The sequence below is a fragment of the Phascolarctos cinereus genome, unplaced genomic scaffold, assembly GCF_003287225.1.
Source record: "Phascolarctos cinereus isolate Bilbo 61053 unplaced genomic scaffold, phaCin_HiC Scaffold_5;HRSCAF=322, whole genome shotgun sequence".
Classification (NCBI taxonomy): Eukaryota; Metazoa; Chordata; class Mammalia; order Diprotodontia; family Phascolarctidae; genus Phascolarctos; species Phascolarctos cinereus.
The window spans coordinates 352,356,334-352,644,691 of NW_027555958.1; the positions used below are offsets into that span (position 1 = coordinate 352,356,334).

Genomic DNA, 288,358 nt, shown 5'->3' on the forward strand with positions numbered 1-288,358 from the left:
CAGGATTGTAAATGGAGTTATGTGCCAATTTACTTCCTCAGTCTGGGGAAAAAAGAAGCTGGGGTGGAGGAAAGGGAAGGGAGACATCTGCTCTCAGACTGATGGGGATGTCTACCTGTTGTTCAGCTGACTTCTGGGGTCATGTATTAAGTCCAGGCAAGGAACCTTCCTGTGGTGGATTATTTCAATGAGAGCCTGGCCGTTTCAAAGGATAGGATTTTCATCCTCATCCTTGGGAATGGGAGCCTGAGTAGAGGTGGGAGGTGAGGCTATCTCTATCTGGGGCTGCTTTGATTAGGAGGGAGGCTGAGGGTTGTGTCTTTCTGGGAGGACACTTTGAGCTCTTGATTTGTTTCCAGTGACCACAGGGATTGAGTGAACCCTATAAGAGGACCATGGCACACATCCAGCCCCATGGGAGATGAGTACCCTTAACAAAGGTCCATGCCCTGAAATACCATCCAGCAAATGGGGGGAGAGGAGTACTCAGATTGATCATAAGTTCTTCTCATGAGCTCCCCATTACACCAATGATTCAGATCCAAGAAATGATAATAGGAGAGATATATATGCTTCTGTTATGACACTGGAACTCTAGGACAGGGGTGGGGGACCTGCAGCCTCAAGGCCACATGTGGCCCTCTAGGTCCTCAAGTGTGGCTCTTTGACTGAATCCAAACTTCATAGAACAAATCACCTTGATAAAAGGATTTGTTCTATAAAACTTGGACTCAGTCAAAAGGCCCCACCTGAAGACCTAGAAGGCCACATGTGGTCTTGAGGCTGCAGGCTCCCCACCCCTGTAATCTAGTCTGTGATGATATTACCACTTTTTGTTTGAGGAGACAGAGGAGTAACTTCTGGGGAAAGAGGCAGGCTGGTGAGGGGCCTGACTTCTGACAATCCTCCTGCTCTTCTTCAAAATTGTGTTTGGGTTCCTATTTTCTAAGGGAACTTAGCACTCATGCTCTCTGCAATAACTTTCTGAATCAAAGTACCCTTCCCAGGCCAATGTACATTGTCTCACCCTATTAGAATGTAAGACTTTGAGGACAGGAAAAAATTTTGCTTTTCTTGACATATGGTAAATGTTTAATAAATGCTTTTTCATTCATTCATTTATTCATATGGGACAGCTATGTGGCACAGTGGATTGAGCACTGGACCTGGAGTCTGGGGGCCCTGAGTCCAAATCCAATCTTAGACACTTACTAGTTATACAATCCTGAATAAGTCGTTTGATCTTTCTTTGCCTCCGTTTCCTCATCTGTAAAATGGGGGTAATAATAGCATTTGCTTCAGCATCATTGTCAGAATTAAATGATATAATAATTCTAAAGGACTTAACACAGTACCCGGCACACAGTAAACTCTATATAAATGTTTGTTATTGTTATTATTATTTCATTGACATACTAGGTTTTAGACCAGGCCCTGGCTTATTTTGAGAGCCAGAAAATCTTGATCCTGCCTATGGTAGGAGATATTCAGAGCAACAAAGTACCCCCAAAGTGATCCTGTTGATCGTTAGAGGGAACTCATCACCCATCCTTGGTAGCAGCCAAAAGGATTGTTGGTTACCTACTCCCTGACCCTTGGGAGTTGTATTCCCAATGTGGGAAGAGAGGACTCATTTTGAAGGATCAGCACTGGAGGGCAGACTTTGACAGTATTGTGGGAGTTTTATAAATAAATGTCTCTGGAGGGGAACAGAGGAGGAGAATTGGAGAGAGAGAGAGAGAGAGAGAGAGAGAGAGAGAGAGAGAGAGAGAGAGAGAGAGAGAGAGTGTGTGTGTGTGTGTGTGTGTGTGTGTGTGTGTGTGCGCGCGTGTGCTGAGAAAGGCAGCCACAGCCAGGGAGGTGAAGGACTCTCCCTAGTACACTGATCTTTTAGCTTTTGGAGATTTTTCTTTTTGCTGGCTTTGCAATTTGGCTTATTAAGCAAATCCAACAAAGACTTTCTTGCCTTGGTGAATCTATTTCTCTCTCTGTCTCTCTCTCTCTCTCCCTCTCTCTCTCTCTCTCTCTCTCTCTCTCTCTCTCTCTCTCTCTCTCTCTCTCTCTCCCTCTCTCTCTCTCTCTCTCTCTCTCTCTCTCTCCCTTTCTCTCTCTCTCTCTCTCTCTCTCTGTCTCTCTCTCTCTCCCTCTCTCTCTCTCTCTCTCTCTCCCTTTCTCTCTCTCTCTCTCTCTCTCTCTCTCTCCCTTTCTCTCTCTCTCTCTCTCTCTCTCTCTCTCTCTCTCTCTCTCTTTTAAATTGCAGCTTGTAAAGCGTGGCAGGCTTCATCATTAAAGATGCTATTGCTATTTAAAAGTTTTACTTGCTGCTTATTTACATTTTAAATGCCTTGCTAGGTAAAGATAATGTTAATTTTAACAGCATTTGAGTTTGTGTTTTTGCACGTAGGGGCTCTTAATCTGGTCTCCACGGACCCCCAAAGGAGTCTGGTAACACATTTCAAGACATCCATGGATGGGGAAAATAAAATCACACCTTTTTTTCACTAACTTTTGGTTTCCTTTGTATTCCTATATATTTTATTTTATGTACTTAAAAACATTATTCTAAGAGGGGAATTTGTAGGCTTCATCAGATTACCAAGGGGATCTATGACATACAAAAGGATTAAAACTCCTGCTCTAGAGAGTGTAAGGAAGAGAAGGGAAACTTGTGGATAATCGGTTGAACTAAATTTAACCAGTTGAGAGATCACCCTTTCATCTTGGTTATCAACAGATAACCTGGGGGCTCAGAGCATTTTATGAATTTATTGATTTGAATTATATGAATTTATTTTATGACTTTATTGCATTTGGTATTTTAAAGTCTTGTTTGTTTATTCTCGTTTCTTAGCTTTGTAGAGAAAAGAAGCCTTGTAGAGCTAGGACCATCCTTGGGAGCCAGTCGTCTTAGCTCTAAGCCCACAGTTCCTTTAGCAGTGGGAGATCTGGGTTTTTTTCCACCCACTGAAGACAGAGAAGGAAGAGTAGAGACTTCAACAGAAAGTCATGCTCAGAGCCAGCCACAGTGACCTTTGATGGAAAACATTTGTATAAAGCAATAGATCAAGTGGTATGGTGTGGTGGAAGGCACACTGGGTTTTGAGTGCCTCCTCCTCTAAGACTACCTTCCATACCAATTTATCTATGTGTACTTTCCCCAATAAAATGTAAGCTCCCTGAGGGCAGAGACTATTCTCGCTTTTTCTTCATATTCTAAGTATGTGGCACATAGTAAGTGAGCACTTACTAAATGCTCATTGAGTGAGTGAAAACGTAAATCTGGTTCCAAATTCTAGTTGTGCTAGTTATAACCGTGTAGCGTTGATCAAATTGTATAAGCTTTACAAGCTTCAGTTTCCTCGTCTGCAAAATTGTCCTATTTATTTCATAAAGTGTTGCGAGGCGATGCATATACACACACATACCCACATACTATTGTTATATTATATATGGAAATATATACAAATTATTTTATATATATGTATATATACACATATTTACATATATACAGTATTAAGCTTATTGAATCTTATGACCACACTAAGACCTTCAGGACACCCTTTGTGTGTATATATGAATGTAACAACCCTTAGAAAAGGGCTTGTCAGCCACAAAAACCCGTTGAGATTTGTATTTCTTACCAGTTTGGGAAGAAGAGAAACTAAGCTAACTCAAGATCAGCCCTCGAATAGAAAGAGGGTTAATGGAGGGTTGGTTTTTTTTTTCCATGCACAGGGACGGCAGTAGTTTGGGACTCTTCTGGAGAACAAGGAGAGAAGGCAGAAGTGGCAGGTAGATGGTGGTGGGGGTTGTCCCAGGGCAGCTGGTACCTGCCTCAGCTGCATTGTCCTTATGTGAGACCGTGAGAGATGACCTCTGTCTGCATGGACAAGCTAGGAGGACCATGTGTTGTTGTTGTTCAGTCATTTTCAGTCTTACCAGACTCAGTGACCCCATTTGGGGTTTTCTTGGCAAAAATACTGGAGTAATTTGCCATTTCCTTCTCCAGCTCATTACAGATGAGAAAACTGAGGCAAACAGGGTTAAGTGACTTGCCCAGGTTCACACAGCTAGTAAGTGTCTGAGGCTGGATTTGAACTCGGGAAGAGGAATCTTCCTGATTCCAAGCCCAGTGCTCTATCTACTTCGCCAGCTCGCCAGCTCTAGTGTTTCTTTGCCTGTGACTGTGTAGTGTCTTGGATGCTCCCTCTCCCAGGTGTAACAGAGAGAAATAAGGCTGATGAGAGGAACAGTGGTCCAGCCCTACCCTGCCCCTGCCTTAATTTCCATTTGTGTTTTCTTAAATTTATTCTGTTAAAGGATACATTTGCCCAGCACATAGTAGGTGCTAAATAAAATGCTGCTTCCATTCCTTTCTCCTCCGCTAGTCTCCAGGCCATTATTTGAGTTTTTTTCTAACCAGGGCCATATGCCCCAACCATTTCATACCTACCCTGCTAAGTGCAGAATCACTCTGGTATAAATCTACCTCCTAGATGTGACTGAAGGTTACATACATATTATACATAAGTATCTATCATATCAACATGTAACACAAACATGTAGTGCTTTGTAAATCTCCAAGCACAATGTAGCCATAAATTGTTATCATCTTCCTACCTCACAGGGCTGTCTGTGGTCCCTGAGGAAAGGACTAAATAAACCTTAAACTAGCTATACAACTCTGTGTGTGTGTGTGAGTGAGAGAGAGAGAGAGAGAGAGAGAGAGAGAGAGAGAGAGAGAGAGAGAGAGAGTGAGTTTTTATTGGACTTAGGATTTCATCAGTTTATGGAGCTCCCAATGCAGACTAGCAGAGTGGAAAGGAAGGGAATAAACATTTTATTTAGCATCTACTATGTGCTGGGTACAGCACTTTACAAATATTTTCTCATTTGAGGTTCAAAACAGTCCTGTGAGGTAGGCATGTTATCCCCATTTTATAGATGGGGAAAACAGAGATTAAATGACTTGCCCAATGACACACAGCTAGTAAGCGTCTGAGGTTGGATTTGAACTTAGGTCCAAGTGCTCTATCTGCTACATCACCTTGCTGCCTTTAGTGTTTCCTTGGAACATTAGAAAGTAAAGTAATATGCCCTGGGTCACACAGCCAGTTGATGTCAAATATGGGACTTGAACCCATGTCTTTCTGAGTCTGATACCATCTCTCTCTCTCCTTTGTGAAACTCTGCCATATTGTTATTTAGTAATGTGTGAGCTGGTAAAAAGTGATTTGACTGTGTCCTTTCCCCTCCTTCTTCCCCTGAAGGCAGGGGCTGTTTTACTTTTATATTTGTACCCCTAGTCCCTAGTACCTTTAGCATGTAGTAGGTGTTTAATAAATGCTTGACATCTGACAACTTAAGCGAAAGTGACATAAGACCATCTGGCCCCTCTCTGTCCCAGAGGCCAGCTGATTTCCTTATCTGGCACTCTCTGGGTTGGAGAAAGGATTCCCATTTCAGGTAGGGATTGGACAATGTCTTCTAAGCTCCTTTCCAGCTCTGACATGCTATGATTCCATTTGACAAATTCCATTTTCATATTTTTCTTTCTTCTTTCCTTCCCTCCCCATGTGACCCTCAAACTTTCTTTTAATTTCAGCAAAGGGCTTCCCAAGACTAACCATGACCTTCTCAGCTACTGCAGCCTAAATCTGATGCCCCACTACTACCAGCCAAGCATTGTATGGGGCCCTTCCTTGACGATGCCATATGCCCTCCCTCTTGCAGGCTTGGCTCAGCTGCTTAGCTAAATAGTCACCAATGTCTGGCTCCATCCAGCAAACAATCTGACTCAAACAGCAAAAGAGTGTTGGGAGGAGGATGTTTCCTGGTGTTTTCAATGCCCCAGTGTCTGCCTTTTGAGAAAAGTTCCCTTAGCCAGGAATTGTCCCTCTTCCTTCTGAGAGCAGAGATGACAGAAAGCGCTATTACATTCATTTTGTTAAGGTGCGGGTGGAGCAGAATAGGGAGGATGGGGATGGGGGAAGAGTGGACAGTGACAGGGATTCAGGCTCCAAACATGACTCCTTTTCTTCTGGAGCTCATATCTTGACTAGGTCAATATTAACTTAGAGGCAGCTGGTTGGTATGGTGGATAGAATGCTGGGCTTGAAGTCAAGAAGGCCTGAGTTAGAATCCTGCCTCAGACACTTACCAGATGTGTGACTCTGGGCAAGTCATACAACTGCTGCCTGCCTTAGTTTCCCCAACTGTAAAATGGGAATAATAATAGCACCTACCTTGCAGAATTGTGAGGATTAAATGGTCACATTTGTACAGCCTTTAGCACAGTGCCTGGCACATAGTAGATAATACATGCTTGTTTCCTTTATTCCTTCCTTCTGGAGCTCAAACCAAGGCTAGAAGTGCAATATTGATTCAGAGGCAGCTAGTTGGGCAGTGGATAGAATGCTGGGCCTGGAGTCAGGAAGGCTTGAGTTCAAATCTTCCCTCAGACACTTAGTAGGTATGTGACTCTGGGCAAGTCACATAGCCTTTGTCTACCTCGGCTTCCTCAACTGTTAAATGGGGATAATAATAGCACCTCCCTTCCAACGTTGTGGGGATTCAATAAAATAATACTCATAAAGTGCTTAGTGTAATGCCTCCCACATGGCAGGTGTTTAATAAATGCTTGTCCCCTTCTTTCTTTCCATTTGTGCCAGTCTATTTGCAAATGAGTTAGTAGAGTTCTAGAAAACAAGGGCCCACATGGTACAATTCCTTATACAATATGAAACACTCTGAGTGGTATTGGAAGAACAATGTAATCAATCACTATGTTTAATATGTATATATTTTTGTGCCTATACACACATATACATGTACATACATACATGTACATGTCTATGCACTCTGTGTGTATACTGCAGTACACATATGTACTCATATACCTTCACATGTGTACATACATGCATGTGTGCGTGTGTGATGTGTGCATACCTATGTGTATCATGGTGTACATATTAATATGTGTATATTGTGTAGGTGTGTATATATATGTATATTATATATATGCAGTCTATGGTATATATCCACATATGTATGTGCGTATATGTTGTTCAGTTGTTTTAATCATGTCCCACTCTTCATGACGCCATTTGGGTTTTTCTTGTCAAAGATACTAGAGTGGTTTGCCATTTCCTTGTCCAGCTCATTTGACAGATGAGGAAACTGAAGTAAACAGGGTTCTTTTGCTGCCCAGGATCACACAGCTAGTAAGTGCCTGAGGCCAGATTTGAACTCAGGAAGTTGAGTCTTCCTGACTCCAGGAACACCTAGCTGCCCATGTACATGTATGTGTGTATACACACATATGAGGACGTACATGTGTGAGTGTATTTTATATATATGTATATACATGTGTATATATTTATTTATATATGTGTGCCTGCATATATGGATGTATATGCGTGTGTGTGTGTATAAGATCTTTCTCAACAGACTGTGGAATCCTTAAGGGACTATTTTATTTTGTCTCTGTGTCTTCAGTCCCTTGTTGCTTAATAAATGCTTGCTCACTGATTGAGTCAAGCCATCTTGCCCATTGCTATCTAGGTGACTCCTGCTAGTATCTGATTTGAGCTGCCTGACTCCAGACCCAGTCCTCTACCTCTCCAGCCTAGCTGCCTCCTAAAGGCCTGGGAGCTTGCAGAATGACTTAAACAAGCCTACCAGGCAAAAGAGGATTCAGAAAGGGTCCAAAGGAGGAAAAAGCCATCCTGGCAGGATGAACTGGAGCATGAGGTGGTGCTCCTAAGCTACCACCCTTCACGGTGATCAGCTGTTCCCTGAGGGCAAATAGAGAGGACACCAACAGCCAATGCTAGGGAAAGGGAGAAAGGAAGGAGTGACATTTAGGACCTATAAGAGACCTGTGAAATTTCAGACACGTAAGACATAGAAATTTAAGACGCTTCCAGAAAGGTCACATGAATGTTTATTACATAGAAAAGAGGGGAAGGAAGAAAAGGTTTCCAAAAGCCGTGTCTTCCAGGCCTTAAAAAACTTGAATTGCACAAAGAAATGTCATGCTTTATATGTATATACATATATAATGTTTATATATATATACGTATACATATATGGGTGTATTTATTTATATATACATGGAGATATATGCAAGATATTTGGGGTCTGTACTGCAAAGTATTTCCCAGTAAGTTACTGAAATTGCTGTTTGAATCAGAAACCTAAAGCGTATTGACTCCTTCAGAAAATGGGAAGCTGCCAGGAGGAGAGGGTCTGATCATGATAGGTCTAGAAGGACCTGTGAAGAGCCCTGCACAGCAGCTGGTCCAGAAGATGAGTTTTCCTGAGGGCTTTCCTTCTGGTTCCTGGTGGTACCACCAAATAGACTGCACTTGGGCACTGGGGTAAAGTCTGGCACACAGGCTTATGGGTGCACGAGGTGATCAAGGATTATAGGATCCTAAGTTTAGAGATGGAAGAAGACCAGAGAGGTCATTCCATGCAACTTCTTCATCCAACAGACGAGGAGCTGAGGCCCAGAGAAGTTAATTGACTTGTCTAAAGTCACACAGCTAGCAAGTGACAGAGGCAGATGCCAGACTCTCGTCCTAACTCCAAATACGGTACTTAACCCCTTTACCATGTGGAGGTAAAAGCAAAGTGAATTTTAATCTAGGAGTCTGGCTCCTATAGTTAGCAAGACTTGGAACTGAGGAGAGGGAAATTTCTCCAAGGCACCCTGAGCCAAGACACAGGTGTCTTTGTCTTTCCCTTGAACTCAGGTCAGGGCATTGCCGTTGGCATCCACTAGTTGGCTCTGGTTCAAATCCAGCCAATACTTCTGGGAAAGCTGTGGGGGGGAGGGGAAAGGGGGAGAAGGATGTGTATGTTGGGGAATTCCCATTGGAGACAGGCAGTAGAGATAAGGAAGTCCCAATGGGTCAAAGAACAAGTCTCATCTGAGGACAACATAAATACGCAGCAATTGGTCCAGTAGAAAAAAGTGGGAGTGGGGAACAGAAAATCACAAAATGAAATCGACCACAGTACTGAAACATTATAAGTCACAACAAAAACATTTATCCATTTAAATACGATATGATGCATATAACATCTTTTGTGTTGCTCTTTTTTCGCTCCTCTCCTCACCCACACACCTCTGTGAATTAAAATAACAACAACAACAACAAACAATATTTTGGCACTGGGTACGACATTGTAAGCCCATGGTAAGCACTTAATAAATTCTTGTTGACTAAGTGTAGGATTTCTGCATATGAAAAGAGTCTGAGATTGATGGTAACTGCCATCTACCTAGGGCAGGGGTTCTTAATCTCAAGTATGTGAATTTGTGTTTAGAAAAATATTTGATAACAGTATAATTGGCTTCCTTTTTAATTCTGTGTATCTTATTTTATTATTTAAAAACATTATTCTGAGAACAAGTCCATAATCCTGACCAGACCGCCCAAGGGGTTCATTTTACAAAAAAGATTGAGAGCCCCTGTCCTCTGGCGATCTTAGAAGGAAGACTGCCCTGAAGACAATATCGGGGCTCACAGAGGTGTGGTAGGTTGTAACCAGCTGAGAGGCAATGGAACAGAATCCATTTCTCCTCCTCTCCTCCCCTCTCTGCTCCTAGGCCACTGCAGGGCTAGTGAGGATGGGCATTCTTGCCTCTTGTACTATTTAGCTTGATGGATAGCAGGAAGAGAGAGATGATTGCTGTGGCAGTAGAAAAAAAAAGAATCCATCTACTTCTCAGCCCTCCACTGTTGAGAGTACCATCCTCAAAAGTGGATCTCTTGGGTCAATGCCTATCCACCCACTGAGGAGTCCTAGAGAAGGAAGAGCCTGGGCAAGGCGAGCAGTGGGGACCTAAAGGGGGTCAAGTATACTGAGAACACAAGGAAACTGAAGGAAGGACCCACAGACTCTGTAGCTATAAGAGAAAGGAAGGACAGCATGGAACCACAACAACTGGAAAGGTACTGGAGGTGATACCGTCCTGGACAGAGACCTAGCATGCTGCAAATGGTGGGAGAGGGGCCTCTTCTTGGAGCAGGTTGCAGGCCATGGTACTGAGTTTCAATTCCATTCTCCTTTGTTCATCACAAAACAAACAATTCCCAAGGCCAGAAGTAGCCCCAGCTTCCCTGTTCCTCTCCCTGTAACACAGCGGGGCAATTTTTATACTTGTTTGGGCAGCTAGGTGGCACAAGTGGATGGAACGTTGGGCCTGAAGTCAAGAAGACTCATCGTCCTGAGTTCAAATCTGGCCACAGACACTTGTTAGCTGTGGGACCCTGGGCAAGTCACTTTCCTCATCTGTAAAATGAACTAGAGAAGGAAATAGCAAACCCCTCCAGTATCTTTGCCAGGAAAACCCCAAATGGGGTTCATGAAGAGTCAGACATGACTGAACAACAAAAAACACCTGTTTGGGTGAGAAAGGAGAGGTCACAAGGAAGTAGGTAAAGGGTATGTAAAGAAGGAACAGTAGCAAGGTACCTGGGCAGCTGGCTTTTCAGCAACCCTGGACAGGTGGGGAGGAGAGATCTATCCATCTTTTCTACCCCAGGAGAGGGGAAGACTATGTATACCCTAATTCAGGGCAAAACCCATAGCATGAGCAGTCCATGCAAGAAAGAAGAGTGGAGCCCAGAAGAGTGTCTGTCCCATCCTATGTCATCAATACTGTCACCACACCCCCAATACGAGGGGTCTGGGACCATTCAGCTTTAAAAACTGGCCAGAGTTGGAGATGAGCCACTGTGGGAGGGTTCTATTAGAAGTTTATTTGCTGGAAGGCAAACTAGCCCAACCTTTTCATTTTGGAGATGAGAAAACTGAGACCCAAAGAGACATACATTGCCTAAGGTAAAAACCTGGTATTAAAGAAAAGAAGTGAGATGTGAATCCAGGTCCTCAGACTCTAGTGCCAGGGAGTGCCCTTTCCACTGTTTTGTTTGGCTTCAGTTATTGGGGTGACTGCTTCAGCTAGGCCAAGCTGGGCTGGCCTGGCCTGGGCTCCTAGGCCACCAAAGGCAAAAATAGGCAAATAGGTGTCTCCATCTAAGAACAAAGTCTAATGTCACCAATTCAAGGAGTCTCAGGTAGAAAATGGGGGAGAAGGAAGGGCTGGGCAGACTAACATTTCTGTTCTCCTTTAGAAATCAAGCTAATCCCAGTGACCATCCCCTCAGTATTACCTACAACATCTTCAAGAGAAACTTGGGTCCAGGGCAAAAGAGTTGGAATGAGGCTAAGAAAATGGCTTTGGTCCCTGACTCTGACAGCGGTGGAGAAGCAGTTGCTCTTCCAGCCCCTTTCAGCATGGGTGAATAGTACCAGATGGAGCTTTCAGGGAAGCAAGTATCATTGTCCCCATTTTAGAGATGGCACATTAAAGGAAGTGACTTACACAGTAGAAGCAGAGCCAGTATTGGAAGTCAGATCTCCCAATTCCACTCCAACAAACATATTCATTAAGTATCTGTTGAATGCCAAACAATCCACATTTATGGCATTACTCTGCATCCTATCAGGTGGCATCCATTAGGAATTTCCCTTTTAAGCAAGTGGAATTTTCTCTGGTTGTGAGTTTCTTCCACTTTGGGTTGGATCAATAAATTTGTCTGTGGTGTTTACCCCTGTGTTATTCTTTTAAGTTGTCCTCCAGTAAACTCTGAGACTCTTAAGGGAAAGACACAAGCTGAATAACTTGGTATTCCAAGGACTTGGCTCTAAGAATAATCTTAAAACAGCCTGTGGGCAGAGAGGCCTAAATGCCAGAATTTGGTACTAATGGTGCCTCAGAAATACTCATGGCATACATAAAATGTAGCTAAGTGGGTAGGGTTGAGCAGAGAAGAAACTTCTATTTGGGTCAGAATGTCTGTTTGGGTTGGTAATAGCCCTGACTTCATTTCTTAATCAAGTCAGTCTATTCTAGAGCATGTGCTGAGTACCTGTGGACCCCAGGGGAGGGTAACAAGAAGAGCCATTTGCAGATTTTCAGCCTGAGCAGGCAGTTCACAGGGTCCTAGATGGAGTCTTCATCTTGTGTCTGATTCATCCATTTAGAGAGTCCCTGGTGCACTGAGTTAGGTTTCTCCTTAGGACAAGTACTTTCTAATTCCGGGGACCAACTCAGGAGAGGAAAGAGAAATGATACTGTTTTATTTCAGTTGTACGAAGCTGGAGCCTGGTGGATTGTGTCTTACTGGACACTATAAATAAGAGCTGTCAAGATAGGATTAATCCCTTGGGGTTGGTGGTGAGGAGGGAGGGGAGTAGATACATGATCAGTTTCTAGCCTAGGCCTCTCTGATCTTTGGGTTCTACCTGAGGAGTCCATCAGCCACCTCAAACAGCCAGTAACCAAGAATAGACTCTACCTAGATAGCACACAAGGGAACCTCTTTTTGAGTTTTCCACCAGCTCCCACTACCCTCAGGGTTTAAATGGTGCCTTAGCTATGGCAGAAGCACTTTAACTGAACATTGAGCACAGGAATAACAATAATAACAGTAAACAAAGCCCCCACACCAACTCAGGAATTGGAATTTAAATTATACATCCTGTAGCTTGTGATACAAAGAGGCTTTCTTTGCTCACAGCAATAATACAACAAAAAGAGCTAATGGTAGTAAAACATGGTGGTGCGCACTGGAGCCCCTCATTCACCACCGTGACAATTCCATCTTGCCAAATGCCAGTTACCCCAGAAGAAGGGAAGGGGACTGCAAAGATGGAGAGCTTTATGTCTTGAGAGCAGAGAATCAGAGTGAAGCCTCCAAAACCTACCCTGACTGGACAGGAAGTCCCAGAGACAAAGAGATAACTATTGAAGGAAAAGTACTCAATGAAGAGAGAGATGTACCTATGTATATACTGATAGTTTTAAATATATCTAGATCTAGTTATCTATGTAGCTCATTATCTATATATCATATGTAATATATAGTTATCTATATAGAGACCTACATATACAGACATGTAGATATCCACATGTAGATATCTATATATCTATGCAGGCATACATTGAAGGTTGAGCCATCTCCCAGAGAAGCCAGTTTTATTCTAGCAATCTTTTCCCTCCCGGGAAAATCTCAGGAGTTTGAAGAACTTCTTGCTGGATCCTCTGCATGGGATGCTTCCTTTTATCATCCTTGCTCTGCACCCTATTATCAAACACAGTAACAAATATTTTCATCTCCAGGAGTATCGAGGCTCTAGCGAGGCTGGAAGCTTTGGTGTCTTCCATCCTTTGTTTCCTCCTGGCAGAAATGTTAATTGTGTAGATATTGGGGTGGGGGTGGAGGGGATAAGTCTGTCTCCTTTCAGGATGCATTCTCCCTGCTGCTCCTTTTCTTCCAAATTGTTATTCTCAAACTTCATGGGGGTTTTCACCTGCAGAGTGCATTAAAAGTTATCAATGAACTCATCCTCTCTGTGACTCTGTCATGTTGAGTTTGGGAAGCAGAGGGTAAGAAGGCAGATGACTGGCTGCCATCCATCTCCAATTTCAGGCCAATATTTTCCACATCCAGATAAAGGACAAGAATTCATCTTTAAGGACTTGTTTAATAGAAGAAAGGAAAAAGTTATTTTCTATCTTTTGTACTGAAGAACTGAAGTGTTGGCACAGGATTCCTGAGTGATGGTCACAGGCGGTTAGTCCTTGATGTGGAAGAGAAATGAGTTGAATCTCACTCGGGTTCTTATTGGGAGAGATTTCATTCCATTTTCTCCTTCTGATTGCATAAGAATCACTCCAGAACATCTTCTCCCACTCCTCATCTTTAAAGTCCTACAGAAATCTGAGCTCTCATTATTTTCTTCTTCTCTCTTATCCTCTCTCCTCCCATTTCTTCTCTGCACTTCTGTGGTGTGTGTTGGTTAGGGGCATCAGCAGGAAAGGAACCATTTTCATTACATCTTTCTTGACCCCTTTATGTGTGGCTGACATCTAGCTTTCCCAAGACATGAGCTGCCTCTGGCAGCCTAGATAGGACTTGGGTGTGGGATACAATATTTGTCTACATAAAATACAGAAACAGTCATAATGATCACTCAGTGTTGAGTTGGACTGAAAAATCATGAATCATCATGTGGTGGGACAACCTTCCTGAGAAGTGAGAGAAGCTTCCTTATAGGGTCATAGACCTAGAGTTGTAATACTAATGACCCTGAGGTAGCAGAGTCTGGAGAGGGAGTCATTTGCTTTGTATTGGCAAATTCTTTGAAGTCCAAGACCAAACCTGAGTAACTCACATATTCAGCATTTAGCATTATATCACTTGCATATGGGTATTTAATAAAAGCATTCCAAAGACAGTCGTGACGACATAGAAGAAAGTCAGGCTGTTCTCTGTTCTGCTGATAGTTCCATATGTGACCCTAGGTGAGTTAATTCTCCATCCATAAAGCAGACATGCCAGCCTCATACTATTTCATAACATAAGATAAAGATTCTACACCAAAGGGAGCATAAGGAATTGCGCAGGCCACCACTCTATTCCCTGATATATTCTCTTTCCAGTGTCCTGTAGGGCACCCATAAGACCTGAAAAGTTATTGTACCTTGCTTTCAATGCCTACCTTGCTGAGCCTGATATTTACTTATGCGATATCTCATATGGAAAGTGCTCCAAGCCTTGGAGATGCCCCATCAGACATGTCTCATATTCTACTTGATTCTGACTTGATGATGGGACCAATCTAAAATGTCTGTTCAGATTCCTAGACAACTGAATGTTCTTTGCTGCGGCCACCAGTCAGAACCTGGCTCATTGCAGCTGGGTACTGTTACTCACCAGGTGTACATTCTCTTAGAAGTAGCCTGATTTTGAATCAGCAAATGTACCTCTTAATGGCCTGGTCCGCAAGCAGTCTGCCTGGCTTGCTCAGATCCCATTTTGACATAAATATTCACAATTGTTTGTCTAACGGAGATCATGACTCAGGATGATGGCCTGACTGCAGTGAGTAACTCTTGGTACCATCCCCCTAATAATGCTGTACTGGCAGATTTAAGTAGCAGCCATTCTCATAGTTTCTGCATCAGTGCTGGGCTTGTTCATCAGTTACATGGAAATTTTTCTGTTCCAGGGGCTCAAAAAGCAGTCCTTTTGGGGAAAAGAGACCTGTCTTCAGGGGCTGCCAAATGGGTGATTGCGCTAAGGCTCACTGAGTGCCTGTGCTAATCCATCCCACTCAGGCTCCTGATGATACCTGTCACTCAAGGAAACCCTACTTGTTTGCTGGATTGCTTAGGCTCTCAGTTTTCCCAAATAGGCTGCAAAATTTGCTATCTCCTCTCCACCCCCTCAGCCCTTACCCCAGTCCAAGGCCAAGAAAGCAGAGTTTTCCCAGCCTCCTCTCTTGCTTGTGGGGGCAGCCAGCCCCCATCTGAGGTTGCTCTCTCCACCCAGACTGTCAGTCAGCCTCCTTGAATGCAGTCTGAGGTGGAAGAGGAGTGGGCTGGAGGGTGGTAGTGGGTGGCACCAACCCATTGTTTTCCTCAGCTGAAGCTGTTTTATCTTATTACGGGGGAGGCCTTTCTCCTTGATTCAGCTTCCTAGAGAGCAGCCAGCCCACTCTAAGCTTCAGCTTGGAGAATCCTCTTCATAGAACTAATGGCTGTTGACCGACCTCTTGGATGAAGCAGAATTTTTTGGCACAAAGAAATTCAGGGAGTGGTTGAATCCAAACAAGACTGAAGATTGGAGTCAGGAGGTTAGAGAGATTGACTTGGTGAGAAGGAAACCCTCAGGGATTACCAAAAGCCACACTCCAGCTCAGCTCAACCCAACCCAACCAATCTACCAACACCAGGCCAACTCCTTGCTGGAATGAAAGAGGAAAGGGGCCAAGTAAGGGGAAAGAGAGTGAGAAAAGCAGCCAGTAGACAAAAAGAGAGATCTCAGGGTCTGTCTTTGAGAATGAAAAATGAAAAAAAAAATTTAAATACACTGACAATTCAGGGCATGAAGGCCCAAGTGATGGTGATGATGGCACTGCATTGTTCTATCTAACGGGGCCAAGACACCTGGCCTGGCAAAGCCCAAATTCTACCTTCCATAGTGAGAATGGAATTGGCCTAGTGGACAGGGTAGATGGACTAGAATGCCCCCACTTCAGTATGCCCTTCTCCCTTCATACTACCCCAAGGTCTGGGTCTTGGTCAAAGGCCAAATGGAATGACATCCAACTGGTATCCTTAATTTCTCATTTGCTGCCATTAAGGCTGAGGATGTAGAACTTTTTAAGCCTAAAGTACTGAGGAAGCAACTCTTGGTTCTCCAAACATTCTGTCCTGCAACGTGAGTGAGCTTCTGTGTGAAGTACAGAGTGGAAAGGGCCATCGGGGAACCGGTCGTGGGCTCCTGGCCTAATTGGATTAGGATGTGCCAGTGATAACACTAGAGGGAGCCTAAAACTCACTGCCATGGAAAAGGAAGGTAGGTACTATATTCTTCCTGGCAAAGCTGAAATCACAATTCTGTACACTTCTTATGCCGATATCACTTATGTAGTGCAGCTGGGAGGCCTGAGAGTACAATGAAGGGCAGAGGGGACTCTGAGCTGTTCAGTTGTTTTTCAGTTGTGTCTGACTGAGAAGAGTCAAAACTCCAAAAACAATACACTGCCAGCCATTCTTTCAATATTAAACTATGTTCTGAGGCTCACCTGCGGCTGGCTGTTGACAACGGTGAGGGTGACCTACTAGTGGGACTCTGTAGTAAGACACAGACCTTTCCCAGCTCTGGTGCTCCCAGCTAATAAAAGCCAAGGCCCACCATCAAAGGACTTTGAGTCTATGTACACGTTGGGGTTCTCTGGGAGGCCAGGATAAAGACTCCCTAACTCAGGCTTACAATGTATGTGTCTGTTTCTTGACCTGTCCCTGCAGCTCTGGTGCCCCATTACCATCAACAGGGAAGGGAAATGCCCTTTCCCCCCACCCCCAATGTTAGTTACTGGCCCCAAAACTCCACAGAGCCTAGGTCTTTTACCAAAGCCCAGGGCGCCTTCTGGGGTATTCTTTCAGAGCCCCCTTCTTCACCTCTGAGTCCCTCATCCTTTCCTACAATGCCTTTTGGCTTCAGCTCTCTCAAGATTCAGCAAGAGAGAAGCAGCCCCCAGTGCCTGCTGAGAAAAACAGATGTGTTTTTCAAAATAAATAAATTTTTAAAAAAATCCCTCCCAAACCCTCACCAAAAGAAAAAAAAAATAAACCCCACACCAAACCCATGAAAAGCCAGAAGAGAAAACACCAAGGTCTTTGGCCCAAAGATGCTTAACACAGTCTCTTCTGGACTCCCTGCTGGTGGCTCTGAGACTCACAGCTGCTGTGGGATGCCCTGCTCCTTGTAGCCTGTGTGGAAGAAGCAGAGAAAATGTGGTTAAAATTACTGTTCCCTGTTTATTTCATACAGATGTGGAGTGTGGGGTCCTGTCTTCAACCCTGTGGCAGAACCAGGCCACTGCTCAGTGTCTTACAAAATATTCCTTATGGTCCCAACCCTGACCTAGGCAGCCCGGTTCTGTAGAAAGAGGTGGGCTGGAATTGGAATCAGCTGATCTGATTTTGAGCTCCCGCCCTTTGGCTTATAAATTGATGTGACCTTGGACAAAACTACCTTAAGCTGTAAAATGAGGGGGATGGGCTTAGATAAGCTCTAAGGTCCCTTCCATCACAAAATCTACAACCCCTCTGCTCTCTCTGAGTCTCAGTTTCTTCATCTGTAGAGCTCTGGACTTGGAAAAAGGAAGACCCTGTCTTGGACACTTAATTTTGTGACTCTGGGAAGGTAGTTCTCTCAGCTTCCCATTTCCTCATCTGTAAAATGGGAATAATAGCAGCACCTACCCCCTACCTCCCAGGGTTGTTGTGAGGATCAAATAAAGTAATATATATAAAAGGCTTTGCAGACCTTAAAAAGTGCTCTATAAAGGTTAGTTATTAGGTTTCTAATAAAATGGGAACCAGAACATTTGCCTTCCTTACCTATCTCAAAGAGCTAGTGAGAGGATCAAATGAGTAAATATCTATTTTATATCTATAAAACATTTTGTAAATGTGAAATATCATGCAAATATTACCTACTATCTATTTTTAAAAATTAGTGTAATGTGGGTGTACTGCATGCCTTGACCACTTAAGATGGTGTCATCTACATGGAAGATGCTTCTGGGCGCCTGGAGAACTGGCTTATGTGCAGACAGTCTACATTGGCCTACCAGGTGGTTGGGAGCAGTCTTTTTCCATTGGTTGCATATCCAGAACTGACTAAGTCTTTAAATCTGACTGACTGATCCTGGACAATGGGGCCAGAGTAAACCATGTTTTTGTTCTTTAGGCATGTCCAACTCTTCATGACCCCACGGACCATAGCACCCTAATACCATCCATGGGGTTTTCTTGGCAAAGATACTGGAGTGGTGTGCCATTTCCTTCTCCAGCTCATTTTACAGATGAGGAAACTGAGACAAAGAGGGCTAAATGACTTGCCTAGGGTCACACAGCTACTAAGTACCTGAGGCCACATTTGAACTTGAGTCTTCTGACACCAGACCCAGAGCTCCATCCACTGAGCCACCTAGCTGCCTCCATGTTACAACAACAACAATAACAGACATTTATGTGGCACTTTAAAGTTTACAAAAGGCTAGGCATGTACTATACTCATTTTAGCCTCACAACAGTTCTGAGTTAAGGGCTACAGGTATTAAAAGGAAGCACAAAAATGTATGGCCTTCAAAGCCCCATGAAAAGCTGTGGGAGGAAGGATGCTCACTAATGAACTGATGGTCCCCCAAGAATTCAGAGTCAGGTGCTTCGTGTACCCGTGGCAATAGAGCTTTCATAAGGCTTCCCTTCCCTCCAAGATTGTCCTGCAGAAATCATGAAGCTGGTGGAATTCATTTTTCTTCATCTCCGGCCTCCTCTTTCTGGGGCTTTTTCCTTATGCCCCCTGGTTCCCTCATTCCTCAGGCAGCTAGCATCCGATTCTCTCCACCTTCCCTCTTATCAAAATCTGCTCTCTGGAATGAGTCTGATAAATTCATAAACACTGTGGTGTCAGCGACTAGCATAGTTTAACCTACTTCCTCTCTCCAGGAACGCTTGCATTTTAACAGGGGGCAAAGGCTATAAGAGCAGAATTTCAGACATAGGCAAGCAGGTGAAAGAAATGGGGAGGAGGTGGAACTAGAGACTAAAAATCACATCACGTTTCTCTGGCTGACTCCAACAGTCTGGTCTGACTTATTCAGCTACCAGTTTTTGGAAAGTGGTCCAGCACAACTTTTCTGATTGGTTGTAAAGTGGGAAACCATGATAATTATACCCATTTTACAGATGAGGGGGTGACAGACTGTGGATCATCTTACATACATAGAGAAATATATAAGGAGATTTTATACTAGTGGGACCTCCGTTACATAAAAACGTTCCTACAACCTTGAATGCGCTTAGGTGGTACAATGGATAGACCACCAGGCCCGGAGTCAGGAAGACTTGAGCTTAAACCTGGCCTCAGACTTACTTACTAACTGTGTGACCCTGGATTAACCTCTGCTTGCCTCAGTTTCCCCATCTGTAAAATGGGGATAATAATAGCATCTCCCCAGGGTTGTAGTAAGGCTCAAATAAGAATAACTGTAATGCATTTAGCACAGTGCTTGGCACATAGTAAGAGCTCTATAATTGTCAGTTATTGTTGTTGTTATCATTATTATTTACTGTAGGGGGAAGAGACTGATCTCTACCCCTCATTTCCACTAATGTCACCGACTGAATTGTCAACCAACATTAGGTCAGCCAGAGCATTCAATTCAATTGAATCCACTAAGCAAGCCTTTGCTAATCTCCTGCTGTACTAAGGGCAAAGTATGGCGCTAGGCAAACCAATGTTGGTACTTAGAGTTTTAATTAGTTGCTTTGTGGCAGTGGCAGGATGATGATTGATAGCTCAGGCCACCAATGTTAAGGGACACAGGGCTAATGATGACTGGCCCCACAATGCACTGATTCCATAAAACAATGTTGCCCTGGCCAACAGTCTCAGGATGCAAAAGGATGAATGGTTTCTCCAGAAGCATCAAAGTAAGAATGGATATTCCTGAATATTCCAAGTAACTGAGGGCAGAAAGAGAGGGGAATGGAACCAGCTGGAAGCCTGGTATCCCCATACAGGACAAGGCCTATAAGACTCCCTTATGTGGCTATGACCCTGAAGCAAAGACCCTGTGAACTGGATACCTATGGTCTGGGTCTGGGAAAATCCCTTTGATTATTAATTGGGGGGGGTCTAGAAGATCAATTTCCCTGTGTGACCCAATAAGATAAGGGGTGAGGCCAGGCCACCCTAGACTCACCTTGGGAAACTGGATAGGAAGTACGAAGATGTGAAGCAGGCGTGAGAGAGGGGGAAAAAACAGAGAAAGAAAAAAACGTTCTGAAAAGGATGATCACAGGAACATTTGAAATATCCAAAGGGAGGAGGGATAGGCACACGGGGGCCTGGGGAACTGAGCATAGGATGAGGTTGCCAATTTCACAAAAGCTAAATTCACAGGCACAGGAAGGAGCTCTAGTTGTCACGCGTTCATTTTAAGCAATCTACCACAGATCAGCCCCCCAGTTAAAGGATATTTGCTGAAAACACAAAGTACTGTGCTTTAAAAAAAATTTTTTTTAAACTGAAAGCTACTGAAAGATGGCCTCTCCATTTCCTCTGACTGATAGAGGTCATGCATAAAAGGCTAGAACTGTAAGGAAATCATTTCTAATTCCTCAGCAAGCCTCTAAGGAATAGCCATAGGTCTCAGGCAGAAGATGGCACAGACATAGTCGGCTCCTAATAAATGATTATTGACTGACTGACTGTAAGATACTTAGCTGGGGTTGACCTTGCCACCCTCTCTCTGTCTTTTCCCTCGTTCTTTCCATTACTATCATCCCTTCCTATGCCCACATCTCAATGGATTCAGGTTGGGTCTGTGTGCTGAAAGTGACCTATCAATGGTCTGTAATGATTCTGAAGAGGGTGAAATAATCAGTAGAGGCGATCTGCCGTCTGTGGAGTGTATGTACACATGGCTCAGGGTGTGCTACCATTCACTGGGCAGGGGCCTTATCCAACACCTGGCATTCTGTGGAAAGTGCCTCAGTAAAAAGAACGCTGACTTGGAATCAGAAGATGAGTTTAAATCCCACCTTTGTCTACTTACTAGTTAGAAATCAGTTTCCTCCTGTGTAAAATGAGAGAGAACTAGATGACTTTGGAGGTCCCTTCCAGCTCTGGTATGACCCCCAGGGTGCTGGGGTTCAAAAAGTTAGTATTATGTATTAAGTATTTAACAATGCAGATATGCATAGCAATGCTCCTAAGTTCACCATTTTAATGCTCCTCTTCATGTCACATTTTCTCTAATTTTCCATTTCCTGGGAATTGTTCTTGGTAAATTATTAGTAACTACCGTGCTGTCCCCCAATCTCCAATGCTTTAATGAACATAAATTTGTCTTGTTAATGAGAGAGGCTCAAGGGCTGGTCTTAAAGGTGAAAAGACTTGGTTTTGAGGCCTGCCTTTTACTCTTACTAGCTGGGTGGCCCAGGACAAGGAATCTATTTTCTCAGGATCCCAGGGATTTAAGACAATAAGTACAGGTGAACTGCTGAGCTGAATTGGTGGACTGAGTTTCCAAACCTGTCCCCAGGTTTGCTATCATCTGTTCAATGATAAAACCACACATCTACACTTTCTCCTCCTCCAAAATTAATGCGAAAAATCACTGAATTCTTAATCCTCTTCTGAAACTCCCACAAGATGAGCAGGAAATCTCTTGATGCCTGAAGTGTGACCCCAAACTAACAAACCTGATCTTTTGTGCAAAAACACCAGAACTTACAAATCCCAAGAGTATTATGACTGAGCCTGCCATTCTCAAAATATCTGAGGAGTGCTTTCTAAAAAATTGCTTTCAGAGTTTGTTGCAAAGTGTTTCTTTTGACTCTATTCAGTGGCAGCAAATCTTCCTTGGAAAGCAGATTTAATTTTTAGAAATGACTAAAAGCCATTTGTAGCCACAACTGGTGTAGGAGGTAGATGATCACCCTGAGTAATATCATTTTTTGGCTAAATGTGGGGAATGACCATAAAGCACTTGGTCAGATTTTTTTGTGCACAAGTGATAAACCGGATCTGAAAGCAAATTCCCAAAGAAGTGTTCCAACCAGGTTTCTCATAAGAATGGCATCATTGGAATAAACACAGAGTGTCCCATATGGCTACCAATATGGGAGCTCTTGGCCTTGATTTATCAAGGAGACAAGAAGTTCCTAATAAGATATGTGCAAAATGGCAGGACTCAAACAATCAATAAATATTTATTAAGCACCAACTATGTGTCAGGCACTATGCTAAGCTCTGGTGATTAAAAAAGAGGCAAAAGATAGCCCCTGCCTTCAAGGAGTTTACAATCCAATAGGACAGACAACGTGCAAAGCAAATATATACAAAGCAAGCTGTATGCAGGATAAATAGGAAATCATTGAAAGACTGGGGTTGGGGAAGGCTTTCTGTAGAAGGTAAGATTTTAGTTGAGGCTTAAAAGAAGCCAGAGAGGTCGGTAGTCAGAGCAGAGAAGGGAGAACATTCCATGCATGGGGAATGGCCAGAGAAAATGCTGAGAGAGGTGGGACAGCCAGGAAGCCAGTATCACTGGATCGAAGAGCACAGATCTATGATTTTTCTTCCTGACTATCTATCCCCAGCTAGTTCAAAGCCAGATGTAATTCTACCTATTTCTCTCCCTTCACTACTGTTCATCACCCTTGCTTTACTTCCAATTTTTTAGACAAAGGAGGGACACAGAAGTAGATGGGTGACGCCTTACCTGAGGAGGGTAGCTGAATAGGAACCCCAGGATGGAAACGTTTTACATCCATTCTTACTCCATTTATATCACATGGACACGAGTCTGCTTCCCTTTCTATGGAGGAGTTTGAGAGCAATGTGACAAGGGCACCTTGGGCTAGGTAGAGCAGTAGGACAGTCTCCCAATCCTGGCCCGGCCACTTACTTGCCATATGACTATGAGCAAGTCATTTCCTAGACCCAAGACTCAGTTTCCCCATCTGTATAATGAGCAGGATTGGACTAAATGCTATTAAGGTTCTTTCAGCTCTAACATTCTATTCTGATCTGGAAAAGTAAGATTTGTATTTGGGAATTTTCATATTTGGCTACTTGCCTCACAGGCAGGGATAGGCTGGTGAATGTTTAACAACTGTCTCTCTGAAGACCAGGATACATTTTAAGATTTAATTTGCATTATTAACATTTTTCCATTACTTTCTTAAATCTAGGCAACCAACAAAACATTGAATCAAGCCCTCCCTCCTATGTAGCATTTGTAGAGCCAGCTCCTGCGCACCCCTGCTCAAGGTAGGGAGGATTAAACAAGATCCTGGGCTTAAAACACTTTGTGACTAGGAAGTGTTGATGTTGCAGGGATACAAGTTGTAGTATATGATAGCAGAAAGTAGAGCTTTCTCCCCCTTCCCCCTAAAGTGAACACAGTCAGATCTAGAAAAGTGAAAAGAAAAGAGATTGGATTTTCCTCTCCTTTATGCTGACTGTAGGACCTTAGTTGATCCTTTCACCTCTCGAGGCCTCAGTTTACTCATGTGTCAAATAAGGGAGTTGCTCTATGTCCTCTCCAAGTATATTTCTCCAACATTCTGTGATTCTGCTGGAGTTTTGAGAGGCACTGATGCCAGATGCCTTGATGGAAAGGGTGAGCTCTAGGAACCATGATGGGTTGCTTAATCAATTCCAGCATAAGAGCCCCCAGCCAGAAACTGTTTGACCAGGAAATGAAGGAACAGAATAGAGGGAGGGAAAGAGACTAAGAAAGGAAGTGGTTAACAAAGATAATCTGTCATCTGCAAACAATTCACAAGATCCCTCATCTCCCAACTGTGGGCATTTCCACTGATTGTCCTTCATACCTGGAATTGTCTCTCTCCTTCTCTCCACCTCCTCCTGGCTCCTACAAGAAGCCTTTCCTGATCCTTAATACTTTGTGTCTTCAGTCTCTGGATTAACTCTAATCTATCCTGCTTATATATCTCGTTTGCAGGCAGCTGTTTCTTTGTTTTCTCCCCCATTAGACTGTGAGCTTGAGGGCAGAGACTGTCTTTTGCCTTCCTTTGTAATCCTAGTGCTTAGCACGGTGCCTGACATGTAACAGGCTCTTAATAAATGCTCATTGGCTGACCAGGCAAATCCTCATGGTTTCAGATCACAGAAGAATGTGGGGGTGATGCTCCTTCTGCTCCTGTCCTGGAGAGCAGGATTAGGAGCTTGGTAGATGCTCACCCCTCTTCCTGCTCCATCTCCTAGTGAAAACTTTAGGCTACCCTCAAGTCATTGGGCAATTGCCCAACCTTCTCCAGGGCAGGAGTTCTTAACCTTTTCGTCATAGACCACTCTGGCAATCTGGTGTACCTGTTCTTAGAATATGTCATTGCCTGTGTTCATAATTGAAGGAAATGCTGAATTTTGGTCAGTGGTTAGTAAAAGTAAAAGTACATTTTCTCCAAGTTTACAGGCCCCCTGAAATTTATACAAGGACCCCTTAGGATGGATGAATGGAACTCAAGAAGCCATGCCCTAAGGAATCCAGTTCTGGAGTTGAAAAGGCTGCTGAAGTCCAAGAATGAATCTCTCTGAGAGTTGAACATTTTTCTTCCCTCTGGATCTCTGCCTTCCCTTTCCATCCCCAATTTTAGTGGTTATTATAAATGCCAAAAGACCTGTAGGTCTGCGAGTTTAATTAGGGCCCTGGGCTTCCAGTCAGTCAACACTGGTCAGGACCTAATTCTCTACTCCTGCCAGATTAACCTCACAGGCAGCTCTACCTCCATTCCCAGGGCCTGTCCCCCACTCCTACCCACAATGAATATCCATGTAAATATACCACATATAGCCCCCAAGCAAGTTATTAGTATGATACACTATTCCAGGAGAGAGAGCCCATGAAACTCCTTGACTATGGTAAAAGGTTTTCCTTACCATTGGTGCCCACTGCCTACTGCCTTCCCTACTTGTCTGGGTTCCTGACCTTCAACTTCCCTGCCTTCTTCATCCTTGGGTTTTCCTGGTTTTTTTCATTCATTCATTCATTCATTCATTCAGCCAACAAACAGCTAGACACTGTGAATGCAAAGACTACAAACAAAACAATCCTTGTCCTTCTTGAGCTTACAGTAGGTGGCTGGGAGAGGGAGGGCAGAAAGCAACATGTCAACAGATGTCACTACAAAATCTAAAGTAAATACAAAGCAATTTTGGGGTGAGGCCAGTAATAACTGGGGAGATCAGGAAAGGCCTTGTATATATGGGGGGAGGGGTTCTTGAGCTTCTTTGAAGGAAGGTAGGGGTTCTGAGAGTTAGGGATGAATATTCAAGGCATAGATTACAGCACACGCAAAGACACAGAGATAAGAGATGAATTGTATGGGCAAATAAGCCAGTTTGACTGAAATGTAAGGCACATGAGAAGAAGTAATGGGAATTGAGTTTGGAAAGACAGACTGGAGTTAGATACCATGGGCTTTAAATGCCAAACGTAGGGATTTGCTTTTGACCCTAGAGGTAATAGGGTAACCTTGAATAGAAAAGTAATGTGGTGAAGATCTCTGTTATAAGAACATCACCTTGGCAGCTATATGGAGGAGGAAGAGACTGGGGGCAGGGAGACTGATTTGGAGGGTACTTCCATTGTCCAGGAGACAGGTGATGGGAGTAGTGGCCATGTGAATGGAGAGGAGGAGATGAATATGAAACATGTGAACATAGAATTGGCTATATGGGGTGAGGGACAGTGAAGAAGAGAGAGGGTGCCTCTAAGAATGTGAATCTAGATAACTTTTTAGAAGGGAAAGGTTGATGCTGGTAAGGAGAGGGACAACCCTGGAGAAAATGGAGATGTCGAAACAGCCCAGTCAGACAGCTGAAGGTGCTCCAGGTACAGTCAATTGTGTCACTTTTTGATAACTATTTCTGGCAACAGGACTGTTCAAAATACTATTTTTATCACATTTTATAAAAATGTAGAGTTTTGTTTTGTTGGTGGTACCCTCAACAGAAGTAGGGGAATTGGGGGTGTGTGTGTGTGTATGTGTGTATGTGGGTGTGGGTGTAGGGGGTCAGGGAATGTTGCCTGACCTTGTCCTGTGGTGTCTGAAACTCCAGATAATATGTAGTTTGATCAGTTCTGCCTTGCCCTAGAGTCTTCTGGAACACCTTCTGGCTTGTAAAGGACTGGCTAACTTATTCTTTCTTTGATTTCACTCTGGAACCTGTAAAGGTCCTAGACCCTGTGAGCGTGCCTATTAGATCATTTCCACACCTAAATCTCTCTTCAGTTTTTGAAAACTCTGTTTAACCTGATCCCTTTTAACCTGTCTGCTAATTTGCTTTGACACCCCTTCACCATCCATGACACCGTCCCTACCTCCTTTATTCTCAGTCCGTTCCAGTACAACCCTTCACCACCCCCATCTCTCTGTCCCACAAGATTACCTGCTGGGAGCAAGCTCTATGAGAAGTGGTGCACAATGAGATTCTTTCTAAAGCATGTGTCTGACTGTGGAAGCAGCTGGGAGGGAGGGGAGGAGACTGCTCACCGGGCCTTTAAGCCCTGGCTCCACCTTGGCTGTGAGCTGCCAAGTAATTCCAGGTCCATTTTCTTCCCCAGACTTCCGTCTGACCTTTGCTCCCAGCATTGCCTTGGCTCCACCGGCTCTAATCTCACACTCATGATTCCTTAGCCTTCCATGACTATTTGCTGGACTGTAATGAAGCCCAGTGTCCAGCATGGTGAGCTGGGTTTGGAATATACAGAAAGTGCCTGTGCTAAATATGGACACTGCCCCAGTAGAATTTACAGTCTCATGAGTGGGACGCACGCTTAATGGCAGCAGTGAGAATCAGCCCATGCTGATCTGAATGATTGAAGCTGAAGGAGGCGGGTGTGAGAAGATTTCCCAAAGTTGGAGGATGGAGCAACAAAGAGGGAGACTATTCCTGCCAGGGTACTGTCTGTGCAAACTAATAGCAGGGCCATGAACTGGGCACAGCATTCCAAAAATGCTTGTTTTGAGCTATTTCTGTCTGTAGCACCATCACTCACCCTGGCTCGAATGTTCATAAGCTCTGGGTTATCTTGGACTCTTTGCTTTCCCCACATACATCTAACTGGCTGCCAAGTCTGATGATTCCACCTTGGCAACATCTCTCAATCTGTCCCCTCTACTCTATTTCCCATTGCTACCACCCTAATATGGATCCTCTTTACTTACTGTGCACCTGTACTTCTGTGACAGCCTCCAAATTGGTTTTCTTGCCTCCACTTTCCCTGTTCCAATCCATCCTTCATATTGCTGCTAGAATAACCATTCTTATGCATAGACTAGTGAGTCAGCCAATAAACATTCATTAAGCACCTACTATGTGGCAGACACGCTGCTAAGTGCTGGGGATAAAAAAAAAAAGGCAAAGGACAGGCCCTGCCTTTAAGGAGCTCATAATGCAACAGGGAAAAATAGCATGCAAACAACTATATACAAATAAGCTAGGTGTGGGATGAATAGGAATAACAGAAAGAAGTCTCTACAATTAAGAGGTATTAGGAAAGGCTCCCAGAAGAAGGTTGGATCTGGTCTTATTGCTTCTCTTCTGCTCAGAAATCTCCAGTGGCTCCCTCTGACCTCTAGAGTGGTCTGACCACCACTGCCTGGCATTCAGGGCTCCCCACAATCTGGAACCACCCTCTCTTTCTAGGCTTCTCTCTTCTTATACCCATCCACAACCTCTCTGCTCTAGTCCAAAGGGGCTGTTCTTAGACCCTTGACTGTATACGATTTCTGTAGGCCTCCTGGCTTTCCCCCATATCTGGTATGCCTTCTCTCTGCTTTTCACATGATGAAAGCCTACCCATCCTTTAAAGGCCTACCCAACCTCAAATACCTCTACTCTACAAAGGCTTTCCTGACCCTACTGATCAGTAACCACCTTCTCCCTTGGATGGCACACAGCCCTTTGTTATGCCTACCTAATGCTCATTTCTGGGTATGTGTATCATGGGCACACACTTCATTGCCCATATCTAATGCACTTAGCATTTAATAGTTTGTCTTTTAGCTATCTCTGTTGTCACTCATCCCTCTACTAAATGAGGAGATCCCAGAGGACAGAGTCTAGGTCTCACCTCAGTTTTGTGCCTCCCCTTAGAGTCTGGCATAGCAATCTGCACGAAGTAGTTAATAAACTAATTAATAAATGTTAATAAATTAAACTTATTAATTATTAATTATTTATTAAAGTTAATAAATGCTTGTTAGAGTGGTGGTGGTGGAGGGGAAGCCCAGATTGCAGTGTAACCTAGTCAGTTACAAAAGCTACAACAGATGCTGGAGACTCGTTTTTTATGTTGAAAAAATAAAATTCATATTTGGGAACGAAGTTTTGACTTGCGAGATTATTAGAAATCAGTATAGGCTTCTGAGAAGTGGAATAACATAGAGTTTGTCTTTCTGGGACTGAGAAAAAGAAATTGAATCCATTTTAGACATGGCAGCCCTTGAAGCAATTGAAGACAATAGTCATATGCTACATGGGCCCCCATCATCCTCACATCATTAAACCAATTCTCCTATGGCAAAGTTTTCAGTGTCCTTGCCATCCTGGTCACCCTCATCCAGCTTGTCAAGGAAAGTTACTTTACTAACTAGCTCACTGTAACCTTGGGCATCTTTTCTGAGCCTCAGTTTTCTCCTCTATAAAATGGGTCTAATAAATTTTGCACTACTTACTTCACTGGGTTGCTGCAAAGAGAGTGTCATGGACTTCCTAAAATGTGGTGCGGTGATCAGAACTGATCACAATACCATTTCTATGTGGGATACCAATGATACTATGAGGAATGATGAATCCAGGAAATCTGAGAAAAGTTAACTAACCTTTAACATGTGGAAGGTAGTGACGAGTGTCTCTCAACATAGGACTGGATGGCAAAACATCTTATAATTCTGTCTCAACCCTTGTTATGTTATATTTACAGTTATGTTGTGGCTGATACTCCTTGGTGCTAGCGCTGTTGATAATTTCCAGTTTTTCCTGTATATAGCTTGTTTGCACATAGTTACTTGCATGTTGTCTTCTCTCATTAGATTATGAGCTCCTCGAGGGTAGGGACTGTCTTTTGCCTTTCTTCATATTCTCAGTACTTAGTACAGTGCTGGGCACAGAGCTGCTGAGTCATTTTTCAGTCATGTCAGACTTTCCATGACCCCAGTTGGGGTTTTCTTGGCAGAGATACTGGAGTGGTTTGCCATTTCCTTCTCCAGCTCATTTTTTTACAGATGAGGAAACTGAGGCAAACAGTTAAGTGACTTGCCCAAGGTCACACAACTAGTAAGTGTCTGAGGCTGGATTTGAATTCAGGAAGATGAGTCTTCCTGACTCTAGACCTGGAGCTCTATCCACTGCACCACCTAGCTGCCTTTGGCACAGAGTAAGTGCTTAATAAATGTTTATTGACTGACTAATGAGAGGCAGCTTGAATATACTGAATACAGTGTTGCATTTAGATTCAAGAAAGCAAAGATATGAATTCTTCCTCTAATACTGACCACAGGCAATTACTCCATTACTCTCTGAGACTTAAGTACCTCCCTAAGACTTTGAGTTATAAATGAGTCAAGATCCATTTGAATGAAAAGAAAATTCCATACCAATTAAAGCAAATATGATAAGCTTGGTTTTCTGAATTTCAGAAAGCATTTTTCTTTCCAAACCAAGTTTATAACTAATCTTGTTTATATGATGGTTGCTATGGGCCCATTTGTTGCCAATTATATATAACAATGCTCTAGCTTCAAAGGGCAAAAAGCTAAGTTTAAAGGACAGGGAATTTACTGCCTTCTGGTTGGAAAAAAGAGACAACTATAGGATTTCATGCTGGCAAATAAGTGCTTTGAGGTTTTATTTCCCCTCTTTTTTGGTAGCTGTTTGGACAGAGCACCAGAAAAAGAAAAGAAAAAGTAAGGGCAGGGGACCAGAAATCTGACCCTGTCAGTTTCTTCTTTATAACAGGAAATAAAGAACATTTGGACATTTAAGTAATGAGAATACTGACTACTAAGGAGCCAGTGACAGTCAAAAGATTCTTTCATGGCAGAAAATAGACAAGGATTTTATCATAGCATCACCCTATTAAGATACCAGAGCAACTGAATACACTCAGAAAGGACTTTTCACTCAGCATAATGCCTGGCACATAAAAGACATTAATAAATGTTTGTTGACTGGTTCATTGATTAAACAAAAGATTTTGACCAGTTTTTTTTAAGTGTTTATTGAAGCCAGATTGAGGTGGTAATTGAAAATAGTTAAGAATTAATCGGAAAAGTACCTAATTATATCTCATTTCTTTTTTTAAAAAATGCCCATTTAAAACATTAATGACAAGCACTATTGATTAATATTTATATTTAGCTGTTTTCAAGAGTTATATTTATACAAAAACAAAAACAAACAATCCCCCATACTCAAAACCATAATTCAGTGGAAAAGCATCTAATTTCCTTCTCTCAGTTAAGCATGACAATAAAAATCCTAGCTGTTCAGACAATTAAGTCATCATAAAAAACCCATAATTCACCTGGTGATATAATAACCTAATTACATACAAAGTACCCAGGAGGAGAGAAACTATGCTGAATGTTGGTTTTGCAAACTCGAACCTACAAAGTGATAGCAAAACTGAGGCTGTCACAGAAAACGAGTCATAATAATAATAATGATAGTGAAAAAGTGAATATATAATCCACTGGGCTCTCTGATAAGTGTTCCGTAGATCTTAACAGGAGATTTTTAATGAAAAGTCCTCCTGATCACCTGTCAAATATTATCTTTTAGCACTAAGGTTTAGAACATGACCATGTCCATGCTTCTGTTTCTGGCCTGAATTAACCACTTATTTACATTATTAATTAAAAAAAAACAGACATCATTTTATTGGTATCACATCAAAAGCAATTCCCCTCTCTGAGACTTGTCAGTCTTTCTATTCATCCTGATGAAATGTGTATGTGTGTGTTTTAATGGAAGCAAGTAGGAGAAAAGTAGTTGTCCCCATTAAAGAGATTCAGAAACTGAACAAATTTTGAAACTAGAATTTTAAATGTTAAAAGAAGCCTTTGGATACAGGCTCTTGCTCCTCCTTTGAACTTTGCTGGAAGTCTCTCCAGTTCCTGACATTTGGAAAGCCTATTCTATTTATCTCCATTTAATATAGATAAAGTTAAAATCCTACATTTGGGTTAGAAAATAAATTACACAAGTACAGGATGGGGGAAGATGTGGCTAGAAGGTGCCTATTAAAAAAGATCTTGAGATCTTAATATACTACAAGCTCAAGTGACTCAACAATGTAATGTGGCATCCAAAAAATGGATGTAATCTTGGGCTGCGTTGAGAGAGCCACAGTGTCCAGAATGAAGCAGGTGATTGTATTTCTGTATTCCATCCTGGTCAGGGCACAACTGGAGTATTATGTTTAATTCTGGGGTCTGGAATAACAGGAAGAACACTGACAACTTGGAGTGGGTCCAAAGGAAGGGTGACCAGGATGAAGAGAGGACTGGAGACCATACCACCATAAGGTTCAATTGAAGGAAATTCAATGTTTGGCCTTCAAAACAGAAGGCCTAAGGAGCATGTGATAGGTCTTCAGGCATTTGAAAGGCCATTATATGGGAAAAGCAAAAGGCTTGTTTTGCTCGTCCCTGAAGGCAGGCATATGCTGAAATCAACTCATACCATCTACTGTTTGTTAAATTTTCAATGTGAGCATTTATACCTTGGAAAATGCTACAAACTGGGACTTGATTTATTGTTGATTATCTAGACCTAAGAAAGTGATAATAATGCATAATAAACTTAGCATCAGTAATTAAACTTAATGATGATAATAAACTTTAAAGTGTGTTCTGCTTTGGGAAGTCAGTTGTTAAACATTTTCCAACACACCTTTGTCTAAAGAGCAGGACCAAGAGCAATGAATAAACCGTATAAGGAAGTAGAAGTTAAAATGCAGAGAGGCTACTTTTAGAGGTAGTGAGTTCCTAGTCACTAAAGGTCTTCAAAGTTTGGATTATAAGAATATTCCTCCATGGGCATGGGTTGGAGTGAATGACCTCTGACCTTCCAACTCTGAGTTCCCATGAGTCTACCCTCTACATTGTCTAGATTTTCCTGGCTCAAGTGTGTGCCCTGTGCTTTCCCTACTGTGTTGAGCTTTTCTTTCATCTTCAGTATTAATCATGTTCACTTAGCTGGTATTTGCGGTTGGCTCTGTTTCTTTAGGTAAGTTCATGTTTCCTCACCTTTTTGTTTTAAGCTAGAATCTAGGCCCTGGCTCTTATGCAGGCATGACATACAGAGACTGTGGTTGCCATATTGTTTCTCCCCAAACATTCAGTCAGTGCACCTGTGTGATCATCCTTTTTGTGACCCGCTACATACATGATGGCCTTCTTTCCAGCATTCTTTTCCTGCCAACCAACCCCGACTACTTCCTCTCCAAGCTCCCAGCTCATTTGTGTAAGGCAAGACATAGGGACTGACATCTCTTGAGCTGTCTAGGTGATTAACACACCTCTTCTCACTCCCACTGACTAAGGTTGACAGCAGTACCCATACATCCTAGATGAGACCTGATTTTTCCCATCAACTCAGATGTCCTCAGGGGAGGAATTATCTGAAACCAACTTATCATATTTTTCCATTACAGCATCTTTATGTATGTATTGATGCTAGCATGGTGATCATTTTTACCAAGGGGAGAAAAAAAAGACATTCTGTAATGGGTAAGAAGCGAAGATTGGTAATAAATGGAAACACTGGCTGACATCTGTTCTATTCTAGCCTCAGAGAAAATGGGGAGAAATCCATCAATAATAAAGTGTTTCCTGGAAAGCCCGGCATAGTGTCCTAATCTTACACGAGCACTGCATTGGGGTAGGGCAAATAATTCCCTAAAAAGAACATCAAAGCCCCATGGCAATTATGAGCTGGTCCATGATTTCAAAACTATTTTGGCCAAATTCTCCACACCTCTATCTGTCCCTTGTCTCCCCCCTGTGTCTTCTTGGCTGGACCCTTATGCCAGGAGATTTGAGAGAGAAGTGAAGAGATGTGGCTGTTTGTAAGATACTTACTGGCTAGAATGACCATATCCATTCCCCAGAATATACTCATGATCCAGCCCACCATCACAATGGCTGTCAGGATCTGAATGAGTGCTGCGGCAATATTCAACCAGAAGACACAGCACATGTGCCTGTCAGGGAGGTCAGTCCGGGCTCCACATAGCACAGTGAAGGCAGAGACAAAGGTACCTGGGAGAAAAAGAAACTATGAGTACTCCATTTATAGTACAGATAGTTCTCAATTTACGTGATTTTGCATTATGTAAATTTGACTTTACCTAAAGAATTCTGAAAGAAATCCACATTCCAATTCTGATTTTAAAATTTGCAAATGTCAAGAGAGGTTAATAGTGAAGATATTGAAGCTTCATTGCAAATAATAATAATAAATAGATAAAAATAAGAGAAGGTCCCTACTTGCAAGAACAAATCTTTAATGTAGGTGAAACTGGCCTATTTTATCAAAGAATGGCATCGCAAACCTACATCTCAGTGGAGGAAAAAACTATGCCAGGGCATAAAGCTTCGAAAAATAGAGTTACTCTTCTGCTTGGAGGAGTGCATCTGGGACTTGCAAATTAAAACCTGTTCTTGTGCACCACTCAGAAAATCCCTGAGCATGGCAAAGAATCAGCAAAGCAACACTTTGCATTATTTCCCCTAACCCTAAGGCATAGATAACCCTTATCATCTTTGAATAATGGTTTATATACTGCTTCATTCCTGAAGTCTCAAGAAGTTTTGTAAAGATAATGACATTCCTTTCAAGATTCTACTTATTTTGGATCATGCCCCAGGTCACCCTCCCCCTTTGGATGATTCTAATGAAAATGTAAAAGTGGTCCACCTTGCCTGGAATACTACCTCATTATTAAAACCTATGAATCAGGGAGCGATTCCAAATTTCAAGGCAAATTATTTACCTACTACAGTTGCCCAGGCAATTGCAGCTTTGGATACAGATAAGGACTTGACATCCAATGATTTTTGAAAGCCTAGAATATTTACCATGCAATCTGGAATATTGCTAAGGTAATATTGGGAAGATGTAGTAGAAACATGTATGAAGAGAGTTTGGAAAAAAGTGTGCCACAGTTAAGTAACAAGATTGTAAAATCTGCACAAGAAGTGGATGAGGATGATATGGAGGACAGAATCTCAGGGAGAACTGCCTGATTGAGCTGCTAGCTGCAAAGATTGCAGAAGAAGAAAAGGAAGCTTCGAGACCCGAGGCTGAAGAAAAAGGTACACAACAAAACAGCCGGCAGAAGCATTTTATCATTTGGGTGAACTTTTTCCTTGTATTGAAAAGATGGATCCAAATAATTCAAGATTTTTAAAAGTTCAAAGACTGGTTGAGGATAACATTGCTTGCTGTAGTCAGATATACAAGGAAAAAAGGGAGCAGCTATCCGAATGTCTCTAGATAGCTTCATAAAAAAAGTTGTACGGCCAATCACCAGTGACAGAGGTGAGGGGCAGTGGAAGGGGCAACGTACTGTATACCTATGTTAACTTTACTGTACAGTGCTGTGCATACTTTATCATTAACTTTACCTTTCATTTTCTGTTTATTATCATGGTACAGTATTTAATATGTCTGCATTTTAGTACCTTTTATGACTTGCATAAAGGTATTATTTTGTATATGCTTTTGTTATGTGGGCTAAGTAAAGTGGGTGGGTAGGGGCAAACTCGAATTACATAAAAATCACTTTATGTAGAGGTCCAAGGGACTACTTATGTAAAGCAAGAACTGGGTGAGACACCTTCCCCATTGTCATTGTCAGCTAAGTCTAGGTTAATTCCTTAAAGTCAGTCTAAAGACCAGTTCACCTAGTAACACATTTATTATTAAAATTTGTATTTCTAATATAAAAAGTCTTATCCAATTTCTAGCATTTCCAACATGGTAAAGGGGGAAATAAAAGCAGTCTGAATCACATTTGAGAAATTGCACAATACTTTTAACGACCCCAACCCTACCTAAAACAAGCAGCCATATTTTTAAAATATCAATATACCTCTACAGCACAGAATAATACAATCTGAAGGACTAAAGTTGCATGTCATTCAAGCAGTGATGGAGAAACTGATGGTGGGTGTGTTTTGGCTGTAACATGTTAGTAACAATAATGAAGAACAGGAAAAATAGCATAAACTCTATTAATCAAGGAATGTATTACTGGGAAATGTGAGCCAGTCACATAACGTAAGTGAGGGATGACCAGTGGGCAGCCCTTGTGCACCAATGCTAAATGATCCAGAGAAAAGTTCTCAGTATATTGGGTGGAACCCCTAAAGTACGGACAAGAGTCACAAGGGATAAGACAGCATGGAAAGAGTTCTCATACCAGTAAAGACACATTTGGTGCGTGGACAGAGCACTGGGCCTGGGTTCAGAAAGATGAGTTCAAATCTAGCCTCAGACATGTACTAACTGTGTGACCCTGGACTAGTCACTTAATCTGTTTACCTCAGTTTTCTCATTTGTAAAATGAGAATAATAATAGTACCTACCTCCTAGGGCTGTTGTGAGGATCAAATGAATAATATTTCTAAAGTGCTTTGCAAACCTTAAAGCTCTATATAAATGCTAGTGTTCCAAGCCTTGGAGCCAAGAAAGTTCAAGTTTAAATCCTGTTTCAGACACTTACTAGCTGTGCGACCATGGGCAAGTTATTTAACTTCCCTAAGCCTTGCTTTCCTCATCTGTAAAATGGAGATAATTATTACATATATCTCATTGGGTTGTTGTGAAGATCAAATGAGATAATCTATGTAAGGCCCGTTACGAACTTGAAAGTACTTTATATGCCATTATTAACAAATTACCATATATAATTAGATCATTTTAGCCCTCACTAAAGATTTTTACTTCCTTATTAACGTTTTCTTTTTTCTTTTATCTGCATCATGACATGTTTAGTTTTAATTTTGCCCATTTTTAAGCACTTTAAGGGATTCTTAAAGCCAATTTTTCTTAGCAGGCTTTCCTTATACATTTCTTATTTCTAATAAGAAATATTCATCACAGAACCAGAAAGCTAGAAAGAAGTTTTGAGATGACCTAGTACAATCCCCTCATTTTATAGAAGAAGAAATTGAAGCTCAGAGGTGAATTGTCAGAACTAGACCTTGAATCCATGTCTTTTGACATGCCAACATCCTTTCCACCACTCCAAAGATGTTTCAGCCTATTTGCAGGTAAAAACAAGAAACTGTATTTTTTATCTGTTGATTGAGAGGAAAGAAAGAGAAGTAGGTTTGGAGTCAGGAGACCTGGGTTGGATTCCCTGTTCTGCCTTTTATTAACTATGTCACCGCGAGTAAGATCTTCACCCCTCTGGGCCTGAAGGCAACATTCCCTGGGCCAGTTACGGGGAACAGGTGGGAATAATGAATCAGCTGGAGAGGCCTAAAACCCAAGTCTGTCCTCCTCATGCTTCTTCCTAGTAAACATTCTTGCTAGAGGCTGGTGTGGTTACAGCGAAGGCCAGGCATGGCCTGTTCTGACTCTCTGGATTTTGTCCAACCTGTCCCAGAACAAGGACCACGACCCCTTTTCATCTTCCTTTTATGTCTTGTCTAGCTCCCATTATAATGTAAGCTCTTTGAGGACAGAGACTTTCTTTTTGCTTGTATTTGTATTCACAATGCTCAGCACACTGTCTGTCACATAGTACGTACTTAAGAAATGTTTCTTGACCTGTCTTGCCTTGACCAAATAACCTAGAGACTTAAGGATGGCACAGGACCACGACCCTTCTGCTGCTGCCTCATGTTGATGAAGCTCTCCTAGCCTGGTGGAAGCTGAGGAGACACACACACACACACACACACACACACACACACACACACACACATGCCCCATTCTTCTTTTCCTCTAAGTTTGGTGTCTATTTTATAAAGGCAAAAATGCATACTCTTCAAGCAAAAGTAATTTTTGTAAGACTTTTTGGGAAGCCTTCACCCCTTGTCGTCAAGAAAATATGGATTTAAGCTCTATCCTAGACATATACGGGCTATGTGACCCTATTTCTTAGCTTCTCAGTGTTTTGTTATTATTGAATAATTTTTCAGTCACATCCTAACCTCCATGACCCCATTTGGGGTTTTCTTGGCAAAGATATTGGGGTTGTTTGCCATTTCCTTCTCCGGCTCATTTTACAGATGAGGAAACTGAGGCAAACAGGGGTAAGTGACTTGCCGAGCGTCACACAGCTAGTAAGTATCTGAGGCTAGATTTGAACTCGAGTCTTACTGACTCCAGGCCCAACAATCTATCTACTGTGCCACCTAGCTGCCCTCTCGGTGTTTTCAGGAGCAGCATGTGCAGAGAAAGTCGAGATCTGCATTAGTGGAGGGAATTTGCTTATTCTGAGTTCCTAATACCAATGCAATCATACGTTTAGTTCCCCTCCCCCTTCCCTTCTCTCTGAGGGGGCATAATGAATTTCTGAAAAAGGGAAGAACGATTAAGTTGGTGTGCTGCATAAACTTAGCACCTACGAATACCTAGCAAGACATGACTCGGTGGCTAGAATTCTGTATCAGAAGTTCTCTCTCTTTCCTGGAGTGACAGATGACAAATTCTCACACTGGAAATACAGACCTCAAAATATCCTGCAGAATGCCACAAACTAAGCTGTCCTGGAATCTCTCACCATGATCACAGACTGAACCGTTACCTGCAATTTCCCAAACTCAACATTGACTCATAAAAACTGAAGAACAATATTTTAAATAGATGACACCATCTCAGAGACTCATGTTATGCAAGCTACGTGGAATGAGGAGCTTTGAAAATATAGTGACTTGTCCAAAGAGATCAAAATCATGAGAAAATAGGACAAGGTGTATATTATCTCTGCTGTCCTGTCTGCTCCTAGAGTTATGTCAGGAATGCTTTAAGTGAGCCTGCAGAGGATGAGTGTACACCCTAATACTTTTATTCAGTTATAAAAAGCAGTTATTTAAGGGGGAAGCTAGGTGGCGCAGTGGATAGGGCACCGGCCCTGAAGTCAGGAGGACCTGAGTTCAAATGTGACCTCAGACCGAACACTTGACACTTACTAGCTGTGTGACCCTGGGCAAGTCACTTAACCCTGATTGACTCAAACTCCCCCCCAAAAAAACCTTTACTATAAACCTCAACTATAATGCCAGGCACTGTGCTAAATGCTGGAGAATTTAAAAAAAGAAAAGACAGAAGACAGTCTCTTCTTTCAAGTAGCTCACAATTTAATGGGGGATGGGGAGGGACAATACTGTATGCAAACAATCTACATACAAGATAAATTGGAGACAATCAACACACTAAATTTTTGTAGGTGCTACACAGAAGTAAATTAAGACGCTCATGTTCTCAAGGAGCTTAGAATCTAGTTTGGAGGGACACATGAAAAGAACAGCAAAAGATCATCGATTTAGAGCTGGAAGGGAACTCTAATGAGCCCATTTTACAGATGAGGAACTGAAGTCCAGGGAGGCAGAATTTGAACCTAGGGCTTCCCGACTCCAGGACCTGCACTCTAGCCACTACTGCCTCTCAGGGATATCACACATGCACGGTCATTTCTATCTCAGATGTTTGGCATTTGTTAGCATTTTACTCAGGCTGAAGTTTGGCACTACATTATCTATGGAGGAAGGGTTTATTAAGCAAATTAACAGCGTTAGTAATTACTTTAACCTACAAAGAGACAACAGATTTGAAGGATTTGAACACATTAATTGTTTCCTTTCATGTGGATGCTCGTAATTTTAAATGTCTCAGCTATTCGTTAAAGCAGAGCCATCCTGACCTCTAGCTGTTAATAGTTCAGTAATGAGGGACAATGTGCTTGAAAATAATAAAACTGCATGTCTTCTAAAGTGTGATAGAACTCTGACTTTCCACGAATTCTGATGGTTTCCCTCACCAATTAATTAGTTCTGAATTATCAAGGCCTGACTGCCTAGGATAAAAAAGTTGCCAAGGGCTTCTTATGTACTGTTTTTGAGCTAATACTAAAAATGGTATATATTTCTATAACACTTTAAAATTTACCAAGATCTTTTCCCACAATATCCATGGCAGGTAGAGGAGGTTATTAGTTCAATTTTACAAAAGAGACAACTGAGGCTGACAGGTGAAATAACAGTAGATGCCATTTGAGCTGACATAGTCTTGACTGGAAATCCAGGACTCTAGATATTGACCAGTATTGGCATTAAGTCTCCAATATGTGTCATAGTGGATAGAGTGCCAGGCCTGGAGTCAGGAAGACCCGAGTTCAAATTGGGCCTCAGACACTTCCTAGCTGTGTGACCTTGGGCAAGTCATTTAACTCTGCCTCAGTTTCCTCACCTGTAAAATGAGCTGGAGAAGGAAATGGCGAACCTCTCTGGTATCTTTGCCAAGAAAATCCCAAATGGGGTCACAAAGAGTTAGATGCAATGGAAACAACTGAACAACAACAACAAAAGCTGTGTGACCCTGGACAAATCATTTAACCTCTGTCTGCCTCAGTTTCCTTGACTGCATAATAATATCTCATAGGGTTGTTATGAAAATCAAATCCGATAATATTTGTAAAATGCTTAGTACAGTACCTGGCACATAGGAGGCACTTAATATTCTTGTTTCCGTCCTTCTAAATAGGCCAGTGTAGACAGAGTATGGAGGAGAGTAAGACTGAAAAATTAGGAAGGAGTGAGGTCATGAAGATCTTCAAAAGTCCAACAGTGGGTTGTACACAAAGGTAATGACTCAGAAGGTAAGAAGATAAGCTCAGACCCCAGGAGTCCCAGGAGAGAAAAGCTGAGCTGGGAGTCCTCTGACAGAAGAGGTATGAGTTTGGGTTTGAAAGGCGTGTGACTCAGCCAAACTGCCCATCCTATCCTGCCATCTTCAGGTCTGATGGTCATTTTTTTATTGTTTCCTTTTCCCAGAAGAGAAGCTTCATCCCCTGACATTGGGTTGAGAGAAAAAAAGTTAATGGGATGAAGGCAAGAGGCATCTGCAAATGAAAGCAGGTCTGCCTTTCTCCAGGAAAAGAAAACAATTCTCAGTTCTTCCAGTGGGACATTGGACTGATTATTTTACCTGAATGGATAGGCTGGTTGTTGGTGGTAATTAATTTTAATGGCTCTGGGCCTTGCATCCAACCCTCCCTTTGCTCATTAATCAATCGTCTCCCTTCAAGTACACGTTGCCTACATCCCCGCTTTGCTATTTAAACTGCGTTATTAAGGCTATACCAGTTAACCTTCTCTGGGCCTCGGTTCTGTCAGCTGTAAGACAAGGGGCAACTAAGTGGTGCAGTAGATGGAGCGCCAGCCCTAGAATCAGGAGGACCTGGGTTCAAATCCAGCCTTAGACATTTACTAGCTTGTGTGACCCTGGGTCAAAGTCACTTAACCCTGTTTGCCTCAGTTTCTTCATCTGTATAACAAGCTGCAGAAGGAAATGGCAAACCACTCCCATACCATTGCCAAGAAAACCCCAAATGGGGTAATGAAGAGTTGGGTATAATTGAAACAACTGAACTGAACAACAACAAAGACAAGAAAATCGGATGAGATTATAGATTTGGAGTTGGAAAGGACTTTAGGGATCGTCAATTCCAATCCTTTCTTTTATAGATAGGGAAAGTAGGGTCCATAGGGGTTAACTGACTTGCCCAAGGTCACCCACCTAGTAAGTAATGGGGGCTGGGATGCTCAAAATCTAACACTCTTTCCTCAGGATCGCTTCCAGCTCCACTGTTCTATCACTCTATATTCATGGGTACCAGGATCTTACTCTCATCAAAAGATTTCAATGAATGGGTCTGAAAAGCCCTTTCATACTCAGTGAACACCAGAAACAGCAAAGATGGGAGGGGAGGAGTTTGGGGGTGACCTTGGATATTAAGCCTGAATAGAACAGTCAAAACAGGGGACTTTTTCTTTCCCCCAGCTCTGTGTTCCAGGTGACAGACTTAGCTATCAAGGATTATAGGTTCCCTTAGAATGACAGGGGTGGGGCTGAACGCTCCTTCTGAGGAAATGCAGAGAGACCAGCTAAGGCCGGATTGATTTTCTGGTTTGGATTCCCTGCTCAATATGGTCTTTAAAAAAAATGGCTTTTGTTGGTCTTTTTTTTTTTAACACCCTGGTCTTAAACCAATGAACTATACCGCTCCACCTCCCACCTTCACCCCACCACTGCATCCAGGGCCATCTCCAGTCATCCCGATCTATATCTTGGCACTGGACCCAGAAGGCTCTGGAGGAGAAAGTGAGGCTGGTGATGTTGCACAGCCCTCCCTTGCTTAAATCCAGTTCACTTGAATGTCATGGCACCACCTCGCTGATGTTATTGGTGGTCTTTGAGAACAAAAGACAAATAACAAACAGCCCCACCCCTACTCCACTGAACCTTCCCTGGAGCAAATAAATATAGTGTGCCAGTGAATTCAGCATTTCATCGCTATGATCCACTTCATTCCCCGGAAAAAAGTGGAAGAGATCAGATTCCTTCATCAGTCCATCAGGAGCAAAGTTGGTCTTTGCAATACATCTGGATTTTGTAGCCTTTCATTGTTGTTTTCACCTATGTCAATTGTAGTCACTATCATGGAGGCAGCTAGGTAGTGAAAAGGATAAAGCTTTGGGCTTAGAGTCAGGAAGATCTGAGTTCAAATCCTGCCTCAGACACTTACTAGCTGTATGACCCTGGTCAAGGTACTGAATTTCTGTTTGCCCCAGTTTCCTCAACTATAAAATGAGGATCATAATAGCACCTACCTCCCAGGGTTGTTGTGAAGGATCAAATGAGAAATGATTGTAAAGCACATAGTACAATGCCTGGCATGTAGTAGGTGTTTAATTCATGCTTATTCCCATTCCCCTAATCATTGTGTGTCTTATTCTCTTGGTTCTGATTCACTTCATTCAGCTCCTATTCAGACAAGTCTTCCCACCAACATGACCTTTTTCTCAAGGCGCAGACAGGTAGTCAGGCAGACAGAGACAGTGATGGTTATTTTCTCCTTCTTGGAAAAAGTCAGCTTCTGTTTCCTGTGGATTTCCAAGAGCATCTGACAGCCTTAAGAAACAGTCTGGGAGGATTTACAAAGTAAGGGAAATGAGCACCTGAATAATACTCCATTAATGTGGAGACCGGAATTAAAAACCCAGGGGACGGGAGCTCAAAGATGCATCCTGCCTTGTTGGAACATTGCTGATGTCCCAGGAGAATAGGAAAGCTCTTGGGCTGACAATGAATCCCAGAATTAGCTAGCCAAGCAATCATTCAATCAATCAACAACCATTTGCAAGGGGCAGCTAGATGGCGTACTGATAGAGCACCGGCCCTGAAGTCAAGAGGACCTGAGTTCAAATCCTGTCTCAGATCAAACACTTGACACTTACTAGCTGTGTGACCTTGGGCAAGTCACTTAACCCCAATTGCCTGGAAAAAAAAAAGAAAGAAAAACAACCATTTGCTAAGTACCTACGATGTGCCAGGCCCAGTGCTAGATACTGGGGGTACAAAGAGTAAAGTGAAATGGTCCTTCTATTCAAGGAAACAATATACAGATATAGAAGTATGTGAGGGGAAGGGGGGGAAGTGTCCAGTGAGTGAAACACTAGTCTTCTGAGCATGTGGGGGTATTCTGTGACTATCACCTCTCCACTTAATGTGTAGTGAACAGAGGCATTTTGGCTGGCTGCTTGGGTGGAATGGAATACATACAAAAGGCTACGATGGAGAAACTCTCTCTTTGCTTACTGCTGGCCATAAGGCACTGAGTTCTGGAGGGTGGGGGAAGGGAGGAGCAGCTTCCTTCCCCTCACCAGGCTGGATGGGGAGAACATGGAGTCCTGGGCTAGCTTGTGCCCCCTCTTGGTGTTTTCTTTCCTTTGGTACAGGGCGTAGTGAAGAGTCAAGGGAAAGAGTACACCAATAGGAGCAGCCCTGTCCCAGACACAGGCTGGCCCAGGAGGCCATATATTCACTGCCGGTGGGAAGGGCACTCCCACCCCCTTCTAGCCCTCAAGAACTCAGAGAATCATCTTCATGCCCCAAAGGAAAGAGAGAGTTTCTCTCTTGGAGCCATTTAGAAACACTGTTAGTGAAGGCTCAGTAGCCAAACAAAAGGTGCATCCTTCACCCTCCAGGAAGTAGGTAGGAAATGGTTACAGAACACTTAATGTACCTTCTGAAGACTGGGCCCTCGTTGGCTGGTCCCTCCGTCATAAGCATACACACACACATGTACATACACACACACACATATATACATACACATATGTATATATACATATATGTATATACACACGTGGTGTATGTATGTATATGACAGTGCCATTTTAAGAGATGCCCAGCAGTCAAGAAGGGCTTCATAGTGTATTCAATAGTGCAAGTTTTATGCCATCGTTATAACCACTGACATTGGTATAATGCTCAAGCCCTTTCCTCCCAACATCTCCAGGAGGTTGGTGGTGCCCTTTACAGATGAGGAGATAAACTCAGAGTGGTTAAGTGACTTAGTAATGGCAGAGCTAGGACTCTGTTCCCACCACTCTCTAGAATCTGGAAAATGGTCCCATATCTCAAAATGAATTTTTGAGTCTAAAGGGCCCTGGGCTGGACATTAGGAGTCATTGGTAAAACCAACTAACTAATCAGTCAACTAATTGAACAGCAAGTGTTCTCTGAGCAGCTGCTAAGGGACCAGCACCTTCTAGACTTCCAACAACGTCCATTTCTCCTCTTACAAATGCTACCTCCTACACCTGAACGGGTATAAAATGGATCTTTGGTGATTCTGGACCTTTGGCACAATCAGCCATATCTTCAAGCCCTCCCTAGGTGGCTGGTAAGCCTCTCTGTCCCATGGGCCACCCCATCTAACTCTGTCCAAGATGTTGCAAGAAGAAATACAATATTACACAGCTAACTTCCTCTGTGAAAGAGCACCAGGGGACTAGTTAGTGCTTGCAGACAAACCTAAGGACCCTCAGGGAGGTTGTGGGGGATTATTTCCCCCACCCACCTCTCAGCAGAATGCTGCTGGATGACATTATTACTGCCCACTTGGGCAGCTGGGAGGAATGACGCAGACCTGAATCCTGCTCTTGGAGCCAACAGGACTCGGTAAACTTGAAAATCATTGAATAAATCTCTGTTATTTGTTAGAAGGGGAAACCAGCAAACAAACCCAGAGAGCAGAATGGAGTAGAAAAAACATTGGATTTTCAGAGGACCTGCGTTTGAATCTTGACTCTAGATCTGGAAGAAGACTGGGGTTTAACTCTTTTGCCCCTGTTATTTACTATCTAGGTGATCTTGGGCAAGTAATAGAAACTATAAGCCTTAGTTTCCTCATTTGCAAAATGAAACGAGTCTAACTAGATCATCTCTAAAGTTCTGTCCAGTCCTACATAGATCCTCTAATCCTATGATATTTGAGTTTATCATTTCTGTGTGATCTTGGGCAAGTCACAACCTCTCTGGGCATCCCTTGCCTCATCTGTAAAATAGGGAAGGAGTGGACTAGATAATCTAGCAGACAATGTGGTACAGTTTTGAATGTGGTACAGTGTTGAAAGAGCACTGACTCTAGAGTCAAAAGACTTGGGTTCAAATCCCACCTCTGATTCCAAGTGCCAGCGTGTCGTTGGAAGGCCAGGGGTGTGTTGGAGATGGCTTGAGAGAGCCGATGATTAAATTTTCAGGGTGAGGATTTCCGTCTCAGAAATCAACAAATGCTACAAAGCAGGATTTAATTTATTGTTTTATTGATTGTCTAAACTAAAGAAAATGATGGAAAAAGTGTTGATAATGTAAATTAAACTTACATGTGTCAGCATGCTTTTTTTTTTTGGAGAGCCGATTAAACATTTACCACCAACACTGCCAGTCCATTCCCAGAAAACATGCTGAAGGGACTTTTTCTTTTTTGGTTTGCAAACTTTCCTCAGCCATGGCTGGTAGGTAAGATGAGGTATCCTTGATATAATGATTGAGTTGGGAGAGCTCTAAATTCCCCTAAAAATCAATGGCTGGTGGGGCAGCTAGGGGGTGCTGCAGTGGATAGAGCACCAGCCCTGGAGTCAGGAGGACCTGAGTTCAAATCCAGTCTCAGATACTTAAGACTTACTAGCTGTGACCTTGGGCAAGTCACTTAACCCCATTGCCTAGTCCCCCCCCACAAAAAAAAAACATCCATGGCTGGAAAACATTCCAGGTACAGTAGTCTAGCGAGCGCATTCCATGGTGAGTTTTGTCATTGTGGGGTTGCATCCTACCCTCTGGAACCCCATTTTGGGATGTTCCTTGCAAAGATACTGGAGTGGTTTGCTATTTCCTTCTCCAGTTCATTTTACAGATGAGGCCACTGAGGCAGTCTTTGTGATTCTAAGCCCAGTACTCTATCCACTGCATCACCTAGCTGCCCCAGTGAGAAAGTTAGAATTGAATAAATATAAAGACTAAGGCTAAGTAGGAAACAGAGGAGCTAAAAAGAGTAGGTCAAATGTACATACTGTAATTGGCCCTAAGGACCAGAATTAAGTTATAAAAGCTCTCACGGCTTTTCCTTTCTCTCCCTGCCTCATTTATTTTTACAGTTTATTTCTATTGCTTTGTAGTAAATCAAATTCCCCATGAAAATACCTATTAATTTGTTGTTGTATCATTAGAGTACGGATGGAAGGGAAAGAGGTGGGAGGGAGCTTTTGTTGATCTTATTCCTACAAGAGTCCTGGGTGGTAGGAGACCCAGGAATGCTAGGGGTGATTCCAGAAACACAAGCCGAAGAGTTGTGAGCTGGCTTCTTTGAAAGTGAAATTGGTGTCATGGGATTATAGAGCTGACAGTGACATTGGAGTCATCTAATTAAACTCTCTCATTTTATAGATAAGGAAACTGAGGCCTAAATGTCTAGTGATTTGCTCGAGGTCACATAGATAGGTGAATAGTAGGGGTAGACTCTGAATCCTAGTCTTCTGGTTACAAATCTGATGCTCATTACATTATTTCATACATGACGCTTTATAATGTGCTCAGTGATGCAGTAGACAGAACATTGGACCTGGAGTCAGGAAGTCCTGAGTTCAAATATGGCCTTAGTCACTTATTAGCTGTGTGACCCTGGGTGAGTCATTTAAATTCCATTTGCCTTGGTCTCATCTGCTAAATGAGGCAACGATAGCACCTCCCCCCCCTCCAGGGTTTTGTGAGGTTAAAATGAGATAACACTTATAAAGTATTTTTGTAAACCTTAAAAGACTGTATAAACAAATGGTAGCTATTATTAATACGAGATAGGATGATAGGGGGAGAGCTGAAGCAGGCTTTCTGTTATTGGGTCCAAGTCTTTCTGGAATCCACACAAGCAAGTGAACAATGAACAATCATGTGAGGTAAGGAAATGATACCTGAAATTAACAAGTTAATTCCGGTCCTATTGGGGTCTCTGGTGGCCAGAAGGGACTCCAGTCATACTATATCCCACTCATCTCATTTTGCAAGTCCTAGCTTTGGCCAGATGGGGACTACAAACTGAAGTGGATGATTCGTACAGGCTTTTAGAGGAAGATGTAGGGAAGAAAGCTGTTCCTTCTTGTTCAGAAGCCAGAGACTCTAATCCCCGGGGGGATTTTTGGAGTCAGTATGAAATTCACTTAGATGTTTATGCAACAAAGAGAGAAGAAAGGAAGCAACCTAAGACAAGCCTGTGACCCAGCTTCCCCCCAGGACTGGAGTCTTGCCACCGGGGAGGAGTGAAGAGATTGAGTCAAACGCTGTGTTGAGGCAGGGTGCCCAGGTGCTTCCCGTCTGGCAGATGGCCTCCCCATAGGACTGGCAGACATACCTGCTCCTTCCTGGCATAATCCCCATCAGGGAGGCCCTGTGTCTGTGCTTCTAGTACCCATGGCAGTTTTCCACCTGGGCCTAGCAAGAACGGAGCTTGAGACAGTTTTCCTCCTCATGTTACTGTCTCTACACCTGGGCGTTTAATGCTTTTTGTTAGCTCTGTTGTGCTTCAAGGCTACCATTTATTACGAATTGTCTTCTTTTTAAGAAGAAATTTTTACTGATGCTTTTAAAAAGGCTGCCATTATTACCTAATGCCCCTACCCCAAGTAGAACGCTCCCTTCTGATTAGAGATATACTAAATAAAACAAACCAAAGATAGCCTATGTCTGACAATGTATGCCCCATTCTGGACCTTCAGGCCACTGCCTCTCTGCCAAGAGAAGGGAGGTATGTTTCACTATTTCATTGTTAGTTCCTTGGAATCTAGATTGGGTACTGCCTTGATCAAAATCTGATGTCTTTCAGTGGCCTATTAGACCGTTTAGAAAGTAGAAGGGAGAAGACATTATACAGTCAATATGGAGGTGGCCCAACTGTTGCAAAAATACTGGAATTCAGTGACCAAGAGCGTGTATGAGAGGAAGGGAGGTGCTAAGGGTAAGCCAAAATCTGGAGATGTTATCATTTACTCCTTTCTAACAATTTGTAGGTACTTGACTTGAATTCCTGGCAGAGATAATTCTATTGGCCCCCAGACAGTGGCTAATTCAAGGGGAAAAAATATGGAGAGCAAAGACATTAACCATGTGGTTGTTGAGTTGTTTCAGTTGTGTCTGACTCTTTGTGACTCCATTTGGGGTTTTCTTGGTGGAAATGATAGAGTGGTTTTTCATTTCTTTCTTCAGCTCATTTTTTACAGATGAGGAAACTGAGGTAAACAGGGTTAAGTGATTTGCCCAGGGTCACATAGCTAGTATGTGTCTGATGCCAGATTTGAACTCAGGAAGATGAGTCTTCCTGACTCCAGGCCCAGGGCTCTATCCACTGTGCCACCTAGCTGCCCTATTAACCATGTAGTTAACCATTCACCAACCCTGTGGTTGCAGAGACAACTGTCTTAGCTAGAAGGTGCTACTATCACAAAGAAAAAATTCTTTATTGTGATGGCCAGTGACTGCCTGCTGAAGGGTACAGATACCTGGAATGGCTATTCAAGAGGTATGCTATCTTCCTAGAGCATGTATCCAAAGACAATGGACATCTTGTCTGAAACAGCTACTAATTTCTAAGCCGTAATGTATGGATATTGTCAGGAGAGATGTGGAAAGAATCTGTAGGGCCCATCAAATCCTGGGAAGGAAATTGAAAGATTTGGGGAGCGAGAAGAGCACAGGTGGTATTTTCATCTCTTTTTCCCACTGAAGGTCAAGACTTTGGAAAAGAAATGCAATGCTAAATGAACAGCTGGTTCTGTAGATGGTGTCAGAGGATGAGATTTATTTTTCTGGACCATAGCTTAAAAATTATGGGCTCCTGGCCAGGGACAGAGTGACTGAGAACATTTCATGAGGACTGGGAAGGATATGTTTGGCTGAAGACTTGTCCATCCTATTAAACCCTTAGACTGCAGATGGAGGTGGAGAAAGAAAACACCCTGGTAAAATTGCTAAATTGGCTGCTAAAATGGACGTCAGGTGGGATAGGAAGAAATATCAGTGGAGAAGGCTCCCAGAAATTCACAGTAGGAAATCAATGAGAAGTTGAAGACAATACGAATGGTTTCAATGCAGCTAGGAGTCATAATGGATAGAGTTCTGAAGTGAGAAAGACTCATCTCCTTGAGTTCAAATCTGGCCTCAGATACTTGGTAGCTGTGTGACCCTGGGCAAGTCATTTAACTCTGTTTGACTCAGCTTCCTCATCTGTAAAATGAGCTAGAGATGGAAACAGCAAACCACTACATTATCTCTGCCCAGAAAACCCCAAATGGGGTCATGAAGTTAGACACTGAAAGACAAGTGCTTAAGCTTGTTTGGATAATAAAGTAAACTTTCGGTTTTAACATAAAAAAGTAAATAGTCCTCATGGTTATCACAAAGATACAATCCAATAAACAGACTTAAGGATTTGGTCAACACACCTGCAGAAATATTCTTGAGATTTGGATTTGCTCCCCTGGGACCTGCTTTTAATCATGTCCGCCCAATGAGGGCCCGATCTGTGCCAAGCAGTCAATATTTGATGCTCCTGCTTCCTCACCTCCTACTTCACCCTCAGTCCTTTGTAACCTGATTGTCATTCCACTATTCTACTAAAGCTGGTCTCTCAAAGGTCACCTTAACCCCAAACTCCACAGGTTTTACTTAATGCTTTTCTTTGGCTGCTCTGCTACATGTGATGGTGTTTGCTACCCCTTCCTTTGTCTTCCATGTGCTGCATTCTCCTTATTCTCCTTTGACCCTTTTGACCACTCCCTTTTTGTGCCATTTGTCTGATCATTTTCCTTCTGCTGCCTCCATTTCCAGCCTTCTCTTTATCCTAGGCAGTTGGGTGGCTCAGTTGGGTGGAGAGAGTGCTGATCCTGGACTAATGAAGTCCCAAGCTCAAATCCAGCCGCAGATGCCTACTAGCTGTTTGACTTTGACAGGCTGCCTTGGTTTTCTTATTTTAAAATAGGAATAGAAATAGAGCTGTTGTGAGGTGAAAATGAAATCATATTTGTAAAATGTCCTACAAATCTTTTAATGCCATATAACTACAAGCTATTATTATTATTATATACCATGTCCTTGGTCATCTCATCTTGCCCTGTGACTTCAACAGTCATCTCTATGAAAATGAATCCTAGATCTATATATTCTAAACATGGTTCAAGTTTTTCTACTTCTTTGCTATTCCCCTTATCTGAAATGTTTCTTCTCTTCCCATGCTGATTAGACATCTAAAGTGGTGGAAAGAATACTAATGTTAGAATCATCAAGACCTGATTTTGAGTCCTAGGTCTTCGTGGCCCAGGGCAAATCACTGAACATCTCTGAGCCTCAGTTCTCTCTCCTCTATAAAATGAAGATAATGATAATTCTGCTACCTATTTCATAGGGATGTTTTGAAAAAATGTTCTTTGTAACCTTTAAAGAACTATATAAATGTGAGTTAGGTCAAGTTCAAATAATTGAGGTCTTCCCTTGACCACACCCTAGCTATAACTGATCTCTTCTTCACATGATATTGAAGAACTTTGCACCTAATATGTCCTTTTCATAGTCTAATTTGCATGATGCCTATTTGTATTTACATCTTAAAATAGACTATAAGTTCTCTTGGGGCAAGAACCATATTGTAATGATCTTTCTATCTCCCTTAACATCTATAATAGAGCTTAGTATATAGTAATTGCTTAATTTATATTTGCTAAATGAATAGTAGACAACTGGGTAGTGCAGTAGATAGAGTTGTAGGACCTGACATCAGCAAGACTTATCTTCCTAAGTTCAAATCCAGGCTCAGACACTCACTAGCTGTGTGATCCTGGGCAAGTCACTTAACCCTTGTTTGCCTGTTTCCTCATCTGTAAAATGAGCTGGAGAAGGAAATGGCAGTCTATTCCAGTATCTTTGTCAAGAAAACCCTAGAAGGGTCATGAAGAGTCAGACACTACTGAAATGACTCAACAAAATGAATGTCAGTGACTGGAATCTTGAATGATCTAGGCATCTGGAAGTCTCATTCAACAAAAAGCAGAGCATATGACAAAATTTTCACTTGCCTTGTTAGCAGCGTTATCTTTTAAAAGGTAGAGAAAGTGATGGTGTGAATTGCAACTCTGAACTTGATGCTAACTAACAAATAGGAATTGGATGTGGAAGAGATAGAAATGTTGAAAAATAGGATGATATCATCTTGGAACTGAAGACGGCCAAGAAAGAGACTTGGTCAAGTAGGCTCCTTAGATTTTAAAGAACATTTCAAAAATTTTAATGAAAAGACAAGAATGAATAAGTCTATGGCCTGAGATTCTTGAAGAGAAGATGGCTCAAAAGAGAGGGGAAATTCATAGATAGGAAATTCCAACAACAAAGTTAAAAATGATCCAATGAAGAAGCAGGGAGGGGGCAATGGGGAAACAGAGTTATGTAGCAGCCCAGGGCTCTTTGAAACTTATGAGCACATATTCAAAAGGACATATACAAAAGATGAAAGGAACAGAATATAGCCAAAGAAGAATACAAAAAAAAAAAAGATGCACAGAGCTGTAAGAATTGCGTTAGGAAGGCTGAAGTCCAGAATGAGATAAGGCTTACCAAAAAAAAAAGTTAAGGACAGTAAGAAAGATATTTAAAGGTATATTCAAAACAAGATAAAAAGAACACAGAAAGGACAGGCCACCCATTTGGTTCAAATAATATAATTTTAGTAGATAATGGTGAAAACATTAACTAAAATCCTACATTAATGTCTCTCCATATTATGGGATGGCCTTGAATTCTCAATTTAACTCAGTAAACATTTGCCAATTATATTCAAAATGCCATGGGATACAAAAGTAAAAAATTATATAATCCCTGTCCTTGAGGAGTTTGTATTCTAGTTAGAGTGATGAAACATATAGACAGGTAAATATAATACAAGATAGGGTATGACAGACTGGCCTATTGTACCGACGTTGAAGTCATTCTTAAGATGTACACTACATTCTTAAAATTAAGCAGAGAAAAAAAGAACCATGTAAGAGCTCTTGGTGGCAGAGAAGTGTGGTTCTGGGGATCTGATATTCTTAGGTACCTTTTTTTGTATGTCTTTGTATTTCCCTGTGCAACACCGATGGGTGCCACTCTGGAGGACAGAGTTGGCCGGTCAGCACTTTATTCTTTGTTCTCTCTTCCCTGCTGGATAGAGGCAAAGCTGGATACTTCCCCAAGCCTTCCCTATCTCCTCCCTGGGGAGGGGGATTGGACAGAGGGAGGAGGAGGTTGGGGTGTGAGTTTTTCTGTAGTCGCTGCCCTCTCCCTAGTCCCTTTCTCTCTGCAGATTTAATACACTACACTCTGTTACAGTAATTAACTTGCTTTGTTAGCCTAGGGACAACATAATGGCCTTTATCCACATTGTTCTTCTTTATGTTTTGTGGAATATATATAAGAAGAAAAGTTATCAATACAATCACAATCACCTAGAGCTCCCAGTTAGGAAAATTCCCAATATTCAGACAGAAGTTTGGCTCTCTATCCTCATTTAAATTTTTGTTTATCTCCAAGTAACCCCCAGCCACTTAACATTTGAGGAGAAAACCAGTATACAGGAAATTTTTAGGTAAAAGAAACAACCAAAATATTCAACAGTATCTGTTCCTGGATAGGCTCATGGAAGGAAAGTTAGGCAAAGAGCAGACTTCTGGGGGGAACTTCCCTCAGTTCTTGTAGAGGTGGGTATAATAATCAGCAGCTTCAGCCCAAGTCATCTGCTCCACGATCCCCATGGAGGTCCAACCTCCCCCATGGCTCATTTATCCTTTCACCTTCTCTTTTCACCTGTCGCTCCTGTGTCACCAATACTTTCTGGCTCAGCTCATTCAGTCCCTGGCAGGGATGGGGATACCATCTCCCCTCTGCTGCTGTCCAGTTCTTGAAGCCTCCGGCTCCTTCCTCTCAATGTCTTAAAGACTGTGCATGTCTTTCAGGTATGACTCAAATCAACCTGACGTTCTAACTTAAAGAACTTGACAGTCCCAAATTGCTCTTGGGACTAAGAGGCAATGCTTGTCCCTCTGAGCTATAAATAACAGGATGCAGGTCAGTTTTCAAAGTCTATTACATCGGTATTTCGGGGGGGAGAGGATATGGAAGGAATGTTGAATTTAGAGTCAGGTAACTTGGGTCCAAAACCCTCTTCTGTTACTTACTACTGTGTGATGTTGATAAAGTCACTCACCTTTTCTGAGCCTCAGTTTCTTCATTTAGAAAAATAATCTGTTGGACAAGATAATTTCTAAGGTCCCTTCCTATTGTAAATCTTATTTTCATAACACAAGCTGTGCCAAGTTAACCTCCTATCTTTTCATGACGGGGAATACTACAAACACAGCATATCTGGATAGCAAGACATCTGATAAAATCTCTGCTGATATCTTTGTGGAGAAAGCGGGGAGAGGTGGACTGGATAATAGAATCAAGTGAATCCATAGCTGGTTGAATGACTAAATCCAAAGTGTTCATTTAATAGATTACTGTCAGCCTGAGAGGTGTACTGTCCTCAGTCTTTCCCTGTTCAACATTTGTATTAAGGACTTGAATGAAGGCATGTTTATCAAAATGTAGGTGGAAGAAAGCTGGCAGAACTAACATACTAGGTAATAATGATAGTCAACTAATATAGTAAGTATACTAATTTAATAATAATAATAATAATGATAACAACTAACTTTTTATAACATCTACTATCTGCTAGGCACAGTGCTAAGTGCTTTACAAATATCATCTCATTTGATGCTCACAACACAACTGAGAGGTAAGTTATTATCCCCATTTTACAGATAAGGAAACTGAGGCAAAAAAGAGGTTAAGTGACTTGCCCAGGGTCACATAGCTAGTAAGTGTCTGAAGTTGGATTTGAATACAATCGGTATCTTAAAAAGATGGTGACAGGCTTGAACCATGTGCTGAATGTAACGTGACAAAATGTAATAAGAATAAATGTAGGGGCAGCTAGGTGGCACAGTGGATAGAGTACCGGCCCTGGAGTCAGGAGGACCCGAGTTCAAATCTGGCATCATACACATAATGTGCACTAGCTGTGTGACCCTGGGCAAGTCACTTAACCCCATTGCCTAGCCAAAAAACCAAAATAACAACAACAACAACAACAAAAATAAAATTAAAAAAAAATGTAAAACACTGTATACTTCTGTAAGACGTATCGGTCATTACAAATAATGGTTCTCATCAGGTCTTGTTGCCCGTAAAAGCTGAGGTGAGGAAGGTGTTATTCATTGGAAGAAACCCTAGGACATCAGAATCCTAGGAAGCTTTGGGTTTAATGTTGTAATTTCATCTGGAGGTGCAAGCTCAGCTGAAGAAGGGGACTTTGGAGAAGCAATAAGTCTTGTTTCAGGAGTCTTTTTTGTTTTGTTTTTGTGAGGCAATTGGGGTTAAGTGACTTGCCCAGGGTCACACAGCTAGTAAGTGCTGTGTGTCTGATTTCAGATTTGAACTCAGGTCCTCCTGACTCCAGGGCCCATGCTCTATCCACTGCACCACCTAGCTGCCCTGAGAAGAGATAAGTCTTAAGAGGGATGCAATTATTTTTAAAAAGCTGCCTTGTGAAAGACAGAATAGATTTAGTCGGCTTGGCTCCAGACAACAAACCTAAGAATAGGGGTGTTCTGGAACCAGTTTGCACCAGCTCACAAGAGTTACATTTTCATTGTGAACATTTATACCCCAGAAATCAGGGTCTGATTTATTGTTTTCTTGATTGTCTAGATTCCAGAAAGTGACAGAGATGTTAATAATGCAAATGAAATTTAAAACCATGTCCTGTGGTTGGAGAGATGGTTGTTAAACATTTACCAGCACACCTCTGCCTAGGAACGATGTATAGAAGTTGAAAGAACACAGATTTCTGCTTAGGAAAAGGAATTTTCTATTAATTTAATCTATCCCCAAATGGAATAATTTGCCTTATGAAGCAGTGAGTCCTTGGCACTGGGAATGTTCAAGCAAACACTGGTTGATTACTTGCTAAGGATGTGGTAGAAGAAATTCCTGCACCAGAGATGAGGGTGGACTTGATGATTCTGTAAAGATCAAGGTATATGTGCTCTGGTAGGTTAGTTCAGTGATGAGATGTGGTAATAGTGGACAGATATACATGAAGTCAGGAAGACCTGAACTCAAATCCCATATCAGACACTCATTAGCTGTGTGACCTTGGTTCTCTGGGTCTCAGTTTCCTCATTTGTAAAAGGAGGTAGGTTAGATTCCATGACTTCTAAGGTTCTCTTCATTTCTAAATCTATGATTCTTTATGCCTATGGGCCAGCACTGAGCTAGTGGGGAGGTGGGGAATGGCAGAGGAACGTGATTGAAAGGGGCTCCTGATTGCAGAGGCTGCACTGGGAATGGGCAACAGTAGTTTCAGCCATCAACAGGCAGAGCTGATATCTATTCCCTGTGGATTATGTCAGGAAAGGGAAATACCCGTGAGTGACATTACAGGATAAATTTCTGCTTTCTACAAGACAGGGACAGCTAAAAGGACTTGATAAATCACCTGTTTGTTGTTGGTTTTTTTTTTTTTTGATAGGAAGCTAGGCTCAAAATTTAGTTTATACCATGGATTTCTGGAGAGGATCAAGGACAAAAACTATCCTGGTGGGTCCATTTCTCCCAGATCTCCTAGCTTCCTTTACTTTAAAAATTAATAGAACACAGAATGTCAGAGCAAGAGAGAGAGAGAGAGAGAGAGAGAGAGAGAGAGAGAGAGAGAGAGAGAGAGAGAGAGACAGACAGACAGACTTGGTGATTTTATCTAATGCTACCCTTTCCTTTGGTAGCTGTGGTCCATGAAGGTGACCTAGCTAAAGCCAAAGAGTGACTTAAAAAGTTTACCTTCATGCCAGTCAAAGAAGACAGCAGCATTAGCAGTGGCACCCATGCCAGCTTCTCAGCATCAATTGCAAGATCACAGATTTAGAGCCGGAACAGACCTCAGAGGTCATCTGGTCCAACCATATCATTTTACAGATGAGGAAATGGGAACCCAGGAAGGGTCAGTGACTTACCTATGGTTCCATAACAACTCTCCTCTCCTCTCCTCTCCTCTCCTCTCCTCTCCTCTCCTCTCCTCTCCTCTCCTCTCCTCTCCTCTCCTCTCCTCTCCTCTCCTCTCCTCTCCTCTCCTCTCCTCTCCTCTCCTCTCCTCTCCTCCCTTCTCCTCTCCTCTCCTCTCCTCTCTTCTGCTTTCCTCTCCTTTCCTCTCTTTCCCTCTCCATTTCCCTCTTCCCTTACCTGAGTGTCTTCTGCGCAAAGAAAAGCAAATTTCGATGGCCAAAAGCTACCTAGTTAACTTGGGGTTTACTGACTAGATTATTTTCTCAAAGACCAAGCCTTAAACTTAATTCACTCTGGATCTCATGGATTGGACAATAATAGGTCTCTGCCTAAGCATCACTTCATGATTCTTTTTTGGGTCCTCCTAGCTCAGAGTGAACGTAAATAGAAACTGTTTCTCTTTTGGCCAGCAATCCTGAGGGTCTTCCCTCCCAGTTTGATTTTTTTTATTAAAGAGGCCACCCCTTGACTCACTTCTTAAAGAGGCCTATTCACTGAATAGGCATTGGCTCACTCAAAGTGAGAACCTGAAAAGACCTTAGTTTAAAAGGGCCAGGGTCTCCCACTGCATCCTGGGCCATCTCCAGTCATCCTGATCTATATCTCATCACTAGAACCAGGTGGCTCTGGAGAAGAACGTGAGGCCAGTGACTGCACAGCTCTCCCTCACTCAGATCGAAGTCAATTGCTAGTCATGTCATCGCCTCCCTGACGTCATGGTCCTCTTTGAGAACGAAGGACAAACCACACCCACCCACAAGTAATGAGCAGCAGAAGTGGGATTTGAATCCAGGTCCTCTGACCCCAGATTGAGTCTGTGCCCTTCTCCTCACTATGAGCATACCTATGGGAGCTTCTCAAAGGAGTCTGAGGATGTGTTTAGAGAGCACTCTGGCTGCAGGTGTACTAGGCCAGGAGGGTAGGGAGGAGGGGGAAGGAAAAAGAGGAGGGAGATGTAACACTTGATCATAGGAATGCAAGTACAGACAGGTTAGTACAAGGGCTGTGGTGGGTGCAGTAAGAGATGAAGGTGATGGCTTCTTTCGAAAGCCAGAAAAAACTCAATTGCTAAGGCAGTGAGTTACATAATACTCTGGAGACATGTCACAGTGTTATTCTAAGAGATGAGGCTGTGACCTTTATACGGAAGCATGAGTGCCCTCAACACACTAAAATAATAATAAAAAAATAAAAAATTTGCCTCCACACTTTCTGAGGAAAGTCGCCTCTAGACCCCACTGAAGTAAACTTTGTCCCAAACTCCTCAGAGACATTGCTGCCATGATTAACTTCTTTGGTGTTCCTCTCTCCATCGGCATTCTGCTTTTCAACATACTCATATCCCCCATCTTTAATTTTTTTAAAGAAATTAAATATTTTGGGGTTTTTTAAAACATCTCTGACCTTTCCCCATGACTTCCCACCTCTAACTCTTCTCACAACAAAGTGGAACTATGTGAAGTAAATCAATAGATCGGCCGCACGTGACAACACATGCTGTGATCCATACCCATAGTCTACCACTTCTCTACCAGGAGAAAGGGGTGCTTCACCAACAGTTCAGTAAAAGCACAATTGATCATGGAACTGATCAGAATTCTGCCATCTTACAGTGCTGTTCTCCTTTGCATTTATTGTGGTTATTCTATAAATTGCTTTAAAAAGAAAAGTCAGGGGCAGCTAGGTGGCACAGTGGATAGAGTACAGGGCCTGGAGTCAGGAAGACTCATCTTCCTGACTTCAATTTGGCCTCAGATACTTCCTAGTGTGTGACCCTGGGCAAGTCACTTTCCTCATTTGTAAAATGAGCTGGGGAAGGAAATGGTAAGCCATTCTTTGTCAAGAAAACCCCAAATGGGGTCACAAAGAGTCGAACACAACTGAAACAACTCAAGGACAAGGGAAAGGCCATCAGGCCTTTGTGTCAGATTTGGAGGTGGGTTGGGGAGGTGGGAAGGGGGTTAAAATACTTCCTTCCTGCAGGAGTCTTTTGATACAGGTCCCTAGGGTGCACAGGGTACAACTGCCCAACTCTGCCCAACCTCAGGCTTGATCTGCTGCTGACCTGCCTCTTCCCCCTCATTTGGATTTGTCTCAGGTACCAGGATTCCGAAAGGTGACTCCATCTATAAGCAGAGAGCTCAGGCCCTAATCCATCTGGGAAGGATGAAACAAGAGGAATTAGAAACCTCCAAGTCCTAAAGGAACTCTCCAGAAAAAGCAGGTCTATCTGCTTTTTACTTAGTTTATCTCTTTTACTCTGGGGACCTTCATAGGACTAGTTGGAGTTCAGGACCTGGGATTCGAATCTCAGCTGTGTCCCTCGCTATGACCTGGCAAGTAATTCCTTCTCTCTAGGGCTCAATTTCCTCCGAATAAAATAAAGAAGTTGGATTAGATTGTTCCTGCTAGCTGTAAATTTTTCAATGCTGCAATTCACACTATGCACAATGAGTTTGCACAAGCAATATCAGGTTAAAATGAATTATCAAGAGTAACACTGTAGGGAAGAAATCCCCAAAGGGCACCGTGCAGCCTGAGAAGTGTGGACAAGGACAAAGGTACAATCCTACCTGCCTTGCCTTGGGGAGAGAATGCATTTATGGGCTGCTTGGTCTAGACGGGTACCTGCTGTTAGAGCCACCTTCTCCATCTCCCTTGCCCATTCACTGGCCAGCCCTGCAAGCCGGCCCTCTGCCACCGCCCAGCTCACATATAGTACAGAACTGAACACCATGGACACATTTAGTTGTCGATTCAGAGCAGTCTCATCTGTCTCCAGATCTTGGGGTGGTGGCAGTGGTGGTGGTGGAGGGATTTCTCAAAGCTGGGCTAGGGGGCAGCTTCATAAATCAGGCCAGGATTAGTGACACAGAAACCAATTGATTCTCTGTCCCTTAGATGGAAGTTGTGTGTTAGTATTGATTGCTGACCTCCTGCTGTATTCCAGCTGCTCTTAATAAAGATGAAGATAAATTGTCTGTGGGGCTAAAATGGCCTCCAGCGGGAGTTCTCAGTATTTTCCTTATCAAGGGGCTCCTTAAGTCAGTAATTACCCACTAGCCCTCCTCCTAAAAGTGCTAGATAACCCTTGCTAAGTTAAAATTGGTTTTGATCACGGGAAGGACAGGAGGGTTATGGTATTCTCTGAACTAATTGGAGACACCCTGGGGCATAGCAATACCCTGGCTGCTGCCATCCCCACCCCTATATCCACTCATCTATTCCCCTTCTTTACCCCTCTATCTAGATTAGGTCAACATTTCAGTTTTGACTTGTGTTTTGTTCTTTGTTTGGAGGATGGATCTACTTCATGTGAGTATTAGGAGGGAGGGCAGTGACTAGGTGAAGATTTGTGGGAGATAGTCCTAGTCTTATTCTGCCTTTCCAGGGAAATCCTCATGGGAATGTGGGTTCTAAGGAGGGTCTTAAATAAGGAGTTGGGAAAAATGGCTGTTTCAGCTCACCAATCATCATCAAAAAAGGTATCCACAGAGAAGGAGATAATTCCACCCAAGAGGAGTGAGCAGAAGAGTATGGGGCTGGGAGGGAAGTAGACAAGAAGACTATGGTGGAAAGGCTAAATCTAAGGCAAAATGTTCCAGAGGGCAGTTACGAACTTAATAAGTGATCTATAGATTTGGCAGATACCTAACATTACAGAGTTGTTCCAACTTCTAAAATGGAAAAGCTTCCATGTCAATAATCTTACTTAATCTTCAAAAATAGACCAGGCATCAATTTTCCTATTTGACAAATGAGGAAACTGAGGCACAGAGAAAAGGCTTTCCTTCATTCAGAATGTTTGAGTCCCTGATTTAGAGAAGTGACTTCCCTACTTCAAATCTAGAGAGCTACCTTGTGTTCTACAAATGTAAAGAATGGTAGTGGGAATGAGGCCTCACCTAACAGCATCTTCCTTGTAAGCTCATATAGACATTGTGGGATAGGAGCTGGTGCTGGTGGTAAACATCGAAGACGTATTGTAGTGTAATGAGTAATCAATCAATCAACAAGTATTTATTGAGAGCCAAGCTCATGTTAGACACTAGGGATATAAGTGCAAAGAAGGGAGCATTCTCTACATCTGTTGAGTTTATAGTCTAATGGGAGAAACAAATACATATAAAAATATCTACAGCATAAATGTAAAATTAATAAATACATCTATGCAGGGTTGTCTGGAGCCAACTTCAATGGCTCATAAGAGCTGATTGTTAAAGTTTCTGTATAAATGTTTAGCCCTTGGAAATTGGCAAATGCTACAAATCAGGGCCTGGTTTATTAATTTTGTTGATTGAAAGTGATAGAGAAAATGTTAATAATGAAGTTACACTTTAAAATACATTGTTAATTTCTGGAGAGCTGGCTGTTAAACATTTATCAGCACGTTACTGTATACTGCAGATAATGTATGCGATGGTGTGCTGATAAGTTAACTAACAAAGCAGTTAGAGACAAGGTGACTTGGGTGGGAGGGCACTAACAGTTGGGGCTTCAGAAAAGTCTCCATGAAGAAAATGGTGCCTGAGCTGCATCTTAAAGGAAGAGACTCTATGAGACAGGTGAGGAAGGAGTGCAATCTACGTATGGAGGATGGACAGTTCAAAGACCTGGAAATGAGAGACTGAGTGTTATAATTGAGTGAGGAACAGAGAGGATAGTTTGGCTAAATCAAAAAGTGCAGGAGGGGAGTAATGGCCAGTGAGGCTGGAAATGGAGATTGGGGCCAAGTTGTATAAGGCTTTAAATGCTGATTAGAGGAGTTAACATTTTATTCTGGAGGCAATTTTTACTGGGATTGGTTGAGCTAGTGATTCACATGGTCAGATCTTTGCTTAAGAAAAATTACTTTATAGCACTGCCTCAAACAGCCTATAAGAAGGAAAAAAAAGATGTTATAGCAACTTCCAGAGGTAAATACTTTTCAAAATAGCTAAAAGATTGGTTGGCTGAATATATTGAGGCAACTAGACTGCACAGTGGATAGACCACTGGGCCAGGAATCTCAGAACTATCTGAGTTCAATTCCAGCCTCAGACACTTACTAACTGTGTGACCCTGGGCAAGTCACTTAAATTTTGTTTGCTTCGGTTTCCACATCTATAAAATGAGGGTCATAACAACACCTATCTCCTGGGGTTGTTGTGAAGATCAAATGAGAGAGTAATTGTGAATTGTAAAAGTTCTTGGCAAAGTTCCTGGCACATTGTAGGCACTCAATAAATACCTATTTCCTTCCTTGTAAAAAAAGAAAAAGAAAGAAAGAAAAATTGCTTTAGCAGCAGTGTATAGACTAGAGTGAGAAGAGACTTGAGGCATGGAGGCCAATATGGAGGCTGTTGTAATCATGTGGATGAGAGGTGATGAGGGCCTGGATTAAAGGAGTAGCTGCATGAACAGAGGGGGGTGAAACATAAGACATTGTGAAGGATGAAAGGGCAAGATTTGGCAACTGATTGGATTGGTGGGGTAAAGAAAATGAAAAGCCAAAGATAATGTTAAAATGACTAACCTGAGACACGGGAAGGATGGTGGCCCAGAAATCAGGAAGATTAGAAGAGGACAGAGTTTAGAGGTAAAGATAACGAACCTAGTTTTAGAGAAATTGCATTTAAAATGTCTCCAGAACGTCCAATTTGAAATGTCCAATAGGTTATTGGTGACATGTGATTGAATCTCAAAGGAGAGACTGGGGCTGGTTATATAGATCTAAGAGTCACACGAAGAGGGACAGAGAGAGACAGACAAAGAGACAGAGAGAAAGGGGAGGAGAGACAGAGAAGGAGGGAGAGAGGGGGAGAGAGAGACAGAGAGAGAGAGAGAGGGGAGGGGGGGAAAGAAAAGGGCCCAGGATAGATTCTTGGGGAGTACCCATAGTTAGGGGGCACAGTGTGGATGATGAGCCTGCAAAGGAGGCTAAAAAGGATAGAAGAGAGGTTGAGACTGTAACTAACACTGCTAAGGCTGAATGGGATGATGAAAATGAATGATAGTGAGAAACCTGGACTATTTGACTCATATTTTGTTTCAGTTTTGTCTCCCAAGGAGAATGATCTTTGCATTGGGATAGATGGTTCGCCCAAGATAAGAGGAGATGGTAGGACATCTGTGAACTCAGATTAGCACTTGGCTGACAGACCCACAAGCCATCACTGGTATCATTTATCTAAACAAATACCCTTACAGTGGAGTAGGCAATCCATCAAGCTACCATTGCTTGATTGTGTCCCTTGAGAACATCTAACTCTGTTTGTTCTAAGTCAGCACTTAACAAGCTCATTTCTGAGCCATGTAATTTGTTCTCCTAAGCTGCTCTGCTCACCCGGATCTGATGCTTTGAACAAATGACCAAGGCTGGTTATTTTGACGGATGTGAATCCAATTACAAACAAATGAGCATCCTAGTTTACAGATCAATCACAGGATTTGGTTATTGGGAATCAGCTCCCCAGAGTGTCCAAGCATACTTAACCTGAGGTCCATGGATCCCCCAGAAAGAGGTTCATGGGTAGATTTCAGGGATTCTGTGAACTTGGAAAGGGAAAATTATATCTTTATTTTTTTTCCTCTCTAACTGACATAGAGTGGATAGACCACAGTGCCAGGTCTGGAGTCAGGAAGATCTGAATTCAAATCCAGCCTCAGACACTTAGTAGCTGTAGATACTAGGCAAGTCACATACCTCTATTTGCCTCAGTTTTCTAATACGTAAAATGAGCCAGAGAAGGAAATAGCAAATCGCTCTAGTATCTTTGCCTAAGAAAACCCCAAAACAGGGTCACAAAGAGTCTGACATGACTAAAACAATTGTATAACAACAACAATTTAAATTTAGTATTTCCTTCAATTATTTAAATCCATGCTTCTAAGAAGAGATTTTTAGGCTTCCACCAGACTGTGAAAGGGGGTTTGTGATACCAAAAAAAAAAAAGGTTAAAAACACCCTGTCCTAGGGGTTTCTCACCCTTTTGTGAGGGAATAAAACTAAGTTTCCTGATAGTCATTAAACTGAATGCTAGTTTTGAACTTGTACAGATCCTGCCAAAGACTTTGAATCTCAGCAGATACCTTTCATGTTATCCTCACAATAGCCCTGGGAGTTAGGTGCTATTATCATCCCTGTTTTACAGACAAGGAAATGGAGTTGTTAGTTAAGTTAACTTGACAGACAGAAGTTGAGACTTGCCCAGGGTCACACAGCTAGTAAGTGGCCAAGGCCTGATTTGAGCTCAGGTCTTTCTGCTGTACTGCTCTCTATCCACTATGCCCACTAGATTCATTATCTCATTATAAAGTAAATAAATTTGTCCTTCCTCCTCTCTGAGCCTTGGTCTACCTAACTGTAAAATGAAGGTGTTCAACTAAATGATTTCTAAGGTCCCTTCTAACTCTAAGATACTCAGTTTCTATGTTTTCATTCCCAAGGACAATTGTTGGTTTTTTAAATGACCCTTTTGATATGTATGTCATAATCTATAAATTTACTGGTTGAACAGTAGACATGGTTTGATCTTGAGCTGGGACACGTACACATGTGAGCATATCACAGAGTAAGAATCTGGATACTATGTTTCATATCACTGTTTCATTGACATTTACAGAGTATGGCCATACTTCTTTCCCTCCCTTCTTCTCCCTTCTGAACAATAACTCCTTATACTTCCACAGCTATTTAAAGTTTACAAAGTGTCTGCTACTTAGCAACCCTATGGGATGAATTGTGCAAATATTATTTCTAACATTATTATTATAAATATTATAAATAAATATAATATTATTACAAATATTATTTCTAATATATAGACTCCCTCACAATCTCACAGCTAATCATTCCAGCCCAAAGCTATTTCTACTGTCCAGTCCTGGATTAGATGGTGGAACCATCTTCAGAGTGACATGTCTGAGTCCCAAGATTAGGGGAGCTGTGCTTTCAGGGGTCCCTATTATATTAGAATTCACACACATGGAACACACTCCCAGTCTCCCACTCTTTCTGTATATGCCAGTATAAGAAAACCTCCAACCCCACCCTGGCCAGGGTACACTGTCTTCTAACTTCCCACAGGTTTCATTTGCATCTTGCAGGCAATACCCTGGACCACTGGCTCCCAGGAGACAGCATCTGGAAACCTTTAACGAGGAACTAGTGAAACTCAGTGCACGGCAGACAATCAATACTGCTGTATCCAGGGAGTGGGAGGAAGGAGGGAGAGGAGACACTTCTGTTCTTTTTTGATGAGTTGTATCTGATTTACTGAGCCAGTAGGAGGATTACAGGGCCGAGCAGAGCTTCTGTGGATGAAGGATTTTTTTCAGAGCATTACTTATTGAATGAAAAGAGACTGGGGGGGGGGGCTTGTGCAACCTGGGGCTTCTCAGGTATGCTCTCTTTCCAACAGCTGAGAGAGAGGAAGGAAAATGATAGCAATGCTATTTCTAAACTTTAAGGGAAACCCAGGACACAAACCCTTGGCCAGAGACCAAGGCCAGGCTTTACTGCTGAACTCCAAGCCAGACATTTCCTATTAGGGCCAGGAAGGTTTGAAGGATGTTAAAGGTTGGATCATGTGTGTGTATATATGTACATGCAATGCATTTTTATAGTAGTTCTCTCTTTAATATTTTGGAAAATATTAACCCTAACCCTAACCCTAACCCTAACTAGCTGCTCTTGGTACCAACCACCCTTAAATAAGAAATGGGTGACTGTGGAAGAATACTGGAGATAAGTTTCTGTGCTCTCTCTCTCCTCTCTTATTTTTGATGGGTCAAAGAAACTTTTAAAAATACATTTTGACTAAGGGGGTAAGTTGAATAGGTACCAAATATCATTGTTATCACAGTATCGCTTTTCACCATTGATGGCCCCAGCCATGGGAATCTGCCTAGCTGGGAATAGTTGGGAACATGCCATTGGAGGGCACCCATATAATGCTGTACTCCTATTCTCTAGGTATTCCAGTCTTTCTGATGCAGGAATTTTTAACCTTGTGCCATGGACCCCTTTGGAAGTCGGATGAAATCTATGAACCTACTTCTTCTCAGAACAATGTATTTAAATGCACTAAATAAAATACAGAAGACTATAGGAGAAACCAATCATATTGAAATACAGATAACAAAATGTAAAATAAATATAAAAAAATAATAACAAAATAACAAGTTCATAGTCCCCCAGACTGAGAACCCCTATATCTAGTGCTACATTCAGTTCAAGCCAACAAATATGTTTATTCTGCACCTACTATGTACCAGAAGCTAGAGATACAAAGATGAAAAGCAACACAGACCCTGCTCTAAGCTCCTTAAAGACAGGGACAATTTCATTTGTGTCTTTGTAATCTCAGTGCCTAGCACAGTTCTGGGAACATAATAGGTGCTTAATAAAAACTGATTGAATTAAACCATTGAATTACCATGTTAATGTGGAGAGACAACATGAATGTTCTGGTTACTTCTCCATGCATAGTAGGGCTTGTCAGCTCATCAGCAATACTGGAGGACACCAAAGTTTCCACTCTCCTGCCCTCTCACCCGATCCACCCCACAAGTTTCCCTTCCTATCTTTGTGTCCACTCTCAGCTTCCCACAAGCCTATGATTAAGTGCCTGCCCTAGACCTGGAAGTTGTTTTCCAACCACCAAACTGAGTTCCTGAAGAATTGGGGTTGTTTAGAACATCTAACCTTGGGGGAAGAAACTATAATTCAGCTTTAATACCTTGCAAGAGGGGTGGCTAGTGTTGAGGGACATCTATTTTCCCTGAAAAACTTCTCATCAATACTTATGATAGATCTGCACTCTCACTGATATGGGTCTTCCCTCCACCAGTGTGGCTCCTAACCCATCCACTGAGCCTCAGTTTCCTCTTGTATAAAATCAGAATCATAATTCCTATATTATGAGGCAGCTAGGTGGTGCAGTGGATGGAATGCTGAGCCTGGAGTCAGGAAGAACTAAGTTCAAATCTAGCCTCAAACGTTTAATAGTTGTGTGACTCTGGGCAAGTCACTTACCCACTGTCTGCCTCAGTTTCCTTAACTGCAGAATGAAGATAATAACAGCACCTACTTCCCAGGGTTGTTGTGAGGATCAGATAAGATGATATTTGTTAAAAAGCACTCAACACAGTGCCTGGCACATAGTAGGCACTAAATAAATGCTTGTTCCCTTCCTCTTCCTTTCCCTCCCTTCCCTATAGTACCTCCCTTATGGGGTAACTGTGTGAGTCAAACGGGAAAGTGTAGGTAAAGCATTTCTCAAGCATTATAGCACTTGACAGGGTATTCGGAATAGCCACTGACGTTTTGGGACACCCTGTATGAATGTCAGTAGGAGGAGCAATAGTAGTTGTTATCCATGCTTTCTCATGGTGGATTCATCACTGTGATATGTCTTCCAGGCAATCTGGACTTGAATTATGGCCCTGAAGTGGCCTCCCCAAAAGAGCTGCAGATCCTTTCCTATTGGGGTTCTTTTCCAATTAAGAATTCTGCAGTTTTCATTTCCTTTACTCAAAGTCAGGGTAGGCTCATGAAAAGTTGTTAAACAACATATGCTCAATGTGAAAGTGTCTATCCTCACTCTAAACTTTCCCTGTGTAAAGTATAAAATAAGGACTCTTCACGGTGTTTCATAGCGCCTTTATGTTTTTGGTAGTCCTTGGAGGAGTGGAGTTTGAAAGTTGTTGCATTTTGTTGCTGATTGTGGCTCATGTACTGTCTGAATGACTATAATTGTTTGTGAAAAGTATCTTTAACAAAACTGGAAATAGCTTTGCTATTTATACTTGGGCAGGGAGGTGGCACAGTGGAAAGAACGCTGGCCCTGGGGTAAGAAAGTCTCATCTTCACGGATTCAAAGCCAGCCTCAGACATTTACTAGCTCTGTGACCTTGGGCTAGTCACTTAACCCTGTTGGCCTCAATTCCTCATCTATAAAAAGAGCTGGAGAAGGAAATGGTGGAAGGAAAAACCACTCCAGTATCTCTGCCCAGAAAAGCCAAAATAGGGTCATGAAGAGTTGGACATGACTGAAAAATGACTGAACAGCAACAGTTTGGCTTTGGGGGGAAAAATCTATGTCTTTCCACAAGTACTTCATGAAAGGTCTTCTCAAGAAGTCAGAAGCCTTCCTCTAGGTTTTTAAATATTTCATCAGCACCAGAGGAACACTTAGGCTGTCCACCTGTTGTCTGTCCGTCTTGATATGTGACCTACTCCTCAGACCCATCCTTGATGACTACTCCTCAGCTAGGTGCTGTCCTAGGTACCACTCTCTGTCTTTCTGTTAGTCTGAGGTGGGCAATAGCGGCTAGAACATAATGTTATAACTGCAAATTGGGTTTAATGCAAAGTTTAGCAAGGGCTCCATTCACCCATCCTGGGTAGTTGTGGGAGATCAAGTGGATCTCATCCCAAGGAGCTTTAGGTTCCCTACCACCCTCAGAACATTATTATCATAACCACCTCATTCAATTTCACATTCACATGTGCAAAGGTATCTGCTCACATCCATTCTGTTTCCTAGGAGCTCAGAGCCTGAGGTCACCATTAAGTCTGTAATTTATTTCTAGGCTTCAGAATTCACTGATTTTTGACCCTACTGCTAGTATAGGCATGTACCTGGTACTCATGTGTATTCTGTAGAACTTAGTTTGAGGTCCCCTCAGAAACAATCTCATGGGTCACCCTGGGAAACACCCTACTTCAGTAGCCCCCCCCCCCCAAACCTCAGGAAAATGGGGCAGAACAATGGAGCCTGCTGGGACAAGGAGGCCAACATCACAGAGCTGCTGAGGAAACTGCAGGAGGTCTCAGCAGAGGGCCCTGGCTGTGTGTGGGGACAATACCTACCTTGTGTTACACCAGCTCCATCACCTGGGTAGCATCTGCCTAGGGCTGTTAGGGCCTGCAGGGAACAGGACGTGTACACAATTCTACTGGTCCCCAAAATGCAAGAGGATTGACATGTGCTGGCCCATGCTAGATAAGAGATTTCTCTACTAAAGCAAATGCAGCATCAAGGGCCAGGGCTATGGCCAGGATATGGTCCTTCTTGCAGCTTTTAACACTGTTGATCACTCTCTTCTCCCAGATACTCTCTCTCCTCTGGTTTTTTTTATAACCCTGCCCTCTCTTGTTTCTCTTCTTATCTGTCCAAACACTCCCTTTCAGTCTTCGATGATCTTCATCTAGGTCATCCCCACTAACTGTGGTTGTCTCCCAAGGTGCTGTTTTGGGGCCTCTTTTCTCCACCCTCTACTATATTACTTAGAGATCTCATTAGCTCTCATGGGTTCAAATATCATCTCCATGCAAGTGATTCTCAGATCTATATACCTAAATTCTCACCTGCTCTGTGTCCCAGGAAGGCATGAAATTTAATCATTCACCAACAATAAGGAGAGTCATGCAAAAAGGCTTGAGCCCCAGTAAATGCAAAGGTCCAACCATGTCATTCACCTGCTCAATAAACTCCAGTGAATTTTTTATTGCCTCAAGGATCAGATAAAAAAATCCTCTACCTGGCATTTAAAGCTCTTTAATACCAGGCCCCTTCCTGCTTTTCCAGTCTTCTGAAACTTGATTCACCATCCATGTACTCTACAATCTGGTGATATCAGCATTCTTGCTTTCCTTTGCCCATGACGCACCATTTCCTAACTCCATGGCTTTTTACTGGTTTCCCCCCATGATTAGGATGCTTTGTCTCCTGACCTCTGCATCTTGCTTTCTTCTGAGAAGGGATCCATAGGCTTCATTGACTTTCCAAAGGGGTCTGTGACACAGAAAGGGTTGAGAATCTCTGCCCAGGGGGAACGGGGTCAATAGGCTGCAGTAAACCAGGGCTTTATTGTCCAGCCAAACTAGGCTTCCTACTATTCTTCATATAAGATATTCCATAATCTGTCTTCATGCTTTGAACAAGCTCTCCTCTGTGCCTGGAATGGACTCCAGCTGGGGGTGCAGTGGGTAGGATGCCAAGCCTGGAGTCAGCAAGATCTGCATTCAAATATAGCCTCAAGCACTTCCTAGCTGTGTGACCCTGGTCAAGTTACTTAACTTCCATTTGCTTCAGCTTCCTTAAGTACAAAATGGAGATAATAATAGCACCTACCTTGCAGAATTGTTGTGAAGATCAAATGAGATATTTTAAAAGCACTTAGCACAGCGCCTGTAGCATAGTAGGGGCTCCATGGATGCTTTTGCCTTCCCTTCTCTTTCCTACTTCCAGCTCTTGGAATCCTTGGTCTCCATCAAAACTTAGTTCAAATGTCATTTCCTAACTAAGGCCATTCCTGATCTTTTCCCTCACACCTGTTGCTAGGGCTTCCTTCCTCTAACTTTACCACTTTTTAATTTGGTATATATCTTACATATATTTACATGCATTCATATTATCTTCCCCTATAGAATATAAGCTCTTTAAGGGGAGGTATTCTCAATTTTTTTTAACTTTCTCTCCCCAGTACCTCACATAGCAGGCACTCAGTAAATGTGGGGTGACTAGTGGACTGAAGGACAGCTAACAGGGCCTGAGGGAGAAAGTGACCATGGTGGGAAGAAAGTCATGGTATATGTTGAAATAAAATTTTTCATCCTACTATCTCTGTTTTCTTTATGGATTTTTAATCCATAAATCAATTGATGCTGCTTCGGTCTTCATTCTTCTGTTCTGGTTCTTCTAGTGTTTAGCCTTAATCCAGAAAAATAAATAATATAGAACTAGGTCAACCTAGAGTTTATGGGGGAACCAAATCTAAAAGCTGGAGAAGGCAACACTGAGCAGGACAGGGAAACATCGGATTGAGGTGGGGAGGGGTGATTTGTCTGTTTCTTGGCACAGCTTTTGTGACTCAGGTGCTCTTTTTTTGGGGGGGGGAGCATGTCTTCCATGTCTCCTGCTCACTGTCCTCACTAATGTCCACTATGGAAGATGGCTCTCTCTTCTGTTTCAGAGATCCAGGAAGTGGTGCTGTGTGGCGAAAATAGTTACTCATACTAACCTGAGAGTCTGAAGACCTAGGTTCATTATGATAGTACATTGGAAAGACCATTGAATTTAGAGCAAGGGAATTTGGATTCAAATCCTGACTCTGCCACTTACTTAGCTGGGTGTCGCTTAAGCTTTCTACACCCTCTGTTTACCCCCATCTGTAAGTTAGGGATAATAATATTTTATACTGCCTATTTTGAAGGTTTTGAGTATAGTACTTACTTTGCAATGGGGCAACTAGGTGGCAAAATGGATAGAGTGCTAGCCTTGGAGTCAGGAGGACCTGAGTTCAAATCTGGCCTCAGATACTTACTAACTGTGTGATCCCAGCCAAATCACTTAACCCTGTCTGCCTCAGTTTCCTCATCTATAAAATGAGCTAGAGAAGGAAATGGTGGAACCACTCTTAGTATCTTTGCCAAGAAAATCCCAAAAGGGGTCATAGAGTGTTGGACATGACTGAACAACAATAACAACTTCCTTTGCAAATCAAAAAGTACTAGATAAATATAAACATGAGTGAAGATGCAGTGTGTCATAGTGAATAGAGAGCCAAAGAGTAAAAAATATCTGGGTTCAAGTCCCACCATTTATACATCCTGGCTATGTGATCCTGGGGTAGGGCAAGACAACACACTCCCATCTCAATGAAAGACAGAAACTCTCACAGACTAAAAACTGCAGAACAATTATTGAATAGCACTAATAGAAAAAGTTTTTCCTCAGGAATTGATGGAATGAAATATCAGGTAAAAACAAAACAAAATAAAATCTTGAGTTATTAATAATAAAAAACCCAAAGAAGGTCATTTAAGGACACCTGGCCCTATGTCTGCTATCAAAGAAGGAGGGGAAAACTGAACATGAAAAAAAACCCTTTTACTAATTGGCTTTTTTGGAGGGATAGCTTCACTGAGTTTCCCTACAGTAACGTCATCTTTCTTGGTTTCAATTTTCTTATCTTTATGTAATAGGGAGATTAGGTAGCTATGATCTTCATGTGACTAAAGCTTTATATCTCAGATTGAACATACCCATGAGGCCAACAGGCCCAATAGAGAGCAGGGACAGAAGGGATGTGACCTATTTCTTGGCCATTGGAAACTTGAACTGAAGGAACAACAGCAAGGATATAGGAGGACAGAGGAAGCAAGATCATAGGTGTGGCAGAGACTTCTCATGTCTGGTTTTCCCTTGCCTACCCTTCCCCTGTTCCACTAATGATGAGTAGCAGCAAGGAATAGTCAGAGTTCCTTGCCAGGGACAGAATATTGAAAGAACAAGCATCACCTGTAGGAATTTTTGTCTTCTAAATCTATATGTCCCACTGTGATTTGGAGTCCCAGATTCAGAATTCTTTCATCTAACGAGTGGTCCTACAGGATACAAGTTGAATATATTTCCTATATCACAGGATTAACTAAATAAGCTGAACAGTGTTTTTCCTATAACTCCTACTTTTGAAGCAACCTATATACTATGTGGAAGAAGCTTGGGTCCAAGAAAAGGTATGGGAATACAAATATATGATTATTCCTTTTATTAATTCTATGAAAAGAGTAAAATGCTATATGTGGTATCCACGTCTATCTGATTGTTTGCGGGGCTGACTCCATGATGCTAAGGTCCAGTACTAGAACTCAATAAAAAATTATAAGAGAAGTTCATGGAGGAGTCAGGGGCTCAGAGCTATTTTGATGGAGTAAATCTATCAGTCACATCCTTTAGACTAATAAAATGGTCTGGACCCCCAAAGAGAGGTAGAGTTGGGAGAAAGAAGGTCTCTGACTCTCTTAAAACAATAGAGAACTTAGCATTTCCCCAGCATTTTCTCTCAGTGAGGTGGAGCACGTAACCACAAGGGTGAGAATGAAGTTTTCTAGAGCAAGACCCTGTTTTTGCTGAATAGGATCAGGTTAGTGGCTAGCAGTGCCACCTGGTGGTTAGACCGAGTAATAAAATGTTACCCTTTAGATTCTAGATCCTATGATCGGATGAAAGCAAGTGAGAAGAAAGCATTTTCCACCTCAGGTTTGCAAAGAATTTTACATGCTAATGTTTTAAGAAAAAAAAACCCATGTCAGATATCTCCACATATGAAAATTGTATTCCTACCTGCACTGGGAACTTCTCTCAAACAGCCTCAGTCTCTTTATGGTTTTTTGGTTGGTTTTTTTTTTTTTGATTGTGGGCATCTTTTGATGTTCTGACAGAGCCAGCATGCTTTAGAAGAGTCCTGTTGCTAAGAAACAAGTCCTAGATGTATCTTTTAACACATGGCCCCATACAGAGCATTCCTTCTTACTAAATTCTATTGTGTGTTTTCTTTTGGAAAATAGCTCAGATGGAAGGCTGGTCTTCCAGAGGCCACACTGAGCTCTCAGCATAATCCAATTAATTGCCCAAATGCACAAACAGACTGAAGGCTTTTCAGGAGCATGTCCTGAAGACTTGAACAGTGAGGATGAGATATTTTTTGCTGTCAGTCCTATATGTAACAGATGGCCTTAAGCTTTGAACCTGTGGCTGTAAGACCAAAAAAAGGTTAATTAGTTAAACTTTACCCTGCTGGGAGTTTGTCAGAGAGAAACTGAGGCAGGAGGAGAATAATGGTCCCTCTGTTGGCCAAACACCGGTGAAGTTCCATAATCCTCTATATGTTACTACCAGTGTGACCTTGGACAAATCACTTCATCTCTCTGGGCCTCAGTTTCCTTATCTGTAAAATGAGGCAGTTGAAGTAGATAAGTAATTCTTAACTTATTCCTTTGTTTGATCGACCTCTTTGGTGGTCTAGTGAAACCTCTAGACTCCTCAGAATAAGGCTTTTAAGTAATTGAAGGAAATGCTAAATTTTAGTTAGAGATGAATGAAAATAAAGGTGTGATTTTTTTTTCCCCATCCAAGTTCACGATGATCCTAGTTCATGATTGCTGAACTAGATAATCTCCATCTGAGCCATGGTAAACCTGTAGATACCCTGTCTTTAGGCTCTCAGGGCTATTAATCTGTTCATTCATTCATCAAACATTAAGTACCCATTATATGTAAGGCAGTATGCCAGGCATCATATACTATAGGTGTTATAAAAATGTCCTTCTGTTCTTTCAAGAATAACCACCCTCCCACCCCCATTGGATGGGCTTTAAGACAAATCCAGCTTGTGCTGGATCTTGCATTATAGCAGTTCCTATTATATAAATGTTCTAATATAGTGGTTTCCAACTGTGAGTCCCAGGCCCCCCAGGATACCCTGAATTAATGTAAGTGGTTCACATACCTATATGCATTTCCACAAACAAGAAAACATACCTTCTGTAGAGTGAGTAAACACTATGTCTGACATACAATATAAGACTATTTTTAAAATGTATGAAAATTCTGCTGTAATTAATAAAATACATATTCATTCAAATGTACAAAAATGGCCTGCCTCAGTTTCTTCATCTGTAAAATTGGACTAATAATAGCATCTACCTCCCAGGGTTGTTATGAGAATAAATGAGATAATATTTGTAAGGTGCTTTGCAAAATTTAAAGCACTATATAAATGCTAGTTATCAGTATTATCGTCTTATCTATCAAAGATACCAAGAGTGCCTCTATGACACTATATGGTTTTGATAATTTTTTTTATGTTAAAAGTATTTTTTATATTTTAGAAGGTTGGGAACATTGTTCTTGGCACACATCTACCATTTTATCCTCTAAGTAGAGTTAATTCAGTTCAGCAAATATCCCTTCCCACTACATGCAACTGAAAGAAGTTGAGGGAAAGGGGAAAATCAGCTGATGATGGACCAGGGGTAGCATCTGGGGCAATCAAAGTGAATCCCTCTCCTTCCATTTAGAACACAAAGCCCAGAACGTACCCATAGAAGGAGCCAGGCCCATTGGGAGTTAAAATGATGAAGGGAACAAACATTTATTAAGCATCTGCTATGTGCCAGGCACTGGGCTTTATCAATATAATCTCGTTTAATCTTCAACCTTGGGAGTGCCATTATTATCCTTATTTTACAGTTGAGGAAACTGAGGCAGATAGTGGTCAAGTGGGTCACTTGCCCAGGGTCATATCACCAGGAGGTGTCTGAGGCTGGATTTAAACTCACGTCTTTGTAACTCTAGGCCCAGAACTCTATCCACTGCTCCATCTTGCTGCTGGGTTGAGACAGCATCAGATTCAGATTACAAATTCTGGGGAAGCCAAGATCATCACATCAGCAAAGGGAGGGTGAATTTGATGTTATGCCTGCCAGGCATCATCTGGATTTTGAGAAATTTGGGAACAACTTGTATTTCTGACCCAATAATGACACGCATCCCCTTTGCTCACCGGTGTGCTCTTGTCTGCAGTATGTAGCAGCCAGGCAACAGCTCTTTAGTGAGGACTCATTGTTTTTTCAATGCAAGAAAGCAATGTCCTTAGCAGCCATAAAGAAAACAAATGCAGTTTCCCTTTTTTCCCCAATGTTGCTCATTGTGCCATTCTAGGGAGATGGCACTCACTTTAGCAGAGAGCCTCACTTCCCATTATGTATTAACAGTGCTCGGAGCAGCACCTAAGAGGCATGTTGAGATGATTGCTCTTATTCTGGTTGGGGGATTGGGGAGGGGGGAGGAGAGTGTGGAAAGGGGGAAGGGAGAGAAAATCTCTAAAGCCAGAGAGAAAGGAAACATTTTGAGAGCATACATAGATGTGACCATGAAAATCTCCAGATATTGTAGACTGAATAGATCATAGCTTTAAAACTGGAAGAGAGATCTTCCACTGCCAAGATGGTAGAGTGAATAAGGAACCCTCTGAATCCCTCCCAAATCTCCCTCCAAACAACTAGAAAACTGCCTCAGAATTGATCTAGGAGCAGGGAAGCAGCTTAACAGCATGGCAGGAAAGGTCTGTCTCACTGGGGTGGGAGGTGGGAGAGGTCCCAAGAGCAGCAACAGCAGCAGCAGCCAGCCTCAGAGCAGGAGGCCTGCAGCAAGGTTCTGAGACTGAGGCAATCCACGAGGGAGTCCTTGCCCTCCTGCAAACCAGCAGCCCCCTCAGTAAGTGAGCAGTCTGTGCAGCTCAGCGAGCTTCCACTCCAGCGACCCCACCTCCAGCACAAGTCACCAGCAAAGCCTTGACCCCACTACTGACCATTAATGAAATCCCACCCCAGGCTGGCCAGCAGAGAGGCCCTGCTTCCAAAGCAACCCAGCAGCAGGGCCCCACTCCCGAGGCAGAACAGCACCAAGATCCCTCCTCTAGGACCAGCCACCAGAAAGACTCTGTTTCAATAGCAACCCAGCAGAAAGGCCTCGCCCCTGGGACCAGCCAGCAGCTAAACCCCACACCCAGGGGAGGCTAACAGGGAGGCCCCATCCCCTAATACAAGCCGGAAGGGTAGCTGACCCTCCAGGGGAAGCAAACAACTAAGCCCTGAAGCCCAGTGAAAGCTAGCAGTAAAACCCTGAGCTCCAGCACAAAAAGCTTGGGACACGTAGGACCAGAGCCCGACTCTCACATAAAAATACTAAGTCACCAAAAAGACAGGAAAAAAATGAGCAAAAAAAACCAAAACCAAAAACAAAAACTTGACTATAGAAAGTTACTATGGTGACAGGGAGGATCAAGGCATAAATTTAGAAGAGGACAATAGTGTCAAAATGGCTACTTGTAAAGCCTCAAAAAAAAATGTAATTTGGTTTCAGGCCCAAAAAGAATTCTTGAAAGAGGTTTAAAAATAATTTTAAAAATCAAATTAGAGAAGTAGAAGAAAAATTGGGAAAAGAAATAAGAATAGCAAGAGAATCATTAAAAAAAGGGTCAATAGAATGGGAAAATATATACAAAAATTTACTGAGGAAAATAATTCCCTAAAAAATAAATTTGCCAAATGGAAAAGGAAATGCAAAAGCTCACTGAAGGAAATAATTCCTTAAAAATTAGAATTGAGCAAGTGGGAGCTAATGACTCTATGAGACATAAAGATACAATAAACAAAATCAAAAAAATAAAAAAGTAGAAGAAAATGTGAAATTTCTCATTGGAAAAACAAGCAGAAAATAAATCCAAGAGGGATAACATAAGAATTACTAGATTACCTGAAGGTCATGATTTTTAAAAAAAGCTGGACAACATCTTTCAAGAAATTATCAAAGAAAAGTGATCTGATATGTTAGAACCAGAAGGCAAAATAGAAATTAAAAGAATCTACTGATCACTGCTTGCAAGAGATACCAAAATGAAAACTCCTAGGAACATCATAGCCAAATTTTGGAGCTCACAGATCAAGGAGAAAGTACTGCAAGCAACTAAAAAGAAATAATTCAAATATTATGGAGCTACAGTCAGGATTACACAAGATCTGGCAGCTTCCACATTAAAGAACCAGAGAGCTTGGAATATGATATAGCAGAAGGCAAAGCAGTTAGGAATACAACCAAGAATCACCTACCCAACAAAATTGAATATAATCTTTCAGGGGGGAGGGGGAAATGACATTTAATGAAATAGATGGCTTTCAAGCACTCCTAACTAAAAGATTAGAGCTAAATAAAAAATTTGACCTCCAAATATAAGACTCATTGAAAACATAAAAAGGTAAAAACAAACAAACAAACAAACAAAACTAGCATGAAAGAGAAAACACAAGAAATTTGATAAGGTTAAACTTTTTATATTTCTATACGACAAGATAATATTTGTAACTCTTAAGAACTTTATCACTATAAGAGCAATTAGAAGGAGGATATATAGACAGAGGGTGTGGATATAAGGTGACTTACATCCCCCACCCCGAAAAAAAACAAAAACAAAATAAAGGGATAAGAAAGAAAATTGCACTGGAAAAAAGAAGGAGGGGGGAGATTGAATGGGGTAAATTATCCTACATAAAAGAGGCATGAGAGAGGGGAAGATGGCTAGGAGTGGTGGACAAAGCTTAAACCTTACTCTCATCAAAATTGACCCAGAAAGGGAATAACATATACACTCAATTGGATATAGAAATCGATACTTACCCTATAAGAAAGTAAAAAGGGACTGGGATAATAGAAGGCGGAAGGGATTGTCAAAGGGAAGGTAGATTCAGGAAGGCAGTGATCAGAAGTAAAACACTTGTGAGGAGGGAAAAGTGGTGGATATGAGAGAGGGGGCATAAACGAGGGGAAAATAGCATGGAAGGAAATACACAGTTATAACTATAAATATGAGTGGGGTAAATTCACCAATTAAACAGAAGCAGATAACAGAATGAATTAAAAACCAGAATCCTACAATATGTTGTTTACAAGAAACACACTTGAAGCAAGATACACACAGGGTAAAGGTAAGGGGCTGGAGCATAATTTATTATGCTTTAGCTGAAGCAAAGAAAGACGAGGTAGCAATCACGATCTCAGACAAAGCAAAAGCAAAAATAGATCTAATTAAAAGAGATAAGGAAGGAAATTATATCTTGCTGAAAGGTACCATAGACAATGAAGTCATATCAATATTAAACATATATGCACCAAATAGTATAGCATCTAAATTTTTGAAGGAGAAATTGAATGAGTTACAGGAGGAAATAGATAATAAAACTATACTAGTGGGGGGCGTCAACTTTCCCCTCTCAGAGATGGTTAAATGTAACCAAAAAACAAGTGAAAAAGAAGTTAATGAGGTGAATAAAATTCTGGAAAGGTTAATTATAATAGATCTGTGGAGAAAGCTGAATGGGAATAGAAAGGAATATGCCTTTTTCTCAGAAGTACATGGCATTTACACAAAAAACTGAACATGTATTAGGACATTAAAAAACCTCATGACCAAATGCAGAAAAGCAGAAAGAGTAAATGCATCCTTTTCAGATCATAATGCAATAAAAATTACATGCAACATACAATGGACAATGGAAGGAGAGATTAAAAATTAAATGGAAATTAAATTATCTAGTCATAAAAAATAAGTAGATCAAAAAACAAATCATAGAAACAACTGATAATTTCATTAAAGAAAATGACATTAATGAATTAACATACCAAAATTTATGGGATGCAGCCAAAGTGGTATTTAGGGAAAAATGTATACCTCTAATTGCTTACATCAATAAAATAGAGAAAAAGTAGATCAATGAATTGGGCACACAACTAAAACAACTAGAACTTGAAATCCTGAAAAATCAAAGAAGAGATCAATAAAACTGAAAGTAAGAAAACCATTGAACTAATAAATAAAACTAGAAATCAGTTTTATGAAAAAAACCCTAAAAAAATAGATAAATCATAGATTAATTTGATTTAAAAAATGAAAGAAGAAAACCAAATTACCAGCATCAAAAACAAAAGGGGGGAATTTACCACCAATGAAGAGGAAAATAAAGATAATTGCTAGGAGCTGTTTTGCCTAGTTATATGCCAATAAATTTGATAATCTAAATGAAATAGATGAATATCTACAAAAATATAAATTACCAAGAAATAAAATACTTATATAACCCAATTATTAATAAACCCAAAAAGGACTTGAATAAGCCATCAATGAACTTCCTAAGAAAAAACCCTCAGGATTAAATGGATTCACAAGTGAATTCTACCAAAAATTTAAAGAACAATTAATCTCAATACTATATAAGTTAGTTGGAAAAATAGGCAAAGAAGGAGTCCTACCAAATTCTTTTTATGATACAAATATGGTGCTGATACCCAAACCAGGAAGAGCCAGAACAGAAAAAGAAAATTATAGACCAATTTACCTAATGAATATTGATGCAAAAAATTCAAATAAAATACTAGCTAAAAGTTTACAGCAATATATCACAAAGATCATACACTATGACCAGGCAGGATTTATACCAGGAATTCAAGGCTGGTTCAATATTAAGAAGACTATCAGCATAATTGACTATATAAATAACAAAACCAACAGAAATCATATGATTATCTCAAAAGATGCAGAAAAAACCTTTGACAAAACACAGCACCCATTCCTATTAAAAAGAAACACTAGGAAGCATAGGAATAAATGGAGCTTACCTTAAAATGATAAGTACTATTTATCTAAAACCATCAGCAAACATCTGTAATGGGGATAGAAGCCTTCCTAATACAATCAGGGGTGAGGCAAGGACTCCTATTATCACCTCTATTATTTACTATCATACTAGAAATGTTAGCTATAGCAGTAAGAGAAAAAAAGAAATTAAAGGAATTAAACTAGGCAACAAGGAAACAACACTATTACTCTTTGTGGATGATATGATGTTATACCTAAAAAATCCTAGAGAAGCAACTGAAAAATTACTTGAAATTATTAAATTTAGCAAAGTTGCAGGATATAAAATAAATCCACCTAAATCATAAGCATTTTTGTATATTATCAACAAAGTTCAGCAGCAAGAGATAGAAAGAGAAATTCCATTTAAAATAACTGTAGACAATATAAAATAGTTGGGAGTCTACCTGTCAAGACAAACCCAGGAACTATATGAACGCAACTATAATACATTTTTCACACAAAGTCAGATCTAAACAATTGGGAAAATATTAATTGCTCATGGGTAGGCCAAGCCAATGTAATAAAAATGATAATTCTACCTAAATTAATCTATTTATTCAGTGCCATACCAATCAAACTATCAAAAAAAATTTATAGAACTAGCAAAACCAAAATTCATCTGGAAGAACAAAAGCTCAAGGATATTAAGGGAATCAATGAAAAAAAAAATGTGCAAGGTGATCTAACTATACCAGATCTTAAACTGTACTACAAAGTGGTAATTATCAAAACAATCTAGTACTGGCTAAGAAATAGAGTGCTGGATCACTGGAATAAATTAGGTACAAATTACATTATAGTAATTTACCATAGTAATCTAGTATATGAAAAACCCAAACATCCAAACTTTTGGATCAAAACCTCATTTGACAAAAACTGCTGGGAAAACTGAAAAACAGTGTGGCAGAAACTAGGTATAGACCAACATCTCACACCATATACCAAGATAACATCAAAATAGGTACGTGATTTACACATAAAGGGTGATACCGTAAGCAAATTAAGATAATATGGAACAGTTTATCTGTAAGATCTATGGATAAAGGAATAATTTAGGACCAAAAAAGGTATAGAGAGATTTACAAAATGTAAAATAGATAGTTTCGATTATATAAAAATTAAAAAGTTTTTGCACAAACAAAACCAATGCAACCAAAATTATAAGGAAAACAGAAAATGGGGGGGAGGATTTTGCAACAAGTTTCTCTGATAAAGGCTTCATTTTTCAGATATAGAGAGAATTGAGTCAAATTTATTAAAATACAAGTCATTTCTCAATTGATAAATGGTCAAAGGATATGAACAGGTAGTTTTCAGACAAGGAAATCAAAGCTATCTATAGTCATGTGAAAAAATGCTCTAAATCACTATTGATCAGAGAAATGCAAATTAAAACAACTGTGAGGTATCATTTCATACTTATCAGATTGACTAATATGACCAAAATAAAGAGGAAAATGTTAGATGTTGGAGGGGATGTGGGAAAACTGGGACACTAACAAATGTTGGTGTAGTTGTGAACTGGTCCAACCATTCTGGAGAGTATTTTGGAACTGTGCCCAAAGGGCTATAAAACTGTGCATACCCTTAGATCCAACAATACCACTGCCAGGTCTATACCCCAAAACATCCAAAAAAGGGGGAAAGGACCTATTTGTACAAAAATATTTATAGCAGCTCTTTTTGTGGTGGCTAAGAATTGAAAATCAAAGGGATGTCCATCAATTGGGGAATGGCTAAACAAGCTATGGTATATGATTATAATGGAATATTATTGTGCTATAAGAAATGACAAGCAGAATGATTTCAGAAAATCCTGGAAAGATTTACTTGAACTGATGCATAGTGAAGTGAACAGAACCAGGAGAAAGTTGTACACAGTAACAGCAATATTGTTTGATGAAGAACTATGAATGACTTAGCTATTCTTGGCAATATAATGATCCAAGACAATCCCAAAGGACTCACGATGAAGCATACTATCTGCCTCCAGAGAAAGAACTGATATTGTTTGAATACAGACTGAAGCATGCTATTTTTCACTTTCCTTTTTTCTTTTATTTGAGTCTTCTTGTATCAAAGGACTAATGTTATGTAAATGGAAATGTTATACATAATTGCACATGTATAACCTATGTCTGCTTACTGTCTCAGGGAGGGGGGTGGGGTGGGAGGGAGGAAAGGATAGAATTTGGAACTCAAAACTTTAAATAAAATGTTAACAAAAAGAAGGGGTAGGTAGATCTATTGCATAACATATTTTTATTCCGGTGACATTAAAAAGCTAAATTTAATAACTAAAAAAAAAAGCTGGAAGATCCTTCAGAGTTCATTTTGTCTAACCTCATTTTACAAAATTGGACAACGAATACAAGGCAGAACCACCATGTTGAAATACCTTATAAGATCTTCGATCTAGAGCTGAAAGACCACAGAGGCCATCTAACACAACCTTTTCATCTTACAAATGAGGAAATTGAGGTCCAAGGAGTTAACTCACTCACCCAAGGTCACGCAGGCAGTAAGCTTCAGAAGTGGGATCTGAACTCAAGCCCTCTGAATTTGAAAATCAGCTCTTTTTCTACCACGCGGATCACCTCCTTCTTTCCCTTCCCATGCTTCCCACACAATCTACTACTGATGCTAAAAACCCATGTGCGCCTTTGAGAGGTCTCAGAGTAGGTCTAATGCTAATTCACACTATATTTCATTTGTCTCTCAATTCCCCTCACCAGATAATGAGTACAACACTCCCTGGCCAACAGCTCCTTTCCCAGACCTTTCTTAGGGGAAAGTCTTTTGAGTCTCAAAGATGGCAAGTATAGTTCAAATCAAAGATGTCACTGTTGATATGACAAAATGCCTTACCCCAGCTAAGTAAATGATGGCATATTAATGTCAATATTATATTATAGTGCCATAAAATAATGCAAATATAAAGCATACAAGGAAATATGGAAAGAATTCTATGAGGTGATGCAGAGTGAAGTCTTTTTTCAGTTACTAAAAATTCTAAACTTAATGAACTCTCTATAAACAAAGCAGAATGCACAGAGGACTGTTTATGAAACTAGGAATCTTGTTCTTTTTAATAGCTCATAATAAATCCAACATATTGTTTTGTTCCTTCTTCTCCCTCTTTTTCTTTCTCTCTCTCTCCTTTCCTCCTTTCTCTATTTCTTCTTTTGTCCCTCCCTCTTCCTTTTTTTCTTTCTTTTTCTTTTTTCCTTCATTCCTTCCATGTTTTCTTCCTTCTTCCTTTCTACTTTCTTTCTTTCTTTCTCTTTCTTTCTTTCTTTCTTTCTTTTTCTTTCTTTCTTTCTTTCTTTCTTTCTTTTTCTTTTTTCTTTCTTCTTTCTTTCTTTCTTTCTTTCTTTCTTTCTTTCTTTCTTTCTTTCTTTCTTTCTTTCTTTCTTTCTTTCTTTCTTTCTTTCTTTCTTTCTTTCTTTCTTTCTTTCTTTCTCCTTCCCATGTCTCCCTATCTCATCAAGATTAGAAGTACAGAAGCTATCTACTACTCATCCACACAGAAGCTTTGACTGATTCTGTTTCCACTCTAGGCCAGTTCTCCCTTCCTTAGGCAGCCTGGTGGCCCACTGCTTCTGGAGGCTCACCCTATTGGTGCCAGACTTGGTACAGACACCAGATTGTCTTTAGATCTACTGTAATTCACAATTCCCAGGCTCAAGGCATCCACTGGCATTAGCCACCTCAGTAGTAGGGATCAGACATTCACTACAACATGTTACTTTCAAAGCTATCCTGCTTTCCTCTGCTTCCTTCTGAACATCCTTGTGTTCTCTTCTGTGATTTTTGGCATCACCATTGATATACTTTCCCACATATACACTTTAAAAAAAAAAAGGAAAAAATCCTCATAACAAATAAGCATAGAAAAGCAAAATAAACCCATGCCTTGACCATGTCTCCAGAGGGAGACCAAGTCTCTCTCTACACCTTGAGTCTATCAGTTTTCTGTCAGGAGGTAGGTACCGTGCTTTATCATCTCTGAGGATATATTTAGTCACTACTTTGATCAGAGATCTTAAGCCTTTCAAAGTTGGTTTTTGTTTTGTTTTTATTTGTTTTCATAATATGGCTTATTATATAAATTATTCTTCTGATTCTGCTCTATTCACTCTATATCAATTCATGCTTTCCAGTAGTCTCTGAAAACATCTCTTTTGATGTTTCTTGTGGCGTAATAATATTTCATTACATCCACATACCACAATTTGTTCAGCCATTCAACAATTGATAAGCACTCCCTTAGTTTCCAGTTTCTTTTCTTTTCTTTTTTCCTTTTATCCCCTCTTCATGATCATGTTTTTCTTTTGACTATTCTCTTCCCAGTATTATCCTTCCTCTTAACTGCCTCCATCCCATTCCCACCTATTTCTCTGTTGAATTTGGTGTGTTTCTATACCTATTGTGTGTGTGTGCTTGTGTGTGTGTAAGCATGTATGTGTTCAACCTTCCTTTGTCTGATTCAGTAAGAGTGAGATTCACCAGATGTCTACTCTTCCTACCCTTTCTTCCATGTTTATATACTCTTCTCACAAATCATAATTATGAAAAATAGTAAGTTCCACCTCCTTCTTCCTTTCTATACCAGTATATTCCTTCTACCCTTCCTTCTCTTTCCCCTCTTAAAATCCTTACAACAGAACCAATCTACTCCACCTCCCTTACTCTGTTTTTCTTGTTTACTTTCTCAACAGCCTTTGAAGACATTAAAGATTTGAAGAGACACTTATTTCTGCTCCTTTTAGAATGTAAGCACTACAGTGTTTTAAAATTCCTTCCAAATGCTTAAATAAATTTACCTAAGTTTCTCTTGACTGTTGTGTTTGCATTGAAAGTTTCTACTCAGTTCTGGTCTTTTCACTGGAAATGATAGAAAATCCTCTGTTCCATTAAAGGTCTATATCTTTCTCTGCAGAATTTTACTCAGCTTTGTAAAGTCATTCTTGGATAAAGCCTATATTGTTTGCCTTTCAGAATATGGTATTCCAAGATATTCCCTCAATTATAATAGACACTGTCAGGTTTTGTGTGATCATGACTATGGTTCTTTGATACTTGACCTCTTTTTTTGACTGTTTGCAATATTTTTTTCTCAGACATGGAAGCCCTTGATTTTGACTATGACATTACTGGCATCTTGGAGGGGGATTTCTTAAAGGAGATGATAAGTAGATTCTCCAGTTTTACTTTGTCCTCTGGTTCTAATATATCTAAACAGTTTTCATTTATGATTTCTTGAAATGGAGCATAGGGGCTTTGAAAAAAAAATCATGATTTTTAAGGAGTTCAATGACTGCAATGACCTCTTCTTAATGTGCTTTCCAGGTCAGTTTTTTGTTTGTTTGTTCATTTTTGTTTTTGTTTTGTTTTTTGTTTTTACATAACAGCTACCTTATATTTTCTTCTATTTTTTTTCATTCTTTTGACTTTGTTCTAAAATTTCTCATTGTTTATTGCAATCATTAATTTCTGTTCGGTTTATTCTAAATTTCAAAGGGTCCATTACTTGGGTAAGGTTTACCACTTTCTGTTCTAAGCTATCCTCCTTCCAATTCTTTCCACCAAAGCTTTTATTTCATTTATTTCATCTCTTGCTTCATTTCTTCTAGGTATGCATGTACCCTTTATAGAAAATCCTTTTTAAAAAAATATTGGGTCTTTTTTTACAGTTATTGGGGAATTATTCTTGCCTTCTAGAGTGGATTTTGGGACATCTTTAGAGCTACAATAAATCTCTATAGTGATCATTATTGCTTTTCTTTATTCATCTCTCTAACCTTAGTTCCTGAATTGAGTCTTTGTACTAGAGCCTGGCTTTGTCTTCTGCTGTACTTCTGAATAGGATACTTGGCCCTTCTTGATCTTGTTCTGAGTTATCTGTATTCCTGTGCTAACCTCTACTTCTCTGGGGTTAGCCTCCCATGTATCTTTGAGTTTCAAAACACTAGATCTTCTGGGCTTTCAGGCCCAGGAGAGAATGCTAGAGACTTTGGAATCCAAGAACCTAGAGTCTGTCCATTCCCATGAGGAAAGGCCCACCATACTGGTAGCTCTTCATCCTGTTACTTCCAAGGGCCATGCCATGGGCTTCTAACCACCTTCAGGCTTTCTTGGAGGACTCCTCTGCTCTTACTGCCTCTGGATACAGAGTTTTGCAAGCTACTACAACTATCTCTGGCCAGTCTCTGCTACACTAAGAGGCTACTGTAATCTCTGGCTTTTCTGATGGGCCCTCTGATCTATTGCCCCAGGCTTCTGACTGACTTTTCCTGATCACTATTCCATCTGGTACAATCTTTAGGTTTTTCCTGGAATGCGGATATGATGATTCTGCCTTCTGCCTTCTGCCTTCATTCAGGCAGCCATGTTAAAAGTGCCCAGATTGAAATCAACAGAACCACAATTACATACACACTGACCGCAACTATACTTATTGCATAAAAGGGAGGAAAAAAGATATAAAGAAATGGTTTAAAATTTTTTAATAAAATAAACTAAAAAAATTAAAAAGTATTTATTAAGTACCTACTGTGCTAAGTGCTAGGGATAAAAAAAGTTTTTTTTAATACTCTCTGACCTCAAGAAGTTTACATTTTAAAATAAGTGTTGCTAGTGTCCAAAGGACAGAAATATCACTGATTGGTGAATGTGATCAAGAAAGGCTTTATGAGGTGCTTGCCTAAGAAAGAAAAAAGGAAAACAAAACCAAGGGAGGAAGGACTTTAAAACATACCATGAAATTGAGAAAAACAAAAACATCTTCTTTGCTTGACTGCTTACTTGGGTTCTAGTTCTACCTTATTAAAGGCTAGGGTTTTGGTTGAAGATTGCTCAATGTTTTGAACATTTTTTAAAAATTTTATTGACCATTGTTAAATTTTAAAAGTAGTTTTCCTTCCCCTTCCTGCTCTCCTGTGGATGTCCCAAGGTATTGCTGTAAGTTTTCATGAGGAATAGCCGAGGTTCAGATAGCCTCCTTGAAACCAGTTGGGGATATTTCCAGGGGCAGCAGGTGATTACTCAGCACTCACTTCCTGAGTATGAGGCAGGGCTACAGGCCGTGGGTCATATTCTGGAGAAGGCTGGTACTGCCTCCAGTTATACAAACAGCACTTGACAGTGACAAAATTTCTTCTTTTTCTCTCTTTCCTCCTCATCCTGTGTATGTAAGTATGTGTGTGTGTGTGTGTGTGTGTGTGTTTTGAACAACACCCTCAACAAAAACACAAGTCAGCAGCAACAGCAGCATCTGTCAATGATACATATGCAACCTTTTCCCTGTGTATCTGTGTGGTGAGACACAGAGAAGCACATAGCCAGCATGGGGACCAATTGTGTTTTTAACATTTGAAAATTCTCAGATATGCCTGCATTATGAGTGTGCATGTATATCCATAAACACACACACACATACACACACAAATGCATGCACAAAACCCCCCCTCCATCCTGAAGACGGCAAACTTGACAGCTAAGAAATGGAGGTTAAACTTGTAGACTGAGCGTCTGGCACATTCCTCCTCCCGGATGGCCCCGTCTACATTTCCAGCACTACATAAATAATAACAGTCAACAGAATGGTTTTCTAGTAATTCATAATTCTTTATGATTCATAATTCTGGGTGATTCAAACCCCTCGTCAGCGCCTAAGCACCCAGTTCGGTGAGGTGCTGTTCGGCATGGTGCTGAATATATAACTTGACCAGTGAAAAGAGTCCCCATAGTTGCTCTGCTGACTATTAGTCACCTCTTCAGGGGCTCAGTCCTCCAAGGTTCTATCCAGCAAAGCTTTTAAAGTTGCCAAAGGTAGAAAGTTGTCAGAGGAGTTCTGGTTCTAGCCTGGAGGTACCATCCAATAGCAATCCAGGTCTACCCTTGTGCAAAAACCACACTACCTATGTCAGGCTGATACCAAGGGAGAAGACTAGGCTACTTCGATCCATACCCTGAGCCTTCCCCAAATCTAAGATTCCAGAGATCTGTGTAATTTGCATTCTTCAGAAATCTGAATCTTTGCAATCACTCCAATTCTTGGAATTGGATCTACAGAATTTAAGGGGAGAGCAGCAATAGGGTGACTGCCAAATTCACCACCTACTCCCCCCCCCCAGCACTGCATATCAACTACAGCATTCAATGTGCAAAAAAGCCACACAAAAATCATGTTTATGGAAATTACATCACCATGGCAACTGCAAAGGTCTCACAAGTATTTTAAAAATAGCAAATTAACAAAACCCACTTATAAAATCCAAAATCTGTTCTTTTATGAGCACATTGAACATACAGATTTCAAAACACACAAAATAAATTTCATGACACAATAGAGAAATGTCTCTGCCAAAGGATTTCACCCCCCAGATTAATTGGGGCATAGGGTTAAATTTACAAAAGCAGAGCTTGATTTCTCCAATAAGAGCTTGCACTTTGGATTAATCCGAAGAGTGGCACCTAATTTGTCTAGTGCACAAAGAGAAGGTAAAAGACTGAATTGCTGTTATACTAACTTCTTACTTTCTATTTTCACATCAATGATATTATTACCTTCCTCACCCTGCAAGACTGGTCCATTTTTAACTCATAGATTTTCAGCAGTTGCATAAGCTTCTGCTACTGTGATTTAGCCTGGATGAATCTCTATTATAAAACCGGCTTCCCAGAAGTCAGCATCCACATTCATGTAAGAAGGAAAGCAATTTCTGAGGTTCAGAACAGATCGTTTTATTTTTCCCTTCCCCCATTGTAATTGATATGACCAGGGCAAAACAACCTTAAAGGGGCTGAGGCCCTAGGCGAGAGTATCTTTTTAGAGGGTCTTAGAAGTGCGATGGGAATGTGATGATTACTTTTGTGACCAAAAAAAAAATAGGGTTTTTTTTAAAGTTCTAAAACTTTTTTAGGGAGCATAGGAAAAAAAAAACCATGCAATTGACACTTTATTCTATACACTGGTCTTAAAGTCCAATATGAGAGGAAATCAAAAAGAGAAGCAGTTGGTTAGAGAAAGATTAAGGCACCATCTTGCCTCTGACATCATCTGTGTGACCTTGGACAGGCACTTTCTCTCTCAGAGTCTAAGTTTCCTCATGTGTAAAATGAAAATGTTTGGACTAGGAAAGGGCAGTTACATGGTACAGTGGATAGAGTGCCAGGCCTGGAGTCAGGAAGACTCATCTCCATGAGCTCAAATCTGGCTTCAGACACTTATTAGCTGTGTGACCCTGGGCAGGTCACTTACCCCTTTTTGCCTCAGTTCCTCATCTGGAGAAGATGGCAGACCACTCCAGTATCTTTGCCAAGAAAACCCCAAATGGGGTCATGAAGAGTGGACATGACTGAAACAACTGAAGAAGTACAAGGACTAGGAAATCTCTATAAACCCTTCTAGCTCTGAATCTCTGAGTCCAAGCATATTGACCTGGAACAATAACAATATATGATTTTGGCCAGTATTAATGGCTATTAATAGAGTTTGACATGATGAGCATATGGAATAGTGAATTCATGTTTCATCAGGAAGATGGGCCACAGGGTCAATGCTGTATTTTTCAAAGTACAGCTGCTACAGAAGTAAAGAAGGAAGAAAAATCATATTCTTTTAGAAATCATTCTGGTACCTTAAATAGGATGGTAACATAAATTTCACCCAAAAGTTTGCTTTTGAGTAGAAAGTGGAATGTAAAGGAAGTAGGAAGGCAAAAAGCTCGTGAGTTCATCCAGGGTACTTGGAGTTCTGAAAGCACAACTAATAGAGGAAGGTTCTGGAATAGGGCTTGGAGGAGGAAAAATCATAGGATCATAGATTTAGATTTGGAAGAGATCTCAAAAGCCTTCTAAGCCTTCTCATGTAACAGATGACACAAGTGAGCAATGTCGCTGCCTCAAAAAGCTTGAGTGACTTCCCCCAGGGTCACACAGGTAGTAAGTGTCTGAGGCCAGATTTGAACTCACAAAGATGAGTCTTCCTGACTCCAGACCCTGACTCTATATCCACTTAAGGCTGCCCCTTAAGTGACTTATCCAGGGTCATACAGCTAATAAATTTGAAAAGTGGGATTCTGTCTGGTCTTCCTGATTTCATGTCCAGCACTAGATGTCTTGTCTGAGGGCAGAGCCACAACTCAAACTATTTTCTGAGTTTTGACCAGCATAGATGTGACTGCTATTGCCCTATTCAAAAATCTTCCTTGACTTCCTATTGCCTTTTGAATAAAAACCCTAAATCCTTAGCTTGGCATTTAGAGCCTTTTGCAACCTAGCTCCCAAACCATATTATGCCTCTTCACATACTTTCCCTTGCAGTAAAATTGGCTGTTTTCTTTACCCAGTGTTCACCCCATGATGTCACTGGCCCTCTTCAAAAACAAAGGACAAACAACACCTCCGTTCCTATGTCAACAATGCTCTTTTCCCTCACCAACTCACAGGATCTTTAGCTTCCTATCAAAGCACTGCTCATTAACCACCTTCCACAAGAGGCCTTTCCTCATTGCCTCCTCCCAGTTATGAATACCCTCTTGAAATCACTGTATATATTTAGTATTTACATCTCTGTAGGCACATTTCCCTCAGTCAAGTGTAGGCTCCTTGAGGGCAGGGATTGTTTCATTTTTGACTTTGTATCCCCAGGGCTTAGTACAGCATCTTGAATATAATAGGCATTTAATAAATGTTTGTTCAACTGAATTGACTTAAAATGAACAGACTAGTGGCAAGGAAGGAGATGGACAGAGATATGAAGATTATCTGCTGCGTGCGCAATCAAAAAAGTGGAAACGAAGTTTAGCAAAAGGTGGTCAGCTGCCCCAAAGGCAGGGATTTTTATCCTGCAATGTTACCAGTGAGCCCAGGTCCACATCCGGTGGACTTGACTGCCTCCGATAGGGAGCAACATACTAGCAGTGGAGTAAGCAAGTGAAAGACAAGTCAGTGTGAGCAGGGGAAATGATGGGTGTGGGGTCTGAGAAAGAGGAAAGATAACTGCATAGCAGGGGGAAAAAAAGCAGGAAAATGTTCTTGGCATCAGGATTGCCTGGAGCGGAGGGGTAGAGGAGCTGCTAGAAAGGAGAGGAAGTGCGAAAAGCAAATGGAAAGGGATTATTATGCCTGAAGAGTGTGGGTGAACCTGCCAGGTGTTGGTATTTTCCCTGGAGGAGGAGGGGAGGAAAAGGGAGAGGAAGAAGAAGAGGTGAGGAAGAGGGAAAGGGAGGGGCAGGGAGAGACGGAGAGAGAGAGAGAGAGAGAGAGAGAGAGAGAGAGAGAGAGAGAGAGAGAGAGAGAGAGAGAGAGAGAGAGAGAGAGAGAGAGAGAGAGAGAAGAGAGAGAGAGAGAGAGAGAGAGAGAGAGAGAGAGAGAGAGAGAGAGAGAGAGAGAGAGAGAGAGAGAGAGAGAGAGAGAGAGAGAGAGAGAAAAAAGAGGACTCCTACCTCTGGGGAGCCTGGCTCAGCACCTTTACGGAAGCCTCCTATCTCTCCCCTTTCCCCCACTCCACCCCCACCCCCAGCCCCTCCATTTCAGAAGCTGATCTCTCACGATGCCGTGTGCCATTTGGAAGCTGGAATCCCACGCGTTTCAGATGGCAGGAAGTGCTGGCTTCCAGGGCTCACTGTTCCAGAACTTCCAAGACTTAACACTGGTAAGAAACCAAGTTGCACTTGTTGGTAGGAGAGGGGTGGAGGCGAAGGCTGGCAGGAGGGGTGGGCTAGATATACCGCAAGCCAAAGAATATGATTCTGCTGGCCCGGATTCCCAGGCATGGCAGAACTAGGAAACCATTTCTTTGGGTTAACCCAAAGCTTGTTTTCCTTTCTGGTCTTTGCAAGTTCAAATATCACATTTCTTTAAAAAAAAAGTTTTAACTATATCTGGTTAAACATGCTGTGTTATAGGGCGCTTGAGAGACTAAAAATAATCAAAAAAGGATTCATAAAATGTTTACTATGTCACAGGCACCATGGTAAGTACTGGGAATACAGAGAATGGCAAAAACAGCCCCTGCCCTGAGGGGGCTAACATTCTATGGGGGAAGCAACAGGTTTTGGTTTCTCCTTCCTTCTCAAAGAGGACATCAGGGAGGCAATGCCATGAGTTGCCAGTGAATTGGATTTAAGGGAGGGAAGGCTGTGCAAAGTCACCAGCCTCCTTTCTCCTCCGGAGCCATCTGGGTCCAGTGGCCAGATATAGGTCAGGATGACTGGAAATGGCCCAGGATACAGTGGGAGACCTTGGCCTTTTTAAGCTAAGGTCTTTTCAAGTTCTCACTCAGGCAGCGTCAGAGAGGAAGGCTTTGGCAGTTAGGTGGATGGAGGACAAAATCAGCAAAGGCTGCCTCCTGCAGAAGATGGGATTTGAGCTGAGAATACAAGTAGGTTAGAAGAATTATGCCCAGAACCTCCTCTAATTAGGATCAGATTCAGAGCTGCAAGGGACCTTAGTAGTCATCTAGTCCAACCCCCTCGTTTTCCAAATGAGGAAACTGAGGTCCAAAGATGGGAAGAAATGTGTCCAAGGTCACACAGGGATTAAGTGGCAGAGCCTGGTTTTGATCCCAGGGACTCTGATTCCAAACGTATCACTCTTTCCATTTTGCAATACTGGTTTCCTAATTGTTTCATCTCCCTAATTTATACAGGGACTTAACTAAATATAGTAATTGTATCTTCAATTCAGAAGCTGCATACACTCCAGACACATTACTTAACAAGCACCTAGCATCCCATGACATCAGTCTGGTGTAATGGAAAGAATGTTAAATTTGGAGTTGGAGCACCTGGGTTTGAACGCCATTCTCTGATTCTTACTACTTGTGTGACCTTGATCAGATCTCTTCCGTTTTCTGGGCCTGGGCTCCGTCATCTGAAGAGCAAAGGTACTGGCTGAAAAGATCCCTTCCAGCCTTAATAGTCTCTGTTCCTAGACCACACAAAAATCCTTTTGATTTTGCATGCTATGGCCAAGGTGCGGGGATACAAAGACGTAGATGAAAAGGCCCCTGCCTTCAGGAAGCTTACATTCTACTTGGATTAGGAGGTAAGTAGGGGAAGGGGAGAATGGGGGGGGTTGGGAGAGGAATGCCATTAATATAGGCAAAGCTGTTGGAAAAAAAAATAGTCTCCATTTTCTAAATGAAGAAACAGAGGCATATAGAGTGATTCCCAGCCATAGAATGGGTGAAGTGAAGAACAGAACCCAGGAGTGCTGAACCTCATCTCTCTGTCCTAACCACGAAACAGAGCACAGGCTAAACAGCATTTTGTGAAAAAGTTGTTCTGATGACAATGTTAGTTCAGGAGTTCTTCTTGAGGAGTCTCCCAAGAAAGCTGGAATGAAACTAGAGATGGAGTCCTGGGAATTTTTCCCTTCATAATTTTCATCTTTCAGGTTTGTTTGTTTGTTTTTGTAAAACTTTTCCCAAGATGCTTTTGGCATGCTTGCAAGCGGTTGGTTAGCCTTGCTTTCTCATGACTTCAGCCCATACAGTGTGGAGGGTATCACAAAAGACACTGCCCTTTCTTGAGCAGTAACAGTTCATTCATTCATTCAACAAACATTTATTAGATGTTTACTGTGTACCAAGAAATATTAGAGTCCTGCCTCACCTGGTCTGATTGTTACCCTCACACCCCACCTCAGTCCTCACAAAGGAAGCCTGGACCCTCTGTAAAAAGAAACAATTCCTTCGCTCCAGGCTACTGTTGGCTGCAGGGCAGGGTAGGCAAAATAAGCACTAGGAGACTTTTACTTAAGACAGTATCAAGATAGATGATAAATCAGCTCAGCTCTTCTACTGTATACTCCAACAAAGATCTAAAAAGGGCACCAGATCAAAAAAAAGATCAGGAAATCCAAAGAGATACAGTAACATATTCTTTCATCTAATTCAAGACTGCACAAAATCCTGTGAATCCTAGGCAAAGGGTCCCAAGAGAAACCAGAGCAAGTAGAAGTAAAGAAACCAGCAATCTATCAGTACTAGGACCAGAGATGCTCCAGAGGCCCCCAAAGCCTATGGTTCAGGAGTAGCTAGGTGGCACAGTGGATAGAGCACCAGCCCTGGAGTCAGGAGGGCCTGAGTTCAAATCCGGCCTCAGATACTTGACACTTACTAGTTGTGTGACCCTGGGTGAGTCACTTAACCCTGATTGCCTCAACCAAAAAAAAAAGTCTATGGTTTAGGATTTGGATCAGTATGTTCCAAGCACCATCACACTTTGAGAACATGGATAAAAGTAGCCTAGCAGTGCTCAGACTAGGTTACCATGTGGGGGATGAAATCTGCAGTACTCTGACATAAACTATTCCCAAGGCCCCTAAAGGCTGTAGCTTTCTAACCCCAAATGATCAGTGGGAAACCTGTCAGCACACAGCACAAAAAGGTGGAAGGCTAAGTAAGTGAGAGCAGAACTAATCAGGGCTTGACCCTGATTCAAGAGTGCAGGAGTGGGCAGTAACTGCGCGACAAAAAGTTTCACAAAAGGGACTTAGGTTGGAGGTATGAATAAACTGAAGACACCAAACACTATAAAGAAATTTTGTGGATCCAGAGAGGCCCAAAAGGGATATCCAAAAGAAGACAGTAACTCCACCATTACTTCAAGCAGGGTCTCAAAGCAAAAAATGTGGTGTGACCCCAGAAACTACAAGAGTATTTAGAAGAAATGAAACAAGAGATTAAAATGAAATCAGAGTTTTAGAAGAAAAACTTAGAAGGAGAATAAATAGATTAGAATAGGAGGTAGAAAACCTTACCAGTCAAGTGAATTCTCTGAAAATTAAAGCGGAGGGGGCAACTAGGTGGTACGGTAGATAGAGCACTGGCCCTGCAGTTAGGAGAATGTGAGTTCAAATCAGGCCTCAGACATTTACTAGCTGTGTGACCCTGGGCAAGTCACTTAACCCCAATTCCCTCAAAAAAAAGAAAAAGGAAAAGAAAGAAAGAATAGAAAAGAAAATTAAAATGGAGCCCACAGAACTCAATGGTTCATGAGACGAAAAGAAATATTAAAATAAATTCAAAAGATTGGAAAAAATAGGAGAAAATGTAAGGGTTAAGCTATTAAGAAGAACTGACCTGGAAGAAACATTAAAGAGAATTTTTTTTAATCAAAAAAATCCCCACAATGTTTTTAATAAACACAATAGGTATAAATGAGGTCAACATCATCTTTAAGAGTAGATATTATATAGAACACACTAACATGAATTTATCTTATCCAGAGGTGAAAAGGAAATATAATTTGCAGTATTCATGAAGTTCACTTTACATTCATTATTGAATGGTTCATTTTATATGGCACATAATATGTAACATAATTTGTAACTTAATCTTCAAGAAATTTAAGAATCATTAGGCTACCTAAAAACCACATCCAAACAAAAAAGCTGGATACCATACATCAGGGAGGCATTAATTAAAACTGCTCAGATACAATAGAACCAGAGGGCAAAATGAAAAAGTAAAGAATCCACTGGTCACCTTTTGAGAAAAATCCCCATGATGAAAACACCAAGAAATGTCATATCTCAAATCCAGAGTTTCCAGATCAAAGACAAAAAAACAAAAAACAACCCTACAAGCAGCCAGGAAAAAAGAGTTCAAAGTCTTCTGCATAAGCAGATTTTAAGAGTTACCTAAGAGATGGAATTACGGAGTGGATGGCTAATGTACAGAGATGCAGACTAGAGCAACTGACTTGACAGTCTCTGACCAGCTCACATGTGCAATGAAGGAACTCGGCTCTTACATGCCAGTTGGCTCCATGCCCTGAACTGAATGGACCAATCTGTGCACCACTACAGACAACACAGACAGAATCATAGAATCTCAGGAAGGGACCTCTGCCATTATCTAGTCCAGAGGTTCCCAAATTTATTTGGCCTACTGCTCCCTTTAAAAACAAATTACTCAGTGCCCCCCTGGAAATCTACTTTTTTAAAATCCTTTAACAGGTTTTTAAAAAATTTACATCATTTCAAAAAATACATAATTTTGTTTTAAATGATGCATCTAAATTCAATAATTTATTGTAAATTTGTGGGGGGGGTTTCCTTTATTGAAATTTTGAAGACACAATATTTCATTATGTAACCATACATATTGTATTGTAAACAAGACATATTCCCGCCAATGCATGCTGGACTTCCCAACAATGTATGACAAGCTCACCTGCCAACACCTGCTTGTTAAGACCTGTTGGCAGACTTGACCACTGATCAGTTATAACTTGTATTTTGTGTGTTTATTTGGAAAATAATGTAATCACTATGACTTTAACTCTGTTACATAACAGATGAAACATGTACGAACAATTTTTCAAAATTTTCTTCTCTTCTCTTCTTTCCTTATGCTTCCACTGCCCCCTTATTTTTATTCAATGCCCCCCAATTATACCTGAGCTATTACCACCTCCCCCATTGTTCCAGTGCTCCCCATGGGTTATTATCACCTACTTTGGGAACCTGTAACTGGTCCAAACCAGATCTAAATGGGAATGCCTTTTACAACATCACTGACAAGAAGTCCTCCAACCACTGCCTATTGAGGAACCTCGTTTCACTTTTGGACAGCTGTAATTGTTGGGAAGTGTTTTCCTTAACTCAAACCTAAATCTGCTTTTTCTACAATTCTGAATAATCCATCAGTCAGAAGCATTCATTGAACATCTGTCTTATGCTGCTCACTAATTAGGCCCTCCAAGGAATACAAAAGATGGATAGAGCAAGACCCCTACCTTCAAGGAACTCACCATCAGGAGGGAGAAACCTAACTTACAAACGTGAAACGAGGAGTGCCGTAATAGGGATTATCCAAAAGCGTCAATGTTTGGCAGCAGCTAGGTGGTATAGCGTATAGAGTTCTAGGCCTGGAGTCAGGAAGACATCTTCCTGAGTTCAAATCCGGCCTCAGACACTTACTAGCTGTGTGATACTGGGCAAGTGCAAATCACTTAATTCTGTTTGCCTCAGTTTCCTCATCTTTCAAATGAGCTGAAGAAGGACATAGCAAAGTACTCCAGTATCTTTGCCAAGAAAACCTCAAATGGGGTCATGAAGAGTCAGACACGACTGAACACACACACACGCACACACACACATACACAGAGTAGAAGTACTAGTAATAGTGGTAGAAGTGGTAGTAGTAGTAGTAGTAGTAGTAGTATAGAATAGCAGTAGTAGCAGCAGCAGCAATCTAAATAATAATTATAATAATAACAGTTAGCATTTATATAATACTTTTAACCTTGCAAAGTGATGTGCATATGCTAACTCCTTTGCTCCTCGCAACAACCTTGTAGAATAGGTACTACTAGAATCCCCATTTTATAGATGAAGAAATTGAGGCCCAGAGAGTTTAAGTTACTTGCTTGGGAATCACACCACCAGGATTAGAACTCGGGCATTCCTGACTCCAAGTCCCACACTTCAGTCACCCTGCCACTGAGCCGCATGGCTTTCACATGCATTATTATGGTGAATTCATCTTCTCAATTATGTGTTACTTAGCCTCATATTAAAAAAGGGTTTATACTCAGAGGATCACAGACTTAGGGAGCATCTAGTTCTGCCTGCCCATTTTTCAGATAAGAAAACTGAGGCCCAATGAGGTTATGTGACTTCCCCAAGGTCAAACAGGTAACAGAGATATAATTCGCTCCCAGACCCCCTGACTTTAAGACAGTGCTCTTTCTATGGCTCCCTCAGTATCTACTGCCTAGGCAGTTCCAGCCAGTCTGGAGGTCAGGAATATTCTAGGTGATGGGGAAGCCTTCTCAGTCCTGTAATGGAAAGAACAATGAACAGAAGGTCAAGTGACCTGCCAACTGGGCCCAGCTTTGCCCCTCATTTGCTGTGTAACTTTAGAGAAGTCACTTAACTTCTCTGTACTATCTGCCCTAGCAGCTTCACAGGTGGTTAAGATGAGATCACAGATGGGAAAGTATTTTTGAAAATATAAAGTGTTATGCAAGTGCAAGTCACCATTCTTATTATTGTCCTATGTAGAAAACTGGCAATAAATGAACCAGTTGGGATGAAGATAAGAACTCTGTTAACACGTAAACTTGTAGAGGACAGGAGTTTTGCTTTTGTCTCTGTACCCTTAGTGCCTAGTAAACTTCGATGCTTCATAGGTGTCTGCTGAATTCAACTGAGTTACAACCATGGAATTTGGTGAGTCACACATACTTTCCCTGGGCCATCCAGTCCTGGAGCATATGTTAAACCGTCCATCTCTGTACTGAAAATCGAGTTTGTCTCCACAATCCCCCTTTAAAATAAGACTGGACATTTAATTCTGTTCTGGTTCCAATTCAATACAACAAAGGTTTCTTACCACTTGTAATATGCTCAGTGCTATGCTAGGCACATGTATATTGTGAAGGAGTGGAAGACACCTATTTCTTTTTCTTGGATCAGCCTTGGAGTGACAGTTTCATCAGTCAAAAGGGGTTTTTGTTGTTGTTCAACTGCATCTGACTCTTTATGATCCCATTCAGAGTCTTCTTGGGAAAGATACTGGAATGGTTTGCCATTTCCTTCTCCGGTTCATTTTACAGACGAGGAAACTAAGACAAACAGGGTTAAGTGACTTGCCCAGGGTCACATAGATGGTAAGATGTCTGAGGCTGGATTTAAACTAAGGTTTTCCTGATTCCAAGCCTGGTGCTCTATCCACTGTGCCACCTAGCTGCCCCCCAAAGGAGTTTACTGAGAAATAACTGTGCCTAGCACTGTGCCACACACAATACCCTAATATTAGGCTTATAACCTCGCTCTAAATTTCTCTGACACCATTCCCTTCATCATCGCTTACAACACAATTGTAGGGAAACCACATTTTAAACATGATCAACTTTTTATTAACCACACTAGCATAATATAATAATTGTATATATAACCCAAAATAGCAGCCTTCTCCCTACGTCAGGATATGCTGAGTTGGGAATACATAGACAGAGGCTAGGATGGAAAAGGTACCATGACTATGCTGTCCCTGGAGAGTCAGCAGAGGGAATGAGGGGATCCTGCCAAATCCTCTGTCAAAATACTTCCTTTTTTTTTTTTTAGTATTGCTTTCCCTTTCAACATACTGTGATCCAAAATACTCAGTACCTCTTTTATACACATTGTACATATCAGCCTTGAGCATGGCTCATGTGAAATCATAAATTTGCAAAATGCTAAGGTAGACATTTACACTCAGAACAGTTGGCTTGCCTAAAAGTAGAGGTCTGTGTGGGGCAATGTCTTCTTCACCCCATCCTGAGTATTCCCCTCAAAAAACCCAAAAAACATTTATTTGGTTGGGACTTAAAAATAACGGCTTTTTGTTTTGTTTCTCCTTCGGATTCTGTCCCTACCCCGATTTCTGGAAATAATCCATTTGGCATTTTCAGAACCGTGGAACCCCCCAGAGCAACCATTCTCTGTGGCTCAGCTGTCTTGTACCTACTTGGTCATAGCTTGGTTCTACTTCTTGTTTTTGTCCAAGAACATTTCCTGGATTCTACGCTTCTAGGGTCAGAAAGAAAACTCACTAAAAAACACACAAACAAAACATAGTTTCCTCCTAAGCGCTTCTGTAACATTAGAATCTGCTCCAGTTCTCTCTGGGGTGCTCTTAAGACTCAGCCAGTGAGACCCCAACAAACCCCAATGGGAGGCTGTTAATGCTTCTACCTTCCCCATTTAGACACATTGCTCACTATGAAGGAATCTAGTTGTAAGCACAGCTTCTAGCCTATTGGGAAACTACAATTTTTTCCGCTGTTACAAACGAATGTTGTTTAGTTGTTTTAGGTGTGTCTGACTCTTCGTGATCCCTTTTTTGGAGGGGTTTTCTTTGCAGAGATAATGGAGTGGTTTGCCATTTGCTTCTCTGGTTCATTTTACAGATGAGGAAACTAAGGCAAACAGGGTTAAGTGACGTTAGGGTCACATAGCTAGTAAGTGTCTGAAGCAGGATTTGAATTCAGTTCCTCCTGACTCTAGGCATGGCACTCCATCCACTGTGCCACCTAACTGCCCCAAACATATATAGTCAAGCAAAACAAATTCCCACATTGGTCATGTATGTATGAAGATATAGATGTGTATCGCATATGTATGTACATGCATATATACAAATTTGTCTCAATCTGTACTGACTCTATCACTTCTCTATCTGGATGTGAGTAGTATGTTTCATCGTGAGTTCTGGAATTGTGATTGGTCATTGGGTTGATCAGAGTCCTAAAGTCTTTACAATATTATCGTCATTATATTGTTCTCCTGGTTCTCCTCACTTCACTTTGCATTAGTTCATCTAAGTCTTCCCTAGTTTCTCTGATACCAAACCCTTCATCGTTACTTATAGAACAATAGTATGATCAACTCTCAATTAACCACACTAGCATGATGTAATCATTATACACATAATCCAAAATAGCAGCCTCTCCCCAATTCATATTTAGGCTTTGGGATATGTCTTTCCTGTACCTCTCCTTTGCACTCATTCCACTCCTTCATTATCATTGTTTTTGTACCTGTCCTTTGGCACCCCCACCCCTACCTTGGATTGTAAGCTCTAGGAGAGGGCAGAGCCTGATCTTTTGTATCCCCACTATCTTGTACACAGTAGGTGCTTAATAAATGGGTTTTTCCTGCCAAATGAAGTGGTATATCTGGTGTGATTGGAATTCACTTCAACCAAATATTGACGCTGCACTGAGATTTGTCTCAGGGGGAAATTGGAAACTTCTGTTTTCCCATTCTTCTTTCTTCTTTCCTAACTCATTGCTAGGAATGGACAGCATTACTTTTTGGAATGATGCAAAGTACTAGCCAGGGGTGGGGAATCACATGTGCTCCTCTAGGTCCTCAAGTGCAGCACTTTGACAGAATCCAAACTTCACAGAACAAAATGAAGTTTGGATTCAGTCAAAGGGGTCACACTTGGGGACCCAAAGGCCCTCAGGTTCCCTGCTCCTGTAACTAGCCTAACATAGAGCTCATATATCACTACTGTTAACACCCTCACTGACCTGCCCACATAGACACTCCATCAAACAGTCCTAAGAACTATAGAGGGAAGCTGACCTCCGTAGCTCATGGCCCATAAGGTAGCCAAACTAAGACAAAGCATCTTCCCTCCTAGGAAAACATAGAAACATGGCATACCAACAGGTATGAATGCAGCAGTTTAAACCAAGAGGTAAGAGTGGAAAAGAACATTTTCTTGGCCTCCTCCTGAATCATATGCCATGATTTCTAAAAAATCTCTTTTCTACTCTCCAATAGACTAAGAAAGGAAGATCCTCATAAGGTCTCTAACTCAGGGAGAAGAATACAGATAGGTTAATAGAATGTGAATTTTTTAAGATTTGAAGGATCATAGAATTCAGAGCTAGAAGTGACTTTAGAATTCATCTAGTCGACTGGTGTCAAATTCCAGTGGAAATGGTGCCACTACTTTGTATATAAATATCCCTGAGCATATTGACTTCATTTTTATTTTGTTTGTATAAATACATATATATATAGTGTATTGTATTTTTATTTATGTTGTTATTTTCCAATTACATTTTAATCTGGTTCCCTCCTCTCCCTTCTCTTATCATTTGGGAGACTGATACTTCTGGTCTATTCCAACCTTCTCATTTTACAGATAAGGAAACTGATGCCAAAGGAGGTTAAATGACTGAACCTAGGCAATAAATAGAAGATCCAGGATTTGAACTCAAGCCCACTAACTCTAAATGATCATCTAGCCTCTGCTTGAACACCTCCAGTAATTCATTGATTTTTTGTGGTCAACTACAATTACTAAGCCTTTTTCATAAGAATGACCATCTAGCCTTGTCTCCTATATCCTCTACTTATAAAGTTAATTTTATAAAGAAGTACAAGACTTGACATTTATATCTATTAAATCTCATTTTTGGCCATGTCCCAAATCATGAACCAAAGAAAAATGCAAATGGCTTGTGCAGCTCTACCCTATTTCTGCAAACATGGTAGAGAGAGGCAGAAAAGACCTTGAGTGCCAACAATCAGTTTTAGACCATATCTAAACATTAACTTAACTCTTGGTCATCTAAATGTAAGCTCTTCTTTTAATGACCAATGAGTCAACACGCTAGTGGAAAAACTGAATCATTGCAATATTTACATTTTTTTTCTTTTATAAACAAACCCAAAATACATAAGGAAGATGCAGCCAAATGGAAGGATGATTCCCAGGATCTCTTTGATGAGGAAAATAAAGGAATTGGTACAATTTATTAAAAAGCTACCTCTATCAAAAAAACAGACTTGAAGGCAAGAAGACCTGGGTTTAAATATTATCTCTGACACTTATTAGCTATGTGATCATGAGCATTCATTAAGCCTCAGTTTCCCCATCTGTTAAAAAATTAGTATCTACCTCACAGGGCTTTTATGGGCTCAAATGAGGTAACACAGGTAATAGAACTCTGATATAAAGGTATCATCATAATGAGGGAGTCCAAAGAACCTAGAAACTGCTTTAGCCAGCAAACACTTGATCTCCTTGCCAAGTAGAGATTCCAGTTAAGAATTTATCAAATTCTCCTCAGTAGATAAATAGTGAAAGGATATGAACAAATTTCTCAATAGAAGAACTGCAAAGTATTTACAGCCATATGGAAAACTGCTCCAAGTCCCTAATAACAAGAGAAATGCACATCAAAACAACTCTCTCACACTCTGCAAATTGGCAAAAAATGGCCAAAAAATGGCAACAGTCAACGTTGCAGGGGTTGTGGGAAGATAAGTACGCTAATACATTGTTGATGGAGTTGTGAAATGATACAACCATTTTGGAAAGTAATTTGGAATAGTGCAAATAAAGTAATCAAAATGTCCATACCTTTTGAACCAGAGACTACTGGGCTTATACCACAAGGAAGACATCGATAAGAAAAAAGTCCCCATATAATTCCAAAATATTTTAAAGTAACACTTTTTGTGATATCTAAGAATTGGAAACAAAGCAGATGCCCATCGACTGGGGAATGGCTAAACAAATTGTGGTACATGAATGTAATGAAATATTCCTGCGCTGTAAGAAATGATGTGTGATGAATACTCAGAAGCATGGAGAGACTTATATGAACTGATACAGAGTGAAGTAGAACCAAGAAAACAACGTACAAAGTAACTACAACAATGTAAATGGAAAGAATGACCCAACAAAAAATCAGAAGTAAATGTAACAAAATCATAAAGATCAAGTGGGACTCAAATGAAAAAAATATGAGAAGACACCTCCAACCCACTCCTTTGTAGAGGTAGGAGGTCCACAGGTATTACACATTGTACATGTTTTTGGACTTTCTCGATGTATTGATCAGTTGTGCTGACTTTTTTTTTTACCCTCTCAACCCCCAACCCCGCCCCTCTCTGCCCCAACCACTATTTGTCATATGGGATGGCTCTCAGGGAGGGGACAGAAAATCGATACTTGAGATACTCTGGTGATATAAGAAATAGGAAACATCTTCTTATGGATGGTGTGCTAATTGCATTAAGTTCCAGAACACTGCAGAGCCTACTAAATGAGTCCCACAATAATCTTAAAGATTTCAGCCTAACTATTCACACAAGAAAAACCATGCGGATGAAGAGCCTCTTGTTTATTCTATGACATGAAGTTAGAGAGACAGCCCATAGAGACAGGTCATCAGAGCATATATCCAGGACAGACACTGCATTTAGACAATGAACTGGTCTCAGAATTGAATAGGAGAAGAAAAGCAGGGAGGATCATACTGGGGAAATTGTTCAGTGTTTGTTTTTTTTAATTTTTGAAAAACAATATTTTCTTTTCCCCCAATTATGTAAAAACCATTTTTAACATTCATTTTTAAAAATTTTAAGTTCCAAATTCTCTCCTATCTTTCCTTCCCTCCTCTCTCAAGGTAAACAATTTGATATAGTTTATACATGTTTGTGCAGTATTTTTAATGAACCCAAGGTTCTTCAAACAAAGGTAGATCTCTTTAAAAATCAATTAATCAATGAATTTAAAACCAATTAGACTATGAACTCCTTGAGAACAGGGGCTGTTTTTTGCCTTCCTTTGTATCCCCAGTGCTTAACACAGTTCCTAGCACATGGTAAGCACTTAATAAATGTTGACTGACTGCATATTCTTCCGCTGATGCTATATGACTGTGAATTATGGAAAAATGAAATCCCTAAAGAATCAAAATCGTAGGTCATCTAAATGGCAATTGAGAGACATGTTATGGGACTAAAGGGGTTATAACATATTACCAACAAAGAATTGCACCACAGAAACATCACAAAAGATACCATCAAAGAGAAATTAGTCCAGAAAAGGAAGGGGCCAGTCACGTATCAAGGGACTGGACTGATAAATGAAAAGCTGATAAGCTTCATTGGTATCCACATAGTATCAAAAGACCTTGAAGAAGGTCCCCAACACATTAGATAGATCTCCTATAGATGATTTATAGGAAGACATGGACAAAAGTCACTCAAGATAAAGTGTTGATGGATTGCTATCTGCAATATTAGAGAGAATAACCATATCACAGACCTGTTGAAATAAATTTCATCTTCTTAGATTCAGCCCAATATTCCAGTGTTTCAGTATATTTTTGGATTCTGATTCTATCAGCTGTATTAGCTGTCCCTTAGATGTGTCATGCATTTTATAAGCTTCTGATTTTTTATAAACTTCTGATAAAAATGCAAATTCATAGATTAAAATGTTGAACCTACGACAAGGCTGAAGACAGAGCACATCAGCATACCACTAGAGATCTTCCTTAAAATCTACTTGAGTCCAATAGTTGGCACACTTTGGGAACTGGTTTTCAACCAGTTTTTAATTCACTCAACCATATAAGCATCCAGTCTACAATTCTACATTTTATCCACAAGGATATTGTCAGAAACTGTGTTGACTGTGTTCTAGAAATCCAGGAACACTCTGATCAGACAAGATATCTGGAATGGTCTTTACAAGCCTTAAAGCCCCGTGTACATATAAGCTGCTATTATCATTTATTATTATTATTATTATTATGTTTGCAGTTTCTCCCTGATCTACCAGTCTAATAAGTTCATCAGAAAAGGACCTGCCTCAACTCACTCCTGTTGCTGTTGTGCCTTTACTCAAATCTGATAAAAGCTCATTCCAACCTTTCCTTCAATGTTCAGCTCAAGCTCCACCTCCTCCATGAGGCCTTCCTTGATTTCCCCAGCTACTAGTGCCTTTCCATGCCAAAAATGTCCCAAAGCCTATTGGTATGGGACTCGCCTTATTGGTGGTGATGAATGCCCTGCCCACAGGAGGGGTGGGGCAGAATTGGTAAGAAGTGAGAGAGAGCTCCAAGCCTTGGTCAGCCCCGCTTTAGGAACTCCTACTGGGGAAACAATATATATATATACACACAGGTAAACATGAACTTGATGAAAAGGAAATACGAGTATAACTTCTGTCCTAATGCCCATTGGTATGGGACTCTCTCCTTAGTAGGGGAGATGAATACCCTGCCCTGTATGAGGGATGGGGTAAAATTGGAAAGAGAGGAAAGAGCTCCAGGCTTGGCCAGACCCTTTGATGACTCATCATTCAGGTGCTCCTGACTTCCAGCTTCAGGAGAGAAGATGGAAGAGGCCAACCCCACTTCAGGTTGCTGAAGGAAAAGACTCTAGGAAGACATGAGAGGAAAAGGCTGTCTGCATCATGTGCCTTTTCCCAACTCACTACTCTAGAGACTTTGGGGAATATTCCCTTTGGGTGAGGTCCAGGACTCCCTCATGTTCTATCTAATTTTTTTTGCTTTGCCATTTTGGGGGGAAGCTCTGTGTCCAACCCCTTTCCCACTTAATACTAATTCCACAATGAACATACATAGAGAATAGCCAAAAAAAAAAAAAAAGGAAGGTATACATAGGAGAATATAAACCAGACAATACAGAGTGAAGGAGCTCTCCCACTGGAGATTACCCAACTCAACCAACAGAGAGGGTCCTGGATCTCACCCAAGGGGAAGTCATTTGACTTCCCAGCAAGTGGGGAAATGGAACATGACGGAGACAGCCTTTTCCTCTCATGTCTTCCCAGAATCTCTTCCTTCAGCAACCTGAAGTGGGGTTGGCCTCTTCCATCTTCTCTCCTGAAGCTGGAAGCCAGGAGCACCTGAATGATGAGTCATCAAAGGGTCTGGCCAAGCCTGGAGCTCTTTCCTCTCTTTCCAATTCTACGCCATCCCTTATACAGGGCAGGGTATTCATCCCCCCTACTAAGGAGAGAGTCCTATACCAATGGGCATTAGGACAGAAGTTATACTTGTATTTTCTTTTCATCAAGTTCATGTTTACCTGTATGTATATATATTGTTTCCCCAGTGGGATGGAAGCCCCTCAAGGGCAGAGACTCCTTCATTTTGTCTTTGTAACCCCAGCCCCTAACACAGGGCCTGGCACACGATAAGCTCTAAATGAACGCTTTCTGATGGTTTGATTGAAATCTAGTCATCACATCTAATATGCACTGTAGAGATTTTTTTGGACAAGTTAACTCAATATTTTGCTTCTGCTTACAAGGATGAAATGTAGAAATACACACACAGGTAGTTTTCTTATACTAAAATCTCTGATTGCACATCCAGGTCTCATCGTGATGGAAACTCATCAAAATACTGTACTTAGCGACAAGCTATGTAGGCGGTTTTGGCACACACATGCACACACATACATAATTCACTTCAGTTTAATAAACATTTATTAAGTGCCTACTATGTTCCAGGTTCTATACTAGTCATGGAGGAGAGATAAAGACAAAAGACCACACAGTTCCTGCCTTCACAATACTTCACAATCCAGTAGAAAGGATGTTCAGTCAGTCAATAAGACATGTACAAAAATAAATATCTTATCTCTGGCATGATTATTTTCACCACCCCCTCTCCCAAGTTTCAGTACCATAACCATAAAGTCTGTCACAAAGATATATTCCCTCCCACACAGCTAGAGAGGAGGGGGCATAAAAGTCTCTGTGAGAGATTCCATTTTTCTAAGAACAATTTGCCCTCCCTTTTACCCTTCCCAAGCCTGTCAAATTAACTTAAGTCTCAGCCTCATGGGCCACATGTGACCATAATGCTGAAAAGCACTAAGATGCTGGTTATTCACAATTGTGACAATTCACAAAATATGCCACAATTCATCTCTACCCCATTCAGGACGTACTCTGGGAATTCATCCCAAGAATTACTTTTCAGAGAAGGGGGAACAGGGATGGGAAAATTAATTAAATCGAGGCTTGAAATATAAAAAGGAAATTTTATTTAATTGTGTACTCCCTCGGCCATGTCTTATTCTGCCCCGATCTCCCCTGCGCAATAGATAGCCATATTCTGCTAGAGGCACTCAGAATTCAGCTCACCTCCTCCGTGGTCACATCCTGCTTTTAGCTCAAAGGGCAATTATTAGAGTAGGTTCCTAAGCCCTGTGGATTCTGACTCTGCAGTCTCTCTCAATCTCTCTATTCCCACAGCTCCTTCATTCCCACCTGCCTGGAATACTGCATCAGCTTCCCTCCTTGATCCATCCCTCCTACCACTGTCAGATTAAACTTCCCTATACAGAGATCTTATCACATCACTCCAGTGCTCACAGCCACTCAAAAGCAATCTTTTACCTACTCAATGTAGTGCAAACCCTTTACCCCAACATTTAAGGTCAACAGCAGCAGCATCAAACAGCCAGAACTAGTATTTCAATAGCACTTTAAGGCCTCCGAAGTGGTTTACAAATGTTGTCTCATTTAACCTCACAACAGCTTTGGAAGCCAAGTCAGATACTGTTCCCCACCACACGTGCCCTTCTCCAGTGAACTACTCATCACCTCTCGTATACAGCCAGCACCTTCCCACTCCTCTCCACGCTCTGCTCTCTATGCCTTAAACGCCCTCTCCCAGCTTTCCCATTCTGTCCTCTGAAATCCTACTCATCTTTCAAGGCTCAGCCCAAATGACTTCTCCCATGACATCTTCACTGATCTCCTAGTGAGAAAAGATTCTTCCTTCCTCCAAACTTGCGTAATGTTTTCTAGCTCTTCAGCTTCTGATATATTCTATTTTGTTGTTGTTTAGTAGTTTTTTAGGCGTGTCTGACTCTGAGCCCTTTGGGGCTTTTCTTGGCAAAGATACTGGAGTGGTTTGCCATTTCCTTCTCCAGCTCATCTTAGCAAGTATCTAAGGCTGGATTTGAACTCAAGTCTTCCTAACTCCAGGGCCAGCACTCTGTCCACTGAGTCACCTAGATGCCCATATTCTACTTTAAATTAATAGTCATTCAGTGGTTCTTGTGTGTGCCGTAATGGATAGAGAGTAAGGAAGACCTGGGTTTACATCTTGCCTTTGACCCACAAAGATTATATGATTCTGAGCAAGTCACTTAATCTCAGTGCCCCAGGTAACTCCCTAAAACTATAGGTTATAGAATGAGTGTAAGAATTCATTAGTAGTGGAAGTTTCCTTACTTGGAGATCCCTACCCCTATGAAATTACAGGTCTAGTTTCTCTTCCACCCCCAAATAATTTTATATTCATTCTAGAGTATTGCCTATTAATGGGCAACTAGGTGGATAGAGTGCATGGCCTGGAGTCAGGAAGACTCATCTTCCTGAGTTCAAATCCAGCATCAGACACTTACTAGCTGTGTGACCCTGGACAAGTCACTTAACCCTCTTTGCTTTAGTTGAACCGGAAAAGGAAATGGCAAACTCATCTAGTATTTTTGCCAAGAAAATCCCAAATGGGGTCACAAAGAGTCAGACATGACTGGAAATAACTCAACAGCAACAATTACTTATTCATATATAACACATAGACACAGAAATATATATGCATATATATATATATATATATATACACATACACACATACACACACACATACACACATATATATACACATATATATAAAAAACACACATACACACAGGGGTGTGTCTGTGTGTGTGTGCATATCATCTTTTCTACCAGATTATAAGCTTCAGGAGATCAGAGACCAGGCTTATTTTGAGAGGTGCCCTTGAACCAGCTCTTAGCTGCCTTGAAAATTTTCAGTGTAAACATTTACACCTCAGCAATCACTGTGAATCAGGGTTTGATTCATTGCTCTCCTATCTCTAGACCTAAAAAAGTGTTAATAATTCTGATTAAACTTAAACAGGTGTACATACATTTTCCCTTAGCAGGTCTGGTTGATAAACATTTACCAGCACATCCCTATCTTCCCCTTCCTTCTATTATCACGTTTTCAACATAGTAATATTTATTTACATTTAGAAAGTGAGTTAACATTTACAAAACATTTTCTTCCCGACAGTTCTATGAGGTAGATAATACAAGCATCATAATCCTCTTTTTACAGATGAAGAAATTTATGCCCACAAAAGTTAAATGAATAGTTGGTATATGCCAGGGTCAGGATTTGAATTCTTCTAATTCCAAGACCAGTGTAATCCAGAGGTGTCAAACTCCCAGCACTCCCTGGTACAGACTGAACCAGAATAAAATATAATTGGGAAATGTTTAACAAAATAAATTAAAAAACAACACAGCATAAATAATGCTAACTTGCAGTTTTCTAAGTCAATATGCCGCCTATAGGGATTCATTCCTCTTTGAGTTTGACACCATTGATTTACACCATTACCACCACGTTTCTCAGTAGCAGACGTGTAATAAATATCTGTAAAATGAATAAATGAACAAGTGAATTGTTGTTGACTGACTAGATACTCTCATCATATAATCCAGATTACCCTTCAATATATCCCAATCAAGGCCTGACACTCAGCTCCTGACGTCTGGCCTGGCCGTAGATTAGGTGGGCCAGCTCCAGACTGGGACCCAAACCCAAGGTGGGATTTGTCCCCAAAGTAATATGCTAATCAAGTGCTAACATTTGGCTCCCACAAGAACAGCTGGTTCCTTTATAACAATGCTATAAACTATACATACATAGATTTTTTAAAATTCATATTTATTTTATTTTTGTTACATTCTGAATTCCATGTTGTTTCCTTCCATCCCTCCCAATCCTATAAGTGGTTTTTGTTTGTTTGTTTGTTTTTTATGAAAAGTGTCTTGTACACGTGAACATCTATCCAATACTAGTATGGTATAACAGAATGAGCCCAGGACTGGAATTTTGGAGACTTGAATTCTAGAACCATTTATTTCCCTAAATTAGCTTTATAATCTAAAACAAATTACCTCACTACAAAATAAGACAATTGAAGTAGATTAATAACTCTAAAGGCTCCTTCCATAGCTATGAGTCTACTTTAACAAATAGTCATCAGGCACTTACTGTGTGGGCTGTCTGACCCTGGGCAGGTCACTCTCCCTCTGTGGGCTTCAGTTTCTTCATATGCAAAATAAGGGGCTTAGATTAGGTGATCTCTAATTCCACCCCTCCTTCCAACCCAGTCTGCACCCCGGTTCTATTTCCTACAATCCTATGACTTTATAGCATAGTGTGAGATAGAAAGAAATTTAAAACACAATCCATCCTTGTTCTCAAGAAGCTTACAGTGAATACCCAAAGGGCTATAAAAATGTGCATAGCCTTCAACCCAGCAACAGCACTTTCAGGGCTCTATCTCAAAGAGATCATACAAATGGGAAAAGGACCCACATATACAAAAATATTTACAGCAGCTCTTTCTGTGGTGGCAAAGAATTGGAAATTGAGAGGATGCCCATCAATTGGAGAATGGCTGAACAAGTTGTGGTATATGAATGTAGTGGAATACTATTGTGCTATAAGGAATGATGAGCAGGCAAACTTCAGAAAAACCTGGAAAGACTCTATGGACTGATGCTGAGTGAAGTGAGCAGAACCAGGAGAATGTTGTACATAGTAACAGTCATGTTGTGCGATGACCAACTTTGATAGATTTAGCCCTTCTCAGCAATGCAAGGATCTAAGATATCTCCAAAAGTCTCATGATAGAAAATGCTATCTACATCCAGAGAAAGAACTATGGAGTCTTGGGGCAGCTAGGTGGCATAAGGAATAGAGCACTGGCCCTGGAGTCAGGAGGACCTGAGTTCAAATCTGGCCTCAGACATATTGCACTCACCAGCTGTGTGACTCTGGGCAAGTCACTTAACCCCATTGCCTAGCCAAAAAACAAAAACAAAAAACTATGGAGTCTGAGTGCAGATGGAAGCATACTATTTACTTTTTTTGTTTTGTTTCCTCTTTCTTGTGGTTCCTCCTACTGGTTCTAATTCTTCCTTACAACATGACTAATGTGAAAATATGTTTAATAGGAATGTATATGCAGAGCCTATATCAGATTGCACACTGTCTTGGGGAGGGAGAGAAAAATTTAAAACTCAAAAGCTTATGGAAGGGATTGTTGAAAACTAAAAATAAATTAATCAGCAAAAAGAAAAGTTCACAGTGAACCTGGGTAGAGGGCTATGAACTCATAAAAAATTAAGCAACAATAGGGATAGGAACAGGACCAGTCATTTCACTGGTTTCAGGAACTCTGAGATGATGGAAATTCCCTCTAGCAATAGGTCAGCACCTTCTCTTCAATATACAGCCACAGAGTTGCTTAGATTACTGAGACATTAGATAGTCTTCCCCAATCTCTCTTAATACTAGTGCCTTCCCTCTGTTAATTATTTCCTATTAGCCCTGCATGGAGCTTGTTTGTACATATCTGTTTGCTTGTTGTCTCCTCCATTAGACTATAAGCTCCTTGAGGGCAGGGACTGTCTTTTTGCCTTCCTTTGAATCCCCAGCTCTTAGCACAATGCCTGGCATATATTAAGTGTTCAATAAATACTTATTGACTGGCAGGTAATTTGCCCAGTATGTATCAGAGACATGACTTGAGCCCAGGCCATCCTGGTTTCAAGGCCAGCTCTTTACAGTGCCATAATACCTCTATAAATAAAAATAGAAGAGTTAAATGACAATTAAAAAAAGTTTAATATGTTTTGAATGACCGTGCATGTATAACCTATATCAGATTGCTTGCCTTCTTGAAGAGAAGGGGGAAGAGAGAGAATTTGGAACTCAAAGTTTTTTTAAAAATGAATATTAAAAATTGTTTTTACACATAACAGGAAAAATATTTTTAAAAAAGAAAATAACTTAAGAAATGACACAAGGCTGTGATGAATTGCCAATTGACAAGTATAGACAATGAGTATCACCTGTTCTGGGAAGAGATAAATCACCTGGGCTAGAATACTTAGAATACTTCATGCTGGAGAGAAGCTAGGCTCTAAAGGATTGGTGACATACGTGTGTGTGTGTGTGTGTGTGTATATGCACACACACACACACACACACACACATATGTCATTCAACAGCATTCTAACAGCCCGTATTAGCCTGAGGGGGGAGCCAGTGTTCAATGAAAACCAAAACATAGGCTTGGGCCTCTCTCTATTTGAGATGGGAATCTTAGTTTACTAAGTCAATCAAAGCAAACATAAACATAAAATTGAAGATGTGGTCACCCCCTTCAGTGGGTATGCACTATAATTATAGGATATTAAATTTGGGTAGCATCTTAGGGCTATCCAGTTCAGCTAATTTGGATCGAATCTCACCTCTCATACCTGTTGTTCGGTTGTATCCAACTCTTCATGTCCCCATTTGGAGTTTTCTTGGCAGAGACTGGAGTGGTTTGCCATTTCCTTCTCCAGCTCATTTTACAGATGAGGAAACTGAGGCAGTAAAGGGTTAAGTGACTTGCCCAGCGTCACACAGCTAGCAATTGTCTGAGGATAGACTTGAACTCAGGAAGACGAGTCTTCCTGACTCCAGGCCTAACACACTATCCACTGCAACACCCGCTTACCAACTATGTAATATTGAGCAAGTCATTTAATCACCTGGCCTTCAATTTCCTCATCCATAAAATGAAAGGGTTGGGTCAGATGGCCCCTAAGGTCCATTCCAGTTCTCAATCTATGATCCTATAAACCTTTGTCTCCCTATTGGTAGAAGTAGGCATTGAAGCCATTTGTTTAAGGTCACAGACCTGGTAAGGCACAGGACAGGGCTGAAACTCGAACCCAGATCTCCTTACTCTCATTCTTCTGACTCCACCTACTAGCCCACAATGCCTGGAGAGAAACAATAACTCTGAGTATGCATGAGTGTTTGCATAATTGTCCTAGGTGTCTGAGGAGAAAGGTGCCAACAATGGTCCTTTCTAAGCCTCTTTGTCACTAAAAGGATTAGTGCATGATTGTATTACATTTGGAACACGTGCACATGTATGGTATGATAACGTGAAATCCAATGAGATCATGTATGTGAACCATTCTATAAATCAGAAAGCGCAATCTAGATGTTAGCTAGTATTACTGTAATCCAAATATTTATAATCCATTCTAAAGAGTGCCTGTCCCCCTGGGCCCAAAGGAGAAAACTTTCCGAGGGAAGGCAGAAGGGTGAGGCCACTTCCATCCTGGCATTAATTTATTTTTTGCTGTAAAATACCATAGGGTGGCATTTACTTCACCACTTGGAAAAAAAAAAGTGGAATCTAAGCACATCAACAATGATGCTATGCACATCCTCCAAACAGATGGAAAAACAGTGTGTTTTTATTCCAGCAAGTGGGGCTTTCTGACACGACTAAAGGGGCATCCTCTTGCCTCTCTGGCATTTTCTAAATGCAAAGACTGTTTTCCTGATGTAGCATAAAGCCCAGGACACTTTATGGCACCCCCCAGCCCCACAGAATAGGGTCCGGACCTGTGATTTCACTGGCAGGGGGAACTCTCTCTGATCAAAGCAGGTTTCTGCAACTTAGAGTTTTTAGAATTGCCTAGAGCACTGAGTGTGCAAATGACTTACCCAGCCACTATATATTAGAGATGAAACTTGAACCCAAGCTTTCTTGGCTTTGAGGCCAGCTCTGTCTTTACTCACTTTATTCACCATGCTGCCTCCAAATGGTCTCTGAATCACACACATATCTGACATAGATATGTAGTATGGATGGATACATATGTACTTGTAGGCAGAGCTTGGGCAAATTCTCTCATGACTAGTTCCTTGGCTGGAGGTTAAAGCTAAGGCAGCTAGTATTCACTAAGTCAATGTAATTTGGAAATTGTTATCTCAGGAGCTGGTAGTGACCTGAAACAGGTTCTCAAGGGCTCTCTCCCCATTCCTGTCCCTTTTCTCCTGCTTCTGCTGCTACTTCTAGGGGAATTCTTGGTCTGGGAAGAAATAAATAAGGGATGAGAAAAATCACCAAAAGGTAGAAATGTTGGCATTTTAAGACAAAAATTTTCTGAGGATAGACTATATAGTTTACGTGTATATTATGTAAGCCATGTGCAAATGCACTTTATTTCCCTCACCTACCCTCCAACAAATTCCCCATTTTTCATATACCTTTGAGTACCACCCTAGATAAAATTCTCATCAAGTGTAGCTTAGTGGATAGAAGCCGGGCCTGCAGTCAGGAAGACCTGAGTTCCAATCCAACTTCGGACACTAGCTCTTCAACCTTGGGCAAGACACCTAACCTCTGTTTGCCTTACTTTCCTCATCTGTAAAATGGGGATGATAAATGCTCCTACATCCCAGAGTTATTGTGAGTTTAAAATGGGATAATGTTTGTAATAGCACTTAGCACAGTGCCTGGCACATAGTAGATGCTATATAAATGCTAGCTATTATTATATTATTATTAATAAGGTGTCTGCTGTGGGGTATTAAGGGAAGGATAGATAAAGACCATGAAAAGGGCAAAGAACTGAGGGAATTAATTTCTGTCTGGACATAGAGGTTTTGGGAAGCCAACCAAGGGTCTTACCTGGGCTCCCTACTGCCAAGCTGCACAGTAGCAGGTCTTTGACTGAGGGAGATCCAGATAGGATTGCCTTTTCCCAGCCCAGGCCCACAGCATTCTGCCTCTGCCAATGGTTCTATGAGTCTGCAAATTCACATTGCTGGGAGGGGGAGGAGGTGTGTGTTCGAACTGAGGGCCTCATAGTCACGCCAAGTACAACCTGTGCCAAGGCTGGAGTGAGTGGGAGAAGGGAGCCTCGAGGGTGTAAATAGGGAGGGGGGTTTTAAGGCTTGAGGTAAGACTGACAGCAAAACTTTTCCTTCTTCATGCTCCTTCTCCTCCCACCCCCAGCTGGAATTTTGGCATCAGACCCAGTTGCAATGGAGCCGGCTCCCATCCAATCCCAAGTGTGTATATGTGCACATTCTGGTTTACTGGAAATGGACTTAGGGAGAACTGGTCATAAAGTCCTTATTTCACTCCTATCTTCGTGTACAAAACCAAAAATAAAGGTGAAGGTAGAGAGAGAAAGAAAAACAAACAAACAAATGTTGATAATAACCAAGCGATTTTTCCATTGAGCTACCAGAGGTGCTTTTTAAAAATGAGGATGAAGGTAATGAGGAAAGACAGGAAGGCAGGGCCCTTGGTTTCTGGCTTTTTCTATCATTCCTCCCCTGCTGTCCAACAGACAGAGGTGCGTGATGTGCCTGCCACTCAGCTCAGACCTCAATCTGTCCCAGTCCTGTCCTTCTTCTTTGGGTCCCTATCTCTCTTCTCTCTCTCTGACAACTTTGAGGATTGGAAAGCTCTCGAGAAATCACCAGTCCTAGGGCTTTATGCCAGCGACAGGGCACCGCCCTGGGTCCTCTTCTCTCTCCTCTAGCCCATAAAAAAGCATTTTTCCTTCTCCCTTAGCCCATTTAAAAGAAAAAAGGGAAGGAAGGGGGTTAGATGCCATGTGGGAACGAGATAGAGAAGTGGGTCTATTCGAGCCAGCTTGAATATCAACCAGGCCGGCAGAGGAAAGTGTGGACGGGGTGCAAGGGAGGGGAATGAACTAGCAGACCCATGGGTAGGGCGGGCTGCCCGCGGATCTTAGCACCAAGGCTCTGAGGAGTATCCTCCAGCTGCAGCTCATCTGGCACCTCCAATTCTACCTAAAAAGTTTCCAGCTCCCCGGTAACTGGGAAGGGGCGGAGAAGTTAGTAATGAGGTGGCGTCGGGGGAAAGGCTCCGGCCCCTCCACTCCCTCCCTCTTTCCCGGGATGTCGCCCACTTCCTTCTACCCACCACCGCTTGTTTTTCCAACCCGACAGCGCCCCCGCCTCAAAGGCACGCAGCTTCTGGGGTGGGCTGGGCACTCGTCGCTTCCATCCAGGACGCCCCTGGGGATGGCAGTTGCACACCCTCAGCCTAGTCAGAATCGCACCTTCGATGGCCTCCTCCGCGCCCCCCAATCCTGGCCAGCCGCTTTGCAGTCACCCCGCATTTGGAAGGAATCCCACCCGCCCACCTCTCCTTACCCAGTCCCGGCACGAAAGTGTTGAGGAACAAGCAGATGACTGCCACGGGGAATGGCATGTAGGGGATCGCTGCACGCAGGGGGCCTTTCTTCTCCCGCACCTGCACCACTACCCCGCTGGACGAGGATGCTCCCCGAGGGTCCGCGGCTGCAGCCGTTGCGGCTGCCGCGGCCGCCGCCGTGGTCTCCCCGTCTTTGTGGGGATGTTCCATGGCTTCTACGAGCTCCCTGGGACGCAGAAGGGCTTACAGGAGGCTGCTGGGGAGGTGATGGGCTGTGCGCTCCCTCCAGTCCACACTCCCGGAATCTTCCTAGCTCACAGGTGGGGAGAGCCGAGGGTCAGTGGCGGCTGCTGCGTCCTCCACCCGGCTCTCAGGGAAAGCGCTCAGCAGCCCAGCCTCTCCGTCCGGGGACTAGATGCTCCGAAAACTCTCTTTCTCGAGCACACACGCGTCAACACACACATATACACACTCACACAGGCGAAGGAAAGGAAAGGGCAGCGTGACACTTCAGTGACAGTCGTTCATTGCCCCTCCCCCCGCCTGACTTCTTCCCCGCCCCCCATCCTTCACCCCCACTCTCAAAATGAGAACGATGGAAGAGAAATTTTAGGTTGATGTTAAACAAAGCGAAGCTCGTAGGGAGGAGAATTGTTGGTGCTGGAGATTAGAAATCACTCTCCCTTCCTGAAGAAAACTATATAAAATTTCCGAGAAGGAAGAATATATAAGCACATTCTGTCTTTATTCATCTGCCACCCTTTCATTTTTACATACTTGGGCTAATTTGTCCTTACAAACATGCCTAATATGGAAAGTCGCCCGTGGATTGTTGCCTTAGAGAGATACATTTCACAAATGAGGAAACTAAGGCAGGGAGTGGTTTCGTGATTTGTTTCAGGTCACGTAGAAAAATCAATGAGGGAGCCTATGGTAGAGCTCAGGGCTTTGGGTGGGGACTCCTCTTTGTGAGCATCACCGCCCGAGATCTTAACAGGATTCTGCAAACAAAGATCCCCTGCCGCGGGACAAGAACGAGAGGTGAAATCAATCTCTGCTGGAATCATCTCCAAGAATACTGTGGGGACCGGGAAAGAGAAGCCCCCTCAACATAGGTATATATAAAGCTTGTAGGGAAGGAGACAGCGCCGTCTGGTGGTTAGCGCTCAACAGTTGGGTACCCAAGTTCTGTGTCTTCCACAATTCACTTCAGAAGAAAAAAAAAATCAATGTTTAAATAAATAACTGAATAATGCCCATTCTTTTCCCCTATCAAAATTAGCAAAGAAATGAAAAACGAGATGGACTACTATTAAGGAGGCCTCAATGGAAGATGACCTGAATTTTCCAAACTGACTCAAATTATCTAGATAATTGTGCAACCCTTTCACTTTTGTACATACACAAAAGTAACCTCCATGGTTTGTTTCTGTTTCTCTAGAAATAATGGCGCCTGAGTTTTCGCACAATTTCATTTTTTTAAAATGTCCACTACAAAGTATTAGCGATCTTTTTAGGAAAGACTGTTAAAAAAAAATAGGGATTGTTATTTTCTAGGTCAATGGATAAGTTATTTTCTAGGTCAGTGGCCAAAGACACCTTTCACACTGACAGCCAGGAAGAGACAGTGATATTGATTGCTTCTCAGTCTAGGCAATTACTCCCTAAATTGGGTGCCACTTAAGTAACAGTAAATAAGTAATAGATTTGGGAAATTAAGTATAAACTAAGATGTCTTATTGTTCAGTTGGGTTGATTCTTCATGGCCCTATTTGGGGTTTTCTTGGCAAAGATACAGGAGTGGTTTGCATTTCCCTCTCCAACTCATTTTACAGATGAGGAAACTGAGACAAACAGGGTAAGTGACTTGCCCAGGGTCACAGAGCTAGTAAATGTCTGAGGCCAGATTTGAATTTAGGAAGACGAATCTTCCTGACTCCAGACCCGGCACTCTATCCACTGTGCACCAAGCTGTCCCCTTACTGAAATGTCTATCTATCCCTAAAACCTTAGAAGCAGTTTGCCATAGTGAATAAAATGCTAGACCTAGCGTCAGGAAAACTTGGGTTTAAATTCTGACTCAGATTCTTACTAGCTATGCATCACTGAACCTTATCCGTAAAATGGGGAAAATAATAGCACCTACCTCACAGGGTTGTTGTGAAAATCAAATGAAATAATGAATGAAAAGTGCTTTACAAACCTTTAAGATAGTAAAACTTAAAACCGCACAGACTTTTGGGACACCCTGTATAAATGTGAGTTCCTAGGCTGTACCCTGGGCAGTTAGGTGATACAGTGGGTAAAGTGTTCAACATAGAGTCAGGAAGACTCCTCTTCATGAGTTCAAATCTGGCCTCTGGAACTTACTAGCTATGTGACCCTGGGCAAGTCACTTAACCCTGTTTGCCTCAGTTCCTTCATCTGTAAAATGAGCTGGAGAAGGAAATAGCAAGCCACTCCAGTATCTTTGCCAAGAAAACCCCAAAAGGGATCATGAAGAGTCAGACACAACTAAAATGACTCAACAACACAACAAAAGGCCCTGAACTAACAGGATGGCTTAGGAGAAGAAAAAAAGATCTGCAGGTAAGTCCTTCTGGGAATTGGGTATAAATAGAATTGCTGTCAGGTCTTCAAATAGGGCCCCTTTGTCTAGTGAAAAAACAATGGAAGGGAAAGACCTCTGGTCTCAAGTCAAGAGACCTCAATTGGAGTATCAACCACGTTACTAACTGGCTTTTATGACCTTGGCCAAAACTCTCCAAAACTCAGTTTCTTCATCATTAAAGGAAATTGGATAAAGTGGTCTACAAATTATCTTCTAGTGCTAGTATTCTGCAATGAATATTTGAAGTGCCCTGGTCCCATTTCTGGACCTTGAAGTGTGGGGTGTTGGGGGCCGGGAGTTGGGGGAAGGCATGGTGTGAAGCTGTCTCGGCATTTCTACTTGACTGTCTGGAGACCATTTCAGGTAGTCAGTATCCTTTCAAAGAAAAGCCCAACCTTTAAATAATTCCCCAGACATAATCAATCTGTAACAAACACAGCAGAGGAGTGATAGAGCTGATAGCATCAGCTAAACAATACAATTAGGCCAGGCACTGGGTCATGACGATGAGATCTATTTCTTGGCCTTGTTCTGTCATTAGTTGAATAAAGTGTTTTTGCCTGAGGCCCCCCTTTTAAAAAAAAAAGAGAAATAATAACTCAGCACCAAGTTAGCTTCTGAATCATATAAAGAATTGGATGGGTCCTTCTGGCAAAGTCAGGTTTGTAGTTTCTAGATAATTGCTCCTTCACTGGCTCACATTGAGCAAGTATCTATCATGTGCGTGCTTTGTGCAAATCATTAGAGAAGGAACATGAGAAATAAAATCTACAGTCCCTGTCCTCAAGAAATATTTTTCCAGGGGAAATATGGCATGTCCGTAAATAAGTATAATGGATGTCAGGTACATGTGCAGTTCATTGGTGCGTAGCTGCAACTGTTAGTATCTTCGAAAAAGCCTGAGTTAGATCTGGTCGTCTCTCTTTGTCTCGGTGTGCTCAACAGAAGTAGGTAACCAGTGAAGAAAGTGGAGCACATGACCTTGGGAATTTGAAAGATCCAGAGGGCTTTTCTACACCCTGTCCATTCTAGTGTTTATTTCCCAGTCAGTGCAGCTTCAATGCCCAGAGGAACAAGGAGCAACTTTGGAGAATTACCTTCAAAAACTCAGCCCAGTGGTAGTTGAGAAGAAGCTTCATCTAACAGGCATGATACATCCAGGCTTAAGCTTGGTGGCACCAATGCTGTGTAGGAACTGAGCTAAGGTGTGAGCCTAATTGCCCTCTCCCCACCCAGAGACCAAGGTGGAGTAGGGGGGTCACCACAGTATTTAGGGAAAGTTTTTTTATGTTCTTGCTGTATCTTTGAAGTAAATATCTTTTTTTTGTAAGAGCTCATCTGAAGGTAAGTGGTTAAATGGAAGTGGGGGTGCTAGCCACTACCTCCCCCCAACAAATGAAGGAAATGTGGTCAGGGCTCAAGACAATGGCAGAGAAAAGAGATCCCCACAACCACCCTCAGGGTACCTGAGAACCATAAGGGAGAGATGCAATAGTCCTGACCCTGAGGGAGCAGGGCTAGGGCAGACATGTTATATAAATTTAATATAGGATAAGGAGAGATAGAGGCAAAAGAGAGATCAAAGGAAGGTATTCCAAGAATATTTGAGAGAGAGAGAGAGAGAGAGAGAAGAGAGAGAGAGAGAGAGAGAGAGAGAGAGAGAGAGAGAGACTTTCAGTGAGGAGATGGGGTATCAAAGACTTCCCAGAGAACCTCACCTGAACCTTGAAGAAAGAAAAGGAATCTGTGTCATACCTCCTTACTGGATTGTGAATTCTTTAAGGGTAGGTACTATGACTTATCTTAACTTTGTATTTTAATATGAATGGGTGAGATTGAAAGGTAGGAACACAAATTAATAACCACATGGAAGAAATATTCAAAACCTCTAACATTTGACTTGGAGTCAGGAAGACGTGAGTTCAAATGTAGCCACAGATACTTACTAGCTATGTGACCCTGGGCAAGTCATTTAATCTCTGTCTGCCTCAGCTTCCTGAGGGTGTAAAATGAGGATAATAGTACCTGCCTCTCAGAGTTGTTGTGAGGATAAAATAAGATAATATTTGTCAGGGTCTTTATAAATCTTAAAGCTATGTAAATGCTAGCTATGATGATGAAGAGGATGAGGATGATGATGATGAAAAAAACTGAGTTCTAGCTGACACCCATAAAATTGGCAAAAAAATAATAAAAGATAAAATTTAGAGCTAGTATGGCATATTAATAAGTTGCTGGTAGAGCAATTAATTGGTTCAATGTTTGTGGAAAGTAATATGGAATTATCAAGACAGAATTACAAAAATGTTCATGATCTTTGCCACCACTGTATATATCGCCTAAGGAAAGGGGGAAAAACCTTTCTGAACAAAATAATTCCTAGCAGCATTAGTTGAAATAGGAGGGAACAGCCCCTAGAAACAAATGACAGGTCCATGATTGGAAAATGGCTTAACAAATGATGGTACATGCACGTAATACAATATTGCTGTACTACAAGAAAGAATGAATATGAAAAATTCAAAGAAACATAGAATGACATGAAATGAAGCAAGGTTAAGAAAGCAGAACAAAGAAAAAAATATACACACCAACTACAACCATGTCATTAAAAGCAACATCATTAACAGCAACGATTCTCTGTCAAAATGATCAGGAAAGATGAGACACTATAGGTCTTAGAGAAAAGTATGCTATACTTGGAGTCAAGAGACTACAATCTTGTCTCAGATATTTACAAGCCACATGATGTTGGACAAGTAGCTTAACCTTTCAAGCCTGTTTCCACATCTGCAAAGTATGTATAATAATGCCCATAGTACCTAAATCACAAGGTTGTTATGAGGAACCTAGGAGTAACCTAAAAGTGCTATAGAAATCTGAACTATTATTATTTTAAGATGGCCAAAAAGAGCCATTAAAAAAAACCAAATGGGATTTATTCCAGTATTCTAATGGATGTGTGATCTCCTTGATGTGATTATTCCCTCCAATGATACATATTATAACCTATCCATGCCTTTCCATTCTGTTCAATTTTCATCCATGTCCTTGAAGAAATTTGTCACAGGGAACCTGTCCAGCATACTAGGACATTTCTCAAGTTCTCCTGCCATTGAATGGGTACCAATAGAACATGGGCACTCTCATCAATTAGCCCTCCCTCTTGCTACATTCTCCCACCCATCATTTTCAAGCATACATTTTTTTATGCCATCCTATACACGACTTCTTCAAAATACCTTATTTGTAAAGTATTGTAGCCTTTTTGTGCCTACCCTAGATGTCTCTCTAGTGCCCTGGAAGTGCTTTGTTCTACTGAATCATTTTTTTAAATCACCAAACAACTTGCAAATTAGAAGTCTGTATTCCCTACATCTTTCAGTCAATTGTATGATGGTAAGGTTGTAGTTTACTGTAGAGTATCATTTGAATGCCTGCCTTTTTCCTTCTAATATTCTCATTAAGGAAGTCTCTCTTGTTGTGCATAGATTTTTCTAATACAAATGCATATAAGATAAGAAAAGTATATATGTGACTTAGTAGGTATTGGCGTGCTTTTGATCACCTTTTTAAGGTAATAATATGTCATGAGGTTTTTTTTTGTTTCCTTTAGTGTATTCTCCTAATATCTTGATAATAATGTTTTAAATACCTTCAAAATTATCTTTTTTTCCACCATGGAACCCCTCCGTATACATTGGGTCTAGTCTAGTTGCCTTTCCCTTCTTTTTCTTTTCTTTAGTACCATTTCCGCTTCCTATATAATACGTATAGGACTGTGATGTTAGAGTTTGATGAAGACTCCATTGTCCTTCATGGTGAAAGGAGTGTGTTAAAAAGAAAAATCTTTGCAGATCTTTTTCATATATTTATTATCCTTCCAGTTTCAGCTTTAAATATTCTTGGGATAACTTTGCTTAACTGGAAATCTCACAAAGTCTTTTTTAAATTGATTTTTCCCTTTACTGCCTCTCACTATTTTATGAAGTAATACTGTTCATAATTTTCTACCATTATTCTTTTACAAATTTACAAATGAATTTATATTCTAAATAGGTATTGCATTTGACTGCCATCTCATTCTATTTGGCAAATAAGTCAAGTGTTTGCTAAATAAGGTGATTTTTAGGCTCTTGCTATGGAAATTGATTTATGTGAGTTAAACTTCTATATAAAATTATCATTTATGTCTTTTCCTCTCTCCATTTCCTGTTTTCCTTTGTTAATTTTTAAATAGGTCAGTTTGGAATTTTTTCATTGCATACCTTATTTTTTTCTCATTTTTATTCTTTCTCTTAGCTTCAAATTAATTCTTACCCTTGTTCTAACAAGTCATTGGTCTGATCATATATAGATAACTGTTTCAGGAATAAATGTTATATCCATGAATCATTTCCAATCTGTTAAAACGCAATCAATTTCTTTTAGAGTAGATATATAAAGCTTTTGCATTGGGTTTAACAGTTGGCAAATAATAGATGTTCTTGGTCATTTACAATCTATAGTTCTGAAAAAAAATTCTTGTCTTTTGTTCTTTTTTTTTTTACAAATTAAATTACTTAAGAAAAGCTTTTTTTACTTAACTAAAAAATTTGTATCTTCCTCAGTTCTTTTTACATAATGAGTGCTTAATATATGTTTGTTGAGTTGGGTGGAATTGAACTGAAGCCAGGACCCTCACTAGATTTTCATCCATGCTTCACAATCATTTGGACATCAGTTATATAAGCCTATATTTGGGATATGTTGGTTTTTCCATTTGTCTGTCTCTGTCTGTCTGTGCTTTCCCCTACATACACTCTCTTACACACACACACACACACACACACAGTGTACTTAAAAAAATTTGAGTTCTAGGTTCAGAGTTAGGAAGCATGTTTTCTAGTCTCAGTTCTCCCACAACCTTGTTAATGTGAACTTGGATGCACTACTAAATCTCTGTGCCTAAATTTCTCCATGCATATATAAATGGAGTAGAGCAATTTATTTTCTGAGGTAGAGCAGAACTCACCAGATCTATCAGCTGTACCTAGCCCCTTTCAGTCTTATCTCTGGATTGTAAGGACCACAATTAGCATCAGAACCCCAAAAAGTAGTTGAAGGAAATTCTCTTACTCTAAGTTAAAGAGTAGATTGGATTCACAAAATAACAGCTGAAGGAGAAAAAAGACATACTTAAATGACCAAGGTCTTCTCTAACTGACTGACTGGGTCTGGGTGACTGGGGTCTAAACTCATAAAAGAGCTGAAACATCCACTTAAAACTATGATACAAAAGACCTGGATCTCCTACAGAAAGCAGAACTCAACAGAGAGGTTTTAGTGGAGAGCAGCTAATCAAAGATACCTCAACTTACAAGTAATGCTATTTTTCAGCCCAATGACATCACCAGATGACAACAATATATTTTCAAGTATACAGGCAGCGGTATTGGAGGTAAAGGGGTGTTCCAGATGTGATATTATCCTAGGAGTCTCACTTGCCCTGGCCACATCTCCTGCTGGTGATATAAGTAATTTGTGGAAGTGTATACCCTTATTTTATGTTGGGAAAAATTTTTCTTACCATGTACATTTCTCTGGTATTTAATTAAATGTCTGTTACTTTAAACTAATGTGTTCTCTAGTTGGCCTGGTAAAATAAATAATTGGGGGACAGGAGGTGGTGGAGAGGGTGGGGAGGGATGTGTTTTTCGAGCTATGGTTTTGAGTTAATGCTACCCCACACCATGCTTTGAACCTGGGGTAGCTTTGGTGGGGGACACTCACGTGAAGGGGCCTGAGGAACCACATATAACAGGGATAACAACACCTGCCTTACTACCTCACAGGTTGTGAGGATAGAAAGATATGGTAGGTGTGAAAGGAATGATTATTTTTGTGTTTTTGGATCCATCTGGCAATTAATTCTGGGATGTTTCTATGCAGTCTTGTGCGTCTAAGGTTATCAGGGAGGCTTTGCCCTCTGAAAGAATTTATAGCATTTTTTATTGCCTGCCTCGTGATTACACTGTAATAGATCAAACTGGGGACACTAATAGGGCTGGATATTTTATGAATGTGTTATAATTAATCCCAGCATTGCTTGCAAGGAGATCTGTAGTGTAAGGATGTGCCACTCAGGAGAATCATCAATAGCTATGTAGAATGATGTTGAATAACAAAATAATAATAATACCACCTCATATTTGTATAGCTATCCTTTATACTGTCTAAAGACCTCATTTGCTCCTAATCACACTGAAAGATAGGTATAATTATTCTTCCTTACAGATGGAAAAACTAAGCAACAGCAATTTATTTCTGCACAGCTAATAATTATCAGAGTCAGGATTTGAACTCAGGTCTCCTGAATCCACCTCAGGCACTATTTACACTCTACTATCTGATGCATGCAGTGACCGAGATTCAGCAGAGGTCAGTAAGTCTGTCCCCTTGCATCCAATTCCCACTAAGCTTTATCTTTCCAGGTCTCCTGTCCATCTGGGTTTAACTGTGAATTCCAGGTAAGCTCAGACCAAGGGAAGCAGCTAAAATAAATAAATTGTTTGGAGCCATTTTCAAATTTCTCAAGAATAGCCTTCAGCAAAAGAGCCCTTCTAGCAGTACTAGAACAAAAGAAAGTACTTTCTCTTTAAGAGACCCTGGGTCTCCAGCTTTTCCCAGGAAAAGTCTTACTTGTTATACAAACAATTTAAAAATAATCTTGAATCTGGTGCAGCAGCAGCCACTTCCATAGACCCAATTCTAAGTAAAATGTGGAATGTGGTTAGAAAAGAGGACACAGGAACCCAGCAGAGGGTGAGGCTCACAGATGTCCAGGGGCAAGTAGATGTCTAGGCTAAAGAAAACCAGGGATCCGGGAACTCCTCCACCTCCCTGAGTAACTATGGCCATCAGCCAATTCTAGGGATGAACTGAGAGAAAATAAGAGTCATAGTTATCTCTGGGAAACTTCTCCTCCCTAGAAAGGCTCCCTTAGTTAGCCTGGTATACAAGGACCTCTACAATCTGGTTCCAAGCCACTTTCTCAGCCTGATTTCATGTTATCCTATCACTTTGAAGGTACACTCACTACAAACAAACCATACTGTTGCTTTTCACCATCTTGTCCGACTCTCTACTGCCTAGGCATTTGTCCAGGGCGTCCCCGACACCTAGAAGTATTCTTTCTTCTCATCACCACTTATTGAAATCTTTCTCCTTGTGCAAGGCTGGGACCAACGCCACCTCTGCCGTGAAGCCTTCCCTGATTCTCACCACAGAGTAATTGCTCCCTCCTCATATTTTCTTCTACCATTTTGTCTGTATCTCCCTGTTGCCCTTATCATATGTGTCTGAGCGTCTGAGGCTGGATTTGAACTCAGGTCTTCCTGCTTCCAGGCCCAGTTGCTCTATCTACTGAGCCACTGCTGCCTCCACTGTTAACTTAGCTCCTTGGTCACTTCCTGTCTTCCTTGCTCTCCCTCCCTTTTATTTTCCCTCCTCCCTCTCCCCTTTTCTTCCTCCTCACATGCCTCCTTCTCTACCTTCTCATCTCTGAGTTGGTGCCTCTCTTGGTCCCTTGCTAAATAGTCACTGACTCAGTGCCAATTCCATTCAGTTTCTGAAAAAAAATCTATTAGGTAGTAATGAATTTGCAAATCAGCTCTCCTACTGGGGATTAGGTCTGTAGCTTCATAGTAATTACAGTTGAAGAGCTGAACAGTAAATCAAGTTGACTGACAGAGGTCTTAAAGTTACCCTCTTGACCAGATACTCTCTTTTGGTGGTTAGGATGTAAGCTCTTGGAAGGCAGTGACTGTTTCATTTTTGTCTTTGTATCTTCAGTGTTTAGCACCATGCCTTTCACAGAGCAGGTGCTTAATAAATGTTTGCTGATTGATTATCTTATCCTTCCCATTACTGACCATAGATTATTACTCGAGTTCTTAAATGTACATTCCAATGGAATGATGCCAGGAAGGGGAAGAAAAGGCAGCAGAGGAGGAAGAGGTGGAGAAAGAAGTGGAGGAGTAGGAAGAGGAAGAGAAGGAGGAGAAAGAAGAGGAGGAGGTAGAGAAGGAAGAGGAGAAAGAAGAGAAGCTGGAGAATGAAGAAATGGAGGAGGAGGAAGAGGAAGGAGGAGGAGGAAGAGGAAGAGAAGGAGGAGGAAGAAGAGAAAGAGGAAAAGAGGAGGTGGAGAAAGAAGTGGAGGAGGAGGAAGAGGAGGAGGAGGAGAAAGAAGAGGAGGTAGAAGAAGAGGAAAAGGAGGAGGTGGTAAAGGAAGAGAAGAAAGAGGAGGAGTGGAGAAGGAGGAGAAAGAAGAGGAGGAGGTAGAGGAGGAAGAAGAGAAAGAAGAAGTGGAGGAGGAGAAAGAAGAAGAGGACATAGAGGAGGAAGAGGAAAAGGAGGAGGTGGAGAAGGAGAAGGAGGAAGAGATGGAGGAGGAAATGGAGAAGGAGGAGGAGGGTGGCATAACATGTTGATGGGCATCATGCACAGTGAAAACCAGTAGCTTTCACAGTCCCCAACCAAACCTGTCAAACAGACTCCTGGGCTGTTGTTTGACCTGGACTATTTCTGCCCTTATGAGACATAGAAGGGTCAATTAGAACAAGAGGCATGCCAGGAGATGGACCCGGAAGGGGAAGGAATGGGGCACTGTGAGTGGAGGGCAGAGGAAGTAAAGTAGAAGAAGTAGATGATCAAAGACCCCATGGAAGTGGAATTCTTTCCATATCTATGCTCCTCTTTGTACGTAAAGGAAGTGAAATTAAGGCTATGCTGCTGGAAGATTTTCACCTGGCTTTTGGGACTACTGTATGAATATTTTCTAAGTAACAAAGTTGAAGGGAGAGAAAGAGGAATAAAAAGCCAAGAAAAGAAGAGGGCCAGGGACACCGGAGAAAGAAAGTGGAGAATAAAGGAGAAGAAAGGGGGAGAGAGAGGAATTAGGAGAGAGGGGAAAGGGAGGAAGAAGGGGGAGAAAAGGGAAGGAAGAGAGAGAGACCAAGGAGAGGAAAAAGGAGGGAGAGAAGAAGGAGAGGGATGGGAAGAAGGGGAGAGAGATGGAAAAGTAAGAGAGGTAGCTGTCTGGCATGCTCTCCTTCCTCACCTCGCCTCTCTCTTCTTCAAAAATCCCACCTTCTTCAAGAGGCTTTTCTTGTTTTCCCCACCCCCAGCTACTAATTCCTTCCCCTCTGAGATTATCTTCCATCTATTCTGAATATACCTGGTATGTTGTTTTCCCCATTAGAATGTAAACTCTTTGAGGGCAGGGATTGTTTTTGCTTTTCTTCACATCCCCATTGCTTAGCTTAGTGCCTTGCACATAGTTAACTGCTTAACAGACTACTGTTCCACACACAGCAAGTCCTTAATGGTTTTTTAACTTGTTGGTTTTTGTTTAATTGAAAAAACAAAGTCCAATGGACTGAGAGTATAAACACTGGTACCAGGGCACACCCATCCTCCATCTGCAGAAGATAACTCAGCCACAGACATCTGCCCTAACTTCCTGATCTACTTCTGAGTCCCTAACTCCGCATCTGAAGGGCCATATGCATCTCAGCTCCCTCCCCGCTTCCCCCTGCTCTGCGGCTCCTCATTTCCTTCCTCCCTTCCTTCCTCACATGGAGCACTGAGCTTCTTTCCTTCCAGTCACATTGTCTCATAATTCCCAGGATGACACATTGGGACATGAAGCACTGCGATTTTGGCAGGCTCTGCAGACCCATCTCTCCCTCAATATTTAGTTCCTGGGCGTAGGATGATTTGTTTACTTGATCACTGCACTCCCCACTGATGCCTATTAATTTATTAGCTCTGGCCACAAGATGCATCAAAGGACCCCCCAGAAGCGAGGGGTCCAGTATCACTGCAGGCATCTCCTACCACTCACTTCTATATTAGGGTCACAACAACACTACATCACATGCTGCCCCCAAAAGTGGGGTGGGGGCACACCTGTACGTCAACCCAGAGCCACTGGGAAACTTAGGGCTGGCTCCTACCCCCAAAGCGGACCGGAGAAATGAACGTGGATGAGATGTATGGAGGCAGCTTGCTATTCCTACCCATCTGCCTGGGGAAAAGGACAAAAGTGTCCTCCCCAATAGAATGGAAACTTCTTAAGGACAAAGATTCCTTCAGGTTGTTATTATTCCTTCTGTTATTATTGTTCAGTCATTTCAGACGCATCGTGACCCCATTTGGGGTTTTCTTGGCAAAGATACTGGAGTGGTTTGCCATTTTCTTCTCCAGTGAATTAAGGTAAACAGAGGGTAAGTGATTTGTGCAGAGTCACACAGCTAGTGTGTGTCTGAGGCTGGATTTGACCTCAAGTCTTCCTGACTCCAAGCCCACTGCTCTATCTACTGAGCCACCTAGCTGCCCTGGTATAGAGCCCAACATAATGTAAGCCCTTAATAAAAGTTTGTTGTTGCACTGAAAGTATGGCCCACAAAGTCAATTGACCTTTGAGTACAGGCTTAGACATGGAAAAAGTCGATGGTCCCTGAGTTGGTGGGATTTTTAAGGAATGCCAACAAAGTCTTCCCTCATAACATTTATTTTTCCTAATGACTATACCTAAAACTCCTACCAAGAGCCAGTCATTCCCTTTAAGTTAAGGGAGTACCTTCTATTATTGGAAATTGAGGGGATGGGGCAGCTAGGTGGCTCAGTGGATAGAGCACTGGCCCTGGAGTCAGGAGGACCTGAGTTCAAATGTGGCCTCAGACACATAACACCCACTAGCTGTGTGACTTTGGGCAAGTCATTTAACCCCAATTGCCTCATGTTAAAAAAAAAAAAAGAAAGAAAGAAAAGAAATTGAGGGGATGCCCATTAGTTGGCTGAACAAGTTGTGGTATATGATTGTGACAGAATACTATAGTGCTATAAGAAATGACAAGGAGGGGAATGAATTCAGAAAAACACAGGAAGACATGTAAACTGATGCAAAGTAAAGTGAGTAGAACCAGAAGAACATTATACACAGTAACAGCAATATTGTAATGATAATCAACTGTGAAAGGCTTAATTACACTGATCAATACAATAACCCACAATTCCGAAAGACTCATGATGAAAAAATGCCATCCACCTCCAGAGAAAGAACTGATAAACTCTGAATGCAGATTGAAGCATTTTTTTCACTTTCTTGATTTTTTTTTTTGCAACATAATTTGCCTTCTCAGTAGGGTGGGGGGGGGAGGTCTAGAAGGTGGGAAAGAATTTGGAACCCAAACTTTAAAAATAAATGTTAAAAATAAAAATAAAGGAATTGTCCTCTATTAAAATGCAAAATGCCAAGAAGGAATATCATATTAGTACACTGTTGGTCATTGGTAACTTAGTGCACATTAGCATCACAGAATGTTAGCTCTGAAAGGATACTTAGAAATCATCCAGTCCAAGCCCTTCTTTTGAAAGATGTGGAAGGACCAGAAAGAACTAACTTACCTAAAAACACACAGCTGATAAGTTGCAGATATAAACTGAGAGTCCGGTCTTATGATTCCCTACCTGAGTCTCCTTATACTGACAATACCACAGCCTTTCCAAACAGCCAAGCCTCATGATTAGAGAATCATGGGATTTAGATTAGTAAGAGACTTTATATATGGTCTACTTCAGGGCTCAGCAAACTGTGGCCCTTGTCCTGTTTTTGTACTGCTAGAGAGCTAAGAACGGTTTTTACATTTTTAAATAAAGTTTTATTGTATTTAAAAATATAAAAATCATTCTTAGCTCACAGATCCAGGCAGCAGCAGGTTTTGGCCACTGGGTCATAGTTTGCTGACCCCTGCTAATGCAGCCCTCTCATCTTACAGACAAGGAAACTGATGTCTAGAGAGGTTAAATAGTAACAGCAGCTACATTAAGGGTGAAGGGAGAAAGATGGAGCTAGAGTGTCAGCATGGTCCTAAGAGGACAGACTTGAGTAGGGGATAACTTGGAAACATTGGTTCCAGAAGGGAGGGATTTCACAAACATTATCTAATTCTCTCTTCACAACAGCTCTGTGAGGTAGGTGCCATTTTAAAGATGATGAAACAAGCAGGGAAAGGTTAAATGATTTCCTCAAGGTCAAATAGCTAGCAAGTTTCTAAGGCTGGATTTGAACTTGGGTCTTCTGGACTCCAGGTCCATCACCACTATGGCACCCAACTGCCACTAGACAGAGGTGGTAAAGTTCTCTCAAGGTTAGATTTAAATAAAGGGCACATAGCTAATCTAACCACCCAGTCATTCTCTGCCCACTCCTTTTGTCTCTATAGAGTTCAGTTTTTGATCTTCCACTGAAATGAATTTCTGAGTTCACATGCTCTTGACCCAAGGACAACTGGATCAAGCATAGATCAATTTGTCTGGACACAGAGATAGAAAAAAGTCTTTACAGGGGACATTGGGAGTTATGTCTCTTGAAATTGTGTTTGGAGGAGTCAGCTGGGAGGTGGAGGATGGGGGAAGGGTACTGTGACTTGAACTCATCAGACAGAGCCCTGGCTTGGGGGTAAATTATGCGCAGAAGCTTGGCTTGCTGTACAAAATGGAATTATGTTTCAGTCCAAATTCTTTGCCATGTATAAATTACTTTTTATTTTATTACTCCATAAACCACCTTCCAGACGGGCTTGAATGCCACATTGAATATGCCAACCATTTTCCCAAGCAGCAAGTGTGCAAATCATGTACCATCCCCATTAGTTCAGAGAGAGATTTTCTTTTTTTTTCTTAAAAAACAAAGCAATGCTTAGGCACTTGTATCTCGAGTCATTACTTACAAATTTCAGAAGAAAAGGATCAATACTGAACATTATAATGCAATGGAAAGACCTCTGCTATGGCGTCATAGTCACAGATCGTAGATTCAAAACATTTATATATAACTGGAAAGGACCTCAAAGATCTTCTAATCTAACCCACTAAATTTTCAGGTAAGGAACTGGGGTCCAGAGAAATTAAGTGATTTGGCCTAGGTCACACAGGTAGGTAGTGACAGAGCGGACAATAAATTGAGATCCTCTGAACCCAAAGCTAACTGGGTTTGAACCTTGGCTCTGCTGAGTACTATCTGTATGACTTTGGGCAGGTCACACAGCTAAGATTCTCTTAGCCTCAGTTTCCTCTTATGTCAAATGAGAGGGTTGAACCAGGCCTAAAACTATGATCTTCTGATTTTGCAATTAAAACACGACATTCTGACATGGAGTAGCTAGCAGGCAAAGTACTGACCTAGGCACGGTTTCTATAACTCTAGACTGACCTGCAGAGAGGAGAGCCCTGGGCTTGTGCCAAAGTCTTAGAAACAGAAGACTTATGATTTAACTACAAAGAATTCTCCCAATTTTAGGGAAATGGTAGATCATATTGACAGAACTGATGAAGGACCTTAGAGGTCACCTAGTCGAACCATCTCATTTTACAGGTGAGAAAACTGAGGCCCGGGAAGTTAAAAAACAGGATGGTCCTTTATTAAACAGGGTGGCTTCTGGTGAGGGGAGCCCCTTCCACTGACACACATTTGAAAAAATGAAATAAACAAGTTAAATTCAATTAACATTTATTAAGTACCTATTAGATGCCAGGCACTGGGCTAAGTGCTGGAAATATAAATAAGAAAAAGAAGGGGCAGCTAGGTGGCACAGTGGATAGAGCACTAGCCCTGAAGTCAGGAGGACCTGAGTTCAAATCTGGCTTCAGACCAAACACTTGACACTTACTAGCTGTGTGACCCTGGGCAAGTCACTTAACCCCAATTCCCTTAAAGAAAAAAGAAAAAGAAACAGTCCCTGCCCTTAAGGAGCTTACAATCTAATGGAGAGAGACAATGCACAAACGAAAGCTGAAAGGTTGAGGGGGGGAGGGGTGCAGCAGCACAGGCAGCACGGAGTTTATCCAGTGTTTCTCAGAACCATCTAACAGGTTGTCACATTCCAAGGAGCTGGCCCTTGCCCCATCCCATCCTGCTGTTGCTCTAGCCATTGAGATTTCCTGCAGCTGGCTGTACAGTGGATAGAGCACCAGGCCTGAAATCAAGAAGACCTGAGTTCAAATCCAGCTTTAGAAACTTACTAGTTATAAACAAACAAACAAACAAATAAATAAACAAATGAATGAATGAATGAATGAATGAATTAATAAAAAGTTTAAAAAAAAGAAGCTTACTAGTTGTCTGACCTTGAGCAAGTCACTTAACCTCTATTAGCCTTGGTTTCCTCAACTGTAAAATGGGGATGATAATAGCACTTACTCCACAGGGTTATCATGAGGATCAAATGAGATAATATTTGTATAGTGTTTAGCACAATGCCTGGCACATAGTAGGCACTTAATGAAATGCTTGTTTCCTTCCCTGCAGAATGAGCTCATTTGTACTTACATGAGGCATTGGACAATTTACCACGCCTTCTCCAAAGACTTCTCAGTAGAATGATTGTTTTCTAAGTAAATGAGGCAATCCCTTGAAAGATATAGACTAGGGGTTCTACGTCCTAGGTCAAGACTGGCCATAGGCGTTTGAACAAGAAGGATGGAGTGGTTCCCATGGGCATCTCTGATATGTGGTGGGGCATAGGATGTCCTACCCACTCAGAATCCCCAGCTACCACCTCTGAGACCACTGGATTGTGTCAAATTGGGAGGTATGCTCTCTCTCTTGGTATATACCTAAACCCTGCCCCAAACTCTCCTCCCTATTGTGTGTCCACCAGAGGGGGCAAACATATCTTTGCTTATTCTGGTACCTCTGGAATTTTTAGAAGAGATGGAGAGAGAGTAATAGTGGCCTGCAGCCTCTAGCCTGGCAGGGAGGAATCATTTCTGGCCTACTTTATATGGGAAATTAGCTCTGCTCACCAGCACCTCTAGACCCTCAACCTGCTGTCTACATTGGACAACAACCACTAAGCCACAGCAGCCATGCTGATTATTTTGAGACGCTGCGGAAATGAGGAAGAAAGGCATTTGAGCTCTCAGCCTCTGTTTCCTTATCTGTTAAATGAGGGAGTTAGAAAAGATGAGCTCTGAGGTCCTTTCCAACTGTAACCCTACAATCCCATGACCCTATGTGGGGATAAGAAGGCAAGCAGGGAAGAAGGGAGAAATAAAGGGCAAGGGGAGGAAGGAATGGGCAAAGAAAGGTTAAGACAGAATCAGGGAGGCTTCATCAGTTCACATGGGTTTGATCATCATCTTTATGAAGATGACTCTCAGATATAAATAATTCTAGGTGCTGGGGATACAAAGACAAAAAGGAAATGTTCCTTGCCCTCAGGTAGCTTGCATTCTATCTGGTGAACAGGCTCCTGACCCAAAAGAAGGAGAGGAGAAGGGAGGGGAGGGAAGGAAAGGGAGAAGGAAAAGCAGAGGGAGAGGAAGAGAAAGAGGAAGAGGGAGAGGGAGGGAGAGGGAGGGAGACAGGAGGGCAAGGGGAGAGGAAGAAGGGGAGGAGGAGGGAAGAGAAGGAAGAAGGAGGAAGAGGGAAGGAGGAGAGAGGGTGAGGAGGAGGGAGAGGGAAAGAAGAGGGAAAGAGGAGAGGGAGAAAGGAGGGAGAAGGGAAGGGAGAGAATGAGGAAGAAGGGGAGGAGAATGGAAAGGGGAGGAGGAGGGAGAGAGAGGAGGGAAAGGGGAGAGGGAGAAAGAAGGGAGAAGGGGAGGAGAAGGGAAAGGAGGAGGGAGAAGGGAGAAAGGAGAGGTATTTCCAGTGATAATAAGTCTCAGGACACTAATAAATTCAAAGATCTTAGGCTTTTAATTACTATAAAACCATGGAAACAAGAGAAACAGAAACATTTTAATGATCCACTAGGGGATGACAACCGCTTCCACGGTGTCCTGGTGGTCAGCAAACAGGGCCTCTGTAGAGCCAGAGAAGACAGGTGTTTCCAAGGATATGATCCCTCTAGACTAAAGAAAATGCCTTACGTCTGGTTCCTGCCTTGTAAAAACAGCGGAAGCAGCCCTGCAGATTTCACACTTGTCAAAAGAGTGAGAGTAAAACCTGACTACGGTGCAGCACATTTGACCTTTGCCCCAGCCATAAGCAAGGAAGCCTTTTCCCAAAGGCATAACAATGTCCTACTCCCCACTAACCCTTCTACATAGATGCTTAAATAATATAACAGAGCAAAGATTCCCCAACCTATTAATCACATCTACAATTGGTCTTGAAACCTTACCTGGTAAATGCTCAGCCACACCCCTCTTTGCACAATTTTCTGTAATTTCCACTGGGGAAGGGAACACAACACCCAGTGTAGCTCAGTGCCTCTTTTTTGACTGTGCTCACACACTTCAAAGGAAATAAAAGTAGTTCCCATGCTTAGAGGGGTTTGGGACTTGAAGCAATAATGTGTATTATATAATTGTATATAACATAAAATAGATTTTATATTATATATAATATATGTTATATTATGTATATATTTTATATTATGTATATTACGCACCATAATATATTATCCTAATAGAAGATATATGTATGTATATGTATACAATGAAGTTCTAAGATTATATATAAAGTATCATAGGAGTTCAGAGGAGAGAAAGGGCAATGAGAATGAAGGAATGGAGTAATCAGGATACTTTTCATAAACCTCTGAGGTTTCAGAGTGGAAACTGACCTATACCTTAAAGAGCCAAATTGTGGAGCGAGTTAAAAAGCAGACAAAGTTTAGACTTAATATGGGAGGAAATAGGACACAATTCAAGGTTTTGAAAAGGGAAGTAACATAATATTGTTGTTGTTCCTGACCCTTCATGACTCCATTTGGGGTTTCCTTGGCAAAGAGACTAGAGTGGTTTGCCATTTCCTTTTCCAGTTCATTTTACAGATGAGGAAACTGAAGCAAACAGGATTAAGTGACTTTCCCAGGGTCATACAGCTATACTAAGTGTCTGAGGCTAGATTTGAATTCAGGTCTTCCTGACTCCAGGGCCAGTGCTCTATCTACTGTACCACCCAGCTGTCCACGATACTTTATATTTAAAGCGTGTGTTAAGGTTACTAAGGGCTTTCACATACCTTATTCTATTTGGTCTTCACAATTCTGGAGGACAGGGAGCAGGAATATTCATGTCCTCTCTTTTATATGTAGCAGGACTGGCCAATGGGGGCCCAGTCTTCAGAGCACGTGGAAGGGGCTCTTTCTGCTGCCAACCCATAAGAGAGGTTTGGTGAGCCTGTGTCTGCAGGTGGATAATGATGAATAATGAAGGAGCCTTGCCCCTGATTCAGAGCATGCATAGGTATTCTGTGACTGTCTCCTGTTTGCTTATTGTGTGGTGGAGAAAAGCCTTTTAATTGGTCACCAAGCCAGGACTGAGCACGTGTACCAAAGATGCCAATGGAGAAACTCAAGCTTTCTCTTCCTGCTGTAAAACTATGGATGAAGAGAGAGAGGTCAGGCAAAAACAAAAAACAGGCAATGTTAACAGCCCCATTGAAGGAATGAAGGTGACTAAGTTTAAGCTTACTCCTCCCGTGGACACTGTGTGTATTTGTGCGGAGTGAACCAGATTTTTAGAACATTTTGAATTAACTGCCTTTACCATGTTGTCTGAGCAAATACCTTTAAAAAAATTAACTGAGACTATTGGATGACTGTCGATGGGGACTACTGCATTTGGCACTCAGGACAATAGAAGCACAGTCTCTGTGCGTTATCTGAGAGTGGTAGGAGCTGCCCTCTGGGAACCCAACCTGCAGAAGGTGAAGAATACTTCTATTTCTCTTCCTCCTCCTCCTTCTTTTTCTTCTTCTTCTCCTCCTCCCCCTCTTCCTTCCCCTCCTCCTCCTCCACATGTGGTCCCTCTCTTATTTTAAGAACTTTAATTATAGAAATATAATTATTAATATAATTATATATTATGTATATAATACAATTATAGGAATATCATTTTTTGATACGTATTTGAAAATGTTTGGGGACTAGTTTATTTTTTAATTTATTTGTTTGTTTGTTTTTCAAAAAGCTGGGACAATTTACTTTTTGCCCTGTGCAGTTTTCACTTATGATTTCTTGAAATATAGTTTTGAAAAAAACACTCTTTAAAAGCCCAATGTGTTTCAAATGGAGCTACTTTAAAATCAAACCACTCTGGCTTTCATTGAATGGCCAGTATTAGCCCCCAGCCAAGCCTCTGGGGCTCATTGTTTCATTTTTGATGACTTAGAATGAGTGTAAATAGCAGTTATTTTCTGTTAGCCAGGAACTTTGAGGGTCTTCCCCTCCCAGATTGATATTTTTGTGATGGTACATTAGGCCATCTTTTGTTTCAATTCTTAACTAGCCTTTAGTCATTGAATGGACTTTGCCTCAGATAAACTGAGACTTAGGAAAGATCTTGATTCAAAAAGGTGAAGGTCACCCACTGCATCTTGGGCCTTCCCCAATTGTCTCAACTTTTGTCTTGCCATTAGACTCTGATGACACTGGAGGAGAAATTGAGGCTGATGACTTTGCACAGCTCTGCCTCACTTAAACCCAATTCACTTGAAAGTTAAGACATCACCCTCACAATGTCATTATTCCCCTTCGAGAAAGAAGGATGAACAACCACTAAAGTGATTAAATATGCAGGAGAACAAAGACAGGAAATCCTAGACTTCACTTCTCCCCTTCAAAAAGAATGAGTCGCAATCTTCCAGGTAGTTCACAGAAAATCTTCCCACATAAACCAATAACAAGGAACAAGGGACTAACCGCTATTCGTGGCTGGTGAGAAGAGCTGAGACTGTGAATTGCTCAAGGAACACAATATAATTCTTGTTCCAAAGTTACACAAAATTGTCTTCAGTTCCCAGGAGTGTAAAATCAGCATTATGTGTTATTGTTTGTGTTTTAAGCATTCATTTGTGTGCACTGAGTGTTCTAGGCATTTCTTTTGAGGTGGAGGAAATGAATGGTCGTTCTGACATTTACTTCGCACATCGAGTAACTTTTCTAAAAGGAAGCTCATCAATCCCCAGGAGACCCAAGACTTGAACCAAAGCCATGAATTCTGTCGTAGATGTGGTGAGGGCTGTCCCCCAAGACTCAAGTAACTCTTAGAAAACTGAAGAAGCCTGAAGAAATTCTCCTCTCTCCACTTTCTCCAACTCCATCCTGCCCCTCACGAAGAGAAAGTGTGGCATTGATCTCCACCAGTAAGGAGAGAGGCCTATGTGAAGGGGCTTTTGGCACTGGGGCCTCAGAGTGGAAACATAGCCAGCCAAAAAGTGTGAGAAAAAATCTGATCCCCTCTCTTTTGGGTCAGGAGCCCCAAGGATTGCAATAAGTACATATTAGGCCATAGCAGAAGCCACTTATTCATGAGAGAGCCTCCTTGGACAAGGGTGACATTTGAAAAGGTTAAGAGTTGGGTCTCAAGCCAAGATCTTTCAACTCCATGACCAGGGCTCTTGCATCAAGTCACATGGCGTCAAGTCAAATCAACAAGGATTTATTAAACGTTCACTATGTGCTAGGCACTGCTAAGTGCTGGGGATACAAAGTTTTAAAAAAAAGTCCCTGCCCTCAAAGAGCTCACAGTCTAATAGAGGAAGAGACAACTTGCAAACTATATACAAACAAGATATATACAGGAAAAATTGGAGAGATTCTCTGAGGGAAGACAGGACTGGGAAAGGCTTCTTGCAAAAGATGGGCTTGAGCTGAGATTCAAAGGAAGCAGAGAAGACAAGGAGTAAATACCATACTGAATGTGCTCAGAAATTGTAATGCAGAACATTATTTTACCATTTAGGTAGTAGAACCCTTTAGGCCATGGAAAACTCCAAATTCCTTAGCAAGACCCTTATCTGGCTGCTTAGGCCACAGCCCTCAGATCATATCTCTGGAAGCCTCTGAAGAGGTCTAGGGGTTTTGGGGTGCTGGGACCCCAAGATCGTGGTACCGGGCCCTGCCTGAAAGAATTCAACTCAAATCTTCTTCAGCCAGAGGAAAAGTTTATTAGTGGTAAAACATATAGGCCAGGTGACACCCATAAGGATGAGCGGGCATGAGAGGTTCTCAGCCTTGTGGGCCTGAGATTCTTAGCTGGGTGACGCCCATAAAGATGAGCGGGTATGAGAGGTTCCCAGCCTTTTGAGCGTGAGATTCTCAGCATCTGAATGAGGGCCAAGGTGGATCTTAAATACTAAAGTAACTTTGGGTGGCCAGAGAAGGGGGTTGGGTAAAGGGTGTAGGTAACAATTCTAATTGGGGAGGTCAGGCTAGATTGAATAGACAATGGGAATAGATAATGGAGGAGCAGGAAGGCAGAAGTTTGAAAGGCATCTGCACAAAATCAAGGTGGGGCTAGGACTTTCAAAAGGAGACAAAGGAAGGCCTTTCTGGGGCCTATAGACAAGAGGGAGCCTAAGGCTTTTAGGGCCTTTAATCTGAATAAGATTAAAAGGTAAAGCTAAGGCTTTCAAAGGGAGAGGAGGGTCTGGGGCCTGTGAGTCAGATTCCCTTTGAGGCATAGGGTGAATATCTTGGCTTGGGCCCCGCCCTCATCACCTCCATTGTGAGAAAGTTTGCAGAGCATTATCACATCTAGATAGAGGGAGAGGGGTGTCCTTGACCAGCCAATAAATAAATAAATAAACAAACAAACAAACAAACAAATAAATGAATGAATGAATGAATAAATGAATAAGTAAATAAATAAATAAATAAATGGATAAATAAATAGGCAAACAAATAAATAAATAAATGGATAAATAAATAAATAAATAAATAGGTGAATAAATAGAAAAAATAAAAATAAAAATAAAAAACTCTTCCTCTTGCCAGACTTCAAAGATCCATCCCCCTCCCTGTCCTGTATACTCCCTATATAAACCCTGGCTCGACCCCTGATGAGGGCTGCTTGATTTGGATGTGAATACCCCTGGCAGCCAATTGCTAATAAAGTCCACAATTTAAAATTAGCCTGGGTGGTCAACTCGCTAATTTCTCGGTATAACAAAATTAGCTCAGAGCAGCAGACAAGATGTTTTGAAGCTGAGGGATGACCAGCCAGGGTCTATTGCGGTAGCTTAAGTATGGAATGATGAGGACTTAGCTTCTTCATGTTTTTTTTTTCCTTCATTCTCAAAAAGGAGCATGACATCAGGAAGACTATGCAATGACTTGCAAGTGAATTGGATTTAAGGGAGGGAGGGCTATGCCAGGTCACCAGACTCATTTTCTCCTCCAGAGCCATCTGGGTCCAGTGGCCAGATATAGATCAGGACAACTGGAGATGGCACCCAGGCCCTAGCTTAAGGTGACAGCAAGAGGACTAGAGAAGGATCAGGTATGGATACAGACAGCTGCATGTCACAGTGGACATAGAGTACTGGATGTAGAGTCAGGGAGACCTGAGTTTAAATCTAGCCTCAGACCTCTACTGGCAGTATGACCATAGGCAAGTCACTTAACCTCTTCCTGACTCAGTTTCCTTATCTGTAAAATTGGGATAATAATAACACCTATCCTCCAGGGTTGTTGTGAAGATAAAATGAGATCATGTTTTTAAAGCACTTCAGAAACCTTGAAGTACTATATAAATACTAGCTATTATTACTAAAAGACATTTTGAAGGAAAAATGGACAGGACTCAGTGACTAGATATGGAGAGTGAAGGAAGAAGCAAACACGCCTGAATTCTGAGCCTAGGTCACTGGGAGAATGATGATACTGTGAAATTTTTGTAGAAAATTTTGGAAAGGAGGGTTGGTTTGGTGGGGATGATCATGATTCTGGTATACAACAGGGAAAATTCAGAACCAAAGCTTTCACTCTCTCTGAATGGCCCCATTCAGAGCTGCTTCTTCTGACTGCTTTTGCTGGCTGGACTTTTGCCACTCATGGCTCATGGCTCTACCATAGACCACCTTCCTCCCTGCTCCCTAGATCCCCACACCTCCCTATGGTCCTCTTGGATTTGATAGCATTTCCTGGTTATCAGGCCTTTAAGCAGGGTTATTGGGCTGGAGATGAGAGGGTGAAAACTACAGGTGTTAATTCATAAGTACATGGACCAGCACTCACTTGTGTCCTAGCAACCAGGGCAATCCTCCTGTTGCAGACCAGTCAGTTCACTGGTTCATTACACTTCTTTACCCGCTGCTTAATGCTGTTTAGGCCCAGGCTAATTTCTTTTGAGCCTGGCCAATGATTAATTATTTGAGTAGTTGTGTTTTATAGGCTGGTGGTCTTAAACCCAGGCTATCATTAACTTGTAGGAATTGACTGGGGGGTGTGGGGCACAGCTACCTGTTACTGCTGTGATTCACCATGGGAACAATAACGTGGGAAAAAATGATAACCCGCCCCCCAAAATGGTCCCTTTTGGTTCTGTGTGAAATCATAGAACATGAAGTGGTGGTTGCCCTGGCTACCAGATTCTAGATGTGTTGGGTGGGGAGGGCACGTCCCCTTTGAGGGGAGGACCACAGCATGGTGTCCAGCTATAACTCCTCAAGTCTGACTGTGCTCTTAGCATTACCCCTTCTGTGACCACAACCTCACCCACCCCACCTCAGTCACCAGCAAACTCTTTGTGTCCAAAATACCTTCTTGTAACACAGGTTTTCCTAACTCACATCATCCAGAAACTTGGACTCACCTACCAGACCCACAAGTGGCAATATTGGTATTAGAGTAAGAACAATGAAAGAGCCCAGGACAAACAACATGAAGGGTGCTCTCCAATCAACCTTTTAAGACAAATTCATTTGGGGGCTTTGGACAGAAGATCACATGGTGAGAGAGAGCCTCACGCCCACCCCCAGGACATCATCTAGTGTGGGGAGGAGTGATACTCCTGGATACCTCAAAACTAGGCAACAGGGTGTGCATAGTGCATAGAGGGCTGAGTCTGGAGTCAGGAAGACCTGAGTTCAAATGTGACCTCAGACATTTAACTAGCTGGGTGACCCTAGGTGAGTTATTTAACTACTGACTGCCTCAGTTTTCTCAACTGTAAAATGGGAATAATAATGATAGTGCCTACCTCCCAGGGTTGTTGTGAGAATCAAATGAGATAATAATTGTAAAGCATTCCATTCTAATAAACACTTATAAAGAGTCTATTATGTGCTAGGCACTGCACTGGGGGTTTTTTGTTGTTCAGTCAATTTTTAGTTATGTCTGATTCTTTGTGACCCCCTTTGGGATTTTCTTGGGGTGGTTTGCCATTTCCTTCTCCAGCTCATTTTACAGATGAGGAAACTGAGGCAAACAGGGTTAAATGGCACAGCTAGTAAGTGTCTGAGGCCAGATTTAAGCTCAGGAAGATGAGTCTTTGTGGTTCCCAGCCCAATGCTCTATTCACTGCACCACCTAGCTACCCAGAAGCCCTGTTGCTACCCTCAAAATTTTGGTGCCTTGGGTCAACACTTCAGTCAGCCTGCCCATTTATAGCTCTGTCACCTACTCACTCCCACAATTCACATTGTACCAGTGGACTTTCCAGTGATGAATCAAGAAAGTCACTGAGTCTGTGGTTTAGGGAAGTCAAGCTATACACAAGATAAATGGGGGCAGTGGGTAGTCTCAGAGCAGAGATGCTAGAATTAAGAGGGATGGGGAAAGGCTTCCTGTAAAAGATGGGATTTTAGCTGAGACTTGGAGGAAACCAGGGAAGGCAGGAAGCCAAGATGAGGAGGGAGAAGATTCCAGGCTTGGGGACAGCCAGAGAAAACCCCTGGCCTGCACCAGGGGGTTGGCAGTGTCAGAGGAGAGAGGGGAGCTATTATTATCATCCCCATTTTACAGAAGAGAAAACCAAGGCAGATAGAGGTTAAGTGACTTGCCCAAGGTCACACAGCTAGTAAGTGTCTGAGGTGGGATTCAAATTCTAGTCTTCTTGAGTTTAGGCTATCACCTATTACCACCCTATCACCACCATGCTGCTGCTTGACCCACGGGGGTTTCCCATTGTAACATTCTACCTGGTCAATGGCCTAGCTATAGCTTCTTCTTTTTCCTCATGTTCCTATCCAAACTCACCTGTCCATGATCCATTCCTTCTGGAATCTGCTAGGTCACTTGTCTGCTAATCTCTGCAAAATAAATTTATCCTCATAGGCAGTATGGTGGATTAGAAAGAAGACTGAACTTCACTTCAGAAGAAGTGCGTTCAAATGCTGGCTCTGAGAAACTGGGCATCTGCATACATGTCACTTACCGTGTCTGAGCGGCAGCTTTCTCCATAAATACCAACCCTCGAATTACCTGCCTCACTGAGCTACAAAGAACTCTTCCTTGTAAACTTTGAAACACTCTGTAAATGTGAGCTCTTATGGTGAGCTATGGTAATAGAAAATAATGGCTTAATAACGTATTACTCTACATCTCAACATAACAGACTTAAATAGGAAGCAAGTGAATGGATCTCCAGGGGTACAATTTCAGCTGTCATAGTAGGATAATACAGAGGTATCTTGGGGGGAGGCAGGTCTTTCCATGAGTCCTTTAAATCATGCCTCATGGGTATGATTTAAAGGCATCGAGCTGGCTTTGGCGCTGAGATCAACAAGTCCTCTCTGCTCTCTCCCTATTGCGTCAGTGGTAATGTGCTCTCTGGGATGAGAAGATGCAAATGGCATTTTGAGTGAGCCAGCTCCACCAGTCTGGACAGAAAGAGTCCTTTGGACTCACCCTCCACAATTTTGGTTAGCTCCCTCAAATAATAACATTATCTGTCACACTCGCTCATTCCTTCCATCCGAAGATCTCTAAACCCTTCAAAATATCTGATGATGAGTCCAATATTTCTTCCTTCTTCGCTTTTTCCTCCTCCTCCTCCCCCAAGCATTGTCCCACATAAACTGGCTTTCTCCTTATTTTGACAGATGCCAAATGGAGAAGTTTGCCAAAGGATGCAGTGCAGTGTGCTGAACAGAAGGTCCAGGGATCCTGGGCCCTGCTCTATCCCTTTCCCACTTTGGATGTCAGATCTCCTTTTGGGAAGATTTACCGCTACTAAGTGAACCATCCCAAATGCCTTCTGGGATTGTGCCTGGAATACTAAGGTTCTACCATATGATGGGAAGGAGAGAAGGTAAGTAATCCAAACTAGAAGGCATCAGTATGGAGGATGGCCAGTTTCTTTCTCTCTCATCTTCTGGGGTTTTTTTTTATATCTGTTCTATTGTGTCTTTCCTTCTTTCCCCTCCTGTTCCACTCTCTGCAGGGAGCCACGATCTAGTTATTTTTGCTCCCCAGCTTCCCCTAGGTAAAAACTGCTTTGGGCTGTCCTGGCCCTTTATTCTGTGTGTGTGTGTGTGTGTGTGTGTGTGTGTGGTGTGTGTGTGTGTGTGTGTCTCTGTCTCTCTATCCCTCCCTTCCTCTCCCCCCCCCAATTCAAATCCTAGGACCCAGCAGACCCCCATGTCAGTGAGGCGAGGGAGCCTGCCTCCAGAAAGGTATGCTGATGTGTAATGGAAACAGGAGTCTAGCCTTGCTCTTTGATTTGGAGCCTACACAGACATTCCATAACTGGTTTCAGTCTACTAACCACATGATGAAGAAGATATGGACTGTGGATTGACTGCATAGGTGGAAATGGTGTGCATTTAAAAGACACTAATCATCTAGAGACTGGCCTCTGATGTGGATTTTTCCTCCCTGGCTGATTTCCAGATATGCTTTGAGCCTCTGGATGGAATTGGGAGCCCTCCCCATCAGAGGCTAACATGTGGCACATGACTGTTGGCCTCTGTTCTTTGCATTTGTTCTTTCCTGTTTTAGGGGATCATCGATGACTATGACCTCATAGATGTAGATTGTAGATACTGTTGCGGGCTGAGAGGTTGAGAGGTTATGACCCTCAAAGACTGAAGTACATGGGTCCTCTGGAATGAATTCACAGACTCAAGCATTCTTTAAGCCAAGGTGGCAAAGTTTATCATTACACTTTTCAGCAGGCAAGGATTCTTAAAGGATCCTGCAACCTTAGAGAGGTACAGTTAAAGTTTATATAGGATAAAATACAATAAAACATGTGCCAAATATGCTAACTAGGGGATTCAGGGTGGGATTAGGGAGTGGTTAAGGAGCGGTCAGTTCTTAAAAGAACATGCACTTCCTATACCTACTGCGCAGGTGTTTTACCCAGAGTTCATTAGGAAAAGCCCACAAGGGGGTCCACATGGAGGTGTGGTTTTAGGCCTGCTATGTCACTAAGTCAACCAGAGTTCGGGGTAACTGAGAGTTGTCCAGTCTGCCACCAATCAATGTCTTGTTTGACAAGATAGATGTAGGGAGTATGCATATGTCTTAAGTCTAGAATACAGTTAATGAGGAGCCCAGGATGTAGATAATGAGGTAGGGCAGTAGTATAGATAGTCCAGTGGGTAAGAATGTCTTTAAGACCCAGTGCAAAACCAGTTCAAACTAATAATTCCTTCAGGCGCTGTTTGGAACTGCACCAGGGAGAGAGATAAGGGTCTTGCTGGGGCCCACTCATGAGTAATTGCTAAGCACAGTGTCCTTGGGCTGGGGAGAAACTGTCAGGGACAGTGTTTCTGAGGCTAGGGAGAAATTGGGGTCCAAGTACAAGCACCCAAACACAAGCACCCAAGCATAAGCACCCAAGTACAACATCAGATACCTATGACCGTGATGTGAATTGCAGAAGATTACAGCCTTCAAAATGGCAGGAGACTAAGCCACAAAGTCCAGGTGCTGTAGCCCCTGAAGCTAAGTGACCCATCCAGTCCATCAGGGGCAGAAATGTGGACTCATTCCTCAGCTATGTGACATTTGGAAGTGAACTTGCTCACTTCATAGGAACTGTGTTAAGTGTGAGCCTGCTCTCCCCAGGGACTAAAGTGGTATAGGAGAGAATGAACCCTAAGGTATTGTTTATACTTCTGTTCTATGTCCTCTCAGTCAACAGCATTCTGTAAAATGTCATTGATGTTAATTTGTTAAGGGGAACAGAACACCAATTCCTGCTGGCTAATAGCAGGGGAAACACAGTAGAATGGGGGCTTGAGTCAATAGCATTAAAGAAAAATATCCTCCCAAAACCTCAGGGATACCCCTAGAACCCAGAGGGAAAATGTAGCTAACCTCATTCTGGAAGATTGAATCCAGAGCCAACAGGACATTCCTCTAAGTCTCTCCCAATCAGAACATGGCTCTTCCTCTGGGGAGGGATATGCTGGAGAAGCAGTGGCAGTGTTGGATCTGGAACCGGACAGAGGGCTTGAGACTGGCTATATTTCCATAATCAATCACTTCCCTTCTCTGGTCTTCAGTGTTTTTCATCTGCAAAACAATCCCGTGTTCCTATAATATCTTATTCGCCTACAAAAGCCCTACCTGGTTATGCCAAAAGATGGAAAAAACACTTTAGCTTCTCAGACCATGGAACAAGGAATCAGGAGAGGGTTTGAGAATACAGCTACATTTCCATCTCCAGTCATCCTGATCTATATCCAGCCACTGGACCCAGATGGCTCTGGAGGAAAGAATGAGGCTGGTGACTTTGCACAGCCCTCCTTCATTTGCATCCAATTCACTTGCAAGTCATGACATCAGCTTCCTGATGTCAAGGTCCTCTTCCAGGAGGAAGGACAAACAACAATAACAAGAAGCTACATTTCCTACTGTGCAAAGAGTGAGGCTGTGACTTGTGGGGCAAGGGTACCTTGTTCATCTGCTCTTTCATGCTGGGTCTACTATTTGCTAGTAACAGTATCTCAGTGGCATTGTGAATGTAATGCTGGCCCCGGATTCAGGAAGGCGTGGGTTTAAATCTGCCTCAGATACTATCTGAGAGACCCTTGGCAAGGCACTGAAACCTCTGTCTGCCTCAGTTTCTCCATCTGTAAAATAGGAACAACAATAATACCTACCTCCCAGGGTGAAGAGCAAATGAGATGATATATGTAAAGCACCATATAAGTTCTATACAATGTAAACTCAATCTATTACTATTAAGTCTCATCTAGGTCCCAGCCTGTGGCTCCTTCTGCATGCAGGAGGCCTCTGCCAAAACAGAACTGAATTTCTCTTTTAGGAAAATGAATGGCTTCACTTGGCTCATCCTGGCCCAGATTTGTAAACAAAGAGGCATGCAAATGCTTCTCTCTCTTTCTCTCTCTCTCTCTCTCTCTCTCTCTCTCTCTCTCTCTCTCTCTCTCTCTCGCTCTCTCTCTCTCTCTCTCTCTCGCTCTCTCTCTCTCTCTCTGTCTCTGTCTCTCTGTCTCTCTCCTTTTCTCTCTGTCTGTCACTCCCTCCCTCTCTCTCTCTCTCCCTCTCTCTCACACACTCTCTCTCCCCCCTTTTTTCTCCTTTTCTCTCTCTCTCTTACCTCTCTCTGTCTGTCTCTCTCCCTTTTTCTCTCTCTGTCTCTGTCTCTCTGTCTCTTCCCTTTTCTCTGTCTTTTAAACTCTCTCTCTCTCTTTTAATCTGTCTGTCTCTGCTCGCTCTCTCTCTCTCTCTCTCTCTCTCTCTCTCTCTCTCTCTCTCTCTCTCTCCCCTCCCCTCCTTCCCTTCTCCTCCCCATCTGGCCCCTTTGTTCTTGAAGAAGGATCAAATGGTCACCTTCACTGACCTCCTCCTTCCAGAGCAGTTCCCCAGGGAGCTTAGTTTCCCATGGGCCTGGAACAAGAAGCTCCAGCCTCCTATGTCTTTCTGGTTCTCACATATTCCATTGTCTTCTTCATCACTGGAATTAGTCTAAAACTGGGTGCCAGGAACAAACATTTCAGAAAGGTTCCTTATTCTTTTTTATTTGCCCTAGGGTGCTGTTCTTAGGCCTCACATTCTTTCCAATCCCAAGAGTATCTTTTAAACAGGAAAAAAGACCTCAGAGCTGCTCTCAGTTATCAGAGGATTTAGACTAGAGATTCAAGGGATTATAGGTTTTAGGAAGAGCAATCCCTTAATTTGATAGGTGGAGAAGGACTGGCCCAAGGTCACATAGCCAGAAGGTGGCAGAGCCATTATAATTCAAACTCAGGACCTCTGACCCTTCCAGGGCATCACTCTACCAGCTGTGGACCCCAAATGGCCCCCAGGAACTTTTTGCAGGACAAATCCACTGACTGAGCTCAAAGTCAGCTCATAAGACTCCAAATATGATCTCCTTTTCCCTTCTGCCTCCTTTGCCAAGTTCCCCACAGAGATCTTTTAACTTTCCTAATCAATGTATCTATCCTTAAGCTTCATGTCCAAACCAGACCCACCTATAAATGCAAGTTGGTTGGGAAGTTGGGGGAAAAGGGTAACTCAACTCAGAGAAGGTGCTGCAGGAGGAGCGTGGGAAAGGACCCTTCCTTCTCTACTTACCATTCCCAAAAAAAGTCTACCCACTTATTTTCTTTAATCTGGCATTCCACAATTGATAGTGGGAACATGGTAGAATAGATAGGGTTCTAGATTTGGGATCAGAAAGGCGAGGTCTGTCTATATATTTTCTAGCTGTGTGGCACTTAACCTCACTAAGTCTCAGTTTTCCTGCCTGTAAAATAGTGATAATAATAGCATCTATCAATAATAATATAGCATCTATCAGGAAAGCTAGGTAACACAGTGGATAGAGTACCAACCCTGAGGTCAGGAGGACCTGAGTGTAAATCCAACTTCAGATACTTACTAGCTGTGTGACTCTGGGCAAGTCACTTAACCCTCTAAAAAAAAATAATAATAGCATCCATCTTAGAGGGTTATTTGCAAAAATTAAAGCTTTGTTATAAATGTTAGCTGTTGTTATTAGAGCCTTTCCTTTCACAATTAGAGATCAGGCTGTAAATACTACACTTTGACTTAAATTCCCACCAAAGTATAGATGACTGATACCAGGTCCTTTCTAGAGAACACAGTTTCACAAGGGGAAGAGCAAGGGATATGTGAGTAGAAGAAAAGAGACACTTAGTACCTGAAAAGGGACAAGGACATAGTAAAAGGCACTGTTGGAAGGAAGCAAGGAAACAAACATTTATTGGGCACCTACTAAGTGCCAGGCACTATGCTATGCACTTTGCAAACTTATCTCATTTAATCCTCTCAGCAGTCCCGGGAGATAGGCGCTATTGTTATCTTCATTTTACAATTGAAGAAACTGAGGCAAATAGAAGTTAAATGACTTGCCCAGGGTCACACAGTTAAATGTCTGGTGGAAAGTGGGAAGAGTAAAGGAGGCTGGGAATTGGGTGGGGGAGGGCAGGGCAAGGTTGTAAATCCAAACCTGTCTTCCACTTTTTTTTCCCACAGTTGTTTAGAACTAGCCCTAAACAGCAAAAGTGATGGGAAAACTGGAGTTTTAAAGTGCTTCAGACCAGTATGGCAAAGTAGAAGGCAAATTGGATTTGAGGCTGGGGACCTGAGTTCAAATTCTGTCTCCGCCACCACCAGTGTAAATTTGTGTTCAGGACTGAATCAGACGGCCTTTAAGATCCCTTCCTGGGCAGCTAGGTGGCGCAATGGGTAGACTGCTAGGCCTGAAGTGAAGAAGGCTCCTTTTCCTGAGTTCAAATCCAGCCTTAGACACTTAGTAGCTGTGTGACCCTGGGCAAGTCACTTAACCCTGTTTGCCTCAGTTTCCTCATCTGTAAAATGAGCTGGAGAAGGAAATGATAAACCCCTCTGTACCTTTGCCAAGAAAACCCCAAGTGGGTCATGAACAGTCAGACATGACTGAAAAAATCAACTCCACAAAGATCCCTTAGCCCGAAATCCATGAAATGAAATCAAATCTGTCCTCTACCCCCACTCCCTCTGTGAGCAAATATGAGCTGGGCCAAGTTCCAAAACCCAGTGAGGAAAACATTCACAGTAGGTGTCACCGAGATTCTGGAAGTGCAGCTGGGAAGAGGTCTTCGCAAGCATCTAGCCCAGCTCCCTCCTTTTACTGCCAAGGAAACTAAGGCCCAGAAAGATGAAATTACCTGCCTGAGAGCATGGGTAAGTTACCTCTAACCACATCATTCCCCTGTTCAATAAACTCCCCACCACCTCCAGGATCAAATCCTCTGCTTGACATTCAAAGCCCTTTACAACCTTTCCAGTCTTTTTATACATACTCTGCAATCCAGTAACACTGACCTGTTTGCTGGTCCTCAAACAGGACCCTGCTCTCCCCTCCTGGTATTTTCATCTGCTGTCTCTCACATCTGGAATGTTCTCTCTCCTCATCTCTGCCTCCTGGCTTCCCTGGCATCCTTCAAGGTCCCACTCAAATCTTGTCTTCTCGGACAAAGCCTTTCCTGATCCCGCTAATGCTAGCACTTTCCTCTGAGATTATTTCCCATTTATTCTGGATTTATCTTGTCCGTACATAGTTGTTTGCGTGTTTTCTTCCCCACTAGACTGTGAGACCCTTAAGAGGAGGGCCTTTCTTTTTGCCTTTCTTTGTATCTTCAGAGGTTAGCACAATGCCTGCCACAAAGTAGGGACTTAATACATGTTTATTGATGGATAAGTAGATCTTGGAGGTAAGATTGAACCCAGATCTTCTAACTTAATCTCATTTAATCTAGCTTAATCTTTCCACCATACCACAGTGTTTTCCTCGTGAGATAAATAAAAAAAAAAAGATCACTCCAAAGTGCTTAGAATCCTCATTCACCCCTTCACAGGTGGCAAGGGGAGGAGAGGAGAAAGCATTATCCCCATTTCTCCCTGAGGCTCAAAACATGAGGCATGGTACAGAGGAACCTGGAGTCGGGGGATCTGGGTTCCATTTCTAGTTCTGTCATTTTGTTGTTATTGTTCAGTGATGTTTCAGTTGTATCCGACTCTTCCTGATCCCATTTGGGGTTTTCTTGGCAAAGATACTAGAGTGTTTTGCCATTTCCTTCTCCAGCTCATTTTACAGATAACAAAACTGAGGCAAATAGGGTTAAATGACTTGCCCAGGGTCCCACAGCTAATAAGTGTCTATGGTCAGATTTGAACTCAGGAAGAGGAGTCTTCCTGACTCCAGGCCTGGGGCTCTGTCCACTGCACCACCTAGCTGCCTGTTCTACCACTTACCCTGGGTTCAAAAAGTCTGGGTCTCAGTTTCCTCATTTGTAAAATGAAGAGGTTGGGCCACATGACCTCTGAGGTCCCTTCCAGTTCTAAATCTATCAATTATGAATCAACTCAAATCTTCAGAGCACTAGCCCAATGCCCGCTGCTTTTTGACAGGTTATGGCGGCATTCTTGGTGGGCAAGGCAGACATCGTGCTAGTTACTAAGCTTTGTCCTTGCCCTTTGGGAGTTAGTAGCCCCTGGTCTGGCCAGAGTCCCAGGCTCCCAGCTTAGCAGGGAGCTGTCTTCCTTCAATAGCTCACTTTATCAGCTCTTGCAGCAAAGGGCGAGGGTGTGGCATTTTCATACATTTTCATGCATTTTCTTCCATTGAGAAAAGATCCTCTATCCCTGAAAACAACATGAGATGTCTGCCTCAGTCCATCCACAATCTATGAGAATACAGGAACCAAGAAACAGTGGTGAGCGTTCATTCATTCATTCATTCCATGCTACGTCCATGCTAAATGCTGAGAGAATATAAGAATAATAATAACTTACATTCACATAGTGCTCTATGGTTTGAAGAGTGCTCTTTGTATATTATCTTACTTCACTCTCATAAGAACCTTGTGAAGTAGGTGCTATTATTATTATTATCCTCACTTTACAGAGGAGGAAACTGAGATATTAAAGAGTGACATGGCTACAGTCACACAGCTAGTCTGTGTTTGAGGTGGTATTCCTATCCAGGTCTTCCTGGCTCTAAGGGCAACAATGCTCCCTCCAGTGCCTGTGTGGAAATAGAAAATTGAGGTGAGACATTGACCTTTCCCCAGTGGAGCTGACAGCTGGCTATTAGGGCCAATTGTATCACCTGGTTAAGGGCATCTGAGTGTTGAAAATCAAAGTGAGAGTTGAAAATCAAAGTGCAGTGTGAGAAGAGTTGGGGGAGAAGATGGGTAGCAAAACACTGGGAAGATTGCTTTCTCTGATGACTTAATCTCCTAGCATATGGTTTTAGAATCTCTTGCCATCTGGAGTGGTTCACTGATTATCTTACTCATAAAATCACAGCATCTCAGAGTCGGAAAGGACCTTAGAGGCCATCTATTCTAACCCTCCACCAAATGCAGGGATCTCCTTTACCTCATTCATGGAAGGTGTTTATGTAACCTGCTGGAACACTCCTAGTGATGGGGAGCTCACCGCCTCAAAAGACAACCCACTTCATTTTTTTGGCAACTCTGTGGGAAGATCCTTGCTGGTATTAAGGCAATCTCTGCCTCCTAATGACTTTGCTTGAATATTCTCCCTGCAACAAGGGCCTGCCTTTGGAAGGATAACATTCATCTGGGGATTCTCTGACTATGAGTCCTGGAATGTTACTATCTCTAAGGGAGTAGAGTATGGACCAAAAGACAATGGCAAGATGCATGGGGAATACAAGACAGCTAGGTGGTGCAGTAGATAGAGTGCTAGGCCTGCAGTCTTCTTCCTGAGTTCAAATCTGGCCTCAGATACAAGCTGTGTGACCCTGGGCAAGTCACTTAACCCTGTTTAATTCAGTTTCCTCATCTATAAAATGGGCTGGAGAAGGCAATGGTAAACTACTCCAGTATCTCTGCCAAGAAAACCCCAAATGGGGTCATGAAGCATCAGACAAGACAAAAATGACTAATTAACAGCGCGGTGAATGAAAGTAGGTTGCAACACTTGCAACAACACCCTGGTGGAAAAGGTGGCATCAGAGACAGATACGGGCTGATTGCATTTCCAGGGTAAGAGCTAACCTATGTACGGTCTGCAGGTACCCTCTTGCTACTGAGAGAAATTAAGGAGTTCCCTTCCCAGTCCCCATGGTGGAGCCTCCCCTAGGGAGGCTTTAAGAAGGGACAGAAACATGAAACAACCAAAAGAGGACATGGACCAGTTGTGATCTGCTTGGCTAAAGAGAGAACCCAAGGGGCAGCTAGGCAACACAGTGCATAGAGCTCTAGCTTTGGAGTCAGGAGGACCTGAGTTCAAATCCAGCCTTAGACACTTGATACTTACTAGCTGTGTGACCTTGGGCAAGTCACTTAACCCTGATTGCCTCACCCCAAAAAAAAAAAAGTGAAGAGAGAACCCATACCTCCAAAATCACAGATACAGTGAAATAACTTCCATTCACTTGTCAAAGAATTAATTCTATACTCTGCGTTTTCCTGTCTTAACTAAGTAATTTTTATTACAAGGAAAGAACTGAATCAGACACATAAGCAAATCTCATGGTCTTGTTCTTCCCCTAAGTATAGCTACGACTGATGATTTTATGGTCTTACAAAATAGGTCTGGAAGGGGTAGGGACAAGATTCATGATATCATTGGCACAAGGAAATCCCAGGTAAGGAAACTCCCTCCACCAATGCAGGTTGACACCTCTGCAATGTACAACAGGGAATTGCCCAGAGCCCTGAGAAGTTACCTAGTCACATGGCTGGTATACGTCAGAGGCAAAGTTTGAATCCAGGTCTTCTTAGTTTTGAGACCAGCTCTCTATCCATTAATCTTTGTTGTTTACCCTTGTTTAGGGGATAAAGAATAGGTTGGAGGTTGTACAATCAAAGACAGATGATACTTTCTAAATTGCAACTATGGGTCAGTCATAATCCCTTTGAGCCTCCGTTTTCTCTGTATGAGGGGTAGCGTTACAGTAGGAGATAGAGGTACAAAGTTAGGAGATTGATGAAGGCATTGCCAGTGGGACAGAGTGACCAGTTGTGATTGGAACATTCCAGAAAGTTGAGTGGTGCTTTCTCATATCCTGTAAGATCAGGTGAACCCTGAAACTCAGGCCTCTCAGTTCCCCCTGCCCGGAGGCCCCCCTGATCGGAGAGGGTAGAGGGTAGATATCAGAGAGCTCCTCCCAGACCCTCCATTTAAGGAAGTGACCCACAGTGGCCATATCATCATTCTCTATCTCTCCCTGCACTCCTCGGGGGACTTGATCATGCCCCTTTCTAGGAACCCTTCCCCCTACTCCTTCCTTTTCATTTTATTTTTATATATTGTCCTATAGATTGTGGGCTCCCTGATGGTAAAGACTGTCTTTTGTCTTTCTTTGTATCCCCAAGCACTTAGCACAATGCCTGGCACATAGTAGGTCCTTAATTAATGTTTATTGACTGCCTAAGAATTTAATTGAATTCAATAAACATTTATTAAGCACCAACTTTGGCTTAGCTCTAAGGATACAAAAAGAGACAAAAAATAGTCTCTGCCTTCAAGCAGCTTACAGTCTAGTGGGGGAGATAACATACAGATAAATATATACGAAGCAAGTTATATACAGGATAAATAGGAAATAATCAAAAGAGAGAAAGCATTGAAATTAAGAAGGGTTAGGGGAGGCTTACATTCTTTTCCATTCAGGTTAGCAATAACTAGATAGATAAGTAGATGGATGGATGGATGGGTGGATGGGTGGGTGGATGGATGGATAGATAGATAGAGCACTTACTATTTACCAGGCACTGTACTAAGAATTGGAAATACAATAAGGAGCAAAAAGAAAGAGCTAGGATCTTGACTCATCCTAGCTGTGCTCCACAGAAAGTACTTACATAGCAGCTTTTGAAATATTAGAAAACATTTCACACTAAGTATTTTCTTCTCTGAGCTAAACATCCGTACATTTATTGAGCTTTTCCTCTTATCACTCACAATTGACTCCTTCCAATATTCTGATTGCTGTCAGGTTTGTTAATGTCCCACTTAAAATACAGGTCAGGGCTAAATATGAAAGAGTCAGTGCGGTCTAACTTGAAATTCAGGAGACCTCCCTTGCAGACCTGACTTTGACTGTCACCATCAGAATGACCTTGAACAAGTGTCTTCCATTCTCTGGACCTAACTTCCTCTGCTGTAAAATGATACATTGCAAGAGATTATTTTCATGTCCCTCCTAGCCTTAACATTCTTTAGCAATAACTCACTTTATATAATGCTTTAAGAGTGAGAGAGGACTTTGCTAAGAATATTTGCATCAAATATCTCTAAGGGAACAAACATAGATAGATAGATAGATAGATAGATAGATAGATAGATAGATAGATAGATAGATAGATAGATAGATAGTGATAATCATTTAAGATCAATTGAGCCCCAATAAGGGCCAAAAGCCTGAATTAATCTTTTTCTCTCTGAGTGAACTAAAAACACCCCTTCCTGTGTCAGCAAATTCCAGGACTAGATGGAACTGACCATCATTCCTGCTGTTCATTATCACTGGGCCCAGGATGTCTGGGACCAGATACTCTCTTGAATAATGGGACTTTTCTTATTTTGAGTTTCTATTGACACTTTAGCATTCTTCTGTTGAACAAACATATGGAGGCTGTATTTTTTTTTTGTAACACAGACATCCTGAGTCTGATCACTCTAAACTGTATAAAACCTCTCTCATTTTGCTTAATCTCCGAGTCAGAATCACATTCTGGCTTCCATGTTGACATGATTCATTAGCTAAAAGGGGATAAACTATATAATCATGTATCACCTAACTTGTTTGCCTTCTTTAACCAAACTTTCAGGTTAACAATAAACAGACAGATTAGATAAATACATAGATAGAGCACTTAACTCTGTAGCAGGCACTGTGCTAAGCACTGGAGATACAAAAAGGTAGCAAAAGAAAGACATTCCCTACCCTTGAGGAGCTTACATTCTAACGAGGGTAGACAACACACAAAAGGGAGCTAAAAACGGAGGAGTAAGGGAGGCATGAGCTCCATCTCCAATGGAAAAGTGGTCAAAGAATATGAACAAACAGTTGTCAAAAAGAAGAATTTCAAACTATTCACAACCACATGAACGATCTCTCCAAAACATTAATGCTAAGAGAAATACAAGGTAAAGAACTTAGAGGTTTTAGCTCATACCTGGAAAATTGGAAAAGATCACCCCAAAAGGCAGGGAGGGAATAGTTAAGATTGGGGGTGCTGTAGAAAGCCAGGAATGCTAACATCTTTGGGGAAACTGTGAATTGACCCAAACATTCTGGAAAACAATTTGGAATTGGGCTAAAAATGACTAAAATGTGTATTTCTCTTGACCCAGAGATCTCATTACTCGATATATAACCCAAGCAAGCCAAAGACAAACCAGGTCTTCTATCAATCAACATTTATACTATGTGCCAGGTACTGTTCTAAGTGCTGGTGTCTCCTGACTCCAAATCTTGCATTCTTTCCACTGCACCACATTGTCCCTCCTTCTGTAATTCTGATTCTATGATTCTCAATCCTTCGATATTCTATATATGGTCTAAGCAGTGCCACCATCTTGCTGTCCCTCACACAAAATACTTTATTTCCTCTTTCCATGCTTTTGCACCAGCTGTCCCCAATGCCTGGAATGTATTGCCTCTTCAGCTCCACCTCTGAGAATCCCTGGTTTCCTTCAAAGTTTGCCTTCTACTAAAATGTTTCTAGGTCTCCTTAGCTGCCAGTGCCCTCTACAGCACTCCCTCCAATTATCTTGTACTTACATTTTTATTTTGCATATATCTATGGATATATTGTCCAATAGGATGTAAGTTCCTTGAAGTCTGGGACTGTTTCCTTTTTGTCTTTGATTTCCCAGAACCCAGAATAGTCCTTGACACATAACAGGCACTTGATAAATACTTATACTATTAATAACATACAGTGGGCCTATTGTCTTGCTTGTTCTGAACATTATATTTCTCTAATGAAACTTCAGATTACATTGGGATTTTTTTTTTTGGAAGCCATATCCCATGTTGACTCCTGCTTGTTTTTCAGTTCACCAAAAGCCCTGGGTATTTTCCCCCATGGGAAAACAAACAAACAAACATATACCTTGCCATGTCTCCCCCATCCTCTGCTTCTATGGTTGATTTGAACCAAGATACAGATGTTTTTACTTATTCATATTAACTTTTTCATTAGTTTTAACCCACCAATATCTCTTAAAATCTGAGTATTGCTTTTTGATACATTATCTGTTTGTCCTCCCTGCTCTTTGTTCCCTGAAAACTCAAGAAGTATGTCTCCCAAGACTTTGTCTAAATCTAAGATACTCCAATACAGCTGTGATCTCAACAATGTAGATATTCCCTTCATAGATACAGATCACCACTCAAGCATGCCTGCAAGGCTGGGCATCTCCTGTCCACATTCTCCCTTATGTTCATTTAACTTACTAGCAGCTTTCCTAGATTTCCCTCCACATCACAAGGAAGGATGCCAATGGAGAATTCAGACTGTTTCAGCAGTAATCCCTCCCTCTCACCTCATGACTAGAGTTTCTTCTTTTCTGTTCATGTATCTCTCCCATGACATCTTTTACAATCCAGTGCAGGCTGTATATTGATGTAAAAAACCACAAATTAGCATTATCTCTGTCGTATTGTATTTTTATTTATTTTGTTAAACATTTCCCAAATACACTTTAATTTGGGTCAGGCACTCCGTAGTTTTGCTGGTGGCTGGTAGCTTGGCCCCTTGAGTTTGACACCTCAGTTTACAACACTTGTCTTTCACGATGTTTTGTTTGTACTATATCCAAGACTGCTCATGTCTACCGTGCTTACTCTCCTCTGACTTTTGGGTGCTCCTCAATTTCACTTTTTCAGAGACTATGTCATATTCCATAGCTTACAGCTATAGTTGTCTGAGTCATTCATTGGGCCCTGTTCTTCAGTTACAAATTGGCTTACTAATCATCGAGTTCACAAGGAAATCACAAGGTAGATTCAGGAGACATGACTTTTAGTTCTGGGCATGTCACTATTTAGCTGTGTGACATTAGACAAGTCACCCACCCACCCTCTCTAGGCTTCAATTTTCTGATATGTAAAATGAAGTAATCATGTTAAATAATACCTAAGATCCCTCTCAACACGAACATTCTATGATTCTATCTTTGTTGTAATCCAGATCATCTGTTTGTAGCATTCCTCTGATAAAAGGCACTGAATGGAGTGAACATCATAATGATAAGTATTTCAGACTTGGAGTCAGAGCATGGAGCAAGTCATTTGATCTCAGCTTCCATTTCCTCATCTGTGAAAACAGAGAAAATAATACTTCATTTCACAAGATTATTGTAAAGATAAAATGAGATTATATTTGTAGATAAACAAAGATATGTGAGTCAATATAAGTTAAGATCAAGTGAGATAATATAAGCAAAAGTATTTGTAACTATAAAATGCTATATATATTGTGTGTGTGTATGTGTGCATAATATATTATCTCCCAGCTTAGTAATTCTAGCAAAAACAATAATAATTTAGTTAGTTTGGCATACTTTCTTAGTAAACATACGCTAGCTCCCAGTGATCACTGCTTTCTCACTCTACATGCTAGCCTACAACTTTTAAATCTTAGCTGCCTCACTCAGGAGTCACTCAAAGGACCTACAGGGAGGGGATAGGGAATATGGATGTTAAGAAGGAGCAGGGAAAGAATGTCAGTGAAAGCTGCAGGGTCAAACAAATTTTAAATAAAAGCATGTCAAGGTAGGAATGTGAAAAATTAAAAAAAAATAGAAAGGAAGGAGAGAAAAAAAATGTTAATATGACAGAAAAAGGGAAATGACAAATGTTGGCTATAAAGCTGTACACATTCCTTTGATCCAGAAATACCACTATTAAATCTGTATCCCAAAGAGATCCTAAAATATGGAAAAGGACCCACATGTACAAAAACATTTATAGCAGCTCTTTTTGTGGTGGTGAAGAATTGGAATTTGAGGGGATGCTAAACAGTTGGGGAATGACTAAACAAGTTGTGGTATATTAATGTGATGGAATACTATTGTGCTATAAGAAATGATGAGCAGGCAGATTTCAGAAAAACCTGGAAAGACTTGTATGGACTGGTGCTGAGTGAATTGAGCAGAACCAGGAGAACATTGTACACAGTAACAGCCACATTGTGCAATGATCAACTATGATAGACTTGGCTCTTCTCAGCAATATAATGATCTAAGACAATTCCAAGAGACTCATGATGGAAAATGCTATCTACATCCAGAAAAAGAACTATGGAATCTGACTGCAGATTGAAACATACTATTTTCTCTATTGTTTTTTGTTTTTTCTTTCTTGTGGTTTTCCTCCTTCATTCTAATTCTTCTTTCACAACATGACTAATGTGGAAATATGTTTAATATGATTGTATATGTATAGCCTATATCAGATTGCATGCCATCTTGAGGAGGAAGAAAAAAATTTGGAACTCAAAATCTTGTAAAAGTGAATGTCGAAAATTATCTTTGCACGTAATTGGAGAAAATAAAATACTATTAAGTGGAGGGGGGAGTGAATGTTGAAAACTATCTTTACATGCAACTGGACAAAATAAAATACTATTAAACGGAAAAAAATAATAAAATAACAGGGAGCATTTAGATAGCATTTTGTAAGATTTTGCTAAGTGCTTTACAAATATCATCTCATTTGACCCTCACAACAACCCTAGAGGTAAGTGCTATTATTATCCCCATTTTACAGATGAGAAAACTGAGGTGACTTGCCCAGCAAGTAAGTGCCAAAGGATGGATTTGAACTCAGGTCTTTCTGACTCTAGCTCCAGTGCTTTAACTACTTGTAGAACCCAGCTGCCAAGAGTAATCATTTCCTCATTTCAAGTATAAAGAATTTCCGATACACCAGGTCATTCAGAAGAATATAATCATTGGCTCGACAATGCATTCACACTTCCACTTGGTATACTGCAGTTCAGTTTAGTTCCTGGAAATCACAGCATTATAGAACTACAGACCAGAGCTTATCCAGCCCAGGGCAGTAACAAGACTCGTCTAGTGGTCATGTGCTAAGGCTAGAATCCAGGTCTCTTAGTTCTCAGGCTGAGATCTCTTATGCCACCCTGTTATTTTAGCAGACACTGGACATTTAACATTAGCCAGATAATATTGGACATTGGACCCAGCCAATGATAACACAGCCCCAACATACTGGGTGTCACCACTACAAATAAAATAAAATAAATGAGAAAAACATGAAAAGGAAGCCAAATTCTGAGTAATTTGAATGACTGAACTTGGTCCCAGTAAAGGATCATGAAACATTCCTCCCTCCTCTTGGTATCATCATCATCATCATCATCATCATCATCATCATCACCATCACCCCTAATATTTATATAGCACTTTAAGATTTGCACATTGCTTTACGTGTTACCTCATTTGATACTTACAACAATCCTGTTAAGTAAATACTATTATCGTCTCCATTTTACAAGCAGATTAAAAAATACAGATAATAATAGCAACTTCTATGCTAGGTTGTTGTGAGGATCAAATGAGATAATATCTGTAAAAGTGTTTAGGACAGTGCCTGACACAGGATAGGTGCCATATAAATGCTTAGACCTTTCCCCCTTACTTTCCCCCTTTTACAGATGAGGAAACCGAAGCAGATAAAGGTTAAGTGACTTGCCCAGGGTCACACAGCTAGTAAGAGTCTGAATTGGAATTTGAACTCAAGTCTTTCTGACTAAGTCCAGTACTCTTCTCCACTGTGCCAACCAGCTGCCCCACAATGGGAGCAGAATGTTGCATATACTGACTGTCAGACATATTCACTGTATTAATTGTTTAGGCTTAACTGGGAATTTTTTTTTGTCCAAGTTATACTTCAGTGTTGGAGACAGGGAGGCAGCTATATCTAGAAATGACTATGATGTAAAAATAGAAGGCATCTCATTAGTTGGAGAATGGCCAAATATAGATGCTCCAAGAAATGATGAATGCAAAGAACTGAGAGAAGCATGAGAAAATGTACATGTACTGATGCACAGTGGGCAAGCCATTACATGTGAGTGAAGTCAGCAGAACCCCATACTGGAAAATAATATACTACACTTGGGGGTGTGCTGATGAATGTTTAACTATCAGCTTTTGGGGAGGACACATGATATACTTTTAAGTTTAATCTGCATTATTAACGTTTTTTCCATCACTTTCTTAGTCTAGACCAGAGGTGCCAAACTTGGAGTCTGTAGCCCACAAGCACCCAAACTCCTGAGATTAAAAATGCAATTGAGAAATATTTAACAAAATAAATGGAGATATAATACAACACAGATAATGTTAGTTTGTGGTTTTCTAACTGAGTTGTGGTGGCGGGGATCCTTTTCTATTTGGGTTTGGCACCACTGGTCAAACAGCCATAAATCAAGCCCTGACTTTGCCAATTTCCAAGGTGCACATGTTCACTCTGAAAATTTAACAATCAGCTCAGGAGAGTCAGTTTAAATTGTTTCCAGCATAACCTATGATATAGCTGACTATATGACCATCTACTATACTATATGTGCTATATGACTATGTGACTATGACATTAATGTAAATAATATATTTTTTTAAAAGATGTGCACTAGTAATGACCAAGTTTGGCTCTGGAGAGGTGGAGAAAATGTACTCCCCACCACCCGCCACCTTTTTGCAGAGTTAGAGGAATAACGGCATAGAATATTATGTATTCTGTCAGACATGCTCGATATGTTGCTTGGTTTTACTTAACTGCTTTTTTCCTCTCTTCTTCTTTTGTTAATCTTTATTACAAAGGATGGATCGCTGGGTAGGGGAGTAGGGAGAAAAATATTCAGAAATAAAAGTGATTTTAAAAAAGCAAAATGATACAAATAAAAATAAGATAAACACAAATCTCATCAACAAAACATTTAAAAAACAAAGTGCTTGGAAGACCTTAATAATAAAATAATAAAAAGGAAAAGGAGGCAGGGGAACACCCTGGGACAAAGGCAGTGAGTTAAAAGGCATTGATTCCCCTTTTCTCCTTGGGCTGAAATAAGAAAGTTCACTCTGCTGGCACTATGCCACCAGAAGTCTTTTTCCATGCTGAGACATCAGCGCATCAAATTATTGCCTACTGTGATGAATGATAGGGTCCCCAGAAGTAGCATTTAGCTTTGAATTCCAAGCAGCCCTTTTGCAGCTTACTCCTCACCTAAGGCTAATCCTTCTACCTGTGTCCTTGATGCCATCCTTCCTCACCTACTCCAGTCTGGAGCTCCATCCATCAATCACCCTCTCTCCCTCATGCATGTTTAGTCTCCCTCTCCACCAATTCTTTTCCATCTGGCTACACATATGCTCAGGTCTCCCCAAACCTAAAAAAAAAAAAATCATTCCTCAGATTCTTCCACTCCTATCTAACTGCTATTCTCATCTTTCTCTCCTTCACTTCTAAACTTCTGAAAAAGTTGTCTACACCTAACGCCTCCATGTCCCCTCCATGCCTTGCAATCTAATTTTTACCCTTACCCCTTCCCAACGATTACCAGTGATCATCTGAAAGCCAAATCCTACTGTGTTCTCTCAATCTTTATCTTCTTCATACCATTTGACATTGACGGTCACCCCTCTAGCCATTTAATCTCATCTTCTTCCAGGTCCCTTTAGATGGTGTAACCTGGATTTCTATCCAGACGCTCATAACTGATGGAGGCAATGTTGAGGTGCTGAGTTGAATGCTGACCCTTTGTTACTGCCTGAGGGACAGAAATGGTGTGAGAGCTTTGGAGAGGAAGACATTGTTTATTCCTTCTTGCTTCATACTTTATTCCAGACTGCCTTCAAGGAGACACACATGAAAGAGAGAGAATTTGGAAGTGGCAAACATATAGAATAACCCAGCTCCTCAACATCTCCCTGATTATCAGGGATTGCCTCCTTAGAGACTTCAGGGAAATTCCCCTTTAGGGAGATCAGTACCTCTTTCTTGTTGAAGGGGTATCTCATCTTGCTCTCAAAAGAGCTCATTCACTCTTGTGTATTTTTAGTACATTCTAATCTATAGAATTTCTCTGATTTCTTGCTTGGATAAATCACTTTACTTGCTATTCACTATTTGTGATGGTCTTTTTGTATCACAAGCACTTGTCAAGATGGGACCAAGCCTGCAGGTTTGGGGTAACAGTCCCCTACCACCACCTTTTAAGGGATAGTGGCCAGGAGAGTAACTTTGTTCCAAACTGATGTATGCTTACACAAGCAATATCTAAGGATGGGGGCAGTACTCCACTCAGAGACTGTAGTATTGAGTGACCAGCCTCCAAATGCTCCAGAGCTTGCCTGGTCCTCCCCCACTGCCCTTGTTCTGGCTCTTCTCCTCTCCTCAGAGGCCATACAGACCTCAGATCATCTCCATCCATACATCCCTAAAAGCCATGCATCTATATGTTTAGACCAGAGGTGGAAAACTATAGCCCAGATCTGGCCTGCCACCTGTTTTCGTACAGCCCACAAGCTAAGAATGGCTTTTACATTTTTAAATATGATAAAATTTTATTTAAAAATATAAAATCCATTTGTACAGCTTGAGGGCTATACAAAAACAGATGGTGGGTGGAATTTGGCCTTCGGGCCATTTGCCAGCTCCTGGTTTATATAACCCATGTGGACCTATCTACCTTACATGAGTACATATAACTTAAAGATGGTGTTATCCAAGGTGTTATCTTTGGTCTTCCTTTCTTCTACATCTAAATGTTTTCCCTTGGTCATCATATTTAGCTCTGTGATTTCAGCTATTGCCTCCAGGCAGATGATTGCCAAAACTTTATCTCTAGTTCCGGTGTGTTTTCTGAGCTCCACACCCATACTTCTAAATGCCTATCAGACATTTCTGCTTTGGAGCCTCAAAATCAACATGTCCCCAACCAAGTTTATCTTTCTCCCTAAACTAGCCCCTTCTTTTGACTTAATTATTTCTGATTGTGCGATGGCACTGTTCACCTGATCTTTTGTTTTTGTTACTTTGGGGTTACCTTTGATGCATCCCTCTACTTCACCTCACATATCTGATAGGTTACCAATTCAATTGACTCTACATTTGCAATATCTCTTATTTCTACTCCTCATCTCTGGTCCTGTTGCTACCATTCTAGTTCAGGCCCTAGTTACTACTTGCCTGACCAATTGCAATATTCTGCTTAAAGTCTTTTCCCATGCCCACCCTCTTTCATTTCATCCTTCTTACCTTTGCCAGAGGAAAAAAAATTATGAATTAATCTGATCATATCACTCCTGTATTCAAAAATCTTCATTTACTCCCTATTAAATCATAGAATCTTTGATGTGGAAGGGTCCTCAAAAGCCACCTAGTCCAACCGATACCTGAATAAGAATCCTTTCTGCAACAAATGTGAAAAATGTTCATCCAATCTTTTCTGGAAGGCTAGGAGACCCTCCAGTGAGGGGTAAGTCGCTACTTCCCATGACAGCCTATTGAGAGAAGTGGTTATTTTTCTATTATATTAATAACTAATTATTAAATTAGGATTGAAGTTTTTCCTTTCTATTTCCTCATTCAGGAACCAGTGCCTGTAGATCATTCAGCCAGTCTCTGAAAGACAAGGCTGATAGAGGAGATTGGTAAAATCCTCTGGGCACACGCTCTGCAATCTTGGGTGGGACCTCACCCAACTAGAAGACCTTACTTCTATTTAGTGATCTACAGAATCTAATCTAGGTGCATTCCAGCCCTAAAGCATTGAGCTCATACCATTATACTCCTCCATTGCAGTCTAGTGGAACTCAGTGAATGAAAAAGAAAATCAGCCAGAATGGTCTGGGTAGAGATGGATTAGTTTGTCCAGATTGCTGGAGGCAGCTGAATCTCATAATCAAGTCAAGGTCTCAGCAGCATAAGCTGAAGACTGTTAACCCACCTCCTCATTAACAGGTCCACCCCCTCATCAATTGTTCACCAATCAGGGCTGATTTTCACCTGTCAAGGGCAGCTCCTTTTCCAAAGGTATTTAAGCATTCAGAGATCTCCATGGTTTTGCCTTTGGTTACTGAAAGCACTGACTATCGATATATTGATTATCAGCTAGCCTAACTAATAATTTGATTATTAATTACCCAGAAACTCTGGCTCTCAAGCTTTTCATTCATCTCACTATTCCAGCTTTGGATATTTCCAATCTTCAGGAAGTTTTTCTTCACATAAAACCTTAGAAGTGAAAAGATTTTTTGGGCTGGCCTAGAACTTTAAGCCCCGTTTTATGTGATTTCTATGAGAAAATACATTACATATTAGAAACAAATTGATTTGCAAGTGAGCTTCTGGAGCATAAACTGTTTGTAAGCTACATCATACCCATCCAAATAATAAAATGAATTCATGCCACTGGAAAGATTTTCAATAATGATGGCTTTAAAAAATGTATTTTCTCATTAGCCAGAAAATTCATTTCACCTAAATTCCCCATCCCCTGAAACCATCTGATTAATGTAGATACAGTAATACTTTAATAAATAAATCCTCTAGGAAGGAAGCACAAAGTTGGTACGATTTCAACAACAATGACAAAACTTTTATAAATCATTTGAAGTTGTGTAGGCAATAAGTCAGCTCATTGATAGACAACTTGCCCTTTTCTGGTTTACTTTAAGAATCAAGTTGTAAACAATATGACTAATGTGAAAATATGTTTAATAGAAATGTATATATAGAGCCTATATCAGATTGCACACCATCTCGGGGAGGGAGGTGGGAAGGGAGGGGGAGAAAATGTAAAACTCAAAAGCTTATGGAAGTGAATGTTGAAAACTAAAAATAAATAAATGTTTTAAAAGATTGGGGAAAAAAAGAATCAAGTTATAAATAACCTTGAGCAATTCTATTCAAATCACATCTGTCAAATGGGTATAATAATAGCACCTAACTTCACAGAGTTTTTGTGAGGATAACAAGAGATAAACTGGATAAAATGCCTTGTAAATGTTAAAGTGCCATGTAAATGTCAGGTACTATTACTATTATTTTCAGGCCAGGAAGCTAGAGAGAAGAGGAGTCAGGTTGGAGATAAATCTATTCATTGCTTCCTAACTCATAGCCACAGCAAGGTCCATCTGATGTCCTTTGTGCCTCTAAACCCTGACACAAAGATACCAACCACGGGGTAATCTCCAGTAACAGGAGACTGAGCTCTGTCATAAAGGACAGTATGTAGCTCAGAGGCCAAATCTACAGGACACCTCCTCACTGCTCAGATCCCATCATAGAGGTCATTCTGTGACTTAACTTTGAAACAGTAGAGGTATTTTTCATGGATCATAAAAGATACAGGCAGGCCAGGACCAAGTACAACACCAATGGGAAGTGTTGGGGATATGATGTTAATAGAACTGGTGTTGAGTTAACCTCCACACTTCTACATCACCGACCAGGGCTGTTGTGAACCAAGACGATCAGAAAAAAGCTGAGGCAGTTAGAGTGAACTTTGCCCCAGGGCAAAACTTTGACCTGGTATCTAGCTACGGGGCCCTTTCGGCAAAGAGGATATATATAGACAGCTACAGGCCTCTGGAAGTGAGTTCCTTAAAGGCTCTGCAAGCTTCTCAGAGTCTGGTCTACCAGCCACTTCCTCACTCACTTTCTCCCAGTGGACTGTAACTCTTGCCCTAATCTCTTTTTGAGATCCAAGCCAACATCTCCAACTGCTACCAGCTTCTCAAGCTCAACATTTCCAAAATAGAACCAATCATCTGTTCCGTCAAACCTACTTCTCCACATTTCCCTATTTCTATTGAGGGCAAAACAATCCTTACCATTACTAGAGTTGGTAACCTTGTCATCCTTAAACATTTCTATCTCTTGCCCTCTAATAGCCAATCAATTGCCAGGTCTTGATTCCATCTCTGCAGTGTGAGTAATAAAAAGTCTTTCCCCGTCTTTTTCTTGTTGTTGAGGATGCTCTCTCTCTTTTCCCAAATTACTTTTTATCTATTTTTAAAAGAATATTTCCTCCAGTAGAATGTAAATTCCTTGACAGCAAGAATCACTTTGTTTTGTTTGCTTATTACTTGTATATATTCTCAGCACTTTGCACATGATAGTTACTTAAAAATTTTTTTTTATTTCTTTTTTTAACTTTGAGGCAATTGCAGTTAAGTGACTTGCCCAGGGTCACACAACTAGTAAATGTCAAGTGTTTGGTCTGAGGCTGGATTTGAACTCAGGTCCTCCTGACTTCAGGGCCAGTGCTCTATCCACTGTTCCACCCAGCTGCCCCTTGATAGTTACTTAATAAGCACTAGTTGAATTCAATTGATTGGCAGATCTGACCAGGGTACACTAGAACTGAAAGCGATGTACATCTGCCTTAAACACATTCTCCTTCCCTACTAAGTATGGGTAGATTGATTCTGATTCTGTTCTCTGGTGAGTGGACATAGTTGCGTTCTTCTGCCGTCACACTCATTGCCAATGCAGAAGATTAAATCTGTTTAGAAGTCCTGCATGTAGTTTTTTTATCTAACTCAACAAACAATATTTGGTATCAGGTTTTTAAAGTTAAAATTCACACTAAGATACTTAGTTTATATTTTTCAGAACACTTGTTATTTTAGTTGATATTTCTATTTCTGTACCATAATGCACCTTTCATGTTGCCCTAGAAGACATCTGTAAGCCTCCCCTGTAGTTTTTATTTCTGGTAACAAAGTTTCTGACAACAAAGTATGTCATTGGAATGTATCCTTTTTTTTCTTTTTTCTTTTCTTTTTATTTTTTTAAGGCAATTGGGGTTAAGTGACTTGCCCACAGTCACACAGCTAGTAAGTATCAAGTGTTTGGTCTGAGGTCACATTTGAACTCAGGTCCTCCTGACTTCAGGGCCGGTGCTGTATCCACTGTGCCACCTAGCTGCCCCCTGTATCCTTTTCATTAACAGAAGTATTACTTGGCTGGGATCTGAGTGCCTGACGTCCCTGACCACTTCTAATCCAGACAGCTAGCTTTGGCTTCCATAGCCTATATAATAGGATCCATGAATACCCAGAGATCACTTACAGTATCATCTTTAGGATGACTCACTCAATGTCTTCACTACACATCTGACTTAGGGACAAGGGCTTTGCACAGGCATGGCAGATGATTCTCCAATCTGCTTGCTATGTTGTGGGCTGGATAGCTGTTTAAAGAAAGCCCTAGAAATCCATACCCAGTGAACTTCTATTTTCTAGAAATTTCATGTTGCCTAGCATCCTGGGAATTTGCCTAACCTGCTCTGTAGCAATCATCCTAGGATGCTACCCCATAAACCACTGATTCTTCCTTAGTCCAATGGGAAATGACTATGAACAAAGACCAGAGTACTATGTTAATGAATTAGCCCTTCTTACCTAACCATCCCCCATTCCATAGGCTAAAAAGAGCTAGAGGATATATAAAGACAAGACGACACAGTGGAAAAAGAGCACAAAAAAATCAACTCCTCAAATAGTTCCCAAATCTTATTTTTACCATCACCTTCAACTGTTTTACCCATTTAAATTTCTCTTTTACCAGAACTGATAATTATTATCAATAGTGCTCTTAGTTTCACTGCCTTTCTCTAACCTCTCCCCTCGTCAGCATCCCATTCCATTGGAAGTTCCAAAAAGTAGTGAAATGGCCCCAGAAAGGCAACGTGCTAACCTCTCTGACTATAAATGGAAACCAGAACCATACTCACAACTTACACACACACACACACACACACACACACACACACACACACACACACACACACATACATACATACACTGTACCCATAGAACAAATGTAGTGGAAAGAATTCTAGACTTCCTATCAGAAGACTTGGATTTGAATCCAAGCTCTGTTCAGTTCTAGCTGCATGACCTTGTGCAAATCTCTTAACCTCTTCTGAACCTTAATTTTTTCATCTGTAAATTTTGGGAGCTAGATTCTATTAATTATTTCTAAGGTCCCTTCTAGCTCTGATATTCTATGACTCCATGGCTATGGAAAACTCTACATGACCTTCCAAATTAAATCAGCATATACTCTAATACTCAGTGACTTCCACATGGAAGAGGAAATAGGTAAGGAATATATTAAAATATAGAGATCAGGAATAAGGAATGAGAGAGCAATGACTTGTAGACTACATAGAACCCTCATGCTTATATATTAATAATGCTTTCTTAAAGAATAAAGAGCTGACAGACACAGCAAGTACCAAAGTAACTTGACAAAAATTGAAATTGATTTTAACAGACAGGAAATAACTAATTGATGGGGGAGTTATTCCTATATCAGCTTTCTGTATATAGACACTCAACTTTTTGGGCCAGAGAACAAAAAGAGTACAAAGCTAGAATAAAATATAATTTTTTTAAAAAATGAGATGTGCAATTAAAACAATTCCACCCTGACCTATTTAAACAAATTATTGATAATAAAAAATTGGGTATGGACAGAAGAGATACAGACACAGACTACATTATCATACAGAAGTTTAACCAATATAAATGAGTTGTCAAGATAAAGCCCAAATATTCTTTAAAAAAAAAAGCATTTTAGTCAGCAAGTGCTTTAAATACAGGAAATAGCAGCTGAGGTCAATAATGGTTGAAGAAATAAACTCTTGCAAAATCTTATGGAGATTGATGGTAGAAGATTATGAGCAATATCCTCTCATAAGACAGAGAGAAGCAGTGCAGGCTAAACCCAAATCAATTTAAAGAAAGCTTGGTGAGATAGGCAACTAAGGAAAATTATCCCAGTGGTGCATTTAAGGATGAGAACGAGAAAAGAACAGAAAAGAGAAGGAAAATGGAAAAGATTTTTGTTACAAACTGTTTTCACCATCAAGGGCAGTAGGGTCCCTATACTTGGACTACAACATCATGGTTCTGTATGTGATTATAGAAGAGGTAAAAAAAAAAGTGGGAAAAGTAGCTGGTTTCCTTTTTTTTGTGGTGGCAAAGAATTATCAACTGAGGGAGTGAATCAACTAGAAAATGAACATTCCCAATCAACTGGGGAATGGCTGAAAAAGTATATAGAGGTGTTGGAATACTATTGTAATGTAAGAAATAATGGAGATTTTGAGAAAAACCTGATAAAACTTATATGAACCGATGCAGAATAAAGTAAGCAGAACCAGAAGAACAATTTATACATTGACAACAATATTGTAAAGAAAAACAATTTTGAAAAGCTCAGGAAATCTAATCAGCACCAAGGCTAATCACAGTTCCAGCAGACTAATGATGAAACATACCAGCTACAAGATAGAGACATGATAGAGTGCAGATTGAAGCACATTTTTCTTTTTGGACATGGCTAATGCAGGAATTTGTTTTGCTTGCCTATATATTTTTTGTGAAAGGTTTTGTTTTTCTTGTTTTCTTAGCGGGTGGGAAGAGGAAAACGGGAGGGAGAAAAGTTGAAACTAAAAATAAAGTAAAATTAAATTGAAAAAAAGAAAAAAGTAGCTGGTTTAAACTGAGAGGAGATCTGTGCTGATAGCAACACCATTGTGAGGGCATTAAGGGATCGATTTCTAAATGAAGGAGAGGGGAAGATACCAGAGGCTTAGGAAAAAAATCTTAGCTTCATTGCAGAGGCAGCCAGGTAGCACAGTGCACAGAGTCAGGAAGGCCCGAATTCAAATTCTGCCTCAGACACTTGTTAGCTGTGTGATGCTGGGCAAGTCACTTAACTTCTATTTGCTTCCATTTCCTTAACTATAAAATAGGGATAATAATATCACCCACTTCCCAGGGTTGTTGTGAGAGATAATATTTGTCTGTTTAACACAATTCTTGGCAAGTAGCAGGAGCTTAATAAATGCTTATTTCCTTCCTTATAGTGGTTTCCAAACTTTATATAATGACATCTTCATAATTTTTATAAGAAAAAAATCACTCCCACACACACTTTGAGAGACAATAAAAAGTTTAATGCAATTATATTTCAATGTAATTGTTTAAAATTTCAGATGATTATAAACGTTCTCAAGTTATTTCCATTTTTTAAAGTTGCAAAAATTTTTTTAATTAGCTTATTATATTATACTTACCAAAATAAAGAATGTTAAGGAATATAACAACTGTTAAGACACTTTTAACTTGCACACAAAGGTTATTTAGCTTGGAGTTTACACACTTTATATTCAAATACAGTAAGCAGCATGATGACAATTCATCTATGTCGTGATCTAGCTGTGTCACTGACTGGCAATGAGGGTGGCAAATCATGCCCGTTTCGGGGTTCTAACATATACCAACTCTAGTTTGAACTTGTTTGAATAAACTGTATTTAGACAATTGCTATACTGCATTCAAGGTTAGTTGGAATCAATTTTTCATGCCAATCTCTCTTTTGTGGATTTTGATTTGAATTTTGTTTTCACTGAAAAAAAGTGAGTATATTTATGCAGTAACTACATTGAAAAATATCCAAAAATTGTGGCTATTTCCTCACACCATCCCAGAGGGTCACCTGCCCCACTTGTAGTGGTATACCCCACAGTTTGGAAGGCTCTATCTGATTAATACTGAAAAAGGCAAATAAGAGAACATAACCTATATGCCTCTGCTTTGTGAGGTTTATAAAGTTCAAGAGACATAATTTCTGAATAATTAATCATTTTATTAATAATGAAGGCATATTACCAAGAAAATGAGTCAGTGATACTCTCAAATGCCAAATTCGAATCCTGGTGGTTTGTATGCCTTTGGAAGAATGGGTATTCCTAAGGGTGGCAATCAACTCTGATTGGTTAACAATTAATGAGAGAGAATGAATATTATAATAAGAGGTGGACCTATTCTAATGAGGGGCTGGGGGAATGTAACCTTGATTATGTCATTTACTTCTAAATTGCCTTCTAAATTCTAAATCCTTGGGCAATCTAATCAAAGAATGTATCCCTGCCCATACTTATGTAGGACATAATGGGCTTCCCTACCTTAGATTAAATTCCTTCTAATGTTGGATAAGGTCTGAACAAAACTGAGGAGAAAGTTAATTCAATCTCATTATCAACCATGTCCATCAGAGACTGAAGACCTACAGACTTCTGAAAAAATCCTGATGTTAATTCAATAATTGATTAGTAATTTGAGGGAGAAATAATCATTTCTCTCATCTTCTATCTATGTACTATATACTATCTATATGACAATAATCTGCATGTATAATAGACTACATCTTTACTATCACACAATTGACTGAAAGATGTCAAGAACATGAGAGTCCCACTCTGTTTATTCTTTCTTTATTATTTTTTTAAAGTACTTTATTTGGTAGAGTAAAAGACCACCTTAACAACTATCTTCCAACAAGATATATCTCAACCCTACATAGTTGTTTGCATATTGCCTCTCCCTTTGGATTTTGGCTGTTGTCCTTCATTCTCAAAGAGGACCAAAATGACATCATTATGCTAGAGTCAAGTTACAATGTGCCCTGACTGTGGCCGATCAGACCAATATGAGCTCAGTTTGGAATACTCTACCACAGGTCGGGCACAAATAGTCCATGTGAACATTGGGGTGGATTCTCTAAATTTGTGCATCTTGAATATCTTTTGAACTATTACAATTCTGCTTTGCTCATTGAGCACAGCAACTTCTCTGATGTGAGCATATCAAGCTGAGTGGTTCTATGCCATTGTCTCCCATGTCACACAATCATTTTGAAAGTTCTTAAGAGAGAATTTGAGAGTATCCTTGTATCGCTTCTTCTGACCACCGTGTGAGCACTTGCCCTGTGTGAGTTCTCCATAAAAAAGTCTTTTTGGCAAGTGTACAGTTTTGCATTCAAATAATGTGGCCAACCCATCAGAGTTGCACTCTCTGAAGTAGAGTTTGAATGCTTGGCAGTTTAGCTCAAAAAAGGACCTCAGTGCTGGTATCTTATCCTGCCAGGTGATCTTCAGAATCTTCCTAAGATAATTCAAATGAAAGTGATTCAGTTTCCTGGAACGATGCTGGTACCCTCTCCAGGTTTCACAGGCATACAACGACGAGGTCAGCACAACAGCTCTGTAGACCTCTGTAGACAGCTCTGTAGTCAGTCTAACACCTCTTCTCTCCCACATTTTCCTTCAGAGTCTCCCAAACACCCAGCTAGCACTGGCAATGCATGTGTCAACCTCATTATCAATATGTACCTCCCTGGAAAGTACACTACCAAGGTAAGAGAACTTATCCACAGCATTCAAAACTTTTCCATTTACTGTAACTGAATGTTCCATGTATGGATGGCGTAGTGGTGGCTGATGGAGCACATGTGTTTTCTTGATGTTAATTGTTAAGCCAAAATTAGCACAGGCAGCAGAGAATCAATCTGTACTTTGTTGTGTCTCAGCTTCAAAGGCTGCACTGAGGGCGCAATCATCTGCAAACTGAAAATCATGCACCAACATCCACTTGGTCTTGGCTTGTAGCCTTTTCAAGTTGAAGAATTTACCATCAGTGCAGTTGTTGACCTTGATGCCATGTTCATCCTCATTGAAGGCATTTGATAACATGGCTGAAAATATCATGCTAAAAAGCATGGGAGCAAGCACACAGCTTTGTTTCACCCTGTTGGTGACTGGGAAAGCACGAGAGCATTTCCATTATCCAGAACATAAGCAAGCATGCCATCATGAAATTGATGCACAATACTGATGAACTTCTCCAGGCAACCAAATTTTGTCCTAATTTTCTTTTTTTTTCTTTTTTTTTTTTTAAGGCAATTGGGGTTAAGTGACTTGCCCAGGGTCACACAGCTAGTAAGTGTCAAATGTTTGGTCTGAGGGGCCAGATTTGAACTCAGTTCTTCCTGCCTTCAGGGCCAGTGCTCTATCCACTGCGCCACCTAGTTGCCCCCCCCAATTTTCCATAAGCCCTCACAACTAACAGTATCAAAGGCCTTGGTCAGATCTACAAGCATTGTATACAGACCTCTGTTCTGCTCCTGGCATTTCTCTGGGAGTTGTCAGGCAGCAAACACCATATCAACCATTCCTCGGCCCTTTCTGAAGCCATACTGGCTCTCAGGCAGATAACCATCTTCCAGGTGAAGGATCAGCTTATTAAGGAGGACTCTGGTAAGAATCTCACCAGCAATGACTAAGAGAGAGAGACACCCCCTGTGATTGTCACAGGACAATCTATTTCCTTTACCTTGATAGAGATGGGCAATGGAGGCATCCTTGAACTCCTGGGGGATAACTTCCTCTTGCCATATAACCTGGAAAATTTCAGTCAGCTTTGTTAGGAGCAATGGACCCCCTACCTTGTAAATCTCAGCTGGAATAGAATCAGCACCAGGTGCTTTACCACACAAAAGGAGCCTAACAGCATTCAAAACCTCTTCTTCAATTGGAATTTCAGTTATGGGGGGATTGACTTCAACCTGAGGTAAACAGTCAATGGCCTCAACATTGACCGATGATGGTCCTTTGAGAACACCATGGAAGTGTTCAGCCCATCTCTCTAGGATCGTGTCTTTATCACTAATCAATGCAGCTCCATCAGACTGAGTGTTGAGATGCAACATAGGTCTTTGGCCCATAAATAACCTTTAGGGCATCATAAAAGTGCTTTGGATTGTTACTATCAGCATAGATTTTGAGCTCTTCAAGGGAAGGGACTTTCTATTGCATTTCTTTGTATCACCAGGACTTAGCATAGTGCCTGCCATATAGCAGACACATAATAAATGCTTATTGGCTGACTGACCTCTCTAATGAATGGATGATGAAACGGCATTTATTAAGCACCAAAAGGGATAATTTTGCATTAGATCACAATAAATCAAAATCTAAAGATTAAATCTCTTCCAATATTTAGTACTGATCACTTAGTAAGCAGTTAATAATTGCTTTTGAATGAATAAACATACAGCCCACATTACTTTATCTTATCCAAGAGGATCTCATGATAGCCTTTATCAAATGCCTTGCTGAAATCCAGGTATACCTTGTCTATGAATTTTCCCTAATTTACCAATTATTTTCAGCTATGCAACCAAGGACATGGAGTATCCACTTGATTCAACGTGAGAGTTGCATACCAGTATCTAGCCAGGGGTGGGGAACCTGCGGCCTCAAGGCCCCATGTGGCCTTCTAGGTCCTCGGGTGTGGCCTTGTGACTGAGTCCAAGTTTTACAGAATAAAGCCTTTTATTAAGGGGATTTGTTCTGTGAAGTTTGGATTCAGTCAAAAGGCTGCACTTGAAGACCTAGAGGGCCACATGCGGCCTCAAGGCTGCAGGTTCCCTACCCCTACTAGATCTAGAGAGAGTCTAATAGTCATGTTTATACCTACAGGCAACTGTACCACAAAGTAATATAGTAGTTAGGTAAGTTCATAGATAGCTGAACCTATAAAATGCAGTTTCATGTGGGGACTGCTTGTGGGATATATAATGTAACCAGAGCTGAGGGCTGTCATTCATTCTACCCCAGCAAAGTTGAGTGAAAGAAAGATGGGGGTAAAGGGGTATGTATGGTGGAGAGTCAGACAACGGTAACAACGAAAGGAAGGCTCCCTCATGAAATTTGGAAGTATCTGAGGTTCAATGCAAAAAGACAAGCATTCATTGCCTAGTATGTACAAGACACTTTGCTTGGCTCTAAGCATACAAAGATAAAGATTAAATGATTCCTGCCCTGGGCCACTGCAATATGGACACACACACACACACACACACACACACACACACACACATGCTTATCGGTATATATGTAATACATACACACACATATAAATATGTGTACATATGTGTGGGTGTCTATGTGTATACGTGTGTATGATTTTATGGGGCTAGGAGCAGGGTACTTATGATCGGGTGGTTTCAGGAAAACATTGTGTAGGAAGAAGCACCTAAGCTGAGCCTTGAAGGATCAGTGTTTTAGGTTGCTGGTCTTTTGCCCATTATTATTATGGATGTTTTCTGTGCCTCTGGGGTGTGCATGGTGGTAGGTTGCATCTGTGTCTCTGTGGACAGTAGCTAGCAGGTTTTGCTACAAATCTTATCCTTCTGAGACTGCAGATGCAGTCAAAGAAACCAGTATCACAAAAGGAAATCTGTCTGTGACATGAGTACCCACAATCAGCTGCCCACTGCTTTTGTGAGCACATGCTGCCTGAGGTGCCCCCCTCAAGTTTCCTACGGCAAATGTCTCAGGCCACCATTCTAGTCGCTTCCAAAAAAGAATACGAGGTTTTCTTGGCATGACTTAGGTAGCAAGATAGCATAGTGATTAGAGAGGTGGGTTTTGAGTTAGGAAGAGCTACGTTTGAATACTCCCTTAGATACTAAGTCTGTGACCCTGGGTAAGTTGCTTAACCTTTTTCAGCCTCGGCCACCTCATCTGTAAAATGGGGACGATAACAGTACCTACCTCACAGCCTTGCTGTAAGGATGAAATGAGATAACATATGGCAAGGACTTTGCAAATTTTAAAGCACTATATAAATGATAGTTATTATTGTTATGACTTGTCCATAATGAACTAGGGCTGCCTTCTACATATCATTATTTTCTACATACTGTATTCACAGACCATCTATTTATTATTCCAACCTTGAATTGTGTAAGGGATTGATATGAAATTCATCAAGCTCTTGATGTCACTGATCTGTTGATGTCAATGATTGATATGAAATTCCCTGAGCTGTTGATGTCAGTGATTGATATGAAACTCACCAATCTGTTGATCTTAGGGATTGATATGAAATTCATCAATATGTCAATTCCAGAATTTAGCTTTCCCCCCTTTTAAAAATGGAAACAATGATTGTCTATCTACAATGTCATGGTAATTCTTATATTCTACATTTTCTAAGAGATAAATGTCAGCTATTTCCCACTCATACCTGCAGATTCTTGATTGTCAACCACACAGAGAAACCAGATATTTGACACCTGCATAATCTGAGCACTGGCTCTTGTGAGACCCTGGAAGCTAGTATATAGGATGGAAGGCAATCTTTGGTTCTTGGAAGAAGAATGTTATATACATTCCAGTTATTATTAGCATTATAAAGATAGACTTCTTATTGCTGTGGTATTGTTATTTCCTTAGGAAGGCTTTCTGAATTTGCTTTCAGGTAAAGCATATGGTTTTAATGATCATATCATCTTAGGAACATGCTTTTAGAATTTGGAAAGAGGCCATGATAATTTCCCTTCTCCTCCCTCCTTCCTTCCTGTACTCCACCATAGCAGCATGCCCTCTATACCTGTTCAATCTTCTTTATTATTCTTTGCTTTTCTTTCAAGCCTACCTCTCTCCTAACGTGACTGAGTGTTTAGAGAACTATTTGAGTCTTCAGGAGGCTCTGCTGTAGAGCCAAAGAGTAAAGAAAAAAGTAAACTTTCCGCTTCTATCTTGTGGGATAACAGTATATTGAAACTTAGCTCCTTTCATCTTCTGGAGGTGGGAGACCTAAACCAGACAGAAGGTTAAATCACCAGATGGGGCGCCTCCTGGACTCTTTCAGAAACTTTAGAGGACCCAGGAATTCGTGAAGATCTCTCTCGGATTCTACAATTAGGAAGGCAGGGCAGTTGATCTGTGGAAGCAGGAAGGCATCAGCTGGCATTGATGGCACTAATGAGGGCACCAGCCTTTCTCCCTCTCTGATGTTTTCTGTCGGCTGTGTATAAAAACAAAGAACTCTCCAGGTTAGTGTTTAGGCGGACCCATGACAGTTGTGCAGCTGTATGTGTTGTGACCAATTAAAAACATTTTTTTAGAAAACAAACTACTGGACAAGGAGAACTGTGCTAGATCCTAAAAATGGGGAAAAATTTAGATGAACCATGGTAACCTGCTTTCAAGAAGGTTATAGTCTTAGCAGAAAGATAAGAGGCAATCATAAATAACTATGATGAAAGTACAATGCAACAAACTAAGTACATTAGAGAGTTATCAAAAAAAATGTAATGTAAAATCTCAAGATTTTAAAAAATCATTTCACATCTTTATTAATATAATTTATTCATAATTTAATTTTTTTCAATTATCAAGCATTCATTTTTTCTCTAATCTCTCTCTTTCCCCCCCCACACTAAGAAAATCAAAAACAAATAAGCATAATCAAGCAAATCAAAATTATTAGTCATATCCAAAAATATATGTCTCATTCTACATATTAAGTTCGGGGGGATTGATTGCTATCAAATAGGAAGGATCAGGAAAGCCTTTGTTTAAGAAATAACAATTGAATTGGGCTTTAAAAGATGAGTAGGTGGTTAACAAGCGAAAAAATGAGGAGGTAGGCCATTCCAGGCTATTAAAAAAAAGTGAGAAAAGGAAGCGACATATGAGAAAACGAAGGATGAAAAGTGGTCCAATTTGGCTGGAATGTAGTTTATATTAAGGAAAGTAGCAAGAGATAAGGATGCAAAGGAAGAGTGGTGCTAGGTTGCAGAGGGGCTTGAAAGCCAGGAAAACTATTTTGGATGGAATCCTCCCCCCAAAAAAAATAGTTTAGAGTTCAGAAGTGTGGATGATGACACAGCTGTCACTGTCTTGTGATCCAACGTCACCATCAGCCAAAGCTTTTGTCTTATCTTATGCCTGAGACCTCAGGAAGCTTAAAGCACAGTCCTATGCATAAGCCTTCTTCCAAAGAACAAATTGTGGGATTTCAACCCTGGGAACTCCAAAAAGGTAATGTAGGAAATGTAGTCAGACAGAAAATGTCATCTGCTATGGCCCTGCTATGCTCAGAGTGATCTTCTTTCTAGACATCCAAAGGGTCAGAAAGACAACAGGGCAATGATGCTCATTGCTTGAGGAAAATATTATTTTCTCTGATATACCTCACCCAATAACAAAAATGAGGAAACAAAATAAATCCAAATGAGATAAACACACACACACACACACACACACACACACACACACACACAAAACCTTTTTAAAAAGATAATTTGCATTCAGTTGTGAATCAGGCCAGCCTTACCTATAAGCCATGAAACTAAAGACTGGCTGATCCTAGTAGATCACATTTCTCAATCAAGTGAAATCATGTTTTCAATTGCTTCCCAAATGGAACGAATAGCAATAGTGAGGCTTCCAAAGAATAACCCAGGTCCTCCTTCCCAACAGCCTTTGCCCCCAGAGTACCTCCCAAGGACCTTATCCGATTTGGGCTTCATCCACCTGCAAAGTCAGCTTTTGAGAAGTATTCTCTGGAAATCAGAAAGCTTCCTAGTGAAGGCAGAGGAGAGACTAGAAATGATCTTCTCAACACCTAACACAATTACCAGCATACCTCCACTTGCATTTGAAACTACATAGCACTTATTTTGTAGAAAGGTCTTTCAGAACCATTATCTCATTCAATTAATTCAATTCAATAACGATTATTAAGTACCAATTATGAGTAAAGCACTGTGCTAAGCCCTGGGAGAGAGAATTAACAATAATAATAATAATATTAATAATGACAAATATATATGTACATATGTATATATACATATATCACTAAATATTTCACAAATTGCCTTTACTTAAATTATCTCATAGATTAGATGTATTCTTTGCTTCCATAGAGCTTAACAACCTACTATTATGGTGAGTAGTCCGATTGAGCTACAGCAGAGAATACATGGAGGAGAGTAAGTATATCATCTTTGCTTCATCATTCTCATTCACCCCACAAACCCAACCCATTGCCAAATCAGGTCATTTTGGCTTTCTTACCATCTCTCATATATGTCTCTCCTCATCATCGCACTTCAAGCTCTCTTTCCCTCTCACCTGGACTATGGGAATAGCCTCCCAAATGGTGTCCATTCCTCAAGTTTTCCCCTCACAAATCCAAACTCTAGCAGCCAAGGTAATTTTTCTAAAGCCTAAGTCCCCCTGTTCAAGAGGCACCAGTAGCTCTCTTTTTTTAACTCCAGGATCAAACATAAAGTGCTCTCAGCTTAGCATTTCAAGCTCTTTATAACCTGGCCCCCCTCCTACTTTTCCAGCCTTCTTACCCACTACTCTTCTACATATACGCTACACTGCCAATCAATTAATAAATATTTATTTAGTACTTACTACGCTTAGGTACTGAGGGTACAAAAAAAAGGCAAAAGATAGTCTCTGCCCTCAAGGAGCTTACAGTCTAATGCAGGAACACAACACACAAAAAGAAAGCTGAAAAGGGATAGGTGGGGAGTAGGGATCGAAGGCACATGTTGTTTCATGTAGTGAAAGCCAAGCTGCCTTGGCCTCAAACAATTCCTGAAGCCCAGTCAGCATCATAACTTGCCAAAGATTCACTTTTCTTCTTTTGTAACTCCCGGTTCATAAGTAATTAAATACACAAAAAGTATTTATGATAGAACTTATTTTATCTGGATTAAGCTAGAGTTAAAGCTAGAGTTTAAAGTAGAGATTTAAAGTTAATTAAATCAGGAATTGTGAACAAAAACAGAAAAATTTTAGAGCGCACATCTGCCCTTTCAGACAGAAAAAGATGGGGCAAAGAGCAAAGGCACTTTGCCATCTGCATCAATATTTGGAGGGGCGGGGGGAGTTCACAGCCAATTGCATACTTCTCTCATTCTGGGCTTGGCTGTCCTATATGGATGGCCTCAGTAGACAAAGGAGGCAGTGATGGTGGGGCTCAGTGGCTCTCAACACCGTAGATATTCATCCTTCTTTGCTCTGTCTCTCCAGCTTTGTCTCCATCTTTGTCCTCCTCCCTTCATACTTTAATCTCATTTGGCCAACTCCAACTGAATGATGTATTCATTCTCTTTCTTCCCACCCCTCTGTACCCTGCTTCCATGACAGAAAACAGCAATGATGACCGGAATGACTTAGGTCCCTACTTCCTGTCTAGCATCTGTCTCTCTTTTTAAAAGAAATTATTATAATTTTATTAATATATAATCCAATCTTAAACATAAAATAAAAATAACGGAGCACATATATTTATAGCTTATAAAAATAACCATAATAATAAGATTAATGTTTTGGATGGCCTCTTTTTAGTACAAAATTTCTCATAATATGTTTTATGATGGTGTTAGTCATAATTCTTTTTCAACAATTTGTCTTTTTTATTTTTTCTCTTATTAATAGTAACCAACAGTAATACTAGCTAGCATTTGTATAATGCAAATCCCTTTACAAATATTTCATTTTATTCTCACAACAACCTTAGGAGGTGGGCGCTTTTATTATCTTCATTTTACAGCTAAGGAAATGGAGGCAGGTAGAAGTTAAATGACTTGCTCAGGCTCACACAGCTAATAAGTGTCTGAGCCAGGATTTGAACTCAGGTTCACCATCACCTCAAGTCTAGTACTCTTTCCATTGTGCCACCTAGCTGCCTCTGCCCTTCCAGTCCCTTTCCTCATTAAGTCATTTTTTTAAAATGAAAAATAAAGCAATCAATACAAGATTGTGAGCTTCTTGAGGGCAGGAGCCGTATTTTGCCTTCTTTGTATCCCCATCAATTAGCACAGTGCCTGGTACATAGAAGGTGCCTAATAAATGTTTATTGACTAACTGACAGATATGGATAGTTTCTCTTGCATCCAATAGAAATTTCGTCCAAACTTGCCTTGCTTGTTCCTTTTCAGTCCCTGAAAGATTATTGGTCCCTGCCTCCTTTCAGGATAAGGGTCATAACAGGCTGATACATTTCTATCCCAAGCAGCAGAACTTTTATCCCAGGAGAACACTGGTAAATGTTTAACAACCTGCTCTCTGAGGGGAAAAAAATTTACCCTTGACATACTTTTAAGTTTAATTAGAATTATTAACATTTTCCCCATCATTTTCGTAAGTCTAGACAATCAACAAAACATTAAATTAAGCCCTAATTTGTAACATTTGCTGATTTCTCAGATGTGAATACTCACACTGAATATTTAAAAATTGTTTTTTGTGAGCCAAGTTGAGCTGGCTCCAGCAGAGAGGACATGCATAAGGAAAACTAATCTGACAGCAGTACAACTCTGTCAGGTTACGTAAATAATCAAGTATTCTATATACAATATTATCTATGAATATATATTATATATAAATACATAAATAATACCAAATTATATAAAAAATATTGTACATAAATAATATATAAATGTTATCTATTATATGCAAATAATATATAATATGTAAATGTACCATATAAATAATAAAATACTATTATTCACACTTTACAAATGGAATAACAGAGGCTGTAAACTCAGAAAGGTTAAGTGAGCTGTCATATGTTTAGCTGTAACTGTCCAAGGCCAAAACTCTTTCCAACAGAAAACTATCAACTTTCCACCAGTTCCTTTCTTTGGAGTAGGTAATACAAGGTGAGTATTGCAAGTGACATTATTCCCATTTTACAGGTGAAGAAACAGATTTAGAAAGCTTAAGTAATTCTCCCTTGGCTGTATAACTAGAAAGCATCAGAACCAAGGCTAAAACTCAGCTGTCATTTCTACCTTCAAAACTCCTAATTAAATGTTTTTTCTATTGAAATACCCTGATGATTTATAATCTCTCTGAAAGTATAAATATTAAATCTTAGACACTCCTCCAAGCCAAAATTTCTAAATGAATCCCCTTCCTCCAGGTTAACTATGTCATAAACAAATTTAATAGAATTTAGGGTCAGAAGGGATCTTAGCCAAACCCATTAATGTTGCAGGGGCCCATGCAGATGAAGCAACTTGTCCAAAGTCACACAGCTAGTAAGGGATAGAACCGAGATTTGAATCCAAGTCCTTAGATTCCAAATCCAGTGCTCTATCTAATGCACAGCCTCTTTCCAGGGTAGGAGGATGCATCCTTTCATCTGCCTCCCTAGGTTGGTGTCTATTGCTAATATTGTTACAGTAACCCCCTGCCTTAAGAGTCACCCTGCCCCTCCAAGTACTTATGATTTACTATTTATCTGTGAATCTAGGAGGCCAGCTAGGTGGCTCAGTGGTTAGGGTGCTGGGTCTGGAGTCAGGAAGACTCATCTTCTTGAGTTCAAATCTGGCCTCAGACACTTATCAGCTGTTGTGATCTTGGGCAAGTCACTTGACCCTGTTTGCCTTGGTTTCCTCATCCATAAAATGAGAAGGAAATGGCAAACCATTCCAGTATCTTTGCCAAGAATACCCCAAATGAAGTAATGAAGTCACAAAGAATCAGACACAACTGAAATAACTAAACAACAGTAACAACAAATTAGCTGGAGAAGGAAACGGCAAAGCGCTCCAGTTTCTTCCCTGCCCCCCTCTGCAAAAAAACAACTCAAGCGGTGTCACAAAAAATCAAACAGGACTGAACAACAGCAACTGAATTGAATCTAGATGCAATGTTTGGGAAGATGATTCATGAGAAGACCCAGACCTAGGCCTCTACAAGATAATAATTCACATTTATGCAGCCCTTAAAGGCTTACAAAATATTTTCTTCACAACAATCTTTTAAAGTATTATTAAAAGCATTATTATCTCCATATTACAGCTAATAATAATAGTTAGCTTTTATATAGCACTTTAAGGTTTGCAAAGCACTTTACTCATTTGATCCTCATAACAATTCCCGGAGGTAGGTGCTCTTATAATCTACATTTTACAAATGAGAAAACTGAGGCAGACAGAGGTTAAGTAACTTGCCCAGGGTCACACAGCTAATAAGTGTCTGAGGCCAGATTTGAAGGTCTCCTTGGTTCCAAGTCTAGAGCTCTATCCACAGTGGTTCTGTGTAGCTGAGGTCTTCTTGGGTCTAAGTCCAGCACTTCTATTCATAGTAGTACCACCTAGATGCCTAGACAAGTTAAGTAAGTACTTAAGTAAGTAAGATAGTCACAAGATTAGTCAATGCCAGAACTAGTTTTCTAAATCCATGACTCTGTCCTCCACATAATATTAACTATGTACATTCTCCTTGCTTTGGAGGTGAAGGGGATCAGGAACAGGGAAAGGATACTGATAGTAAGAAGTATTATACCATACAGTGTGTTCTGCCCCGACCTCTTCTATCTCCCTGAGCTACATGAAAAGATAATGGGATTAAAAGATAATTAGCCAGTCAAATATTTATAGAATGTTTACTATCATTGTGTTTGCTGTGGTAGGAAGTAAGAGAAATCTGAACCATATCCTTAAGTTCTTACCCTGGGGTAGCTCACAGCGTAGTTGGGGACATAGGTCACAAATTCATGAAATAATTAGAAAATACCAAAACACAGGATGTAATTAAGGGCTTTGTACCGCATGGTATGGCACAGAGTCTAAATTCAATGGTTTGGTAGGACCAGTATCCTAACCCCTCCCCCCTTGCAAGTTAGGTTAGTTTTTCCTGACAAGGCATTGATGCCATCCTTGAGGCTTAGTTGAGGAAAAGACTCAGACCATTAACATTTCCTCATTGTCTGCATACACAAGGACAGGAGAAGCTCCAGGCCCATTCTCTAATGCTGGGCTGAGCAAATCAGGAACTGGGAGCTTTGCTCAAGTAAACTAATTTGAGGAACCAATGCCCATCGTTGTTGTATATCCTCCTGCTATAGCTAAGTAAATCTCTTTTTGTTAACTGCCAGATGACTTGTTAGTGTTTCCCTAACTAAACTACCAGGAGACTGGCCTGAGTCAAACCCAGCCCAAAACAATGTCTGATATCTTTTCTCCAAAACCAATCCCTATTTCAAACCTCTTTATTTCAACCAGGGACAACAGGCTTACAACCTGGTGTTACTCAGTCTCACCTCACATACCTAATCAGTTACCAAATCTTGTCATATATTCCTCTACCAAATTTTTCCCATCTATCTAGTTCAGGCCCTCTCACCTAGTCTATTACAATAGCATCCTAGTTTTTCTCAAGTCTTTTTCCCAATTCCAAACCATCCAAAAACAAAGTTTGACCATGCCACTGCCCTACTTAGTAAACTCCAGTGACTTCCCTTCCTCTTTTCCAGAGCTTCTTAAACTGTGTGTCAGGATCCCTATGGTGTTGTGAAAAATTTGGCAACAGAAAAAGGTTTCTGAACACGCAACAACCAAAACTTAATTCAAAATCAAATGTGTAACGAATTTGAGGTGTTTCTGGCAGTGTTTGCCTATGTTTCATCAAGTGACTTCACTGAACACACAGCATGCACACTTTGCACTGCACATACCATCTTGCCACACAACGCCAACGAATGCTGCTGAAACATGAAAAGGGTCACAAGTGTAAAAAGTTTAGAAGCCCTGCTCTATTCTAGGGTAAAATGGAAGTAAACTTCTTTGTTTGTCTTTTAATGCCCTTCGCAACTGGATCCCAGCTACCTTTCCAATATTATTGTATGTGTAGCAAATGTCTTCCTCCCTCATATATAGCATGGAGATGTCATGCTGTGATTCAAAGGGAAGCAGAATAGACATCTCTGTCCTCTATTCCCCCAACTCTTGTCCAAGGGAGACTTTAATTTCTGCTAGGAGGAGAAGAAACGATTGGTGCCAGAAGCCTGGCCATTCTGTTCCCTTCAGAAAGAGGGGGTCCATACCAGGCTAGAAACATATCTGTCTCCTTTTAAATATGATGAGTCTAGGAGATGTGATTTTCAGGTTCAAGCTAAACTTCTAATGGCAATTCATTACTGGGGAAAGGAGGATCCAAGTTTTATATCCAAGATGTGGCTTCCTTCCAACCAAATACCAGTTCCACAATGACCACACATAGGAAGTAGCAAAGAAATCCATTTATCCAAATTGATAGCAAAACAGAAATCAGAGAAGATGGTGTATATGTAGGAGGATATACAGAAAACAATATAGAGTGAAAGAGCTCTCCCGTTGGGAGCAAGGTAACTCAGCTTAACAAAGAGAGAGGGATCTCACCCAAGGGAAAATTCCCCAAAGTCCGTAGAGTAGCTAGCTGGGGATCAGGACACGATGGAGACTGACAGCTCCTCTCATGTTGGCTGGCCTCTTCCCAGAATATAATTCTGCCTTTAGCACCCTGAAGTGGAGCCGACATCGTCCATCTTCTCTTTCAAGACTGGAAGCCAGTGAGACCTGAAGAGACTGGAGAGCCCAAAGAACCTAAAGATGTTTCAATAAACTGAAGAGATTCCAAAGCTTGAAACTGAATCTCTCCTTTCTCCAGCTCTTGACATCTCCACCCCCAGCCCTTGGGCAGGTGTAGGACATTGCTCTCAACCAATGAGGAAAGAGTCCCATACTGATGGGCTTTGGGACTCAGGTTAGTTAATTAAGAGTTACGTAATTAATAACTTAAATAACAATAGCACTTACTATGCATCTGGTATCATACTAAGCACTTTACAATTAGTATCTCATTTAATCCTCACAACAAACCTGGGAAGTAGACACTATTATTATCCCCACTTTACAGATGAGAAAACTGAGGTGGGATGCATTTTTTTTTAAATGATTTGCCTAGAGTTACATAGCTAATAAGTGTCCGAGGCTGGATTTGAACTCAGATCTTCCTGACTCCTGGCCCAATGCCTCATTCACAATACCACCTTTCCTGTACTTTAGAGTGCAGCCAAACTGTTTTTCATACACAAAACTCTTTCTTCTGTCTTTTTGACACTACACTGACTGAATCTCATGCCCAGAATACACTGTAACCTCATCTTAGTTTTTTACCCTCCTTTGTTCCCTTCAAAACTCAGTCCAAGCACTATCTTCTATATAGGAAGCCTTTCCTGGTCCCCTCTAGCTATTAGCTCCTTTCTCCATATTTATGTTGCAAATACTGATATATTATGTCTCTCCTGAAAGAATGTAAGCTCTCTCAGAAAAACCTGGAAAGACTTGTATGAACTGATGCAGAGTGAAATGAACAGAACCAGAACATTGTACACAGTAACAGTCACATTGTGCAGTGACTGACTTTGATAGACTTAGCTCTTCTCAGCAATGCAAGGATCTAAGACAACTCCAAAAGATTCATGATGGAATGTGATCCACATCCAGAGAAAGAACTTAGGAGTCTGAATGAAGGTATAAGCATACTATTTGCTCTCCTTTTCTTTTGTTGTTTTGTTTTATTTCTTCTTTCTTGTGGTTCCTCCCATTAGTTCTAAATCATCTTTATGTCATGACTAATGTGAAAATGTTTAATGTGAATGTATGAGTAGAGCCTATATCAAATTGCATGCTGTCTTAGAAAGGGGGGAGGAAAGGAAGGGAGAGAAAATTTAAAACTCAAAATCTTATGGAAGTGAACGTTGAAAACTAAAAATTAATTAATTAATTAATTTTAAAAGGTAATGTAAGCTCTCTGAGGGCAGAGACTGGTTCTTTCTGTCTTTATACCTGCAGTGTCTGGCACAGGGGTGGGGAACCTCCTAGCTCCTTTGGGTGGGCCTTTTGACAGAGTCCAAGTTTTGTAGAACAAATCCTTTTATTAAGGGGACTTGTTCCCTGAAACTTGGATTTAGTCAAAGGGCAGAACTTGAAGACCTAGGGGGCCACATGTTCCCCACCCCTGGCATAGAGGATAGGGGGCTGGCTTTGCAGTCAGGAATACCTGGGCTCTAGAACAGATTCTGATATAAACTAGTTATGGGACCATGGGCAAGCCACTTCTCTTGGTTCCCCCCTAAACAACTCTCTAAAACATAAGTTATAGACAATTTGCTAATTTACACTAGGAGAGAAAGTTTCCACACTGGGAATTTCCTCCACCAAGTGGACCAAATTTTTATCACTAATAATAATAAAAAATTAAGGTCTTCTAAGAATGGACTGAAATACCTTTCCATCTCATTCTGTCAAACCTATTGTTGTTCACTCATGTCTGACTCTTTGTGACCTCATTTGGGGTTTTCTTGGCAAACATACTGGAGTGGTTTGCCATTTCATTCCCCAGCTCATTTTACAGATGAGGAAACTGAGGCAAATAGAACTAAGTGACTTGCCCAGAGTCATACAGCTAATAAGTATCTGAGGCTAGATTTGAACTCAGGAAAATGAGTCTTCCTGACTTAAACCTTGAATTGAATGCAATCCCTTGACTGTAAAGACTCCACTTGTTCTCAATCTGTCCCAGCCCTGATGCTTCCTAGAGAATATAATGTGCTTGCAGGCACAAGGTAGGGCAATCCTACCTGTTTTATGTCCCATCTTCTGCCTCTTTAGCTCTCCTTCCATTTCTCTCCTGCCTCCTCCACAGCTCTGAGTCTCCCTCCACCACTCCTATGAAAAGCGGCCTTCCACGGGTCAGGTCAAGTGCCCTGCTCACAGCAGGAACTTCCTCCACTCCCACACGTGATTGAGAAAATCACCAAACATGCTTCTGGCTCAGGAAACAGAATTAGAAACAGCACTCGCCTCCAACTCAAAGCCAAGGGGGAGACCAAGAAGAACAATGAATTAATATCTATAAAACCCCAGCGCAGACAGAGACCTGGGTAAGTGCTGCATTTTAAAGCAACTCTCCACACCTCCTAATCACATATGATAGCAAGTGTTCAGGGCCTTGCTAAAAAGTGCCATTCTCTCTCCAAGTAGATTTAGATGAAGAGCCCATTAACTCCCTATTGTCAAACCCCCACTAAACTGTACTTATGGGGAGGGGGATGAATAAGAATCTTGTTTTTATTAACTCTTCCATTTATGTGCCTCAAGCTTCACTTTGACAGCTTTTTCCTGGCCCAGGCAATTCTGCTAGAAAGGATATAACTGAGGATTTAACTACACTGAAGATTGTTCTTTAATGAGATAATGTTGCAACTGGTCTCCTCCTCGGGTGAGGAGGAGAAACTGTGAGACAAGTTTGTTTGTCTGGGAAGCTGTTTCTTGGGACAATGAGAGCTGAGCTCATCTGACCCACCAGTCTGAACCTCAGCCAATCAATCAATCAACTCCTGGGCCAGCAATAACTCATAAGATTTCCTCCAACCCTGGAAATATCTGCTTTGAAAACAATGTTTGATCACTTCACCTACTTGGATGAGGTGGAAAAAGCAGCAGGGGCCAAGGCACCAGGTCACCTAGGGACCATGGTCCACATGCAAGTGATGGCAGGGTAGAAGACAAAGACATTGGTCTCTTCTGTAGATTCACAACCATGAGGAGAAGGATATGCCAAAGTACCATGGAGATGAAACTGACCAATTCTCTTTTCCCTTGATCCATAAATTCTCTCTCCTACTAGATTCTCTGAAACAAATCCAGGAAGAACGAAGGATGGGTAGATGGAGAGACACTGTCTTGCTGTCAGGTCCAGTTTTTTTTTCCTACCACCCCGCAGTGTCTCCCCACCTTCTCCCTACCACCAAGTCTCTTTCTCCCTTCCAACCTTCAACCCCAGTAGGTTTCTCCCCCTATTCCCTCTTTTCAGGATTCTCCAGGCTTCCAGCCCGTTGGCAATATTGAGGTAACAAACACAAACCTGGCTCCAATAAGCCACTAAAACATTTCCTGAACTGCCGGTTTCCCAGTGCCTGACCAGGTAATTGAATCAATCAGTCATCTAACATTTATTAAGCACTTGCAATGTGCCAGGCAAGCATGGGATACAAAGACATGTCTTATGTCCCTTCCTCTGAGGTTTGGTTTCCTGAAATTCAGATTTAAAAAAGCAAGAATACTTTGGATATACAGTAAATAATAATGGAACATTCCCCTCATGAGTAAGGTGAGGTCATGGTACCACAATTTCTAAATGCAAATCAGCAAGAATGTAGTAGATTGATATTAAGGAAGTCAGCGTGGAGAATAATTGTCTAAATAGCAAAGTAAAGCCCAGAATGTGGTCTGTATTCCATCTCAGGACAGAGTGTGTTCATGCCACTCAATAAATGTCAAATAGCAACAACACAGTAAATGTTGAGGGAAAGATGTCACCCTGTTTCCCCAAGATCACTATATTGTAAAATAGCCCAGAACTCTTTGGGGGTGCTGGCTCCTAAGATCTGCCCTAGAATCTCTCCTGTTCTCCATAAACTGAGATTCAGTAGGAATTATAGGCCAACAACAAGTGTCTCACTATCACAAAAGTTCATCTCTTTAACATCAGTATTCTTCTGGATTTGCTGTATAGCTTTAGACAGTATTTGTGGAATGGAAATGCAATGGAAAAATATGACCTTGCTACTGACAAAAAAATTGTGCAGGGTGAACAGCATGAAAGATATTCTTAAAGAAATGTATGAACAAAACAAGGCATAACAAAACAAAACAAAACAAAGAAAGGTATGACTGGAAAAGGTGAGCAAGTCATGCGGTAAGAATGAGGGGTAAGGATGGACCTCTGTAGTGCTCCATTGGTATCCACACAGTGTCAAGAGATCCAGGAAAATCCTACAGCACAGCACAGTGGGCAGACTCCCTGTGGAAGATTTTCAGGAGACCAAGAACAAAAACATAGAGGGCTTAGACAGGTTACAGTCTGTGTCATTGCAGGGAGTACCACATAAAGGAGTACCACATAGAAGAATTGAAGTAGCCTGAACTGCCTCTGAGAGTAATAGTAATGTCTAAGTAATGGATGGTAAGAACTTCAGACATTTAATCACACTTTAAACACTCTTCCTCCTGCTATCAGGATCCACATTCTTTTGCCATGTCTCTATCTGATTTGGGATAAGACAATCCTCATAATTCCCATCCAAGAGTCTTATGTAGGCAGCTAGATAGCTCAGTGGGACCTGGAGTCAGGAAGACCTGAGTTAGAATCTTGCCTCAGACAAGTCACTTAACCTCCTCTGCCTCAGCTTCCTTATCTGTGAAATGGGGTTAATAAGAGCACCAACCTCCCAGGGTTGTTGTGAGGATAAAATGAGGTATTTGTAAAGCGCTTTGCAAAACTTATGGCATTCTATAAATGCTAGAAGAGTCCATGACTGAAAAACAACTGAACAATAACACCACCACCTATCATTGGGATCTTGTTTTATCAATTCAAGGGTCTCTGCCTAAGAAAAATCAAGGGAACTATGTAGTTTTGAGGCAACATAGTTTCCCTAAGACCTGCTCTCCACCCCCACCCCCCAATCCTTTGGGTCTCCTACACAAGTGAAGTGAAAGGGGTGGGACAGACTGTAGGAATGAAAGGGTTGGAAGAGAAGTATTGGTGGCCCATTTCCAACCAAGGAGCAGGAATTTTCCTTCCAAAGACCCAATCCTCTCATCTGTAAAATGGGTATAAAAATACTTATATCATCTGTCTCATTAGGGTTGCTTTGAAGATTAAGTGAGGTGCTGCCTGTAAAGGGGGGGGAGGTTTTTCAGGAAGGGAACTGGGGGCTGTGGTGGAGTGGACAATGGGGTCGAAGGGTTTAAGGTGATACAGCCCCTCCTCCTGTGGAATTTGCCCCCTTTTAAGGGATAAAAAATGATGTCAGGCTCAAGGCAGACAGCTGGTAAGAAAAGGGAAAAATAAACAATAGCTTATTTCTCTCTCTGGCAGAGGAAGAGGCTAAGAGTATGTAGGAGTAGACAAGGGAAAGAATTTGTGATTCACTCATACCAGACCCCCTAGCCCATGGGTATTTCCTGCCAGAAAAACAGAAAAATCCAACTATCTGGTTGCCCATGGTCACAGATCCCCCTTGCTTTCAGAAAAGCTTCAGAGTAATTTACTGCTCTACCAGCTGCCCTCTCTGGTGTCTCCAATACCCAAGTCGACACCAGAAATGGTTCGCTTAACCATTTAGAAGTCATTATTTTAGAGTCATTTCTGTTAGCTGCTTATGAAGTCAAAAATGATTACTTATATTATTAAATGCATCAGCTTAACTTTGCTAAAAATTTTATTTGATTGCTGCACCAAATTGTTCATTTACATCTATGTTGAACAATAATTCAATTAGACAATATCTATTAAGCACCTACTATGTGTTGTGCCAGACAACGGAAATATAAAGGCTAGAAATTTAATAGTTCCTTCCCTCAAGAACTTTACATTGTACTTTTTACAGTTTGTTGCCCATATAGAATATATGATCATTCCTAGCTCTTAAAAAAAAAGGTAGAGGGAATATTCAGGTTACCCACCTGAAAAGTCCATGAACCACAGAGAGAGGGAAATGGCCTTACAAATCACTTAGGGTCTTTTAGTAGTGATAAACAGGTCTGACTATATTCTGCTCTTAACCAGCAGCAGTTTACAAAGCATGTTAAATGGTGAGATAATCTTTAAGGAGTATTGGAGGTTTGCAGTTAACCTGTTCCCCTTCTCCTTCCTCACCCTTGGAGCTTCAAGAGATAGTAAAGTTTTGTATTGGCCAAAATACAAGACAAAACCCAAATGATTTTCTGTTGTTGTTTGTTACTGAAAAATGTACATAGTAAAGGCAGAAATGTCTACCAGAAGGGTAGAGGCCAAGGATCCTGCCTCCTTTCCTTAATTTTCATTCTTGACCAATTTCATTTGCATGCCACTCCAAAAGGATTTGGGGGATGAGGAGCTGGCTTCATAATCGAAGCCTCTATGCAGCTCCTGTGAATATTTCTGACAGATCCTAAAATTGTTTTGAGGGCATAAGATCCCCATCAGGTGTTATATAGGAGCTACAAGGAAGTTCTACCATAAGTCATATAGTTTTCTAGAACCATAGTTTTCAAACTAGCACTAGGTATAAGGAGTCAAAACAATAGATTTAACCTTAGATTGGGGCATGTTGGCTGGCTCTTGTTGACTGCCCTTAGTTAAACATAGTAGCTCATGGTCCAAATATCTATGAATTAATAGACCTTAGCTTGCTTCGTCAAGGAGAGGCTTTCTGATCATCACACTCTAGTAGGTAAAACTAGAGAATCAGTAAATGACCCTGAAAGTCTAAAATCCAATAGATGGTAGCAGGGAACAACTCAGAAACACAACACCCAAAGAGAAAGCACAAAAATCAATGAAAGGCAGAGATGTGATGCCCAGCAAGGATGCCATGCCTACCAGTGGAGAGTAGGGATATATCCCCTAGGAGAAAGCATAAGGAAAGAACATCAGCAACTCTGCACCATCAGATGAGTTTCCCTAGATAAGATAATGTCCTAGAAACACATCTAGGTGAAACAGTGAATAGAGTACCCAGCCTGAAGTTAAGACCCGAGTTCAAGTCTGGCCTCAGACATTTACTATCTGTGTGACCTTGGGCAAGTCAATTAGCCCCTGTCTGCCTCAGTTTCTTAAACTATAAACTGGAGATCATAATACGCACCCCCCTTCCAAAGTTGTTGTGAGGATCAAATGAGATGCTAATTGTAAAATGCTTGACAAAGTGCCTGGCACACAGTAAATGCTAAATATAATTATTATACATATGTTCCCAACATATAGGCCTTCCATGAATGTGCTCTGACCACATAGATTTTTGACATATACCCTTTCACTCATTTTCTTAGCCACATCTGTTCCCTACATGTGGGGTCTCCATACATGTGCCCTGGTTATATATGTACTCTGTGTATGTTTTGTTCCCTTACTGGTGGTATGGTAATCCATGAAATAGATGTGAGCTGCGGTTGGGGGAATGGGGGAGGGGTGAGGAGTGTTGGGTTTTTTTTATCACTTTAGTTGCTGTGCTATTTGATTAAATGTATTTTGCTCGCTAATAAATGTAAATACATCAGTGGGGGCTCATAAGCTATAATTTTGAGCAGGTGCTGATCCACAGAATGCCTCATACCTAAGTAGCTTTTCTAGGGGTCCACACATGAAAGCAGATGTCCCAGGTGCTATAGGGCCATGTGTGACTTGAACTCCTATAGCTAGAGTAAGAAACTTCCAACCAGTTGAGGACTTTGGTTTGAAGGCTATCTACCTTCAGGAAGTCCTTAGAGATGATGTTGCTCCAATCATAACACAACAACCAGAAGATGGACTTTCCCTTTATAGGGGTTATTGTGATGGTTCAATCCACAAGTGAAGCTTCTAACCGTAAGTTAAAGAGCTTGGAACACTGCTTAACTCTTTATTCCTAAAGTTTTTTGTTTGTTTTTTTTTTAAGTTTTGTTATCATTCATTAGTGCTACTACTATTCTTATAAGAATTCAATATATAAAATCTATAAAAAAGCTTAATTTTATTGATTTGATTTAGATCCACCTATATACAAATGCTTGATTTTATTGATTTATTTATTTATTTAGATTTTATTTAAAAGCATAAGTGAAGGGGCTCAGAAAATGATTAGTGGTTCAAAATGTAATCTAGTCATTGTTATTATCATCATTATTAACCTTCATACATTGCTAAATAAGACAGCCCTAGTCTTCCAAAGACAAAAGATAAGGAAATCTGTTTTTTAATGTCAAAGGGGATTTGATATGGAGAGTAAAATGACCTGTATCTTCAGGGTTCCAAAGGAAATATCTAAAAATGAAATCATTCCTTCATAATTGTGCAAACCCTGAATAATTCCATGGAAAATAAATATTTCCAAAATAAACATTAAAATTTTAAAAGAGCTGTTTCCCAGTGAAGAAAGCAATGTTCTAAAATAGATAGCTATTCCCTTGCCACTTGTTATAAAGTATCTTTTTTTTTCTTTTTAGGCAATTGGGGTTAAGTGACTTGCCCAAGGTCACATAGCTAGTAAGTGTCAAGTGTTTAGTTTTAGGCTAGATTTGAACTCAGGTCCTCTTGACTTCAGGGCCAGTGCTCTATCCACTGCACCACCTAGCTGCCCCATATAGTATCTTTTTTAAAAAAATCTTTTTATACATCTATTCTGTCTTCACAACTTGAATAGAACCTTCTTGAAGGCAGAGGTCATCTTTTTATTCATTTTTGTATCCCAGATACCTTGTATATTGTCTTGTACAGAGTTGATGTTCAAGAAGTATTGGCTGATTATAATCAGATTTCAAGGGGCAATTATAACAAGATAACTACTCTGCTGTCGCACCTTAAATGAACAGCAGAGTATGACAAGAATATTTTATAGCAGGGCAGCAAGGTGGTATAGCGGGTAGAGCTCTGGCCTTGGAGTCAGGAGGACCTGAGTTCAAATGTGGCCTCACATACTTGACACTTACTAGCTGTATGACCCTGGGCAAGTCACTTAACCCCGATTGTCTCACAAAAAAAAAAAGAATATTTTGTAGCCCATTAGGGGAGTGAATAGACTGCTATACTTGGAGTCAGGAAGACCTGTGTCTTGAGGTTAGAGACTGGGCCTCAGTTTCCTCATCTGTAAAATAACAGAATAGAACTAAATAACTTATAACATCCTTTCTAGCCCTAAATCTATGCTCTTATGAAATCCTGCTTGTGAAAGTGATTTATGTGGCCATGGGTAAGTCAATTAAATTCTGAGCTCTGTCAACTCTCTCATATATTTAAGTCATAGATGGTCATCCTTGAAGTAGGTGGATGTAATCTACTCGGTACAGAACCTTCTCGGTCTGTTCCTATCTCCTCCTTTTCTCCTTTCTTTCCTTCATTTTCCTGACTCCATCTGAATGTCTTTCCATCTCATCCCCCCCCATACCATGTCCTTTCATTTTCCCTTTGATTTTTTTCTCCTTAACCCTTGTGATCTCACATTTCCATACCTAAGCCCAGATTTAAAGACCCACCACATGCAGTCTTCTTGGTACATGGTTTACTCAGGAAAGTGGATGGAAAATTAGAGAAAATTACAGCAGCAGCAAGGAAGTTCCCAGCATTTGTGGGACAAGAATAACTTTCTGCCTTCTAGTGAGTCTCTCTGGTTCTTGTGCCTTTGCAGGCATAATGAAATCTGGGCTATTTGTCTCCTGGGAACAAATTCCTGAAGCCAAAAGAGAAAGAATAAGTTTGCTGGCTTCCTTCCTATTTTCATACAGGACTTACTTAACATGTTATTATTCTCTAATAGATTGGAATACTCTACGCAACCATGAACCCTTTTCCTCCAAGCCTTAACCTGGGCCCAAGGAGAGAGGTCCTTTTGAGATAGGGATTATCCGGCTTTAAACATTAATGAGGGAATGTCTTCCATTTTTACTAATATTTCTACTGGTTCATCTCCTGGGTCTGAACCCAGGGGACTCATAGTGCCAAGAACGCCAGGTCCAATGACCTTCTGGGTCCAGAGAACATTCCAAAGAACTTCTAGGGAATGTGAGACTTTTGAAGGCAAGCCTTCTGGGAATGGAGTTTATAGGGATTGAGAATATTCTATAAAGTGATTATAGAGTTAGGGAGGAGGAAGGTTAAGGGACATACAGATAGAAACAGCTAGAATAACTGATCAATCCATGAGTGCAGCCCCTAATAACAAAAGAATTCTCCCAATCCTTGAGTTTACCGTTATCTGACCTACTTATGAGTGGTGTATTCAAAGATATCTGGGTCTATTATTCACTCTAGATACATTTAAAATGTACTATATTCTAGTACTTTTGAAAAAAGTCCTAGCTCCTGTTGTTTGCCTCAGTCTATAATCATGCAGCCCCTAAGAGCTCATCTATAGTCTGGACAAAGCCAATGTTTATACATGCAGTATAATTTCCCGGAGCCACACCAGGAAGGAAGCCAAGGATGGCAGTTGAGACAGAAATGCATGTCTCCTTGTATTCCTTCAGGTGAATGTTTGAGCAGTGGTTAATCTGCCTAATAAAGCCTGCAGTTAGGTTGGACATGGGTATAACTGTGTTTCTGTTCCTTGAGATTCAAAACCAGATTAATTCAAGTCTCCTGTATCTCTTTCCCATAATCCTCCTTGAAAAGTCCAGGCTGCCACTAGATCTATACACATCCTCTGAGGCATAGATATGTTTGAATTATGGGCCATTGATAAGATGATCCTTTCATCTTGATGCCAGGATTCTTCTTGTACTTGAGTATTATTTCCTTCCTTCATGTATTATTAATAAGGATATTAATAAGGACAATCTGACTTTGACTAGTAGAGCCCAGGCATTATTTCCTTAAGCCTGCTCAATACAGATTTTTAAGCAGTTACACACACACAAACATATATACTTCATCATCATCATCCCCCTCAGATTTAAAACTGTGAGCTTAGAAACCACCTAGTCTAACTCTTTACACATACATGTACACATAGACTCACACATATATACTTAATTTCATGAATTATGACAAAAAATACAATTTGCTTTTCTTTTTGTTATTAAACAATCAGTATTTACAAACAATCCAATACACAAGAACAAAAATACTGCGTACGATGTGAACTTTTATGTGCAATTTATTTTTAAGTTATTTTGTATATTAAATTGAATGAGGTTGTAACAAAGTTGCCCCATTGGTATACACTTCTGAACTCATTTTTTATTTATTCTGTGTGGTTTTGTTTTTTTTTTTGTCCTGTTGATGGTCTTTTCTTGCATCTGTTACTTCCCATTAATTCATCCCTACCATGAGAGTCTTTCATTCTGAATTTACATTTGACCTTGCTATTTTGTAACTCTGGGCTGGTTGATTCCAAAAATGGCATTTGACAGCTGATGTTTTGAATTTTTTTAACTGATGGACATGGATGCTAGCACTCTATAATAATAGGTTACTTTGCTAGCTTCTCCATTTCTTCCAGACAGGATACCAGACTAAAACAAAAAAACTTAAAAAAAATTTTAGTTAGCAAGACTGGTCTTTATAAAAATAACAGTTGCTCACATTAGGAGCACCTTAGGGTTTGCGGAGTATTTTATGTGTATTATTTTGTTTGATCCTTACTAATAACACTTTGAAGTAGGTGTTATTATTATCCTCATTTTACAGACGAGTTAAACCTTTATAAAGGTTTAGTGATTTGACCAGGGTCGCACAGCCAGCAAGTGTCTCAGGTGGGATTTGAACCCAGGTCTGCCCTATCAAGTCCAGCTCCCTATCCACAGTACCATGCTACCTCTTGCAAGGAATAAACAGCATAATGCTGGCATAGCTATTCCTTAGACCTTCTGCTACTGCTGAGGGAGCTGGTATAGTGGATAGAGCACTGGACCTGGAGTCAGGAAGACCTGAGTTCAAAACCAGCCTCAGACACTTTCTAAGTGTGTGACCCCAGGCAAGTCACTTAAACCTCTGTTTGCCTCAGTTTCCTCATCTGTAAAATGGGAGAAATAATAGCACCTATCCTCCCAGGTGAGGATAAAAATAGATCATATTTGTAAAGAGCTTTGCAAACCTTAAAGCTAAATGCTAAAAAATAAAAATAAATTCTAGCTAACTCAAGACAGTTGGAAGAGCATTGGACTTAAGTTCAAAAGACCTGAGTTGGAGTCTACAGGCTACCATTATACCTGTGACCTTTAGGAAATTTACCCCTCTTTTCAGAGTTAATTTCCTCAGCAATAAAATGGGGATAATAATAATACCCACTCTAGGTTGTCCTGAGAATGCAGAACAGCTTTCTATACAGTTATGAACAGTTGCTATTGGGGACGTTATTACTTGACTCTCTATCAGCATTGAGATAAGTAGATCACTGGTAACATACAATAATCTGGCAACACCTTTCCTCATTATCCCTCGTTGTCTGCATAGAGAAAGAATGAGGTTTGAAGGTTTTTGCTGGCCAAAATTTAGCATCAAAGCAAGGAGTGTTCGCAGAGGATATAAAAAAAGGTAGGAATACATGCTAGGTGGGTGGAGAACAATGACCTTGCCTACTTACCTCACCTTTTGTTCTAGTTCCAATTTATTTGCATACTAAGTCAGAGAGCATCTTGGCAATGTACAACAGCCCCACCCCCCAAGTCACATAGTTATCTGTAACAGAGGGCTCCAACCTCCACCTAAAGTACAGAAAGTACTCTGTCTTAACCTAGCAGTACTTTGCCTGGCTTTTTGTAAGTGGGGTAGGGTGGCTATGAAAAGAGAACTGTCAACTTACCCTTATCAGGGAAAAGTTCTAGCTACTGCACCCAAGCAAATTGGAGTGGAGACACACAGCAAATGGTCCTGAAGAGATGGAACCAGAAGCTGGTCACAGGGAGTGACACCCAGGAGAAACAATGTGCCCAGTAGAGACTAGTAGTGTGGATGGAGACTAGTAGGGAGAGTAGTGGGAATGTCAACTCCCATGGGGAACAAGCCCAATGTCGTTGGCATCCCCATATGTGTATCTTGGATCCCTACATGTGTGTCCCTCATGGACAATCCCCATGAGTGCCCACTGCCTCAGTGATGTGTGTATATTTATGAGGGAGTGTGCCCTATGGGAGAGAGAGAGGCTGGGAGGAGCGAAGGTCATCTTTATTGCAACTTTCCTTATTCTGCTAGTTCACTGAATGGCTTTATTTTGAACTGATTATGTCTGCTGGCTTGCTAGAGAAAAAGTAGACATCTCAATGGGGCCTTATGAACTATGGTTTTGAGTGGGTGGGGACCCATAAAATACCCTGAATCTGGGGGAGTGATTCTGGGGGGCTTCATGTACCACACCTCAACCTTGTCCTCTTTTAAAAGCTAGGCCAGAGTTGGCAAACTACAGCCCGCAAGCCCAACCCAGTCTACCTCCCACAAGCTAAAAATTGTCTATTTAAAAATGTAAAACACCATTCTTAGCTCACGTGCTGTACAAGAATAGATGGTGAGCCAGATTTGATCTGCCGTCCACCCATACTCTGTCAAGCTCTGAGCCAGAGGGCTGAGTGATATCCATTGGCTTCTTTTTACTTATTTTTGTTTTACATGATTTTTCTGACTTCGTGATTTATGCCTGTAGACAAACACCATAGAGGCCCTATGTTCAGATCGTATACTCACACATATATGTGATATGTGTGTGCATGTACTTTGCACATATATATACACACATATTCACATACACATATATATGCACAAACATGTATACGTGTGTGGTTGTGTCTATATCTACCTACATGTGTGCATGTAATGTATGTCTGTGTGTGCATGTGCCTGCATGTGCACATTGTATTACAAACACAAGAAGTTGGCATATGCATATGCATCTTTATAATCTGCACAATATACATATGCACAACAAATATTGTGCACGTGTGTAGAATGCACATGCATTACATAATACACATATATATTTATGGAAACACATTTATACCTGAAAGCATAAATAATATAAATAATGTGCAATATTATAAAATATATGCACATATATACATGTAATATAACTACTACATGTGTGTACATGCATGTGTGGACAAACATGTAACGCAAACACATGTTAAATATAGATAAGCAGATATCCATATATGTACTGTGTGTGCCTTTGTTTTATATGTTTGTTGTGTTGTACACACATGTATATTTGTGTGTGATAAGTATGTTCGCATGCATGTGCATTAGAGGCATGCATATGTGTGTGTGATATATATATTATGTGATATATAATATAATAAGCTCTGTAGGAAGTATACTTGTATATGTATGTGTTTGCTTGTGTATATGTGGGTGCTTGTAGGTGTGTGCTTGTGTACGTATGTGCATGTATGTGTGTTTAAATTGTATCTTGTTCTGATCCCCTTGATTACCTAGCCCATCAGCATGGTGAGTTTATAAGTAGTCAATAAAAAGGGTCAATAGTAAGAAATAAGATTGCAAAGGGAAACCTGGAAATCATGCACAAACCACTCCAAATATCAAAAGATCATAATTTACAAACTGAATCATAGATTAACCCTCCCTGTTCCCCTTGGATTTTACTGGTATTTATAATTCAGGTGTGGAAATTGCCCCCTCCACAGCTAAAATGTAAAGTGTTAGAGAATTAATTTAGGCGAAGTCACATAAGCAGTATGTGTGAAAGGCAGTACTTGGACTTGGGTCTTCCTGACACCAACCTCAGCCCTCCACGGTGATGCACAACATAATTGCTGTCATGAAGGCCCAAGATCTTCAGAGTTATAATGATTTTATATATGCCTTTACTCAGAAACAGAAAAACACAGAAAGAGGTCTGGACTTGTTCTCCCTCCCCATGGAGCCATAAATCTTACAGTTCATAGTAAGAGCTCACTCTGGCACCACATTCTGAGTATTTCACTCATCCCTGTCACCTCCCTCTTCTCTATCTCTCTGAATTTGCCATTTGCAGTCCTCTGTTCTGGGGGGGAAGGGGCCAATATGGCAGTTCTACCTTCCTAAGAAACATGAAGCAATCTGTGAACAATAATTCAGAGGGAAACATTGGCATTACCAGTTCCTAGCAGATCTTTAATTAGTGCCAATGTTCCTAATTAAAGACCCAAGCTGCTCCTTAAGTGAGTTCTCCCTGCACATGGATTAGCCAGCTGCCTTGAAAGATTTGCACTTGCAACCTCCCTATATGTTAGCTTACAGAAAACTCTTCCAGATTCAGCAATTCAAGATCACTGATTTTAAATATTGGATTGCCATATGACAATCCATCATGATTCAACTGCTTCTTGGTTCCTGCTGCAATTCCAATTCTCACCTCTAGCCCCCTGATACCAGCAGGCACTTTGATTTTAAATAAACCTGACTATTGGACAGAAAGATTAGCAGCTCTCCTTAGCCAGAGAGCCAAAACCAAAGATTCTTTTTTTTTTTTGAGACAATCAGGGTTAAGTGACTTGCCTAGGGCCACACAACCGGAAAGTGTCTGAGGCTAAATTTAAACTCAGATCCTCCTGACTCTAGAGCCAGTGCTCTATCCACCTACCTGCCCCCAAACTAAGGATTCGTAACCTGTATCTCTAGATATATCAGTTCATAAAATTGTACAGAGAAATAAAAAATTGCGTCTTTATTTTCATTAACCTCTTACTCAATTAGCATTTCCTTCAATGCTGAGTGCAAGGAACAAACATTCTGGTAAGGGGTCCACAGACTTCATTAGACTTCTGAAAGGATTCATGACACACACACAAAATAATAACTTCTGAGCCTAATGTGCTAAATACAATGTTAAAGACATAATAGCACATAATAGAGACTTTCTGACTCATTAAATCAGAAAGAGAGAGAGAGAGAGAGAGAGAGAGAGAGAGAGAGAGAGAGAGAGAGAGAGAGAGAGAGAGAGAGAGAGAGAGAGAGAGCGCTTTAGGCAGTTACATGAAGTGGTTTGTGTTGGGAACAAAGGATTTTTTGTTTTCCTCTATCTCTAGAACCTGTCCTTTTAGAAAGTGGAAAGGGTCGTCTACATTAAAGGGAGAAATGTTAACAATTATAATAGTAACTATGATAATAGGTCCCCTCACATTAATTAATCATAAGAAGCACAATGATTATAAGGAATTAATGTTTCGTGTGTTCCGGAGATCAGCCAATACGAGCCCAGTCCTTAGGACAATGCATAGTATGCTTCCTCTGAGGCAACTCCCTTCTCTCACCTCCACCCACCTTCTTAGTGGATGTTTCATGAGCCCACTGCTAGGCATGCATAATGAAGCCTCTGACTTCTACTTTGGAGAGTAAGTGCAACATCTAGACTTCTTATAGCTGGTACAACGGGAGGGAGGACTGGTTGACTGACTGACAGATCATATTTCTCCCACCAACTTTAAATACACACAGAGATCACCCAACAGGAGGCAAGAAGATCAGATTATCCATCAGTCCCACAGATGGAAGAAAGCTCATGCTTAACAAAGAACACTAAAAATAAAAACCAGCAGAAACTTAACACACAATTAGCAACCACCCTATGTTGGAGCTAGAGAAAGTTAGTAAACGGGCTAGAATTCAATGAAGGTAATAAAGCCTAAAACTATTTGCCAATGTGATTTAGAAGAAGACACTCAGTGAGGGCAGAAACTGACTTTTTTGTTGCTGTGGCTCAGTCGTGTCCAATTCTCTGTGACCCCATTTGGGGTTTTCTTGGCAGAGATAGTGGAGTGATTTGCCATTTCTTCCTCCAGCTCATTTTACAGATGAGAAAACTGAGGCAAACAGGATTAAATGACTTGCCCAGGGTCACACAGCTAGTAAGTGTCTGGGGTCACAATTGAACTCAGGTCTTCCTGACTCCAGGCCCAACACTCTATCCAGTGTACCTCCTAGCTGCCCTAGCCGCTGGTTATTGGTTTTCAGTCTGGGTCTGTTGACTTCCTATTTGCAGCTTATCTAACATTTTCTTTAATCCTAACTAGCACATCAATTACAGTTGAAAATTTCTTTAAACTAGAAATATTTCCGTTGTTTTTATGAGGAGGCAAGGGCACCTACTTAGTACAGAGGCCAAACGAAATGATATATATGAAAACTCATGTCAGTTGTAAAGTGCTTTGGGTACATTTAAACTCTTCTTGTTATTGTTTTTTGAGCCCCTTCAGGTGACCCAAATTTCCAGCTAGAAACACAAGTTTATAAGAAGGCCCTGGAGGAAATACTGCCTTGTTGTATTTTATTTTCATCTCTAAAAATCATGGACTGGACAGACACTAATAAACATGATCGCTTCCATGGACAAAGAATGGAAAAAGAGAATTGTATATGAAACAATGAATTGAAATATGTATATATATACATATATATGTATATATATATATGTATATATATGTATATACATATATATGTGCTTGTGTGTATATACATACATACATACAAATATATGTGTAAGTATATATGCACATATATATGCGTGTGTGTATACATACATACGAATATATGTGTAAGCATATATATATATATGCACATATATATTATATATGTATATATGTGTGTGTGTATGTTAAGTACCCTAACTCTGCCTCTGCAACCACTCTGACTTCTTATGGGTGAGTTTTCACATTTTCTTGCCTGGAACCAGACCTGTGTGTCACTTCACAGCCACCATTTCTAAGTCATGTGACCTCTGCCTGCTTACACACATACACACACATACACACACACACACCCTTTCCAGCTCTGCCGTTAGAATGTAAGCTTTCTGAGGACAGCCTGTCCTTCTTGCTTGCATCCTCTGTGCTTACTTATCCCAGTGCCTGGAACAGGGTACATGCTTAATAAGTGTTATTTTTTTAAATTTATATTAAATATGCCATCATGATGTAATACCTTTCCATTTGTCCATGTCTCTTTCTGAATTTCCTTCTCTTTTTGGTGTTATTTTATAAATGTTTCTTTAACTCTTTTTTCTTTTTTTTCTTCTTTTTTGGCATTACTATTACTCCTCCTTCCTCTCCAATAATTCTTCTCTACTCCAAGCAAACAACAAAAACAAAAAAAACCCTTTCATAATAAATAAGGATAGCCCATCAAAAACAGATCCACACATTGTCAGAAAAAAAAATATGTTCCATTCTACACCTCTAGTTGATCATCCCTCTGCCTAGAGATGAGAAGTATGATTCTTTATCAGTTTTCTGGAGTTCTGATTGGTCATTGCATTGATCAAAGTTCCTAAATCTTTTAAAGTTGTTTTCCTTTATAATATTGTAACAATTGTATAAATTATTTTTCTCCTTCTACTTCCCTCTGTATAAGTTCACACAAGTTCTTCTAGGTTTCTCTGAATCCATCCCTTTTGTAGTTTCTTAATGGCACAATAATATCCCATCATATTCCTATATTATAATCTGTTCAGCCATTCTGCAGCTGATAGGAATCCTCTATATTTCCAGTTCTTTGCTATAACAAAAAGTGCTACTGGAAATATTTTTATACTTAGGGCTCTTCTCCTTCTCTGATCTCTTTGGAATGTAAATCTAATAATGGTATCTCAGGGTTAAAGGTATGAAAGTTTAGTAACTCTTAAATATAGTTCCAAATTGCTTTTCAGAGCGGGTACACCAATTCATAACTCCACCAACAATACATTAGTGTGCCTGTCCTTCCATAGCCCCTCCAACAACTGTCATTTTCAATTTTTGTCATTTTTGCCATCCATGTTAATTTAATGGGATGGGTAGGTATACCCAAATCACTGCCCTCTTACTTCTTAATTATTTAATCAGTAAGTATTAATTGAAGTACTACTTATACTAGGCTAGATTTTATGTAGGGTAACAAAAATGAATGACATTCTTTTCTCTCAATATACCGATAATATAACTTGGGAGCCAAATATCTATGTATGAAACATTAACACAAAGAATGATAAGTCTCTACTAGTCTTTGTGACTCCCCTCTGGAGAAGTGTGAGTCAGCCATGAATCAATTCAGTGACCTTTAAGAGGAAAAATTATACTCTTCATTGAGCACTTAGGTCAGTTTTAAGTTCCCCAATGCAGAAAAGCAAAGAATTCTTTCACAGAGCAGATGGTTTAGCCCAAACCCCAGAAATATCACCCCATAGCAGCTATAACCAACAAGGGCTCCCTACTGCTCACCAGATTATATGAATGTCTGGCATTCCAGTTTAATCCCATCCAACAAGCATTTATTTATTAAGCATCTACCATTTACAAGGCTGTTTCCTGGGCATACACAACAAGGTTATCTATGTACAACAGTGCTGGGGATAGACAGACAAAAATAAAAAAACCATTGCTGCCTTCAAGGAATTTATACTCTACTGTGGTGATGGTGGTGGGGGGAACAGATAAGATGATAAATATTTATAAGTGATAATCCAAGGGGAGGGGAAAGAGAAAAGAGAGAGGGAGCGAGAGAGAGAGGGAGAGAGAGAGAGAGAGAGAGAGAGAGAGAGAGAGAGAGAGAGAGAGAGAGAGAGACAGAGACAGAGACAGAGAGACAGAGAGACAGAGAGAGACAGAGAGAGCAAAACATTCAGGGTTTGCAGATATTTAAGCAACAGATAAAAAGTATATATTTTACATGCTATAGGCAGCAAGGTAGCCCAGCAGATGGGGCACAGGACTTGGAGTCAGGAAAACCTAAGTTCAAATCCTGACTCAGACACTGACTGTGTGACCTTGAGCAAATCCCTTAACCTCTCTCAACCTCAGTTTCCTTGTCTGTAAAGTGGGATAATAATCACGCAAACCTCCCAAGGTTGTTGTGAGGAGCAAATGAGATACTATTTGTAAAGTGCTTTTCAAAGCGGAAAGTACAATATAAATATAAATAACTTATTATTATGGGAGACAGATCACTGGGAGGATAAAGTGGTCAGGGCAGACTCCATGGAGAAAGTATGGATTGAGCTGGACTTTGAGGGTTAGTATTCTGATAGGCAGAGGGGAGGAGGTGGAGGTACAATAATGGGACAGGTTTCAGAAATGGAAGTCAGCTGGCCAACAAGTATTTATTTAGCACTTACTGAGAACAAGGCACTTTGGAGGGGATAGGAAGTAGACCAGCCTAGATGGAATGGAGAGTTCATGAAGGTGAACAATGACAAATATAATACAAATATACTATAATAAATATAATATAAATGTATAATAAATATAATATAAACATAAAGTTGGCAAGGTAGGTTTGGGTCAGATTATGGAGAACCAACCTAAGAAGGTAAGTGAAGGAAAATAGGCCTCAAAGGGACCTTTAATTTTTCCAAGTAGCTGTTCTATTGATTCCAAGTGACCAGGATAAAAGGCAGTTGTGATTTGCAGTATAATTTACAGACAAACAGACCCAGACTCTAGAGCCCAGCTAGATTTGAACTTACTCCATTTCCAGTGTGAGCTTCTGTCTTGTGTTAATTAGAGACTAATTCATGTCTCTGAGGAGCAGTTTTTGTGGCTTTCATATGGACCAGTGAGACAGTAAAAAAAAAAAAAAAGCATGAGAAGGCCTGGCTTTACCTCATGATATAAATAGTCCTATCAACTCACCAGCACATCTCTACCTGGACTAATCTTCACAAGATGGCTCCTAGGCTGGGTTAATGAACAAAAGCAAAACCTAGCCCAGCCTAGATCTGAGAACTGTCTATGGCAGGAGTGCCATACTGAAATACTATACTATGGGAGGATCCCTGTAGCAGTATGTTGACTTAGAAAATCACATATTAACATTATCTATGTTTTGTTGTTCAGTCATTTCAGTCATGTCCAACCCTTTGTGACACCATTTGGGCTTTTCTTGGCAAAGATACTGGAGTGGTTTGCCTTTTCCTCCTCCAGTTCATTTTACAGATGAGGAAACCAAGGCAAACAATTAAGTGACTTGCCTAGGGTCATGCAGCTAGTGAGTGTCTGAGGCCAGATTTGAACCCAGGTCTTCCTGATTCCAGGCCCTATCCACTGTGCCACTTAGCTACCTCTATGTTTTACTTTATTTTGTAAATAAAGTAAAATTTTGATTTAATTTAATTTTATTTCAATTTATTTTGTAAAATATTTCCCACTTGCATTTTAGAATCCTGTATTGTATATACATTTGGAAGGCCTGCATTTGATAATTCTGTCCCACAGCAGAGGTATCAAACACACAGCTTGCTCCATGCAACACTCCCCTATGACTGGGGAACAAGATTAAAATGGAAATTGGGATGTATTTAACAAAATAAAAATACAACAAAATCTAGATCATACTGCATTTTCCAACTGAGTCAATATGCAGCCTCCAAGGATTCTTATGTACGGATTAGTTTTTGCATTTGCATTTGCATTTGCACTATTTGCATTTGACATCACTGATTCCAACACTCAGATTCAACTATCTACCAAACAGCTCAACAGTTCCCTGGGATATCAGAAGCCACCACAGCCCAAAGGGAGACAGGGACACTTGCCCCTCTCTTGTTTTCCTGTTTAAACTCTCAATCCTCATTATACAGAGGGGGGAACAAAAGGTAAGGGTGAGGTTGAAACCACCGCACCTTATGTTAGCCTTGAAACCATAACTAGGTGATGGTATCTCAATCAGTCAATCACAGGCTTTAGACCAAGTCCTACCAACTAGAAGGTCTGCATAAGGATCTTCCACATCCTTACCTACAAGGCTTTGTGGGGCTTATGCCCCATGCCTGGAATGCACTCTCTCCTTACCTCTGCCTCACTTAATACCCATCTTCCTTCAAGATGCAGCTCTAGCATTACGTTCTACACAATACCTTTCCTGAACCTCACAATGGCTTAGTGCCCTACCTCCCTGACTTCCTTATATTTATGTTATTATCTAATATATAATATCATAATATAATATAACATATGTATTAATCTGTGTATATTCTATACATACTTATATACCTATATGTACATATAATAGACATATAATCTATAATAGAAAAGTATTATACTATAATAAATATTGTTGTTCAGTTGTGTTCAACTCTATGTGACACTATGGACTTTGTCTGTGGGGTTTTCTTGGCAAAGATACAAAGAGTGGTTTTCCATTTCCTTCTCCAGCTCATTTTACAGATAAGGAACTGAGGCAAATAAAGATTAAGTGACTTGCCCAGGGTCACACAGCTAGTAAGTGTCTGAGGCCAGATTTTGAGCTCAGATCTTCCCAATTCCAAGCCCATTGCTCTATTGTAGCTTCCCCTATAATAAACATTGTAGATATATAATCCATACTAGATAGAGAGTAAGTAGGTATTTGCCTATATTCCTTCATCATAGGATTGTAGGATGATAGGTCTAGAGTCAGTCAACAAATAAGCCTTTATTGATCACTTACTATGTGCTAGATATAGGGATAATCACTGAAAATGCAAGAGAGGTAAAAAATACATTCCCAGTGCGCAAGGAGCTCACATTCTAATGGTGGGGAAGGGAAAAAGAAAATGCAAGCAAAACTATGTTCATACAAGCTATCTCTGGTGTAAATGGAAAGTAATATCAGAGGCAAGGCACTGGGAGTAGTAGGGTCTCCTTCAGAAGGTAGGATTTGAGCTAACTCATAAAGGCAGCCAGGAGACAGAGATGAAGAGGGACAGGGTTCCAGACATAGAGGACAGCCAGCATAAAGGTATAGAATTGGGAAATGGAGGGTCATCTGTGAGGAACACAAGGCCAGTGTTGTTAGTCATAGAGTATATGGAGTGGAACAAAGTATAAAGATGGAAAAATTGCAAGGGGCCAAGCTGTAATGGGATTTGAATTGCAAATAGAATTTGTACATATGAGATAAAAGGTGTGAAGGTAATTTTGATACCTTTACTCAATTTAATCAGTATTTACTCAATTCATGGTGATTTGTGGCTATCAGTGATTGTTTATAAGTAAGATAAATAGGATAGAATTGTTTGACTTAGTTAACACTGTTAGGATAGGAGTTCTGTAAATTAGGATTAATTGATCCACTCTGTATTGATGATTATATTGCTTTTAAATGATCTAAAGGATAGATTTATACTGTAGTAGTTAGACCCATTATAAAGTTTTATATTCTGTATTAACCTTGCCCTACCCCACGCCTATGAATGTGGTATGAGAGCAGGTTCCAAAAAAACACAGTTTCCTCATTTTCTCTGTTCTTTCACACCTAATATTTGTAACTGCACATCGAAAGTCCCAAAGCTCTGGGGACTAAACATTAACTAAACACTGGTCATTGTTGGACACGTCCCTTGGTCACTGATAGAGTTTTTCCTGCTTCTCAATGACCAATCATGGATGACACCACCTCTTTCTATTTTTAATCATCTTTCATTCTCTATAAAAGCAAGCAGCCCTAAAACTGAGGGATCCTGACTCTGAGGAGCATCTTGGAGCCCATTGCTTAGGGACTGCTGGTCTCCCTAATAAGTTGAACATGTGCTAGGAGCTTGGCCTCAGTTGCCTTTTGTTGCAGATTGGAATGTTGTGGCCCACATAGGGAGACATTGGAGTACTGAGAAGGGGTATGACATAGTCAGACTTGCGCTTTAGGAAATGCTTAATGGAAGATGGCCTGGAGTGGGAAGAGACTTGAAGCAAGGAGACCAACTGGGAGGCTATTGCCTTGGCCCAGGTGTAAATTTGGGCCTGCACAGGGCAGTGGCTATGTAAGAGGAGAGAAGGGGAACAGAGGAGGAATGTGGTAGAAGTAGAGATGACAAGACATGGCAACAAATGGGATATGTGAAAGAGAGCAGCATCACCAAAAAACAGAGAGGTAACGAGTTACTAGATGATCTACCACAGCAAACGTAGCAAAGGATTAATTTTAATTAATTTAATGTAGTTTCTTCATTAGGATTAAGAAAAGTCCATTAGATTTGGCATATAAGTGGACATTGGTAACTTTGAAGAGGGTAGTTTCAGTTGAATTTCAAGGAGGTCAGAGCCAGATTGCAAAGGCTTAAGAAGACAGTGAGAATTGTGCTATAAGAAATGATGAGCAGGCAGACTTCAGAAAAACCTGGAAAGACTTGTACGGTCTGATGCTGAGTGAAGTGAGCAGAACCAGAACATTGTATACAGTAACAGCCACCTTGTGCAATGATTAGTACTGATGGACTTAGCCCTTCTCAGCAATGCAAGGATCTAAGACATCTCCAAAGGCCTCATGATGGAAAATGCTATCCACATCCAAAGAAAGAACTATGGAGTTTGAATGCAGATCGAAGCATACCATTTGCCTTTTTTTTTTCTTCTGTTGTGTTTTGTTTCTTCTTTCTGGTGGTTCCTCCTATTTGTTCTAATTCTTACTTACAATATCACCAATGTGAAAATATGTTTAATAGGAATGTATATATATAGCCTATATCTGATTGTGTGCTATCTTGGGGAGCGAGGTGGGGAAAGGGGGGAAGAAAAATTTAAAACTCAAAAGCTTTTGGAAGTGATTGTTGATAAATCAAAATAAATTAATAAAAAAAAAGACAAAAAAGAAGAGAGTGAGAAGAGAGGAAGTCAAGGCACCAATGAAAGATATCTTTCTCAAGGTCTTTAGCCACAAAAGAAAGGAGAAATATTGGATGGTAGCTAGTGGGGATGGAAAGATCAAGTGAGAGTTTTTTGGGGTTTTTTTTTTAAGGATTGAGGAGACATGAGTGTGTTTGTAGGCACCAGTAGATAGAGATTGAAAATTAGGGAGAGAATGGGGATGATAGTGGGGGCAATCTGCTAAAGAAGATGGGATGGTTTGTGATCAAAGGTATACATGGATGGGTATGGTTTGGCAAGGAGAAGGGCTACTTTTTCATTTGAGGTAGGGGTAAAGGAGAAGATTATAAGGAAAGATGTTTGAGTGATATAAGATGGGGAGGTGGGAAGAAGAGGGACCTCTTCTTGTATTGCCTCAATTTTTTCAATGAAGTATGAGGCAAGATCCTCAGCTGAGAGGGTGGAGGTAGAGGGTCCCATTAGAGGCTTGAGGAAGGACACATGTTTAGAATGACTGCTATGATGAATGAGATAATATTGATTACGGAGGTGTCAAAAATATTGCTTTACTGTAGTGAGGGTCCAGTTGAGATTATGCAATGTAAATTTGTAGTGGACCAGGGAGTACAATTTCATGACTTCCTCCAGTTCTATTCAGCAACATATGAACCAGCAAAGGTGGCAGATGGTTCCAAGGCTGGGTTGACAGGGCATGATAAATGTCAGGACAAGAAGTAAGGGACTGGAGCACACAGGATAGGTTAGAGTTGAACTGCTTCCCCAAGATATCAAGATAGGGAAGGGAAGCAAATGTAGCTAGTACAAGGGTGATGGCCCGGGGAAGAATTTACAATTGAAGGTATTGGAGATCACAGTGAAGATGAAGAACAGGGTTAGGGTTCTAAGTTAGAGGGAAAATGGAATCATCAAGGATCATGACAAGATAAAGGAATCTCATATTTCATAAACATTTGTGGGTGATGCAACAATCAAGGGTATGACCATCTTTGTGTGTGTATAAGAGCAGATCATGGGAACTGTGTAGATTGAAGAACTAAGAGTTAGGGTATTTTGAGGAAATATCAATATGTGTATTGAAGTCCCCTAATATAAAGGCAGGAGTTACTGTGGAGAAAAAGACTGTGAGTCATATACCTAACTCGTAGAGGAAGGAAGGAGAATGTCCTGATAGTCCACAGCTACCAGGATCTGGATTGGTGGATAAAGTTAAATATCATAAACCTTAAAGGAGGAGAGGTTGCTAAGTAATGATGAGAGAAAAAGAGAGAGAGAGAGAGAGAGAGAGAGAGAGAGAGAGAGAGAGAGTCTAGAAATGGCCATGAGAAGCAAAGATTATTCCAATCCGTCTGTCACAGCCAGTGATTGGGAGGGAGGAGGGTAGGGAATGTATGGTAATAAGTGAAGATACATTTAGTACTGGTAAGGATGGCCAGGGCTGCAGCATCATCAAGAAGGAGACAGGTCTCAGTTAAAGCCAGAAGGCAAAAACATTAAGAAAAGTTGGAGGGGAGGAGATTTTTAGAGTTTTTAAATGAAGTTAATATTTTTAATCAACAAAAATCTATTTTTACTCTCTCATATCTTTCATCTCTACTGAAAAAATAAAAAAATGGAAAAAAAATCCTTGTAACAAATACACATAGTCAAGCAAAACAAATTCCTTCATTGTCCAAAGAAAATACGTCTCCTTCTGCATCCTGGGTCTATCCTGAGCCCAACTCCTCTGGGCCGGGTTAAGGGCTGGGGAGAACGTTTCATTATTGGTCTTCTGGAATCAGGGTTGGTCTTTGTGTTGCTCACTGTCCTTAAGTCTTCCAAAGCTGTCTTTACAATGTTATTATTGCATCAGGGCCAAGATGGCACACTCAGAGAGTCTGTCTTCATCTTGGCTGCCTCTTCGAGGGGACATTGTCATCCTGTGCCCAGTGCAGCCCCAAATAAGCTCCAGTGGGAGAAATGGCTTTAGAACTGTCTAAGTAAGATGGGCTCCAGTTCATTGGTGATGCTGCTGTCTGGGGAAAGGCAGCCAATCTGGATGGCTGTAGTATATCCCTGACCAGGCACTCAGGAAAAATAGCAAGGACTCTCTTGCTCACACAGAAAAGTATAGAAGCTTCTATGACTTTCTTATCTGTTTTCTGGCTTTCATTCTCTTCTCTCTTCTTCTCAAAGCTGGAAGACAATGGACCAAGTATTTTAAACATAAAAGGCCTCTCTTTACTGGAGGCTTCGAAGGAGGAATCTTCACATATGTCCTCCTCTAGACTTTCTTTTACAGTATGGTGCATGTCTACTAAAAATTGATAGGGAATCAGAGTGGGTGGATTGCTGCTGGAAATTAACAATATGTAGATGATTAGCTTTAAAGTGAATTTACTACTTGTGTTGTGAATATTATTAGTAACTTATATCTGAAAATGAATCTTTGGTAATATTTTGAAGATTGAATCAATTGTGAAAACTAAAATAGTTATGGAACAGGCATTACAGGGCTCACAGCAGACAGAATCAGGTAGATGTGGAGTGGGAATTACAGTGGAAGGACTGAGAGGGGTGGGAGAGAGGGAGTAGGTGATGGAGGTAGGGAATAGTTGGCATATCAAGGATTCCAGAATCACTGGAGTGAGGAGAGTATAACATGGTGGGTGAATGATAGCCACTGAGAAATGGACCTAGGCAGAGTATCAGTGGTTGGAGAGCAGTCTACTGAGGAGAGAGGCAAGTGATTAGACTACTCAAGGCTGCCCATCCTCAAGGTCCAACCTTGGAGAAGGTGATGAGGTTTTGTCTTGTGAGGCCTCGGGAGACCCACCTTAGTCAGAGTAGGTAGAGGCAGGAGCAGGTAGAGAGAGGTAGGGCCTGAGAGAATCCAGTCAGGAAGCAGGACTCAGCAGTGGGAGTGGGACTAGAGGTGGATGACCTCCAGAGCACCACAGAATATCCTGGCATGAAGAGGTCCAAGGCAGGTGGCCCAGTCCCAGATTTTTCACTGGGAAAGCCCTGTAGTGAAGAGGCCAAAAGGCAGGTAGAGCTGGGAGTGATTTCAAAGGCCATCTAGTTCAACCCCTTCATTTTACCGATGAGGAAACTGAGGCCAATGGACATTGAGTGACTTGCCCAAGGTCACACAGATAGTAAGTCTCACAGGTAGAATTTAAACCAAAGTTTTCTGACTCAAGGCTTATTTGCTTTCCAGTGAATTTAAGAACAGAGATTGTTTCATTTTTGTCTTCATAGCTCAGAGCCTGGCACATTAACTGGCAGACAGTAGGCATTTAATAAATGCTTATTGATTGATGCATTGATTAGCCCAAACAACCAGAAATATCACCCCTCTCCACTATTCATATAGCTAATCAGATCAGATCTAAACCCCTTTCACCAGATAATAAAAGCTCTGATTAACTTCTACTCCCCTAACTATATACCTCTCCAGCAGTTAGTGAAAATTAATATTGGACATGAATCAAGTGTCATAGGATTTGAATTCCTGACTTATGCCAATTAATTATGTGACCATGACAAATCACAGAACCACTCAGCCTCATCTCCCCACTTAAATTAGAAAAATATCCTAAAAGACCTTTAAAATCATTAGAAGCCATTAAATACTGGCACTGTGTAATCTTAGGACCTAGCATGACCTTAGAGATGATCCAGCGCTGAGCACAGTACCTGTCACACAGTAGGTGCTTAATAAATGTTTATTGAATTGAATTGAATTGTGAATCTTGCCCAAACCCTTCATTTTACCGATAATAAAACAGAAACCCAGCACACCAATGACTTGCCCAAGGTCACTGGGCAAGCCAGGAATCGAACCCAGGTCCTTTGATTCCAAATTTTCTGCTCTTTCTACAACAACACATCACCTCCATTTACCCCACACACATGCTGCATAGCAAGGCAGCATGGCATGGTGGATAGAAGGCCATCCTTGAAGCCAAGAAGACTTGGGTTCAAGTCCTGCTTCAGGCACATACTGGCTGTGTGACCCCTGAGCAAATGGTTAAACATCTGAGAATTCTAGGCAGCTAGAAAGTAATGACAGCATTGGGAAGAGCTTCCTCACCCTGGGAGTTCCCCCAATACCAGGTGTGTTCTCTATCCTGCCCTTAAGGGAAGTTGTGACATATACAGTAGGAGCTCAGTAACTGTTTGGTAAATGAATGGGTGCCCCAAGGCCAGTGGGGAAAACAGAATGGAGAAATGGAGAAAGCTAAGCCTCCCCTCATCCTGACTCCCCATAATTGTCAGGAAGAGAAGTGCTCTGCTCTTTATCAAAGCATCCCCACCTTAGAAGCCTGCTCATCCCTTCCAGGACTTACAAATACTGTACAACAGCCAAAAGTTGTCTTGCCGAAGCAGGAACAGGGGAATATTTCTGGCCCAATTAAACTTTATTGCTTGTCAAGTAGGAAGCACAGCCTTCACCTCTTTAAATTACTGCGAGAAACATATGGGCTTCGTGAGCATCTGTCTGTCTCACTGTGTGTGTCTCTCTCTGTGCACAATGCACAATATATAGATATTCACAAATATATCCACAGACATGGACATACAGTAGGCATAATGAGAAAAGCTTCCATTTCTGTAGTCCATTAAAGACTACAAAGTACTCTCCTTGCCACAGTCCTGTGGAGTACAAGTATTGCCTCCCCTTCAAATAGATAGGGAAGCTGAGGCTCAGACCTGCCTATGGTCCTTATGTCAAAACTGAGGCTTAAACCAAGGTCTCCTGGCCCCCAGCTTCATCTACCTCTCTATGCTGCCTGTCTCTCTACTGAGGGCCACTATTCATTTTTCCATGTGTTGTTTTTTTTGTTCTGTGACAAAGAAGAAAGAATGCTAAATCTGAAGAAAGGAAAACTTGGGCCCAAATCAACCACTCAGTCAATCAACATACATTTATTAAGGGTCTACTACATACCAGGCACTGTAGCAGGTCTGGAAATACAAAGACAAAAGTGAGATATCCCTTCCTTCAAGAAGTTTAAGTTCTAACTGGGGGCTCATTGTTTAGGTTTTGATGGCTTAGAATGAGTATAAATGGCAACTGTTTTCTGTTCCAGTCAAAAACTGAGGGTCTTCCCTTCCCAGACTGATATTTTTTTGATGGTCAACTTGACCATTTTTGTATCAATTCTTACCTAACCCTTAGTAATTGAATGAGTGTTGCCTCAGACAAACAGGTCTAGAAAAGACCTAGTTTAGAAAAGCTGAGGTCACCCACTACATCCTGGGCCATCCCCAGTCATCTTGACTTTTGTCTTGCCACTGGACTCTGATGAGTGGAGGAGAGAGTGAGGCTGATGCCTTTGAGCAGCTCTGCCTCACTTAAATTCAATTCACTTGCAAGTCATCACCCTATTGATGTCATTGGTCCTCTTTGTGAATGAAAGACAATCAACATTCTAACTGGAGGAGAAAACGGAAGAGTCGCTGCCAGGAAAGGGAGCTCCCTTCTAGAGAGTCACCAGAATAAAGAGAGGAGCCACAAGGCAGTAGACTGTCACACCCTTCCCAGAAGCAATGGTCAGGTTGATTTGATTATTATTCACTGAGCAAGAAGAAAGCAGAAAGCTGGGTTTAGACAGGGAGTCTCTCTCTTTCTCTCTCTCTCTCTCTCTCTCTCTCTCTCTCTCTCTCTCTCTCTCTCTCTCTCTCTCACACACACACACACACACACATACACACCCCCCCCCAGGAAAATAATCATAATAATAGCTAGCATTTATACTGCACTTTAAGGTTTGCAAAGTGCTTTCTATATGTTAACTCATTTAATCCTCACAACAACCCAGGCAGGTAGGTGCTATTACTGTTTTACAGATGAGGAAACTGAGGCACAGAAAAGTTACATGACTTGCCCAGGGTCATACAGGTAGGGAATGTCTGATTTGAATTCAGGTCTTCTTGACTCCAAGGCCTGTGCTCTATTCGTTGTACTATCATCTACCTGTAATCTAGTGAAGCTGATGGATCCCTCCTCAAAATAATGTTTTTAGGTGCTATATGCCTGAGTTAGGTAAGCCCTACTGTCTTGGTAGATGGGATAAATCGCCCTGAGAACAAGTAAATAAGTAAATGAAAGGGTGAGTGAAAACTCGCCTAATTCACTCTATGTAGCTGGCCCCAAACCATGCTTCATGCTTCATCCACCAGGACGCCAGAGCCAACCTAGCAGAGCAAAGGTATCTTGTCGCCTGCCCTGATGCCGACTCCTCCATCCTAGGAGCAGGGACCCTCAGACCCTGACCTGCAGAAGCCATGCCCTGCCTAGCCCTGGGGCATTTTCCCCTCTACCCTGGAGCTGTATAGTCCTAATTCTGGGAATGTGGGAAGGGAAGGGAGGCAGTCTCTGAGTGCCAACTCAGCTACTCCACTGAATTCTACAGTAAGTATCGGAAGCTACAGTTCTGCTCACAGTAGTTGTAACTAACTAGACCAAAACTCCCTCTTCTACCTTCTTGTTGTTTGTTGTTTCAATTGTTTCTGACTCTCTGCGGCCCCATTTTGGGGTTTTCTCGGCAAAGATAGTAGAGTGGTTTGCCATTTCCTTCTCCAGCTCATTTTACAGATGAGGAAACTGAGGCAAATATGGTTAAGTGACTTTCCTGAGGTCACCCAGCTAGTGTCCAAGGTCTGATTTGAACTCAGATCTTCTTGACTTCAGACCCAACACTCTATCCACTGCACCACCTAGCTCCTCTGGGTACCACTCCTCTATATATGTGATAGCCCCTTACTAGTACATAAGTTCCTTGAGGTCAAGGTCTATCTCACTTTTATACTTCATTTTACCAGAGGCCATCAGTCTTATCACGTTGGGCTGATTGCTCTGTGCAATTATAAACTTTAGGATCTTGAGAAATTAGCTCCCTATCTGGTATATAATGGGCACTTAATAAATGTTTGCTGGCTTGAATTTGAGGTAGCATTTGAGCTGGGCATTGAAAGATTAATAGGATTTCATCAGATAAGGATGGGTATGGCTCCATTTTCCTCATCATTGGTATCCTCTTCTACCATGAAGGCAGTTGCCTTTTAAGGAAAGGGTAAGGGACCAGGACTGAGGTCCTACGGTAAGGATGAGATGCTACTTAGAAAGAATTCTGAAACGCAGGTCTGAGAAACTGCAGAATTTGTTGGTCTCTGCCTTCAACTGAGTAAGTATGGTTATTGTAGATCAGGGTTCTTAACAATTTTTGTATCATGGACCCAGACACATGTTGGTAAATGTTTATCACAACTGGCTCTCTGAGGAAAAAAATGTACACATGTACACTTTTAAGTTTAATCTGTATTGTCATTGGTTTTTTTTTCATTACTTTCTTAAGTCTAGACAATCAACAACAACAAAAAAAATAAATCCAGCTCTGACTTGTAGCATTTGCTTACCTCTAAGGTGTAAATTCTCACACTGAAAATTCAGCACACCCCTCCATGGATGCCTTTGGCAGTCTGGGAATGCTTTTAAATGCATAAAATAAAATATATAGGATTCCAAAGGGAACCAAGCATACCGAAATAGTTACCAAAAAAATTTTTTTAAAATAAGTTCATAGGGGCAGAGCCAAGATGGAGGAGTAAAAGTAGGGACTCGCTTGAGTTCTCTCCCAAACCCCTCCAAATACTTGTAAAAAATTACTCTAAACAAATTCTAGAGCAGTAGAACCCACAAAAACACAGAGTGAAACAAATTTCCAACCCAAGATAACCTGGATGGTCCACAGGAAAGGTCTGTTGCACCAGGCTGGGAGAGAAGCACAGCTCATTGCGGGGCCGTGCAGGCAAAGACCAGGCCTCAGCAAACCTGCAGCAGGCTGCAGGGAGCTGAATCAAAGGGAGTTGTGGCAGTTTCCAGACTTCTCAACCCACAAATGCTAAAGACAACATAGAAGGTCAGTGGGAAAGTCGGTTGGTCCTGGGTGAGAAAGAAGCGTGGTCCAGCTCTGGCCCTAGTGTCACCCCACGGTGGTGGCCACAACTACAGTTGCTTCCAGAGCTCTTGGACCACAGATGGTGGGGGAATCGAGTGGCTGATCAGAAGGGGATTGCAGGGATCTCTTTGCTGGTGCTGAGGCAGGATTCTCTTGCTTTGCCCATGCTTGGATCTGGGTCTCAGTCCTGGGTGGCAGTCTTGGGGAGAGGAGGAGTGCTGGTGTCACGGAGCTTGTGGCAGCAGTGCAGAGGAAACCCTCCTCTCATTTCCAGTACAAATGACAGAAAAGAGTGCTTGTGGTCACTCACACACCAAAGCACAGGCCAGGAGAAGAGTAAACATCTCTCCTTGGATCATACCACCTTGGGAGAACTGAAAACTTACAGGTCCTTGGAAGTATCATGGAAAACAGCTACACAACACCCCTGAAGCTTGGGACAGTACACCCTCCACACTGGAAGCAGAGCCTACCTTAACAAAGAGCTAAAAAGTCAAGGAACTGGCTGGGAAGATGAGCAAATAGAGGGAAAAAATCAGATGACAGAATCTTACTTTAGTGACAAGGAAGATCAAAACATACAACCAGAAGAAGACAACAAAGTCAAAGCTCCTACATCCAGAGCCCCCAAGAAAAATATGAACTGGTCTCAGACCATGGAAGAGCTCAAAAAGGATTTAAAAAATCAAATAAGAGAAGTAGAGGAAAAATTGGGGAGAGAAATGAGAGTGATGCAAGAAAATCATGAAAAATGAGTCAATAGCTTGCTAAAGGAGACCCTCAAAAAAAATGCTGAAGAAAATAATACCTTAAAAAATAGACTAGACCCAATGGCAAAAGAGGTACAAAAAGCCAACGAGGAGAAGAATGCCTTAAAAAACAGAATTGGGCAAATGGAAAAGGAAGTCCAAAAGCTCACTGAAGATAAAATCTTTAAAAATTAAAATGGAGCAAATGGAAGCTAATGACTCTATGAGAAATCAATAAATTATAAAACGAAACCAAAAGAATGAAAAAATAGAAGACAATGTGAAATATCTCATTGGAAAAACAACTGACCTGGAAAATAGATCCCAGAGAGTTAATTTAAAAACTATTGAACTACCTGAAAGTCATGATCAAAAAAAAAACCCTAGACATCATCTTTCAAGAAATTATCAAGGAAAACTACCCTGATATTCTAGAACCAGAGAATAAAATAGAAATTAAAAGAATCCACCAATCTCCTCCTGAAAAAGATCCCAAAAGGAAAACTCCAGAGTTCCCAGGTCAAGGAGAAAATATTGCAAGAAGCCAGAAACAAACAATTCAAGTATTGTGGAAACACAATCAGGATAACACACGATTTAGCAGCTTCTACATTAAGGGACTAGAGGGCTTGGAATAGGATATTCCGGAGGTCAAAGGAGCTAGGAATAAAACTACGAATCACCTACCCAGCAAAACTGAGTGTAATCAATGAGGGGAGAAAATGATATTCAATGATGTAGAGAAATGTAATGTATTTTTGAGAAGCCGCAGCTAAATAGAAAAATTGACTTTCAAATACAAGATTCAAGAGAAGCATGAAAAGGTAAACAGGAAAGAGAAATCATAACGGACTTACTAAAGTTGAACTGTTTACATTCTGACGTGGAAAGGTCATAACTACAGATCTTTCCCATTATTAGAGTAGTTGGAGGGAATATATATAGACAGAGGGCACAGGGTGAGTTGAATATGAAGGGATAATATCTAAAAAAGAAAATTAAGGGGTGAGAGAGGAATGTACTAGAAGGGAGAGGTACAATGGGATAAATTATCTTACATAAAAGAGGCAAGAAAAAGCTTTTACAGTTGAAGGGAAGAGGTGGAAGGTGAGAAGGAATGAGTGAATTGTACTCTCATCAGATTTGGCTTAAGGAGGGAATAACATACACACTTAATTGGGCATGGAAATCTATGTTACCCTACAGGAAAGTAGGGGGGAAGGAGATAAGAGAGGGAGGGGTGATAGAAAGGAGGGCAGATTGAGGGAGGGGGTAATCAGAAGTAAACATTTTTGAGGAGATACAAGGACAAAGGAGAGAATAGAATAAATGGGGACCGCAATGAGACAGAGGAAAATATAGTTAGTCTTTCACAACATGACTATTATGGAAGTGTTTTGCATGATTACACATGTATGGCCTATGTCAAATTGCTTGCCTTCTCAATGAATGTGGGTGGGGAGGGAGGAAGAGAGAAAATTTGGAACTCAAAGTTTTAGAAATAAATGTTAGAAATTGTTTCTGCATGCAACTGGGAAATAAGATACAGGCAAAGGGGTATAGAAATCTATCTCACCCTCCAAGAAAATAGAAGGGGAAGGGTATGGGAAGGGGAGGGAATAGAAGCGAGAATAGATTTGGTGAAGGGAGAATCAGAATGCAAGCCGTCATGGGGTGGGGGGAAGGGAAGGGATGGAGAGAAAACTTAGAACTCAAAATCTTGTGAAAGTGAATGTTGAAAACTAAAAATAAATAAATAAGTTGGGGGGGAAATATTAAAATAAATAAAAAATAAAAAAGACTTCTATGAAGCGTGCAGAACCAAGAGAACATTGTGCACAGCAATATCATATGTTGATCAACTATGGATGACTTAGCTACTCTGATCAAGACAGTGATGCAATACAATTCCAAAGGACCCATAATGAAAGATGCTATATACCTCCAGAGAGAGAACTGTTGAACTCTAAATGCAGAGTAAAGCGTGTTTTTCCACTTTACTTTTATTGTTTTATCTTATTTGTGTTTTCTTTTGCAACATGGCTAATGAGGAAACAAGTATGGCATAACTTCACATGTATAACCAATATCAAATTGTTAGCCTTCTCAAAGTGGTGGGGGGGGGGATGGGAGGGTGCAGGAAGGAAGGAGAATTTGGAACTCAAATTTTTCTAGTTTAATTTTAATTTAATTCTAATTTAATTTAATTTTCTAATGTAATTGGGAAATATTTGACAATATAAATAAAAACCATTTTAAAATTAAAAAAAATAAGTTCCCAGACCCCAGGTTAAGAGAAGAAAGTAGATGAGAGTCAGAGACAGAGTCAGACAGACAGACAGAGAAACAGAGAGAGCACTTATGTATTAAGTGCTTACTATATGCCAAGCGCAATGATAAGCCTTAATGATTCAAGTACAAGCAAAGAAGATGATTCCTGCCCTCAAGGAGCTTATACTCCAAAAGGAGAAGATAGTACCTAAAAATGGTCCTTGGAAAATGAACACATAACTGGGGCCCCCCTAAGAAATGGTCATTGGCTAATGTGGAAATGTGTTTAATATGATTGTACACGTATAGCCTACATCAGATTGCATGCCATCCTGGGGAGGGGAGAGAGAGAAAAAAATGAAACTCAAAATCTTACAAAAGTGAATGTTGGGGGCCAAAAAAAGAGTTTCTACACTTAGGGGGAAAACAAAAAGAAATGGCCATCAGGGTTAGGGACTCAAGAATCAGAAGGGGAGGGGAGCCTGGTTGGAGCTGCCCAGCCCAGTGTGGAAAGCTATGTATGGGGAGGTGGAAAGAAATTCAGAGAGGGACTCAAGTGAGGAGTGAAGTTAACACGGCTAAGACCCCTCACAACACACTGGCCCATTCTGCCTTGCTCTTCCCCTCCTGCCTCCTCTTTTTCCTGAATGCATCCCTGATGTAGCCTGAGTTTCTCCCAACACACCGCTCCAAGCCAAAATATGATCAGAGAGCAACAGACATAAAAATGATAAAAATCCTCTAGATTCCAAATAGGTTCCCTAGATGGCCATTCAGCTTCGTGACCTCATATTATATTAGTGTGCAGCTCAATGGATTTTTTATTACATTTGAAATTCAATAACCCAAAGACGATTCCGGCGGGCTGAGGGAAAACAGAAGTTTAGTCGAAGGAAATAACAGAATGGATCTGATTCTCAAATTGCAGGATGTTCTGAGTTACCCAACGGAGCCTAATGATTCAGAGTCTCTCCATCCCTGTCTCTGTCTGTCTCTGTCTGTCTATTTGCCTACCTCTCTGTCTCTATTTATTTCTATCTGCCATCTCTGTCTCTGTCTTTCTTTTTCTGTCCCTGTCTCTGTTGTCTGGCTGTCTCTCTGTCTCTATCTAGGTATCTCTGTCTCTGTTTCTCTTTCTGTTTTGCTCACCAGACTTTCTCCCATCCCCAGTTCTATGTGATTGTATCAGATATGATTTATCATTGACCCACAGGTAAAATCAGAGCTTCCTGAATGTTTCCCCAAAGGTACTTCCTCTTCAATACCACTCTTGGCAACCTCTTGGCCTCCAGACTCCATTCCATTCCATCTCCTAGAAGGGGCTGTTGGAAAGGATGGTGGGTTTTGCCGGCTCTGAGGCTGGTATTATGGCTTGGTGTCAGAGCGATGTGGGTGGCAACAGTACAATGTGGGCTGAGGACGAAATTAGGGAGCGAGAGGCAGGAAGATGAGAAGTACAGCAAGGCAGAAGGAGGGCTGACAAAGACTGTGAGTCAGGGAGGCCCAGGATGAAGTCCAGGAAGGTCAACTATTGGGAAGTTCAGGAACTCAGAAGGGAAGACTAGACACGTAGAGCTAGAAACTCAGGCAGTGAAGCTTTAGGTGCTAGGATGTGGGGGCTTGTGGGAGGAACAGAGGTGACCCTCTTCAAATGGAGAAGGGGCAGAAATGGAAAAGATGGAGGATTTCTCTCTCCCTGGCTCCAAATCTACAGTTTCCAGCTGCAGGGGACAAGGTGGGGAGACCCTGGAGAGCATCGCTTCTTCAGGTTCTTGGCAGAATAAAAGCCATTGGGAATGACATAAGCCTTATATCATTTTTCTCTGTCTGATTATAGAGTCTGAACTCCATGAGGGAGGAACTATGGTAACATTTATCTCTTACCAGTCTGCTGCAAAGGCCTGGGTCACTCTTCTGCTCTCGGGCAATGGAGAATAACTCTCTCCAGAAGGATTGGAGGCCTGACCATGACCACAATATATTTCAAGTCTTCTTGGCTACGTTGGGCCTTCTGGGACATCCCCTACAGTTCAATCTGAGGAAACTTCCTTGGCAGATGAAGAGCCTAAATAGGAAGGGAATGGACATTTATTAAGCACCTACTATGTGCCAGGCACTATGCCAAGCACTTTGCACATATTATCTCATTCAGTCCTCATAAAAACACTGATAGGTAGGAGCTATTATTATACCCATTTTATAGACAGATTAAGTGTGCCCAAGGTCACACATCTAGTAAGTTTCAGATCTGGACTCAGGTCTTTCAGGACCAGCACTCTAACCACTATGCCACCTAAATGCTGACAGGTTTGCTGAATTTAATTGAATTTGATTGTTGCTTCTACTACCACGTATGGGATGGGAAATGGGTGGCAGAGAAGAAAAGGGCTAAAAGCAGAAAGAGTTCTGGAAGATGGGTGTAAAGCAAAGAAATATACTTGGAGGCATAGTTAAATGTTTATTGAAAAATGAAAATTTCAGGTCCCAGTATCTTTGAACTGACTGAAAAGTTTTCTACGCCAGAAGTATCAAACATGGAACATATTGGCTGCACAATGTGAGAGTGGCCCAAACTAGATTAAAATTTAATTAGGAAATATTTAACAAAATAAATAAAAGCAAAATAGAACATAGATAACATTAATATATGGTTTTCTAACTCAACATGTGTGGTTTAGTGGCCCCATTTCAATTTAAGTTTCATACCCCTAATCTTCACTGTGCAGAGGCACCATCTACAGGAAAATTTTCCTGATCCCCCCAAATGCTAGTTTCCTGTTTCCCAAACTATTTTGTATTTAACTACTTTGTAAAAGTCAGTATTGATTCATTTTGCATTTGGTATATATGTGTATATATGTGTGTGTGTGTATACATACATGTATACATATGTGTGTATATATATACACACATATATATATTTTATATATATGTGTGTGTATATACATATATATATATACTTGCCTCTGCCATTAGAATATGAGCTCATTGTGAGTAGGAATTGTTTCATTCTTGGTGCTTGCGCTCCCAATGAGATCATATTTGTAAAGCACTTAGCACAGTGCCTGGCACATAGGAAGCATTTAACAAATTCTTATTGATTTCGTGACATGTACCTCGGGCAACTCCTTAGGCTCTTTAAATCATTGTAGGAATTGGAAATGAAACGACAGATGTTCTGTGTGTTTGCATATATGAAAGACACAGAGCTAGGCACTAGGAGCACAAAGATTGATTTGCTACTGAAGCTAATCTATAGGGGCAGCTAGGTGGTACAGTGGATAAAGTGGTGGGCCTGGAGTCAGGAAGACCTGAGTTCAAATCTGGCCTCAGATACTCACTAGCTATGTAACCCTGGGCAAGTCACTTAATCTGTTTGCCTCAGTTTACTCATCTATAAAATAAGGATAATAATAGCACCTATCTCCCAGAGTTCTTGTGAGAATTAAATGAAATAATAATTATGAAGCACTTAGCATAGTACCTGACATATAGTAAATACCGTATAAATGCTAGCAACTAGCTATTATTATTCTTAAAGAGCTTACTATATAATATGCTAGAAAGATGTATGCAGAAATAACTTTAAGACAAGGGAAAGTCAGAACAGTAAGAAGGAATTGTCTAGAACTTTGAAGGTGTGATCACTTTCAGGTAGATAAACAGATTTGTTGTTTTTTAATCTGACTCTTCATGACCCTATTTGGGGTTTTATTGGCAGAGAAACTGGAGTGGTTTGCCATTTCCTTCTCCAGCTCATTTTGCAGATGAGGAATTTAGGTAAAGAAGGTGAAGTGACTTTCCCAGGGTCACACAGCTAGTAAGTGTCAGGTCAGATTCGAACTCAAGAAGATGAGTCTTCCTGACTCCAGACCTGGCACTCCATTCACTATGCCAGCTAACTGCCCTAGATAATCAGAAGATGGAGCCACATAAAAGCTGCTTCAAATAGGTGGCATCTAGGTCTCAGGCCTTAGGAACAAAAGAGAGGGCCTTTAATATATGGGCACTGGGACAATGGGAGTACATTCCATTCATAGTGGATGGTGTATTCAAAGGCATAGTGAAGGGAACTAGAAAGACAAAGACAAAGAATCAGAGTTGTCTTCTTTGGCTACAACATGGAGCAGGATTTTTAACCTAGGGTCACAGATTTCCAACCCCCCAGGTCCTTGGATATATTTCAGGGGATCTGTGAAGTAGGATGAGAAAAAAAGCATATACATACATACATACATACACACATATATATATATATATATATATATATATATGTGTGTGTGTGTATATCTTTATTTTTATTAAATTCCAAATTCAACTTATTATTCCCTTCAATTATTTAAAAACATTGTTCCAAGAAGATATCTGTAAAGCAGTACAGTGCCCAGCACATAATAGGCACTTAACAAATGTTTGTTCCCTCCTCTATCCCTCCCTTTGCTTTCACCACACTACCAAATGGAGCCATGACACACAAGAGGTAAAGAGCCCCTGAAACAGAGCATGTGAAGAAAAACAATAGGATTCAGGAGAGGTAGGATGGAGCCAGATTGTAGGGGACCTGGACAGAGCTTATACTTTATTCAGAAGGCAATGGAGAAAGTTTTAAGAAGAGGGATGGTAGGATCTTGGCACCAGCGTAGAGGATAGTTGGGGTGGAAGGGAATGAGAGATCAATTACAAAGCCATTATAATAGTGTAGGGCAACCGTAGTGGGAGCAGCAAGGATGTGGATGAGAGAGAGATTATAGAAGTTGAAATAAAAAGTCTTGGGAACTAACTGGACATGTAGGGTTGACAAAGAGCTTGGCCAATCTAGACCAGTTTATTGAAGATTTGTTGAAACGAATTGTTGAATTGACCACTATGGAAAACTGGAAGGCCCATTTTTCATGGAAGTCACTGAAAGAGACAGGAAATCAAAGAGAAGGCCAAGATACCCCAAAGGCACATGGATCAGATCAGGAGTCATTGATGTTAGTATATGTACTTTTTTGTTGTAGACTGTATTAAGTACAAAATAACTCTTAACATCTTCTAGCCCCCCAACTCATGCCTGAAATTCTGGGCATCCTCAACCACTAAAGAGTTTTTTTCGAAGACACTCTGATTTTTTTTTTCTTGAGGTAGAACACATGCCCCGTGCCTATCAATAGAACATGTCATAAGAGGGATGGAGGTAACAGATTGCAAGGGGGTGGTTGTAACTGATTTTCTGCCATGGTTTTGGCTGCTTGATGAGAAACTCTGCTCTCCTCGCCTTCGTCTCTCCTTCCCCTTCATCCTTTCATCCCACTTGAATTACAGTTCTTTTTCATTCAGAAATTAGCTTCTAAATTTTCCTAGCACTCCTCAAGGAGCCTGAGCCAAACTCTGGGAAATGGAACCAGGGAGCAAACCTGGCGTTTCTGTGAATTCCATTGAGTCCTTTCCTCCTCCTCTTTCAGGAGACGGGCATGGATGGTATTATGGATACAGTGATAGAATCAAGAAGTCCTGAGTTCAAATCCTGATTCTGATATTTAATAGCTGTGTTACCATGGGCAAATCACTCGATCTCTCTGAGCCTCAAGGACCCCCACCTTTGAAATGGGGAAGATACAATTTCTGGGCTTCTGGTTGAAAAATGTTATACACAACACAAGGAACTAACAGAATTATTTATGTAACCCCAGTGAGAAAAGAAGACTCGGGGTGGAAATGATAGTTGTCTCTAAGAATTTGGAGGCCCTCATACAGAAGACAGATTAAATTTGTTCTGCTTGTTTGAAGAGGGCAGAACCAGGACAAAGGGTGAAAATTTCGAAGAGGTAGATCCTTTTTCAGATATGGGTTGAACTAGATTGCCACTGAAATTCTATGATTTTCCGGAGGAAAGAATGCCAACTATCAAGCAGATGGATAGTAGAAGAGTTACCCGGGAATACTGGCTGGAAAATGTTACAGCTCTTTCATACTCCCAGGGCAGGAATGCCTTCCTGCTATTCAACACTTCCCATCTTTTTCATACCTAGGATTACAATGCCTGTAAGAACATTCTACTCACACCAGTACTCCCTGGCCTCAGGACCCCTCTCTCTGATTGGAGAGAGAATGGAGATGGAGAAATCCTCTTAGAACCTCAGCTTGAGGAGGTTGTCCAGGGCAGCCATCTTCTCATTTCCCCCCTGGCTATACACCTGGCTACCCTGGGCTTCCACTTAGCCATCATGTTGATTCCCCCCTCCTCCCCACCGAGGATACCTCTCCCCTTTTCAGCTTCCTTATGAATGTTATCTTCCCTCCCCCCTTTATACTGTAAGCTCCTCAAGGGCAGGGATTGTCTTTCTGTTTCATCTCTTTTCTTGAAGTCCCAGTGCTTAGCATAGTACCTGGTATAACAGTAGGTGATTAATAAATGCTTACTGACTGGCGAATGGTCTTTTGAGTTTATTTTTTCCTTATACTAAAATTACTGTCCAGGGCATCTAGGTGGCATAATGGATAAAACAATGGCCCTGGAGTCAGGAGAACCTGAGTTCAAATGAGACTTCAGATGTTTACTAGCTATGTGACCCTGGGCAAGTCACTTAACCCCCATTACTGAAATGAAAAAATAAAATTACTGGTCACCAACTTGGGTAATTCCACCCTAGTTTATGGCAAGCATTCTATGCTTCCCAATTTTAATCTCTCAAGACTAGACTACACCTAATTGTCATTATTGTTGTTATTGTCATTCAGTCATTTCAGTCTGAACTCTGTGACCCTATTTGGGTTTTTGTTTGTTTGTTTGTTTTTTGTTATTGTTTTGGCAGATACTGGAGTGGTTTTCCATTTCCTTCTTCAGCTCATTTTACAGATGAGGAAACTGAGGCAAACGGGGCTAAGTCTTACCCAGGGTCACACAGCTAGTAAGTATCTGAGGTTGGATTTGAATCCAGGAAGATGAGTCTTGCCAATTCCAGGCCCTGCACTGGCTGCCCATAATTGTCATACATAGAAGGATTATTTGCCCGGTAACTACCAAATAGCAATAAAGGTTAGGGTTCCCCAGTGTTTTTTCAAGTCCAAACCCCTTCCACTCCTAGTAGTGAACAGAATGAATGAGTAGGGGAAAAGGGATAGAAACAAAGCTAAGCCTAGTGGGCGGGATCTTTGTCTTTCCTTTGGGTCCAGTCAAAGTTCTGGCCTTTCATATGCATATGCAGCCAGCCTGAGCCTAAAGGGGCTTTGAGCTCATCCTTCCAGCCCTTAGCATTAGAAGACTTTTTAGGGAGGCAACTAGGTGGTGCCGTGGATACAGTACTGATCATGAAGTCTGGAGGACCTGAGTTCAGATTCAGCCTCAGACCAAAAACTTGACACTTATTAGCTGTGTGACCCTGGGCAAGTCACTTAACTCCAATTACCTAAAAAAAAAAAAAGACTTTTTAGGCCTTCCACTCTTCCAATCCTGAAATTCTAAGTCTCTATAACAACAGACTATTGCCTTTTGAAGACCTGGGTTCAAGTTCTAGGTCTGATTTCTTAGCTTTGTGACCAAGCACCTGGGTTTCCTCATCTGTAAAACAGGACCAGTAATGCTTATTCTACCTGACTCCCAGGGTTGTTGTGAAGAGAGTACTTCGGGAACCTTAGAGTGTTAGACAAATATGAGGTATTTTTCTTTTTTATCCGAACGGCCTCCTGGAACAGGGGAGGCAGGAACGAGGCTAAGGATATGAAACTGCTGTTGGAGAGTGTCAGGAAGCCCCTTGGCTGAAGAACTAAGAAACATCCTTTCCTTGCCTGACATGATCAGACTGGAATTTTATTTTATTCTTTGGCCTATGAAACTCAAACAGGATAGCCCAAAAGCTCAAATCCCCAACAACCAAATGACCCGTGTCCTCCATTTACCCTTGTTCTGAGCACTGTGCTAAGTGCTGGAGATATAAATACAAAATGACAACAAAAAGAAGGTCTATATCTCAAGGAGCTTGGGGGAAAATAGCACATATAAAGGAACTGAAAAGCAGAGGGGTCCAAGCAGAATGTACCCAGGAGAGGCCATGGTGAGGAAGACCAGGAAAGCCCAGCCAGGAGGGGAATGAAGTATGGCCAGCTGGGCCCCTCCCCAAAATGGAGACCCCAGAAGGAATTCACCAATGGGAGAAAGGGGCAGGCATGGTAGAGCGATGTGCTGGGGTGAGAAGGCAACTCAGTGATAGCGGTAAAGTCCAGAGAGAGTCAGAAGTGCAGGATGTTTCCAGGCATGTGTGATGGAGGGGCCCTTCCCTCGATGTTTCAGATCATGTTCATGCAAACACACTCTGGTTCCTCTCAGTCATGGCCATGCAAGCGTTCCTACTGAGTGCTGGAAAGAAGTCTTCTCTTTGACTACTGAACCAGAATTAAGGGGATAACTAAGAGATGGGATATGCCCATTTCACAGGCTTCTCTTTATACCAGATTCAAAAGGCAATTACCTAGTCAGGGGAGTAAGGTGAAAAAAAGTGGCCCCATCTGGCCTTGCCTTGTCCCAAACATACCAAACATTTCTAAAGTGCTATCAAGTTTACGGCGTTCTCACTCGTAGGATCTCATTTGATCTCAACAGTTCTTACATTACCTACCTCACCCAGTTGTAGCATAAAAATCACTTTGGAAATGGTGTAGAAATGTGAGTGTTTGTTATTGCAACTGCTCTATAACTTAGGAACTGGTCTTTAAGAGTGGCAATAGCTACAAGTCAATCAAATAATTAACATTTATTAAGCCTGCTGTGCACCAGGCACCATGCTAAGCTCTGAGAATACAAAAAGAAGCAAAAGACAACCCCTGCCCTTGAGAAGCTTACAATCACCTCACTGCCAATAAGGTGATAAAGCTCTCAGAATATAGGAAGGAAGAAAATAATAAACACTTATTAAGTACCTACCTAGGCAGCTAGGTGGCTCAATGGATGCAGCACTGGGCTGGAAACAGAAAGACTCATCTTCACGAGTTCAAATCCGACCTCAGACACTTTCTAACTGTGTGACCCTGGACAAGTCACTTAACTCTATTTGCCTCGGTTTCCTCATCTATAAAATGATCTGGAGAAGGAAATGGCAAACCACTCCAGCATCTTTACCAAGAAAACCCCAAATGGGATCATGAAATGTTAGACACAACTAAAACACAACAGAAGGCTCTACCTACTATGTGCTAAGCACTTTATAATGATCTCATTTGATCCTCACAACAACCCTGGGAGGTAGGAGTTATTATTATCCCCATTTTACAGCTGAAAAAATTGAGGCAGAAAGATGTTAACTGACTTGCCCGGTGTGACATAGCTAATAAGCATCTGAGGCCGGATTTAAACTCAGGCCTTCCTGATTCCAGGCCCAGTGCTCTATTCACTGTGCCACCTTCCTGACTCTAATTTAGCTAAGTTAATAGCTAGGTGGATGACAGGCAGTTAGTCCATCACCAGTACTCAGAGCCTTTCCACCTTGATAGAAAGGACCTGTTAGAGCTCATATTTTGGCTGGCCTCCACATGGTAATGAAGCACGAGAGTAGGAATTTAGTAGAGAAAGAGGAGGAAAAGAAGGAGGAGGAAGAAGGAGGAACAAGAAGAAAGGGAGAGCATGCTATTCAGTGGTGTGCTAGAAAAAGCCCAGAGAGACTCACAAGAGCTGATTGTTAAATTTTCAAGAATTTTTGCAAGCTGGTTATGAAACACAGCCAGTGAGCAATTCAATCAGCTCCTATACCAATAATGATATTTGTTGCTTTAAAGGAATTGGTGTCAGCCACAGCAGAGTGTATTCTTACACATTGTTGTCTAGTTTCAATGACTGTGACTTTAACAATGAATATTTGAAAGTGAACATAATTGCAAATTATTCTTTTTTAATATTTTATTTTTTCCAGTTATATATTAAAAACAATTTTTGACACTCTTTTCTTTAAATTTTGAGTTCTAAATTGTCTCCCTCCTCTGCCCCCTCATTGAGAAAGCAAGCGATTTTATATGGGTTATACATGTACAGCAAAACATATTTCCATATTACTCATGTTGTAAAAGAAGACACAGACCAAAAAAAGAAAAATAAATAAAGTTTTTAAAAGTGTGCTTCAATCTGCATACAGACTCCATTAGTTCTTTCTTTGAAAGCTGACAGCATTTTTCATTATAAATCCTTTGGAATTATCTCAGATCATTTTATTGCTGAGAATAGCTAAATCACTCACAGTTGATCATCATTACAATATTGCTGCTACTGTGTACAATGTTCTCCTGGTTCTGCTCACTTCACTTTGCATCAGTTCATGTAAGTCTTTCCAGGTTTTTATGAAAGCATGCTGCTTGTCATTTCTTATAGCACTATAGTATTCCGTCGCAATCATATACCACACTTGTTCAACCATTCCACAATTGATGGACATTCCTTCAATTTCCAATTTTTTGCCACCACAAAAAGATTTGCCATAAATATTTTTTGTACATATAGGTCCTTTTCCTCTTTTTTGTTTTGATCTCTTTGGGATACAGACCTAGTAGTTCTATTTCTGGGTCAAAGGGTATGCAAAGTTTTGTAGCCCTTTGGGTATAGTTCCAAAGTGTTCTCCAGAATGTTTGGATCAGTTCACAACTCCACCAACAATGTATTTTCCCACATCCCCTCCAATATTTGTCATTTTCCTTTTCTGTCATATTAGCCAATCTGATAGGTATGAGTCAGTACCTCAGAGTTGTTTTAATTTTCATTTCTCTGACCAACCATGATTTAGAGCATTTTTTCATATGACTATAGATAGCTTTGATTTCTTCATCTGCAAACTGCCTATTAATAGCTTTTGAACATTTGTCGATTGGGAAATGACTCATAATCTTATAAATTTGACTCAGTTCTCTATATGCTTTAGAAGTAAAGACATTGTCATAGAAACTTGCTGTAAAAAAATCTTTTCCCAATTTCCTGCTTTCTTTCTAATCTTGACTGCAATGGTTTTGTATGTGCAAAACCTTTTTAATTTAATGTAACCTAAATTATCAATCTTACATCCCATAAATATCTTGCATTTTTTTTTAGGCAATTGGGGTTAAGTGACTTGCCCAGGGTCACACAGCTAGTAAGTGTCAAGTGTTTCATCTGAGGCCAGATTTGAACTCAGGTACTCCTGACTTCAGGGCCGGTGCTCTATCCACTGTGCCACCTAGCTGCCCCCTTCCATATTTTTCTGATGGTGTTGATACAATACTGGGAAGAAAATCTGGAGTAGTTATAAAGTTGTCAGAAATTTTTCCTAAAATCATCATTTGGTACTGTTTAAATCATCGATTTGTAATAATTACTAAATGAGTCAATATCTGAAATAAAACAAGTTAATCATTTTTAAATGTTTCTGGATAAAATGTATTCTATTTATTACCAATCTAATAAAAATCAAAATGAGCTAGAAACCACTACTAAAGAATTTGAAATCAAAACTATTAAAATTGTCAAGTACTAGGATTGAGATGAGCAACTTATAGTTTATGAGCTGTTACTGGTGTATGGCACACATACCCTGAACTATAGATACATTTTTCTCATTCCTCTTATTCTGGGTTGGAAAAAAGATTAGCTAGCATTAATTTCTTTCGAGGCCTAGCTTTAATGATTGACGTTCTTAAAGAATTTTCATTATTTTTAACTGCCTTCCAGTCAAGATTACTAACATTCAGAAAGCATGAAAATTAATCAAAAGCACCAGAAGAACACTGGAAAATTTAAAGATTTGTCCTGGAAAGCATGAATCTCAAAATGAAAATCTGATTAAATCAAATAAATTTAAAGAAGTTACATTTAATAAAAGTAATAAATATAATGTTTTCCTAGGGTTATGTTACTAGAAAATGTTCAACATATGAATTTTATATCTTTTATTAGACAGAAGTAACAATGAAAGCATTTTAAATTATTTTTATTTGTTTAAATTATTTCTTTATATTTTGGCCTTATGATGAATTAACTTCAATATGGCTGGCTGATGAAAAAAATCACATCAGTTAAGTAAATTTTTAAAACATAAAATTGATTTGAATAATTTTCAGGATTTTATAGATAATGTAGAATCAGACAATGTTCTAGTCCAACTATACAAAAAGCTAAAAAGATAGTATTATTGCAATCAATAAAACTGAAGCTAAAAGGCTTCAGTTTAATGAATATAATTTGTATGAAGGTGAGATATAGTTTAACAGTAGATCATGTATCAGATTTAATGACAATAAATTTATTGAGAAGAGAGTTAATAGATTGGGATTCAATTCCATTTGTAAACTTATGATTGAATTGCAACCATAAATTAGCCACAGATACAAGGTGAGTTTGGCAAAATGAACAAAAGCATTCTGTGAGAATCAGTTGGCTATATGGAATTTGCAATAAAGAATATTGTATATCTTATTACTATTTGTAAATTGTGTGCTACACATCCCTTATGTAAGTAAAATTTGTAACAACCTTGTGTACGTTTATATGCATACTTTTTTTTTGGAAAGCCAGTTGTTAAACATTTACCAGCACACCACTGGCTATACTGGAATGTTAAAGGGATTGTTGAAATGCATTCCAAGACCCTTAACTCTTTAAGGTTAACAACATGCTATTGGTCCAAAAAAAGTCAGGATGATATGGAGACCCATAGCGCATTGGATGGCTCTCCCTATGGTGCATTTATGGGAGGAAATGGATGAGAATCAAACAGAATAGGTGGTTGTAGATGGGTTATAACCTGAATCATAAAAAGAATATGTATATCAAAGAGATCCCAGAGCCACTGAACGAGTGAAATTTATTCAAAAAACCCTCACTATTCAAAATAGGACTGGATGGGCCATCATTCACCCTGCTCCATCCCCTCCCGTCTAGGAGCTTCTTTTGTTTTGGGGAAAAAAAAATCATTCTGATTATCATCATCAACAAAGGTTAAAATTGTAAAAGATTACCTATCCCCATCACTCCATTTAGTAGATGGGGAATCTAAGGCTTAGCCAGAAAAGTTGTGACCCACCCAAGGCCAAAAAGCAAGTTAAGTCCTGTCCAAGAAGGATTGATCACACGATGTCCATGGTATCCTGGAGACAGTCCACTGCTAAAATGAACCATAAAACATAGACACACATACGACTCACAACTAGAGGGAGGGGGGAGAGAGAGAAAAGAAAGAAGAGAGAGAAAGAAGAGAAGGAGGAGGAGGAGGAGGGGAGATAAAGAGACAGAGAGGGAGAAACAGAGAGATAGCTATTTCTAGTTTTTTATTGGGGCTAGGAAAGGCAACCCTTAGTGGTAAGAATTGAATTGAAAAGAAAAATTATTTTATTTGGAGATGGTAAAGGAGGAAATAGAACTGGATCAATAATAATATTAACTCATAATTATATAGTGATTTAGTACAGAATACAATAATCCAATGAGGTAGGTAGAACAAATATTGTTATACCCATATTATGGATGAGAAAACTGAGGATCATAGAGGTGATGTGACTTTCCTAGGGTCACCTAGCTAAGAAGTGTCAATCAATAAATATTTGAGCACCTGCTATGTGCCAGGAAGTTAGGTGCTGCAGTAGATAGAGTACTAAGCCTGGAGTCAGGAAGACCTGGGTGCAAATCCAGCCTCAGACATTTACTAGCTGTGTGACCCTGGGCAAGGCACTTAACCCTCAGTTTCCTCATCTGCAAAAAGAGCTGAAGAAGGAAATGGCAAACCAATCCAGTATCTTTTGCCAAGTAAGCCCCAAAAGGTGTCATGAACAGTTGGACACAACTGAAATGACTGAACAACAGCATATGCCAGGCACCATGCTAAGTGCTAGTGCTACAAAGAAAGGCAAAAGACAACCACTGCCCTCAGGGAGCTCACAATTTAATGCACAAACAAGCTATATACTGTAAAGTTAAAATTTTATTTTAATTCTATTTTGCTAGGACTTAAGGTAGATTTAACATTCCCTTTCCTGGTTCCTTCTCCCACCTGTCTACCTATCCCTCTCTTTCCTGAGAAACTTGATTAAAAAGGTTAAATCTCATCAATTTAAACCATTGTAGCAACTCCTATGGCCTAAGAACCTTTGTCTTGCTACTGAAATCACATGTTTTGGCTGTGGTTAGGGGTTTCAGAAGAGGAGCTCCAAATGATGTAATCTCAGTTCTGACTACGTCATCAATAGCCAATCAGAAGAAAACACACTTACACTGCTTAAGATTTTGCTCAGGCATCTTTCTTATTATTATAAAAAATGTTATCAGTCTTTACTCAAAGTCTCCAGTCATTGACAGAATCCTTATTATTACTGCTAGCCTAACTAAAAAATTGGTCGTGCTCAGAACTTTGTCTCTCAGTTTACCTTAATTTTCAAATGTAATAATGCAGAATAAATAGTAAATAATTAACAGAGGGAAGTCACTAGAATTAAAAGGGGTTAAGAGAGGTTTCCTGTAGAAGGTGGGATTTTGGTTGGGACTTAAAGAAAACCAGGGAAGTCAGGAGGCAGAGATAAGGAAAGAGAGCATTCCAGTAATTGGGACAGTCAGAGAAAACACTCTAAGTTAAGAGATGAAATGTGTGGGAACCAACACTCATACTCAGATCTGACTTCAAGGACAATGCACTTCCTACTAAACCACACTAATGAGGATGGGATCTAGACCCCAAAAAGGAAAAACCCTGGACTTTCCCACATGGCCTAATCTCTGGCGTTCCCCTGAGGCTATAATCCCATCAACTGGCCTTTCATTGTGGCTATGCCCAATCTCTGTTACCCTTAATCTAGCCTGGCCCTCCATTGTCTTACCTCCCTGTGCCCCCCCCATTTCCCACCCTTAATCCTATCTAGGTTCTATTCTCCCATGGCCACCCCTAGAGTTCTATTACCTCAGAGTACTTGGCCACTTCTAGATCCCTCCCATTGTCTTTCTGTATGTAAAGTCCATCTTGTCTCCATTAAGACGCTCAGATTTTCACAATCTAGCCAATAGCTCACAGGTGCTCAGATTCCTTAAGAGTCTGGCTAATATGGCAAATCTTCAGTAAACCTTGTTTTTGGCTAAAAGAAGGCTTGGGTAGAATTCTTTCGGACAGGACCCGAGTGTCGTCATGATTTTGAGATTCTAGGACCCCTAACCTCTAGACCTCATCAACGCCAGCACAAAACACCCTAGATAAAGGCCAGGGAAGAGTTATACCTATGCAAGTCTAGACTTATGGATAAATGGGTCAGGTGGTTGCCCCCTGGTACAACCCAAAGGAAACCGAGAAAATGTGGAGATGGAGACATATGAGTTAGAAAATAATATCATCAAATGGATTTGGAACTGAATGGCGGGCCACACTCAAAGAGTAGCTATCAATGGTTCAATGTCACTGTGGCAGGAAGTCTCCAGTGAAGTGCCCCAGGCATCTGTACTTGGTTCTGCGCTATTTAACATTTTTATCAATTACTTGGATAGAAGTATAGATGGTTTGTTCATCGAAATTGCAGTTGACAGAAATGTGAGATAGATGGACAACAGCAAAATCACAAAGGATTTCAACAGGTGAGAGTACTGAGCTGAAGCTAAGATGAAATTCAGTGGGAATAAATGTAAAGTCTTGTACATGGATACAAAAAATCAACTTCACAAGTATGAGACAGGATGCATGGATAGAAAGTAGGTAACATTTATATAGCTCTTACTATGTGCCAGGCACTGTGCTAAGCACTTTACAATTATCTCATTTGATCCTCACAACAACCTGAGGGGAAGTGGGGGAAAAGCAGGTATTCTTATTATCCCCATTATACAGATGAGAAAACTGATATTAAGTGACTTGCTCAGGTTGACACAGCTAGTAAATGTCTGAGACCATATCTGAACTCAGGTCTTCCTGACTTCAGGCCTGGCACTCTAACCGCTCTGCCCTAGAGGCCTCATTCTGAGAAAGATCTGGGGATTTTAGCGGACTATAAGTTCAATATGAGTCAGCAGTGTGATGTGTCAGCCAAAAAAAGCTAATTTGATCATGTGCTTGATTAAGGGGTATAGCTTCCAGGTGGAGGAAGGCGAGAGCTTTACTATACTCTGTCTTTTTAACTTGGACAGGATCACTCCTTGTCACTCCAGTTTATCCAGCAACTTTCAAAAACTCATAAATTGATCAAGGAATTTCTTTTAGTCTAAAGCCCACAACTGGATTGATTGATTCAAAGAAGTGTTTTGGCCTTGTGCCCACCTAATCTTCACTTCTAAGGAATTTAAGGTTCATCTGACAAAAGTTATCAGGGCATAGAATCTTGTCACTTACTTTAAGCAGGATGGGGTAACTGATTGAATCGATCAAGAGATCTCTACCCTTTACACAGGAATCTTCTATGCCCTTAACCTTCCATTTGCTAAAAACTCCCATGCTACATATAATGCTAATTACTGGTGCCTTCCTGCCTACGTCACCAGAGTTGTGAAATAAATCAGATGTACTTGAGAAAGGCTCGGTCCCTCCCCATAAAGCCGCTGGCCCTTTCCCTCAGTGCTGAGTTGCCCTTGTGATGGATGGGCCCATCCCATTGAATTAGGAAGACAATGAGAACCTCCTATAACTCAGATGACCAAGTCTTGAGGCCACCTCTTGCCTCATCCCTTTCTTACTTCTTCTATAGCCTAAAGATCAACTCACTTGATGTTCAGCATCACCCCCCTGACAGTTAACTCCCAGATGTATTATATTTGCTCCAATGGTTGTAATCTAGTTGTATCCTGTACATATTTTTTTGTCCTGTGAACCTAGTTCCTCCGGCTCCAACATCTGTCCTCTTTCCACAACTGCTGAAAGGAAAAATTCTTTGTTCGGGCTTTCACTCCAGTTAAGGAGGCAAAACTCAATACAAAGAGAATCAAGAGAGTTTATTAAAGTACGTCAAGGTAGCAATACATTAACAGACTTATCGCTGGGGATCAGCAATGGCTTCAAGATGGGGAAGCTTTTATTGATGACTTTTGTAATGAGATAAAGACAATACAGATAGGTCCATGTCAGCAGAAGGTATTGGGTCATTGAATCTCAGTTCCTCATGTAGAAGTACATGACAATTTCTAGGTACAAACAGGTAGGGAGAAGACGTGTGTGTGTGTGTGTGTGTGGTTTGTCCTTCGTTCTTGAAGAGGACCATGACATCAGGGAGATTACTTACTACATGAGGAATATCTGGTAATACAAAGCTACAGACTGATGCATCTCTCCTACACTGATTGACAAACAGGTCTGGGAACAATGCGTCACTGAGTCAGTCTAACTTTCAACACAAGTACATCATTAAGACCACAGATCCATTCAGTGGAAAGAACACTTGATTTAGAGTCAGAGAACTTTAATAGGTATCTAACGTTGGGCAAGTTTTTCACCTCACTAGGACTCAGTTCCTCATCTATAAAAATGATAGGGCTGTTCTAAGTGAAATCAAGGGTCCTTTCCAGCTACAAATCACTGAATTCTGCCTCATCACCCTCAAGAATATTAGCCGTTTGGGGCAGCTAGGTGGCACAGTGGATAGAGTACTGGCCCTGGAGTCAGGAGGACCTGAGTTCAAATGTGACCTCAGACGCTTGACACTTACTAGCTGTGTGACCCTGAGCAAGTCACTTAATCCCATTGCCTACCAAAAAACAAACAAAACCAAGAATATTAGCCCTTTAAAAGGAATGAATTTGCAATTATGTAATACCCAGGCATGTACCAAAAGGAGCTGGGTATGTCCCTCTCCTCCTCTACCATCCCTTGAACAAGGTGAGGATGCTCTAGACACAGTGTGAATTCCCTAGCAACAAGGTATATAGATTCTCCTTGCGTTGAGTATTTATTGTCCCACTGGTGAGGCCTTTTCTCAGGCACTGACTCAAATTCATGGCTTCAACAGAGCCCAACCATTGGACCTGTGACCAAGTGACAGATGGGTCACAAGCGACATCTCAGACTGAGGGCAATCAGGTGGTGGACATATTTTTTTTTTTAGTAGATGAATATTCCTGGCATTTCTGAAATCATGCCAGTAGTAGCAACATCTGCTTACACTAGGCGTCAGGCCAGTCCAGCGTATGTCTGCCTTCCTTCTTTACGCTCTAGTCCCCAAGTACCCATTGCTCAGGGATATTTAATGGCCTGCTTGAGTAGAATTTATAAATGAGATTGAACAAGAAAAAAAATAGATCATCCCTCACATTGTATCATATCCTTATGGTTGTTAGCCAAAATAGCCAGATCCTTGGCCCCCACTGGTCCTATCTGCCTCACACTCACTCCTTAAAGGTTTGTTTCGTCTGCTTTGTTAAATTGCTAAGCTTGATCAGCCAGCCATATGTCCTCTGCACAACCAGCTTGTTTCCATTTTCTGACTCTGGCCTCCACTTTCTCTACAGTGAGTGAAAACAGGCCAAGGTAATGTACACAGTTATCTCTTCCACATCGTGGCAGGGTTAGGGACGTGACACCCCCATGATCCAGAAAATCCACATAAAATTTTTTGGCCCTCCCTTTGTACCAGAAAAGAAGTCTGAATTTTTTCTTTTTCTTTTATGGCGTGTTTACAATACCTTAGTGTAAAATTTGGATTAGACATTTGGTCATAGGCTCTGTGTCATCTGCTGGCTTTCACATGTCATCTGCGGCTTCTGCAAAACAATTCCCATTTAACTTCTTAAGGCAACTAGCAATATATTGAAACCGCAATGGGGAAAGTCTCAATGTGGAAGGGATAAGTGTAGTATGTAAATAGGTATTATGTTGGACTGAAGTTTAAAAATTATATCAATAACAATAATGGCCCAAACCTGGGCACCCAACCATGCCAGCTGGCATACTATTGAAAAATTATGACTAAACTGAATTTTTATAAAATGAGTTATGCTTTACATGCACTAGAGGAGCTAATTATTCAAATGAGACCTTTGATTAAATCTTTTGTAAAGTGAAGAATTCCTTTATAATGTAAATAGTCTGCAACTAACATATCAGTTTTCTAATTTAGGATTTTTACATTCTGGATTTTCTTAAAGCAGGCATGACTATATTATAGTACCTCCCTCTTTTGATAAAGCTTTATAGTTTTCTAAGTGCTTTCATTATATCATCTCATCAAATCTAGAGTTATATATTTAGAACTTCAAGGGACTTTAGAAGCCGAATGGTCCAAACCTTTCATTTTGAAGATGAGTAAACTGAAGCCCAGAGAAACTAAGTACATCCTCCAAGACTGCAAAGTAGCAATTCCAGGACTTGAACCCAGGACTCCAAATCTCACACTCCACCCATTATATCATGCTGCCTGCATCATAGCAGGCATGTGGGGTAAGCAAAGCAGGTCCATTTGATAGATGAGGAAAATTAAGTGTCAGAGAGTTTATAGGATTTGCTCAAGGTCACATAGCTAATTTTTTTTTTCCACTATGAGCAAATTCGGAGGGTCATGTAAATTTTTTATGGGTCTTTGATAAGCAGACTTTTACAGGCGCCTTCTCTGGGTCTCCTATGTACCCCACCACCACCAGCAGCCCAGTTTTTCAGATTTTAATGCACTCTCTACTCCTTTAATTTTCCTGCAATTCTGATTCCATGACCTTACTTGACTCTGTTTCCTATTGCTCTCTCTCTCTGGTCTCCTGAGGGCCATCCATAATTTCTTGAGTCATTTAGTTCACCGCATTTGTTATGCTTACTATAAATAATAACAAGAATAACTGACATTCAAATAGTGCTTTAAAGACTCTGCATATTTAATATATCATTTGATCGCCATACTTTATATGTGTATATAAAATATGTATAAATACAGTTTATATATGAATTTTATATATATATATATATATATATATATGAATTGACACTTGCAACTGCCCTGTGAAGAATGCATTATAGGTAGTATTATTCTCATTTTGAAGATGAGAAAACTGAAGCACAAGAGAGATTGTGACTAGTCCATGATCACTCACTCACTCATTCATTCATTCATTCATTCATTCATTCAACAAAGATTTATTAGGCTATTACTATGTTTCCAAAGCACTGTGCTAGGCACTGGAGATATAAAAAGAAAACCAAATCAGCTCTTGCTCTCAAAGAGTTTACATTTTGGGGGAAAACAATAACACAAATGCAGATAAGCAAGAACATAGTATATACAAAGTAAATACAAAGGCATTTCCACGAGTGTGTGAAGGCACTAACAGCCAGAGACATCAGCATAGGCCTCCTGCTAGAAGGGGGCTTTCAAGCTGAAATTTGAAGAAAGCTTGGATTCTCTACAACGTAGAAGGGAGGAGGTGGTACATTCCAGGTCTGAAGACAGCCTGAACAAAAGGGCAGAGGCTGGAGATTAAATGCTTTGTATAGGATTCCCGTTAATGAGGATAGCCACTAATGCACAATAAGCAATTAACAATCAACAAGCATTTATGAAGCACCTACTATACGGGAGGCCCTGTGCTAGGTACTGAGGATAGAAGTAGAAAGAATGAAACAGTCCCTGCCCTCAAGGAGCTTATATTCTAAAGCCTAGAAAGATAGGCTGGAGGCAGATTGGGAAAGGCTTTCTATGCCAGGCAGAGGAGCTTGTATTTTGAGAGGCAATAGGAAGCTACTGGAGCTTCTTGAGCAGACAGGTGACATGTCAGACCTGTGCTAAAAGAAGATGAGTTTGACAGCTAAGTGGATCAAGGATTGGAAAGGAGAGAAACTGGAGACAGTGGGACCCATTAGGAGGCTGTTGTGATAGTCCAGGTGAGGAACTGAGCTGAAAAGTGGCCATCTGGCCTCTGCAGTAGGGGAAGGGGAAGGGAATAGGGAAGAGGATAGGGGAAGGGGAAGAGGAAGAGGACAGGAGAAAGGGAAGAGGAAGGAAATAGGGGATAGGGGAAGAGGAAGAGAAAAGAGGGAGGGGAAGATGAAGGGGGAAGGAGAAGTGGAAAGGGAAGGAGAAGGGGAAGAAAAAGAGGATAAGAGAAGGGAAAGGGGGAAAAAGAAGAAGAACAAGAAGAGGATAGGGGAAAGAGAAGGGGAAGGGGAAGAGGAAGAGGACAGGAGAAAGGGAAGAGGAAGGAAATAGGGGATAGGGGAAGAGGAAGAGAAAAGGGGAGGGGGATGAAGATGGGGGAAGGAGAAGTGGAAAGGGAAGGAGAAGGGGAAGAAAAAGAGGATAAGAGAAGGGAAAGGGGGAAAAAGAAGAAGAACAAGAAGAGGATAGGGGAAAGAGAAGGGGAAGGGGAAGAGGAAGAGGATAGGGGAAGGTAAAGAAGAGAGGGAGGGAGAGGGAGAGGGGAAAGAAATGTCCATTGATGGGGAATTCCCCACCTTCAGATAAAGTTCATGTCATTTGGGACAACTGTAATCCTTAGGAAGCTCTCTCTCACTTCGGGCTGAAATCTCCTTCCATGTACTTCAACATATAAGCTCTTATTCTGCATCAAGCAGACTGAGTGCAATACTACATCCATGAGACTGCGCTTTAAATTTCTGAGGATAGATACCATACCCCTCCAGTTCCTTCAGCAGATTCTCCTAGCATATGATTTGGAGGCCCCTCACCATACTCTCTCACCCTCCTTTGGACATGTGGCTTCCTGGAGAAGCTCAAATTACCTCAGAATGGCAATAAATAACTGGCTTTCTCCTCATGCTAAGAAGTGTATGTCTTTTGGATCTTCCTTCAAAACCAGCAGACAGATAATGAATAACAGGAACTGATAAACCCACCTCCCACTCTCTCAGGATGTGCCACAGAGAGTCTGGAGACTCAGAGCTAACGCCGGAGAGCACAAGGCTGATGAGGCAGCTGGGATGGGACCTGTCACAAATGGCCACAGCCACTCATCTGGGAATAGGCTACCTCAGACCCCAAGCAGAAAGGGGTCTCAACATGTCGGTTTCCTAGTCACTGAAAATGGGTGGCAAATCCTAGATTCAGGGGTATCAGCAAGCCCAGAGGAGGACCCTCATATACGAACATAGTGCTGTGACTTTAGACTAAATTAACAGAGGCACAAACGTCCAGATCAAGGGAGATTACAGGCCCGCTGCCCTCTATACTGTTCAGACTACATCTGGGATATTGTGTTCAGTTCTGGGTGTCATGGTCAGGGAAGGGCATTAACCAACTGGAGCACATCCAGAAGGTGACTAGGATGATGAGAGGACTGAAAATCACACAATATGAGGACTGGCTGAAGGAAATGTGGGTGCTCTGCCTTAAGAAGACAACAGGCATTAATTAAGCACATAATATGTGGCAGACTGTGTACTAAGTGCTAGGGATACAGAGAAAGAGAAGACAAGATTAAAGTGGGGCATATTGTATCAGTCTCGAAGTATTGGAAAAGTTTTTGCTTGGAAGAGGGATTTCACTTATTTTCCCTAACTCTAGAGGGCAGAACAAGAAACAATGATGGACTTTGCACAGGGGAAGATTTTAGCTTGATATAAGGAAAAACCTAACCTTTGGAACAACTGAATGAATGAGCATTTATTAAGCACCTGGTGGGTGCCAGGCTCTGTGCACCATTCAAAGATAACATTTCCTGCCCTCAAAGGGTTTAATTCTAATAGGAGAGACAATACATGAAGGAAGGGAGGAAGGGAGAATGGAAGGAAGAAGTGAAAGGAGGAAAGAAGAAAGGGAGGGAAGGATAAAAGGAAGGAAGGAAATCAGCATAAGTGCCCACTGTGTACCAGGCACTGTGCCAAGTACTTTACAAATATTATTTCATTTGAACCTTATAACCTTGCAGGGTAGATGCCATTATTATTATTTTCATTTTACAGTTAAAAAAAACCTGAAGCAGACAAAGGTTAAGTGATTTGCCCAGGGTCACACAGCTAGTGAATGTCTGAGGGAGGATTTGAACTGAGGTCTTTCTGACTTTAAGTCCAACTGCTCTATCCACTGAACCACCGATTGCCTGTAGGGGAGGCTGCTCTCAGAGAGTAGAGGAGGGAATTTTGGTCTGGAAAGTCATAGGAATGATGAATGGAGGCAGAAGGCTGTCAATTATTGTGCAATTTCCCAAAGCAATGGCAATTTTTATTTGATTATTATTCCCAGAAAAATAGGTGAGAAGGTAGACTAGTACCCATGCTGCAGAAGAGCAGATGGCAAACTGCTCAGAGTACATGGCTGGAAGATGGAATGTGAAAAATGGTCTAGGGATGGCTAGCTACAATGGGTTAGCTAAGTTTGTACTCTCCCACCAATCAGAACAACTGTTTACTTGGTGGGGGTCCAAAAAACCCTGATGAAAACATGCATAGTCAAGCAAAACATGTATTCCTGTGGGTTGTTATCTTGGAGTTTCAGAAAATGATTGGTGGATTTGTTCTTTTCTACTTTGCTCTCTGTTCTAAGAGAACTGGGCAGTTCTATTTTGTGATCTCTTGAAATATGATGTCTATGCTCTCTTTTTGGCTATGACTTTCAGATGGTCCTGTGATTCTTAAATGGTCTCTGCTTCATCTGTTTTCCAGGTCAGTTGTTTTTGTTATGAAATGCTTTCTATTTTCTTCATTTTTTCAATCAATTGACTTTGTTTTAATATTTCTTGTTATCTCATGGAGTCATTAGCTTCTATTTGCTCCATTCTACTTTTCAGAGAAAAAGCAGCACTGTATTTCCAAGGCCATACATTGCCCTTGAGAGGAAGGCGGGTTTTTGTTTGTACCTCTCTCTCCCCCCCCCACCTGGAGACTTGTAGCAGTTCTTGCCTCAGTTGCCACCAAGGAAGAGAAACAGGGAGTTTCTCCATTCATGCCTTTTGTGGGCACTCTCAGTTCTGGCTTATTGTCACTAAGCAGCAAGTGGACAAGGCTCCACTTGGGAAGAGGTCAGAGCTCCTCCATTACACAAGCTCATGTACTTCCAGAAGCGTATTTACCAAATCCCCAATTCACGTTGGCAGAATCCTACATGCTCTGAGGATTAGCTCCCCAAAGGCAAGTAGTCAGAAAGGGATCCCAAGTCCTTTGTTCATTTCTAACTTTGCTCCCATACAAAGAGGTGAAGCAGATCTCACTTCCTCCCCTGAGAGCTCTCCATGAATCAGGTCAAGGCTACTTGACCTGGCCTTCCAGTCAATCAACCAGCATTTATTAAGCACATAATATGTGGCAGACTGTGTACTAAGTGCTAGGGATACAAAAAAAGAAAGAAAAACAATCAAAGAAAGACAAAAACAAAAAATTGCCTTTGACCTCAAGGAGCTCACATTCTAGTGGGAGAGACAACAATGAGGTCACTATGTACGTACAAGATACATACAGTGGGAATGGAAGGTAGACCCAGATGGAAGGCTATCAAAGTAGAGGGGACCAGGAAAGGCTTCCTACAGAAGGTGAGATTTGAAGGAAGCCAAGAGGCAGAGGAAAAGAGAGGGAGCATTCCAATCATGGGGGACATTCGGTGAAAAGTCATTACACTAGGAGACAGTGTCCTGTGTGAGGAACAGCGAGTAGGATGCAGGGAGGAATAAAGTATAAGAAGCTGGAAAGGCGGGAAGGTGCCAGCTTATGAAGGGTTATACCATTCCCCAGGTGGGGCTCCACATTCCCTGTCATGAGGATTCTTATGGCCTGGATCATATGCTGTCCTTGAGGCAATATGACAGAGCTCAAGTACAGAGAGGAGAGCCCTGGGAACCACAATTATCAAACCATTTTAGGCTTAGTCTCAGGCCAGTTCAGAGTTTGAAGAGTGGGAGGAAATGGGAGAGAGAAGTGTTCAGGATTCCAGGTTACCTGCACTTTGGCCAGTGTGGATGAACCTGAGATCTTAGTAAGACAGATTGCTGCTCAGGGCATGCTTACTGTGCCTTCCCAACCCGCACAGCCTCTAATTAAGTAGTCTCAGTGGAGAAAGAAAATGAAAGACATGGTACTTACCCTGAAGGAGTTTACAACCTAGATGAAGGAAGGAGGGAGAAGGAATACACACCAGTATTTCAATTGGAGGACCCTTTTACTAGGCAAAACCAAAAAATTAATAATAATAATAATAATAATAATAATAATAAAATATGTGTAAATCAATATGGCATAGTGCAAAATTGGTCAGAAGCATAGGTGGGGGGATCTTTCAGAAATTGTTTCAGCCTGTTCTCTATGGTCGTCCTCTTCACTTACGGTACTGCCACAGACTGGAAATTGCAGAATCAATTGGATAATTGCTTCTTGCCTCTCCCTCAACCCCCAAATCCAATCAGTTGCCATGTCCTGTCAATCCACCTCCTAAGTATCTCTCAGATTCTTCATTTCTAATCCCACAGCTACCACATTAGCTGAGGACTCATTATTTCTTCCTTGGATGATCACAACAGACTGATAACTGGTGCCTCTGCCTCCAGGCTCTCCCCTTTCCAATCCACCATTTATGATCATTCTATAATCAGTAAGTGCCTACTATGTGCATGGTATACATGTTGGGCTCTAGGGCAGGGGAGTGTGAAAAGAACATAATCAAAACCTAATCTTTCAGTCTTATTATGCATTACTTAACTAAATTCCATTCTGTTCCTCACTCCATCTCTTCTCTCCACACTCTTACAGTAGCCAGCCCTCATGCCTAAAATGAACTCCCTCCTCCCCTCTGCCCTGTAGAATCCTTTGCTTCTTTCAACACACAGACATAGGCTAGAAATCTGAACTCGTCTTCTGTTACTTTACCCAACATTTTCCACAATACCCCACTGCCTGCACACACACGTTCTCAACCTTCCATGCTGTCCTGTGCTCACGCTGAACTATAAATCTTTTCTAGGATTTTCCCCAGGGCCAAATACGTGTATAATATAAGAAGGCCTCTGGCTAATTTGTGTATCATTTGCATTCATTTGCATGTTCCTGCTCCAATTGTAAATAGGTGATTTCTGGTTCTTCCCTCTAGCTCCTGTCCTTTCTTATCACTCAGGAAATGCATGCATGTGTTCCCACCACATGTCTGGAAGATTCTTTAGTGAACCCCAAGAAAGAATTTGAGCTATTACTCAGATTAGCCTCATTTAAACCTGTCACTGTCTTCCCACTCACTTGACTCCCTGGCTGCCTACAGTTATCTGTTCTAAAATGCACTTAAAGAATCTCTCCTTTTATACATCGATTTTCTCTACTTTTTCTAATTGAACTTGTTCCTCTGACTTTTCTGTTGTTTTCTCCAAGGGTTTACTGAAGGGCATTGAGTCATCTCTGTTTTTCCAGCAATACCGTTTCTCACTGCCATGAATTTTCACAGTGATGTTAGAAATGGACACACCTCCTTTCACCTAGCTTCCTCAGATCATTATGGAGTCATTAGCTTTAGAAGTGGAAGTTACTTTAGGGATCATAGAGTCAGAGACTGTAGCTAGAAAAAAACCTCAGAGGCCATCCAGGCCAACTCCATTCTATAAATGATGAAATGGAAGCCCAGCAGTATTAAATAACTTCCCATGCTTACAAAGGTAAAGGAAAACAACTCTGAACAACTTCAGAACCCAGATCAACAGAATGACCAACTAGGACTTCAGAAGACTGATGCTGAGACTTACTGCCCACCTGTCTTCAGAAAGGTGGTGGACTAGAAACGTGGAATGAGGCGAACATTTTTAGATATGACTAATGCGTGGATTGTTTTACTTAATTATGTTTGTTAGGAACAAAGTAGGGTTCTGTGTGGTTTGGGGTGTAAGTGCAAAGTTATAGTGATGCAAAAAAAGAAAAGGAGCATCAATAAAAACTTTCTTTAAGTAACTGCAGCTGATTGCAGTGACTTACAATCCAAGAGTTCACTAGGCAGCTAGGTGGCGCTGTGGGTAGAGCACCAGGCCTAGAGTCAGGAAGACTCATCTTCCTGAGTTCAAACCTGGCCTCAGGTACTTACTAGCAAATGACCTGAGCAAGTCACCTAATCCTTTTTCTCTCAGTTTCTTCATCTGTAAGATGAGCTGGAGAAGGAAATGACAAACCACTCCAGTATCTCTGCAAGAAAACCCCAAAGGGATCACAAAGAGTCAGACACAACTGAAAACACAAAACAAAACAAAACTTGAAATACTAATTCATCTAGGATATACACAAGGGTGTGCTAGTACAAGTTTAACTGGATATGCAAATACATGACAAACTTTTAAGTGTAATCTGCATTAAGTCTAGATAATTAACAAAACAATAAATCAAGCCCTGATTTTGTAGTTTGCTGATTTCCAAGGTGTAAATGCTTACACTGAAAATTTAAGAATCAGGGGCAGCTAGGTGGTGCAGTGGATAGAGCTCCATTCTTGGAGTCAGGAGGACGTGAGTTCAAATCTGGCCTCAGACACTTGACAATTACTAGCTGCGTGACCCTGGGCAAATCACTTAACCCCGATTGCCTCACCAAAAAAAAGAGAAAAAAAATTAAGAATCAGTTCTCAGTGATGGAAAATTATTGTGCTATAAGAAATGATGAGCAGAATGATTTCAGAAAGACTTACATGAACTGATACAAAGTGAGGTGAGCAGAACTGAGAGAACCTTGTCCACAACAACGGCAATATTCTTAGATGATCAACTGCGAATGACTTAGCTATTTTCAGCAATACAAAAATCCAAGAAAATTCCGAAGAACTTATGATGAAACATGCTCTCCACATCCAGAGAAAGAACTGATGCAGTTTGAATGCAGATCAAAGCACACTCTTTTGTACTTTTTTTAATGTTTTTTTTTCAGCCTGTGTTTTCTTTCACAACATGACTAATACGAAGATATGTTTTGCATGGCTGCACATGTATAACCTAATTCAAATTGCTTGCCTTCTCAATGAGGAGGGAGGGAAGGGAAAGAATTTGGAACTCAAAATTTTTTAAAAATGAATGTCAAAATTTGTTTTTACATGTAATTGGAAAAAAATAATGTATTTTTTTAAAAAAAGAATTCATTCTCAAGAGCTTATGACAATCTTGCTCCAGCTATTTCCAGTTGGCCATCTCTTCTTGGTAACTTACATGATGCCCAGTTTCTAGGGTCATTGCTTTTCCTTCCTCTGACCTCATAAAGACAAAAATACAAGCTATTCCCTAGGCCTAATTCTTTGTCCAATGTACTTTCCATTGTGTACACCCCAGATGGTTAACAACAACAACAACAACAAAATAAAATAGGAAGGATGTAGAGGGTAGAAGGGGCCCATCTAATATCTTTGACTCTAACAGTTACTAGGGGTGACAAATTACTCTATCAGGATTCCGTGTCAGGCTTCTGATACTGCCAAACTCCTCATCTATTTCCTCTTTCTGTCTAGGTGGACTATAGTATACTCTGATGGCAATATTACTTTTGTTTCTGCCATATTCTAGTATAATGCCCCCCGAATCCTCATCCCTCTCCCTAGGTAAGAAGTGACCAAGGTCATGCGCTAATTGCAAGAGACTTTTAGGGAATGATATGCTTCTTGGCTAAGGTAGCAAATATAGACAGAGATTTCAAGGACATAGGACAGACCGGGCAAGATGGCAAAGAAAGAGGAGAGAATTTGTATCCATGTCTGGCCTGTTGCCCCTGCCCATAGATTTACTATCAATAAACAAATACTGGTGGGGAGGTGGGGCAGGTCAGTCGGAGTTAGCATAAAGAAGACAGGAAGCATTGGGGGTTTGGAGTAGGGCTTGGGGAAGATGGATATTGTTATCTACAACAAAACTGTAAGTAGAATAGAGATGTGACTGCTGCTGAGGGCATATGAGATGAGGAAAACCAATGACCCTTGAAAGAAAGAAGGCAGAACTAATCAATTCTCCTTTTGTTCATTTTCTTGGTCAAGTAGAATGATCTTTGGACTGGGGGAAAAAAAGGCAGAACAAAAATGGCTAATAAGATTTGGAAACCCAAGGTGAGTAGGAACATGATAAGAGAGTACCTAGAGCTATCCTTGATAAGCCCAAATCACCAAACCCAGATCCACCAAATATCTGGATACTGAAAGGACTAATGCATGACTGCTGAACCACTGTCAATGATCTTGGAATATTCATGCAAGAGAATTCAAGAGCTGCCTCCTGAGTAGGAAAAGTCCTGATTTTTAAAAAGGGAGGGTACAAAAGAATAAAGTTTCAGACCATAGGGACTTTGGTTTGACTTTGATTCCTGGAAAAAATTCTAAAAAAATGTATTATTAAAAGGATAGTTGTGGAACCTTTGGAAAAAAAATCAATGATCTCTTCAAGAAAACCTTGGCTTCATCAAGTCATATTAATTTTCCTTTTTTTGACAGGGTTACTAGACTGGAAGACCAAGAGAATATACAGATATAACCCTGATTTTAATAAAGCATTTAAGGAAACTCAGTATTTGGGAGGTTCCAAAGGAATGTGTGGGAGAGAAGAGATATTAGGTTGCATACCAAAGTGAAGGACTACAGAGCCATTTTGCTGACCTCATTGTTGTATGCCTGTGAAACCTGGACAGTATACCAGACCCATGCCAGGAAACTGAATCACTTCCATTTGAATTGTCTTAGGAAGACTCTGAAGATCATCTGGCAAGATAAGATACCTACACCAAGGTCCTTTCTCAAGCTGAATTGCCAAGCATTCAAACGCTACTGCAGAGAGTGCAACACCAATGGGCTGGCCATGTTGTTCAAATGCCAAACCTATGGTTGCCTAAAAGACTATTTTACAGAGAACTCACACAAAGCAAGTACTCACACAGAGGTCAGAAGAAGCAATACAAGGACACTTTCAAGGTCTCTCTGAAGTACTTTGGAATTGATTGTGAGACATGGGAGACACTAGCACAAGATCATCCAGTATGGTGTGTCTGCATCAAAGAAGATGCTGTATTCTATGAGCAAAGTAGAATTGCAGTAACTCAAAAGAAACACGAGATGCACAAATGTAGAGACAGCTCCACTCCAAATGTTCATACGGACATGTGCCTGATCTGTGGTAGAGCCTTCCAAGCTCATGCTGGTCTGATCAGTCACAGTTGGATACACTATACCTTGACTCCAACCTAATGATGCCATTTAGGTCCTCTTTGAACACAAAGGACAAAGAAAACAAGAGTAAAGCATTTGACACAGTCTACAATAAAATTCTTTTGAACAAGTTGGAAAGATGTACATTGGATGATTGCACAATTAGATAGATGCAGAAAGGGCTGAATAACCAATCAATCAATTAGCATTTATCAAGCACCTACTACATGCCAGGCACTGTGCTAAGCACTAGGGATACAAAGAAAGACAAGAGATAGTCCCTGCTCCCAAGGAGCTCAGTCTAATGGAGGTGACAATCTCCAAACAAAGATGTACGAAGATAAATATGTACAAAGATAAATACTGGATAAATTAGGAGCAATCTCAGAGGAAAGGCACTAAGATAAGGAGAATTGAGAAAAGTTTCTTGCAGAAGGTAAGGCTTTATCTAAGACTTGAAGGAAGCCAGAGAAGCCAGGAGGAAAGGATGAGGAAAGAGAGTATTCTAGGCATGAGAGATAGCCAGGGAAAACACTTAGGAAATGGGAGTGTTGTGTTCAAGAAACAGCTAGGAGGTCAGTGTCACTGAAGTATGTAGTGGTAAGGTGGAAGACTGGAAATGTAGCAGGGGGGCAGGTTATGGAGGGCTTTGGACACCAAACAGAGGACATTTGATCCTGGAGGTAAAAGAGAACCAGTGGAGTTTATAGAATGAGGAAAGACTTGCATTTTAGGAAAATCAATTTGACACCTGAGAGAAAGATGGAGTGGAATGGGGAGAGAGTAGCATCAGGGAAACCAGCCAATATGCTATTACAATAGTCTAGGTATAAGATGATGAGGGCTTGTACTCAGGTATTCACAATGGCAGAGAGGACAAGGGAGTGCATTCAGTGTTGCAAAGTTGGAACGAACAGGATTTGATCACTGTTCAATATGGAGAAATGAGAGAGAGAGTGAAGAGTCAAGGGTGATAGCAAGTTTGCTAGCCTGGGTGACTAGAAGTATGGTGGTACCATCAACAATAATAGGAAAGTTAAGAAGAGGGGAGGGTTTGGAGGGAAAGCTTCCTTGTTGTTTAGTCATTTTTCAGTCACGTCTGACTCTTCATGACCACTTTTGGAGTTTTCTTGGCAAAGATACTGGAGTGGTTTGCCATTTCTTTCTCCAGCTCATTTCACACATAGGAAACTGAGGTAAACAGGGTTAAGTGACTTGCCCAGGGTCACACAGCTAGAAAGTATCTGTGGCTTCATTTGAACTCAAGTCTTCTTGATTCCAGCCCTGGCACTCTATCCACCGTGCCACCTAGTTGCCTGAAAAAGATAATGAGTTCGATTTTTGACATGTTGAATTTAAGATGTCTATAGAATATCCAGTATCTAGAAAGCAATTAGAAATGTGAGCCTAGAGATCAGAAGAGGGGTTAGAGCTGGACAAATACATCTGAGATCATCTGTATAGGGATAATAATTGAAACCATGAGAGCTAATGAGATGACCAAGTGAAATAGTATAGACAGAGAAGAAAAGAGGACAGAGAACAGAGCTTTGTGGAACCCCCATTATTACTAGTGTTAAAAGAAAATCCTGGTTCAAGTCTCATTGTAGTCAAATTAAAGGCAAACTCAGGAAATAAGACAAACAAAGTGTATTGGCACCTCAAGGCATCAAACAGAGTAGAGCCTGGCCACCAAATCCAAGCTCCAGCCTGCTTTTGTAGACAGTAGCAGAGCAATTTACATACAACGGTAAGACAATCCCAATTAATAGATGTCTTAATGATGAGGTGATGAGTGTCATCTCAGCTTCTCCCCATTATGGCATCACTGGGAGATGGGAGTAGTTCTCCACAGGCAATGGGATTATTTTAAAGGGGACCTCACCGTCTCATATGGTGAGTCATTCAGACTACATTTTGCCCAGTGGCCTGACTTTGCACAATCTCTGCTTGGTGCTAACCACATTCATGGTGCAGAACCACAATTGGACTATATAATTCTGCATCATCCTAATCTCTGCTGCTCATGCCAAATGAATTTGAGCTAGCATCAGTGTCTATAAGCTAGGGAACCTAAATTTGCAAGAGGATATAAGTGTACCACTGCCATGAGTATTACAAAAATTATAGTCCAATGTTTCCTTCAATATCATAAAAGTTAAGTAAACTTAGTTAAGCAGAGTCATAACATCAAGTCTCCTTGTAACCTGTTAACCTACTCTCAATGTTCATTTAATCAGCACATTTCATCTTAAATCTCAGATGTCCCATGTAGTGAAACATCTTCCCTTGAACATTCTGGAATAGGCTTCATCCTCAGGGAAGCTCTAAAGGGAGCTCCTCATAGTATATCTGCTTCCCTGCTTCCAAGTCACTTTCAGAGATTCCTAGGTAATTCTGCTAAAGTCTTCCAGTAATAAGACTTAATACAATTTAGTACAACCCCCTAAATTTGCTTTTCCAGTAACTAGCTTGTGTGGTGAAAACTAACACAAACCTTATGGATTTAACCCTATTAACAACAGAGGTATAAGAACAACAAATTAGGAACCCATAATTCACCTGAAACTTCAGAGAATTTCAGTTTCTTACATACCACTTGCTGTTTCTTTCTTTAATCAAACTCTATACCTAATATGGATAATGTTATCCATAGGGATAAGAAAGAGGGCATGACTGGGAAAATGTGTTTTTCTGTTGCTTAATCAGATCAGATGACTTCAAACTAAGAAAAATGGATATGATTTTAAATAATTTATAATTATTAATGTAATTTTATATGTAAAAGTCTTAATCTAATTTTTGGGAATTTATTACCAAAATATACTTGTCTGTTATTTCTTATTAAACACATTTAGAAACCAAGCAAATATATATAGAGATATATATACTAGTTTTTAGCCTCTTTTTTTTTTTTTGGTTAGGCAATGGGGTTAAGTGACTTGCCCAGGGCCACACAGCTAGTAAGTGTTATGCGTCTGAGGCCAGATTTGAACTCAGGTCCTCCTGAATCCAGGGCTGGTGCTCTATCCACTGTGCCACCTAGCTGCACCTCTAATGCCTATCATACAATAGATGCTTAACAAATGCTTGTTAATTGACTTATTTTTTTTTCAGTGAGGCAATTGGGGTTAAGTGAATTGCCCAGAGTCATACAGCTAGGAAGTATTATGTGTCTGAGGCCAGATTTAACTCAGATCCTCCTGACACCAGGGCCAGTCCTCTATGCACTACACCACCTAGCTGGCCCCTAGTTCTTAGACTTTCTTTTTTTTTTTTAATATAAATTTATTTATTTTCAGTTTTCAATATTTACTTCCACAAGATTTTGAGTTCCAAATTTTCACCCCTTCTTACCCCTCCCCCCACCCCAAGATGGTATGCATTCTAAATATCCCTTCCCCTGGTCTGTCCTCTCTTCTATCTCTTCCCCCCTTCTCTTATCCCCTTCCCCTTCTATTTTCCTGTAGGGCAGGATAGACTTCTGTACCGCATTTCCTATATTTCTTATTTCCCAGTAGCATGTGAAAACTTTTGTTTTAAACATGTGTTTTTAAAACTTTGGGTTCCAAATTTTCTCCCTTCCTCCCTCCCCAACCACCCTCATTGAAAAGGCAAGCAACTCAATATAGTTTATACATGTGCAGTTATGCAAAACACTTCCATAGTAGACATGTTGTAAAAAACTAATTCTATTTCCCTTAATCCTATCCTGCCCTCCCATTTATTCTATTCTTTCTTTTGACCCTGTCCCTCCTCAGAAGTATTGGCTTCTGATTACCCCCTTTCCCAATCTGTCTTCCTCTCTATCATCCCCCTGCTCTCTTGTCCCCTTCTCCCCCTATTTTCCTGTAGGGTAAGACAGATTTCCATTTCCAATTTAATGTGTATGTTATTCTCTCCTTAAGCCAAATCCTATGAGAATAAGATTCACTCATTCCCTCTCACCTTCCCTCATTTTCCCTCCACTGTAAGAGCATTTTCTTTTGGGGTTTTTTTTTGTGAGATAATTTAACACATTCTACCTCTCCCTTTCTTCTTCTCTGAATATAATCTTCTCTCATCCCTTAATTTATTCTCCAGATATGACCCCTTAATCTTCGACTCACCCTGTGCCCTCTATCTATTTATCTATCTATCTATCTATCTATCTATCTATCTATCCATATAATTTTTTCCTCCAACTACCCTAATACTGACAAAGGTCTCATGAGTTATAAATATCATCTTTCCATGCAGGAATGTAAACAGTTCAACCTTAATAAGTCTCTTATGATTTCTCTTTCCTGTTTACCTCTTCATGTTCCACTTGAGTCTTGTATTTGAAAGTCAAATTTTCTATTCAGCTCTGGTCTTTTCATCAAGAATGCTTGAAAGTCCTCTATTTCACTGAATGACCATTTTTTCCCCTGAAGGATTATACTCAGTTTTGCTGGGTAGGTGATTCTTGGTTGTAATCCTATCTCCTTTGCCCTCCAGAATATTATATTCCATGCCCTGCAGTCCTTTAATGTAGAAGCTGCTAAATCTTGTGTTATCCTGATTGTGTTTCCACAGTACTTGAATTGTTTCTTTCTGGCAGCTTGTAATATTTTCTCCTTGACCTGGGAACTCTGGAATTTGGCTACAATATTCCTAGGAGTTTTCCTTTGGGGATCTCTTTCAGGAGGAGATCGGTGGATTCTTTCAATTTCTATTTTGCCCTCTGGTTCTACTATATCAGGGCAGTTTTCCTTGATAATTTCTTGAAAGATGATGTCTAGGCTCTTTTTTGATCATGGCTTTAAGATAGTCCAAGAATTTTTAAATTCTCTCTCCTGGATCTATTTTCCAGGTCAGTTTTTTTCCAATGAGATATTTCACATTTTTCTTTTTTTCATTCTTTTGGATTTGTTTTACAGTGTCTTGATTTCTCATAAAGTCACTAGCCTTCCAATTGCTCTATTCTAATTTTTAAGGAAGTATTTTCTTCAGTAATCTTTTGGACTTCCTTTTCCATTTGGCCAATTTTTCTTTTTAGGGCATTCTTCTCCTCATTGGCTTTTTGGACCTCTTTTGCCATTTGGGTTAGGCTATTTTTTAAGGTGTTATTTTCTTCAGTATTTTTGGGTCTCCTTTAGCAAGCTGTTGACTTGTTTTTCATGATTTTCTTGCATCACTCTCATTTCTCTTCCCAGTTTTTCCTCTACTTCTCTTACTTGCTTCTCAAAATCCCTTTTGAGCTCTTCCAAGGCCTGGGACTGATTCATATTTTTCTTGGAGGCTTTGGATGTAGGAGCTTTGACTTTGTTGTCTTCTTCTGGTTGTATATTTTGATCTTCTTTGTCACCAAAGTAAGATAATATAGTCTGACTCTTTTTGCGCTGCTTGCTCATGATCCCGGCCAATTACTTGAGTTTTAAACTCTTTGTTAAAGTAAGAGTCTGTTTCCAATGTGGAGAATGTACTGTCCCAAGCTTCAGCGGTTTATATAGCTGTTTTCAGCGATACTTGTAGCAACCTGTAAATTTTCAGTTCTTGCAAGATGGTATGATAAGGGGCCAAGGGTTTACTGGCCTGTGCTGTTGTCTATTATTGACCACAAGCACTCCTTTCTGTCCTGGAACTGTGAAGAAGGTTTCCTGTCCACAGCCACTACAAGCTCCACCATGCCAGCACTCCTCCTCACCCCAGGACCTCAGTCCAGAACTGTGACCTAGATCCAAGCACGGGCAAAGCAAGAGATTCCTGCAATCTCCCTCTGATCAACCACTTGATTCCCCCTCAGTCTGTAGGCTGGAAGCTCAGGAAGCAGCTGCCCACCCCGGGGCCATGTTCTCAGGGGAACTAGAGCTGAGACCCTGCCTTCCTCTCTCAGCACCATAGAAACAGACTTTTCCCACTGACCTTCTAAGTTGTCTTTGGCATTTCTGGATTGAGGAGTCTGGAAACCGCCATAGCTGCCCACAATTCAGTCCTCTGAGGCCTGCTCCATGTTCGCTGCGGCCTGCATAGCGCTCCCAGCCTGGCGCGATACACCTTTCTGATCAATCATCCAGGTTGTCTTCGGCTGGAAATTTGTTTCATTCTGTCTTTTTGTGGATTCTGCTGCCTTAGAATTTGTTTAGAGCCATTTTTTGTAAGTATTTGGAGGGGTTTGGGGGAGAGCTCAAGCAAGCTGCTGCTTTCCCTCTGCCATCTTGGCTCCGCCCTCATTCTTAGACTTTCAATTGCCTGATCTTGTTGCTTTTTCAAAGTCTAGTGCTCCATTAAATTTTAAAAAGCTTTTACGTCTTTGCCTTATTCTCCCCACCCCCCTGCCCTTTTAGGCTATATACATTATCCTCATATCATCTTGAAGCAATGAAGTACTTTAATGACCTAATCTTATACATGAAGAATACATAGCTATTAGCAAGGGGATGGCAAGCCTAAGAACTCATTTACTTAATTGCTTGAGATAGGGAGTTGGCCACAAATTCAGATCTTAAAATAGTAAGATCTTTCATACTTGCATCCTATTACACTAACTCGTATGTTTCAACTTTAATATATTAATTAATAGATATAGTATTATAATGACAAAACTTCCCCTGTTCACCTGCCCTGATTATAATTTGCTATGAATGGAAAAAGGAGGGAAATGGTTATGACAACACCAACACCAAGACTGTCCCTTCAAGGGCACAGATTGGTCTGACATAACAAGAGAAAACTCCCTTAGCTCTGTTTGATTCCAGGCAACAATCACAGTTAATAGCCAATCATACAGAAAAGTTCCATATTATTCACAGAGTATCATAGGCTCAGAATTAACCAAGTGGGAAAATTTTCTCTTCAGAAAGGAAATAGCACCATGGGGAAACTGTGTCAAGATGATGCTATTTTCTCCTATACAAGGTCATCCTTTCAACTTTTCCCAGGGACAGACATCCATCTGTAGTAGTTCTCAGATCACACCCCCTTGGACAGCACATGGCATCCTCCCTGAATGGTAGACTATTGGTTTCATCACAATTCAGATAATCATACCTGAAATAAAAATTTAGAACAATATCAGATTACAGTCCCATGAGATTTTATCTCAAATAGCAAAATCTCGCTAATCATACCTTAGGGGTAGATTATTGTTATGTTTGCTCATGTTTCAATAATAGTTACCAATGAGCACATATAAGAACATTTCATTTATCCTTCATTTATAAATTAAGGATAATCATATTCTGTAGACTCACACATACAGTAATTACATAATAGTTGACTCAAAATCCCCAGGGAAATCTGGCTACTGTAAGTCTCCAGACTAACAGATATCCATCTTGCCTATTAATCCCTAAGGCAAAATAAAATCTTTGAATCTAAAGTCCATTGTCATTAAGTTGGGTCAAAGATACAGCTTCAATTCATACTATTTACTAACAGATACAATTTCTTAATTTTCATAAATGATAGCCAACTGATCTCAAGTGAAACTCACTCTTCACTATAAGCAAATATGTAAATTTCCCCACTTTGACTGGATATTGTCCCAGTTTCTCAAACTTCAGTACTTTAGAATTTTACAATATATTGCCAGCAATGCTGATGAGATCTTGTGACCTTGACCAAGCAGAAAGTCCCAAGTAACCTCACAGATAGGTATAACTTAAAGAAGTCTTTTTTTTCCACTTTTTCCCAACAGTAGGTTATTAGTATTATTCATTTTTAAAGCAAATATATCCCATTAAATATATACCAGTTTTCAAACATTTTACCACATTATTTTAAGAGCTCAATTCATAACCTAACGGCATCCAGATTAAAATAGAAGTTACTTTTCTAACAGCATTTCTGATATAATGGTTTCCTAATTTCGTAATTTAAGAAAAAAACTCACAATTTCACGTATTTAAGACATGAAACAAAAATTATTACCAATCAGATGACATCACTTCAGTCAAATGAATTTCCAAATTAGTTTACATAGAAAATAATTTTATTTTTGCATTTTATTACATTCAAGATCAATATGGAGTACTTATATTTACTAACATTTATATAGTGCTTGCCATGTGCCAGACACTGTGCTAAGCACTTTGCAATCATGTGATACAAGAACCCTGAAAGGTAGGCGTTATTATTATCATCCCCTTTACAGATTAGGAAACTGAGGTAAATAGAGGTGAAGTAATTTCCTTAAGGTCACACATCTAATAAATTCCTGAGAATGGATTTTAGCATAGGATTTCCTGATCCATGCACTTTCCAGTGTATTTCCTTAATGACAAATAGCAAATGTAATTTGTTTTAAGTTCTGATTTACCACAATTTTCCTAATAGGAGAGCCTACCTCACTGTAAATGAGACTGCATTATCAGTTTAGTTTCAGGACAAATTTTGACCAAATCAAATCTGAATTTATAATCACCAACTGGTAACATTTAAAATCTTAATTTCTCCAAGAGCACCCCGCTTTCAGTTAGTTCAAGTTCAGAAGTTTTCACTCCCAGCTCTCCAAAACTTTTTTCCTTTTATTTTCTCTTTAAACTCACCCAATGAGCCAAATCAAATCGTTTTGTATTCTTAACCTAACCCCTTCCAGATACTTTAAGAGGATGGATAAAGGGCACACCTCACCTTAGAGGTTTTTCTGCTGTAACCCAGGAAAAGCTATTTATTAAAAAGAGAAAAAAATGCTAGAATTTTTGACAAAGGCTTTTGGCATAACTATTTATACCGAAAAACAAAAACAAAAACAATATTTTCTTTACCAGTCAGTTAATTAGCATTTGTTAAGTTCCTACTAAGTACCTTATGAAATAGGGTAAAGAGAAAGGAGTGAGGTCCTATGAGTTCTTTTGCAGTCTTGAATTGATTTGGGGGGAAAGAGGTACTGAAGAAGACATTCAGTATTTGTCAAAGAGTCATCAGGCAACCCCAGAAAGCCCAAGAAGAATAAGGAGGAGTTTCATGTGGCAGGTTCATATTCCCATTCTCCTCCTTTTGGAGTTCATGAGGTTCTAAAGACTGAGGGATACACCCCTGGAATGGTCTTTCACAGACAGAGCACTATCTGTCTAAAATTGCTAATAGGCATTTCTCCAAAAGTGTCTCAAATCTTTCCTATCTCAATGGAGTCAAACACTTTTCAAATCTCTTACTAACCTCCAAATCTATTTTCTTCACTCCTCATTTTCTTCACTTTCACTGCCTTCTTAAGTCTTTCTCATCTTATTTCTCAATCATATTGTAGTCTAAATCTCTCCTGTACAGATTTCCTTATACAATATCACTTTATGCTTTTATAGTTGCATAACCTCTTTCAATTTAGATAGTTTAGCTACTACTTTACCTAAATAATTAAATTCAGTTAAATCATTTCAAAATAACCCCACTTCTGCTTATTCTCTAGTAGTTTGAAATCACTTCTACTGAAGATCTCTATCATCCTCCAGGAAGGGAAGAGAGGTTGTTTGAACTTAACCTTAACCTACAAACCTCCAAAATCCATTAAGATACTTTAGCAGTCACCATAATTTGGAATTTTACAGTAAAGATATTACATTTCAATTACAAATTTTAGTCTCTAATTTATAATGCTATAAATGTCTAGAGACAGTGAACGAGAGTCTCTTATTCAAAGTTTCTATTTTTTCTGTTCTTTTTTGTTTGGCTCATCAGGCCACAGGAAAAGTCAATTTGGATTTACCAAAATACAAAACATAGGCATTGCTTACAAAATACTTAACACTGCACAAATAAAATGCTTGACACTTCAAGTTCAAAAGTCCTTTATCTAGCCGAATTTGCTTTTTACATTTATCTAAGTACCTAGTCCAGTCTGAACTGAGCTCTACCACTCAGGATTTGGACATTCCCAGTAGAGCTGGCAGCTTTCCCTTGTCCCAAACTTTTAATAGCTTGCCTAATGGGGATTTAGCATGAGGCTTACTCTCCCCAGTCCCATAATAAAACCAGTATTCCTTGCCTTTCTGTCCCTTGGCAACCTAGTGACAGGCAAGTGTAGCTACTCACCACTGCCTCTCCTTTTCTTCATGTACAAATGAGAAAGAATTAGTTTTGGTTTGGGACCTATTTTTCCTTATGCTTCCTGACTTTGAGGAGTTTAATTCTCCAACCATTTTATAGCTGAATAATCTCTGAGAGAGTACACTCAGACTCCGTCAGACAAAGTCTGTGTGCTGGCCATGGTGTTGAGTGGTAGTCTCACCCAGTGATAGTCATGTGAGCAAAAGGTCCCTTCATGGTCGCCAAAATTGTTAAAAGAAAAATCCTGGTTCAGCCCTTGCCCTGGTCAATTAAAAGCAAACTCAGGAAATAAGACAAAAGGAGTTTATTGGCACCTCAAGTCATTGAGCAGTTGTAGTGGGACTCTGCCACCAAATCCAAGTTCCAGCCAATTTTTATAGATAGCTGCAAAACAATTTACATAAAAGGGACAATCTCAATTGGTGGACAGATAAGTGTCATCTCAGTTCCTTCCAGTATCATCGGGAGATAAGATTAGTTCTCTGGTAAAGGAGTAGTCCTTAGGCGACGGGATTGGTCTGCCTGTAGTCTGGTGGAGTTGAACAAGGTTAAAATATGGAAAGGGAGTGGGTTACTCAGACTATATTTTGCCCATGGCCTCACCTCGCACACTATGTATAACCTGGATGAAGATCCAGCAGAGGAGAATTGAGAGAGCAATCAGATAGGTAGGAAGATAATCAACACCTCTATATCGAAGGATTCATTGAGAGCATAGGAAAGTGGATATCTTGATTTATTTATTACCTTTTAGGCCCCTTCCCTTGCCTCTCCACTGTCTTGATCTTCATCAGTCAGCTTAAAGATAATAACAGAATCCAGAGTTCAAATCCCAATTGTCCCTGTGTGTTATGGGACAAGTTATTCTATTGTAAGCTGGAACAGGTAGTGATGGTCTAGATCAGACTTAAGGAACAGAGGCCAACTAACATAACTGAAAATGAGTTAAGAGATGTCAAAGTGCCTTGGGAGTACAAAGGCAAGCTGTTGGTGCTATTATTATTACTATTATTATTGTAAAGCTCTTTGCAGGCATAAAAGCTAACAAGAGAGGAATAAAAATAGCCCATCTACCAACTTTTAAAGTTCTCTCACACCTTTTTCAAAACTTTAATAGCTTTTATTAGCTAGAACAAGCCTACCGCAGAAGTATAATGCACAGAAACTCCTAGCCCAGCTCCACTTCACCATAGCTACTTTGTAATAATGTATGAGCTAATAGGAATGAGGTGAATGGCCATGCTCAGCAGCGATGCCCATACAGCCACCCACCCACACCAGGGGACCTCTCCTCTCGAGAGAGCCAGAGAATTGCTCTAACAGCAGGATTATCATAGGCTTTTTTGGAAATGGCTCTGAAACCCACAGAAGCCTACCTACTACAAACAGGAAGGAACTCAACACTCATTTGTTGGAGGAAAGGTAAGATTTGAAATGAGTCTCCATGACCACATTCAATGCTACCCTTATTGGTGGGCTGAGAATCCAGAATCCCAGTTTCCCTCAGCTCTTCCCTGCTCACCCACTATGTGTTCAGTGAACTTGGACTAGTAAGTGCCCCTACTTCTCTGTGACTCCATGAACTTGCAGTAAAATGAAGGCTCCATGGACCTTCTTTGGTTCTCTGCTGTAAGATTAGCACAGCCCTTGCTAAGTGTTTTGAATTCTCTGGTCAATGTTATACAGAAAATGCAAAGTAATAATAATAATAATAATAATAATAATAATAAAAGACAGTTCTTAAACACAATCTTTAGCCAATTGTGGGCAAGTAGAAGTCAAGGATAGGAGATTTACCTTAGCCTCCAGACAATCCAAGGAGAAACTTCCATAGGGTTTATACTGCTTGATCCTGCTTAAGAAAAGAAAGTGGATCCAGTCTGTGTAACATAATGAGGATAGACAGCTCAGACCAAGCCAGGTCAAATCCTGCACTCCATTAATTCTTTATAGGATTTCTGGTTAACTTTGAAGTTTCTCCTTTCCCTTTTTAAATATAAAATAGGAAGTGTAGGTGTCCAGTTGAGACAGAGTACTTCAGAAAGCATTTATTCTCTCTGAGATGTGAGCCCAAATTCCAGAGAAAGGCATTATTTTACAGTTTCCTTTCAAATGTCTCCTTCCCTACCATAATTGAGAAATCAGATGTGGCTCCAATCAGCCAGGCCATTAGCCCATTAGTGCAATTCATTTTTGGATTAGAAACTTCTGGATGACAGGAATTTACTAGTTTGCCATCTCTGTCTCACTCTCCACATCTGATAGCACAAATACACAAATCCACTATTACAATTGATATTTTAACAAAAGGGCAAACTGAGGCAGATCTCCAAGCAAGATAACATTTATTAGCAGGGGCATGCTACCTGTCAATAAATGGGTCAATGGATTGCCTCCATTAATGCCAAAGGGCAATTCACCTTTTGTAAGTTGTGGGGAGTACAGAACAAAGAACACAATAAGATAGATGATGTCACAGGGGTGAAGGCAACATGATTGGCTACAGAGCAGAGGCACTGGGAACAACATGATTGGTTGGAAGTTTGGTAACAGGGGCTAGCAATGACTCCCTTCTTCTCACCCCTCCACCTTCTTCTCCCACAAGACTAAGAAGTGCTCTTTGGGGCAGCTAGGTGGCACAGTGGATAGAGCACCGGCATTGGAGTCAGGAGGACCTGAGTTCAAATCCAGTCTCAGACACACTTGACACTTACTAGCTATGTGACCATGGGCAAGTCACTTAATCCCATTGCCTAGCCAAAAAAAAAAAAGAAGTGCTCTTTGTTTGTGCAAGATAGTGGCCCAGACTTTTGGAGAGCAAACTAGACATCCTTGAAAGATAGCTTGGTGGCATAGAGGTATCAGGCCCAACTTCCTTTCTGTTCACACACTTTTCCCAAGGTTAGCAAAATTCCTTGAGGTAAGGACAGATGGATTTTTAAATTTAACCCATTATAGACCACCTGAACTCTGAACTAAGTTCAGAGACAAAGCACCATGACTTGAGCAGTTACAGGCCAAAATCAATTACTTGTAAACAGCATCAATAAGAAGATGATGGCAGGATCAATTTTAATCTTCTCACTATGATGGATCTGTGATTTTGACAATATGGGAAACTCCCTCTACCTACACAGGTTGTAACTCACCTACAGCATAGTAGACATGAATCCGATGGATTTATTTAAAGCATATAGAGGTTAAATGACTCACTTTTCCAGAGTCCCACAGCTAGTTAGTATAGGAGGCAAAGTCTGACCTCATAACCTCTTCATTCCAAACCCCAAAGTCTAAACACTGCACTGTGCTGCATGACACATAGTACTGTGAAAACAGATAAAAGCCCTTATTGCTCCCTCTTTGGGAAATATTAAGAAAGCATATAAAAATATCCTATTTTAAAGTCTTTGGACTAAAGAGAAACCCTTATCAGTCTTTTTCTAACTATTGATTTCAAAATGTCCTGCTCAGCTCTCTCTAATTAGCCCAGAAAGGATTCCTCTCTGAAATAATTAGGGTGGTGACTAGACAAGGGCAAACAACCCTTGAATGATCCACCTTTGAAAGGATTAAGGTAATGATCAGAAAGAAGACGTCTCTTGGATTACTTCAATTAAAGGAAATTTCTCTTGAGTTCACCTTTGACCAACTGGGAAGGAAAATACTTAAAGAGAGTGGTCATAAAGGGATTAAGTAATTTTAGAAGATTATTCTTCAAGGGTATACTGAAAGTTAAGAGACTATTGTTCTATTTGATGAACTAAAATGCTAACTTAACTTTACCCAGAATGTTACAGCTATGTTTTAACTCCTTGTGGAATTTGTCTATTGTCCAGGAATGCTATAATTGTAACTCCAAAAGGTCTGAGATTGGTGAGATATTTTCACAGTCATTGGGATAATTCTCTTCTTCTTTGGTTCTCTCACTAAGCAGAAATGCTTAGATTTAGAACACTCTAAATTAATAAAAAATTATTTCTGGCAGATTTGTGCCAAAAATGCAAGGTATAGAATTTTCTTCCACAGTAGGTACTTAATAAATGTTTGTTGATTAATTAACTGCATCTTATACAATATGAAAATAAGCTACTAATGTATACTCTCTGACGATAAGTCTAGCATAGAAGAACACAGCTGAGGTCATAACATCTGGAATCCTGTACAATTCCATAATCTATACAAGAGGTGTTTCAGGGAAACCAGAATAAAATTTAATTGGGAAATATTTAGCAATAATAATAACAATTTGTTGTTCAGTCATTTTTCAGTCATGTCTAACTCTTTGTGACCTATTTGGGGCTTTCTTGGCAAAGACACTGGAATAGTTTGCCATTTCCTTCTCTGGCTCATTTTACAGATGAAGAAACTGAGGCAAACAAGGTTAAGTGACTTGCCAGGGTCACACAGCTGGTAAGTGTCTGAGACCAGATTCGAATGGAGGAAGATGAGTCTTCCTGCCTTCAGGCCAGTGCTTTGTCCACTTCGCCACCTAGCTGCCCAATAATAATAATAGCTAACATTAATAAAGTATCTACTATATGCCAGGCACTATGCTAACTACTTTATAATTGTTACCTCTTTTGATCTTCACAACAACCCTGAGAGGTAAATGCTATTATTATTCCCATTTTACAGATAAGGAAACTGAGGCAAACAGAGGTCAAGTGATTTGCCTGGAGTCACAGAGCTAGTAAATATCTGAATCAGGATTTGAACTCAGGTCTTCCTGACTCCAGGCCTATAACTCTATTTACTATTCCATGTAGCTGCCCCTAATGACAAAATAAATTAAAATACAATAGAGCTTAGATAATGTTAATATGTGATTTTCTAAGTCAATATGTGGCCCATGAGGATCTTTATGTAGGGTTTAGGGGCCCCTGTTTCTATTTGAGTTTGACAGCACTGTTCTATTCCCAGCCATTGAGGTTCTGGACTGTGTTCATTGCTTGGGGAGCCTTCCTCTAAGTAGGGAAATTAGACCCCCATTTCTCATACTCATCTTCTCATTAACAAAGACTCACTCTTGCATCCCAAGGACAATGCTAATTATAGTTTAAGTTATGGCTTATATCTGGATCTCACCAAGGATGAATGTAAAAGAGCTATTCCGTGCACAATATAAATCAATCACACACCATGTAGGTAAGCCAGCCCAGCAGAAGCAGCAAGGTCCCCTATAGGTAAGACAGGAGGCAACATGTGCCTAGCAGGACAAACTACCACTATCAACTTAACCACTGCCTCTCTCAGACCCTGGCAGAGACACTCCAGGAACCTGAGCCCAAATGCCTTGGGATTAACAATGCTCCCCCCACCCCACCTCCAGACAACTAGTCCTGCTTCCAGCCCAGCCCTCACAGACACCATCTGGGAAAGCAACTCCTATGGAGAGGTGCCAACCATCCCCACCACCCGCCGCCACACACTAGGTCAGCCAAGTCAGCATAGCTGAAGCTGCGAAGGTGGGTTAGGAGGCAACACATTTCAGGCAGGTCAAACCACCACCAGCAGCACTACCTTGACCATGCTCAGACCCTGATGGAGACAGCCCAAGACCTTGAACCCAAGAGCCTTGGGAATAGCAATGCTTCCAGCCCGGTGCCCTGAGCCGTCATCCTGGGCAGTAACCTCTGTAGAGATACAGCCTGGCAGCTGCTCCTACAAGTCCTACAGACACAGCTACTGAAGACCCAGAAAAGAAAGCTCTTATCACCAGAGTCTCTGGCACTGTCAAATGGTTCAACATCAGAAACTAATGTGATTTTATCAGTAGAAATGGCATTAGAGGCATTACCATCTGCATTGGCTGCTCCCAAAGTGATTTGCACCAAGTGACGCAAATTCAATCTCTCCTACGTATTCTCTCTCTCTTTAGAATGTGAGCTCCTTGAGGGAAGAGGCTGTCTCACTTTTCTACTTATATCCCCAGTGCTTAGTACAGTACTTAGTAAGGTAGTTTTTTTTCACACACAGAAAAAGGCATTCTGAACATAAAAGGGTAACAACACATGTTAACAGAATGATTAGGACAGAATTTGGAAACAATTTACAATTATGTTTACAATATGTCTAGAGGCTAATACACAAACTTCATCAGAACATAAAGCAGTTTTGCAATATTCCCAATTAGGCCTTCCACATTTCGTCTCAACACTGCATTGTTCATACACTCCGCTGTGAAAGCCTTCAGACAAAACAGCCTAATGGAGCCAGTCATCTTTCTCTTTATGATGGATTCTTCCTGTTGTCAGCCACTGCCACTCCAAGGATACCACAGCTGCCAACTCACATACATCTCAGGACCTTTGGACCTTTCAGAACTCATAGAGTGACCCTCCAGTCCTATGCAATCCAACACAGAATACTCATTCACCTAAAATAGGGGTGAGGGAACCACAGGGGCAGAAGTGACCCTGCGGGAAACAAGGCAATTACCCTTTCCCCCACCTAACTCTCAGGATTCAGCTCTAAGCAGACCTCACACTTTACAGACACAAAGAGGGATGTAAAGAACCGTCCCTTGTCATTTTTATATCCCTGGAGTCATGAGCAATTCTGGCTAGGACTAAGTAATGAATAAATCTGTGCATTCTCCAAAGAATGACTCCTATGGGTCATTTCACCCCCGTTACAATAGTATATGCCATTGTTTCTCCACAGAGTGTCTCTTAAGTAGCCTGGGTCATGAAGGTGGAACCTTCCTCTGCCTATCTCTCCTTTCACCTAGGCCTGCCCACCACAAGGCTGAAACCACAGACTTCTGGGAGAAAGACCTGGAGCTGAAACCATGGAGGGAATGTCATTTTATGTTACACTGCATACAACTCTCTACAATGACAGGTCCGACCATGAGGTAAGGGAGTGCTATTGCAACTGTCATGACAGTGACAGTGTTAGAAAATGATAACTGCTGGAGATATTGAGCCAGAAAGAGCCACGCAGGACCACTCAGAGACAGCCAGGCCTTACTGCCATGCTGCACAAAATGAGGGGAGGTTTGCATGATAGCAAACTTGCTGTCCTCTTCTTGGGCCTCTAAGAGTCCAGAGCTAGGAAGAAAAGAAGGAAATTGAGCATTTATTAAGTGCCTACTGTGTGCTGGGCACTGTGCTAAGCCCTTTACAAATATTAGCTCATTTTGCAGTTGAGGAAACTGAGGCAGAAAGAGATGAAGTAACTTGCCCAGGGTCACATAGCTAGTAAGTGTCCAAGGCCAGATTTGAACTCAGATCTTCCTGACTCCAGATCCAGAGTTCTATCCACTGTAGCACTTAGCTAAGACTGTCTAGACTTGTCTGTCATAGCCGGAGATAAAGCAGCATCGTTGTGTCTACAGCAGGAGTATGTCAAACCCAAGAGGATGACAGAGTCACCTGAATATGGTGAGGGACTGGTCCATTCAAAAGAGTTAGGGAAGGAGGTCGTCACATCTGGGGTTCCACGTCCTCATCTCTAAAACAAGGAGTGAGGTCATGATGGCCTCTAAGGTCCCTCCTAGATTGAAATCTCTGATCCCAGCATCCTACAAAAAGACTCAGTGGGGACAGGCTAGTTGTCTCAAGGATTTAGAGCACTGGGGTTAGGAGGCTGCACCTGCCACAGTGGGCATTTGACTCGGTAGAGGTAAAAATCTGATGACTTTTTAGATTACGAGGTCTTAAGGTCAAGGACTGTGTCTTACATGAACTTCATATTTCAGCACTAGTTGTTTTTTGTGCAGCGGACCCTTAAATAAATGTTTATTATTGTTGATCTCCTGCTGTTGTAGTTTACCTAGAAATAATGAGCCCCTGGTCAATTGACTCACACCAGCCATGCTCCCACGAAGCTGTTACATGAGCCAGAATGCCAATTTATTTCCTTACAGTGAAAAATAAACTATGGAATTGGCAAGAATACTAGAAGATTCATGCCAGCCAGCCAGAAAAACCTTCTCCTGGTTGGAAAATCTGCTGCAAAAGTGAATTAACATCAGGATGTTTGGTGAATATGAAATGATATCCATGGGAGTTGAATGGTCTTAAAGTATATTTTCACCAAACTAGGATAACATGATGAGCCACCCTCCTCCAACAAGGCTCATACCAGCAGTATGTCATGGGTTCCTCTCCCCTACAGAAACACACTGACAAATTTTATTTATTAATGCTGGTTATTGTAGCATACCCCCTCTAGCCGATTATCTTCTACACCATTTTATTTCTCTCTGTGTGAAGCTCATGAACCTCTACAAAGCTACCCTGGGTTCAAAGTCTGCTCCAAACCATGGCCTACAAACCCCCATTGATGTGTTTACTTTTATATAGGCCAACCAGAAAAAATATATTCGTTCAAAGCAAAACACATTTAATCAAACAGCATAGAAAAGTAAGTTAACAAGAAAAGATCCCCCTATACATTGTATACATAGAGGCACACACCCTGTCACAGATGGGCACACATTTAGAAAACGCATGTGAGAGGGTCGTAGAAGTAGGGAACATATGTGGCCAGGGCATGTGTGTGAAGAGCACATACATAAGAACACATGTACTTTAGGGGCACATGCACGGCTAGAGCAACTGATACATCCACATCCTTTCAAGACTTCATCATGCCATGTCGCCCTTCCCATCACTCTGTGTCACTCCTCTGGAGATGGAATGTCTGCATGAGGAATATCAAGGAGGCCAAATCACTGGATTGAAGAGTATGCAGGGGTGACTAGGGTGTAAGAAGACTGGAAAGGTAGGAGGCAGCCAAGTTATGAACGGCTTTGACTGCAAAACAGAGTATTTTATATTTGACCCTAGAGGTAATAGGGAGCCATAGGAGTTTACTGAGTAAGGGAGTAACATGGTCAGACGTATGCTTCAGGAAGAACAATTTGACAGCCGAGTGGAAGATAATCTGCAATGGAGAGAGACTTTAGGCTCTCTGATAGGATTTTCTGCATTTCAGTGACTTGTAACATCTCCTTTGCAGGAGAAGGAAGGTAAGCTTTTGAGTGTGGCAGCCTAGGCCTATGACTTAACATCCAGTCAGGTAGCTAACAATCAGCAGAAGCACCCAATCTAGAATCGTCTTTTTTTTTTTAATTGACCCCATTTCTCTACTGCCTCCTCAGACTGCCTTAGTCTGAGCGATGGTCACCAATATATTTTTTAGTTTTTTGTTTGTTTTTGTTTTTAATTTTTTTTAGGCAGTTGGGGTTAAGTGACTTGCCCGGGGTCACACAGCTAGTAAGTGTCAAGTGTTTGGTATGAGGTCAGATTTGAACTCAGGTCCTCCTGACTTCAGGGCCAGTGCTCTATCCACTGCGCCACCTAGCTGCCCCCATTTTTTAGTTTTTATCACATTTTATCAACTCCTAGGGGCCCACCTTCCCAAATACCACCAACACTCATGACTAACTGTTACAGGTAGGCAGGTGAACCCAAGAGCTCTGGGAGTGGAATCATTCTCTCAAACCACTCTTGCTTCCATCCCAGCCCCACAAGCCATCATCCCAGGAAGCAACCCTCATGGAAGTTGGTCTGAAAACTATTTCCATGGGTGCCACATCCATAGCTACTGAAGACCCAGAAAAGAAAAGTTCTCACTACTGAAGTCCTCAGCATCGTCAAATGATTCAAAATCTATCAAGCCAACAGAAACTGATAGGATTTTGTCACGGGAAATAACATTAAAAAAGGTATTGCAATTTGCTCAGCCATTGTCCTCTGATGACCATGGGGACTTTCCATATGGCTGACCCCTCTCACCTGAGTTATAACCTCCATTAGAACAAGAGCTCCTTGAGAACACTTTTCACCTTTCTACCTTTATCCTCAGAATTTGGCACAGTGCTTTTCACACAGTAAGCCTTAATAAATACTTTTTTTTCCTTTCTTTCCTTCTTTCTTTTTTTTTTCCAGGCAATTTAGGTTAAGTGACTTGCCCAGGATCACACAGCTAGTAAGTATCTGAGGCCAGGTTTGAACTCAGGTCTTCCTAACTCCAGGTCTGATGCTCTATCTACTGCGCCATCTAGCTGCCCCCAAAATTTTGTGTGTCTTTGCTTTTTCTCACTTGGTTTATTCCTAGAATACCCTCCTGCTTTCCTTATCATTCTCCACTTTTTTTTTTCAGCTAGGCCATGGGGTTAAGTGACTTGCCCAGGGTCACACAGCTGGTAAGTGTCAAGTATCTGAGGCCAGATTTGAACTCAGGTCCTCCTGACTCTGGAGCCTGTGTTCTATCCACTGCACCACCTAGCTGCCCTTTAATAAATACTTTTTTATTCATTCATTCATTCACTTTAGCAAATTGAAAAAGGGATGCATAAAACTGATGGAGAGATGGCTTTTTCAACCACCATCCCAACCACCTATCATTAGCTCTCTGTCTCTGTCTCTGTCTGTCTCTGTCTCTCTATCACACACACACACACACACACACACACACACACACACACACACACACACACAAAATATTCCATCTCCAGTTAGTCTCCCTTCCTGGTCTCTCCCTTCCTGTGGGAAAAGGGGAGAAAAGCCATTCCATTAAGTCCCTCCATTGGTCCCCTCAAGTTCCAGCTACAAGCCCACCTTCTACAAGAAGCCTTTTCCAGTTCCCCTTAGTGCTGCTCCCTTCTTTCTATTGATTATCTCCAACTTATCCTGCATACATCATTTGTACATAATTGTTTCTGTGTTGCTTCCCCCATTAAACTGTGAGCTACTTGAGTACAGGGATTAGTTTTTGCTTTTATTTGTATGCCCAGAGTTTAGCATTTTATTCAATTGTTTTCAGTTGCATCCATTCTTGACCCCATTTGGGGTTTTCTTGGCAGAGATACTGATATGGTTTGCCATTTTCTTCTCCAGCTCATTTTACAGATGAGGAAACTGAGGCAAACAGGGTTAAGTAACTTGCCCAGGGTCACACAGTTAGTAAGTATATGAGGTCAGATTTGAACTCAGGAAGATAAACCTTCCTAACTTCAGACCCAGCACTCTAACCACTGAGCAACCTACCAACCCTGAGTTTAGCACAATACCTGGCAAACAGTAGGCACTTGATTTTTAAAAAAATTTGGGGGGGGGTTATATTTTAAGCTCTAATCTGTCTCCCTCCCTCTTTCCTTCCTCACCCTGCACTAGAGAAGTCCACCAATTTGACACAGATTTACAAATAAGATGTAAAACTATACTATGTATATTTCTATTTGTCAATTATTTCTCGGTAGGTAAATACATCTTCCTTCATAGGTCCTTTATAGTTGATTTGAGTATTTATAGTACTCAGAATAACTGGTTTTCACAATTATTTTTCGAACAATATTGCAGTTACTGTATACAATGTTCTCTTGGTTCTGCTCACTTCACTTTCTATTATTTCATGCAAGTCTTTCCATGTTTTTTCTAACATCAACCAGCTCATCATTTCTTAGAGCACATTAGTATTCCATCACAATCATATACCGCAACTTGTCTGGCCATTCTGCAATTGATGGGCAACCCTTCAAATTCCAGTTCTTTGCCACCACAAACATAACTGCTATAAAGATTTTAGAACATATAGGCTCTTTTCCTTTTTCTCTGGTCACCTTGGGAAACAGACCCAATAATGATAATTCTGAATCAATATGTATGTATATCTGTATGTATGTATGTATGTATGTATATGTATACACACACACACACACACACAATACACACAGTTTAATAACTCTTCAGGCATAATTTCAGATTGCTCTCCAAAATACTTAGATCAGTTCACATTTCCACCAACAGTGTATTAATGTCCCAATTTTTCCACATCCCGTCCAACATTAGTCATTGTTGCCTTCTATCATTTTAGCCAATCTGATAGGTGTGAGGTGATATCCCAAAGTTGTTTTTAATTTGATTTTCTCTAGTCAATAATGATTTAGAACATTTTTTCATAAGACTATATGTTTTGATTTTTTCACTTCAAATTTTATTTTATTTTTTATATAAATTTATTTATTTTTAATTTTCAACATTTACTTCCACGAGATTTTGAGTTCCATCTCGCCCCCCCACCCCAAGATGGCATGCATTCTGAATATCCCTTCCCCTAGTCTGCCATCTCTTTTATCCGTCCCCACCTTTTCTTATTCCCTTCCCCTTCTATTTTCCTATAGGGTAGGATAGACTTCTGTACCCCATTTCCTGTATTTCTTATTTCCCAGTTGCATGTGAAAACTTTTGTTTTAAACATGCGTTTTTAAAACTTTGGGTTCCAAATTTTCTCCCTTCCTCCCTCCCCACCACCCTCATTGAAAAGGCAAGCAACTCAATATAGGCTATACATGTGCAGTTATGCAAAACACTTCCATAGTAGACATGTTGTGAAAAACTAACTCTATTTCCCTTAATCCTATCCTGCCCCCCCCATTTATTCTATTCTTTCTTTTGACCCTGTCCCTCCTCAGAAGTATTGGCTTCTGATTACCCCCTTTCCCAATCTGCCTTCCTCTCTATCTTCCCCCTGTTCTCTTGTCCCCTTCCCCCCCTTATTTTCCTGTAGGGTAAGACAGTTTCCACATCCAATTGAATGTGTATGTTATTCCCTCCTTAAGCCAAATCCTATGAGAATAAGATTCACTCATTCCCTCTCACCTTTCCCCTTTTCCCCTCCACTGTAAGAGCTTTTCTTTTTTTTTTTTTTTTTGTGAGATAATTTACCCCATTCTACCTCTCCCTTTCTTCTTCTCCTAATATAATCCTCTCTCATCCCTTAATTTTATTCTCCAGATACAACCCCTTAATCTTCAACTCACCCTGTGCCCTCTATCCATCTATCTATCTATATATACACATACATATAATTTTCCCCCTCCAACTGCCCTAATACTGACAAAGGTCTCATGAGTTATAAATATCATCTTTCCATGCAGGAATGTAAACAGTTCTTAATAAGTCTCTTATGATTTCTCTTTCCTGTTTACCTCTTCATGTTCCACTTGAGTCTTGTATTTGAAAGTCAAATTTTCTATTCAGCTCTGGTCTTTTCATCAAGAATGCTTGAAAGTCCTCTATTTCACTGAATGACCATTTTTTCCCCTGAAGGATTATACTCAGTTTTGCTGGGTAGGTGATTCTTGGTTGTAATCCTATCTCCTTTGCCCTCCAGAATATTATATTCCATGCCCTGCGTCCTTTAATGTAGAAGCTGCTAAATCTTGTGTTATCCTGATTGTGTTTCAACAGTACTTGAATTGTTTCTTTCTGGCAGCTTGTAATATTTTCTCCTTGACCTGGGAAATCTGGAATTTGGCTACAATATTCCTAGGAGTTTTCCTTTGGGGATCTCTTTCAGGAGGAGATCGGTGGATTCTTTCAATTTCTATTTTGCCCTCTGGTTCTATATATCAGGGCAGTTTTCCTTGATAATTTCTTGAAAGATGATGTCTAGGCTCTTTTTTGATCATGGCTTTCAGATAGTCCAATAATTTTTAAATTCTCTCTCCTGGATCTATTTTCCAGGTCAGTTTTTTTCCAATGAGATATTTCACATTTTTCTTTTTTTTCTTTTGGATTTGTTTTACAGTGTCTTGATTTCTCATAAAGTCACTAGCCTCCAATTGCTCTATTCTAATTTTTAAGGAAGTATTTTCTTCAGTAATCTTTTGGACTTCCTTTTCCATTTGGCCAATTTTTTTTTTAGGGCATTCTTCTCCTCATTGGCTTTTTGGACCTCTTTTGCCATTTGGGTTAGGCTATTTTTTAAGGTGTTATTTTCTTCAGTATTTTTTTGGGTCTCCTTTAGCAAGCTGTTGACTTGTTTTTCATGATTTTCTTGCATCACTCTCATTTCTCTTCCCAGTTTTTCCTCTACTTCTCTTACTTGCTTCTCAAAATCCCTTTTGAGCTCTTCCAAGGCCTGGGACTGATTCATATTTTTCTTGGAGGCTTTGGATGTAGGAGCTTTGACTTTGTTGTCTTCTTCTGGTTGTATGTTTTGATCTTCTTTGTCACCAAAGTAAGATAATATAGTCTGACTCTTTTTGTGCTGCTTGCTCATGATCCCGGCCAATTACTTGAGTTTTAAACTCTTTGTTAAGGTAAGAGTCTGCTTCCAATGTGGAGAATGTACTGTCCCAAGCTTTGGGTTTATACAGCTGTTTTCAGAGATACTTGTAGGGACCTGTAAATTTTCAGTTCTTGCAAGGTGGTATGATAAGGGGCAAGGTGTTTACTCCTTTCCTGGCCTGTGCTGTTGTCTATTATTGACCACAAGCACTCCTTTCTGTCCTGGAACTGTGAGGAAGGTTTCCTCTCCACTGCCACTACAAGCTCCACCATGCCAGCATTCCTCCTCTCCCCAGGACCACCACCCAGAACTGTGACCCAGATCCAAGCACAGGCAAAGCAAGAGATTCCTGCCTCAGCACTGGCAAAGAGATCCCCACAATCCCCCTCTGATCAGCCACTTGATTCCCCCTCAGTCTGTAGGCCAGAACCTCAGGATGCAGCCACTGCCCCAGGGCCCACACTCTGTGCTCTGCAACTGGCTCTGAGACCTTGCTCCTCTCTCAGCACTGCAGAAACAGACTTTTCCCACTGACCTTCTAAGTCATCTTTGGTGTTTGTGGCTTGAGAGGTCTGGAAGCTGCCACAGCTGCCTGAGATTCAGTCCTCTGAGGCCTGCTCCAGGTTCACTGTGGCCTGCGCGCCCATGCCACACTGCGCTCCTCACACTGCCTTGTGTAATATACCTTTCCAATCAGTCATCCAGATTGTCTTGGGCTGGAAATTTTGTTCACTCTGTCTTTTTGTGGGTTCTGTTGCTTTAGAATTTGTTTAGAGTCATTTTTTATAGGTATTTGGATGGGTTTAGGGGAGAGCTCAAGCAAGTCATTGCTTTCACTCTGCCATCTTGGCTCCACCTCCCTATGTTTTGATTTCTTCATCGAAAAACTGCTTGTTCTTATCCTTTGACCATTCATCAATTGGAGAATGACTCATATTCTCATACCTTTGACAAAGTTCTCTATATACCTTTATCCAGGAAATTAATTGTAAAAATTTCCCCCCAATTTTCTGCTTTCCTTCTAATCTTGGCTACATTGGTTTTATTTGTACAAAATCTTTTTAATTTAATGTAATAAAAATCATCTATTTTACTACACACAATGCTATCTCATTTATTCATAAATTCTTCTCCTCTCCATAAGACTGATAAGTAATGTGCTCCATGTTCTTTTAGTTTTCTTATGATATCTCCCTTTATATCTAAGTAATGTATTCATTTTGACCTTATCTTGGTAAATGGTATAAGATATTGTTCTGTACCCAGTTTCTGCCAGACTGCTTTCCAATTTTCTCAACAATTTTTACCAAACAGTACATTCTTATCTCCAAAGCTTAAATCTTTATATTTTTCCAACACAAAGTGACTATAACAATTTACTACTGTATACTATATATCTACTCTGTTCCATTGATCCATCTTTCTATTTCTTAGCCAGTGCCAGATAGCTTTGACAGCTACTGCCTTATAATGTAGTTTAAGATCTGGCACTGCTAAACCTCCTTCCTTTAAATTTTTTTCATTAATTCTTCTATATTCTTGACCTTTTGTTCTTCCAAATGAATTTTATTATTATTTTTCCTAGCTCAATAAAATATTTTTTGATAATTTAATTGAAATAACATTGAATAAATAGATTAGTTTAGGCAGAACTGTTATTTTTATTATATTGGTTCAGCCTACCAATGAACAATTCATATTTCTCCAATTATTTATTTCTGACTTTATTTGTATAAAAAATGTTTATAATTATGTTCATGGAGTTCCTAGGTTTGTCTTTGCAGGTATTTCATACAGTCTATAGTTATTTTAAATGGGGTATCTCTTACTCTCTCTTCTTACAAGGTTTTATTGGTGATACATAGAAATACTGATGATTTATGTAAGTTTATACTGAAATATCCTGCTACTTTGCTAAAATTATTAATTGTTTCAAGTAATATTTTAGTTGAATCTCTAGCACTTTCCAAGTATATCATCATATTATCTGCAAAGAGAGATGGTTTTATTATCTCATTTCCCATTCTGATTCCTTCCATTTCTTTTTCTTCTCTTATTGCTTTTGCTAGCATTTCTAGTACAATGTTGAATAATATTAGTGATAATGGTCAACCTCGTTTCACTCTTGATCTTACTGGGAAGGCTTCTAGCTTATCCCTATTACAAATAATGCTTGCTGACAGTTTTAGTAGATGCGTCATCATTTTAAGGAAAAATCCATTTATACCTGCGTTTTCAAGTGTTTTTAATAAGGAGTGTTGTATTTTGTCAAAAGCCTTTTCTGTATTTATTGATAGGCTCATATGATTTTTATTACTTTTGTTATTGATATAATCAATTATGTTAATAGTTTTCCTTATGTTAAACCATCCCTGCATTCCTGGAACAAATCCCACATGGTCACTGTGTATAATCTTTGTGATACATTGTTATAGTCTCCTAGTAGTATTTTATTTAGGATTTTTTTTTGTATCCATATTCATTAGTAAAATAGGTCTATAATTTTCTTTCTCTGGTTTTGTTCTTCGTGGTTCATCACCATATTTGTTTCATAAAAGTAGTTTGGAAGGACTCACTCCCTCTTTGCTTAATATTCAAATTAGTTGATCTTTAAATGTGTGGTAGAAACTGATTTGTCAATCCATTTGGTCCTGATGTTTCTTTCTTAAGAGGCTTATTTATGGCCTGTTCAATTTCTTTTTCTAAAATAAGTTTATTTAAATATTCTATTTCCTTTCTGTTAACCTAGGCAGTTTATATTTTTGTAAACATTCTTTTTTTTAGGCCAATTGGGGTTAAGTGACTTGCCCAGGGTCACACAGCTAGTAAGTATCAAGTATTTGGTCTGAGGTGGGATTTGAACTCAGGTACTCCTGACTTCAGGGCTGATGCTCTATCCACTGCACCACCTAGCTGCCCCTAAACATTCTTCCATTTCGTTTAAATTCTCAAATTTATTGGCATAGAATTGGGCAAAATAACTCCTAAAAATTCCTTTGATTTTATCTTTATTAGTAATATATTCACACTTATCTTTTCTGATACTAGCAATTTGGTGTTCTTCTCTCTCTATCTCTGTCATATTAATCAATGGTTTATCGATTTTATATTTGGTTTTTTCATAAAACCAACTTTTAGTTTTATTTATTAATTCAATGGTTTTCTTATATTCAGTTTCACTAATCTTATTTTTAATTTTTAGAATTTCCAATTTGATGTTTAATTGGGGATTTTTAATTTGTTATTTTTCCAGTTTTTTTTAATTGCATGCCCAATTCATTGGTCTTCTCTTTCTCTATTTTATTTATGTAAGTATTAAGAGATATAAATTTTCCTCTGATTACTGGTTTTGCTGCATCACATAGGTTTTGATATGTTGTTTCATTATTATCATTCTCTTTAATAAAACTATTATTTATTGCATCTACAACTTGTTCTTTATCCTACTCTTTTTTTTTTGTGAGGCAATTGGGGTTAAGGGACTTGCACATGGTCATGCTGCTTGTAAGTGTCAAATATCTGGTCTGAGACTGGATTTAAACTCAGGTCCTCCTGACTCCAGGACTGGTGCTCTATCCACTGTGCCCCTTAGCTGTCTCACAACCCACTCTTTCTTCAAGATTCTTTCATTCTTTAAAATTAAATTATTTAGTCTCCAATTAATTTTTAATCTGTGTTTCCATAGTCCCTTATTAAATAAATTTTATCACATTATGATATGAAAAAGATGCATTTAATATGTCTTCTTTTCTGCATTTAACTATAAAATTTTTATGCCCTAATATATGTTCAATTTTTGTTAAGTTACTATGTACCACTGGGAAAAAAATGTCTTTCTATTCCCATTCAGTTCTCTCCAGATATCTATCATACTTAGCTTATCTAAGATTCTATTCAACTCCTTGACTTCTTTCTTATTTATTTTTTGGTTAGGTTTATCTAATTCAGAGAAAGATTGAAGTTTCCCACTGTTATCATTTTGCTATCTATTTCCATCTGTAATTCATTTAAAAATTTGGATTCTATAACATTTGGTATTAATATTACTTCATTTTCTTTGGTACTTTTTATCATAATGTAGGTTCCATATTTATCCCTTTTAATTAAATCTATTTTAGCTTTAACCTTGTCTGAGATCATAATTGCTACTCCTGCTTTTTTTTCACATCAGCTGAAAGCTAATAAATTCTACTCCAGTCCTTTATTTTTACTCTCATTTTTAAATATGTTTCTTGTAAACAACATATTGTCAGATTCTGGTTTCTAACTCATTCTGCTATCCATTTCCATTTTATAGGTGAGTTCATCCCATTCACATTCAAAGTTATGATCAATATTTGTACATTTTTCTCCATCCTATTTTCCACCACTATTTATCCTTCTCTCTCTTTTTTTATCCCTCCTCAAACATCTAATTGACTTCTAACCACTGCCTCTCTAATCTGCACCCCTTCTAAGAATCACTCCCTTATCCTCTTCCCCCTTTTAAGAATTCCTATCTTATTCTCTCCCTTTATCCTCTTATTTCTTGATCTGTACACACTTCTAAAAGTCTCTTCCTTATCCTATCCCCTCACCCTCCTATTTCTCTGTAAGTTAAAAAGATTTTTATACCATCATAGATGTATATGTTATTCTCTCTTTAACCCAGTTCTGATGAGAATAAGGTTCTAGCATTACCAGCCCTCCACCACTCCTTCCTCCACTGTAATAGTTCTTCTATTCATGCCTCATTTATGTGAAATGATAGTTCCATTTTACCTCTCCCTACTCAATTTTATTTTTTAGGATCATCTCATTCAAACTACCCAATGACAACATTCTTAAGCATTACAGACAACATTTTCCCATATAAGACATAAAGATTTTTACCTTATTAAGTCCTTTATAATTGGTCTTTAATGTTTACCTTCTTCTGTTTCTCCTATGTCTAGTAGGTCAAATTTTCCATTCACTTCTGGTCTTTTCTTCACAAACACCTGAAAGTTCTTTAGTTCATTAAATATCCATTTTTCCCCATAAAGGAAAACACACAGCTTTGCTGGGTAAGTTATTCTTGGTTGCAAACCCAGCTCTTTTGCTCTTTGGAATACATTGTTCCATACCTTTCCATCTTTTAATGTAGAAGCTGCTAAATCTTGTCTTATCTTGAATGTAGCTTCACGATATTTAACTTTTTTTCTAGTTGCTTGTAGCATTTTCTCCTGGACCTGGAAGCTTCAAACTTAGCTATGATGTTGTGAGTATTCATCTTGGTATCTCTTTAAAGGGGAATAATTGGTAGATTTATTCTGTTTCTATTTTGCCTCCTCATTCTAAAACTTTAAAACAATTTTCCTTAATAATCTCTTGATGTACAGCACCTAGACTATTTTTTTTAACATAACTTTCAGGTAGTCCAACAATTCTTATGTAGTCTCTCCTCTTTACCCATACTTTTAATTACTTCTGTCACTCAAATATCACTTTGAGTCATTATTTTATATTATTTGGGGGGGGATTTAGGTGAGCCAGGTGATTTCCTGCTTTATTCTACCATCTTCCCAGAATCCTCCCTGACTTAGTTTTGTCTAGGTCTGATAGGGACACATTAAAATCACCAACTATTATTATTTTTCTGTTAGCTCTCTCTATAGTTTGGTTAGATTTTCTTTAATTACTTAGATGCTATGTCATTCAGTAAATCTATATTTAACAATGATATCATTTTATTATTTATGGTACCTCTAAGCATAAAGGGGTTTCTCTGTTCATCTCTCTTAATCACATCTATTTTTACTAAAACTTTATCTGATTTCATGACTGCCATCTCTGCTTTATTGAATTCAGCTGAAGCACTATGGTTTATATTTAAACCCTCTCATTTGATGCTGTCAATTTTAAGTATATTTCTTGTCAACAAAAGTTATTGAGTTTTACTTTCTAACCCATTCATAGGGCCAGTAGAAGGTATTCACTGTACAATATAAATCAAGTATGTGATAGGTAGCTTATTCTTACATGCAAAAGAAATGCTAATAATAGAATGAATTAAACAAGATTCAGTAACAACTTATAACTATAGTTACAATCTGCTAAGAGGCTGATACTTAAATGTCATCAAGACATAGAGCTACTTACAGGATTATTAAGTATTTTATGTTATACTTTAGCTCTGGGATGCCCAGACATCCCCCAATACCTGTCTGCTAGCAAAATGGTCAGTCCTCATATTAGTGGCCATGTGTTTTAGCTGCCATGTCCTCACTGCTCCATGGTAGATTGCACAGGGAATAGAGCCAGCCACCTCTCCCTTACTTAACTCTCAAAAAGCACTTTGAGACAGTCCTAAAACAATTCACAGACAAAAAGGAAGAATATGAGGGGACGGGCCATTCCCTTTTGTATATCTACTTACTCATCAGCTTCTCTGACTCCAAAGCCAACAAGGGGACTCTTGAGCATCTCAAAAAACAATTCCTTCAGCCAGAAGAAGCCTTTTCAAAGCTTCAATATGGTTGCCAGGAACCAAAAAGGCAATTCTAAGCATGTTCTATGGGACGGCCCACACTACAACTATGTACAGAGGTATAGTTAGGAACATTTAGGATTCTCAAGAAGAGTGTCAAGGTCACCTCGCTCATTCACCTGTGACTTCACTAGAAGATAACCTTACCTTTTATTCATTAAAAGAATCCAAAAACAACCAAAAAAGCTTCTGCTTCCTGAAATGTGGATCCTGCTCGAGACAGACTTTACACCGAAGGAGAAAGAGAACAGAGGCCCCTGGCAGGGGTGGTCTGCTTTCCTCAGACTTCCATTGCCTTTTGAACGAGAGCAGAGCCACATTGGATTTTAACCTTGGCTCCCACTTACCTTTACAGTCTTATTTCATGTTGCTCCCCTTCACACAATCTTTGGTCTAATCAAACTGGTCTGCTAATTCATCTTGGTGCCCAGCGCTGCAGCTCCTTCTTCCATATCTTTGCATAGGCTAGCCTCCCATTCTTGGAATGCCCTCCTTTCTCAGCTCTCTATCTCTGTTTCCCAGTTACCTCTCTAACTAGAAGATCTGCATTGATGGGGGCAACTCCCACACCCTGAACCAAATGCAATCAGAGGTCTGATCCAAAAATAAAAGGATTTTGGGGAAGGAGGAGGACACCTTGAACTGAGGGTATCAAGACCGACCTCATACAGGAGTTGGCACTTGAACTAATCCTCACAACAACTCTATGAGGTAGGTCCCGCTCATCTTACAGACGAGGAAACTGAAACTCAGAGGTTAAAGGGCTGGTCTAGGGTCAAAGACATGGTGTCAAAGTCAGGATTAGGATGAAGGTCTCTTGACTTCACATTCATCACACCTTCTGCTATATCATACTGTCTGCCACAGTGCCCGTTGTAATGACTAGAACCAGAGGACTCTGGAATTGTTTCCAAACTAGCCATCAATAAATCAACGAACATTTATTAAGCATCTACTGTGTGCCAGGCAGTTCTAAGTGCTAGAGGTGTAATAAGAGGCAAAAGACAACCCTTTCCCTCAATAATGGGGCAGACAACATGCAAACAAATACATGCAAAACCAGCTACATACAGGTATACATGTAGATAGATAGATAGATGACATACATACATGACATATTTATGATATATTATATATGTGAAATAATTACAGAATTAAAAGGGGTTAGGAAAAGCTTCCTGTTAAAGATAGGATTATAGTTGGGACTTAAAGGTTTCCAACATCAAACCTGACCACCACCCCCTTCCCCCTGTAAAAAGCCAGATGCCCTCAACTCCTCCCTTTACCCTCAAACCCTTCAGGTATTTTCAATTTCCAGGTGATTCTCTGAAATAATATGGCACTGGAACTGACCTTCTGGATCAGCCTTTAATTAGCAAAAAAGATAAACACCTATTCCTCTCTCCCCTGGAATGCCAGACACACCAAGAAAGCAAAGGAAAAAGAAGGAAAACCGGACCCCACAGAGTTCCTCAGGTTCACACTTTTATTGCCCGTTCAATTAATGCTTTTCAAGTTCCCTTGGGTGTTTAGAAAAGTCTTTTTACATCTTTATCAAGACCTGCAAATCCATAAAAGATGCCGCCTACTCAGCTTCCTGGGGTCTCCCCTCTCTGAAGAGATGAGTCAAGGTTGCTCTCAATCAGACAGCTTGACTACTTGAAGAGGGATTTAGCACCACAAATGGAGAGAGCGGCTTTACTCCTTGTTGCCTCAGTTTTCCCCTCTACAAAGCAGGGATTGTGGTCCTTAGTCCTTCCTAATATCATAGAGTTATTACAATAAACGGACTTCATCCTTGCCACATGACAGGGAAACTCCCTTACGCATCTTTGGGAGCACCTTCAATATCCCACAGCATTGCCCAATCACTTAATGGAAGACCATAGAATCGCTTACATTGCCATGACTCAGAGGAACTATGGCAGGGCCTGGACCTGGCAGCCATTGCCACTTGATTTGGAGCTCTCCCCGTGCCACAGTAGCTGTCACCCTGCCCCCGAACCAGCTTCCTGGTGCCACCCTTCGGTGGTTTACAATTGGTTTTGTAGAGCGACACAGTACTCAGTCTATTCTGATGTGTCCTTTCACATCATATCAGTGTATACCAGGACACCCCACCAGAAATTTCAAAGCAGAGAAGGATTTCAACAAATAGAGATATGAAAAAGTGCTTTCCATGCAGGGGGGACAGCCTAGATGAATTGTAGGAGACGGAGGAGAGAGGACAAAGAGGACAAGGACAAGAAACAGCCATAGCTATTGTTCAATCATTTCAGTCATGTCTGACTTCATGACCTCATTTGGGGTTTTCTTGACAAAGATACTGGAGTGGTTTGCCATTTCCTTCTCAGCCCATTTTACAGATGAGGAAACTGAGGCAAACAGGGTTAAGTAATTTGCCTAAGGTCACACAGCTAGTAAGTGTCTGAGGCTGGAACTTGAGCTCAGGAAGATGAGTCTTCCTGACTGCAGGCCCACTGCTTTAGCTACTGCATCACCTAGCTGCCCAGGAAATAGCTTAGCAGTCCAATTTAGCTGGCACATAGAGTGTGCACAAATAGAAGTGATGTGAAATAAGGCTGAAGCCACACCATTACCTTGCCCACTGAGACATGCCTTCTCTCTCTGACCTCTGGGAAGAAGGACAAAGGAATCGTCTCCCTCAGCACCTGGGAAGCCAAGGAGGCCGACCAAAGGCCCCACCTGTAGCTACAGAGCCCAGAAGAGTGTATAATAAGGTTGCTCTTCATCCCAATTCCCAAATAAATCACTCTGGGTTTATAGTCAATAAGCCACCTTTAAGCAAAAGCAATAAACATAGATCTAATATAATTTCATTTGAGATGCATTTTCTTTCCTAGGCAGCTCCAGGCTTCATTAGTATGTAGGAGGCTTGAAGCCTCAAAACTCCCTGCTGAGACTCTGGCTAATTGGAAATTGATCTCTGCTTTTGAGAGAGAAAAGATGATTTTCCAAACAGGGGAGAAGCTCTTCTGAAGAAGAGGCCAGGAGGTCCTTAGGCTGGCAGCTCCTGAAATTAAGAGAGTCCTGCAGCTCCAAATCTGAGTAGCCCCTGAGACCAGGTAGAGAAAATATTGCCTGTCCTGTACTTAGAAAGGACAACAGCTTCAACAAGACCCGTGGGCTGTGTAAGGGGTGGTGAGTTTACGCTGAGCCTCTCCTTCTATATTGCTGGGGAGGATGAAGAGGATACATTTATGATATAGGATCATGGGACTGCAGAAACCAAACCCAACCCCCTCCTTTTATTAATGAGTAAATTGAAGTTAAATTACTTGCTTAGGGCCACACAGCTAATAAAGGTAGGATTTGGACTCAGGTTTTCCTGATTCCAAGTCATACTTTCTTTCCACTGTGCTACCTAGCTGTCCTCGGGGCTAGAGTCAGCTACACAATCTTTGGTTGTGGAATAAAATGAAATTAAGTGCCCCCACCCCGAGGATTAAACCCTAAGAACTTTTTACAAGAGTGTCATAGTGTGAGCTCTATAAAGAAAAATCATTGAAAATCATTGAGATACACAGAAAAGAGCAGAATAGGTTCAGGAGACCTAGACAAGCAAGATAGCTATAAAACTAATATAACGAATTTATCAAATGCCTCATAAAAGTACACTTTTCTATTATAAATGTTTTTTAAATGCGAGCAGTATGTAATAGAGATTCATGGTATATGCAATCCTCTTACAATACCTTATATATTGAAATGCTTGTGTTTGTTGAGGTATGTCAAATTCAGGAAAAAAAAAATAAAAACATTGCATACCCCCCAAAAGAAAAAGCTTCAAAGGGAAAAGCTCCCCAGATGTCTCCTCTTCCTTCCTTACCCTGCATTAGGCCACTGAATTTCTGGCACAAAGTTATAAATGCTGGGTGGAAGTGAGACCACTCAACTGGACCACCCCCACCCTCCAGACCAGTCATGTGTCTCACCAGACCCACATATAACATATAACACCATCTTTTAACGTGAAGTCTTACCTCCTGTCAGGACTATTTCTCAGGACTGGAAGAGTGACCCAAAAAAGAAGGATTGGTGATTTCTCTACCGCCATCAGCTTCCCCATGGCAACACTTCCTCTCTGTTCTCTGGGATGAGGCAGAGGGGAAGCCATCATCTTTAAGAGATAGGCACCCCACATCCAGTGAAAAGACTAATTAAGGTTTTTGCCCAAGGGCTAACAAATAAGCATGAGTCAGATAAGTCTACCAGAGAGCATACTTTGCAGAGGATAGCACTAATTTTGGACAACAGGTCATTGTCCTTCCATGAATGGGAACATTCTAAGCTACCATCAGTTCAACCCCATATGAGTTCATTATCCTGAGTTCCTCCTAAATTTTGTTTCTCCTGACTTCCTCTAGGCTTTAGCACATGCCCAATCCAGTCTTCTCTCTGGGCCTTCCCAAAATGTTACTACCAAAGAAAGGCAGAATTTTCTCTTCCGTGGCTCTTGTAATAATAATGATGAGTATGATGATGGCATTTATTTAGTACTTTAAGGTTTTCAAAACGTTTTACATACATTAACTCATGTGATCCTCACAACAATTCTGTGAGGCAGGTGCTATTATTATCCCCATTTTGTAGATTAAAGAATCAAGGTTAAATAACTTGCCCACAATAACACAATTATCAGGTATCTAAAGCAAGATTTGAACCCAGGTCTTCCTAACTGCAAGTCAGACACTGTGAGTGCTATGCAGTACTGATACAGAGTGACCTGCCTTTTGTCCCTCTATGTATCTTTTCGAATCTCATCTCACTGCAGAACCCCTCCCCACCTCCTCTCTGTTGTTTTCCTCCATTCCAACCCCCACTTCCCAAGCCCCTCCTGTCCAAGCATGCCTCAGACTTGATTATTGGTTAAATGATTGAATACTTTAATTTATTTGCCCGATGATAGCTTTACAACTCTGCTCTCAGTAATTTGTGTTAGCATGACTTGCAGTTTTGAATAGACAGATGGAGAGAGTATATAGATGCACATATATGCATGTGCATACATATATAAACATATATCATATATATATATGTGCATGTGTATGTACATATACATATCAGAGCTCAAGAACTCAGGTCAAAACTTGCCTCTTGCACACAACGCTGCCAAGTTACTCAATCTCTCATCATCCCCAGCCAACCCTCTAAGACTTCATAGAAGTTGCAGAGCAGATTCTAAACTATATTCAATCAAGTCAGCATTTATTAAGCTTACTAAGTTTCAGGCACTCTAAGTGCTAAGTGCTGGGGATACCAAAAAAGTACAAAGACAGTGCCTGCCCTCAGAGTACATGTACATAAATAGGTATATGCAAGATGCCCGCAAAATAGATACAATGTAACATTAGGAGAGCCCGCACTTTTAGCTGAGTGGACTAGGAAAGGCCTTTTGCAGACAGTGGCTCCTGAGCAGAGTTTTGAAGGATTGCATTGTTTGAGGAAGGTCTTGGCTAAGGGTTCCTTCTAACCTTGAACTAACAAAACCATAGAAAAAAATTCATATATATGTATTCATATATTTAAAAATTCATACATAATACATATACACACATATATAGTACATATATATTGTGTATGTGTGTCTATATGTGTATACATATGTTTCTTCCTAATGCCAAGGCCAGCTCTTTATTCACTCTGCTATATATGGCAACAGAACTGAAGTTTAGGGGCAGCTAGGTGGCACGGTGGATAGAGCTTTGGCCTTGGAGTCAGGAGGACCTGAGTTCAAATCCAGCCTCAGACACTTGACACTTACTGAGAGTGTGACCCTGGGCAAATCACTTAACCCCAATTGCCTCACCAAAAAAAAAAATGAAGTTTAGCATGAAGTCCTTGGGAAAGACCCACCAATCCAGGACAATAGTGATAAAAAGTAACACAATGGAATCATCCCTGGCTCTGGAGTCAGAAGCTTTGGATTGGAATATCAGCTATCTTTCTTTCTACCTTTCTGACCTTGGGCAAGTCACAAAGTTCCTTGCATGTAACAGGTGCTTAATAGATGTTTCCTGAACTGAACTTAATTTTTCAATGCCTCAGTTTCCTCATCTCTAAAATCAGGTTTAGATTTTTTTCTATGGTCCCTCTCAACTCTAAATCCTACAGATAATCATGTGACTCTGCAAGCATAAAGTACAGCTTCCCTAATCAATCAACCAATAAGCATTTATTAAGCACCTGCTATATACTAGACACTGTTAGCTACTGAAGGTACAAATACAAAACTGAAATAGTCTCTGACTCTAACATGGACATGTGTAGGTATAACCATCTTTCTAGAAAGTCTTGGGCTGGCTGCCTTGTAAAGGGAAAAAGCACACAGGATCTTTAGCAACTTGAACCCTCTTGTAAGGTCCAGCCCAGTCCAAGCTTTGCCAAGAGGACTGTTATATTCATTATATGTGTGTGTGTGTGTGTGTATGTGTGTGTAGACACACATACACATACATACACATACATATGTGTGTGCATATGTATATATACATACATACATGTGTGTATATGCATACATATATGTGTGTATGTGTGTATAAAACACATACAAGATAATATTGTAGGGGAAGTTACAAGCAACTGGGGAAAAAAGAAGGGCTTTGTGTAGGAGCTGAGCTGAGCTGAAAACTGAGGACAGTAGGAGGTACAGGTAGGGAAGGAATACATTCCAGGAATGGGGGACAGCCTTTCAAAGTCACAGACTCAAGAAATGGAGTGTCATGTGGCAAGAAGGCCAGTTTGGCTAGACCAAAGAATGAGTGAAGGGGGCAGCTAGGTGGTGCAGTGCGTAGAGCACCGGCCCTGAAGTCAGGAAGACCTGAGTTCAAATCTGGCCTCAGACCAAACACTTGACGCTTACTAGCTGTGTGATCCTGGGCAAGTCACTTAACCCCAATTGCCTAAAAAAAAAAAGAGTGAAGGACAATGATATTTAATAATATGTAATAATCACAATTACTCATATGTACCTGGTGATTGCCTAGCAAACATATTCAGGTATTTGCAATAATAAGGAAAGGGTGGGATGGGAACAACCCAGGTACCATCTTTTGAAAGACAGGTGAGGCCAAGAACCTTGAATAGATTTGATAATTGGAGTATGATTTTAAAGAATTCAATATAGGGGGGCAGCTAGGTGGTGCAGTGAATAGAGCTCTGACCTTGGAGTCAGGAGGACCTGAGTTCAAATCCAGTCTTGGATACATGACACTTACTAGCTGTGTGACCCTGGGCAAGTCACTTAACCCTGATTGCCTCACCCCACCCCCCCCCAAAAAAAAAGAATTCAATATACTTGTTCCTTTGTACCTGCCTCTGTGGAATAGATGTGTTCTGCAGAATTTGGGAGTTTCCTAAAGCAACAGGCCACTACTGTATCTTTCCAGAGATATGGACTACCCACAGTGCAACTGGGCATTTTCTAGAAGTCTATGAGCAGAACTCTGAGCCGATCTGCTCTGATAGAGGAGAAAAGACAGCCAGTGGCCCACCACGCCCTGGAAACTATCTAACAGTGCAGCCGTCTTACCTGTCCAAACCCACACCTACTTGAAACAGCCTAAACCAGACCTATTCTACCCTACCCTACCCTACCCTTAAAGTGGTTCCCAAAACAAGCTCTAGACAGAGCTCTCTATAGTTTGTGTGAAAAGATCAGGAGCAGGGATGTGAGGCCATAATCTTAGCATATCTGTAAGATCAATGGTGAAGATGAAAGAACAGAGTAAAAAAC

The 288,358-nt window shown here is 40.7% G+C and overlaps 1 protein-coding gene and 1 pseudogene across 1 annotated transcript; one reads left to right on the forward strand and one right to left on the reverse strand.

The window, feature by feature from the left end:
• Window positions 1–7,928: 7,928 nt before the first annotated feature.
• On the reverse strand, window positions 7,929–115,796 carry STUM (stum, mechanosensory transduction mediator homolog). The gene is made up of 3 exons (XM_020982138.2): window positions 115,316–115,796; window positions 33,287–33,466; window positions 7,929–17,362 (listed from the first exon to the last, which is right to left on the reverse strand). Exons 1-3 carry the CDS (start codon window positions 115,524–115,526, stop codon window positions 17,328–17,330), a joined length of 426 nt encoding a protein of 141 aa, XP_020837797.1. The 5' UTR covers window positions 115,527–115,796; the 3' UTR covers window positions 7,929–17,327.
• A 105,710-nt stretch (window positions 115,797–221,506) lies between these two features.
• On the forward strand, window positions 221,507–232,508 carry LOC144457700 (E3 SUMO-protein ligase KIAA1586-like; annotated as a pseudogene).
• Window positions 232,509–288,358: the final 55,850 nt, after the last annotated feature.

Coding starts and splice junctions, on each gene's coding strand:
- STUM (XM_020982138.2), bottom strand. CDS start 115,526: ATGGAACATCCCCACAAAGACGGGGAGACCACGGCGGCGGCCGCGGCA. Junction 33,467..115,315: donor CACTTTCGTGCCGGGACTGG/GTAAGGAGAGGT, acceptor TTTTTCTCCCAG/GTACCTTTGTCTCTGCCTTC. Junction 17,363..33,286: donor GGATATGGTCATTCTAGCCA/GTAAGTATCTTA, acceptor TCTTCCACACAG/GCTACAAGGAGCAGGGCATC.